This window comes from Haemaphysalis longicornis, unplaced genomic scaffold, assembly GCF_048455015.1.
Source record: "Haemaphysalis longicornis isolate Haplotype H1 unplaced genomic scaffold, Haemaphysalis longicornis Haplotype H1 scaffold_3, whole genome shotgun sequence".
Taxonomy (NCBI): Eukaryota; Metazoa; Arthropoda; class Arachnida; order Ixodida; family Ixodidae; genus Haemaphysalis; species Haemaphysalis longicornis.
In genome coordinates, this window is record NW_027526335.1 from 139877523 (window position 1) to 140165880 (window position 288358).

The 288358-nt window shown below is 44.8% G+C and overlaps 1 protein-coding gene across 1 annotated transcript; it reads left to right on the plus strand.

Annotated features, from left to right (window-relative positions):
• Window positions 1-78420: 78420 nt before the first annotated feature.
• LOC144175111 (putative G-protein coupled receptor No18) lies at window positions 78421-210674 on the plus strand. Its single transcript, XM_077704192.1, has 4 exons — window positions 78421-81519; window positions 158165-158242; window positions 206146-207040; window positions 209840-210674. Exons 3-4 carry the CDS (start codon window positions 206198-206200, stop codon window positions 210338-210340), a joined length of 1344 nt encoding a protein of 447 aa, XP_077560318.1. The 5' UTR covers window positions 78421-81519; window positions 158165-158242; window positions 206146-206197; the 3' UTR covers window positions 210341-210674.
• Window positions 210675-288358: the final 77684 nt, after the last annotated feature.

The following is a 288358-nucleotide window of genomic DNA, read 5'->3' on the forward strand; positions in this document are numbered from 1 at the left end:
TTCTAAAGGTCAGTCATGGCGTGTGCTGCGATAGCGTCCCCTGTTGAAAATAAGCCCAACTGCTCGCTGTAAACTTCCTATAGAGCGCATGCTGCCCTAGTCTATATAGCAATATAAATTGCCAAGTAAAATACTGTTTTAGCGCGCATGTTTTAAACACCGCGATTCAATCCGTATGACGATGAGTTTCTTTCACTTTACTGTCATTGAACTGGGTTAAATAGGACCCCTGAAGTCACTTTGTAGACCTGCATTTTCTCGAGTTGCTTTTTAACACGGTTTACATTTTGTGTTATACACGGTATAAAAATAAATCTGTACTCAGGAACATGCTTCCACAATGCAAAAGTTTCTTTTTCATGATTCAGACCTTTTAAAACTTCGCTCTTTGCAGTTTTTTCTTGAACGATGGTGAAATTAGCGTTTTCTGGAGAAAGAAATATCGGTCAAAATACAAGTATGGCAGCAGGCCTGTCAGAAAAAAAAAACATGAACTCGTTAACTTTATTATCGTTGTTGATGATGATCTCCCTTCCCAGTGAAGTGATTACCAATGAGTACTCTGGGAAAGGAGAAACGAAGATAGACATACTTGGTATAACAAAATTAGGTTAATGAACGTTTTTTTCAGTAGTAATCTGCGCGTGCGAGAACCCTCGGTGAGGTCGCCGCCGGCAAAACAAACACTTGGGCATTCTTTTCTGGCTACTTGGAGAAGACGTGCAACTCTTTGGCGCTGCACCCTTCTATATATACCTTTTTTTATATTTCGCGGTGTGCTCACAGAGCACACACAGACGCAATACCACACAGCACAATGACAAACAGACTTCGCCCTTTGCATTTCTTTCCTTAAGTTTAATGGATTGCTTGGTCTGCGTTGCTGGAATTTTTAAACTGCCAGGGTAACAGAAACTTCTCAATCGGATAACATAATGGCGCTGGCACCACATTAAACCTTGCTTCTTTTTCCCGCAAGGGAAATCAATTGAAGTTATAGAGTAAACAGCATCAGCACGCAGGCCACAGCAGACAAAAAAGTCAATGCCAGCGAAGAGGCCTACGCAGGAAGGTTATGGAGTCGGCGTTATCTATACTAGCTGTTATTTTTCCTTAATAAATGGCTTTGCCAGAGTAATGAAAATGCTTCGTGCAACACAAAAGTTATTGCAAAGTCACGCAAATGTTTTTATCACCTCACGGCAATCAAACAAATATTAATTGTTGTAGAAGTGTATCTGACTAAGCAATAAAATAAAAACAATATTACTTTCTAAAGACAACCTCCAAAAAGAAACGAGGCAAAATTTTCGCCTGTGGTGGAAACAGATGACTTACGTACTCCGTATAAAGTCAGGAGAGCCCCAGCAGCTTCCGGAGAATATTTTCATAGGACCTCAAAGAAGCACAAAACGGCAATTTCTAATGGGATTTGCCAGGCAACAAATGCGCAATATACGCTGCCGGGGACGTACTCATGGCAACCTATTAGCGTCATTTATGTTCCAGAAAGTTCACCCTGAAACAATTATCCCAACTCCCTGTTAACTCACTGCATGCTAAGTGCCCTTTCTAGGGCCGCATTACCAGGCCTGCGCCCACTAAACCGGGTTGCTTTACCAGTACCACATCGAATATTTAAGGGCCTGCAGTAATGACACGAATGAACCCCACAATGCCGCAAAAGTTACCGGAAGCATGGCCCAGTATAAAGGCATCAATTTTATGATGGTTAATTACCAAAAAAGTGCACCAATCATACATTTTTGTCCTGAATCTCTGAAATAATTCTGTGCACTTGGATCAATCTAGGAAAAGCGACGCAACAAAAGCCCTTTTTAAATACTTGGGCACACCTAAGCTCTCTCGTGTGTTCGAGATTGCAGCGCGCGTTAAAGATTCGAAAATGGTCAAAATTAATCCGGAGGCCTCCACTACGGCGCGCCTGATCAGCTGCGTAGCGTCGGCGCGTTAAACGTCATAACCCATCAATCAATCAATTAGCTTTCTCGTAAAGAGGAGATCGCGATTGCCGAGCAGGAGCAGACCAAGATGCCCCATGCCAATTCGAGGAAGACAACTCTGAAGAACACTCGCTGCCCCCTCGCCCAGGCAGACGTAACAGGGAGGCATACTTTAGTGAAAGGCCGTGCGTCGCCAGGCAGTGATCGCCAGTGAACTTTGTTACGGGTCGTCATGATGAGGGCATATGCACCCATAGGATTGCTTACTTCAGGTCGCACACCCTCTTTGTGTTATTGGTGACAAGTAGCAAAATTTTGTTTTATTTTTTATTTATTCTGTCGCCTGCGTTCAGAAGATATAGTCTGAACAATAAAGCGAAAAAATCACTATGAAGTTTTTATGTTCAGTTAGCGAGGTGTAAGCCAAACCTGCTGTTCCTTGTCGGCTTATCAGGAGTATTCAGAGGCTGTATTTGGTGTCTGGGCTTCATTAGTTTGCATCAGTTTTAGAATTTCGTCACCGTCAATCAAATCCCCCTACAGAGGAGCCTTTGGCAGAGACAAAACCAGCCGACTCCACTTCGATTCATCAAAATAGCAACAGCAAGCGCAGCGCCTCCGCAGCCTATGCACTGCAGTTCGGTGCACGGTTTAATATTCCCGTCTCAACACGTGCTTTTGAAGCTCAGCTTATCTGACCCTCTCGACAAGCTCTTGGTCATCCTGAATGCTTTCAGGCATTGGTGACGAATCTACCCGGGAAATTCGCTGGCAAGCGCTATCTATTGCCTAAGTAATAGCAGTGTTTTATCACGATCACACTATAAAAGAGGCAAAAATATAAATAATCCTCCAGTAAAAGCCAAAAATAAAAACACTGCGGGAACAAAAAGTATGCGCGTAACGTTTGGCCGAAGAACCCACTGAAATGTTTTGCCCGAAAGCCTGTTAGTAGCTTAAAACGTAAAGTGAAAAAGAAAATTTGAAAGCACCTTAATCAAAGCGCCCGATAACATCCGCTGATATGGTAGGTATCCGACGCTAATTAATGAACCTCTTTGTTCTGGCTTTGGAGAGTAATTTTTGACTGCACGGGATTAAAAGGGGATCAAGGTGCGATGAACAGGTGAACGTGCTGAACAAGCAAGCTTTAATTTGAGGCGGCCCTAATCTATGGCGGACACCTGGCCTCATGGTGCTGGCGATAAAATACCCGATGAATGATTCACCCTCGCTTTTTATTGTTTACCTTAGGTAATAGTTGTGTAACCAATAAATTCATATGAAAAACGCCCTTACGACATCTAATATGAAGGGCTGTAGTGAACACCGGCCAGCAGGTTTAAGAGGCGCTGAAATCGCGTAAGGAAAATTCCTTCTAGCCTGATCTACGTATTGCGCTAGAAAGTTTTTGTCGTATACGCAAATCGTTTGCGTAAGTTTGATGATACAAAGGCCACCCAATTTAAGACTCAAGGACGAACAAAAAAACTTTACGAAAAGGTTAGAGTAATTTTTGCTAACCCTTCACTGCAAATCAGGGCGGCGTTTATATCACCAAAAATACGCGAAGATTGAACGTTGTTCTGCCGGTGTAAGAAAAAATTCTTAGGAAAACCCGAGTACTTTTTGTTGCATTGCAAAATGGTCCACAATTTTACGTAAATTAACGGATAAGCGGGCACTCGTTGGGGAGTTTAAAAAACGTGAGATACTAGGAAGCATGGTCGCTTAGATGGTCGGTAAATGATGATGCCATTCGTGCAGGTTTTCTGGTTTCTAGAACGTGATTTTTTTTGTTTGCATTTCTCACACCGACGACATAGATTCAATTGCGGGCGCCTGGGTACATTTTTTGATGGAGGAAAAAAGAAAACATTCCGTGAGTCCATAAATCAGCGCACTTTAAGGGCCCCAAGCTCCTAAAAACGATCTCGCACAACTCCTCTACAGCTCACTCTGTAGCCTTTCGGTGCGTGACAGCCGAAAATGTAATTTCCGTTTTAAATTTTTGCTTTAACTCTCTTCTAAAAATGATGAGAACTTCGAAAATATCAGCTCGAACAAAATTGTTGTCGTTTGACCACAATATTTCCCATTAACAATTCTCATCCCATTATATCATGAACAATTTTTTTTCACTCACGTGTAACCGTATGATTTTTTGGGATGTTGTTTTACAATGATTCGAACACTTCTAATGCAAAGACACTTTTCGCGACCACTCACTCCTCTTATGCGACATCTTCTTTTTATAAAAAAAAATACCCTAATCAGCGTTTACATCGGGAACATCGCTTACGCAAAAGACACCAAGGCAGAGCTGCCATACACGCGTTGCCGCTGCTATTGCACTCTTCTCCGTCGCTTTTTCCGGTATTCCCCAGGCCTTCGTGTATGCCGCGACAGGCAGCTCCGCCAATAACGTGTACACGGTGTGCGTTTCCTTCCGCGGTCACCAGTAATTCTACGTGTTATTGTCTCTGGATAGAAAAACGCTTTCCTCAGCTTTCCTTACCTTTTTTTGGTGAGGCGCTCCCTCTTGGATTTCATGTAGCGCATGAGCCTCCTACCAAGTCATACCATGACTCGCTGCATTGTATCTTCCATAATAGCAGCTGCCTGTACATCCAGATGCCCTGAATAAAAATAGCGCTCACGAAAGGACGAACAAATAAGCTATACAGATATAGAGCTGTTTGGCCGTTATATCTGTGAAGCTTGGCTTATTTTCCATCTAGTGCCGTTTTGTTTTGGTGACATGAACCATTGGAGTTCAAAGATATCCTTTGGTGCGGATGCCCTCGTACATCCGTGCTGGCTTTGATTTCCAAGCTCTGAATCCCCCGACATAATGCTACTTAGAAAAACAGTGGCAAAAACGATACGATAGGAAGTAAAGACAGTTTTTGGTGCTGTTTTTTCTAAGTAGCATCGTGCACCAACTAGCCCGTCTCAGTTCACTTGTTCACCCTTATATAACCTCCCAATCTTCATACACGAGACATACGATTGCGCTTAAAAAACGGTCGGCTGTAACAACGCATACGGCTCTTTGCGACAGTCTAGAGGGGTCTTCACAAGTGACTGATTCCTACAAAAGAATAGCTACAGGAGAGGAAACCAACGGTGCCCAAACTGGTCTGTTGTTGCTGTATGTGGCACTCACTAGTTTTCGACATAAAAGTTTTGTCCCACTTCACAGCCATCGCACGTGACTATTTACGTATCTTTTTCTCGTAAGTGGGGGATCTAAGCTATATTTCAAAACTTACCTTCCTTACACAGAACTTAGTGGTTGATTCCTGTTTACGTAACGCAAAGGGCTTGTGTCATACAGAAATTCAGAGAACTGATTTAAACCGTTAACTTACTTTCAGGGGTCAGTCAAAGTTCATTCAAATTTTCATTTTCTTGCAATCACCTGACATTTACAATGCATTCTCTAGTAAACGAGAGAGACATTTTCAAGGCTAATTTCAATAGGTACACGGGTGATCAAGTGCCTGAGATTGCAATCACTTTTCCGCAAATCCTCTTTGTATTTCATACATATAGATAATAACTGCATTTTCCTTGTTGCTGGAATTATATTCACCAGGTTGTCGCTATTGTGATAGTTTCTTTGTTATTGTTGTCAACCCCATGCTATTGCTATGCCTGTGCTATATCTCTATTTGTCAGGTCTATGCGAAAACTGCGCTTAGACTACTGCTACAAAATATTGGAATATTTTTACGCGGGAAATAATTTTAATATCGGGCTATTTTCAGTGTAGGTACCGAAAGCACCTTCAAGTGCAGTTTTGAACACTATTTACCGGCAGGACACAAATTGTCTAATAAAAATTTACCGGCTTATCATCATCCGAATGTAAATTTGGCAAGCAATAGGACGAGCCATGCAAAAGGACGAGCCATGATTTGCCAAGAGAATTTTTCGCGCGTGCAGATATCTTTTTTCTCTCAATCTCTTTTCCCCTTATTGTCTCTTCGGGGTGATTTAGGAACGTTGCATATTAAGTAAAGCGGTGGCAGAAATAAAACAATTAGAATGCTTGAAAGCTTTCAACCCGTAGAGATACAGCAGCGAGAACTTTTAAACTGCGAGGCCGGAGCTCCCTGAAACTTTAGACAAAGCGCCTTAGGGAAACAAATCTTTAACTAACTCAAGCACGGAAAGCATTTTAGAGGCTGCATATTGCTCTTAAACCTCGCGTACGCAACGGAAACGACGCCTTCAAGCAAACTGAGTCGGAGAACAAATGGAAAGGTCTTTGTGAAAACCGCAATACTTTGGGAATTTGCACAGGCCAAGGCCCGTAGGCAGAATCCTGAAGAAAACTCTTGAGCAATGTTTGGTCACTACCCGTGCGGCGTCATGAGGGAAAGAAATCCATTTACCTGTGTATCTACACAACAAATAAAATCTGTGTAAATAAAACAAAATTCCTGTGAGAAAAAGAGGGCTTATTTTTATGACAGATGGCCCCGGGGAATGCATTTGTGGTGTACGCTGCAAATCTGCTTGAAAGGTTCCAGCCCGATGCTGCTTTATTCAACACACCATGAGCAAAACCAAATCGAATGCAATAAAGTGCAAATACAGCCCTTATGGCAATTTTTCAGAAATTTAAACTAACCCTCAGACTTCCTGCTATTGACAACCGCTAAATGTGTGAGCGTTTTCTCTGACCGAAACAATAGGGGGAAGATAGGGAGCTCAATACCAAAACACATTGCGGTAAAACTATATAGTTAACGACTCTATACAAGCTGTGGCATTAGAAATGTAGAAATTGTTAGAGACTTCAGTAAAACAACAATAAAACTGCATAACACAGGCCAACGCATTTAAATACGTAAGGCGGTTTCTTTTAATAAAAGGGACAGAAAGAAGTCCCAAAACTTTATAATATTTTAAAATCACATGGTATAATGGTGCAGGTGACGTGCACATGACCGGATATACTAGTAATGAAACAACACCGAATTGTCGAACAACGTCCACTCTCTCGTGGTACAGCAAGTTGCGACATTTCGCTCGATGAAAACCACAATACCTACAACGACACATGCACCAATTTCAGGAATGAAATAGAGTAAAGGAACCAAGTGGTTTTTCGTTCACCCTTTTACATTTGTCTGAGTTAACCAGCATAGTGGCACTTTAGTTAATAACAAAAAGAGAAGTTCATAATAGTTTGTAATGCAGTAGCCCGGGAAAAGAATGCGATAGAAAAATTTCCTTTGTTTGTCTTCCCTAAATTTAACTCGCTCATATCACAGCTAAGAGAATGTGAATAATGGAATAAGAGTTGAAAAGAACACATTTGAGGGTATGCAGAATAATCCCCGCTTGTGCAGATGTCCGTCGGGAAAAATGGGCTGTCAGGGCTATCGATCACCAGCCGTTAGGGTGTGCTACATTAAAGGAGCCATGAAGGCAAAACACAAGTTTGGCTCATTCGATAGGTTGCCTCGTTAGAATCATAATGACGCCGATTTAACGTTCTACTCGCCCAAATAAGCTATATAATTAGGGAAAAAGGGAATGGCCATGTGAACCACTGGCTCATTTCCCGCAACAGAACCTATGATGTCATATGGTCCCAGCTGTGCGATTTGCTGAAGCCGGTACAAGCAAACGCAATTTAGGCAGAGCTTATAAGCTTGCCGAACGATCTAGTTACGCCTAAATGCAATGCATATCTATTTTACAGCAGTAAGAATGGTGGCGTAAGCAACAAAAGTTACGAAAATGCACGTAAACATAGAAGTACCGATTCGCAGTGCTGGTGGTACCAGGGACACTATGCTTGTTTTAGCTGCACAGCAGTCCGACGCTTTGGAGTTGTCTTATACGACGCTGGCCGATTGGCGTAAGCGACGTTGCATTACGTGAACGCCTATGTCAAGCATACCGAACGTTTCAGGATGCGATTACTTTCTAGCGTAACAAAAACAAGTAAAGGTGTAAATACGGTCAAAAATAAAGCAACGGCGGAGTGCTCAGTGTGCTAGCGCCACCTGGGAGGTTTGACGGCGAGCAAGGCTGGAGAGCCCAATGGCGCAGTGGAACTTTTTTGTATACGAGCCGTTATGACTTCATTGTATACGTCATCAAAACCCACAATTGGGTGGGAGAATCAAAATTTTAACCTAAATTGAATAAATTCTCAGTGAATACGGCACCATTTGGTGCCGCGCAAGCTCTGGGGACGCTATAAAGCACGAAATCTTTCTAATAAAACAGACTGGTATTTTGTCTTCATGGCTCCATTAAGGGTATCCACGGAGAAAACACAGCGATCGACTTCTCATAAAGACAGTGAGGAGAGCTCCACGTTTTGCAAGGCTTTGGCAGTTGGCACACCTAAACCTTTGAAAACTACAGGGGTTTGCTTTCATCTTTCTGTTTTATTTATTGAGGCATAACCGCTCATAAGTACCGACAGGTCGGCAACCGCATTCTTAAAAAACTCACTACACAACTAGAGCAATTAAGTGTGTGTGCTAAAAGGAAGGAAGTCGTTTCCCCGTTTCGCAAGACCTGAGCAATGAAGTAATTTGAGGAATGCTAGGTGTGTTTAATTAAGAATTGAATAAACAACCAGTAATGTAAAGTGTGACAGTAAAAGCTCTTAAGTAAGATTTTCGTCTCCCACACCCAGAACAGCGAATATAGCCATGATTCGAACGCTGCGTTTAAAAGAGAGCTCTGGTATACCGACGCACAGCAGGAGGAAACCTTCTCAGAGGGTTCGACAACTTACAGATGTATCTCTATGAGCGAAAACAAAAACCGTCTGCGGAGTGCATGAGTGCTCTAAGATACACAAACTAATATTTCTTCAACTTCGAACTCGTTAATTCCAAATCAGCAATACCAGAGTGAAAAGAAAAGTTATGTATTGCAGGTCTAAAGCAAGCTCACATGGTACACGGTGAGCTTGCACCATACACGGTAAGGTTACACTATACACCGTACACCATACACAGTAACGTTATGGTCCCAGCAAAACGGAGATACTCCTCATTACTTGTAAAGTTTAAGAGGTTTTCGCATCTCTAAAGAGCAATATTCATCTTCCCGTTATGAAACGCAGCTATGTTGTGCACACAAGAAACAAACGTTCTTGCCCCATTCGGTTTAATCTTCTGGTACTCTGAAGTAGTTCGATTGTCCGTGAAATTTGTTCTCTTTGGAAGTCGGCTCGAGCACCACAAAATACTTTTTCGCATGCCAGAGGCAGAAAGATCCTAGACAAACTCGGTATAGGATACCACGACCAAGAAATAACCAACACTCCGATAGCGGGTGAAATAAGACGACACTGCAGCGTTAATCCTATCCCAAAAACTTGAACCAAGAATTCAACCAGAGAAGAAGAAAGGCGAGAGCCAAAGCACTCATTGACCTGCATGCCGGCGACGAGGGCGTCTGATACGTGGGCGTAGCTGAATACGCCGGCCGCAACGGCTTCGCCGTAGCGGTGGCCGACTCCAATGGGAAAATTCGAGTGGCGGACAGCACCCTAAGCACTCAACCAGGAGAGGCCGAGGAGATAGCCATCTCCCTGGTCATCGCGGATCCGCACTGCCAGACCGTCCTAAGCGAGTTGAGGCAAGCCGTAAGGAACTTTCTCAAGCGGAGGATCGCGCCGGCGGCGATCCGCATAAAGAAGAAGCAAGAAAAGACAAGAACCTACTTATCAAGTGGTTTCCGGCGCACGCAGGAGCGGCGTCGGGGAGAAACGAGAACCACAACGAGACCGCACACTCCGCGGCGTGGGCAATAATTGGTAGCGACCGCAGCGGCTGTCGACCGTTCTCTTTCCCATAGCACCCCATATCATGTTTCATCGCCAAAACGAACCGCACCAGGACACAGATGAGGCAGACGCGGGCCGCATTACAGTCTAGAGCATTTCGAAGCCAGCAGCCTTTAAATAATTGTACGTCAGAGTACCTGGAGGCCTTATATTGGTAGTTTCTGTTTCCTCCTGCAATGCCTTTTCTAAATTCAAGCACAGCCGCATCTAGGACAGCTTGCGCAACGAGACTGACATTATCGCCCCGTTTTGAAACAAAAATAAAAAAAGAGCGATGATATCGTATAACACGTTCTAATATTATAAAGGTGCAAGTCATGTTCCCTGTTTGCGGTGTACATACCGACCTAACAATAAAAAAACGCTATAAAAAGGAACGCGCCGCCAAGACCCGTCCGTGCCTCGCCTTAGTCATTTCTGCGGCAACGCCAACATGCTTATTCTCGAGTTTGTGTGGGCGCTGTCACGTTGACAAAACTCCCACACCAACATCCTTACTGCAGTCCTCGTGAAAACAAGAAAAGTCACTCGGAACCGGGCACCGCGAAAGGACGACGCCTAGGTAAAGTCAAGAAGAGGACCCCCGTGACGGTGGCATTTGCGAAGACTTTGCCCACGTCAATAACTGCATCTGTCGAAAGCGGCCTCTTGTGCTCTCAGCAGACACCCACTCAATCTTTTACATACAGCTGCCAAAAATACTCTGTTCTGCATGCCGAGGCAGAAATGAACCTTGTCAGTCGATTCTCAATGTTTTTGTATCCACCGCACATCCAAACGGAAAATCAGCGCTGTGTTTTATTTGACGGCGGGCACCTTTTGGTGATCTACCCTTGTGAGCCGGCGATTTAGTCAACACGCGAAACCGAAATCGCCATCTCAGGCACCTCAAAAAGAGCTGGTTGTTTGGTGCATTGGTAAAGGTACAATGGTGACCATCCATTCCTCATTTCTTGTGTCTTTTGTACTATCGCTACTAATCGGGTTTTTAAACGAAATTGCATTTATTTGACGCAACGCAAGTATTTTCGGGGCTGTCTTTGAAGGCAAACATGTCATAAAAACTGCAACACTAAACGTTTTCTGATCTTATTCGTTACAAGACCTAAGCAGCCGGTATCGTACACAATTTCTACACTATTTCTGTCATCAATCTACGTACTAAATTTTTTTTTCGACTGTAATAATTTGCCTTATCTGGTTTGTTTTAATGAAAAAAAAATCTTCTTGTCTAATCCCCCTCAGTGGGTATGCGCCACTTTGTCGGCCAGAAATACCACCGTTTTTTACCTCAACAGGAATAGTGACAAAGTATTAGTTGACATATTAGATTTTTGTCGTGACTCAGTGACCACCAACCGAGGATGACATTTTACAGATAATTTTAGTACTCACGAAAGTGTGGTGCACAGTGGAGTAGTATAGCCGGGTCTATGAACCTGTATTGGTGAAATGGAGTAGCCGGGAGCAGATCCGCTTCCAACCTCTCCAATCAGTAAAACCAGTTAAACCACCACCACTACCACCCCCGTCGCACGTTTGTCAAGGCATGCATACTCAGTTAGGAAGATTGGCAAATATTGACCGGAAAAAAATTTCAGCGTTCACCGTAATAGTGCCACCACTTGCACGGAACAAAAAAAAACGCGCCATTGCGTACGCCCCACCAAGGTTACGTCCATTTATTACCACTTCAAAACAAGAAAGAAGCTCACGCCTATAGCAATAATGATGCAGTGAAGATCATTGCGGCGGAGAAAAAGCACATGGCCAGCAATCATGGACTTAAACCTTCCAGATGTTCCCTAACGCTGCCTACAGCTTCGCTACCTGCAAGTTCAACCAGCTACCTTTAGGTCTAACCAGTTAGTGTGAGCTTCCTTCATTTGTTCCGCAACGTTAAGCCTCACCGCATACCTTCACAACCGTCAGTATTCATGCACTTCACTGTGTGACTTCATCCACTGTGATAATCACGAAGGAGGCGCCGTGCCGTCTATCTTACGTTTATTATGCTCCAGCAAAAGAAAGCTAACCTGAATTCGACGTGATTCTGCAAAACGAACTTCATTACATATGACATCGATTTGCTTTATCCCTCGGTATTAGTCCTAATACTCAGAAAAGCTGCTTGCAGCGAGCCTCGCGTGACGTACTTGAGCAAGCGGTGTCAACAAACGAAATGACCGCAACCCTTCTAGGGCATGAACCTAGATTTAGCATCGGAGAAACTTGATGAAGGTTTTATCTTAAAATATGCGTAAAGCAGCTGGACGAAAGAAAACACACAAACCACTTCGAAAGGGGGAACTTTAACCAACATACCCACTGCCCCATGTTATTTATTTTGAAGTACATCGGGCTAACTACTCTCTAACAAATGCAGTTGCATCGTGTCTCGTAGTGTTATGGGCTGTAGCCTCCTGCTATTTTCCTTATTTTTTTTAATGCGCCAAACAGACCTGCTGAGCTTTGCTGCGATCGCATGCACTGCCTACATCAGTGCGCGTTGCTCCTGTTGAGCTGTAGCTCGGAGCTGTCGTTTACCTTCTGCACAATGAAAAGTATTGCCTGTATTGAGAAGCCAGCGGTGTACTTTCGTCAGATCGCAAAAAAAATGTTCAGAGTATCCGCAATGGTTGCACTTGGGGCACTTTACGGGTCAACCAGTTCTAGAAAGAAAGTGTTTCTTGTTACAGTAGCCCTTAGTACCTATATCGACCCACAGCCTGGTTGTCGGTACCGCTGCGGGACACTCTATTGCTTTATTTACCGTTTGTTATCTCAGACAATCACACATTCACCACGAACCGTGGTCTCAGATAATCAAACACTAATCAGCACCGGCAGTCTCGGACAAAAACCGATTCATTAGTAACTGTAGAAAGGGGCAACCCTAGACACCCCAACCGGTTAACTAACGCAGGAAATGGACAAAGCGACGAGCAAACTTAGGAAAACAAAAGATTAAGATACAAAAGCGCAAATCCGACTCGCCTTAAAGGGGTCGTTTTTAAGCAGTATCTTGGAAGGTCTCTTTCTAGGTTTTTATAGGCTGACCTTTTCAGCAACAGCCATTGTTGTTTTGAGGGTCTTGCCCAATCTGACAACGTACTCAATATAGTTAATGAGGTTTCATCTGCTAGTTGAGCTTGTCTGCATAGCACAAAGCTTTTGCCTGACTCCTATGCCAAATAGTTCCTTAAAGCTGGTTGTGAAATTGCTGAACGCGTCTATTCGAGCTTTCTGGTTTCCAAGCGTCACGTGTGCATGATCTGTGAGAAAAATGTTAGTTATCCTATTATGTCATCCCAGCAGCCATTTTTGTCACTAATTTGGTTGTTACTTTCGTAGCATAATTGTAATCATGGCTTACGTACACGGTGAACAAAACGCGGTTTACTCTGATTTTTAAACATTAATTCCTAGTTCACGGTTATCCGCTACGGTTATCCGCTACAACACAAAAAGTGCTCTCGATGTTTGTAAGCGAATCGAAGCAAAATACGGGCGCTTCAACATTCCAGTGAAAGTCCCGACGTGCGCAAAATGAAAGCGTCAACTTTAGGGTAAGCGCGCCAGCCAAGAAGTACACAAGCCAGCAAATAAGGCAGTAAGCGGCTTTTTGCGCGGTTCGTACTCTCTCGTGCTGTTTGGAGGCGCATGTACAGCAACAGTAAACAATGAATTAAAGCATCAAGCTGGAAAAACAGGCACGTAGGCAAGACCCTTTCCCAAGCGTGTCGTAATCGCCCCAAAGCAAAGAAATATTTCTAGGCATACGAGGCAACCACTCACAGGAGCACGAAAAGTGCACTGGTTCTTTTCTCAGATTACCACACCGCAATTAAGAGTAAGTCAGAAAAATCAAGTATCCTGAATTATCTGTTACTGTGAATGTAAAAGCACTCTCTCCAAATGTGCCACTGTCCAGACGCCAATAATTTTTGATCTGTTGGCCGTTGGCGCTACGTTCGCCGCCGTAATTTCAAACTCCCCACCGGACAAAACCGTACCAGAGAAGAGCCAGAACACCATTAAGACGTTGAATGAAAAATTTCGAGGACGAGAAATGGAATCGCCTAACTCACCACACGAGTAGCTGGTCGACATCCGTAATTTTCTTCTCTCTTGATTATTATCTTTTCCCTCCCATTGCCTTATATTAGGTTTTGTCTTTGTCGTCGGCATTTAAGATATAAGGTAGAAAGAAATCTTGTACGAGTGGTGTAAAACAGTTTATTGTCTTGTATTGCATTATTTTTAGGATGAGAAACAGAATTTAGGAGACACGGCTGTTTCTATCTGCGCGCCTATCCCATTTGAGAACTATGTGAATGCACTCCAAGTTGTCACTCTGTGCATTTTATATCTTAATTATTTTTTTTTATTTCTAGGAGTTTAACGCCCTGAAGATACACGGTGACCTGATGTAGTGGAGTTTATTTACACTGTCCCGCGGATCTTGAGGCGTCGAAATGTAAACAGAGGACGCATTTTTAAGTTGTAAACCTGTAAAAATAAAAGTGATAAAGAAAATTGCAGTTGTCATTTATTCCTGTTTGCAAGACAACCTTACATTACCACGGCAACATGTATTCTGGACAAACCCAGCACCAAAAATGTTCAATTTAACGAGACACCCTGCCCCCTTATAAAAAGTAAAAATACCGTTCGCCCGACGAACAGTGCCAACAGGAAAAAAAACAGTCCTGAGTCTAGGGAAACCTTCACTAGTTTCCAGTAAATCTTTTGTGACTGTGCCCGTAATGGCTTAATGACAGAGGGAATACGTCGACAAGAACAATTTCGACACGAATAAACTATAGGCGCCTTCTATTGCGGTAACTATTCTCTATAGCGACGCAATAACTTCTTTTATTTTAACAACATTGCTCTAAACCTTGCAAACTCGTTACCTTAAGACTTTCAACGTTTTGTAAAACTTCTTATCAAACTTCTCTTTACGTCTATTTCTCTTCATGTTTTTGGTCACCTTCTAACATAGCAAGGGCAGTGGGAGACACAAAGGCAGTAGGTTTTTCTACAGTATGCATTGAAAGTTAAACCGTGGCGGCGCTAGAATGGTCCCCCCCCCCCCCCCATCCTCCAATGAAATGAAATATCGATATTCATTTTGAGTCATTGGGTTACTGAAAGCGGGAATGGCTCTAAAGAACGGACGAGTTCCCTCTGAACTTTCCTAGATATCTTGCCGTGTACAAAAAAAGCACCTGCATGGAGCACTGTTTCTTTAAAATATAGTGTGTCTTGAAGCGCGTCTTAGATTGGATTGTCTGAAACTTAAACTGGCGGAAAATTGCTGCACACCCACGCGCTAAAGGTGCTTTCGCAGCCCGCTCTTCATCGATAGGCCGCGGCATTTGTCACTCCGAGGCTTTCCGCTGCTCTTCCCCGACCCGGGCATACACCGAGTGCTTCGACGGAGGAGCAGAACGCGTCGGCAGTGTCCTGGTCGATAAGCGTGTTAACACAAAAAGTGAGAGATGTTTAAGAAGAAATGAATAGCTCGTGCTGTGAACTTTAGGAACCCGACTGCCAAATGCAGCGTGAAAATTCTACACTGATGCATCGTATATAAAATTACGCAGCTCGCACTTTTCGAGTGTCATGTTTCAAGCTGTGGCACTGTTGCAGCGCCCATTTCCAACATAGATGTTGTTAATAAAGGTCTTGAAATGTAGAGCATAGTTCTAATGCAGGTTTTACGTCTAGATTTACAATTGTGGATCGCAAACAGCAAGGAAAAATCTTGAAATTTGCTGAAAGCAAGAATCTTAAACGACTGAATGTTTGCTGTTTTGCTTTATTAGGCTACTTTCAATACGAGAGCAAGTGAGATATTTCTCGACATATTGCAATTGAAATGTTTCTTTTTGAGGATACAGTGCTGTTTGTTTATTTGAGCGACATTGCCGGACAGAAAGTTTTCATCGTCATTACCGTTTATTTGTCTTTTATTTTATTTTTTGTTTCTTGTTTCCAACCTGTGGTGGTGGTTTTGATGAGGCTCATTCGGTATCAGGAAATAAGGTTGTCTTCAAAAGTGCGTACACCGTGGGGGCAAGTGATTGTGGTGGAATGTCAAAACGCTTAAAGTATATTAGGTAGCGCTTCCACTGGGTATTTATTTGACTGTCAACAGTAGTTGATGCTCGTTCTTTGTGTTTTCAGGCAAGAGGAACTTTGACATGCAACACACACAGTGGGCTTTTTGGGTAGCTCGGCTCTTTGGCAGCAGTGGTACGGCCGACGAATGCAGTAATTGCAAGGTACGGTGTCCCGAATGAATTAGTCTTGTTGAATACAATGTCCTCACTACGTGCACGCGGTGGCACGGTGTGCGTGGTCCATGAAAGTGATAGGTTAACTGTGTTTACTCAGGTTTTCTAGTTATCGTTCCATCTAGTAGGGACGACTGTGGTTGCCTATAAATAAAACCTGTCAGGGGGTAAGATTTTCCCCGCAGCATGCAATTCCCACGTGTTCCAACCTGACATAGTAATTAACCCTGATAGAGCGACGATAGCTCTGGTAAAAATATAAAACTCGAACAAAATATTCTACTTCTTTTAATAAAACCTCAGCATTTTTTTTAAATGAGGTATGTAGGGGATGGGCTGCTTTTATCTAACGTTGTTTGCTTTTCCGAATTTTTGAGTTTGGACTTTGGCAGTTACCAGAATTTCACGTCAGCGAGAAACACATGAACAATACGTGAGTAGACAATTTCCATATAATATTCCTTCATAATTACACCATGAACAACTGTCGCAACAATAAGGAACATATAGCTATCTCTAATACCTCGACTTGTTTCGGTTGTACACTTGTTTGGCGCTATCGCAGTTTGCACGCCGAAACAACATCGTCTCTTCAACGAACCCAACGCGCAGTCCTCAATGCACAAGAAGACGAAGGGATCACCCTACTTTTCATTATGCGATGCTGGTACAGCTCTTAAAAAGTGTTAATAATGAAGTTTGCGGAACATTTTCTGGCTATGCGGTACATTTGACTTTTACAGGATTCTAATCGTATCATTGACCGGCCCTATGATTGAATGTTATTGCTCGAGCCCAGGGGCACTGCTCAACATAAAAGGTGACGCTGTAGCTCCCAATCACTTTAAGTTGAAGTGACTAAACGCAGACCACGTCATACCAAAATTTTTCTGGTTGTGCGAATAAATTCACATCCAAAAATTAGCGAGTGTGCTACTTGTAGAATGCTGATTATTTTATAAAAAGTAAGCACAGTAAGCTACATTCGGAGAGGCACTGGGTTTATTCTTATTCACCTCTCTTTATTCACTAAGTTGTAGGAAAGTAACCAAAGAACAACGGATCGAAGAGCATCGTTTTATGCATTAGCCGACCTAAGCGGAAAGCATGTAGTCTTAACGTTGGAAAAGCTGAGCAGGGCAAGCAGAGAGAATTGATTAGCTCACCTTCACAGCCCCAAGTTAGAAGCAAAAAATTGCGCGAACCTGCGCACAAAAGTGTGCTTAAACACACTAAGCGGATATTAAAGAGTGAGAGGGATAATCTTGAATTAATTGACTGAGCGGATGAACTGCTTGTTAGAGGAGTACCGTTCGTTCAGTGGATATGCACCTAACTTTGAAGCTTTGTGAAGCACTGAAGGAAGGTGAGGTAACTTCCAGGAAAAGCTGGCTGTTTTACAAAGAGGATCATTTTTCGAGAAAAGCGGCTGTGGTCGTCCAGCATACTCGAATCCTGTATTACAGAATCTGCTGACGTTCCTCGCATGACGGAGTATTCACTGGAAAAAATCAGAGAGCGACGAGCCAGGGCTGATCGTTTACCGTGGGCGGAAGTAGCAAAATAAGCAATACTGAAGCATTAAATGGGAAGGAGGGCCATTATCTTACGGGTATACAAGTATAGTAATATTTTCTCTTGTGTGTTTTCTAGTTTTAGACGTAAGCTTCTTGTGGCACTTGCCGGAGGTTCCCCTATGTGTACAGGAAAGTACGCCGCATCGCGAAATACCATCCAAGAAGGTTCTACCGAGGAATGCGCTGTCCATGTCCTATTTATCTACAAGCTTGAATATTGTGGTAAAGCACCATGGCTGATATGCATGGTAAATTCCAACTCTTTAAAACGCAAAAAAAAGATGCGCTCATTTGAGGTTAGCCACAACTGTCTAGCATAGTTTAGCCGCATTACGGGAATTGAAAATAATTTTTAAGCTTTCCCAAACGCGTTTATTTTCCCCGAACCCTCCATTGCAAGCGGATTTTATCTCCATGTTCCAAATTGATCTCAGGAAGGGTAATTTCCTACGCGCCTTTGATATGCAACGGACGCTGAATACGCGTTGCGTAGGCCGCTTTCAAGCGTGTGGAGGATTTTGGTACTGAAAAGACCGGCTGAAACTGCTCGAGCAACTTCCTTTTAGCTTACCCTATCCTAATAGCCTTCCCTGGGGTCACATTACGACGAGAGCGAAAAGAAGGCCGGGGGGCATTTACTAGCAGCGCGGCGAATAATTAGAGAGCTGCGGTGATTACGAGAAAAACCAGACAATGCAGTTAAAGTCACTAGAAACATTCATCAGCCTAAAAGGCAGAAATTGCATATCGATTGAGCCCCGAGAACGTGTAATCATTCATAAACTATGTACTGCCTACCCAAAAGTGCCCTTTGCCAATTAAAGAACCCTGAACCACACACACAAAAAGGTGTCTTTTAAAATTGGAGCCCGCTTAATTTTAACCTTTAGGACAAGAACGAGGGAGAAAGGCGGGAGCGGGCGTAGATTTTCCATCAACACTCGACGAAGGCAACTCAGAAACAGGCTCTTTCCCGCCCTCGCCAAAGCCGGCACAACAAGGAGGCGTATTTTAGTAAAAGGCGGTGCGGCGCCAAGAAGTGAGGCCCCATGAGCTTTGTTCCGTGCCGCTCTAATCTGCGTAACCCAATCTTGCAGGATGGCCAACCTCTGCTGACACACCCGCGTGTGTTTTTTTGGGGGGCATGTTGCTACAACATTGAAATTTAATTATTGTGCTTCGTGGCTGGAGGAAGGTACATTTTGACTTCTGAAATGAAAAAAAAGGAATCTTGTCCATCATGCGTGTTCAACTTTCCGGATATTAACCAGCCAACTGCGGTTTGCGTTGACCTCGTCTCTGTGGTCACGTGTGCTGATTTTACCAGCGGCATTGGGTGTCTAGACTCTCTTTGGCTGGCCACTGGTACTAGAATTCCGTCCCAAATTGAGCCCAAATGATGGATGCGCTTGGCAGGGAGAAGCCAAACGGCCCCGCTTAAATTTCTTCCCTAGCAACTTCAACTACGGTGCAAGCGCAACCAATGCGTTACACGACTGGACACCGCTTGATGTTCCCATCTCTACACTTGCTCTTGGGGTTCAGCTTATTGTCCCCTCTTCATTCTTTCTTTGTCGGGCTCGGTTCATTCGCTCGGTGCTGATAAATCGACGCAGGATTTGTTTCCGACTAGCTACATCTATTGCTTCCGCAAGAATAGTGTTTGATCCTGATCACATTATGAAATATGCGAAAAAAAACAGGCCTCTAAAAATAGGGGATTATATAGAAACCTCAGTATGTGCCAAACGGTTGGCATAGCAACCCGCTTAGGTACGCCCGATAGGCGATATGAAGCCCAATATTTATAGTAAAGAGTACAATAGCAAGCACCTTAATCAAAGCAGTCATTAGCATGACGCTGATATGGAAAGTCTGCGTCGCTAATAGGTTATTCTCTGTATACTAACCTTGGTGAGTAATTTATGAGTGCACAGGATTAACACAGGATCAAAGTGCGATGAACAGGTGACCCTGCTGAACCAGCACGCTATAATTTGAGGCAAAACTAATCTTTTAAATCCACCTTGCCGAATGGCGTTAGACGATAACCGACGTGATAAATCATTCGATCTCCCCTTTTTATCGCTGACGTACTCGTTATAGTTGTGTGACCAATACATTTATATTACTAAAAAGCCTTGCCACCCATAATATGAAAGACTGGAGTACACAAGTTGTAATAGATATAAGTGTATCGTATAAGTAAGCGCGAAAGGAACAAGGATGAACGAAGTGGACGGGACACAGCGCTATTATCAACTGGTTTATTTTCATTGTGATGTCCGATTTTGTACGTAAAGATACACAGCGAACGAACGAAAGAATGAAAGGGGGAAGGAGCACAAGCAAATACAAAAAGGTGGAAGATAACTGTTCAAACGGCCACATTACGAAAGCACTTTTGCAAGGCAAAATCTAATGATTTGATACGAATTGTAGTTCTTTCAGCGTTGTAGTTATAGAATTGATTGATTCATTTATTTTGGGGTTTACGCGCCGACGCAACGCAGGCGATGAGGCGCGCCGTAGTGGAGGGCTCCGGATTAATTTTGATCTTTAACGTGCGCAGAAATCTCGTACACACGAGCGTTTTTGCTTTTCGCTTCCATCAGAAAAGCAGCCGCCACGGCCGGGAATCGAACCCGCGACCCTGTGCTCAGTGTAGTTATAGAAGCTGTGCTAACGCATTTGTCTTCCAAAAAAACTATATGATTGGCCTCCATGATTTCTCTTGTTAGGTGATCCTCGTGTCGGGCTACCATGCTGGTCTTGTAAAAATGTTGCCTACACCCACAATTTGTGCAGTGCATGCCCATCTGTCCGTAAATCGTCTTATCTACATTGTTCCTGTGCTCTCTAAGCCGATCATTTAAGCAACGACGTGACTGTCCGATGTACTGCCTGCCACAGGATAGAGGAATGGAATATACTGTGCCTTCTGAATAATTCACGAACCGGTCGTGATGCTGCGTTTCGCACTTGTTTTTTTTTCTTTTCCATTGACCCTGCTCATTTGTTTCGACAATTTTTTTGGAGCAGAGAAAACAACTGTAACGCTACGTGTTTTCCTATTTCCTTGAGATTGTGTGAAATGCCGTTTAAATACGGCACGACAGGGCGCTTCAACGTTCCCCTTTCTTTTTCCCCGGGTTCCACGTCTGGCTTTTTCTTAGGCTGTTTAAGCATTTTATCGGCGACCGGCACCAGAAGAAATGAAGGGTAGCCGGAAGACTTTTGACCTATTGTCGGTTTTTTGAAACTATTGTCCAGGACATGGGAGCAGGATATCTTCAGCGCATTGGTAAAACAATCACTAGCGTTCCCACGTTTAGTCTGCTTCGAGTGCACCAACTGAAAAGGCAGATACAGTTTCTGGCTACGCGGATCATACTTCCAACAGACGTGGCGGGGACAGAACGAGGGCCTGAGGTCGAGGAATTTTATGGAACACTCACTTGGAGTTTCATGTGTCAAAAGCAGATGGGCGAGACACTAACAAAAATGTGACAGAACGCTGATTACAGTGGACGTAAACGCACAACAACCACAGTCTAGGAGCACGAACAAGCCGTCACCATATCGGCACACCTTAATGACAGCCGACCGTTCTAAACGAGGAACTAGGAGCCTGTCCATGGGAACCTACGTACAAGTCGCTCAGGAGGGGAGCTAAGCACGATGCTATGCAAATACCTTCTCTCAAATGCCTTTTCAGTAAACCCCTTTTCCCTACTTCCGAAATTTCCGAAGTTTTTTTGTGAAGGCAATAAAAACTACTTGCTAGCATCACGTTACTGAAAATGGCGACTTTAGTGGCTACTTTTGGCAATTTCCCGGCGAATGTTCCTTCGCAGCACTTGGCAACCCTGTCCACGACTCACTGCTCCGTACCTTCCCTGGTGCGCGCTCATTTCCACCTCGACATAGCGTTCTCCTCCAGTGCTCACTTTCCTATCGAAGCTAAGCGGCCTCCCATTTATTCTGGAATTTGTTAAAGCAGTGGATTATACCACAGCTTGTAAAAATGACTGGTATCTGCCTGCTTCGTACCTAATGTCATCGAAAGACGATAGCCTTCCCCGAGTCCACCCATGATGTCCTTCCCCTAGCATTTCCGTCCGGCCATGACAAACGCAGTGGAGGTTCGGTTAGGAAGATCTTATTTTTCACAGCGTTCGCACTGCTCCCTGCCATGTGTTGGTACCTACAAGACACTGCCAAGTTTGGCTCGCGTATGGTATGAATACAATTTTATTTCCATGTACAGTCATACAGAAAGTAAATCCGAACCGCGGAGCACACCGCCGAAGATACTGGTGGTCGCACTGGTCATGCCACCTGGCCGACACGTGCGTGGTGATTCTAAATATCTTCTTGTTCGAAAGGATGGCATACGTCATATTGCTACATGTAGCTTACATATACACAACTAAGCAACTGCTCCCTCCTTATAAAATTGTAACCATAAAACACATTTTCTGTACGTTTCCTCTATTTGTGTTTTCCATGAAATGGAAAGATGCAGTTCTGAAATACATGTGTAATTGAGAAGTTCAACTGACTCATTGAAGCCCCCAACCTAGTGTAAGGATCCACTTGCCAGTCGTTTCGCTTCTGTTTTTTTCTTGAATTCTCATAACTCGTGCAACACATTCTATTATTAAATTAGCGTAAATGTGGAACGACTATTTCAATAACTTTAAGATAAATAGAACGGATGAGATTTTATAAAAGATTCTTCAGGTATTGTCTGTTGTTCACACACGTAGATCAGAACTGCACTTCATTTGTTGTCTCAATTCTTGCAACTTCATTGGTTGAAGTGGAGAATGTTTTGTTCTTGTAGTCGCCCCTGCGCTGTTCTCTCTCCTGGGACGATTCCGTTTATGGCAGATGCTTATTAAAACTAAACATGCCGTTATTTCTACGCAAAATTTTTTAAGAATAATGGGGCAGTGTGCACTGCGGTTTTCAACTCTGAGGGTTCTACAAGGGATCTTGTAAACGTTAAAGCAGCCTTCTTTACCGAGCATCCCCACAACCAGGACCGTGTAATGCCCTGAATTTCCACAAAAATGAAGATTTGTCGGAAGTAAGAATTGTACCCGTTATAATAGCGTAAACTGAGATGACTCGTCGGACAAAATTTTGAAAATCTAAAAAAAAGGAAGAAAGAAAATAACAAATATAGGCAAGACCACAAAAATGCGTTTTATACATCTTCCCTAAAATAAAGAGTAAGCAAAGAAATCCGCAAGACAAACGTTCAAGATATGAATAAAAAATAGCGCAACTGGCCAACGCTGTAGCGCTCTTTATTTCCAGAAAAATGCGAACTTGTGAGAAGTGCCGCCTGTAATCTATATAATAGCGTAAACGGAGATAATTGGTCCGACCGAATTTTGAAAAGCCCGAAGAAAAAGAAAAATGGGTAAAATAAAGTTTTGAGGAAAATGTCCTGAAAAATGATAAATATGCATCTTATACAACTTACCGAAACACCGAACCTAAAAAAATTGCGCAGAGACGTCCAAAATGCAAATACAAAATACTGAGAATAGCGAACAGTGTAACGCCCTGCATTTGGCAAAAATAGAGATTTGGCAGAAGAAACATCATTATTCGTTATAATACCGTAAATAGAGATAATTGGTCGAACTGGAAATTGAAAAACCTAAAAACAGGACTTATAGAAAAATCTAATTTTATCGATGATGAACTGACAAAACCAACAATACGCATCCTATCTATCTTTCCCGAAAACGGAATAATAAACGAAAAACTCAGGAAGAAACGCTCAAAACAGGAATACAGTAAGGCTAAAACGGCGGACCGTGTAACACCCTGCATTTTACAAAAATGCACAGAAGGCGTAAATAAGAATTGTGATCGTTATAATAGCGTAAATAGCGATACTTAGTCGTACAGACTTTTGAAAACCTGAAAATAACAGTTAAACGAATAATATTCTCTCAAAAATGTTCGGGCAAAATTAAAAATATGCATCTGATACATCTACCCCAAAAACCACGGAATAAACGAAAAACCCAGAAAAAAAGCAATTTCAGAGTAGGACGAAAAACGGCGGGAATGGTGGACCGCAAATATTGTGCACTTCCCAAAAATGCAGATTTGGTGTAAGTAACAACTGTAATCGCTATATTAACGTAAATGAAGATGATTGGTAGGACAGAATTTCAAAAATCAGAAAATAAAAAAAATTCAAAAACACTTCACAGAAATGATCTGACAAAATGATAAATGTGCATCCTATGCATCTAAAAACTAACCAGAAAATCTTCGGTTTTTTGGGGAGTTGTATATGTCTGCGCAATAACGTTGGATGTAGCAGTAAAAAATAGCGTAAACGGGCCAACTCTGCTGTACGCCTTGCATCTGAAAAAAAAAACATAATTAGGGAAGAAAATGCACGTCTTCGCTATAGTGGTATAAGTATACATCATTTGTAAAAAGAAGAAACTTTAAAACGAAGAAAATATTTTAACACCTTTTTCTGCTCATAGGTATACGTAACTGTTAAGAACTCACATTCTAGATAAGCGGCATAAGAGGGCTACGCATTAGTACACAATTGTCAGAATTTTTACAGATTTCTTGCCTGCAGGACCCCAACATTGCATTGAAGGATACACTTTCAGGGGCGAAGCCCCTAATTGGCTCGGGCTGTCGGCGTCTCCTGCCGCCATCGTCGTTTCAAGCAGTCACAGTACTAAAACACCAGGACACTCGTTTTCTAATGTACCATCCTAGAGCGTTTCATCTACGCGGGTAAAAACGCGTACTAAAAAAACACACCGAGACACGCATCGCGCTAGTACGCTTCATGCTTCAAAGACACGAGAGTCTTACAGCGCGGCTGCAAATTTCAACACGCCAACGGCTTCATCTCACTGGACTAAAACGCCAAGGCCCCAAGAATACACTTATACACTGCATGCTTCGCTACTCCTTAGATTCCACTTTGGTGGACAAGGCCTGCTTTTTCTTTTATTATCAAACAATTATTTGATGCCATAAAAAATTTCAGCCAAGAAGTATCAATGTATATTGCGAAACATTGATCTTAAAATTACGCAAAGATTCCGTAGAAAAGAAAGATGACGTGGAAAAAGGAAGAAAAAGTAGCTTGGAACGGTGGCCACCTGCCTCTCTTCTTTTCGTCCATCTATTTCCTTACAGCTTCATTCTAAAGCTGCTCGTTTCCTCATCGTCAGAGCTGCAATACCATTCTTGTTTGGAGACAGATTTTTCACCTAGCACTTACATCACGCGTGCAGATATCATTTTTCTCTCACCCTTGCCCATCTTGTCTCCTAAGGGCGCGTTTGAAGCCGTAAGAAATAGGGGCTGTGACGGTGAAAATTACCGATTTCGAAAGATCATAAACTTTCTACTCGTAGCGATGCAAAAACAGAAACTTTAAACTGCGAGGGCAGAGTTCCCTGAAACTTTCGTCAAAATGCCTTGTGAACACAAAACCGCACAAAGTCAAACACAAAAAACGATTTGCAGGTGGCACTTCGCCATAACATCACTGTACCACAAAACAAACCAATTGCTAAGAACATGTCCCCACCAAAACATAATCTTCGAACACCTGTAACGGACTGAGAAAAACACAAAACATTGGAAATATGTACAGGCAAATGCTCATAGGCAGTATTCCTAAAAAATACTGTTGAACATTCTTGCGTCACTACGCCTGGGGCGTCAGTTGGGAAAATAATTTTGTGAAGCGTGCAGGTACAGAAGGAATGGAATCTGTGTAAATAAAGCGAAAGCCCTGTGACAAAGGAAGGCTTGTTGCTATGACAGATGCCCTCAGAAACGCATTTGGGCTGTACGCTGCAAGCCTGCTTCCAAGGTTTCAGCACACTCCTTCCTCTTTCAACACATGCTCACCAAAATCAAATTTGTTGCGAAAAAGTGCGAATATATCCTTGTGGCGCTTTCGAGGATTTTTTAACAAACCCTCAGGCTTCCTGCTATCGACAACTTCTCAACGAATACAAAATGCAAGTTTCTTTTATTCGAAAGGTTTCGTGTGTTATATTGTCCCAAGTGCTTGTCCGGATGCAAACGATGTTTTATTCACTGAGTAAGTAATCAATTTATGCTAAAATGTATATTTTTCCCGCCAAATCATGTGCTTTCATGGCCTACAATGACTTCACAGGAATTGACCACTTTGTAGCCGATTGGAATGCCTTGTTTACCGTTAGAGAACCTAAATGGCGCCACCATGCCATGGCAAGCCGGTTTCTGCCTCTGGTTCGTTTTAACCTGGCTTGTTTTTGTTGAGGGAGAAAATTATCGCTTCGTGAAACAGAGTGCTCGCTGGAAAATTATGTTCACGTAAGACACCATTGCTTGCGTCAGTCAGCCAGTGTCATCTAAAACTACCCCAATGCGCCACAGTCCGGTGCAGCTAAAATAAGCATAGTTGGCGCAGTACCAACAGCAGTACGCATCGGTACTTCTATTTTTACATGTGCTTTCGTTAATTCCACTCTCGGTCCCACCATTCATACTACTTTTAAAAGAATTCGTCCGAAATTTAAGTGCATATAGCTCGTTCGGCAAGCTTATAAGCTCTGCTTAATTGGCGTTTGCTTTTGCCGCCCACCGCCAATCGCAGAGCTGGCTGGTATGACATCATAGGTTCTGTTGCGGGAAATGAGCGAGTGCGTCGCATGGCCTGTACCTTTTTTCCTAATTATACAGCTTATTTGAGCGAAGTTTAAGTTAAAAGTAGTTTAGTATGACTCTAACGAGGCAAACTTTTGAATGAACCAAATTTGTGTTTTGTCTTCATGGCTCCCTTAAGCAGCCTGTTTTTATCAAAGGAGCTTCTGAAGGAATTGTTATGCGAAGAGCAGACGATACTGCTGACATGAGCTACCGATGACGCTGTCGCAGACGATTAGCTCACAGCACGCGGCACCAGCGGATCACATCACACGGCACCAACGGTCTGCACGTAGTAGTAAAAATATATTAAGCTGTGCGTGTAGAATATTTTGCAATTAATGGCTCAAGAAAAACCACGTTTTCGCACCACCACGTGAAAGAAATTCCGCAAAGCTGTGCCTAAGGTAGCACAAAACACTCCTGAACACTCTTCTGGCACCTTGATCAATTTAGTAGGGGAAGGACTTAAATTAGTTGGCGCTTGGTATAAATTTGCTGGCACCACGAATAAAAACATGGCATCTGGAATAAATTAGATGGCGCTTGGATCAAATTGGCTGGCGCCTGGATTACACTGTATAGCGATTGGAATAAATATGGCGGGAAAACATGCAGACGGACAAAATATACTTTTTCCACCTGGCAAGGATGTCATCAGCTGGGAAACAATAATGGCGAAATAGTGTCAAGTATCGACCTACAAAATCGGCAAGAGGGTCTACTGAAGGGTTGGGGCGGTTCACTCTAGGTTAAGCCCAACATTTTGCCGTGTACACAGGTTTGGCGGCAAGTTCAATAACTTCCGGTGAAGCTCGATGTGCACTGAAGAAAAATGTGCTTTGGTATTGATGTGGGTAGAGAAAAGGTTTATGATGCTCATCAGGGGGTCAGCATGCGCAATTCGAGTACGATGCCGAGCCCTTTGTTACATTTTTTGGAAGCGCCTAACAATCTAGTTGCCATTTCCCTGTTTAATTATTTGCAACATGACTACTGTGTTTTATGTTTTATGTCTACTGCTTTGTACGTGCATTGGTATTGCACATCGCAGTGGAAAATATTTTTAGAACATATTTGTTGCCTTGTCGCCCATGTCAAATAACCTGGATATTTCAAATGTGCTACAAAAACACACTGAGGCCCTGGTATGATAGAGTCTCATTCGTTTCAGACTGAAAAAAGTGGCCCAAATTTTGGTCCCACTCAGCTGTATTGCGGGTCTACCGACAAAGAAAAGTAATGTCCACGGTCTCCGATGAGGGGCTCCTCAAGCAGAAAGGCTCGTAATCGCACAAAACTGGGATGGATGGTTGCATTAGCTGGGACAGAAAGTAGACAGATTTAAATAATTGCCAGGCACAAATATTAGTCAATTTAGTGTCCAGGTCAGAATCTGAATTGGATACATTTCATAAAAACTGGTGTATGTGGGCACCGCATCAAACGCAAGAATATTACTACGCATAACGAAGCAGTGAAGTTTACTTACAATGACGGCCAAGAAGAACCCGTGGAAGCAACAGCCGCTCAGCGTTAATTTGTCCACCTTCTTGGCAAGCAACGGCTTTCTCAAGGGTAAAGAACGAGTTAACGGAAGAAAAAACATCGAATGTAAGCGAGCGTGTTCGTCTGAAGTTGCTCATGTCCGTATTGCTTGGGCAAGGGCTTGTCCCCGTTTATGCATAACCACAATGGTGTTTTGCGGCGGCGCAAGCCTGACATCATACGTATATTCTCCAAGATAAAGAGGAAAAAACGGTCATAGAAAATGACGCACCTCGCTGTATCACGCATGCAAGTCGTGTTGCACTATGCGATATATGTATCGACCGATGTATCGACCGATGAATAAAAAACATTTTCGCAGCGCCAAGCCATGTGTGCTCCCTTTCCTGCAGCAACGCCTCCGCAGGTTACAGAAGGTAACACAATATGGCGCCCATCGTATGACACCTCAAAGGTAGTTTTCTCGACTTTGCGTGGGGGCCGTCATATTATATATTGCCGCCAAAAAGCCTACTTATTGCAACCCTCGCGAAGACAAGAAAGTTCACTCGAAACCGGCTTTCGAGATAGGACGACGCCTAGAAATAGTCAAGAATAAAACCTCCGGGACGATGACACTTGCGGAAACTCCCTAACTCAATAACTGCTAAAGCAAAAAAGCGTTCCGTCTTGGAAGCTCAGCATACACCCACTCCGAATCTTTCCCGCGCAGCTCACAAAATCCCTCTATTGTGCATAAGTAAGCAAGAAGGAATCCTTTATTGCAGCAGCCGCGTGCCGAATACATAAGTCAGCTTTGTAGTCTACTTGGTGGCGCGCACATTTTTACTAATCTAACCACATGCACTGGCTACTGACGAAGCACCCGAAATCGCTAACACAGACACCCCCAATAGCTGACACACATTTTAAAAGTGGTTGTTTGTCGCGCTGGAGAACGAATAAAAACTATTACCGTGCCTTTAGCATGCACAACAAAGGTTCAGAGCCCTTTATGCCTTTTCAAAGCAAAAGCTTTCCCAGTGGCACCGATGGCATCCTGTAAAGAACTTATGCATTTCCCCATAGACCGATTGGTCGACCGAAAAGCTCTGATGAGATCACCGGAGACACGGCGCTTGCACGAAACAGGGCCTCCATTGCGTCAAAACGATTAACTGAAAACCGAGAATAGGGAACGGTTCTAAATAAGACAATACGCACATCGATGATAAAAAAGTAGTGCAAAAGTACACCGTTATCTCATAAAGCAAGTACCGGGATTCACTTATACCGTTTGCTAATTCGTTTACTCACTCCGAAAAACTCTTCGCAAGGGTTTGTTCTTCGTTTTCAATTTCGATTTTTCAATGTTGACGATTTATGAGGCGCGCTTTCAGCGATGCACTTTTGGGGAAGGTTTTTACGCACCTTTCACGCAGTTTTGATGTCAGAAACTTTCGGGCTTTTCTCAGCTTCCTTTAGGAAGGGATGATAATGTTTTCTTTTTTTTTGTCGTTCGTAGATTCGCTAATGCAAAGGAGTTCTAAAAAAATTGCATGTTTGGGAAACAACACCACTTTTCTTCGCTGTGTGTGCAAAGGGGTATACGCAACCAGACCTTTAACACCTACCGAGTCTCGGATATTCTACGTTAGAAGAACCAGGGAGGTCATATTGTAACTGAACGTAGACTCCTAAAGCAGAATTAGGATGCGCTATTAAAACGTGTAATTGCGCTGGAGTTCTAACAGCTTTTGGGATAGAAGCGAGAGCAAGCATATCTTTTCGAAAACAAGGGCTCTCCGTTCTGCGTAGCCCGAGTATTGTCTACTAGGCAGAATACGCCGTGCTTGCTACGTACAACTCTTCTCCGCTGCGTTAAGCCACGACACTACGAACGTCGCCGCAGCCACTACCCCTGCACATCACTCTGTTTCTTAATCCCCTTTGCGAACCCCTAAGCTCCTTGCCATCCAGCTCACGGGAAAGCTGCTGTAGCAAAACAAGAGCCACACGACGCGCAACTTTCTGCACGAAAGTTACTCGACTGCGCCTGTAGTCTACTGATTTCATGTTTGGCAAGGAAACTAAACCGGGGAAAATCTGACGGCAGTAAGCGTCTGCTGGCGTATTTGAAGGGGCGCATCAAACTGATTGAAAGCAGCCTTTACAGGGAAAAACGGAAGAATGAGTCGGAAAGCGATTTGATGAATGTTCATACATATAAATATGCGCAAAGAAGCTGCACGAATGAAAACATACAAACAGCGTTTTAGATATGACTCTTAACCAAATTTTCCAGTGCACCCTCCTATTTTGTTACTTTGTAGCGCATCAGACATTCCTGTTAGTAGAAGGGCGTAACAAATTCAGCTGCGCTACGTCCAGTCCTTTCTTAGTACAATTTGGTCTGACGGGTTTCCTCAATTTTCTATTGCGGCAACTAAGTTTGATGTCCGATGGTGCCAGCACATGCACTGTATGCTGCAATACGTTTTGCATTCATCGCGTTGTAGCAGGCAACTTTTGTTTACCTTCTACAAACAGGAAAGTACTGACTTCACTGGTATACGAGCGCTTTCTTGCAGCATATCGCGGAAACGTGTCCAGAAAATCCACAATGGTTCCACTACTTCCACATAGCGGAAGAAGCAGCTCAAAAATAAACGTAGTACAAAGCAGCGGTAAAAGTAGCTTAGTAGTAAAAGTAGCATTTACATTCGCTTTCTCAGCTCCCAGACTGTTTGTCGTCGCGGCGTTTCTTCAAGTGAGTGTTCACTTTTCCTTTGCGGTGTTCAAGGTACCAACAACGTTATTGTCATCATCATCATCACCAGCCTATCTACACACACTGCAGGGCAAATGCCTTTTCCATAGATCTCCAATTACTCCGCTCCTATGCTAACTTTGACCAAGTTATCCCCGCAAGCTTCTGAATCTCAACATGACCATCTAACTTTCTGCCGGCCCCTGCCGTGCGTGCGTTCTCTAGGGATCCCCTCTGTTACCCTCGATGACTTAATGACCAATGGCTATCTCGCCTTCCCTTTAAATTACCCTGCCCTCACTCATTTCGTCTTCATCCTTTCTACTACTATGCCCTCAACACGCGTTTCTTCCCTGACCCATCCCACTCTCTTCTCGTTCCTTAACGTTTAACCTATCACCTTAGGTTCCTTTTCTCGCCGAGTTCCTCAATTTAAGTTTTGTCCTTTTAGTGAGCCTCTATTTCTAGCCCGTGGGTGAGTACCGGTAAGACGCAGCTTTCATACACTTTCTTCCTCAGGGGCAATGGTAGGTTGCGATTCATTCAACGCTAGTGTGCCCGCTTCTAATCAGGCGTTGTTGGATATCTTCGTGTTTCTATGGGTGTATGATTTTGTGGTGTCTTCAAAACCGGCTTATATTGGACTGGTCCAAGGATTCAAGCAAAGTAACTGGTTTCGAACCATGTTGACATCCTCACCTCAACTGACATAACGCAGGGTCGAAACACGTCACGTAGGAACTTTTTCTTCCCGTGCGTTTATAGGACCATAGGGAAAAAGCGCAAAAGACGAGGACGAGAGGCGAGGAAACAATACGACGGGCTTAACTCGCCACTGTTTTTATATTAGGCAATACACGCAAAAATATACTAGCAGAGCACATCTGTTCCAGGGGCATAACCTCGCTTGCTCTGGTAAAGTATATATATATATATATATATATATATATATATATATATATATATATATATATATATATATATATATATATATATATATATATATATATATATATATATATATATATATTGTGGTACCGGGGTTCTTGCACCCGGCCGCGGTTCCCCAGAAGGACACTGAGCCCCCTCAATCACACCTTTACTTGGAGTCCCGCTACGCCAAGGTACACCGCTCAGCCGATCCGGCTGCACACACGTCGCCCAGCCGAGTCCGCCATGTCCTATCCTCGCTCCTCTCGCACCACCCCCTCATCCTCAGCCGGCACATGTCCATCCCGTGGGATTGTCCCCCGCCACTATTGCCGGATTACCACACTCTCCCCCCCTCCGAAGAAAAGGCCGACGCTGGCTGCCCTCGGCTGCAGTCGTCGGCACTCTCGAGGGACTCCCACGGCTCAGCCCGGATGGCAGTAGACCGGTGCCACAGGTGGCCTCCTAAGACCCGGGGGTCCTTGCAGAAGGTCCAAACGTGGCAAGGTCCTGTCCGCGGGCCTTGCTCCGCGGGTCGCGTCGGCACTCTCGAGGGACTCCCACGGCTCAACCCGGATGGCAGTAGACCGGTGCCACAGGTGGCCTCCTAAGACCCGGGGGTCCTTGCAGAAGGTCCAAACGTGGCAAGGTCCTGTCCGCGGGCCTTGCTCCGCGGGGTTGGTGTCCGGCGCAGTCGTCATCAGCTGTCCGCCTCGAGCTCATGCTTCATCTTGGCGAACTCCTCCTTGGTCATGGAGCCATCGCCCTCGCCGAGCTTCTGGAGCTTCTCCCGCGAGGCGTCGAAGTCCGGCCGCGGAGGGGCCGGGGAAATGATCATCCCGGCGTAGTCCTCGCTCTCCTCCAGGGCGTCATGGAGCCAGATGAACTCCTCGTGCTGCCGAAGCACAGAGAACTCCGGCATCTGGAAGTCCGACAGCGTCGTCTTGGTGTGGACAGTGAACTTGACCTTGTCCCTCTCGCTGAGGGCATCCGAGATGTCCACCACCAGAGACTGGTCCGCCAGGTCGATCGTGTCTGACCACATCTTCAGCGAGCTGTCGGTCACATTTGCCGCGGAACACCAAAACAAGGAAGAAGACCACAATGCCCTTCCTAGGAACCACGGCCGGCCCCACGTTCAGGGCGCCAAATGTGGTACCGGGGTTCTTGCACCCGGCCGCGGTTCCCCAGAAGGACACTGAGCCCCCTCGATCACACCTTTACTTGGAGTCCCGCTACGCCAAGGTACACCGCTCAGCCGATCCGGCTGCACACACGTCGCCCAGCCGAGTCCGCCATGTCCTATCCTCGCTCCTCTCGCGCCACCCCCTCATCCTCAGCCGGCACATGTCCATCCCGTGGGATTGTCCCCCGCCACTATTGCCGGATTACCGCAATATATATATATATATATATATATATATATATATATATATATATATATATATATATATATATATATATATATATATATATATATATATATATATATATATATATATATATATATATATATATATATATATATATATATATATATATATATATATATAAATGCCCACCTGGCGGGCATTTTTTCTCCACTTTCTTATTTTCCAAATTCTTTATCTTGATGTACTACATCCTCCCCTTTGCTTTCCGAGGTTTTCTTGACTGCCAATTCTTATTTCTGTCTTATTTTCAACGAGCCCCTCATTTCCTATTCTGATTCGCTATATATATATATATATATATATATATATATATATACAGCGAATCAGAAAATGGGAAGTGAGGGGCCTCCGTGAAATAAGACAGAAAATAAGGGTTGGCAGTCAAGAAAACCTCGGAAAGCAAAGGGGAGGTTGTGGTGGGTCATAGAAAGAGATGAAGAATTTTTTGAGTCGAAAAGAAAGTGGTGAAAAAATTCCCGCCGGGTGGGATCCGAACCCACGACCTCCAGAATACCAATCTGGTGCGATAACCACAACGCTACCGGCGGGGCTGTTTCCCCAGAACTTTCTCGGGTATTTATGTTAAGGTATTTTTGTTTCCTGCACTTGGGGGTGGTAGCCAGCGCCACTCGGACTACTCGGGGTGAAGGGGACCTTCTTTACATATGTAAAGAAGGTCCTTCTCTACATATATATATATATATATATATATATATATATATATATATATATATATATATATATATATATATCATTATAAGCAGCCTATCTACGCCCACTGCAGGGCAAAGGCCTCTCCCATTATTCTCCAATTACATGGGTCCTGTGCCAAATGTGACCAATTTATCCCCGCAAACTTCTTAATCTCATCTGCCCATCTAGTTTTCTGCCGCCCCCTGCAACGCTTCCCTTCTCTAGGGATCCACTCTGTTACCCTTAATGACCAGCAATTATCTTGCCTTCGCATTACATGCTCTGCCCACGTCCATTTCTTCTTCTTAATCTCTACTAATATGTCCTTAACACGTGTTTGTTCCCTGACCCACTCCGCTCTCTTCTTGTCCCTAATGTTAGACCTATCATTTTACGCTCCATTGCCCGCTGAGGCGTTCTCAATTTAAGTTGAACCCTCTTAGTGAACCTCCAAGTTTCTGCCCCGTAGATGAGTACCGTTAAGATGCAGCTGTCATACACTTTCTTCTTCAGCGACAATGGTAAGCTGCTATTCATTATCTGAGAATGCGTGCAATATGCACCCCACCCCATTCTGATCCTTCTAATTATCTCTTCCTCATGGTTGGGATCTGGGGTCATAACATGGCCTAAGTAGATATATTCGCTTACCACTTCCACTGCCTCGCCACCTATCTCAAACCGCTGTGCTGTCCCGAGGTTATTGATCATTACTTTAGTTTTCTGCATATTAATTTTCTGGCCTGTATGTATACACATGTATGTATATATATTTCAGGTATGTATATATCTATATATATATATATCTATATATATATATATATATATATACATATCTGTGTGTGTGTGTATTGTCTAATAAAAAACAGTTGCGAATTAGCACCTCCGTAGGTCTCCTGTGCACTATGCACAATGAGCAACTAGTCTAACTGTCGATTCGACTGCGGGTATTCTAAACTGGGAAGCAATATTTATTGTGTATGAACGTACGTACGCATTAATAGAAAATACTTTACCTAACAAAATACTTCATTCATAGGCGTAGTAGAGCCCACGTGTGCATGGAACCCCAAGGCCGACCCGCCATGGCCATGTTTCAAGAAGAAAAGCAGTTCAAGGTGCCGTGGCAAACGTTGCAAAACGATCAAGCGCACGGGGCAGCCCAGAGAACGACAATGGGATTGACAAGCAAGGGTCAAATTCTAAACCAGGCAATGAAGTGGCGGAGAAAATAATCTGCGTGGCGTGTCCTATGTAGGATGTCATTCCTGAAGATCTCCCTTAGCGACTCACCAGCCGTCCTCTTCGCTACCAACAATTTCATATTAACGTTATCTACCGCTGCATCCGCAAACACCACGACGTCGATGTCACATTGCGTTCCTGTCTCTGCGTCGACGCTTCGTTACTCACTCCGGCGGACACCCACATTATGACTTCCCTGTTCAAAGACATGGCCACGGGGTGGCACAGTGACCCAAGTATTACCTCTGTGTTCGCGTTTCTCTCCAACCCTAAAACAGCTCCCACGTCCAGGCCACTTATCCGAACGACCTCTCACTTTTCAATCCTATGTGACTACCACTACCGTCGCCGTTGCTCCAAGAAGCTGAAAAAGAGCAGGAGAACCTTGCCGCTGTTACCTTAGTAGTAGTACTTTGTTTTGCGCTATTTGCGTCTCTATCTACGATGGCGCACAATGCGATGACGCTGGTGTAGTCAAGACGGCACCGGTCTCAAAATGTGCCACTACTGCCGAGTAATGTACAGCTTGGTAAGCACGTTTATCCGGTTGTTCCCAAACGTCCAGCGCCGGCAATTTCTGCCTAAGGCTGCAATTGTCCGGCTGAAGCTCTGACCTCTCCCTCAAGTAGCTTTCATCGCATGGGCATTGACGCATATGGAACTTTTCATAGGTATTTATTTTTATGTTTTATCATCTGAAGAAGTCAGAGAATGAGTAGTTGTAATTAGGCATAAACTTGTGATATAACTAAGAAAAGGAATAAAATTACCGGAAAATGGTGGACAACAAAGCAGTCGGGAACAAAAGCGCGAAGCAAACGCTCATCGAAGCAGCCGCTTCCCAGCAGTGAATTGACACCATCTCCTTGTATGACCTGTATAGACTAATCTTTTAGCCTATCAAATTTAGGTTTTGAGAGTCTTGGAAAATTTATCAACGTCATCGAGGTAGCTAGTGGAGGTAGCTTGTCGAGGTAGCTTGTGGAGCCTCGTAAGCGCGTGGCTGCAGAAACGTTCCTCTCATTGTCGGATGAAGACGTCCACAAAGCTGGTTTTTAAATTGGTCCAAGTTTATATCGGGGCTTTGTGGTTCCTACACCAATGGCATGCGAGATCGGTAAGGCAAAAATCGACGTTGTTTATCATCATCACGTCTTCCCACGTGTCTGGAGAACGCATATCTAGTAAAGGCAAGCCAGTTGTCGACGATGCTAGCAGGGGCGCTAAATATTCTTGGTTTGCATTAAAGAATCACCTCGTAGCATTCCGTGCCCAATGGACCAGGTTTCGGTCCCATGTGCCCGTCACCAGGCATAGCGGGTAATTGAGCTCCATCTGGCGGTACTGTCCGCTGACGCTTCTCCATGCTGCAGGTCGAAACGAAATACCTCAGCAGCTCCACAAAATGCAGTGGGGTTTATAGCCACGGTAAAGGAGGGTGCATAAGTGAAAGGGTGCCCAGCAACGCAAGTTGCAACTTGCAACCAGCACCGTCGAAGCCCGAGACGGGCGTTTTTGATGGGGTGGAACCGAAAGGGTATGAAGATAACTTTCCAGCTGGTGGATACAAATAGATAAAAACACTTTACGTTGTATTGTCACGTTTGTCTGTTTACTTGAGTTTACCCGCCGCGGTGGCTAAGGCGTTGCGCTGCTGAGCACGAGGTCGCGGGTTCGATTCCCGGCCGCGGCGGCCGCTTTTCTGGTGGAGGCGAAAGGCAAAAACGCCCGTGTGTACGAGATTTCGGCGCAGGTTAAAGATCCCCAGCTGGTCAAAATTAATCCGGAGCCCTCCACTACGGCGAGCCTCATCGCCTGCGTTGCTTCGGCGCGTTAAACCCTACAATCAATCAGTTTACTTGAGTTTAACAAATATCTGATTGAATAGCACGTATAGGTGTTTTTTTCTGTAACACCGCGAGTATGTAATTTCTTATATAATGTAGATCAATCCTTGTGCGGCATCTTCACATCCGTGTTCTTGAAATATGCCGATGACGTACCATCGTTACCGCCTTCCTCTATAGTGCGAGAAAAATGGGTACACCAATTTGTTCGCCCAAAAGTGAATGCTTGGTAGCTTGAAAATTTTACTTTCTTTCCAAGGGCATGACCGCGACAAGTGTTTCGAAAATGTGAAGTATGTGTACAGTTTAACACCTTCACCTCTATTTGGAAAGAGGTCAAAAGTCACAGAGGTTAGCTCAGTAACAAAGCATCTCCCAGACGTTGGTACTTACATAGCCAGCTCTTCTGAATGATTTAGAAGCTAATCACGTATCGTCTAAAATAAAACTTGCCTGAAATAAATTTCAAATATTAGCCCAGCCAAAAATTGAAACAATGATGCAGGTGCACACAAACAAAAAGATCTGACCGTTTTCAGCAGTTCACAATGTTAGGTGTGTTTGAAAACAGCAACAAATTAAAAAAAAAACCACAACCATTTGATGTAAACTTAATATTTTGCCTGTGCACAACCTAGCAGAAATTGGGAAGTAGCTTTCAAAGAAAAGTGCTTTGTCTCTCAAGACATTGTCATGCGCCGTGAAGTGAAGCGTGTAAAAACCAGTATATATGTTACCGTTTCTTCGGGTTGGTAATCGCCTAACTGCAAATAAATACATATCAAAAATTCTTAGACTATATGTTATCATGAGGTGTTTTGGTAAATATTTGCGATCAATTTGCGAGTTATTTTGGAAGTGGCCCCGTATTCCTAGTCTGGTGCGTAATAAACAAAGCAGTGTTTAGTCTGATTTATTCGAAACAAATATTTCTTAAGTAATGTGTGCCCACTGACTGACGTTGTTTCTTCTTCATAAAAATAAGAACAGGTAAAAGGTATATTGTTATTTCCCCGCGATTCAAAATAAAATCATGGCAGTTCAACTTTCCGGTGGAAGTCGCAAAGTGGGTAAAACACCAGCACGAACCTTGTGGTAAAAATGGCGGCCAGGTAGTTAACAAGCCAGAAAATTAGGCAGGAAGAGTCTGTTTGAACGGCTGGTGGCTTCGCGTGCGCTTTTGTGGCACATCTACAGGCAACACGAAAGAGAAAGCAAGCCACCAAAGCAGCGATAATGGCAAGCATTTAGGCACGTGCTTTTCCCAACCCTGTCATCATCACATCTAAGCAAAGAAACACTGTTTGGAGACCCACGAAGCAACCGCTCCTACGCGTGCTAGCAGTTTCTTCTTTTTCATACTTCATTACAGCACCAGAATCCCGAATATTTCGAAGCAATCAAGGATCCGTAATTACCCGCTAGAATAAATGGCGATGCGCTCTTTCAACACAAGCCCCAGTCTAGACGCTAATTAATTTTAATGTATTGGCCGGTAGCGCTCCGTTCGCCCGCCTTGATTAGAGCCCGTTCCGGCCATTTCTCGCTCATAGACAAAAGGTAACGCGACGAACTTCGGCACGTGGTGTTTACACATTTCGCGTTACGCGCACCACTGAGGCCCTTTGTATGTCATGACCGGTGATTCTTTAAATATATATATATGTGCATATTGTAAGGCGCGCACCAGTAGTCCTGGGGAACGTCTTTATTAGGCGAGCCTTGTCCTACGTGACAGCGAGCGAGCCCCAGAGAACAACCAAGACGGGCGTTGATGATGATAGACAACTGATGACGATGATGAAGCATGATTGCATGTGGAAGACAGGCCTCCGGAGTACGAGTCCACTGGCGCATACCCCTCTGCTAGTACTTCGCACATATGGTTTGTGTACAACTACCGGGGGATTGTCCGGACGCACATTCCTCTGGTGTCGGGGCACTAACCAGCGCTTACAATATCCCCCCCCCCATTGTGGAGCGGCCGACTCGGGCGCTAAGAGTGTGTAGACCGAGAGAGAAATGGCTTGAGCCGGGAAACGTGCATGATCTCGGGTCCACGACAACGACGGTCGGTGACACTAGCGTTGGGGGTCACTCGGTAATTCACAAGGGAAGTCTGCTCTTCAATGGTGTAAGGTCCGATGTAGCGGGGCAAGAACTTCTCACAAAGTCCTGGTGCACGAACGGGAGTAGAAAGCAGAACTTCATCACCAGCTTTGAAGGAGACAACGCGATGCGTGGCGTCATAATTGGCCTTGCGCTCTTCTTGTGTAGCTGTTGTCCTCAGACGAGCTAGATGACGGGTATGATCCAGTCGAGAAATGAGCTCATCGGGAATGTTGGTTCTGGGAAGTACTAGTGTGGACAAGAAAGACGTATCAAGAACAGAAGCTGGTTGGCGGACATAAACAAGGAAAAATGGCGAAAATCCTGTAGTACTTTGAACGGCGGTGTTATATGCGTACGTGACGAACGGAAGAATAATGTCCCAGTTTTTGTGGTCCGGTTGAATGTAAGAAGAAATCATGTCGGAAAGTGTGCGGTGGAACCGTTCGGTCAGGCCGTTCGTTTGAGGATGGTAGCTGGACGTAGTGCGGTGAACAGTCTCGGCTGCGCGGAGAACCTCTCCAAGCACGGCAGAAAAAATACACGACCTCGGTCGCTAAGAAGAACTCGGGGAGGTCCATGGCGTAAGAAAATATTCTGCAAAAAGAATTCAGCCACCTCGGTAGCGCAGCCCGTAGGAACAGAAGCCGTTTCCGCGTAGCGAGTGAGGTGGTCTACGGCGGTAACAATCCACCGATGTCCTGCCGAGGTAACGGGGAGAGGGCCATAGAGATCAATCCCTACAACTTCAATTGGAGATGAGGGACAAGGCAGTGGTTGGAGTGTCCCTGCGGGGCCGGAAGTGGGTCGCTTGCGATACTGACACGCGGCACACGACGCAACATATTTCGCCACGCTAGCGGATAGGCCGGGCCAGAAGTATCGGCTTCTTATGCGGTCGAACGTCTTGTGGAAGGCTAGATGACCTGCGACAGCATCGTCGTGAAATGCCTCCAAAATTTTGGGTTGAAGAAGACGGGGAATGACAGGCACCCATCTGTCGCCTGTTGGATGGTAGTTGTAGCGGTGAAGAGTGCCGTTAATAATTCGAAATTTGTTGAGCTGTCGTCGTGAGCGGCTGTTGCTGGGTTGACTTGCACCGCTCAATTGGTCAATGAGCTTCCGGCAGTAGCTGTCGTTTTTTTGGAAAGCACTGAAATCACTGGGTTGTTCCACGCGAGAGTCCACTAGCGCAATATTTAAGGATTGCATTGTTTCAGAAGACACCTGAATACCATCTTGGGTCGAGGATAACGGGCAACGGGAGAGGGCGTCTGCATCTGCGTGCTTCTTGCCGGACTTGTACACAACGTGGTAGTTGTATTCTTGCAAACGAAGCACCCAGCGTCCAAGCCTCCCAGTTAAGTTCTTGAGGGAAGCCAACCAACAAAGAGCGTGATGGTCAGTGACCACAGTGAAATCCCGCCCGTACAAGTATGGCCGGAATTTCTCGACGGCCCAAACTACTGCAAGACACTCCTGTTCTGTTATCGTGTAGATCATTTCCGCAGGTGTCAAAGTGCGACTTGCGTAGGCAATTACTTGCTCTACGTTGGAAGGTCTTCGCTGTAATAACACAGCCCCAATTCCGTGTCCGCTGGCGTCGGTGTGAAGGATGGTCGGTGCTTCCTCGTCGAAGTGTCCGAGAACAGGGTCGGAAATAAGTGTGTGCTTCAATTTTTGAAAGGCTCTTTCACAGTCCTCGGACCACACAAATGTGGTACCAGATGCCAGGAGTTTGTGTAGGGGCGTAGCAATGGAAGCGAAGTTGCGGATGAAACGACGAAAGTAGGATGCCAATCCTAAGAAGCTGCGAAGTTCTTTTTGGCGGTCTGGGCGCGAGAAATTCAGCACAGCATTGACTTTATCGGGGTCGGGCCGGATTCCTTCCTTGCTAACTAGATGTCCCAATACTTTAATAGATGTACTTGCGAAGCGGCATTTCTTTGTATTGAGGGTGAGTCCGGCATCGGCAAGGCAAGTTAAAACCTCGTTGAGGCGCTGAAGGTGTTCTTCAAAAGTGGTAGAAAATATAACTATGTCATCAAGATAACATAAGCACGTCTTCCATTTCAAACCACGCAGAACCGTGTCGATCATTCTTTCGAATGTCGCCGGGGCATTGCAAAACCCGAACGGCATCACGTTAAACTCGTAAAGACCGCCAGGCGTGCCAAATGCTGTTTTTTCTTTGTCTTGTTCGTGCATAGGTATTTGCCAATACCCCGATCTCAGGTCTAGACTTGAAAAGTATTCTGCACCTTGCAAAGTGTCTAGAGCATCATCGATGCGAGGCATCGGGTATACATCCTTGCGGGTGATGTTATTTAGCGCCCGGTAATCGACACAAAACCGCACGGAACCATCCTTCTTCTGGACTAAAACAACAGGTGACGACCATGAACTCGTTGAAAGACGGACTATCTTGTTTTTGAGCATATCGTCAACTTGTTCCTGAATGATTTTTCGCTCCTTTGGTGAGACGCGGTATGGGCGGCGGCGAATGATGCAAGAACCATCTGTTTATATTCGGTGGGTGGCTGCGGATGTTTGCCGCAAAACGGAGGAGGAGGTGGAGTCAAATAGGGTTTCGTGCTTGGCCAGAAGATCCAATAGTGTTTTCTTTTGCTCCGGTGTGAGATCAGGACTGATAGTATCATCAATGGCGAGCGACGGTGATTTATGACCGGCCGAGCATTCTGCAGATGAAATAGACTCAAAGGAAATGACGCTCACTGCTTCGTCGCGCGGAACAGAAGCAATGGTCGCACCTTGAGGTAATAAAATAGTCTCGGTCGAGGTATTCTGTGCGACCAGAAGAGCAGTTCCACGAGAAAACCGTATTAGGCAGGGGGGTACAAGAAGACCTCGAAGAGAGAACTTTCCGGTAGGAGTAATAAACACATCGCCATCGAGAATTTCGGCACAGTGAACGGAGAGCATAGCGTCTTGTCCAGGAGGCAGAGAAAAATCGCAGGAGGCGGCAAATTATCGTAGTTCTGGGGAATCAGAAACACTGGCCAGGTCAGTGTCGGTCATACGAAGCAAGGGTTCTTTGCACGAGATCACAGCAGACGCCGATTTGAGAAAGTCCCAACCCAATATCACCTGATGAACACATGAAGGTAGTACTGCGAGCTGAATGTGATGTCGAATGCCGGCAATGGTAACACGGGCTGTACAGAGTCCGGAAGGTTGGATCATGGCGTTGTTAGCACCACGTAGAGAGGGACCAGGGTAGGGGGTTCGTACTTTACGCAATTTGGAACACACGTCTTCACGAATTATAGAAATACTAGCACCAGTGTCGACAAGAGCTTCCACATCACTTCCTTCAACAACAACAGATAATGTGTTTGATGGCCGATCAGGGGGACTTCTAGATATCCATCTCGCAACGCAGTTTCGCCCCCAGAAACTGCAGTTTCTAGTTTTCCGTGTGGTAGTTGGCGCCCTGGGAGGCCGGACGAAGTGGCGAGACAGAGCGGCGGTGGGAGGCGAACGGCGAACTTCTTCTCGGGAGCCGGGGGCTGCGTTGCTGATCCGGGGGGTCGTTAGGCGAGGGAAAACGTCTGGCGTCGTGGAACCGTTGGGAGTAATATTGGTAGGATGGCTGACGGCTGCCTTGTGGGATGGTGGAGTAGGCGAGTATTTCGTCTTGTTGGCGCCGTCTACAGAAGCGGGAGACATGCCCCCGGATGCCGCAATAGAAGCAGATGGGTCGCGGAAGATGCCAAGCCGGGTAGCCGTACGCAAACTGCGGAGGAAAAGCAGGTGGCACTTGGTAAGGATGGACATGGCCTGGATGCGAAGGGACAGGTGGTCGACTGACAGGAGCAGAGACAGTTGCCAGAGGGGAACATGCAGTTTGAGGTGCCGTCAGAACTGGAGCACTGGGAGCAAAAGGCAGTGGAGCCACCAAGGCGGGGTCAGAGACTGGGTGAACGTCCGTTCTAGGTTCTGAGGGAGGCACAAGGGAAGCCAGTTCCTGCTTGATTAGTTCACGCAGACCGGGTATGGAGGCTTCGCGGCGTAGTTCGGACAAACCGTGTGATGTCTGCACTGCCAGTTCCTCGCGGATGATCGAACGTATCAAATAGCGCAAATCGGCTTCGTCCGTCGAGCCGCGGCTATCCCACTGGATTGGCTGCCGACGTAGTGACTGACAGTCGTCGAGGCGCTGGCACGTCGTGACAATCTGGGTAATGGTGGTGGGGTTTTGTGCGGCCAGCGCGTTAAATGCCAAGGGGGAAATTACTTTTAGGACATGGCGCACTCGGCTTTCCTCCGTCATGTCTGTATCCGCACGGCGGCATAAGGCGATGACGTCCTCAATGTACGACGTGTAGGACTCAACAGGTCGTTGCACACGCTCGTCCAATTTCTTCTTGGCGGCTTCGGTACGCATAGATGACGCGCCGAAGACTCGGCGCAGCTCCGATGTGAAGCGCTGCCAGTCAGGCAAGTCGCGCTCATTGTTGTGGTACCATGTCTCTGCTATGAGGTCAAGGTAAAAGCCGACGTGCCTCCGCTTGAGGGAATCGTTCCATCGATTGAAGGAGCTTACTCGCTCGTAATTATCCAGCCAGTCCTCCACGTCCTCATGGGGAAGCCCAGTAAAAGACCGGGGTTCGCGCTGCCGGCAGGTTATTGTCCAGGCTGGCGCCGATGAACTCGTCGGGGGAGCACCCATGGCGGCTTTCACATCGTTGGCGCCACCTTGCGTCATAGTGATTTCTTGCGCCTTGCGGCGACCTGAGCGGAGCTCCAGGGGTAGGCTGGGGGTCAAGGTACACGGGATCGAAGGAGCTTACCTCCACCACTTGTAAGACGCGCGCCAGTTGTCCTGGGGAACGTCTTTATTAGGCAAGCCTTGTCCTACGTGACAGGGAGCGAGCCCCAGAGAACAACCAAGACGGGCGTTGATGATGATAGACAACTGATGACGATGATGAAGCATGATTGCATGTGGAAGACAGGCCTCCGGAGTACGAGTCCACTGGTGCATACCCTTCTGCTAGTACTTCGCACAACCGGTTTGTGTACAACTACGGGGGGATTGTCCGGACGCACATCCCCCGGTAGTTATATATATATATATATATATATATATATATATATATATATATATATATATATATATATATATATATATATATATATATATATATATATATATATATTTATATATAGATATATATATATATATATATATATGTATGTATATGTATATGTAACTACGTCTACATGTATATATAAACATATATATATATACTAGCGGAAGTACCCGGTGGTGCGCGGGTACTTCAATATATTAAGAACAGCAATGGGTATAACACAAGTTCGTTAATTTGTTAGTCGTCATAATAGGCGACTTCATTGGGAAATGGTACACGCTCGGGAGCGCCTGCCTGCTGTCAGTACATGGGCTCCAACTGCAGGTCCGTCGTGGTACAGTGAAACGACTGGCAGTCGTGTTTTACTCCAACTCTCGATAAACGAATTTCACCAAAATGATGCACTCGAGCGAGGGAGTCTTAGAGCGAAAAACGCTTTATTGAGCCGGCGAAGTGGAAGGGGTTCCGAATTTAAAAAGCCATGTGATGAACGGGCAGCCATCACTATGAAGGAAGTATTGTCTGGACATCCAGATCACTATTAGTCACCAGATTCTGTTACAGCTCAAGGGTTGGAAAAGTGAATGGAAGAAGGAGGAGCTTGGTTTGCTTGCACTCTTAATATGATATGCGGAAGAGTGCCAGGTTGCAAACACAGCTTGAATTCGGCAGGAGATTGCGCTGGGAACACACGATGGAGACCGGCTGCTTGAGGGGTATTCTTCCTCGTGGGAAGTGCAACCTCAGAAGATATGAACGATGCTCATCGGTAAAGTTTTATCATAGGTAACATGGGCTTCCTACGGAAGGCGGGGGTTTACAGGAAGTCCCAACAGATGCCGAAGGCTAACCGTTGCGCTTCCTACTGGTACATCTTCTCTTTTATATTTATGATATATGACACCGGCTCCTGCTGGAGACTCGTATTCGCCGAAGGTGCCAACAGATGGCGACCGCTAAGTGAACGCGGGAAAACTCAAATGAATTTTACGTCCAAAGGGATGCAGATTAAGAAATCTCGCTGGCCTTCTTATGCGCATGTTAGGACAAAATCAAGGAATTCCTTTTTCAGCAATTAAATGGGCAGCCTCTTCGAGAAAAAACGAATGGGAGATATCACCTGGCTGTGTGGTTATTGAAGAATGTGTGAAAACACAGTGTTTTCCCGAAATCCTGCTTGCCTCCATTGGGAGCGTGTCATTGAAACAATTGTAGAACAGTGTTTAGATACCTGAGTATGTTGCCTATCTAAAACAAAAACAGTTCGATATCTGAAATGGCGGGCGGTAAAAAAATTAGTATCTGAAAAATTATTTTACCGCTTTTCACTTTCTCCATGATGCAATTTTTAAATTTTTCAAGAATATTGACCTCCAACACCGTAATCAGAATGTGCCCGTGAAATCTGTAGCCGTTTGAAAGAGCAGTTTGGCTAGACGTGTACACAACCTGTTGGGCCTTTTTGGCTCGCAAGCCGTGTCAATTGTCAAAAACAATTTGGCCCTTCTAGCGGCGTCGCAACACGAAATCCTTAAAAATGGTTTTGTGCATTTGTATGAGTAACATACGCTAGCAACAATCTGTTGGATAACTGAATAAGTGAAAGAAATATTTGAGGATATTTACGAACACCATTTTATTTCCGGAATGCGGAATCACCTCGCTAATGTAGGTTGGGGTGAAATTCAAAAATCATTTTTAAGATATTTTTAAGGGCTACATACATCAGCAAAAAAGCGGTTCGATATGTGAATGGGTGACCGAGAAAACTGAGAATTCGCGAAGCGAACATCTCGCCATTTTCCGCGGTTAAGAGTGCACTTTACGAAAAACACGCCTTAGTAGGCATATAATCAATGACGCAAATAAACTTGCGAAATTTCAAGTCTATAGATCTAATAGTTTTGGCTGGGTGTTTATGAGTCACTCAGTCAGTCAGTCAGTCAATCGGGCACTTCTTTTTATAGCTACAGATGACACCGGCTCTTACGGGAGACGCGTAGTTGCCGTAGTTGCCGAAAAAACTCAACTGAATTTTACGTCCAAAGGGATGCAAATTAAAAAAATCTCGCTGGCCTTCTTATGCGCATGTTAGGACAAAATCCTGAGATTGGTTTTTGGGCAATTAAATTGGCAGCATTTTTAAGAAAAACCTAATAGGAGATATCAACTTGCTGTGTAGTTATTTAGGAATGTGTGAAAATACAGTGTTTACCCGAAATCCTGCCGGCCTCTTTTGGGAGGGTCTCATGGAAACATATTGTAGAACAGTGTTTAGACACCTGAGTAAGTTGCCTATCTCAACAAAAACAAGTTCGATATCTCAAATGACGGGCAGTAAAAAAACTAATATCTGAAAAACTATTTTACCGCTTTTCACTATCGCCATCGTGGAAGTTTTAAAATTTTCAGGAATATTGACCTCCAACACCGTAATCAGAATGTACCCTTGAAATCTGAAGGCATTCGTGAAATATTCCGTATGCCCGACAAAACAGGCCACGTAAGACAACGTTGCCTACCCAAAATCGGCCATTGTCGAGTGAGACAACCTCAGAGTGCAGGACTGCCGTGCATCTATAACAAGTAAGTGCGTGCACTACGAACAGCATTACGCAGTGGTACTTCTTTTTTCACGCGTAGTTTCGTAACTTCCATTGCTTACCCCCAATTCTAACTGCTACAAAATGATTGTGCATTGCATGTAAGCGAAAATAGCTGTTTCTGCAAGCTTGCAAGTGCTGTCCAACTTACGTGGGCTCTTGCCGCCGTGCGCAAATAGACCAGCTATGCATATTACGTAACAAGTTATAGTGCGCGTAATGAGCTACGTAGCGGCATGACCACGCACTTTTTCAAAATATAGGGCTTATTTGGGCGACGTTTACGCTAAATCTGGTTTCAGTATGATTTTAAACAGGCATTAGTTCGAATGAACCAAACTTGTGTTTTGCCTGCATGGCCACTTTAAGGCTGAGAGTTGCTTTTGGCAGTCCATGGTAGCCGAAAAAATACCAGAACCTTGATTTGGTGTGGAACACCCGCATGAAAAGTTTCATCACCTGGAAGCATCGCATACTTTTCACGCCATTGCCTGAGCTCCAAAAAACCGCTCCACAAAAGCTCACCCATGGCCGGCACCATTTGGAAAGTTAAGTATTCTTCCAGGGAGGCCCAGAGAAATCGCGGGTTGTTGTTACAAGGGCTGGGGCACGAGAGGTCTGCCTTTCATAGCTGACTGGTCTGTCTAGACGATGTCGTTGTCCTATTCGGTGAGGAAGGAAGAAAATGCATCGTTTCCCAACTCGTGGGCACGTCATTTACTCGCTTTCCCGGTAACAAGCGAGAATCAAGCGAACAACCGCATCAATGGCGATGTCACGTTGAAGTGTCCTGAAGGATGTTTTGATAATTAGGAAGCTCGAGCTTCGGTGCGGTGAATCTACAAGCCCCGGGAGCAAATCGGCTTTTTTAAAGCAAAGTTTTACCAACCTACTCGACCTAAGTTTTGCCGTCGGCATTCATTTGACGTTCATTCGAAAGCAGCTGCGCCGTAGCCTTTGAAACGTATCACATGACTCACCCGGTTGACCTCCGCGCCACCGCCTGCGCTGGCTTCCACTGCGTCCGCCGCCTTGGCGCATGCGCTCTCCACAGCTGCATCTCCGCCTGACCAGGTAACTCGCCACGCACCTGGCTAAGAGAAGCACCGCACTCGCCTAGTCAGTGTGAGCATGGCCAAGGATGAGAGCGAGACCGGGCTGCCTTCTCTGAGCGTTGCGCGTAAATTGGAGGCTTTGAGCCGTCATGAACAAGCGGCGTCTGATTACACCGTGGGTATCGCCGGGAGAGCGTCTTCACTGGTGCGTGTGCACACAACACTAATCACAGTCATGTCTAGCCACCCACCTAAGCACATTCTTCATACTTGACACAACGGTGATTGCATAACTAAGTATAATAATTATAGCTAAATCAATAAGTATCCAAGTGAAACAAAGACTTATCTAGGTAACCAAGCTTTTACTTTGCATATCGAGGGCTAGCTAGGCTAAGCCACAGCCATTTTCTGCAGGCGCGCACTTCGTGTGTTTTTAATTAGGGGAAGGGTGTTTTGTAATTGCACGCAGTTCAATTTATCCACATTTTGGGTCTTCGGACACACAGAAGGCTCGCGAGAGGCGTTCTGCAGCAGGGCTAGTGACAACTGCCAGCGCCTTTGTCACGGCGCCACGTGGCGTCCACGCCGGTTCGCATGGAAGTGGTGTCACTGTTGGTCGCCTCTTTGACAGGTGGCCCGTTGGTAAGCGTAGTGCGTAACATTGCCCCCTCGAGGAGGCGCCCTTCAAAAGGAGGCGCCCTTCAAGTGAAATAAGCACATTTACTTAATCAGAAAGAACACGCTTGGTGGAGGCGTATACTTCGGATTGGGGTAATGTGCCACTATGCCACAGTAGCGCCCCACCCTGAATAGTGTTTTCACGGCTATCTTGGCACCACACCCACGGGCCAAGACGGTATCTTTAGGAGTAAGTAGCTGTGCTTTACGCTTAAACTCTTATGTTTGAGCGTAAGCAGGATTACCGGTGACCACACACACGGCAGCGCGGAGTGAATATTTTAAATGTTCTGTCTACTTTTCATCAAGTCATAACAGAGGGGCCTTAGACCGCTTTACCGACAAGAACGCTTTGTTTACGCTAACACCAAAGCGTGGCTTCGGGATACGCCTAGTACTCCCAGTTTCGACAAAATATTCTGCATATACTCATTGCGCTAAGCAGGGCACACATTCTTGCAGCAGATGTCTTAAATATTCTTGAATTCTAGACGTGAATATTCTAGACGTGAAATAACTGGTATTTGTTGGACGACAAAGGCGGTAGGCTGCCATGCTAAGTAAAACTGTCTTCCTCTAGCTGCATTTATGTCAAAAGCATTAATATATAGCTATGCTATAACCATCATATAGACATTCATTATATCGACTAGTTAGCGTGCGATCCCCCGCTATTCTCTCCCGAAAAAAAAAATTAGAAACAAATTTTTAGGCCTACCGCCTTGCCTAATTATAACTTACACTTCTCGCCCTCAAATACGTAGTACAATAAAACTGCCTATGGAAATTTCTTCGGCATGCACGACAAGTATTTTGTCTTGCGTTTCTGTCACAAACCCAGCCGCAGTTTCTTAGCCCTGCATTGCCCAAACAAATGATATCAACGAAATACTTTAGCCTGCTCCCCGGAAGTGCACCCATCCGGCAGCAGGCGAAGGAGAATAGCGTATAAAAAAACAAAGCTGCATGACCAAAAAGGAACGGTACTAATATCACGGCCGCAATTCCAAGCAGATGTTGTAGCGAGAGCAATGGAGCCACCCTATGTAACAAATGATCGCCCGTTGTCGGCGCTAAGCAAGACAAAGCTGCTGCTCCCCCGAAGACGAAGCAGCTCTATCGATTTTACAGCACTTAATCACCAGTCCAGCAAACGCGTTCCAGCGATCAGGAACACTGGACGTTCTTGGGCCACGAAAAGAGCCAGTTTCCTTTTTACACATGCTGGTATAACCTTTGGTGCTCTTGGTTTTTGTGTTCCCGTTTCTTATTTGTATAAGTTACCAACGACAGAACGTCGTACCGTTTTGTCAATCTATTTTTGCCAGATGCTATGCTTTCTAATGACCTTCTAATTGCCTCCAGCTCTGAGTAAACAATTAAATCTCCGTTTCCCGGGGGGACTACTAAAAACGTCGTTGTGGCTTCTCAGAAAAGTAACAAAATTTCACCGAAGCCTACAGTATGTTTTATGTTTTTACCTAGTATTTTTAGCACTACTCTATTCGTATATTCCAGTTTGGTTTTACGGAACCCTTCCGACTACTGCGCCCCTCGACAAGTGCCTACAGCGTTCTTAAGGCACAATATCGCGTAGAACACACATCTTTACAAATTTGAGCAGCCCCAGTTATGGCTCCGAATACCTTAGTTATACCCACTAAATACAGCCAGCTTCTTATTGTTAAACAGGCAATCTAATAGTGGGCGCGATATTTGATTAGGGCTTAGCTTGCCTTGCCGGATTTGAAAATGTGCCGGCAGCTAAAAAACCACTTGCGTTAAAAAAAAAGATGTTCCTTCCGATTTCTACAAACTAGAAGAAGAGGTATTAACTGCCTCTTTTATTTTAAACACCTTAGAAAAACTTCCATAGCTCCGCCGAGCATCTTCTGCCTGTCACTATTATATAAATAGATATAAAAATATGTATGTTCATTTTTTGTTTACGCATAAAACTCGTGAGCCTTCATGTTTTGATAAGTATACTACGGGTTTTCTGTGCATCCTTTCGACTGCAGTTCTTGAAGAGACTGCCGTGAAAACTATCAGTGAAATTTGAAGAATGCTTTTTTATTGCGTGCCTGTCCGTTGAACAGCATCTCCTCTTGTCTCTGGAATGAGTAGACCCAAGCTAAACCACATAAGCGTCTATTAACGACCTACCCACACATACACCTGCCCGTGCGTAGACGTACGATCTGCATCTGAAAGCACTTCGCCGGCACCGAGATGCGACTCCATAGCAATGACGCTCACCGCATACGGCGTAGGCTTAACGTTACCGTACCAGGCGAAAGTGCCTTTTTCTTTCATTTCCGACCATGAAACTACGCCCGTACTAACAGCGATATCACCACCACTTTTTTTAAATGCTGGTGAAAGTCTTAAGTTTCCCATTCTGAAGAAAAAAGACCTCATTGTTGTCACGAAAACGGCCTTTTCTGTAAAGAGCAGAAAAAACACACATGCGTCAACCGCTGGAATTTAAAACCGGATCTCCGCAGTAGCCGTCTAATGCTCGGCGTGTTCGCTATATTAGCGCGTTTAACTGCAGAGCTGTTTAACCCGAGCTTTATCCGTTCGTATGCACCAAAGAACACTCGCGAAGCTTGCAATAAGTCGCACAGGTGTTGAACCATAGCGATGCTGTATGATTTCTCTCTACGTGAGCACTGAAGGACATATAACCACGCATTTTTACAGATTTGAAATTGTTTATTTACATGTTCCGTCGTCGTCTTGCGCTGTGCTAGTAGTAGTCATCGTTATAGGCACCGATACTGTCGTGTTCCTCGTGCCAAGCATTTCATGCGCGTAAGAGCTTGACGAGGGCTGGGGTGCAGTGGTGCGGAGTACGTGCACGACGCATGCGCGGTATTGCTGGAGCCGCGTCGAGGGTGCGAGGAGCAGGTGTTGCGTCAGTTTTGGCGTTGTTGTTTGCTAGGCAACGCGAGGTGCTCCTGAGGGTTTTCGCGAGCTTTTTTTTAAGCCACTGCGGGTGCCCCGGACGCTGGGCGGTCGCCATGAGGCCCGCGATCACTATCGCTCGACATTGTCTTGGTATTTCTAACACGTTACGCGTTACACGTTATGCGCCATGCATTCCCGCCAGCTACAATAGGCTCCGCTATTTAAATCTCGGTGAGCGATGACGTCACCTCGCATTGACTAGCAAACCCTGGCGAAAGTGCGTATAGCTTCGCGCTCGCCTCGCTATCCTGGCGTGGCTCCGCCGGGCGTCACCGGCGCCCTTCAAGCCGTCACTGCGCAGCACATGGTATACAGGCTCGCGTGCAGTGTCGTCATCCAGGTTTGCGTTTGGAACGAAGGGAGAGGGATGGATTGAGTTAAATAATTGATTGATTGATTGATTGTGGGAGCTTATCCCGCGGACGCTACACAGGCGATGAGGCACGCTGTAGTGGAGGGCTCCGGATTAATTTTGAGCACCTGTGGATTCTTAACGTGCGCCGAAATCTCTAACATACGGGAGTTTTCGCTTTTCCCTTCCTTCGGAAAAGCCGCCGCCATGGCTGGGAGTCGAACCCGCGTCTTTGGGCTCAGAAGCAAGTACGCCATAGCCACTGTACCACCACGGTGGCTCGATGGGAGAGCGGCCACCAGGTCTGCTGTTTCTCCAGCCTTGCACCACATGTGGAAGCTGCGCCATTTTTTAGATGCAAAGCATCTCTTAGTCGACCCTCCGTCGTCCGGCGTCCGCACCTCTCCTACTCTTCACAACAGCTGTGATAACGCCGCTCTCTCTCCCCTCCTTCTCTCCACACCAACTGTGCGCTAGCCCGCTGCTCCCCCTCTCCCCTCTGCACACCAGCTGTCCAATCACGCGCATGCGCGCTGCTCCTTCTCTCCACTCCCTCTGCTCTGCAAATAAACCCGTCCGCGCTCCGCTCACTTGCTTCTTCGGTACTGCGCCGTACGATGACTGCAAATGGACGTCAACGATTCAGTCAGCGAACTGGCTCGCACACCTTCACCTAGCGCCAGCCAGCTCACTGTCAGAACCACGAGCACCTCCCGAAGACAAGGCTGCACAGAGGGGAGCTCGCGACGCCGAACGTAAACGGCAGCGTCGAGCAGCGGATTCCTCGCTTCGAGAACGAGAAGCCGCTTTGAAACGCCAGCGGCGAGTAGCTGATCCAGATGGCGTGACGTGAACGTGACAACGCTTCGATACGCCAGCGTCACACAGCGGATTCCTCGTTTCGAGAACGAGAAGCCGCAAAACGTTCCCGACTACTCGATACATAAAGAAGACATTTATTACGCTACTACACGTGTTTTTACTCTAACAACCAACTAACATTCATTTTTTTCATCACATATTTTTTCACAACCCATCAATGAGGCGAGACCTGATTTCACAACCATCGTACCACTCATCACGCATTGATCACCAGCATAAAGTTGCCATTCCGTTTTGCCGCACGAAATTCTTTTCAGCAGTCTTCTTACCGAAAAACTGTGCCGACTGCAACCACCTTTCCTCTTCTGTTGTAACGATAACAGACCCTTTGTTGTTCAAGACTGCAATTTCTCAGCTATTTTTGTAACTCTATGCGCTTTCTATTATCTATCTTTGTCTTTTATATGCTTGAATTCTTGCTAAAAATGCATTATTTTTTTCAATTGATTTATGTTGCCTTCGTCATTTGCGCTTCCGACACTTGTTTCTTTTCCTTGTTTTTTTCCTTGTCTTTATTCCTTTGTGTGTTATGAAATGTTGCACGAACCCCCTCTGTAATGCCCTACGGGCCCTAAGGGTATTCCAATAAATAAATAAATAAAATAAATAACACGCTACTACTCCACGGCTTTGCATTCCCTCAGGGTTCCCACGTGGAAAGATGGTGTAATTTTTTCTTCCTATTACATGGCAATCATACAGACTTAGTGCGCTTACAAAGCACACTCTATCAACAGTCTTAAACTTGTTTCCAAAGGTGTAACAGACATTTTTGTCGTTACATTCTTCTTGGTGTATACCCCTTTATTGGATTGTACAGTAATCAACAGCCCTTAGGGGCTGACTTAACCGCTTTAGGAAGCTCTGAATTCGATGAATCTGAAACGTAAACTTTGCAGATCAGTGTGTGCGGCGTGTCACCAAAACTGAATGGCACGTGAGAAGAACGCGTTTACACGAGCCACGCAGAAGCCTGATGGCACTGAAAGTGTGGCGCGCAACAATTTCATTGCGAAGTAGTTCGCACAATAAAATTAAGAAACAAAAACGAAAGAAAAGCGCAAACAGAATGTACCATAAAAAGCCTATCTATGTAATTCGGGCCAAACGACGCCGCAATGAAAAAAGCAGCAAGTACAACGCAGCAGTAACCAACTCACTGATAAGTGTCGGCCGGTTTTCTCCTGCAAAGCACGTAAGGAGACGTAAGCGCCGTGACAAATGTTTCGAAGCACTTAGTTTTTGACAGGTTCCTCAGAGAACTCACGATGTTGCAGCGACCGAACCAGGTCACAGAGCGGAAACCTCCATTAGTAACAGCACGTAAAAATGTATAGAGTCGAGGTGGTCTTTCCAGATGCTCAGAATAGCTTACAGCGGCCTCTTGATTACTTCCGCCAACACTCGGGCTGGAATACGCGGGCGCTACTCTTGGGAACTGGCGGGGTTATGCGCGATGATTCCCTGCCCAAATCGGGGCGGCCCCAGCTGCCATAAATAGAACCCAGTCTGCACGAAGCTTTCCACTGCTTAATAGAGAATCGTAACCCTTCTACTGACGGCGGCGTAGTCTTTGTGTAATAAAACGAGTACGTCAGCGTATTACCACGTAAGCCTGTATGTATATTAGAGGCCGATCCACACGTCTTATCTGGGGAACCTAAATAGCTGCAATAACGTGGTTCACGGGCACCCATTCTTCACCTTTGTGTGTGGATACACACAAATGTGAAGCATGGGTATAGATAATCGCAAAGATATTCGATTGACCTGGCCAGAATGGACAGAAGACAATGCGCAGGGGTTGGGATTGTGCCCCCTCCTCGCCTACATTGGAGCACAAGCAGAAAATGACTTTACTAATGATAAATATTTCTAATTGACTATATGCTTGCGGCACCACAAGTGTTTTACTGCAGGCTGCAGTTTACAGACGTTTGGTAAATAGTTTTTACACGAATCCAGGTTTTTAAATCTATTTTGTAATTGTAACGTAATTTATATGCTTAGTAATTGCTAAAATGGGCGTAAAACACATGCGCACCCTATAATACTACTAAACTACATTAATTACAGTATACGTACAATACGTACAGTATGGCAATCACACTTCAGACCTAGCTCCGGTGTTATCAGGCGTCCCGCAGGGGTCTGTACTAGCTCCAGTCTTGTTCCTATTATATATAAATGACTTAACTAACTACGCAGACGTTAAACTCAGACTCTTTGCAGACGACTGCATGCTCTACAATGAAATACGTCATCACGATGATCAGGAGAAGTAAATAATTCATTAAACAAAATAGCTCAGTGGTGCGCTCATTGGCAGATGACTGTAAACATTGACAAAACCGTATTTATTTCCATTACAAACAAGGTGTCTACATTTGACTTTCAATACCATTTTAATAATGTGCCGCTTCGAAGAGTTAATCAATACAAATACCTTGGTATCACAAGTGCGTCTGATCTCAGTTGGACAGAGCACGTGTGTCAAGTGTCCAAAAAAGCGATGAGCAAAATATTTTTTATTAAACGGGCCCTGTCATTCACCACATATGAAACGAAGCTTCTAGCTTACGTCACATTTTTCCGCCCGGTCTTAGAATATGCCAGTATTGTGTGGTTTCTCACACTGCAAATAATATCGCTATACTGGAAAGGGTTTAGCGGAAAGCAGTGCGCTTTATCTTCAGCAGATACGGGCGCAATGACTCACCTACTGCTCTATTACACCATGCTGGTCTAGCCACCCTTGATAGTCGTGCAAAGGTTTTCCGGCTTAAATTTCTTTATCTACTTTTACACAGATCATTCCGCATAAACCCAGATCTTTACTTGAACTTTCGAGACACCAGACCGACGAGGCGAAGGCATGCATGGGAACTCGAAGAATACTCATTTAGTAACAATACTTTTTCTTATTCGTTCTTTCCACGCGCAATTCGAGAATGGAACACACTGGATGCAGTCATTACACAGCAGCCAACATTAGAGAAATTTATGAAACTAATTGAAGGTCCTGACCTATTCTAACCTAGTTAACAAGTACAGTGATTACCCGTATTTTTCTTCACGCAGCCCTTCCTGCTTCCAATTGTCATACCAAAGCACTTGTTTGCATATATTTATTGTTTCTACGGTTCCTCGATAATAATACCCGCTCTGTGTTTTCTTCTTTCCTATGCCTCTTTTCTTCTCGACCTCTGTTTCTTGTTGGTTAATTCATACTTGGTTATGGAACAAAAAACTATGCATAATTGTACTATGCCGTACTGTTGTGTTTATTGATTATGTGTTCTTTATTATTCTGATATTTTTTCTTTCAAATGTCAAAAGTTGTGACAGTGATGCCCACCCCTGTAATAATCCCCATGGGAGATTGACAGTATTCTGTAAATAAATAAATAAATAAATAAAATTAATGGCGCCGTATACCACACTCTACAGGACACAATATATGTTCTCCTAATAAAGGGACGCTGCAAAACTTTTTTTTTACTTTTTTGGAAATCCTAAATGCTTGCAGAAAGTAGTCGCCCAACACACTCAGTACTAAGATTAGGGTTTTCAAAGTACTTCAGCCAAAAATTTTCTGCTCTGTGCCAACCAGATAACTTGGAAAGTCGCTCAGAAGATTCTTCTCTCGTTTCAGGTATTGGCGTTCTTCGACGGCTCCAATTACGTCATTATTGTCATGTAGCGGCGGTTGGCCGGTTTTCCTTCAGTTGCAGCAACCGACGTTTTTTGATGGCAACTTTAAAAATAAATCCACAAGAACATAGCAGAAGTCGAAGGCGTATCCGTTGCGACGAGGAAATCACGCAGCGCCGCTCCGTGCTGACGAAAACTGCAGCTTTCGCAGCGGTTCCAGACGCGAAGGAAAAAGAGAGAGCCTTTATCGAAAGTGCTGCAGGACCCTTTTAAGATAACTTGAATACTAGAGTATTTGATGATACGATGGGCAGGTATCGCGGGAGCAGGAAGGGGAACAAAAACGACGATTTGATTTAGATATTGGTAGAATAATATCGGGGTTATTCGGTCAGCCATTTGGAATAGCGCATTGGGCATTATAGCGCCGCCCGAGCTTCCTCACAAGTTCTCAAAAAATGATTACACCCAATGCACCTCCCGTCATTTGTTCTTTAAAACTTACCCTCACACACTTCGCCTAAGTGGAAAATTTCCCCTCAGAAACTGTAGAATCACAGAAAAGGAAGAAAGGCAGAATTAGGTGTATAAAAACTATTTTACCACCTGTCTCCTAATGCATTACTTCCGCGAATGATTAATTTCTTCCGCATTGCGTTTCTTCCGGCTGTTCGCGGTGACATTGCTGAGACGGATGCAAATTTTTAAAGCATCACGGTGTCCGCATCGGTGGCAATGTTTCGTGGCGTATATGATGCTTCTAACGGGGCATTATAGGTCGAACAGTTCGGCAAATATTGCATCCCAAGGAGCATACAAATCTTCCCAAATTTTTCACCATGTCTCTGTGCTGGCTCGCTGATTAGAGGGTTAGCTACTGACGAGTAAGTGAAACGGACATTCTCCAATCGCGACGGTTTCTCTCATGGCGTCATAAAATAAAAATGATTTACGTGGCGATATTTTGTGACAGGTAAATGATATAAAGGGGGCCTAAACAAGTTGTAGCCCTCCTTTTAGGCGAGCCTGATATTTTAATGTAGCTTCACAGTGTGAAACCTGAAATTAAGACTTAACTCTCACACCAAATATTTTCGCCGGGACTCTCCTAAGCTGTGTGTGGGGCAACAGTTTTTCTCAATGACGCCTGGCTGCCGCAGGCAGTGATGAGGGAAAGTATGAGGCCTGGGGATACTGGACATTCTCCACGCAGTGGAGGATTTGTTAGCCGCGCCCAATTAGTCGGAGTGCCCACCGACATGCGGGTGCGGAGCGCAACCACCCTGGGCTTGATTGCCAAGTACAATTGGGTCTGATATAATCCTTAAATGCAGCGGTCACGTGCCCCACGGGGTTGACCACGTTATTTGCCCAACCCAGGCCATGGTGTTGATGAACCGCGGAGCAACGGGTATACGCCGTTTGAAGAGGACATTTACAGCCTTTATTAAACTTTTTTAGGACAAAAGAAACATTTCTGGCCACAAGGATATCACAGCCAAGCTTAACGTTTAACTGGGACCAAATTATTTCGTGAGAGTAAGGAAGGAATGTGTCTTCGCTTCCTTGTTGGCATAAAATATTTCTTCCCCATTCGAAGGGTAACCTTTCACTCAGATGTTTTTGGTGCATGTGCGGTTTTGGGATGATCAAGAAAATTTCAACAAAGACTGTACATAGCCCGATGAATACATTGGGCTCGTTCACCATGAAAAAATGAACTATCTTTTTTATGAGAGGTTCAGAGCGACACGGTGAAACATGGTACGCTCCCCAGGGTACTTGGCAGGGCTCCACGACTGTTGCTGCAAACCTTCCATCTGATTGCGTATACTTTCATCAAACTGTATACGAGTGCAGAAGCACTAGAACAGTAAACGGCGGAAATATGTGCGCTTGCTATAAAAATGACTCAGCAGAGCTCGTGCGATACCGGACGAATGGGTTTTACCACTTCCTGACTTGAGAATTTTGGCGAGCCAGGTCATCTACCCCGATTGCAGTCTCTGATTTTGATGAAATGATCCTTTGGTGCTATAACTGTTTTACGACTATTTACCCTACCAGCTGCGTTTTATTAAAAAATTCTTTCGTCCGCAATATTTCAATACTTAGGTATAACAAAAATATTTTTTTACAATAATTATTACGCTCGCTAGAAATGAACTTCACATACACACTGCCCACTATCTCTCTTAGACTACGTGTTCTGACCTGATGGTGTCAGCCAGCAGTGTTGCTTTCTTCTTAGGTGCTTAGAGGGTTTCACAGGGGCGTTGCGGATGTTGAATGTTGCAGCTGAAAAATGCCTTGTGGCTCCTCTTTTTTTTACCTAGTTCAACCCACCGTTAAGGCCCTATTGCGATTGCCCACCAGAATTGTCTTATAGTCTGCCATTGAAGATTGGAAAATAGCGGAGACCTGTAAATGCGCAATTGAATCATGCATGGGCGACTCATCGCAATAGTGATACGACAAAATCAGTCTTATTTGGGTGAGAGTTTGAAAAATGTCGAGGAAAAGGTCTCACCTTACACACCACCATACTTTCCGAGAAACAGGTGCGACAAGTAGCATCTGGACAACCACGAAAAATTGTTCGCTGTCTGTGCGAGTTCCCTGCCCGTCACGTTTGCGAATCAAACTTTTGGCCAAGGCTATGAGCATGCTGTGTTTGCTCCTCGTTGCTTTTATTGAGTGAGGGCAAGGCTTCTGCGGGAGCGCTCTGAATGCTATTGCGAAAGCTCCCACCATGCATGCAAAATACCTGAATTTCCTTCGCTTTTATAACATCGTGGATGCGCCACTCCTTTACAAGTGCTGTTCTGCTGTTCTGTGCGTAACTCCCACGGATCAGCACGCTCGCAAAATATTGCTGACCTATGCGCCGCGCGGTTTCCGCCCCACAATATTTACTACGTGGGTCGCACGTTATGAAAAAATTTTATTCTTCGTGAGTTGTGGTCTAGCACGTTATTATTCTTTATATAACATAATTGAGACTAGAAGTGGATCACGCTTTTATAAATATTCATGTGGAGAAGACACAATTCCACCATCGGTTTAAAAAAAAGTAGCTCCTCTTGGAGAACCTGTTGAATGCTTAAAATATTCGGCTGAAGCGTTCAGTTTTCTTGTATTTTTAATGCGGCGCGACCTGTTTATGTTCTGTTTATATGTCACCCACTAAAACCCCAGGTTTAAAGCCACGGTGAAATAAACCGAGGTTAGGGCTACGTTATATTATGAAAGGGTGCCCACGGGTAGGAGTTCCTAGTCTGGCCTCGCATTGAGGTAGCGTTAGTGACTTATGCGCCTGATTCGATCCGCTTCGCAAATGAACGTTGGGCTTTCTTTCTGGGCCTCCTTTCTGCCTGGTTGTAATGACGTGACCAAATTGCAATGTGGTCAGTTACCATTATTTTATAGCGAACGCCACTTGCACTGATGCACTTTAGTACATCCTGCGTCATAAGACAGGTAAATCTGCGGTATATAGCATTTCAGGCGGAAACAGCGGCATCTGTGTATCGCACACACTGTCGATTAAAGACAAACCACAAGACGTAGACAGCAAGAAGCCTACAGTGAACACTGGTCTGTAGGGCTCATTGCTAGTATCAGCGCACACGCATTACGAAGAACCGCTGAGGATAAAAAAACGAACACATTGCTGCGTATTCCTGGCCATCATTCGTGCTCCGTTCAAGCTGACGCTATCAATAAAACACAAAACCAACTAGTTTAATCGCACTATATGATTTTGTTTGAACTAAGTTACCTGACCTGATAAAATGGCCCTTTATATAATCTTTTTTTGACAAACCATTGGGACAGAAAGCACCTGTTTTACCTGCTGTAGGAAACTTTCTACGTTAAAGAATAGTTTATACACAAAAACAAACATCTCAGGAAGGTCAATGTTGCTCGTCTTACCGGTCTTCCAGCACATTGCGGAGTTTTTGTTTGTGTGGATTTGTTTTTAACCTGCCCTGTGTTGTTGCAGTTTGTAACGCGAAACGTTGATGAGGCACATCAACGAAGTTGTACGATATGTTGGCGTTAACAGCATTTCAATTGTAGCTTTCAGCTTGTTCACTCACTTTGCCGCCTTGTCTTGTGGCCAAGAAAAAAGGAGGAGGGGAAGTACTCTGTAACACAGTTGTTCGGCAGTGTAACATTTCCTGCAGACCGTCCCGTCCTTACCCATTTCGGGCCCATTCCTGCCCCTACTTTTTGATGAAACCCGCAACCGTGCCTTCCTTTCGTCGTCGATCTTCGGTAACATATACACTCTTGCATCTACATACTGTCTAGCCATGCTGAGCTGGAATCTGCAGGTGCGTGACCGGCAATTTCTTCCCCTGTGCGCGGCTGGTATCGTCAAACATGTATGCTATAAACCACACGGAAGACGGGACAACACTATTCATAGCTGCGGCCATGCTACAGTGAAAGAGAACAGGGACCAGTGAAACGAGTGCCGCCGGCGGTGCCTATAGAGAGCTGTCAGAATTTGGAGGGCCAATAGCGGCGATGCTGTCACCCGCTCTTTCAGTGCGGCATGACGGTGCGGCGTAGATGGCCACATCGGTTCAGCGGAATTTTGAATAGTATATCGAGGCTCTGTTGGTGCATTGGCGGGATTCGAATACGTTCCTAGATAACTTTTAAACCAGACTGATGATCACGGAAAGAGAACTCGGTTTGTTACGAGTTCCACCGCTTACATGTTACCGAACTCCCGTCACGCCTGCCGGCACCTTGAGTTTTGAACATGTTATCCTTGTGCGCGCGCGTCTTTTCTTTTTCAAAGTGTATAGAGTTACGTCTGACGCAGCGGTGACAAATGTTTTAGCTACGTCAGACGTAACCTGACAAATAAATTCATGTTGCGTACGACGTATTTCACAGTAAAAAAAATTAGTCACGCCCGGCAGAACCCCAAATAGGAATTGAAGGGACGTCCGACGTAGGGTCAAGTAAAAAATTACGGCGAAGGAGTACATGCCAGTCAGAGTCAAGAAACCTTGCTGAATTGGTCCATATTACGATACGTGACATCAAATAAAGGCAAATCACACCAGATTCGGAGCAAAATAGGTAAATTATGGTTGCAACCGCACCATTTTGTCCGCTTCCGCGTTGGAATTGAGTACAGGGCATCTATTTTAAGGTCACTAATCAATTGATAACTGTATTTGTTAAGACTATTAGCGCATGTCGACTTCATTCTCGCAAGAGCTATGGACCCTACAAACTGCCAGTGCGCCGGCGTAAAGAAGTTCTAGTTGTCCACAAATACAAAATGTTTAAGGACTTTGACAGCTCCCATAGCCTGGAAGAACGCCAACGTAATACTAAATGACAAGAAGGGATACCAGGTACCTTATGAACTACATACCCATAAGCCTACTCCCAATCGTTTACAAGATGTTCACCAATGTAATAGATAACCGAATAAGTATCAGTCCAGCTTCTCATCAACTCAGAGAATACGCTGGCTTTAGGAAAGGATACTCAACACTGTATCACAACCACAGCGTAAATGAAGTGATATGAAAATCTGTAGACAATAATAAACGTCCCATAAGGCATTTATAGGGTACGAAAATGCGTCTAATTCAGTGAGCAGCGAAGCATTGCTGGAAACACTGGAAGTCCAAGGGATAGGGGAACCCTGCCTAGGACTTATAGAAGGCACGTATTAAGAGTGCACGGGGAGGATAATTCTTTACAAACCAAGCGACAAATTTCCGATCCGTAAAGTAGTACGGAGTACAGAAGTAACTCACGGGACGAATTGCAAAGCAAGCTTACCGCACTGGAAAAACAGAGTAGAACCGTGGGGCTGATAATTAATATGCGGTAAACAAAAGTAATGATCAATAACCTCGAGAGAGCACAACGGTTTGAGATAGGTGGCGACTCGCGAGGCAGTGGAAGTGGTAAGCGAATATATCTACTTAGGCCCAGTTACGACTCCGGATTCCGACCATGTGGCAGATATAGTTCGAAGGATGAGAATGGGGTGGAGTGCATTCGGCAGGCATTCTCAGATGATAAATGGTTTGTCCCTACAATTGTCCCTGAAGAAGAAAGTGTATGACAGCTGCATTTTACCGGTACAAAGCTACGGGGCAGAAGGGCAGAAACTGAACTCACCAAGAGGGTTCAGTCTAAATAGAGGACGACTCAGCGTGCGAGGGAACGGAAGATGATAGGTGTAACATTACGTGACAAGAAAAGAGCGGCGTGGGTCAGAGAAGAAACACGTCTTAAGGACATATTAGTTGAAATTAAGAACAAGAAATGGATGTGGGCAGGGCGTGTAATGCGAAGTCAAGATAACCGCTGGTCATTAAGGGTAACAGAGTGGATCCCTAGAGAAGGCAAGCGTGGCAGGCGGCGGCAGAAAGTTAGATGGGCAGTTGAGATCAAGAAGTTTGCAGGGATAAATTGGTCGCAGTTCGCACAGGACCGGGATAATTGGAGGATAATTGCAGAGGCCTTTGCCCTGCAGTGGGCGTAGATAGACTGCTGGTGATGATTACGAAAGGAGTACGGCGAAGATACCGTCTCGCCAAAACTGTTCATACCTTGTCTAGAGGACGTATTCAGGAAGCTTGGCGGGGACAACACTGAATTAGGGATAAACTGAGAATACCTGAGCCACTTGAGATTTGCAGACGATGTATTCTTGCTAATCAGGGCTGCAGAACATCTGCAAAATATGCTTGAAGAAATAAACGCAGAAAGCAAAGCCATCGTACTAAAAGCAAATGTGAATAAATCCGAAGTAATGGCAAAACGGCATGCCGAAAGCGCCATGTTCAGCATATGTAACTGAACTCTAGAAACAATAGAAGATTATCAATACCTCTTTCAGGTTATTGGTGGTGATCCCAAACACGAGAAATAAATCCAAGGCAAAATTAGTATTGGCAGGAGTGCAACACTCCCAGATTATTAAACGTAAGCTACCAATGCGCCCTGTCTGTGAAGACATATGCAGCCCAAACTTGGCCCCTTACTAAAATACTTGAAGGCAAACTTAGTTCACCTCAACTGACCATGGGACGAACAATGCCACTAGTAATACTCAGGGGCAGGAAACGAGCTACCTAGATCAGAAAACAATCTACATTAGGAGATACCACAGTTCAAGTGAAGAAAAAGAAATGTACTTGGCCTGGCCATGTTCTTAGCGAAATAACTACCGCTGTGCTACCACGGTTGCAAAGCGGCCACGGAGAGACGGGTCTGGAAGAAGACGAAGCCAATTACTCGGTGGAGGGAAGAAATAAGGAACCTTGGAGGCAAAGAATGGCCTCTAGGGGCGCGGGACAGAAGCGGTTGGAGGTGGATGGGAGAGACCTTCATGCAGAAGTGGACCTCGTTAGGTTTAATGAAAATAATTGTAAAATCGCGTCTTTGTTGCTACAGTTGCGTGGTGCTTAAAGAAGTGGATGTGCATTCAATTAAAAATTACAATAGTATGAGTAAACATAAAAACAAACTCCTTTTTTTCTACTGGGTTCGAACTCTCATTGCCGGAACATAACGCGTGCAAGAAACTTGCTCGAGACTGCTCCAACAACGCGGTAACGCAACAAGAGGTTAGGTTTCAACTATTAATTACAGGTGCTGTGCCGGCTCAGAGTAAAGCAGTAACACGTATTGTTTTTGAATTGACACCACATATCGGAAATGGAGGTCGCGGACATTTCATAGGGCGTAACTGTGCTTTGGCTTCGTCAGCTGTACCGGTTTTGGTGGTGACCATGCTTCGAACGTCACCTCAATTTCGATTTCGGGTCCCGCCGGAGGTGACTCTAATTTCGTCAGATGCAACTTCAATTTAAAATCAGCGCTTTACTAATATCCTCGAGTGATTTCGCCGACGCGGAGGACTTGACTTGTATTTCAAAGGAGCTCGCCGTACCCTTGGTAACGCATGACGTGACTCGCCAGGCCGAGCTCGTCCGTCAGCAGCGTACGCCAGAAGCCGGCGCCGCCGCCAGTGCAGGCTTGGCGCATGCGCTTTCCGCACATGGTTCGCCGCCTGGCCATGTGCCTCGCTGCGTGCATGCGATCTTTACCATGGATGAGAGCGGGACCCGGCGGTCTTCTCTTCTCTGAGCAATGCGCGGAAGCTGAAGGCTATGACCAGTCGGCGGCAAGCGGCGTCTGACCAGCCCTCGTATATCACCCGGCGAGCTGATTCACTGGAACAATATCAAGAGCGCGAATCTAGTGTCGGAGACTGAGGAAGAGGGAGCTATTCAGCTTGGAAAATTCCGGAATCGAGGCCAGAGCCGTTGACAAAGTAGGCTTTAAATGAATAGTGTAAGGGCCTTGGTTTTTCGGTGAGGTAAGGCGTTTATTGTACGACTAAGCTGTCTCGGAACACCGGACCAGCCACTAACGATGATGATGATCAGTCTCGTAGAAGACGAAGCGTTCCTCGATGTGTTTGGTGATGGGGATAATGGAGCAGTGAAATAAATAATTTTCTACGCTTCGGAGCTTCGCACTCACACTTATTCCCCCCCGCCCGTCAAGGCGGCCTCCCGGCCGCAATCACACGGAAGGACGACGATGGAACGGCTTGAGCCGAGACACGTGCACAATCTCGGTGCCACGGCATCGGCGGTCGGCAGGTGGAGTTACGGGGGTAATGCGGAAGTTGACCGGTGAGGTTTTCTCTAGAACTGTGTACGGTCCAAGGAAACGGTGAAGGAATTTTTCGCAAAGTCCAGGAACCCGGAAAGGGGTCCATAACAAAACTTCATCATCCGGTCGGAAATCAACAGTCCGGTGAGATGCGTTGTGGCGCTCTGTCCTGTCCTGCTGACACTTAGTAGTGCGGTCACGGGCAAGCTGGTGGCAATACTTCACACGAGAGATGAACTGTTCAGTGCTTGGAGCAGAACATGATACAGGGGCGGTAAAGAAACAGGTGTCTAGTGGCGAGGACGGTTGGCGGCCGTATACGAGAAAGAATGGGGAATAACCGGTGGTGCGTTGGGTAGCCGTATTGTAAGCGAACGTTACGAAAGGGAGTATGTGGTCCCAATTGCTGTGATCAGGTGCAATGTACATTGAAAGCATGTCAGAAAGCGTGCGATGAAATCTTTCAGTAAGTCCATTAGTTTGAGGGTGATATCCGGTGGTCAATTTGTGAACAGTTCGTGAAGCATGCAGGACTTCTGCAACGATGTTCGAGAGAAACGTTCTCCCCCGGTCACTTAGCAGGACACGAGGGGCGCCATGCCGCAAGACGATGCGGTGCAAAAAGAAGCTAGCGACCTCTTCGGCACATCCAGTACGCAAGGGAGCCGTTTCAGAATAGCGTGTCAGATGGTCCACAGCTGTGACGATCCAGCGGTAACCGGTAGAAGTTCTAGGTAGTGGCCCGTACAAATCAATCCCAACAACCTCAAAAGGTTCAGCGGGGCACGAGATAGGTTGTAGCTGTCCAGCCGGAGGTGTTGTAGGGCGCTTGTTACGCTGGCAGGAGGTACAGGACGCGACATACTTGGATACGCTTGTGGACATGCCAGGCCAAAAGAAACGGGCTCGGATGCGGTCATACGTTTTCTGATATCCGAGGTGACCAGCGGTCACATCGTCAAGAAAGGCCTCCAAAATTTTCTGCTGCAGTGCCCGGGGTACAACGGGAACCCACTTTTCTCCAGTAGGATGGTAATTTTGACGATGCAACACGCCATCAACAACCCGAAATTTTGTTTGCTGGCGGCGCAAGCGACTGTTTGGAGGCTGTGTTCTACCACTCAGTCTGTCGACTATGCTTTGACAATAGTGGTCTTCTGGTTGGGGCTTTTTAAGCTCAAAGCGTTCACCGACCGCAATGGAGCTGACAGGCGCAAGCGGCAACGCTTTTGCCGGCGGCTTTACGCAAGCAGTATGTGAAGGCGATAGCGGGCAGCGCGATAGCGCGTCTGCATTGAGGTGTTTCTTGCCCGACTTGTATGTGACAGAGAAGTCGTATTCTTGTAAACGAATAATCCACCGTCCAAGGCGTCCAGTAAGGTTCTTTAAAGTCGATAACCAGCAGAGTGCGTGATGATCGGTTACAATGGTGAAATGGCGGTCGTATAAATATGGCCGAAATTTCTGGACAGCCCAAACGACGGCAAGGCATTCCTGTTCCGTGATGCTGTAGTTTTTTTCGGCGGGCGTGAGAGAGCGACTGGCATAAGCAACAGGCCGCTCTCTTGATTGGTCATCCCGTTGGAGGAGAACGGCGCCAATGCTGGTCCCACTGGCGTCGGTATGGAGAAGTGCGGGTCTTGTCTCATCGAAGTGGCACAACACTGGGCGACAAGTAAGCGCACCTTTAAGAGCGTGAAAAGTTTTTTCACAGTCGTCGGACCAGGTGAAGGGAACGTCGGATTGCAGAAGCCTGTTGAGAGGTGAAGCAAGGGTGGCAAAAGCGGGAATAAAACGGCGAAAGTAAGAAGCAAGGCCGAGGAAATTGTGGAGGGCTTTTTTTTGTAGCGGTCGAGGAAAATTGAGCACAGCTGTTATTTTGTCAGGGTCTGGTTGGATGCCTTCTTTGCTGACAACATGACCGAGGACTTTGATTGTTTTGCTGGCAAAACGGCATTTCTTTGTGTTGAGCTGAAGTCCAGCATTTGCTAAACAGGTAAGTACTTCGTTAAAGCGCTCAAGAAGTTGAGGAAAAGTCGATGAGAAGATCCCAACATCATCCAAATAACATAAACATGTCCTCCATTTGAGTCCACGCAGGACTGTATCCATGAGACGCTCAAAAGTAGCTGGGGCATTACATAATCCAAAAGGCATAACATTGAATTCATAAAGTCCGTCCGGGGTGGAAAACGCGGTTTTTTCTTTGTCAGATTCATGCATCGGGATTTGCCAATAGCCGGATCGGAGATCAATGCTCGAGAAAAATTCTGCACCTTGTAAACAGTCCAAAGCGTCATCTAATCGGGGCATGGGGTATACATCTTTTCGGGTAGTTTTGTTTAGTGCACGATAATCAACGGAGAAACGCACTGATCCGTCTTTTTTACGAACCAAAACGACGGGCGACGACCACGGGCTAACAGAAGGGCGAATGATGTTGCGTTCAAGCATGTCCGAAACGTGGTCCTTGATGATCTTTCGTTCAGACGAAGATACACGATACGAACGGCGGCGGATGATACGAGAGCCATCCGTGTCAATGCGGTGTGCTGTTGCGGAAGTCTGCCCCAGCTTCGACAAGGAGACGTCAAAACAAGCTGCGTGTTTTTCAAGCAAAGCAAGGAGGGACTCTGCCTCTTTAGGGCTGAGGTCAGAGCTAATGGTTGCGACAAGAGCGGCCGATGACGATGCAGGATCCGAAAGGCGCTGGCCTGCTGACGACGAGCGAATGGGCATAACAGACATGACCTGGCTGTCAGCAGCAGCAGTAGCAATAGCAGCACCTTTGGTCAACAAGATCGGCTCTGTACTGACGTTCGTTGCAGCAAGTACCGCTGACCCATTCGAAAACCGAACGAGGCAGGTGGGAATGACGACTCCTTTAGGAAGGAAGGACCCTGCAGGAACGGCTAAAATGTCACCATCTTGAATCCTATCTGAGCACATTGTCATTAGTGTCTCTTGCCCAGGGAGCAAAACTTGATCAGCTTGTGCCACCAACCGAGGCGGCTCCTCATCATCAACGCTGGAGAAGTGGGTAGCCGTGAGTTCGACAGCCGGTAAATTGCAGGAAACGACAGCGGACGCCGAAGATTGAAAGTCCCACCCCAGAATCAATTGGTGTGCACACGGAGTAAGCACTGCACAGGGAACGTGATGACGGCTTCTATCTATGAATACTCGAACTGTACACTTCGCTGAGGGTTGCAGTACGACTCCGTTAGCATTGCACAGTGAAGGACCAGTGTAAGGAGTTTTAACCTCACGGAGACGCGAACACAAATCTGCATGAATAACCCAACCGCTTACACCAGTATCCACAAGAGCATTAACAAAAATTCCTTCCACTAGCACAGATAAAAAGTTTGATGGTCGTTGAGGAGGACTTGAGCATTTTCCGAGCGACGCAGTTTTACCTCCGAAAACTGCAGGCGCTAGTTTTCCGAGCGGTTGTCGGGAACGGGGGAAGCCGGGTGAAGAGGAGACACGGACCGTCGATACGGTGAGGGTGATCGGCGGCGGGAGGGACGATTAGTCTGAGGCGGTTCAAACGAGGGAGAGGGTGGCGATGAGCGTCGCGGGGTTGAATCATAGACACGACGTTGTGAACCGTAAGGATAACCGAAATCTCGTTCAAACGGTGCGTACGCTCTTCGCTCGTCTTGCATACGGCGTCGGCAGAAGCGGGATATGTGGCCCCGGATCCCGCAGTAATAGCAGACGGGTCGGTCGTTCGGGAAAGCATGGCGAGGGGTTCGCACGTTGGTGTAGTACCCCCATGGAACGGTCGCTGCGGAGATCGCTGTTACATGTGCGGGTGCGAAAGGGGCATCTTGAGGCAGGGGCGGTCGCGATACCATCGCCGAGTAGGACGGGGTGGGAGTTGTAGTAATGGGGGGTGGCGTCGGCATCACACCCGTCATGGAGGCCAGCTCCTCCTTCACGAGGTCGCGCAACTGGAGCGCTTCCGAGCGAAAGGAATCGCGTGGAGGAGATGGCGGGTCATTGAACTGGAGCTCTTCGCGGATTATTTGACGTATGAGGGCGCGTAGGTCCACGTCCCCCTGTGGTTGCATAGCAAGACCATTTGCTTGCAGACGGACGACTTGCAGTTCGTCAAGGCGCTGACAGGTTGTCCGGATATCGCTGATGGTCGAAGGATTTTGAATTACAAGGGCGTTGAAGGCAAAAGGTGCTATGCCCTTCAGGACATGGCGAACCTTGTCGGCCTCCGGCATGCTTGTATCTACACGGCGACATAGAGCGAGAACGTCCTCTATGTTAGACGCATACGTCTCCTCAGGGCCTTGAAGGCGACTGGCCAGCTTCCTTTTCGCCATGTCTGACCGACCGGTTGGCCTACCGAATATCTGGCGCAGCTCCTGACAAAAGGTGGCCCAGTCGGCGAGCCGGTGGTTGTTGTTAAGAAACCATGTTTGTGCCAACTTGTCCAAGGAAAACCCAACGTTCTGTAGCTTCGCCACGTCATCCCGACGGTTAAACGCACTAACTCGAGTAAACTGATCCAGCCAGTCTTCAACGTCTTCATGGTAGAGCCCGGCGAAATTAAGAGGATCGCGCTGGCAGCTGGTGATAGCAAATGCCAGAGGCGCAGCAGGGGAGGTGCCAGCGGGACTGCTTCCGGCCTCACGCTGCATCGCTGCTACAGGCAATCGCCTACCTGAACGGAGCTCCAGGGGTCTGCTTGGAAGGCGTTGAGGACGGGATCAAGCGCAACCTGCACCACTTGTAAGGGCCTTGGTTACTCGGTGAGGTAAGGCGTTTATTGTACGACTAAGCCGTCTGGGAACACCGGACCAGCCACTAACAATGATGATGATTAGTCTCGTAGAAGACGAAGCGTTCCTCGATGTGTTTGGTGATGGGGATAATGGAGCAGTGAAATAAATGATTTTCTACGCTTCGGAGCTTCGCTCTCACAATAGTATTATCGTTACAGCTTAATCAAGGGTTAAACAAATGAAACGAACAGTTACACAGCCTAGTCAAGCTTTCTTTTTGCATATCTAGTGTCAAGCCATAGCAATTTTCATTTTCATGCTACGGCGGACATGATTCAAATCACTTGGTTAAGATTACATTGGACGGAAGATTAATATTTGACTTCTGGGTTACGTCGGACGTAATTCATAACAGTGGGCTAAAGTTCCATCGGACCTAGCTTCACTCTTAATATTAGGTTCCGTCGGATTTCTGTTTAGCGTTTATTGCCCTGTGCTTCCTACAATTTCCTGTTTTTGTGAAAAATCAGCTTTCAAGTAAACACCGTCAAGAAGCAGTGTCTTTTTTAACGCGTACCCGTACGCGGCTGCCTTAAATTATCTGAAACTGAAATCCGTTTCTTTAATACATCCCAGAGCTGACACTGCTGGTGAGTGAGTTCGAAACACCGTTAAGCAGTAATACGCTCCAGATCACAAGCAGGAAGAAAGCCTTGGAACATTGTCAGAACTCCACAGTTAGACTGCGTGGAATAGTCAATTGACACACCAATGCAAGATCGCGCGGTAAATCCCAAGGGCACCGGTGTACGCCCTCTCTGCGGCTGCGCAGCGCCCTGCGTGGCACACACAAGTACTTCGTTGCGACCGCGCATCCGCCGCAGCCGGACAAGCAGTCGGCTGCAGCACCGCCGCTACTTGCTGCACGGCATGCGTCAGCCGGAGCGGCGCCGTCCTTTCAATGCCCTGTTTTAGTTCACTGTAGCCGTTCAACTCATCCTTCACACGACTGCCTTTTTTCCCGTACAGGTTACCTAGTACGCAGGATTGGCTATACCCTTTTACAGCGAAGCTGTGTGTCTCTCGTTGGCCGTTTTTTTCCCCTAGGGATCCCCGTTCTGAAAGGAGGTTGAAGTACAAAGGACGTAGGAGCAAAGGAAGTGAACATGGCGCTATTGGTCACGTGGCCCACTGGGGTGCAATGAAGCAAAAATAAAACAATTCCGCTAAGAGAATGAACGGGACACGGCCGCTGATGCGCTGCTAAAACTAAAGTAAAACAGACTTTCTTTGCCTTACCACGTGAACACCTCCAAGTAGAACGCTTCATAACCACAGCATGAAAACGTGGACAGCGAGCTGGCAATTACAATCGCACTGTCGGCGAATAACGAAGGACATAGAAGGGGGTCTTGATGGCATAGAAGGAGCAGCTCGGCACCCCGCAAGTAGTTTGGTCTTGACGCGCGCTATCTGCAGGGCTGGACAAATTTAAGGCATGTAGGGAGTCTTGCTCTAGGTGTAGGTGCAGGAACTTTTGTATTCTGTTTAAATTTCTTATTATGCACATAGTGTATAGTAATGAATACGGTAGTAAGGAAGCAGAATAGCTCATTAATTTTTGTGGCTGTTGTTCACGCTGGAATATCATGCGCTTTGTATTGCTGTGTAATGCTGTTTCCAAACGCCCAGCTTGAGATACATCGCAAAAATAATTAGAAGAAAAAATGTAGTGTTGGCGTTATAAAGTTAATCTGGAACAAAAGGTGACGCATAAATTGCGTATCCAATACAACCAGAACAATTGCTGCGTGGCAGTAATCAGTGCGTTTATACACTGGGAAGTGTCTGTACAGCTATCCTCACTAGCTTGCTAAACAAGCCCTTTCAGGTCACACGATGGGTTTGATGAAAATTGACTCAAAGTATTGCCCAACGTTTCACATACATTTAAATGCTGTGTTACTTTTGAGCATATGGCTATGTATTTTATGAACAAAAATATCTAGTTATGCCTTGTTATCCTCTCCTACAGGGAGCAGGAGTGCACGACAAGCTTTTCCAACCGTGTGAACCCATACACCCCTGAGAACTCTTTCTCAAACCGCAATCATAGCCTTTAACTAACCATAACCTACCCGTCGATGAATCTCAACCCAACTAATTTTCGGCAGGTGGCGTTGCGCGGACAAGTGAATCCATATGTTTCCCTATGAGCTTGTTCGCGTGTCGCCATCTGTGTTCTCCTTCGCGATCCACGCGTGGCGGCATGACGGCTGGTGCTTGGCATTTCCAATTACGCTTTTTGTGTTAATGAGGCCCTTTTTAGGCATGATATTAGGCATGATATTTAGGCAAGCTACGTCCCAGTTTATGAGGGACGCTGCTTACTAGTTGTTACCTATTTATTTGGAATTTTTTTGTCAGTTTATTCTTTTTTTGCGTTTTTCTGCAAGACAACGCAGAATAATCAGGGTTGGCCTCGGGCTCACGGGGCCGCCAGCTGAGGCCCAGAAGGTGTTTCCGACCGCCACCTGCAGGTGACGATGGATGGCGTTGAGGAGGAAGTTTTGGCACATGAAGCCAACAGCAAGACCAGAGTCGACACGAGGCTGCCAATACAAGCTTCGCATAAAAATATGCAGTTTTGCTTTGCTGGGCCATACAAATAGGTGGTGTAGTACATTTGCCGCTCTACCGGCAACAGCCGATCATGCTTTTTTTATGTAAAACAACTTACCTGCTGAACATTATACTCGTGACCTTGTAGTTACCAAAATGAGCAGTTCTTCGTAGTAGTTATGAGGTGAATAATTTACAAAATTGATTTTAAAGCCAGGAAATTATTTTATTCAGTGTCAGAATGGCAGAGCATAAAGAATGAATGCCTGCTGAGGACACGAATGTAAATCGAAATATCTAGTAGATGATTATTTAGGAAGACGCAGTTTCAACGGTCATTCCCGCCCATGCTAAGGCTTGGGTTCTAGTGCCGGCTGTTTATACGGAATGTTGTTAATTTTTTCGTTTAAACTCTGATACCTGCTATCTAGCGTCACGGTAGATGCTCAGTTGTTTTTAGGAAGCTATCATTTTCCCCCACCTGCCGCAAGTTAAGCAAGTTGGAATAGAGTTTAGATCAAAGTGATGCAATATGTGCGAAAGAGCACAAAGGCAGGAGTGTCATACGCGCCCCTTAGAAATACCATTTTTCAAACACCCTTCTCTGTGTACTTAACATTTGCCCATTAGGCAAATGTCTTAGCACATCCTTATATGGGATTGGTACTGCACTCATTAAGATGACAATTTATAGTCTTCCCGGGCCTTTCTTCTGGAGGCGCACCATTTGTTGGCCACTCAACTCCAAAGAGCCAAGGCTCTTGCCGCCTGTCACGCTCTTACACAAAAGGTAAACGTTTACACTGCACTATTTCTACGGAAAATTTATCATTTTTTCCATCTCGAAAAACGAGGTAGTTTGTTTTTCACTTTTCCACACGCACTAGCCGGTGATCACACACGAGCCGGCATAAAGCTTTTCGTAGTTGCGCAGACATGCCCGCCGCGATAAATACGTTGTTTAGTGAGGTTGCCTAAATGTGTCTTGTATATAGACAACGCACCTAATTTCGTGCTTTCCGCTGTTGGAAGTGTATATCTCAAGTTTTCCGGCCCCGTTGAAAACAAACTTTTTCTGCTGATCCCTTAGATATAACGTTGTATTACTTTGAGACAATAGGCACGTAGTTTTAAAAAGCGCGAACTACGAAAGTTTCATTGCAAGGCCATCAAGTCATAGCATACAACTCTGAAATAGCAGTCGCAATGCATTGTTGTATAAAGCCACTGTCTGTCTGGTACCAGTTGGGAAAGAATCACAAGAAATTTATGTGGTCTGCAGCATGCTTTCGGGCAAAATCCTCTGGTGTTCTATTGCATTGCAGAAACACAAGCTTTACAAAACAGGGGCTTCTGTCCTTTGTAATGTGTGTTTCGCAATTTTATTTGCACACGATGTCGGCTGGTGACACCGGTACGGGGTTCACGCGCTATAAACCTTGTGAAAGACACATTTTCACTGTGGCCATTTCTGCTGCCTCTTGGCTTTATATATCACATACTGTTTTGTTTCACCGTCTTCTTATTGTCGAGGTTGTTTTGCTTTGTTCATGCCGCACCACTTGTTTTTGTGTCGTCCCGTTAACCAGTTCATAGCGTTCGCAGTTTCTTGGAAGCTACATACAGGGAAAATGCATGTTTTGTTTTCTTTTCAGAAGACTACATTGCTCAAAAAAGGAATGACACTTTTCGAGAAAACTTCGAGCAATTGGTCTCGTGCTTACGGAAGAGAAATAAAGTGGTGTATTCACAAGCCAATACCTTGACCGGACCTATCGCGTCACACATATTTTTTACGAGATTTGAGGCCATCGAGCAAATCAATCACCCAATAAACGAGAATTAGAGATTTGTATTATTGTGCCGCTTTCTGTTGATAGTGCTCCTTTTATGTTACAATAAGATATGAATGTAAAACTATGGCTCTGTTTCCTTCTTATGCCGCTGTTCACTTTGTGTACCACATAATTTACGACTTTCTCTATTTTATCTTTTATCTTTTCGGATGAAAATACGTTTTTTTTCGGGTAGAAATAGAGTAGAGTGAGTTGAAAGCTAGTTGAACGGTATTTGTTTTTAATTAAAATAGGTCTGCTTCTTGTCTTGACTCTCTTTCTTCCATGCTAGCCTTTCGCGGTAACGTTGCGATTTAGAAGTTCTCTCGACCGCCAATCCCTCTTGGGAACACAAATACATTTTCTACAAAGGGATTCAGCAACTTCAAAGACAAGAGTTTGCACAATTTTGGGAATAAATCTATAATCATAGGAAGATAAGTTATTGCGTTTGTTTCGGCAAAGGTGAAATGGGAAAGCGCACCGCCGTGTATGTTCTCTCGATACATCATATTACGTACCCTGACGAGACTGGCTACCGTGGAGGACGAAAGTCTGAACAGACTAATGGTTCTATGCCGCCAGGTGTATATCATATCGTCTAAGAAAAATCCCAGAAAAAATTACAAAGCTATCCCTCCCGAATAAAGTCCCCTCGATTTTAATTCCGTCTTTTTTGCAGCAGCGATGCATTTTTGTGTTCTTTTAATCAACCCGAGCCTATATTTTGAGGATACAATATGCGTTTTTTTTTTATTTTATTAGAAAATATTCTGCGCGTTTTGCGTCCAACCAAATATATCGATTTGTACGTACGTACCATGACATATGGGCCCCTTCAAAGAGCCTCTCCTCCTTAACACGTCAAGCAGAATGATTGGCAGGGTCACGATCCAATTCTTTGTAGTATACCGTGGCTAGAAGAGGCTGTTCAGCGTTATCCGCACGTTAGCACTAAATAATCGATACATAGGATGTCTGGCTCACTTCTGGAGACAGTGGTGGATAAATAGACACTAATGTGACACTACACTGTCTGCCTGAAGGCGCAGAATCATGGTTCTGCTGGTGATATATGGAGATGTTATACAGGGGAGAAAAAGGATACCAGTCGTTATTCCTGCCAACAAGTTAGACGACGCTTTTAATGCATTCCACGGCTGACTCCGACGCACTTGTGCGTTTTTTTTTTTTGCCTGAGCGTCAAACAGAACAGCTGTCAGGACAATCACTGTTAGTACCTGTTATAGAAAAGATGTAGCCAGGCAATCCTTTCCTCCGACTATTTTTAATTATTCTACACGCAAACGCATTTACTGCAAAGCCGATTACGGTAATGTGTGTTTTTCTTTATTAGTATGCTAACACATCCAGCATTTCTGTAATAGCGTGTCCCGTGTTTGTTGTTCAGGTGGTTTTACTTTATACTCAAGGTAGAAGACCTAGTTGTAAGTGTGTCATCGAAGAGCTTTATATTCTGCCACTGCACGCTTTCGCCATCGTAAGCGAAGCGCTTGAGGTAATGTCATAAGGATAGGTCACCTTGTGGCAACAAGTAGCCATGAAGACGAGGCATACGCTTGCATTGTATGCGTACAGGAGCCCCATTATTGTTCTCTTTTAGAATTCTTTACTGAAGCGTAACTTTTTGTGTTCATCAAATCCTCCTCTCTCCTTATCATTATTTCCTATCCCTTTATCTATGCACAATGGACAGATGAGCGCTTCAAAGAGGGTGAGAATATTTCTATATGTTTCTTTCTTCCTGCGCGACCACGTATTCGGTTGTATAGGAATTTTAAGGTAGGCACGGGTACTCTGCTTTATCTGCAAGTTTCGTCTTCCATTTGTATTTGTTATGGCGACACCCTCGTACGGGTCTTCTTTTGAATTGATGACTGTACGCAAGCCTGTACGTGGGAACGTTTTGTTGTGGAATATAAATTTGTATCAACACGTACACACATGAACTGGTCCGCGTGAGGGGTATTAGAGGTTCACTTGCCATGAGTGACAAGCCATTTACAAGCACTTTACAAGGGGCAAGCATTTTACAACGCCCTTGGCGCAGCTTCATTTTTGCCGCGAGGCCTCTGCGATAGCGGTCCGGATTTCTTTATTCCAGTCCCTTATTGTAGAAAGCGTCGGCACCCACATCTGCAGCCGCCTTCCGTGGCTGTTGTAATGCTGCCATTACAACGGCCACTCACTTTTGTGGGATAAGGTCTGTGATGCGCCATGGCGGAGAGCACAGGTTTCTGAGAAGCACTTCAATTTCTGCTATTCTATTCTCCTTCAATTTATCGCTCCTGCCTCAATGGCATGATACAGAGTAACCTGCTGTTGTGAACCCTACCTGCCACGTCAACAACGTATTCGTCTCATTGAACTACTCTTCGGGCTATGCTAATTTTGTGAAGGCGTAATGGTTTGGAGCCTGATGATTATGAACGAAGTATTCTTCTTAAGAACAGGCGGTGGAAATTGTGACATACATCGGATCGTTTGCTTTTAGGCGTGCATTTTGAAGCAGCTAACGAAGCCGGACGTGGAGATGTAGGGTGAAGGTCGTAAAGACGGTAAGAGCAAAATTTTCCGCACAGATGTTATGAATAGTGTACCCACGCAAGTGGACAGCTAAACTATTTGCATACTTTTACGTAATACGCGTGAAATGTGGCAGCTTGGTTATGTGTACCCAACTTTGGAAATTTCGCTATATCCAACAAATTGTGTCATGGAGGGTCCGTCGGAGAAAACAACAAATGAAAAACTAAGAACATCTCAAAATCAAATAGGAAATTGAAAAATTTTGCTCAATCTGGCACTCTTCAGTTATTAAGTAACAGGCACAGAAAACGCAAAAAAATGTAAAAGGAAAAATGAAATATTTCTAACCAAACAAAAAGGCGGAAGCGTATAAAAACCCCGACATTGCAAAATGAAGAAATAGGATATGTAAATAAATCTTACAATAAACAAACCAAACTCCAATTTTTTATCAACACCAACGCCTTTGCTGAACATGAAATAAAAACAGGAATAAAGGCTGCCTGTGTAGGCGGGTTTTTAATGCCACGTAATAACGCCGATGTCGTCGAAATGAACAAGCTTCGTAAGAAATGTTACATATTAGCAGACACTTAATAAAAATTCTGAAGTTATTCGATCTCTTTTGTCTGTCACTTGTACAGTCGACGTGACCGAATATTGACTTGAAAAACGCGACGCCAAATAAGTGGTTACAAAAAACCACAAACTTTCTACCATGTGTAGAGGGAAGTCCAGTGCAGCTGGCGCTTCTGCGAAATTCGCTATGATGTGGTAGAGCTATGCTCAGTATATGCTATGGGACGTATAAGGAACGTAGCGCAATTTCTAGCCCATTGACACGTAAAAAAACAGCATTGATAGCTATAGAGAAATACGTCTTTAGTGTGCCGCACAGGGGAATAGTGGACAGAAACCACTGACGTGGCGGCAATATGCATGACTCTGGGAAGAGGCGGCAGCGGTGGAGAGGAATATAAAGTGGGACTGTAACCGTACTCCCTGCATCGATGGCCGTGCTCCTCTGTAACCCATACTGCCGGAAAGCCGACTTGCATGCAGAGAGAGAGAGAGAGAGACTCAACATATTTATTGTTTCTTAGTAAAGAGTCCTTAGGGTGGCCTCCTCATTCCAGGAGTCTATTGGCACGGGCCGCGTCTTCTGCCCTCTCCACCAACTTGAGCTGGACGTCGAGGGAACTTGCATGAATCAAGCTTACACACACCTTGTTAGGGTCGGCTTCCCCTCGAAACAAATCAATGCTACTAAGGATTTTTTTCAGGGAAAATATGGGCCGTTTTTACTACAATATGAGCGCCCAAGTTCCTTTGTGTATTTTTGATAACTTCTTTTCATACGATCACACGGTTGGTCCACGTAGGGCCTGTTGCCGGAGACGATCTGATGTATCCTGGCGTCTTCGTTGTAAAACTCCGCACTAAATACGTGGTCATAAAACGCAGCCCCAGAGAAGTTGGTGGCGTTGACCAATGCCTGTTTCGCGCGTAAACCAGCGAAGCTCTCATTAAGCGGCGATCAGACGAGGGCCCCTCTTCATGGCGCGATCACTCCTGCAATCCGTGTGCGCACCGCTTCGCGGCGCTCCTCTCCCGCAACAGCGTGAAAGCGAGGCGACAACCGGGCAAGCGGTGGCTGCATGGGGAAGGGAAAGAGAAAGCGGCGAACAAGCGGAGGGCGAAGTTCCGTCATCCCTACTGGAAGTGCGTGCCCGTGTGAGAGCGCGTCCGCGGAGGGGCGCCCCGTTCGCGCGCGGGGCAGCACAGGCAAGCAGGACGCCTCCCCGCACAGGACGCCCGGGTCGTCGCACAGTCGAGCCCGGGATTCGGGACTGCGCGCGCGCGCCGAAAGCCGCCGCGCACCTCGGGACTTCTTCATCCACGTAGCGCCTGCGTGCCCAAGAGAGCCCGCCTCCCTCACAACCCTCGCTCTCTTCAAACTTCACATTATATTCGCGCGCTTTCCAGGATACTCGCCAGAGAGTTCTCGACACACGGAGTGAAGTTTTCGTGAACTAGCAAGCCCGGAAGAAATCGACGGAGCGCTGCTGAAGCAAAAGCTACCTGTTGCTTCTGTGCTGTTCTTCGGCCCCTGTGTGTAAATTGTGCTGGCGCCGAAGTCTTTTCGATTGAGCAGGAGTTGTGGTCTCCGGGAAGACGATTCACAAGGAGCAGCTGGTGCTTGTTCTGGGGCGAAGAGGCTCCACTTGGAAGTAACGCTGCTCTCGTTAAGCGCTACTCAACTTCGTACGTACCGACTTGGGGTCCGAAAACCTATTTTTGGTGATATTGCAATAATTTTATTTTCAAACATACCTTTCTTAAGTTCCGTTACGCATTAACTGAGGGAGCTAAACGCATTGAGCAATCGTCTAGCGCATTTTCTTAGCAAAAATCTTTCGCGTGGTGAACGGTACGGCCTTTGCTATAATTTGATCCTCCCGCTGAAATCCTCCTGTAATCCTCATGCACTTTTGTCCTGCAAGCACGAGCTAACTATATTGCTTTGCCTGAAGTCACGTTACTTGAGTTAATCCAAGGCGCTGAGGGGTAAATTTTTTCTACAGTGAATAACGCTTCCTTTAATTCCACTGATTTTCGTGGCCCCGTGGTACTTTTAGCGTGAACGAATATTTGATGGCTTTTTTATTTAGAATTGAGCTCACCAGTATGAAAATTTCAGAGTATTGAGCCTGTAACTTTCTGCAACAAGTAAAATAAAACAAGCCTCTGTCCGGCTCAGTAGGTATTTTCTAGATCTGCAGATTGAACAGCCACTTTGAATACAAGACTTCTTGAACCTCCTTAAAAGTTTTCTTAAAACGTTTTGACATCGTGCAGACGACGCTCAATATTTTCCATGGTCGCTCGCTTAGACCCATTTCGTAAGAAAATATTTAGGTCCGCCTGAGCAAGCAAGTAATCTAAGTGGGCACAGGAGGTTTCTTAGATTGTTAGCAGCCCACTCGTTTCCTTATTTTCAATCATTCGCCTCAGCAATCAGCCGGCAAATTGGAAATGCTTCGAAACCGCGCGCTCGAATGGATCTCCATTTGTGATTCCTCGGGAACGACGCGCACCAACAGTTCCGGGAAGCGCTTCCAGATGTATGGCTGAACAGGCTGTTGAGATATTGTGCTTTCCTTCAGGTTTCGGATGTTCGTAGGAGGCTCAGGCACTGCGGCATTATTTTAAAGCAGCGCATGCAGGAGCGCCCGACATCCATTTCTCGCACTTGGGCATCAGTGCTTCCTTCGCCATTCAAGCAAAGGGCGCTTACCTACCACGGCAATCAGTTTTAGCAATTTGCTGTGTGTACGCGGAGGAACCGAGGTTTTTTGATGAGCGTCAAATTTCTTCAAAGCACAGAAATACATACGCTCGCAGCTTGAGCGCTTTGTATATACAGAGTATGTATTTTTAATGCGAACAATTTTTCTCGCGAACAAAGGAAAGTCCTTATGCATTCTGCAGAGGCAGAATATATTACCGTTCGAGGCACAGCACGAGTGTGAGTACGGCAGAAGATTTATAGAGGCTAGTCTGACCCTCATGTGAAGGAGAAACTCCTCAAGCGCTTTTGTACCTGCTCAAGATTTAGACATATCCGTGTCGTCGTGTATAGTTGGTTCAATAACTCCCTATTGTTGTTTGAATCGTGAGTGTAGTCTAAACAACGCGTAACACCTGAATCACCCAAGTTACACGACTTTCAAAGAAAGCCACTCGTGCTAAAAAAAATTCCCCTCAATTTTCCCCTGGTAAAGACATAGGTGTTTCGTGTCCAATACAAGCCGTCGTGAAATATCTAAGTAGCCTACCACGAGAGAAAAGGTCAGCCTCTCCACGGAGGTCACGATATCTACCTCTCATAGTCGAAGGCACCAGCGGTTGAACGTGAAATCTATCATCCACAACTTCACAAGCTCCTATAAGAGGACCGCGAAATAGTCTGAGCCCTTTACGATTCACGTCGAACGTTGGCGGTTGCGAAAGACGAAAAAGGAAAGACGAATATCTTTTCCGGGAAATCGGAATAGAAGGAAAACCCCGAAAGAAATAAGCTACTGGTAAAACACGCCGGACGCGTCACGCCAGCTGTCGAAGATTTCCTAAATCTTATTAGGAAGAGCGCCGTTTCTTTTCTTTCGTCGTTCCAACTGCCCGTCGGCGTTCATTCGCGCGCGAGTTGTCGGGCGCGAGCTTCGGTATGAGTTCGTGGGTGCGCCTTCGAACCTGCTCGTAATTGCGCCAACGGCACGGCAGTGCCGTATTTTATTGTTGCTTTGGCGCGGCTCGGACACAGCGAGGGACCTGATGTTGTTGTTTGCTGCGCCGCTAGTTCGCTGGATCTTGCATTTTTCTGACAGCCGAAAACGGAACGTAACCGGAAAATAGTGCGCTCGGCTCCGCGGCGAAAGGAAACGGCTTCGCAAAAACTGCATTACACCGAGCGGCCGCTGCAATATACGTCTCGCCGCTCCCAGTGCTCGCGAAACTCGTAAAAGAAGATTGATAAGATTGTGGCCGCAAAGCACCGGGACACAAAAAAGGGAAAGAAACAAAGACTTATCCCTGTGCGCGCATTGTGTGGGGAATTCCTTCGTTGGCGCCGGCGTTGGCCATCGTGCGACCTGCTGTGGGCAGCAGAAAACATTGATTCCTCCTCCTTTTCGGCATCAGCTCGGTGTGTGTTTCGACACGTAGCCAGCGCCGGCCACAACACCGTCTCAGCTTTCCGTCTTGCCGCCAGCGCGGGGAGCCTTGCGGCCAGAGAAGCGGAAACGTTGCTGACGGACAACCCTTCCGAAGGAAATCAGCTTCTTCGGCATCGACCCTTCAACGAGAGGCAAGTCGTAATGGGTTCTTTCTATTCCTATTTCTCCTTGACCGTTGTTGTCTCCGAAAAAAAAAACTAAAAGATCACAGCAGTATACTAGATACGAAATGCAATCAGCGTCAATAACACGGAAAACCACGTTAGAAAATACCCTTACAAATTAGAAGTTTATTCATAGAGTCCAGAATTTAGTACAATACCGCATTCTGCAAAAGCACAGTATTTGCAAAGTTGAAAAGTATAATAAAGTGAAAAGTATTTATACACATACCCAACATTCTCGTTGGAAATTTTAACAACTCACCAACCTATTAAAGCCAATGTAGGAGCGTCATATCTCGCACGGAGAAAGGAGTCGGCGGTCATATCAGAACTCTAAAGATATTTTGCCGACATATGAACAATTGCAGTGTTTTAATTGTCAAAAGTAACTGACCATACATTTCAATGGCTGTTGAATATTGTGGAGCAAAGTGCGAAACATGAAATTAGCATAAAACGAAAACTCATTGCACTGCAATTATTGTATTGGGTGTAATTATTTCTGAAACATTTGCGATGTGCCCGAAAGGCGCACCTCAATCAGGAATTCTGAAACAGGGACTTCAAAAATTTGGAAAGATGGGCCTCGAGTGTACATTACGAGCATGGGGATTATTGATGTTTAAATAAATGGTTTTCCTAAGTATGCGACAATTATTTGTCCGCAGAATCAGTACAGTTCAATCCGCAAATTGTGCTTGCGCTGAGCCTGTTGATGAGTGTCTGTATTCCCCCACGATAAAGGTAAATACTGTTTTCCCGATGGTGTTTGTGCAGAGCATAAACAGCGACAACTTAAAACGTGAATTCTCATAAACCAAGTCATCTGCATTATAAGAAAGTTATTTTTTAACTGAATGTTTCTTGAGTAGAAAAATTCATTCAATTACTTTTGTCTAGCACAGGTGGCGGGTATAATGCTTTTTCCGCAGTAGTGGTAGCTGTACATCCCAAGACTGACTGTGACCGACTTTTAATGGCGCTCTATAATGGCGCCGTCAATAGCTGCACTTTAATGTATTTTTTTATAATGTTACGACTGTTTCGCGTTCTATACGACGCTCTCAATTCAGTTCATAAAGCATCTCGCGACACGCTGCTTCACAAAGTATTGAATTCATTACATTTCCTCGGATTGAAACATTTACCGTTCCCCTACGAGTTAGAGTGACAACTTTAGGGATTAACAATATTACCACTCTACAGGGCCCGTGCCGCTACTTTGCAAAATACAGACGAAGTGAAAGTCTGTTTGCGTACACAATGTTACTCACGTAGGCCCTTGTATCTTCACACTCCGTAAACCGGTTATAACGGGCCGCATACAGAAACATCGTGGTATTGATATTTTTGGAACAAAGGAGCGCCTGCGCCTCTTTGAAAAGCAAGATTTGCCTGAAAACCAAATCCTGAAGGGCAAGATTGGCTCCTGAAGGGCAGGCTTTGCTATGCAAATCTTGCTCTTTAGTGCGTGGCACGGCAACGTAGGTTCAGAGCTGGAGAGAGCTACTCTAAAGTAACGTGAAACAGAATTAGGCGCACTTCTCAGTTGCCCGTTACTTCTACACATTTAAAAGAAAATTTTAAAAACGTTAGTTTCTTTCAGACATTTAACTGTGAGTTGAATATGTAGTTTACTTTCGGTGGTAGTAGGAAGCAGTGGTAATGTAAGCTTCCAAACGTTTCTTGTTTATGCATTTTCGTAAATGGGGCTGGACTAACGGCTGGGCTTGCTTAAATATTTGAGGACAACAATTAATACGAGAAACGGTATTTTGTTAGCCTTCCCATAAAAAAAATGGGGAGGTCAATTTACACCCGCCGCGGTGGCTCAGTGGCTAAGGCGTTGCGCTGCTGAGCACGAGGTCGCGGGTTCGATTCCCGGCCGCGGCGGCCGCTTTTCTGATGGAGGCGAAAAGCAAAAACGCCCGTGTGTACGAGATTTCGGCGCACGATAAAGATCCCCAGGTGGTCAAAATTATTCCGGAGCCCTCCACTACGGCGCGCCTCATCGCCTGCGTTGCGTCGGCGCGTTAAACCCCACAATCAATCAATCAGGTCAATTTACATTTACTAGATATGAATAAAGTCTGTGGAGGCAAACACGGGAGTAACAACAACAAAGTTGGGAAAATTGTAAAATCATAACAAAATTCTTTAAAAAAACATTTACTTTATCCGCTACTATTGCGCCTTTTTTTGATCAGTTAGTGCTAGGAAAATATCTAGAGAAATTATGATTACCACACAAGCTACGCACATTTCACAGCTAAACTGTTCAAGCTACGAGATGCGCAGGAAAGCGTTGTGCGGATGCTTTTTAGGATACACCGAGTTGATATCAAAAGCGAAAGCGCTCGACAAAAATTGGCGATAGGTAAAAGTTTTTGCTTGTCGATACATTTAAATTCGGGGGAAATCATGCAGAACACTTGCTTTTGCCCCCTTTGGAAATATTTTAGATTAAGCCCATAAACTATTCCGCGTATTGTCCGAAATTGCGAAAGGCGGCAGAGTGTAGATTTGCTGGAAATTCAGGCTGAAGTAGGAGCTAAGATTGAGTGCAAGCAACAATTTAAGTGAATTAAGACATGTTCAGTAATATAATAATAAAACTGCTTCGAGGCTTTATACGCATCTGCGCCCGCGTTCAGAAAAACTCGATAATGCGACCGAATTGATATTCGTGGCGAAAAGAGGGAGAGTCGAGTTTTATGACGCAGTTCTTAAAACGGTTGGCCCATTGACTTTTAATTTAAGCAAAGGTAAGAGCTATAGAACGCTCCACCGCACACCCAAATGTCTATTTGGAGGCGTTAGAGGAAGCACGTTTAGGGTTGTCAGCTCTCATGAAGGAAATTAAGTACGCATGTAATTCAAATTTGCTGGGAATGCAGGACGCACTATCCGTGACGTGAGGTTCTTACGTGTGTCGGTAGGAATAATAATTCATATATATGCGCAACGGCATGTGGGTCCAGTCGTAACTGTGGTCGCGGGCAGTCCGCACAAAGCCGAACGAAATTGCGGACAAACGTGTATATTTTGCTCAAACAGTAGCGCAGCCGGAGGCGGTGGTGTGCCTTGAGCTCCCCGAAGTGGGCACACTGGTCATCTTCGTAAAAAGAATTGCAGATTGTAGAGCTCAAGTGGCGAGGGATGACAAGCAGCCACTTCCGGCATTCGGAGGGTCTGTCACGGCGGTAGAGCAGCTAATCACTAATTCAGAAGTAGCGGGCTTGACTGCGGAGGGCTCGGGGTGCTGATATCGCCACCGGGTTTAAAAGGAGCGCCAAAATTGAAGAAATCTACAAGTATTTGCGCTGCTCAGCTGGCATGCCGGCAAATAGAAGGTGCTCGCTAACACCGTCTGCAGCGGCGCGAGAGCGAGAGGTGACGGTGACATGTCAGCGGCATAGCGCTTCAGCTTCGGCCTGCTAGCGGCAAGAGCGGTATATATATCACACGGAAATCGTATTCTTGGAACCGAAGCTCCCAACTCCCAAGTCGCCCAGAAGGATATTCAATGAGGACAGCCAACAAAGAGCATGATGGTCAGTCACAACATGGACTTGGCGGGTGTATAGCTAGGGAAAAATTTGTCGACGGCCTATACGATGGCTAGGCACTCTTTCTCCGGGGCGGAGTAGTTGTATTCCGGCTTAGTAACGGTAAGGCTTGTGTAAGCGACGACATACTCGTCAAACCCTGATTTTCGGTGGGCAAGCACAACGCCGAAGCCGACACCACTGACCACTGGCGACAGCATGAATTTCCTTCGGCGCATGCGTGTCTATGTGCGGAAAGTGGGTGGACAGGTCAACAGGCGGCGCAACGTGGAAAAAGCCTTATCGCATTTAGGTGACCAAGCAAAAATGTCTTTTCGCTAAGAACCTTGGTTAACGGAGATACGACGGCGTTAGAGTTAGGAGCAAATCGACGAAGATATAAGCATAGGCCAATGAGTCTCCGTAGTTCTTTTATGCTGGTCCGTTTGTAAAACACAGAAAAAGGTTAAAGTTTGGTTGGATCAGGGAGAACGGCATCTTTTGAGACGATTTGACCCGAAATAGTGAGCTTCCCGGCAGCAAAATGGCACGTCTTAAGACTGAGGTGAAGGCCGACATCGGTCAGGCAATTCAATAATTTCTCGCGGCGCTTGAGGTGTGTGCCCAAGCTGGGGGAAAACATGATGTCGTCAAAGCAGCGCAAACTCATTTTTCATTTGAGTACTTGCAGAACAGCGTCCATTATTCGCTAAAAGTTAGCGGGAGTACTGCAGATGCCAAACGGCATTGCTCTTAAAATTGTACAACCCGTCAGGAGTTACTAAGGCGGTTTTCGGATGATCTGCGTCTTCCATAGGGGCTTGCCATTACCCAGATGCAAATCCAAAGAAGAGAAAAACTCAGCACGTTTCAAGAATTCGAGAGCGTCATCATTGCGGGGCAGAGGGTATGTGTCTTTGCAAATGATCGTGCTCAAGCGTCTGTAGTCTGACAGAATCGACGGAGCCATCTTTTTTTAACGCTGACAACAGCTGACGCTCATCAGCTATTTGAAGGGCGTATAACACCTCGATGAAGCATGTCGTCGAATTGTTCTTCTATAACGTGATGTTCAGCGGTCGACACGCAGTATGGTCTTTGCGGTAATTGCAAGTGCGACGCCCTTTCGATGAGGTGACTGATGGTGGAAGAACGGCCCAAAGATGTTTTCTCCCAGTCGAAGGAGTTGCGGACCCGGGTAAGTAACTGAAGAGGCGTTCACGCTGCCGAGCTGAAACTTCAGAGTCGACAGAGGAAAGTAAATCTTGTGAACCATGTGCGATGCGGAAAATGTGAGGGCTCTCACTGGTAGTGATAATTGATCGCCGGGGACTTCGGCTAGGAGGTTTGCGTTGAGAGGATCGACACAACCAATGCACCCCCCGCAAAGCACAGTGAACGGCAATGTGGATGGGTTAGGGATGTATTATCCATAGCAGAAAAGCCATTTTCAAGGGAAAGGATGGAGAACGGCGGAGGAATGTCCTTGCGTCAGGAAAACACTTTTCATAGATTGAAGATTGCGGTCAACTTAGGGAGAGCAGCACAGGACACTGGTACCAACACTGCCGAGTTTGGAGGAATGACGGTATCTTCCGTAACAGCGAGCTTGTGCGTGGTACTGAAAAATCGTTGAACTGGCCATCACACAATGACAGCAGCGCAACCTCAGCGCGGGCGAAATCTATAATGGCTTGTGGATGTGACAGGAAGTCCCAGCTTAGGATGATATCATGAGGGAATGAAGGCAGCACCAGGAATTCAATGAAGTAAAGAGCGTCGTCCTCTACAACGACCCGGGCTGTGCATGCAGCGAATGGTTAAACTTTTTCAGCGCTCGCTGTGCGAGAATGAAAACCGGGACAGGTGTCGTCACGTTTTCAATTCTGCGAAATAGCTTTCCTTGAGTGACTGAAACTGCGGCAGCACTGTCAACAAGTGCAAGCGTGGGGACTTCTTCAATAAAAACTTCAATAAAATTCGCATTAAAATGTGACGGTTTGCGCGTTTCGTGGTCGTCGCCGTTCTTGCCTCGGGAACGGCGACGACTAGATTTCTTGGAGAGTGGTGGAGCGACGTCGCAAGGGGGACACCGAACGACGACGCGGGAATGATGACAGGCAGTTTTTAATTGTCGGTGCCTCCGATAAAAGAGAGCAACGCGACGGCTCCACTGGGGTTTGCTCGTTCGACTGATTCGGCGTGTAGGCGGGTAAGGCAGGAGCTCGGTAGGCTTCCGAGAGGTGGTAAACTTGGCGGCGACACAAATGCGCAACGTGACAAGGAATACGACAGTCGAAACAGATGGGCCGGTTGTCAAAGGTGCGCCATAGGTTAGCAGGCTGTACCACCGGGTGAGCGAGAACAAAGGCGGGTGCCCGCGCGAAGCGCTGGAAAACTGCGTTGCTGGGTTGGGGACGCCGCCGCGCTGCAACTTCGGTGTAATCGAGAGGTGTGACCGCAGGTGCGACGGCCATAGCCGCTGGAGCCGACTGACAAGCAAGTGAAGCGGGAAGAGCTTCAGCGACTTCTTCTTGAATTGCTTGTCGCAGTGAGGACGGAAGGCCAGTGGGAGGCATCCGCGTGTTTACATACGGCAGGATGGATACCGGCCGGGCGACCTTTTCGCGAATGAAATCTTAGGTGCGCTGTAGAGGCAAAGAGATCTCAGGAGCAACGGTAGGGCCACCGATAGCGCAAGGGTAACGTGCTTGGTGCGGCCGGGTAGCGAGACGTTGCTTCCGCATCTCTTCATAACTCAGGCACCGATTCACTACTTTCGAAACGGTTCCCGCATTTTTTTTCAACCAGCACGTAGAAGGCATCATCGTCAATACCTTTGAGGAATGTGCTTGATTTGTTTGCGTCTCCAGCACCAAGGGGGTCACATGCTTGCAAAGGCCGAGAATGCCTTCCATATAACTGGTGAAAGTTTCCCACGCCTCCAGCGCCCGCATTCAATGGCGCCGTCCACCACAAAGCTTCCTTACACCTGGGTGACGGAACACTTTCACGAACCTTGTCTTAAAGCGTGCCCAGGTCTAAAACTTAGCCTCATGGTTTTTAAACTAGAGCTTTGCAACTTTGGTAAGGTAGAAGATAATGTCGTTTAATTTTGACACGTCCCATCGTTTATAGCTGCTCACACCCTCTTAGTAATACAACCAATCTTCCACGTCGTGATCATCGATTCTGCTTAAAGTAGAGCGGTGGCGTTGCCGGAGGGGTCAAGAGCACATGAAGGGCTGCTGGGGTGGGGACCCCATGTTGTCGTCGTTGTCTAGGAACATGGAGGTGTCCAGCTTCCTGCTTTATAGTTCCAGCCTTTCGCGATGTGAGATGGAACGTGTCCTCCATTTGAATTATGATGAGGTTTATTGTCAGGACGGCAGCAAGGCGTGAAATAGCAGCGAGGCTTAGCTGAGTCCGAAGGGATTCTGCCGTTCGCGATCAGCTCTTGTGCCAACCCACTGGTGATGATGGTATGAGGATGATGCAGATCGCATAAGGTGATATGTTCCGCTGCCTCTTCTTTCCACGTCACTGTTATGTAGCTGCGCTGGTAGCGTTGCGTGCATGGTGAGTAGTGTTCAAAGTTTCAATATATATATATATATATATATATATATATATACAGAAAGAAAAGTCTACAACGCCAAAGAAGGCACAGGGGAGTGGTTAGACTATTTATTACCGTTAGTGACGTTACATTATTATTAATTTTTATTAATTACGTGAGAAAGAAAGAAAGAAAAACGCGCCCAGAGTGGGGACCGAACCCACGCCTTTCGATTAGATCTCGAATGCCTTACCAATTGGCATTTCTTTCTGTATTTCATAACGAGCCCCTCATTTCCAAACCCTATATATATATATATATATATATATATATATATATATATATATATATATATCTATATATATATATATATTAAGAATCAGGAAACGCGATTCCCGTTTAGGCTTCTGGTTTTTGCCTTCACACTCGATCACGAATGCGAGCCTGAACCAAGCGTTGCGAAGTGTCAGTCTGCATGTCCAATCCTTTTCTTCATGCGCGACAGATGGGCAGCGAAGTTGTCTCTTTTCCTCTGGTCGAGGTTTGCAGTGCCGGAAAGAGTGGCCACTCGCTAAGTATTAGCGCCTATGCGCTCCGTGATGACAAATGGCCCGTCAAACGTAGGTAGCAACTTCTGGCCTGTTGCCTGCGTCGCTAGTTGCCTAGTTGCACCCATACCTCGTCACCGACCCCGGACGGCGGTGCCCGTCGATGTCGGCGATCGTAGTACCTCTTCTGGCTCTTTAGCGCATCTATGGCGTTCCTTCGCGCTTCTTTTCTGATATTGTGGCACACCACCTGCCAATCGATAGGTTGGCCGACTTTGACGGGAGTGTCCAAACTTTGGAACCTGTCCGTAAATGACTTCGTACGGCGTGGTTCTCGTGGAAGATTGGAAGGACGTGTTGACCGAGTAAGCAGCGGACAGCAGGTGTCAGTCTCAGTCGGCTTCCCCTTCTTGTTGGTCTCCACGTACGGTGTCAGCCGTGCTTGAAGACCGTTAGCCTGGGAGTCGTAGGAGGGCGCAAAATGCTGTTCGACTTCCGCTCGGCCAAAAAAAAAGAGCTTAGCTGGCAGCTGCGGAAAGTCGTTGAACGGTCTGATATTAGCTTTTTCGGCATTCCATGTCTCCATTGGAACTTCGTCTTCAGGAAGTCGATCCCGTGACTTGTAGCTAGAGAGGGCAGAGCGGCTACCTTGATGTATTTCGAGAGGTAGTTTACGGCGACAATGATATAGCCGTGGTGGGGAAACGCCCCACGTGATCTGTGCCAATGGTGTAAATACTGCATCTGGAGGCGTGATAGGGCTTAGTAAGCCTGGACGACTTCCCGGGATTCTCTTGTACAGCTGGCAACCTTCGTAACTAGCTAAAGAAGAGCGAATTAGTCTGTGCATCCTCGGCCACCAAAAGCGCTCTTATACTTTCCAGAGAGTTGCGCGCTGCGCAATGTGTCCGCCCTCGGGAAAGTCATGAACGCCGCTCAAAATCTCAGCCCTCAACACCGCAGGGATTACAATGACGTGGTGTTCCCCGTGGCGATTTTTGGACCTCACGCGGCGATATAGTATTCTGTTGCGAAGAACGAAGTTGGGATTTCCTGATGAGGTGCTCAAAGCGCCAATCATCGCGGCTATAGGCCGGGATGGTCACGCTGTGCTTGCTAACGTATTTCTGAGCGAATAGGATCCGACTGTCCCCAAGGTGGCCCTGCGTGCATTCACCGGTGGGGTGACGTCAGAGTGCGTCGGCAAGCTGGTTCAGCGGCCCGGGCTGATGGCGTACGTGATACGTGTAGTCTCTCGAAGTAATGATCCATCTGGCGAACTTGTCCTTCAGATGGCGCTTGGTGAACATCCACGTCATTGCGGCGTTGTCCGTCACAACCGCGAACTTGCGGCCGAACAAGTAATGCCCGAACTTGTCGCAGACGCTCCAGACAAAGGCGCGGCACTCCATCTCATTCGAGTGGCAATGCCGCTGGGTGTCGGACAGCTTACGTCAAGCGTACGCCACGATGTGCTCTTTGCCGGTTCGATCCCGCTGCATAAGCACAGCTCCGAGGCTGACCTGGCTGGCATCGGTGTGCACTTCTTTCTCCCAGTCTTCATTCTTCGCAACGGAACACTATATCGCCGCGTGTGGTCCAAAAATCGCAACGAGGATCACAACGTCATTGTAATCCCTGTGGCATTGCGGGCTGAGATTTTGCGCGATGTTCATGACTCTGCTGACTTTAGCTGTAGATACATGTTTTCATGTCTTCCGTGCAAAAAAAAAAATAGTTTTCAAATAGGTGGCGTGGTTACTTTCAAAAACGTACAAAGAGAAGAAAAGAGACAGCTGCAAGAACGGCTGTATACTTGCATCGTGTTTTTTTTTTCTCGAACAAGTGGACGTGTCTATGTTTTACGCGCAGCAGTGAACCTTGCTATTCAAGGGAACTTGGCAAAATTGTTAATTTCACAGCAAGGAGTAAACCGGCAGCTGTCCACAGTCATTCTTCAAAAGGCGCTCCTCTTCCTATAAATTTTCTTGCGTGGTGCTCGATCACAATTGGGTGACCTTGTTTACATAGATATCAACTAGCAGGACTTTTGATGTCAAAAGCGTGATTTGATTAGGTTACAGACCGTTTGCAAAGCGATTACAAGTTTGGGAATTGAAGACCCGAACTCTATCGGGGCACACCAAAAAATATCGTCTACAAACCACCATTGACCGCGGGGCCTTCATTTACAATACAAGATTCTCCTACCCATACTGGCGTGCACTGACTCATTGCACTTACAATGCTCTTACAGGTTAATATGGTATCGCCTGTGGTATAGGGTCTTCGTAAAAACATTTGCAGAATTACGCAATGAACGGCTTTCGCTATGTAACGAAATATACCAAAATCAACTCACTACAGAAACCGACCCGTATCGGCAATTCTAGCTCTTTCATCCCATTACAGAGAATATGCAGACAAGTATATTACGCGGAGCCCCCCGTAATTAAAAATTTCAGACGAATGATGCAGATTTCCAGAACTTTGTGAAACCGTTTGACGAGCGCTGCGCAGCTCATGCGCCAGGGATAGACGTTGAACCGCTAGTTGCAGAGGATATTTTGATAGCGATACAAGTTAATAAAATTTTGCTCAAAGCTCGCCGCCCATGTACCTATTCCTCGTGGCTTTAGGTACATAATTCTTTCTCAAGCGAAGGATTCAACTAGACCTAATGACACGTTCTTTCCCAATAACCAATGCGCTGCGACCCACCGTGGACATCCCTAGCGGACTTGTCTTGGTCGTCCTTCTCCGGCATCTTCTTCTTTTGGTCTCGTGCACTCTAAGGGAGGCAACAAATCCTTGCCGGTTCTAATTGATCGCCCCTCCTGTGTCCCTCTCCGATGCTGTAGGTTCCTGATTGCAGCCTGCTATGCAGTACGGCTGGCGTGAGCCTACCCTTCCCTTCCCTCGGTACGCAGTTGCCGCGCTAACTGTCAGCTCAATCAGTCGGAGCGGCGGTGTCAGTCCCATTAGGGGCAATGCCTGTCACCGCCAGTGACGCTAATTAACGTGTTTTCCGCGGCTCCCTTCTGCTTGACCTGGAGTGACAGTGCGCCCTTCCATATGCTTCACTAAGCAGGTTTCAGATTTGAGCTTGAAGAAGTTCACCGACCCGCTAAGCTGTTTCCATCGTTAGAAATTTCTGCAAAACGTTCCCTCAAACGTCATTCTGGATATACGCTAAGCTCACGCTTTCACAACTAAAACCCTCTATAGAACCTGTCTAAAATTTAAAACAAATTTCACGAATTATTCTCTTCAGAATGTCAAGCCTAAAATATATACACGCGAGGCTGAGTCGCCTAATTTGGAGAATAATTTTTATGCAGACTGCAACTGTAGTACCGAAATTAGAGCTTGAAAGAGTGCACCATTGTACGCAAATCTCAAACGTGAGCTTAAGAACGTCAAATAAGGATGATCCACCATGTCTAGTGCGTCCGTAAGGTACACTTGCTCTCGATGCATAGCAAAAGGAATTGAACCTCGCCTAAAGTCGGGATAACAGAGTCGTGATAACAGAGACTCGTTTGAGTGACGAAATCACAGATGACGTTGTTTCCCCCCCCCTTTCTTATCGTATGTATCGTCGTGATAGAAACCGTAGGGGGGGGGGGCGGTGTTGCCTTCCTCGTAAAACTTTCTCTTGATGCGACACTTTTGCATCAGATCGACAATCACGAAAGCCTTACCTTAAAGGTATCCTACTGCGGGCGTTCCTTCGTTATTTTTGCTGTTTATCGTGCTCCTGATTCCCCTCCCCGATTTCTGCATGACTTACACGAGCACATGGTATCATTTAGGCATGATAGCATATTCCTGGTGGGTGATTTTCATTTGCCTGGCGGTAACTGGGACTTTCCTTTCCCTACTCTCGTACAATCCCCGTATGCTTCATACCTTCTAGTTATTATGATGTGTCATAATTTGCGTCGAGTAGTAAACTATCCAACGCGCGTCGACATGACCTGTGCTTCTATACTTGACCTTATTTTTGTCAGTAATTCAATTGAAAAATTTGCTGTCTCCGTTGAAAATGGTCTTTCTGATCACTGTCATTTTCATGCCCTGTTGAAACTGTGTATACCGCTGATCGAACTGAATGTATCCGCATCAAAGATTTTTCTTGTGCACAGGATGAAACTGTATTAGGTTTTCTAGAACTACACCTGAGCAGCTTTCACGGTTCGGATGTCCTTCAAATGTGGGAGACATTCAAACACGTGTGCTTGCATTGTATTGATAATTTTGTTCCGGAACCGGTAAAAAAGACGTGTAAGAAACCCTTAGGGTTTCTCGTGATAATATACATTTGAAAAGGAAATTAAAACGCATGAGGCGAGGAGCGCGTTGCCTCGTGACATTATTCAAACCACCCAAGTAGCCCTCAATCAAGCCATGGCAACTGCTAAACGTAACTATTTTGAACAGAATTTTCCCAACTTTATTAAATCTGCCAAACAAAAATTTTGAAATTTCTTGTCCAACAAAAGAAAACCCATCGAAAAATTGCGTCTTGGCGACGCGCTCCTCGTTGACAAGGCGTACATCACTGATCTATTTTCACAGTGTCGTTGCCTTAGTTACTGAGCCAATGCCTGAACTTGTTCCTCTTTGCAGAGCTAATACTGATATCGTGTCCATGTCGGGTGTAATGTCAATGCTGCTTAACTTAAAAACGAAGAAATCAACTGGCCCTGATGGGATCCCGAAGGCGTTTCTTTCTCAATACGCTGAAATGTTATCACATTTTCTTGTAGCACTTTTCAATGTTTCATTAACTTCTGGTGTATTTCCGCTAACTGGAAAGTTGGACGCATTGCACCTGTGTAAAAAGGGCGACTCCAAGATTCCTGGTAATTAGCGTCACATTTTCATTACGTCATCTAGTTGCAAAATTTTGGAGCATATTATAGCTAACTACATTACTAAATTTCTTAACGACAACGTTTTATTATCTCCTTTCCAGCATGGCTTTTGAAAAGGTTTTTCTACTGTCACCTAACTAACCTCTATTGTTCGCAGTTTTGCAACCGTTCTTGACAAGTCCGGCCAGGTTGACGTAATGTTCTTAGATTTCCGCAAAGCTTTTGACCTTGTTTCCCACGCACATCTTATGCTCAAACTGCAGTCAATCGGACTTCCTGCGTTCCTAACAAACTGGATTTCTTCCTATCTATCCAACCGCATGCAATATGTCAGTGTTGAAAATAGTTGTTTCAAATCTTTACCTGTGACACCCGGTGTGCCGCAAGGCAGCGTACTAGGTCCCTTATTCTTTTTAATATATATCAATGATATTGTTGATGTAATCACTCACCCACTTCAAATCAGATTGCTTGCGGACGATTGTATTCTGTTTAACGAAATAACTTGCCCCGAGGACCAAACCAAACTTAATTCAAAACTTCTTAACGTGCATACATGGTGCACAAAGTGGAATACGCAGTTCAATGCAGAAAAATTCGTTGTTATGAAAATTACCAAAAAGAAACATAGTTTGTCATTTTTGTACGAGCTTCCAGGACAACCGCTTTTCGAGGTCATTGCTTATAAGTACCTTGGTGTTACGATGACAAACAAATTAAGCTGGAACGAACATGTTTCTAACATCTGTACTTCTTCAATTCGCAAACTTTGCCTTCTTAGACAAACTTAAATTGGCTCCGCCAAGTATTAAACTACTCGCATACACATCGATGGTAAGACCAAAACTCGAATACCAAACTTATTCTGAGACCCACACAAAACTTATTGTGGGACCAAAACTTATTCTGGGACCCGCACAAGCAAAAAAACATTCAGGCTCTTGAAATGATACAGCGCAAGGCTGTTCCATTTATCTACTCGAAGTATCGCATGACTGACTCTCCCACTAATCTGATCAAAGAACATTGCATCCAAACATTGCAAGCACGTCGTAAAATAGAGAGACTAAAATTTCTTCACCATCTCAAGACCATCCAACTTTGAATTAACCCTGACCAGTATATTCAACCATTGACAGTTCGACGTACATGGCATCGACACAGCGCTTCACTAACCCCCTTCATTGCCAGGAAAAACGTGTTCAAATTTTCTTTCTTTCCGCGCACCATATCTGAGTGGAATGATCTGCCCATATCTGTTATCAGCTGCATAGATGAAATCAATCATTTGGAAAGTTGAAGTGATATCTCTTTGTGTGTGTTCTTTTTATTTTTCCTCAGTTGCTATATTTTACCCTATGTTGTCAGTGTGTTACACTGCAGTGATCCTGCCACTCCTCCTTGGACCCTTTGTGGGGTCTGCAGTATGTCATAACTAAATAAATAAATAAATAAATAAGGAAACGATTGCGGCGGGCCCATACAGTCAGTATACAAACAACAGTCATTCCACATGTCCTGTGAAGAATCAAAAAGATTGTAATCTTGCTTACCACAATAGGGACAGGCATAATTTCGGTAATTATTAGAAGCCAATCACAAAAAACGTATCCGGGGCTACTTTTCACGACCGACTGTTGTTGGTAGAAATTTTTATGAAGTCCCTATCCTGTGTTAACGTCCGCGGCGTACAGGTGAAAATACGTTGCGTCTCTGTATATTCTCACAACGTACGCCTTGAACTATGAACAGTTTTATTTTTTGTTGTGCCCAAGAATTCCCTCCCGGGTTAGCGCGGCCTTTTTAAAGCGCTTGCACGTAATGTAACAAGACAAAATTAAGGCAGAAACCCCTGTCCGAGGCTCTGCGTTAGTGGGATTGTGTGGCCATCATCCGACACTTTTACTTCCTTCACACCTGGCGGTCCGACCTCAGCGCAATGGCCTTGCCAACAGCGCATTTTGTATCTTTTTAACGCTTTCAGCTGTTACTACCTCTTCGGTTAATTGCTTATGGAGGAAGAGAAATTCCCTCGAAACTGAAGATATTTGGATAGGTCCTTATTATATATTTTTACGTCTGGAGAGAACGGAAAAATTGGAAACCGAGAAAGTTTTTTTTTCAATACGCGGAACTAAAAAAAGTCAAAACGTTTCTTGTTGCTTATAAATATTGTGATAGATAAAGATGACCGCTCGCTAATTATGCGATGATAGAATTTGCGGACCAGGATTTGACGTTAAGCATTTATTAGGCACTTTAACAACCAGGTACTGCAAAGGCAAAAAGTGCATTTTCGCCAAATAACTTTAGTTTTTTTTTCTTGGCATTACACATCTCTAGTTTACTAGCAAATTTGCTCCAAGGAAGCATATATTCTTGTAATTACGTTTAACCCACACCGTTGGGGCAGACCTCAAAACAAAACATCGCTCAGGACGGGATGCATAAAGACCCTTCCATTGTCCCCGCATGTTTAGAATATAGGATTGCACCTTGAGGCATAAAAATATATTTGAAGTTGCAATGTTATAAATACCAATTATGCATTTTAACTCAGTGGCACGATTTTATTGATCTCCCTTTTATTTTTCTCTTTCTATTTTATATATGTCACTTCAGAGTAGGCACCAAAGTTGCGTTGGCTTGCTATTTACGATCGCTTTTTCTATCACCACAAGCAACAAGGCTTAAGGACATGTCATTTTGCTGGGCACACACAAATAAAGTTGTGGATGAGAATGAGGAGGATTTGGACAAGTATAATTTTGACAAAATATAGGCCTGGAAAAATCGTACAATATATAAACACAAATCCACGAAGAAACCTACGGGCATATTCATCTATAGAGGCAGTGTAACACAGCTAAATTTAAACAAACGCTGCTAAAGAAACCAACTATTCCTGAAAAAAAACCCTGGCCTCTTGTAGCAAAAATGACCTTGTATTGGTAAAAATGGTAGAATAATTTGTTTAACAGATCAATTGCAGCTGCAAAATGGGGGGGAGAGGGGGTCAAAGAGAGTGTCTTGTTAAATATATGGACTAAAACTTTAAACAGGACACCCGTATTAAACTGCGTTTGTAACGCATAATCAACAACAAGTCTACGAAATTGAATGTGGTTACTCCTATATTCGGAGTGTGCCGGAATGAACAGCGTGCATTAGCTTTTGTTAGTAGGGCGCCTTGAACAAACATTTTGTCGGCTGAAGCTAATGAAGGCAAGGACAACGAATATAATAAGAAGTCATACAACTAGTCAATCTCTCAATCAATCAATTCCACCAATCAATCAACCTAAAAACCGACCTATTAACAAACCGGCAGAGCAATCAAAGAAAAAATTATTTGATCAATCGGGACATTCAGCCAATTCAATTGATCCCTCAATAAAACTGACCCGTTTTTAGCCCGTTTTATTTTTACCGTTCTCTACTAACAAAATTAAGTTACGATGTAAATGTGTAATATAAGAGTTGTCAAAATTTTACGCTAACCGAACTTCGACTTTTTGTCTAGCGATGCAGGTATCTTAAAACATTTTTGGACAAATAATTTCTAGCTGTTTTTATCCCTCCCTGTAATGTCCAACCAAAGTAGCCGTGCTTGATTTCCCGTTGAAATAGAACTTATGAACGTAGAACGAGACTGCAGTAGGTTGCTGTAGCGTTCAACTAACTCCGTGGTGATTTTCGTAGCATAAATTCAACATATAAACTAAATAGTTTTTTAACAAATGGATATTTAATATACTGCCAGCTTCCCAAGTACGCGCATTTATCATGTATCTTTATGTACTCTTCGTTTGCCCGAACTTGATTTTTTGCTTTTGTTTTGCCCCGCATTTTCTTAGTGTCCCTCGTTTCTTCGCCAGCCAGACTCTGCCACTTAGGCGCTGCATAGCTTAGGCACGCCGGCTTTTTCTCCTGCTTGTCGTGGCTATTGTCCTGTTTCAATAAGAGAATAAACGACCCCATCATCTTCATTGGCACACTTTGTCACCTTGATTGGTCGTTATGAAGCCGTGTGGTGAAACAGACCTGCTACAATTTTTTTTGGCTTGTATGACCGAGCATGGCGCATTGGTCATACCGGTTCCTCCGAGGGCCAACGACTAACTTGGCCTTTGCTGTATTTCACCGAGGCTCGCACTCAGTTAGCCAGACCAATGGGCGCTCGGCCACCACAACTGCTGCATTCACGCTGCCATTATCCCCTGCCTATGAATCGGGCCCACGTGGCCCCTCAGATGAGCGAGGCTGTTCGATGGCTGACCTATCGGATACAGAGTGCCACCGTTCGATAAATTTAAGTCGTGACAAACATAGAAGTCCTAACTTTCTCACTGTGCTTCATCGACGCAAAACGCTTTGCATACTGGTTTCTTGTCATTCAACCCCCATTCCATCGTGGCTTTAAACTTGTATTTTGCAAAGCTGTCTTTATTACAGTGTCCCGCTATGAGCACAGTACTGAGTTCGTGACCTTCCACGCGTCCTGTTTTAGGGCGCACCTCTTTGTCGCCCGTCTCTGTGCTGATCGTGTCGCTGTCGCCGTACCGGCGAACGATGGAAAGACCGACGAGTGAAAGAAAGCAAAAGATGAGAAAGTCGCGAAACTGAAGGGAAGGGCGGTTCGTCGTGGCAGCGTGAGCCAGCGATATCTGAAAATATGCGGTGGGGTAGGAGAGGGGGCAGTATGCTGTGCCCGCGCGACGTGCTCGACGGCGCGGCCCTTGGCGAAAACGTGAGAGGGGCGTGCGCGTGTCCATGAAGAGGGAAGATGTTTTTTGAGAGATGAGTGTAGTCATCGGTCAGTTGTACCTATTGACTGAAGTAGCAGTTTAGCTGCCGTTTCAAGAACTCATCGCCCTCAAAAAACAAAGAAAAATATTCGCGGTGAATTAAACGAACACTTCACTAATCGGTGAGTCATAAATATTTAAAGCTGCAAACATGCTTATGGAATATAGGTAAAGTAAAAAAAAACCAAAAGCCTAGTCAACAACACCGATGTTTTTATAAAAATTGTACCCTTTTGCGGTTGGCAAAATACTGACAAAAGAGCCTTGATTTCCACTCCACTTTGACTAATAAAGATAATATCCGCCTTTCCCGGAGACATAAATGGCGCATATCTGGTTAAGACTTGCCTCAGTCTAGAGAAATGAAACTAGATACACCCAAAACATGAAAAGGGACACAGGTAAACCTGAAAATAGATAAGAACGCTTGTGAATTGCGCGACAAGATAATGCTCGTTCTCAGTCACAAAAGCGCGAAGTGCACAAGTATGTTTACCTTTTATCTTTGTCTAGTTTCGCGCTGCCTTCAATACATTTACTCTGGATAACCCAGCCTTACATTTTACTGTCATCTCAATGCATTGGCAGTTACCTTGTAGGGTTTGCCCAGCCCAATACATCCGGTTATAACATTACTGGGCCAAAAAGGCAGATTATGAACCCAGAATGCTAGCCTATCCTCGGCTGCTCACACTGTGGTAATGTAAAGTACTGGCATGTTTATCTTACGTTTAGAGCCGGATCTTGGACAGGTAACATCGTAGTCGGACCGTTACGGTGTGGATTGGATCTGGAGCACTTCGCACGGTTTTACTGTGGTATGGACCCCTACATAAATCGATAATGTGTGCAGTTTGCGCGGTAAATAAGGTTTATTCTCACGTAGCGTTGTTAATTGCTTTCCCATTTACGGTTGTCGCACTGACGTTGTCTTCAATTGCTTCCAATAACAGGGCGCCCTTTATAAACACTGTCGAATAAAAGCAGCGATAGAAAAGACGGCAGCTAACGCAGAAGAGGGACAACACATACGTTTTTTTTATCTCCTCCATGTTTTTGTCTCTTTTTCCCTGTTTTGTTTTCAACCTTCAATGTGAACCAACCGGCTCGGCAAGCAGTACCATTGCAATGACACGACACATTAACATACAAACCGTCACGTTATCGCCACAAGTGATTCTCATTTGTGATACAGACAACGTTTATATTTTCAAGACGCTTAATAAGCAATAAGTTGGACGGCCTGCAGACTACGCTAATTACGCCACGTTAAGTTAATTTACGCCAAGTTACGCCACGCAAGGGAAAAGAAAATAATTGTTTGTACACTGGAGTATGGCTAAAGACCGCTACACCAAATTCCCTTATTGAGAAAACTGGATTGAAGTGAAGTGAAAGAGACTTTATTTACCGCCGGCAACAGACGTAATGTCTCCCCTTCACCCTGACGTAGCCACTCATCGATCTCTGTGTCATTTTAAAGAACACCTTCGCTACTCACTGCATGGTTGGACACCCTTGTCCCCAAAAAGAGGGCATCGGCCCGCAGCTTTCTCTCCGGTGCTGCTGCTCACGAACGGTTAGGACCGGCTGGACAGCTGAGAGTTGAATGTCATTGTCGTAACTGCGTATAGCGTCTTGTAACCATGGCTGAAGGTCGGTCCTGGTTGCAGCTTCGCCTGGTCGCACTTCGTAAACCCATTATAAATGGGCGGCTGTTGCCCTGGAGTTGTTGCACAACACACACTTGTCGTCCGTGTAGAGTTCTGTTTGAATACGCTTCATAATGACCGGGGTCATTAATGAATTTGTCTGTAGCTGTCTGATCGTGGACGCTTGTTCTCTAGTCAACTCGGGGTGAGGTGGTGCCTGCACCCTCCTGTTGCTCCTGTAATATTTAGTGATACCTTCAAAGGTATCGCACCTCTCCTTTGTCACCGTCCACCACTCTACAGACGAATCAATTACAGCAGCGCTGCCTGCTGATCCTCGCGCCACTGAATTTGCCGTCTCCTTGTAGTTGGCAGCAGATTCTTCCACATAGTTCCCTGCGTGGGCGGGAACCACTCGACTGCTATCTTACACTCGTCGATGCTCACTGATTCCAGCAACCGCACTGCTCTCCAGCACATCCGGCCTTTCACGAAGTTACGCACTGCACTTTTGGAGTCACTTAGCACGGTCATTGTTTCTGGGTCCGCGATGGCCCGGGCGGCGGCCAACTCTTCTGCACACTGCGTTTCTCGTGTAACAATGCTCACAGCGTTCACCATGTCTACCGCGCTTGCATCGATGACTACCGCTGCAAAGCATCGGTGGTCGCTGTGTTCTGTCGCGTCTACGAATCTGGTGCCGCGCACGCTAAGTTGCTCCTCTAACACGGCCTTTGCCCTGGCTATTCTTCTATCCTTGTTGTGAGTCTGGTTAATGTTCTTGGTTAGAGGATAGACTCTGGTAGAATTCCGGATGACGGCCGGGATGTCTCATTCTTCTTGCTTGCCGGGGCTCCGAGTGGTGAACGCCGTTTCCATTGCGAGTCGGCCAAGGATGCGTCTTCCAGTCTTCAGTCCCTTGAGCTGCTCGATCTGAGCTACTTGCTGGGCTTCCATGATTTCCTCCAAGGTGTTATGTACTCCGGGTTCGAGGAGCTTTTCGGTGTTTCGATATCAAGAACACCGATGGCTGCCTTGTATGCCCTTTTATGGCAGCGTTCAGTCGGTTACGCTCTTGAAGTAGCCAGTTGTGGAAGTCCGCGGCGTAAGCAACGTGGCTTGTTGCAAATGATTGGATCAACCTGAGTAGGCTGTCCTCTCTCATGCCGGATTTTCTGATTGCCGCTCGCTTGATGAGCTGCGTGGCAGCCGTGACCTTGCCAACCAGTCGGATAACCCTGTCGTTGTTTCTGTCATTTCTTTCAATCAGGAAGCCCAGTAATGTGATGTTAGCGACCACCGGGATCGCTTTCCCGCTGCTGGTCCGTAATTTCATGTTACTGTCTTGCCGGAGACTTGAGGTTGGCGGGACGATTAGTAGCTCCGATTTTCTCGGGGAGCAAACCAGACCCATGCCTTGTAGCTGTTATTCTATGTCGACAACCGCTAGCTGCAGGGAGGATTCAATGTGGCCATCGCATCCACCCGGCACCCATAGCGTGATGTCGTCCGCATAGATTGTGTGGAGGACCTCGGGTATTGATTCTAGTCGTCTTGCCACTCCAATCATGACTAGAGTGAAGAGCAGTGGTGATATCACCGATCGTTGGGGGGTACCCACACTTCCTAGTTTCCGTTCGTCCATTGTATGGTCTCCTTCATGAATATTTCTGTGCGCCCCGGGAGGAAGCCGCGCACGTAGTTTTACGTACACTTCCGCCATCCGCAGGGCGCTGATCTGGGAAAGGATGTCAGAGTGTTTCACCTTATCAAAGGCGCTATGTAAGTCCCATCCCACTATGGGTAGTTTTCCTTGTTCTGTTGTCAATGACTTCCGACTTGATCTGCAACATGACGTCCTGTGTGCTTAATTTGCTTCGAAATCTGATCATCGAATGGGGGTACAGGTCGTTCTCTTCCAAGTATGCTTGCCATCGAATCACGAGGACGTGCTCAAGCACCTTCTCTGCGAACGATGTCAGCGAAATTGGTCATAGGTTCTCGGTACCTGGGGGCTTGCCTGGTTTGGGTATCAGTATCGTCTTTGCTGTTTTCCAATTTTTGTTTAGTTTGCCCTCCTTCCAACACCTGTTGAAAACAGCCGTGAGGCTGGCTAACGTCGGTTTGTTCAGGTGTTTGAGCGCCTTATTTGTCACCCGGTCTGGTCCTGCTGCCGAGCGCGAATTCAGTTCCTGGACCGCTGCACAAACCTCCCATAGTTCGATGTCTCTATCCAACTTGTCGTTGGCGGGTACCTGGTAGTCCGCATGTCTTTTCACTGGGATGGCCGGTATGTACTTGTCACCGATCCCCTTGACCGTCTCCTCCTGACCAAGCTCTCTTATTGACTTGTTCAAGACCCTACTAAGGTTGTCGCGCTTGTGGAATTTAGTTTTGGTCTCATCCAATACGTGGCGTAGTAACGACCACATCTTCGCTATGTGAAGTTGACCGTTCGCCGCTCTTCATACTTCCGGCCACTGTTGGCGGCAGAGTGCGGTGCAGCGTTTCTGGATGGCCCGGCTGAGGTCGGCGACCTTCTGCCTTAGCTTGCTGTTGTGTCCTTGTTCCTTCCACCTCTTCAGGATGGAATGCTTCGCTTCCAATATGTGTGCTAAGCGGTTGTCGATCTTCTCTACTTCGGGTTCGCTCTCTATCTCCTTGGTAGCTGCCATGGCGCTATCCATGATCTTGTTCGTCCAAGTCTCAATATCCTGAATGTCCTCTTCATCCACCGGTAACAGAGTGCGGTACAGATCCCAATCCGTTAGCTTGTGGAAGCGTGTCTTGATTGTCTTCTCGTTCACGGAGACCCGTACTTAGAGATTGTAATGGTCGCTTCTCAGGTTGACACCCGCTTTGATCCACTTCGGGAGCTTGCTGTTGCTGTTCACCCTTACGAAGGTACGATTAGGTGTAGTATCTCGATGTCATTTGGAGCCGGTACGTGTTGGGTGCGCGGGGTCCGTGATCAGGCTGAGGTTTTCTTCATCGGTGGCTTCCTGGAGATCTCTACCCTTGATCAGACTCGCACCGTATCCACATTTCTTGTGATTGCTGTTAAAATCTCCGCATACTACGAGGTTGGCATTGAACCCTGCCGTCTTGCTGATCTTGCGCATAAACGTCTTCAAGCGCTCTTTGAGGTAGCTTAGACTACTACTGTAGATGTTTGCGATGTATATGCTCTGTTTTTTTTCTTGCCTCATACTACTTCCGTGATAATGTGCTCAGCCATCTACTTCTAAAAACAACCGACATAATTGCGCAGAGGATTGTTTGGTTCATAAATGTTGCTGTTTTTTTGACGACCATATAGTGTAACAAAGCCCTTTTGCGGGCACTCGTCGAAGTGCCTTTTTTAAGTGCAATGCACTTTATAAGCGACCCAAAACCTTCCACCGCCGGCGGCGCCGTCCGTCCGCAGTCCTCCTATCCCCTAGCAACGGCGTGGAGCGGAGAGGAGCGTCGGTAGCAACGGCGCAGTGACGTCACTCACCACGTGACGACACGCCCCTCACCGCTCCTCGCGGCGCGACGGCGTGGGCCGCGCGCGTCTCTCTCCCTTCCCCGCGCCGTGATGTCACATACTCCACCTCCTCTCCCCGGCAGCTGCCGTGCGCCGCTGTGTGTCACTCTCCCTCCCCGCGCCGTGACGTCACGCACCCGCACCTCCTCTCCCCTCGCTCGGCTGCAGCTGCCGTGCGCCGCTGTCCCTCTCCCCTTGCGCTCGCCTCCTCTCTCAGCCACCTGGCTCGGCGCGGCGTACCCCCCTATATATGCAGCGATAAACCGCCAGACCTCCGTGGGTCGGCTCGCGCGCGCTCTCTCGCTACAGTCTCCTGCTCGCTCTGCTCCAGTTTAGACCGTTCGCTGGCTGGGCGCCTCTCAAGGCGATGTCAGAATTACTACGCCGTGTACTCTCGGCGCAAGAAATGCATTCGCACTTCCTCACGATTCCCTTCGGGGAGAGGGGGCAATTTTTTTTCGTAGAAGAATCCCAATCACGTGCGACTTCTTAGTCTTTTTTGGAATAATTCGGAGATATTGCTATGTTTTGTGCTCAACTTTGCCACAAATAGCACAAATCATACGAATGCCAATACCCACATTGCAACGCTCAGTGCGGGGCGCCGACTCTGCATCAGCACAGTCATATTTTCACCTGCGGATTGTTGTATGCTGCTTTTATAGAAAAGACTGGCCGCATAGAACTTAAGATACGCGTAAAAAAACAACGTCCAAAAATATTTTTCTCTACTGTTGCTGCTTTGTTTTTCTTCGGGTACCGTAAATGAAACAGTTCCTGCGACCTATAAACCATTTAATGCTCCTATTACCCGACACAACCTCAGTACAAAAAACCAGGGTTTTCCGCCTCCTTTTCCGTTTGGCCCTGACTCTTTATACGCGTATGCCCTTAAAAGCCCTCTAAAAGGAGAAAAGTTGCACCGCGAGGGCAACGGCAAAAGGAAGGTTCTCAGTAAAAAAACTTAGTGGGATGTTGAGCAGAGTTTTTTTAATTGTTCAAAGTTTTTGACAATAATAGCGGTATACATGGCTGGCACAAGTACATTCAACAAAAAAAACGATGCACTTTAATTTGAAAGGAAAAAACGCAGTGAAGCTGGTAATGACGTTTGCCTGAGCGTACGTCTTGCGCGTACCCTTAGGCGCCTTCGCTGTGTGGAGTGAAGCTCATAGCTTTGAATCAATAAGCGTCATCAGCTCCTAGATCGCATATTGCAGAAAAGAGAAGAAAGCAGTTGCTTAATTAATCCGCTCCTTTTATACGCTTGTTGTAAGACGTCTAAGAGATGACTAAATCCTTCAAGGAATATCGATCGGGTCTTTTTGATTCAGTAGTTTTAAGAGCATCGGGCAAGCGCTCCAACTAATCAATTTACCTTTTCTACAGATCTTTTAATGCAAAAAGAGTAGATGATTCCGTACGTCGATACTCCTTCTTCTTCGGTGTGACCAAAAAACGGCCCAAAAATGGTCGGCTACGCAAAGGGCTACGCAAAGTAATTGAGTAGAAAAAACAACGTGGGGGACTTTGTCATTTCATTCAAGAGGTGATAGCTGCTCCAGCTGACCCAAGGCCGACCTAATGGGTGCTTTCCAACCTTTGAATTAAAATCTTTTCTTAGAGAAATGTACTGGGGCGTGCAGGAGCAATTTTAACAAGCTAACTGCAGACTAAGCAGAGCACGTTTACCCCAATGACGTATTCGTAGGGCTCGCAATTGCGATTGGCCATGTGCCTTGTTCATTGTAATACGGAAATGCTTCACCAAAATGATGCGATGATTTTCTGATTGATTAAAATCAACTGTCGGTACTTGCTAGTTGAGTATTTTGTGTAAAACCCATTATTCCAACTGAGTTAACGCTTCATTCGAACTTAGTTAGCACTATTCGTTAGAAATCACCACTTCAGTCGCAGCACTTGAGCTTGCTTCACGACAGTCATGCAGTGCAACGTCTTTAAAAAACTAACGAGTCCCACCTTGTGTTAATTGCCTTATCATTTTAGGTCAATTGTGTATGTGACCATTGCGGGCATGCAAGCGGGTTTGCGAGCGCTGCGGCGGTATGTTGGTTTCATCACGCATGGGAATTGGTGAATCGGCTGTGAGTTTCGGTTTAAAGCTTTAAATTGTCTGACCAGCTTCTGTAAATGGGTATGAACGAAATATGATTCCGCATGTTGGCTTTGCATCGAAGTATCAATCGGTGGATAGTGTTGTGTTGTTTTCACGGTAGCTGTCAGCGTTGTTAGAAATTCTCTTTTAGAGGGTATGTGACTGTTCCGAGTAGTTATTTTGGCGCTGCAGAAAAATACAAAATAGGGATATACGCCATAAGAACCTGATTGCGGGTGGTATCATCAGTGGCGAATCTAGCTGCGTTTGTGTGGTCTTGGGACTGTATTCAGCGTAGTAATAACTAGCCTTAACGATAAGCCTAAAGACGTGCCGAGCAGCGTTTTACTTATTTTATATCATGTTTGGAGTACCATTTGGCTACTTTTGGTGAAAAGAGTAACAATAAACTTAAGGGTGGGCTGGCCTTGACCCCATAGGATGTCTGAACATCCCATATTCACGTCCGCAGCGAACTGATAAATTGCAGACAACAGGGGAGTCGAGCAGGCACGCACACAATTTAACGTCAATGTAGACGTCATGCCGGCGCATCGTGCTCGCATCAAACGCCTAGCAGCGTTTGGGGCCAATGGAATAGGAAGGCTGGCCACTCTAATGTGTCAAAATAAGAGGTCAACATACCTTACTGGAGGGCCGAAGAAGTTAGACGGAGTCAAAGGGTCCTGGAAGGAGGACTGTTCCTCAGGGCTGACTGCTTTTAAGACACGTTTATTCCTTCTGCCTTTCCTCCTCAACAAACAGTACCCCTACAATATGTTGACATCGTAGCCGATGGCATTTTCCGTAGCAGTTTTCCAGCAGCTACACCAACGCTGCATTTTAGAAGTACATGGTGATATATGAGAGGAGCCTTAAAACACGACGCCATTACAATAAAACGGCTTAAAACATAGCGAACAAATGTAAGACAACACTCAAAACGTTTTGTTCCAGAGTCAATGTTGTAGAAGGGTATGGAGAATGTGTACGCTAAATGGGGAGCAGAAATGGTAAAAGAGAGACGGGCACTTTGCTTGGCCGTAACATGAACACACAAAAAGATTCAAATTTACAGTCATACACATCCAGTCACCTGCTTACAATAAACCTATTTTCTTGTACTTGCATGCACTTAGGAAAAGTACCCAGTATACTTCCTAAATTTTTTTCAGCTATTCAGGCCTTACAGTATGGCCACCGCTAGCAGAATGTGAAATAATTCCTACGGAAGCTTTTACAATACATTGCACGAGGAATAACTACAACCAGCTTTCACCCTGCTGCTGGAATGCCTATTCGAGTACTTGGATTAAATTACTGCCCGGGCGACCGGTCAAGCCTCGTTTATCCCAGACTGCCGCGTTGGCCCTGCTGTAGAAACCGCTGACGGCAGGATCTGACACACGCGCGGTTCTACGCACAATGAGCGCGGAGGGTGCGCCAACGTCTGCGAGAATAATTGCGGCGGCCCCGAAAAGCAGGCAGGAGCTTACGGCCCAAAGAAAGCCGTCGTCTAGGGAAAAGGGGCACGCGGGGTTGTCGTTGAAAAGAGAAAGAAAAGGTAGGTTGTAATGTATGTGGAGTAGTAGTGTATAAAAGGAAGGAGCTTTGCGCATCCCGTAGCGCGTTGTGCGCGTCGGGCAGGCAATCTCCTGGCGAGAAAATTGCGTTAGAACACCGGAGCGCACACGCCGCTATAGGCACAACACAAACACACACAGAAGCGTACTCTTCTTCTCGCTCCTTCGAGCTTTTCTGGACCGGCTCTGAACAAAGTCGCAGCAAGTCTTCGTCGCATCCATGTTGCTTGTTCGCGAGGACGCGGAAGAGCCGTAGAGTATACAGGACGCGCGCTGAGCGGGAGGCGACCGCCGAAAAAGTGGCCGCACTGCAGAAGACTTAGCCGCTAAGGGCCCATATTAGATTAGCCTGTCGAGGCTGTTGGAGGAACCTGTCGCTATCCGAGGTATTTTACTTCCTAGGTCTCCGTTCGCCTCGTTGACTTCTAGAAGCGTCGTAAATTGCACAGAGACGCGGCTGCGGGGAATATAATTCGTGCGAGGACGGTCCGCGTTTTGTCGGCGCGCTTGACAAGTTTCAGAAGCCGAGTGAAGTGCGGGGGCGCACGTGCCTGGTAATTGATTCGCCTGCAGCGTTCTTACGACGTTGACACGAATTGGAGAACGGAAGGGAGACTGAGCATAAAATGTAAAAGCGGAAAGGCCCAAGGCGACGGGCTGAACACTGCACTCATGGTGGTGCGGTGCAGCCTCACCCCTCCTCTTTTTTTTGGACAAGAGATAAAATATTCGGGCTCCCTCAGATGGTTTCTACAAACCATGCGCCGCTAGATGACACGGCGGAAACAGCGCGCGCTGCTTCAATAGAGATATCTTAGGCCGGGTTCAGTGTTGCCGCAACTGGCGTAGTAACTTCAAATAATGGCGTCATTTCAGGTATTAGCCAACCGAACTTCACGTCACGCCCTTTTTTTTACGTTCATAGATCACTATATGGCTTTTGCGTCCGTAGTCTGAACATAGCCTTATAAGGGCATTGCGACGAGGTAGACTTCATCGTTCCTCACTTCGTATGGCAATTTTTTGTGTGGAAGAGAAACCCGAAAGAAAAGAGCAGTGCGCTGTGGTTGCTATTACTTTTGTTTTGTACTCCGCTCTTTTCCTCAAGTTGGTATGAAGAGCCCTGTTCACTTTCGGAAAATGAACACCGGGGGTTTTCATCAGCCATTCTACAAAAAGTTGTAATTATAATTATAATTATGGTTATAATTATCTCAGTCCCGGCTGCTGTGCTAGAAAGGAAAAATTATCCCCGCTTCTCTGACTTAACGTCATGAACGCTGATGGTAACAGCGGCACTGCCTGGCCTTCCCTAATCGCAAAGCTAAGCTTCATAGGACTTCTCAAAGCCAGCAGAGCGATTAGCATTCACGCCAATTCAAGTTTGCCGTGTTTTACTGCTGGCGTCATCAACTGAAACTTTTTCTTGTTGCTATTGAACTTAGAACACTGCCATGAGAGGCCACCTCGAGCGCTTTATGTAATTTGAGTTAATAACATTTTTTGAAGTGTATTTTTTTGTTGTGGGAAAACTCAGCAGCCAATTGTTTTAATCAAATCAAAATGAAAGTATTACTTACGTATCGACGGTTTGCATCAAAGAGGCCTCTTTCCTTTTGGATGCAAAGCATCTCTTGCTCTCGGCTCTGTCGTCTGTCGTCCGTCCATTGTCCGTCCGCACCTCTCCCCCTCTCCCCACCAGCTGTGAGGTAGCGCGCGCGCTTCTCCTCCTCTTTGTCTCTCCACGCCAGCTGTGCGATAGCGCGCGGGCTGCTCCCCCCTCCCCCTATCCACTCCAGCAGTGCGATAGCGCACGCGCTACTCATCACCGCAGCTGCGCGAGAAGCGCGCATACGCGTCTCCTCTCTCATCTCCTCCTATCCACTCCATCTGCTCTATATAATAAACCTGGTCCGCGAGCCGCTCCCTCAGTTGGTGCTTCGGTTGAGTCATACGGCGCCGTCCGGAGTTCCGTCATTTTCCGTTATTTGGATACCCAATCTCTCGAACGTTTCGGAACCTCGGAGATGCTTCGCATCAACTCAGGGTTCCCAAGCGAGAAGGTGGTGTCATTTTCTTCCTCAACAAATATTGTCACCAGATTCAGTCGTTTATAAGTAATTTGCCTATATACACGTCTTGCTCAAGAGTTCTCCTAACTTGAGGCACGTGCGTTAGGCGTTTGCTTCCCTTTCGCTATGGTATTTCCCCTCCACATCGCTAAGCCCGCGTTAACAGGCCTTGTCGCTTACAAGCCTTGACCAAACACGAACAGCTTCTCTCAAAAGAGCAACCTGGAACACCTACTTTAAGTAGTGCATCACGAGTCAGCCGTTCGTTTCCGCACTATATATTGGTTATAATTTTTGCAGAACACTCACAATGCGGTTATCGTAAAAAGCGATGCGGACTACGGACGCAAACGCGGGTGACATCGTGAGTTACTGAAATGCTCTGCATTTAAAACATCCCCCTCGCGAGGGGCACGATCAAATGCAGAGCATTTCCGCGGGGGGCGCGCCTGCAAGTCGTATGGATTACGTATTGGTTGTTGTTGTTGTTGTAATTGTTGTCTTCCAGCGTAGACATTGTCAATGAAGTCGACGGTGAAACGTGAAACGTGCCGCGGCTATGACGCAACGTGGAGCGGCTATGACGAAACACAATCCAACACAATCCACTTTAATCCAAGCCAAGCCAAGTCAATCGAATCCAATCCAATGCCCCTCGCGAGAGAGTGTTATAGCGCCGAAATCGCGCCACCACACGAACGCGTGATGTTGACGTCACGATCACGCCACAGATGTTAGCGACCGGAGAGCGCACGAACGACATATGTGGTTTAAGCGCGAACCGACCGCGGCGAGAGAGTGCGATGCGAGCGCCCCCACCTGTTCTTGCGCGCGAACCGGCTGTTGCTCAGCGCGAACCCAACGCGGCGAGAGAGGGTGTTGCGCACGTCCCCACCTGTTGTGCGCCCGAACCGCGAACGCGGTGAGAAAGGGTGTTGCGAGCGCAGAGAAGGCGAGGAGGACGCGGGGGAGAGGGCGCACCTGTGGCCGACGGTTGAATGAGTCAAGGATATAAGGCGCGTTCGTAACATTCTATTCTGTGTCGGCTTTGTGGCGCAGTGGTTAGAGCGACGTGTACCTTGCGTTCCGCCCGCAGAGTCGTGGGATCGAAACCTGGCGCCGGTAAGTATTATTTATTTATATAGTGTAGGGGGAGCGATGCGGACTACGGACGCCAACGCGGGTGACATCGTGAGTTACTGAAATGCTCTGCATCTAAAAAACTCCCACCTCCCCTCGCGGGAACCCCTGCGTAGATGCGACGCATAGGCAGAGCGGCGAAGGGACCGCGTTTTATAGCGCGCATAACGCTGAGGGGACTCCGTAAGCCGGTCCCAGTTCATGACGACGTTGGCGTACTTGTAAAGCGGCGTGGACTCTAGGTGTTTGAGCCAAGCGTGGATGTTGCTTCGCCGAAGAACGGCACACCGGTTATATGCGCAGCGCGCCCGAAGGAGAGGAAACCGCGGAAGAGAGAGTACTGCACATGCGCCGGCCCCAGCGCGTCTGCCGCGGCTATGACGCAACGTGCCGCGGCTATGACGCAACACAATCCAACACAATCCAACTTTAATTCAATACAATCCAAATCCAATCCAAGCCAATCCAATCCAAGCCAATCCAATCGAATCCAATCCAATGCCCCTCACGAGAGAGGGTTCGCCATCGGAGAGGAGAGGGGGTGAGCGGCGGAGAGCGCACCTGGCGCGGCGAGGAGAAAGGGGGAGGGGTGGACAACGCCGAAGACGACGACGACGACGCAGTAGGGACAAGGCGAGTGAATCAGATGCTCTGCATCTAAAACTCTAAAAAAGTTAGAGAGGCTAGGCGACTGCCTATAAGCCACCTGGCGTATGCGACAAGCCGTGAAACAGTCACTAGGCCGCTAGGCGAGCTAGAGTTCCAAAACGCGGTTGTTATGACCTGAGAAGAGTGCGGGATTACAGAGGTGTCCTGTATAAGAGCCAGCGTGAAGTATACTTTGTGACGACGAGATACCTCGGCGGCAATTGTGAGAATTTCTCAACCGCAAGTGTTTTTATTCCCCAGTACATGACCGCAACCAGCACCCTAAGGGCAATGGCCTCGTCATTTACCCTTGTGCATCTCAATTTCTTATTATTAAAAATTCACCTTTCTATGTCAGGGGAAGTAATTCCCAAAGACACCGAAATTATGATTCCCGTTAGCCCAACCTTAGGGCGTCTTTTCCGCGCTCCTCTTGCCGGCAAGTTTCAATACTAAATTTTGGCATTTGCGCTCAAACGACTACTACCGACGGGGAATTTGAGTACGTGTGATTGCCGTCTGAATGCACTGGTGCTTCATATGCCAATTATCTGGCGTACGTCCGTTTTGTCTTTGTTACAAATTAGGTAAACACAAATCCTCCTGTTTCATCTCTCATACTCTGTCGTAACTATTTTTCTTTGTGTTGAATAAAACGTTTGAGACTGTAAATTTTACGTATAGTTCAACTTTATATTCATGCCGCGAACGGTTTTTTTTTTCGGATGTCGTGAACGTCTTTCACAGAAAACGACTTCCTGTATTACTAGGCGTTTATCGGTCACTTTCGCCTTAGATGATAAAAAGCGCTGCCGGGATTGCTCGGAGGAATAAATAATGTTGACTTAACGCCGAGCTGTAGGCTGTAACCTTGTTTATTTGGTATTTCAATAGAGTAAAATAATGTTAAATCGGCCAGAGAGAGGGACTTCTAGTTAGGAATTATGGGCACTTTTGTGTCGTCTACACGATGTAAATTATTTAGCGTTGACTTCTGCCCCACTTTTGGAATCTAATGTTTGGAGGCCACAGTACATTTTCAAAATTAGGAGCTTTAAAAACTCTTGAGCATGTCATATGAAAAAAGCGCTATCCGAAATACAATGTTTGCGATATTCCCGAGGATAAGACTTAGACAGGGAGAAGGTTATGTGCTGTGGCTCTATTGCTCCTCGTGGAAGTGTTCAAAATGTTCGCACGGCGGTCCGCGCAACTCTACTAATGGCGTCTTTTTTTTTTTTTCGTCCGACGTAGCTGCACAAGTAGTCACCACTGCCAAGCTGTACACGAAAAAAAAACTTTCGTATTAAAATTTGTTGCGCCTTTTTTGTTACCTTTTTCGAGATCTGGCGTGCGCAGAAAAGATGGCTCAACAGTAACAAAGCGAAGAAAAATATCATTTCGCAGACAGGCAAAGCAAGATATTCCATTGGGGTTTCCAGTAGCGTCTTATTCCGGAAAAGAATGAGCTCCGTGGATCATGAATTCCCCAGAGCTAAATCGGGTGCATACAAAATGCAGGCGAAACTTCGCGCATGCACAAAAGCAAAAAGATGGCCGGAATAAATGGGCAGGGCTGACCTCCCGACGTAGAAATATTTATGACATCTTGGACTCTCCTTTATTTTGCTTATACGCTTCCGTTCAACTTCGTCTTTATGTCTGGTATTTTCAATTTTTGGACATGTTTTTGTCGTGATACGCGGATTAGTAACGGTCCTATTTCAGTCCTAGAACTTGTCGCCAGACAGCCGTCTCCTGGTCGGTGCTATCTACGGGTTGCATGAACGGCACGCGTGAGAATAAGAAGTGGTTTTGAGCTTATGCCGTCGGGTTGAAAGCAGAATGAAATGTTGCGAAATGGTTTTCTGCGTAATGTGTAGGCCCGCATCGTAATTTTTCTCCAAAACTTTCTCGCAGCAATAAAATTAAATAAACAGAAATCTGCGACGATGATAGCAATAAATCTAAAAATCTTGCCAAGTAAGTGCTGGTGCAGGGAAAGCGTCGTCTGCGGGTTTAATTTAAAACGTCGCGTGATAAACCCTTGTTAGACACATTGCGCACAAGATTCGTTTTTAACAAGGCGGACGGTTTGTGCAGTACACGCACGTGTGGCACGAAATGTTTTCTTTTCTTGACGGATGTGAATAAGGATTAAGGATGTGAATAAGGACCATGGCATAAGCATCAAGCAGTGGATACATATACCGAAAACGGTGAGTATTTTTATTGGAAAAATAGTGTTTGCTAAATACCCCACAACACCTGTCGTGTAAGCTTCGCACCCGCGAAAAAAATGCCTAATCAGGGAAATTACCACAGCTCATTGTTGCACAATTTACAAAAAAAAATAAACACGTAATACGGATAAAAAGGAATGAAATATTGGAAAGTACTAATACTTCATTGCGCATCATCTTCACACTACGAACACAAAAAATCGAAAGAACCCAAAAATACATTCGGAAACCCAATAAAAAGCGGCAAACATGGATTGACTCTCTAACTACCGGCATCTGCACAAGTGCGCACGCGGCGAGGATAACGTTATATTACTTCAAGTGGAGATGATTGGCCGAAGAAAATTTTAGGAGTGACCAAATACAAAAAATAAAAAGAGCCCACAGTAATAACCTCAATGAGCATCACACATATCCATCTAAGCAGCATCTTCAACAGAAAAGGACAAACAAAAAGAGAAGGAATTCCCCAACATCCAATTTGAAGCACAAAACAATTATGAAAAAGCTACAGACGCATAACTCCGTGTATGTTGCACATTTGCAAGGTTACACGTTTAAGCCTTATAATAGCGCAAATCCGCATTGCTTTTTGGAGGGACAAAATCTTGAGCAAATGTATGTAGCGTAAGGACTGCTTTGTCAATGCAACACAACTATCAGCATTTGTGTACATTTCTGCGTAAATTTCTCGATGTGTAAAGGTCGAATACGTACTCTAAGCCACGATGTTCTAGCGTGTTAGGTGAGCAGGAAAGAAATTCCAATGCGGATCAATCAAATATGTTGTACAGTCCAAATGGCGAGTGTTGCCGGAGTTTTATTTTATTTTGAACAAATTGAGCTTTTCACTGTCTTCGGAATGGAATTTCTTACGTTTCAGTTCTTAAAAGAATGTTAAAAACTCAGGCTTCGAAAGTATTACCAGACAGTCTGAGGCAGCGCTGCGTTTCTTGTATCATTCATGTTTCTTCCTCAAAACGGCATTCACCTTGCATTGATAGGACCGCGCCAAAATAATTACAAATGCCAATTAGTTCAGGCTACTCAGAGAGTAAGTGAAAATCCCAAGTTCCACCGGCAGGCTGGCGTACCTTGAGAGGCTTGGATGAAAAAGCGAAACTGATATTTCCGAAATCATAAGAATACGAATGGAAGCAATGGAAGCAAGGCGTTCTGTTACGCATCTTGCTTGTTTTGTCTGCAGCATACACAATGGTTCTGCCAGTGTCAAACCTTAAGAGCACGTCATTGGCGTGAATTGTCTCTGCTGCAGATAGGCGAACAAAATGTTATTATATGATTTTAAAGAATCGGGAAGAGATTGTGTATGATGACAGATGACGCATGACTCACGACACATGACACACAAACACGCACACAGCCGCGTGTTAAATGGTTCACTAAAATACTTGGCTACCTCTGCCTTTTGTTAGGGCTCTCGGTAGGTTAAAAAACAACAGCCCTGCGGAACAAACATTTACGACTTTTTTTTCTGTGAAAGATTTAGTTGTTCTTTTGTTGGCATATTTTCTGGTAATTTTTAAAAACTCATGAAATTATATGATGATTACAAACATTATTGAATTTCATATGCTAGCCAATATTCAAGCTATCTGTAATGAAATTGTTGGTCCTGTTTTGAGCTCTACAGCGGTGAAGGAAAAGTTAACAGGGCTTGTAAAATTGGTCTCCGATTTTTACAAGATTGTGTTATTTGGCGTGCATTTTCTAATTATGACGTCCACCCTCAACTGGCATAGCGAGCCGGAGAGTGAAATGACACCCCCACAAACACCACAACAAAGCGATGTTATGAAAAGAGTTTCAACTGTCGGGTGGCCGCTGCAACTTAGGCCTAACGTTCTTTTTTTATGTTTTAAGCTGTCAACAGAACCGGTAACTTAACATGACGTGAAACGGACAGCAACGCAAGTCGTTCAGCTTGCGTTAGGTATATAAAAGGTTCAATCTCAACATGAGCCTAATAAAGCAATTGGCCTAGATTTCGGTCGCAGTAAGGAAGAGAAGAAAAAAGAAGCTGAAGAAATACTTGCAACTGCGAGGTATGCGTATGTTGTTACACGTAACGTAGCACTCGCAGACCCAATGTCGTTAGCAGATACCCTGAGCTTGACGTAGACGAATTTCGACTTTTCTAGGGGCGTCGTTACGCTGCACTTTAGGGCTTGTAAACGCAAGCCTAAATAAAGCCCAAGCTAGACTGATTGGTTCAGGATTTTATTCGCAGGTGCCGAGGGAAGGCAGGCCATCAAAAAAAGATGATGGTGTCTGTCATTCCCATATTCAGCAAAATCAACGTAGACAGCCTCCGTAAGGTTTTTTTTTTTTTTTCATTTCCGGCATTGCTCACGGCTGGCTTGCGCACGCTCTTTGGAAAATTGTCATCGCTTGCGGTAAAATTTGAAGAAAAAAACAGGTCTTCTTCCTGGTACATCGGTTTCGATAAGTAGGCTTGCTGTTTTTTAAGCTAAACATTTCCATATTTAAAGTCCCGTACGATAATTTAAAGCTTGTGTCGACGTCTATATTGTGCACATTGCCTTGATTCAACATGACGGCGGTATGTAATTTTTTGTATCACACTATTTGGTAATGTAGCATCCCTGTATTTCTGAATCGTTTGACCGAGAAAGCACGACCAGCGTTTTGGGACATCGCACTTTCCTGATCGAATAGCGAAAATTTGATACGTGCGCTGCAGAGTTTTCTCAGACAGTTTTAAATGAAAACTAAAACCTTATTTTGTATTCAACATCACGTTTAACGGCTATCAGGTTCGAAAAAGCTAGAGTGATGAAGAGAACCACTGCTATCTCTATCGTTTGACCGCTAATAATACAAAAAACCCCGGTTATTTATCCAATGTTATATTTATTAGCTGGTATTCAGGATATGAGGTTTTCTGTAAACGCAAAACGGCATTTTAAGTGGTTCCACCTGGTTTCCGAGACAGGCGACCAACGTTAGAAAAACCGAGCATAAACTTCAACCACACCAGTAATTTCGAAGGTAACTTTCCGTTACTTCGAAGTACAATCTTTAACCTTTCACACTGCCAAGGCCACCGAGGGTATTGGATCTGCTGAATAAAGTCTGATACGATAACCACACTTACGATGCGACATTCCAGATACCGCTTCGCAAAAATAAAGATAACAACGGTGTCTCCTTTCGTGGCCATGCGACAATTGAAATGAACGAGGTCGTTTTCCGTTAATGGCCAATTACCACTCTCCGCGTGACTCCTTATCTTGCTCCCGGAGGTTGGGGGGCTCTTTTCAGGGCGCTCTCATTACGCGCATGCATTATGCATGTGGCGCCGATTAGCAGCTACCACGCCGCTAGTAACGGCTTCCTAATGGAATTAACTGCAAGCCGGGGCCAGCCTTCGCGGGAAGGGAAAAAATTGCGGCGAGCCACTTACGCTGAGCAACTTTCTCCAAAGCCTTAACAGCCGCTAAACCAAAAACAAACATATTAGCAAAAAAAGGCATGCTTTAAATGTGGCCGGGTTATCGCGTTGTTTTTAAGCAATATTAAGGACCCTTATTTCTATGGCTAAACAGTCTCTGGAGAGGGGGGGTCTGTTGATGTGAAAGTCCTAAATGTGGAAACAATTCGCCAGTCAGCGTTCCTCGTGTCAGGCCTTTCGGTGCATTTCCGTTTTGCTCAATAACTCTCCCTGCTGCTTCTGGCCTGTTTGCTACAGTAATACACGCTCCGTCAACGCAGCCGTATTCACAACTAATTTGCAGCTGCATGAAAGGAGGGTAAATTCTGTAGCGTAGGTTTTACGTTCGGTTAAGTTTCTTTTCAAGGATCACGTAACTACGGTGCGTATCTGGCGAAGATTCAATTAACTCACTGTGTAAGTTAGAACGTTAGACGGTGTGCATTAGAACAGGTCGTGTGTGTTAGAATTTAGAACAACACCTAAAGGACACTTTATATTCTCATCAAGAGTGAAAGCTATCAAGAAAATTAATTATATATTTGGGCCAGTTTACACTAAGCAATGTCTATTATTATCGGTGAAAGCGAAAGCCTGGAATAGAAAATCCGCTGCGTTTAAGATGCCAGGTCTGATGAGCTGGCCTCTTCATATTTGCCTTTTAACACAACAGTAGCTCTTTTATTCGTCCGCGTTTATTTTTGGAGAGAGGGATTTGTTTATTCAAGCGCTTTCTTTTATCTCCGATCACAGTTTTAAATGCCCATTTTGTTTTCACTTGCTTTTTTCTCATTTGCGCTTCATCTGAATGGCCGATTTTGGTGTTGGGAACATGCTAGATGTATCGATTAGTGGTAAATGATTACAAAAATATCAATAAGTGCCTAGTGCGGAAGTGGAATAAAGACGTAAGAGGGGAGGGCATATCCTAAGCGACAAAAACAATCAAACACATACATACAAATAGCTTTTTGAAAAAAACATTTCATTCACTCAGTCGACGCACCTCCAATACAGATGTCTGAGATAACCCTTTGATGGCTATTGAAAGCCTGCTAAATGATGCGCTTCTAAAGCAATGCTTTCCGGAACAAGCCGACCTAGTGGAGTGTTTGGTAAGCAGCACCCCATGTCTTTAAACTCATTTGTGCTTTTTTTCACGGGTCAGGAAAGAGATGCTGTCAGAAAAAAGAGTAAAATAACAGTAATAATTGTATTGATCTTCATCTTGACGTACGTTTGCTTGTGCTTGTTAAAAATTCTGTTGCTAATATAACTGTATCGTGGCACGCTCAGAGATCCGTACATTGCGTAATTTTAACCACTCACTTTGTATTATGTATTCTTTATTAGCCGGAGCGTAATATACAAAAATAGCCCACCAAGGAATGAAATAAGTAATAAACAAGAACTGAAAGTATAAACGCCGGAAGTGGTTACTCACGCAATAGGGCATTACAAACTGCCCATCCACAAGACATCATGCCTACTTTCGGCTAAAAATTCGTTCACTGGAAACGAATTTCTTCGAGTTCTCAATGAAGATCGATTTTAATAACTAGCGGTGGCGTTTTACTCCTGTTGAGAAAAAGTGAAAGCACTTTACACCCGAAATGAACTGGTGGTCCTACTGCTCTACACGCCTTACGAATAAATGTTCCTTGGCTGGAATTTTGTCTTTGACTAGGCCAGCTTTCCTTCACTTTGCAATGATAAAAGTTTGGTTAGGGTAAAAAACATATTTAGGATGTGTAGTTTTTATACCCGGGAAAAATTTATTTTACTTCGTTAGTTTCACATTCGCTATGGTGCGTAGAAAACTGTTCAACGAGAGGGAACTTTTACAGGCAAAAAAAAAGTGTACAGGCAAACAAACAGGCATTGCACGCAAACAAACACTTGAGTTCTCATGTGAAACGTCACACCTTAAGAAATCTAGGAGCCCGCCGTGGGGCATCGTAGCTAAAGCGTCGGCTGCTGAACCCTTAGACTCGTGTTCATTCCGGCAGCGCCGGTCGCTTTTCTGGTGGAGGCGAAAATAAAACGGCCGTTTGTCGCCATTTTAGCTCAATATGAAGATCCCCAGTTGGTTAATATTAATTAAGAGCAATCCTCTACGGCGCGACTCATAGCCTAAGTGAAGCTCGGACGCGAAAGGCGCCCGCCGAACATAAAAATCTTATACATCTCATGACATCCGCTGTTGGTTAGCCCATCTAATATGTGTTTATGGAGCATTCAAAACCAATAACGTTTATTGATTATTATACTAAAGGAGCCGTGTTGGTATTCCGCGCGGACTAACTGTAGTTTTGGGGAAAATCTGCTGTGTTCTTTTACATTGACATTCGTCAATTTTACGACCTATTCCCGTTTTCCGGAGCTTTGCCAATCAGTACAGAAATCACTTTCATTTACCTAAACTTGTCACTAATTAGTACATGAACACCGCTGTTCCTTATCCTCTGTTTCTCTTCCGCACTCAGTAAGTATTTAATGTACGTCCTTCTCTCAGCCCAGGTATTTTGCAATATTCCAAACATTTCTCGGTGTGTTCAGTCCCTTTTTTGTATTTCTGTCGCGCATTCGTCGGTCTTTCTTTTTATTTTTGTTTGCGCACCACACTACTCATAAATGTTTTCCATGGCCGCCGCCAGAGCTCTCTTTCCCGCATTGTGGCATCCAATGCAGCTGAGCTTCTTGGGCGCGCTGAGTATGAAAATGAATATCTATTGGATAAAATTGTAGTATAAATGGTATACAATGGGTGGCAATAAACAATGGTGTCCTTTGGGTTGACGCGTCAACGACGTAAAAGAGAAAACCAAGAGGAGGGCAAGGCGGCGTTCAAGCGGAAACTGTATGATCGCCTTGAAGGTGTTTAATGGACAACCTTCTTCCTTCACTGGCACCCTGAAAACGTAAGCACCGTAAAAATGCTTATGCATTTGTGGACCACTATCCGAATGGCGAACATTCTTGTTCTCCGAAGAGTGGTCGCAGTTTGCAAATCCCTACGAAACAGTAAAGGTTTCTATTAACAGCAAACCTCCTGCTCTTGGAAAGGGAACGTTTCTTGTACTTTGGGCTGGCTCATAGTTTGCAGCACACTAATGACTCCCGTTGTATTTTTTTTCATTAGCTTTGAAATTAGCAATTTAGGCAGCATAGGGCTCTTTATCGTGCAAAAAAATCTTGACAAAAGGCTGTTTTTTTTATTTTTTACGTCAAATAGGAAAGTGTTCTTTGTGGTCGGGACTCAACTACCTTTCCGGGGCTGAGCAGCCAAATGGCTCAAGCACTCAGTCACCGCGCCGGGGGGTTATCTTAGCAAACAGAACTCAATTGGTGTGGCTATCTTACAACGCTGTCGACTCGAACCGGCGAGGAATCGATTCTTGGGCGTTAGTATTTGCTACACTTGGTCTAATTTAAATTAGTATTGACTGAGCCTAAACTCATCATGGGTACTATCTTATTGCAAGCAACTTTTAGCTTTTAACAGCACAGCAAAGCACGCCGAACATGCAATTTTGCCTTAAATTGACGAGCCTTGTGAAACTTGGATCTGCTAGCGGGATCCGATGGTTTAGTCAGCCGCGGATGTGTCTTGGCCTTGATTTTATCGCCCCGGGCGTAAAAATGAAGCTTATTCTTCAAAAACTCGTTTGACCTTGTTACACGTACAACAAACATCAACTGTGGTATCAAATCTTCACCCTCACAATTTCTGCAGGCCGCACTCCGTAGTCTCCGTGCATGTTTTCGGCTGCAACTTACGCATCTGAATCTTTCAGCCTACTTTCTTTTACAAGCAGAGCTTTCTTTGCCTCACTGACAGCGAGCGTACGCAAACAAGAACTGCAGGAATGCCAACTTTACACAATTGGAGGGCACTTAATGATGATGGGTTTCCGCAAAGGCACATCAAGAGCCTGAAAAGAAGAAGCGCTTCCGTGGTCGGACTAATACACAGGTCCTCCGCGGAATGAAGCGGACGTCTATCCGACTGCGTCATTCCGACTCGGTCGAACCAGTTTGGATTTAGGAGTTTCACCTTTGCTCAGGTTGCATGGAACTTCTTAAATAAATAAATAAATAAACAAATAAATAAATAAATAAATAAATAAATAAATAAATCAGCAAACTCGCACCTTTAAATGTACCGAATTCAAACAAATCAATCGCAAGCGCCCAAATATTTTAGCGCGGAGAAAGCTTCGCCTTTCGATCATCTTTCTCGTCAGTTAAAACGGGCTTTGATTTTGTCCTTAGCAGCGCGGTAGAAACTCTCGACGCCCTCTGACGTTAAAATTTCACGGTGGCTCGTGGAATCATCGCCCTGTAATTGATACAATAGGATACCCATTCAGCTTAAGTAAATGTGGGGCCTCTATTTTTCCCAGCTAACTGGGCTAGTTCTCTCTCGGTCATCATCCTTTCTCGGTATTTGACCGGCGCCCTTCAAGACCTGCTGCTCCTTTTCTAGCCTGCATAGCGGTGTGCTACTGCAAGGGTAAAATAATTTATCATCCTCCTGTGACTTGCGCAGACGGTGACCGTAGTCGGTGCGCATGTGCTCCCAACAAACAAAAAATAGCCTCGCAGTTCTGACGCAGATAAATGACATAAATATGAACAGCCCCGCAGAATCCACTGGTGCCATCATTCGAGAAACCGGAGAAGCCAAATGAAAGTCATCGTAAACATGGCTATCTAAATATTTGGTGAGGAATGACTTCTCTGCATTTGGCAGAGCCGATTAAATAGGGATGCAGCGTGCGCCACCCCCTTCCCACCTTCCAGAAAAAGTTCAGGTGAATTATTGACGTCATTACAAGTATTCCGAAAGACAACGCCGCTTCATGGCGCATAATCGGAGTGATCGTGTTCTAGGAAGAGATTTGAGGGTGAAGTGGCCGGTGAGGACGTCGAGTTTAGGGAGTGGTGTAATACTACACACCCAGGTTGGGTTGCATACATTTACCGCAGTGATTTTCTGGAGGCTTCTTAACCGTGGGCCGGGAAGCGAGAGAAGCACACATTCTAGTAAAGACAGAAAGTATGGACGTATGAAGCGGAAGGAAGATTAAACAAAAAAAAACTTTGGAAAGGGGGCTAGCCGGGAACGTGCTCTCACCGGAAGGCAATTACGCGTGAAACGGCTGACGTCATCAAGACACCGGCGTGATGCATGACTCGAGTGACAAATGACCTTTATCGCGCCGCCATGCAGCCACCGCCGATGACGAATACGGCTAGCGGTGCGCGCCTCCCTCGGTGCTCGGCTTCTTAATAAACAGCCGCGCCAGCGAAGCTCCGATACGACGTATGTCACGGTTTGTCGTTTCGTTGGGCGCCTATCTTGGCGAGCTGCCTATTTAAGCTGCGGCACCTGCAATCTACGTCCACCTACGTCGCACGTCATTCTGCAGGTCGTTGTACATTGTTTTCAATTCTCCACGTATAATACCTGGTTTATTGCGAAAATAGAGATAGAAAAACTAACTAAAACATAGAAGGTGTAAACGTGCCCACGTTTGGTCGTTTAATATGTAATGCATGCTCATTTCCCAAGGATGCCTTGGACGGAGACTTTGTTCAAGTGTATGCGACGACACACAAAACGGGCCAAGGTGTGTATCTATTGCTGCCCTACCAGCATCGGTGGTTAGTAGCTAAGGCGTTGCACTGCTGATCCCTAGGATACGGGTTCGATTCCCGGGCGGGGGGTGGCGGATGTTCTGATGGAGGTGAAAAGCGAAAATGCCCGTGCGTTCGAGATTTCGACGCACGTTAAAGATGCCCAGGTGGACAAAATTAATCCGGAGCCTTCCACTACGGCGCTTCTTGTTGCCTTTGCAGTATCGGTGCGTTAAACCTCGCAATCAATTAATCAATAATCTTTTCAAACGCCTTCAAACAACTTGTAAATTACAAGGTGGCATATTAGCATCGACTCCTGCATAATTTTTGTGACGAGAAACCATTGTCTCGAACCGCTTTTCTACTTTTAAAAGATTCGTGATGTTAACCTATAACTACAGGCGAACGTATGAATCGAGTATATAAGTGTGGAATACAAAGGACCCACACTGTAACTTTTAAACCTTTTTGCTTGCCCGTTGTACGTGCTCTAGTAGTTAAAAAGTTTCGGCAAAAGGAGATTTCGCATGAGTTCGAGCCCGAGTGCGGGAGCTTGAATGCTGCTGGCTCGCAGTTGCCTACATTTAAATCGCTAATGATTGAATCCCACTCATCATTTCACCAGTTTTCGCAAAACGGGTATTCCGCAAGTATTCTTGCTATTCCATTATCAGTCAGGAAGCACCAAATATTTCAAATTTTTGCTCCACAAACAGCGAAATCTGCGTTTTGTGCTGCTGCACTTCGCAGAAAGGTGACCTCTGTGGTGTTAATAGGATGCTTTTCCAGAACATTAAATATGCATAACACTCGCGTAGAGTAATTTGCTCATTGGCGAGCATTTCAGGTAACCCAACTGCTTCCAATGTCCTAACCAACATCGCATTGCAACTATCAGCTAGCACGCTTTCGTAGAACTGCTTTTTATTAAAAACTTCTCTTAGACGAATGTTTCGGCAAACGCCTAACTTCTTCAAGCCAGACTATATCTTCATCGATATCCCGTGCCTCTGTGGCGAGCGGCTCTTGATTGGCTATCCCGAATTTTTATAAGGGGTATTAAGATTTACCTTGACAAAACTCCTGGAGTATTGCTAACTTAAACTAGACTTTCCATCCGCTTGTAGCTGATATACTGAATACATTGCTGAGCTGTTGCACCAGCCATGACTCCAGCGACTGCAAACAGTGGATTATCTCTTGTTAGTATGGTCAATAGAAAATTGCTATTATCTCTGTTCCTCTCACCTCGCTTATTTGGAAAAAGCCGCATTTTGGCGTTGGTTAACGCCCGACCCTCATATAGCAGCTAGTGATAACCCTTCCATCCGCTCGGAGATTACAATGAAATACAATCGTACGCAGTCCCCGGAGAGGCAAGAGGATACTTCAGGTATAACAATGCACTAATGAGCACATGCACAGGTTTAGGAGTCCGCTTGCTTCCTGTACGGCTGTCATTTTTGTAGGTCTTATTGGTACGTTTGCCTTGTGAAAGCGAGAATCCAGAAGGACAGTAGTGCATAGTAATGTTCCAACAGCAGAAACCCAGCACCAGCTTCCGGATATAGCCCAAGAGAACAAGTCTGAGAACACGGTAGCGCACTCATTAGGTGCTCTTTTTGTCTGTTTTCGCTGTTTCATCTGTTTCGTGCCACAACCCAGACAACGCTATGTGGATCGATCGTGCGAGACGCACTCGCCGGTAAGCGACAGCGAGAAGGAAGACAAGAGCAGAGATTCCCTCTTTGTAGTCAGCTTGAACGAAGCAAAGGAAGTGCGTCATGCGAAAGTGGCAACACAATCGCTTTTTTTTTTTTTGGTCCTGATTCGGCAGCGGGCATTACCACTCTTCAGAGTCGTATCTCCTTCACGTTTCGCTGCGCTATGCCTTCAATAGCAAATATACAGAAAAACATTGCTCTGACATTCCTGGTGCAGTCCTTTGTCCAGGAAAGCTTCATCAGCTGCTACACATCGCCTACGTTACCCCACTCTTCTTCATGCGGGTTTCTTTGGTGGCTGCCATGATTAAACATTTCCAACCCACCCAATTCAATAAGCGTAAGGCTTCATCGGCAAATACTATATAAGAACGACATGAGCACCATCAACATAGAAGGACAGTGTGCTCGCACTCTTTTGCATGATGGTTGCTGCATAATACTGACCCCGGTTTCCATATTATCGGCCGTAGTTTACGCACAAACGAGCGCTTAAAAATTTCGTAATTGTTGCGCCTCCTCTCTTTCGACTATAAAAAAAACTTGCAGACGGCTTCATTCCTCGAAGAACAGAACAAGCGCCCTGCATTGCCAATCAAAATGTTTCTGCCGCCTTAGCTGTTAGGCAATTTAAAATGACAAAAACGTCTGAAAGCACGTTGGCCAATATCGGTATATCGCACTTCCAAGTACGTCCATATTGAATCGTAATGCCCCATGTTTCTCAGGAGCAACAGATTAAACAATATGTTTTCTTCATGGCACTTTATGGTTTTTTTTCGACATTTAAATTCATCTCTTGACAAAAAAGGGCTCCCGGACCTTCAAAATGTAAGAAAAAAGAAATTTCCGCAGGTACTTCCGTATGCTAAATAATGTTCTCTGAGCGTGTCAACTCCTATCGCGCCAGGGGGTGCAATGGCCAAGTGAGAAGTAAGCGAAATTGATCAATTTCCTCGTTATTACAAGTTATAGCAGTACAAACGTGGCGGTATTGTCGTCACGTAAACCATAAATCATGCTGATCAGGCTAACATTCCTGTGCAACTGATAAATGGGCAGCCAGTGTACAGTGGGTCATTCTGTCAGTCCTAAAGAACCAAATTATTTTCTGACTTCATATTTGCGATGACCGTAGTCCTTATAGACAATAAAGAGGTTTTCACAAACTTAAGCACAAAATTAAAGATTTGTGCACCAAAGGTTTGCGCAATTTTGCCGCAGTTGTTCATAGAGCAGAAAAGGCGAAAATTGTAAGAACAGCTCTGTGCGCGCCAGGCACTTTCGCACAGAAAAATGGCGCCGTCACAAAGTGCCGTCACAAGAATCGAAGAGCGGACATTTTTTAAATGAGTTCACTTTTGATAAGAAACGCCTAATTAAGGGCATGGAAGTGAAACATAAAGGTACTACATTGAAAAAACAATTCTGTCCGTACACTAAAGGCAGAAGGTTAAGGTACATCGAAACGTCATAATAACTACAGTTTGAGTTCCCGAACGTGCCTCTAAGCGTGGAATCGGGACTGCTTGATCAGTGTACAAGAATTCTTTTCAGTTCACGTCCCTGCCTAGGCATGAGAAACCCAGCTTGGATAGGAATGTTACCGCGAAGTAATACCACGTCGAGTGCACTTCCAAGTTGCTTACTTCTCAGTGACTTGGTAGCTGGGAAGAAAATTGATGTCTTCAGTCAGCTGGGCTCGCAGCCACCCCGCAGGGCTCGCTTTTAGTGCATAGTATTTGGAATGCGAATCCCGGACAACGCATGCAGAGCATTAAACTTGTTTCAGAGAAATTAATCTGAGCTCTCAACTTCTAACACAGGGCACCTTGCGTAACGGAATCGAGTTAAGGACAATTCCCAGTGGCTGCCGTTACAACGACCCAATTATCGTAGGTAAAGTACGATGTTTCGATAAACGGCGCTGCTTTCGTAGAGGCGTTCGTCGACGCAGCGAAGGTGGATGTGCTTCTCGAATTTCGTGATAGCTGCAGTGAAAGCTCGCTTACGGTTTCAGTATAGGTCCACGAAAACGCTTGCGCACTCACTGAAAAATCGACCAGAGCTGCCGCCAGCCACTGGCAACTTGCTCCAGCTACCTATAGCACCGCTGCAGCTTCTATACACGCCCGTTGGAAGTTCACTGACGCATACCTGAAATTGGACATTTCGCTAAGAATAATTGTGGCGCCTAACAGGGAGCACCTCCAGGCTTTCATTGCTTCGAAGTGCACAGAAATCGCTCTTACGTAATGGTGGCGAACATCTGAAATTGAAACTTGCCCTTCGCTGCATGTCTGCTGACGCTGTACTTAACCCCACTGAAGTACGAAGACCGCTGTTGTTGAGTTCTTATATTGAAGATAACCCACATTTAGTGAAATCGCTCAAGGCGATAATGGAATTTCAGATTTTAAATCAGCAAGACATTTCAGATATTTCTCAGTTAGTTCAGTTTACACTAAGAATTACTCAAAGATAAACTTGACGATGATGCTGTCGTTATGGGCCAGAGTATTATTAACTGCGGGTTTATAAAAGTTCGAGGATTATCGGCAGCAGATAAAACAGAAAACTCGAAATGGCTGCACACATATACTGTTACATCTCTCCCAAAACAGCAGTACAACGACTGCTAGAGTAATGCTTGTAGCTGCAAAGATGGGTGTGTTCGCCTGCGCTTGTATGTGCATGCGGGTGCATGCGTGCGTGTGCGCGTGTGTGTGTGTGTGTGTGCGTTTGTGTGTGTTGGTTTGAGCGTTGCGCCTCTTATGCTAATGGGGCTAACTGCGGTGTTATTTACGTCTTTGAAAGCACTTGTCGTAACTGATCAAAAAGCGAAATAACCAGACTTTGGTATTGCGACTAGTAGCCGAAACCAAAACGCTTCGCACTAAAATTAGGCTGTTTTTTTCTAGCTCCAAAATTTATGTAGCACGGAGGGCGCTTATTGGTATTAACCAATACTAGCTGTGCTACTGCTTAATGGTACTACTGAGCCTTTGTTTCTTCCTAGCAATGGGCGGTTTGGGGCGCGGGCTACGAATGTAGCCCGCGCCCCAAACCGCCTCACAATAAAACTCACAAAGCGCGCTGAAATATTATAAGTAAAGAGTCGGATACATAGCAAGAACAATAACAAACATGGTTTACTTACGTAGCGGCAACGGGACTTGCCTTCATCAGAGTACAGTTACATGATTTTGCTGTCACAAACATTTGGAACACAAAGCTATATAAGAAATGTGTTAAAAATGTTTGTGACAGCAAAATCATGTAACTGTACTCTGATGAAGGCAAGTCCCGTTGCCGCTACGTAAGTAAACCTAGTTTGTGATTGTTCTTGCTGTGTATCCAGCTCTTTACTTGTAATATATATATATATATATATATATATATATATATATATATAGCAGAACAGAGAGATACGGGACGAGGGACTCGGTAAAGATACATATCAAGGTTGCAGTCGTCATTGCCAGTGCTATTCGGCTTTTTTTTTCGAAATATATAATAGGGCCGAATGACGTGTGCTTGTCACGTTTCTTTGATTCATTGATAAATAAGCGAAAATATAAGTCGAGAAAAAATCCGCCGTTTTCCGGGAGCGGGACTCGAACCCACATCTCCGCATAACCGGTGGGGTGCGTTCACCATTACGCTATCCCCACAGCGGCTTCTCTCTCGACTTTAAAGCGGGGGTTTATATTTACAAGAGCTCTGAGGCCGGTCAACTAGCGCCGCCCCTCGACTACCGCGGGAGACGTAGAACGTCTTCTTTCCCAGCGGCCGCCACGTAGAACGTGGTCGGAGGTCGGGGTTAGCAATTGGCATATCCGAACTGCTGGAGCCAGTGCCTCGTAATGTATGTAGCAGAACAGAGAGATACGGGACGAGGGACTCGGTAAAGATACATATCAAGGTTGCAGTCGTCATTGCCAGTGCTATTCGGCTTTTTTTTCGAAATATATAATAGGGCCGAATGACGTGTGCTTGTCACGTTTCTTTGATTCATTGATAAATAAGCGAAAATATAAGTCGAGAAAAAATCCGCCGTTTTCCGGGAGCGGGACTCGAACCCACATCTCCTTGATATGTATCTTTACCGAGTCCCTCGTCCCGTATCTCTCTGTTCTGCTACATGCATTACGAGGCACTGGCTCCAGCAGTTCGGATATGCCAATTGCTAACCCCGACCTCCGACCACGTTCTACGTGGCGGCCGCTGGGAAAGAAGACGTTCTACGTCTCCCGCGGTGGTCGAGGGGCGGCGCTAGTTGACCGGCCTCAGAGCTCTTGTAAATATAAACCCCCGCTTTAAAGTCGAGAGAGAAGCCGCTGTGGGGATAGCGTAATGGTGAACGCACCGCACCGGTTATGCGGAGATGTGGGTTCGAGTCCCGCTCCCGGAAAACGACGGATTTTTTCTCGACTTATATTTTCGCTTATTTATCAATGAATCAAAGAAACGTGACAAGCACACGTCATTCGGCCCTATTATATATTTCGAAAAAAAAAGCCGAATAGCACTGGCAATGACGACTGCAACCTTGATATGTATCTTTACCGAGTCCCTCGTCCCGTATCTCTCTGTTCTGCTACATGCATTACGAGGCACTGGCTCCAGCAGTTCGGATATGCCAATTGCTAACCCCGACCTCCGACCACGTTCTACGTGGCGGCCGCTGGGAAAGAAGACGTTCTACGTCTCCCGCGGTAGTCGAGGGGCGGCGCTAGTTGACCGGCCTCAGAGCTCTTGCCCCCCCCCCCCCCCCCCCCGGCTTTAACGTCGAGAGAGAAGCCGCTGTGGGTATAGCGTAATGGTGAACGCACCGCACCGGTTATGCGGAGATGTGGGTTCGAGTCCCGCTCCCGGAAAACGGCGGATTTTTTCTCGACTTATATTTTCGCTTATTTATCAATGAATCAAAGAAACGTGACAAGCACACGTCATTCGGCCCTATTATATATTTCGAAAAAAAGCCGAATAGCACTGGCAATGACGACTGCAACCTTGATATATATATATATATATATATATATATATATATATATATATATATATATATACACATATATATACAACTGAATTTTCGCTTCCGGTTTCACTTCATGACACTTTCATACATGAAACTGAAGCCTGCCTGGCCGTAACCGTTTTCTTCATTCGAAGAGGCAGATGTTGATTATATTGAGAAGACATGACACAACAGTATCTTTTCACTTCGTGCTAAGAAAACCGACGGAATCGTTTAAATTAAAAAAAAATTCCACTATAAAGGCGCCTTTGTGCGGCTTAGCAGCCGACATCCTTCCCACAATAATATAATTCCGCAATCTGAAGAAGTGAACGTTTCCGCGAGGACTCCAAGGCTTCGATTAGAAGCAAGAGAAAGCACCTACGGACCAAATGTTCCTGTCTAAAGGTCTTTTCAACGCCAGCAGTATACGTGTTTTTCTTTTCCTTTAATTCGGCTTTCCGGCCATCCAATGAATCGTTGTGAATGAGTCGGTGTAAGGTTGTTCGTGATGCACGGTCATGCAGCGAATCCAAGTGCTGTACTTCACGGGGCGAGATTCACCAGTGTGCGAAAAGCAATGGCGGAGTGGGAGGGGCACGACAAGACCGAAAGCCATTTCTGTACGCTCCTTCGCCTGTGTGTGTCTATTTTGGCGGCAAGACTCATTGAGTTATACCGCAGCTGCAGTCATTAGTCTCCTTTAAGGTATATGGCGCTGAGGCCCAAATGAAGACCGCCTTTCACTGCTCCACATGTTCCCGCTTTATTCCCGGAAGGCATTGGGGCTCCCGCTGAAAGCAGGCTTTCTTTTACCGTTTGCCGGATGTGTCCTCCAATCTTTGTAATTTTGTCTTTCTATCCTTTCTGAGCGTATTTTCGGTACCGTATGCCAATAGAAAATAAGGTACGACCCAATATAGATCATTCTTTCGGCCGTACCTCTCTTGGCTGGATGCCCTCATGGGGGCCATCACGTCGCTTTCACGGGGCCTGAATTTCCGCACTATCTTTTCTCCATCTACACGACTTGGATTTGCACTTCGGTCCATATCATGAAAGTGCAGTGCGAAAGACGCAAGCGGGCACACCCCCTATAGTTGAATGCATTACACTAGCCGAGATAACGAAAACGTAAGCGGGATATAAGAGGAGGGATAGTGTCTGTCTGTGCGTGTTTCAGCTCGCGCTCCCGAAATAGCGGCAGATGATTATCTCCCGAACGTCTCAGCCCGCTGGGACCCCGCTGAGTAATTATCTTCCTGAATGCGGTCAATGTTTGCCCCAGAAACAGTACTAGCATTGTTATTGCCATTGGAAGCCTTTCTTGGCTTTGAACGCCTGCCTGTTTGCAATATCTGGCGGTGGATTATGCAAACCGCGGGTGTTGTCATACATCTAACATTTCGCCTTGCAGGTAATAAATATCGCTATGAATTTGTTGATAACATTGTATTAACCTTTTACACGAAACATCAAAGCCCCTTTCTTAAGGAAATTAAAGATAGTTTAAACCTGATGCTTCTTCCCACAAAACCTGAGTCACAGTACACTATTCGGACTGCTTGACTTTTTTCGGCTAGGTGGAATCGGATAGGCGTCGGCTGTATAGCGCGTAAAAGAAACGTTCGGAATCGACCACGGGAAGTGTTTTTGTCTCTAAACGCCTGATGCACCGTAGCTTATCATCATCATCGTTTTATGAAAGCCATTGTGCAACGTTGGATTTCTGCGTTTCCACTTTCGACGCCATCAGTGAGCAAAAGGAAGTTTTGGGTAAATTGGGAGTTTTACACGCCAAAAGCTGCACCTAGACGATGAGGCGCGCAGTAGTGAAAGGCTTTGGATTTTTTTTTGACCCCCTGTAAAACCGTAAACGATAGCTTTAGAAAGCGCGACGTAGTTTTAGTGATAACGTAAATGATTTGGACGCACGGAATGTATTTCGGAATATTTACCATTGAGAAAAAAACACTTTTATTGAAGCAGTTCCGTACCGCACACATCGCCAAACCTGAGGGTAATATCTCTTTATTGAAAACTTCCTGTGCTGCCACGAATAACGTGCTAGTGTGGAATTTAGCATTTCGGTGATTTTTATCTGCGTATCATTTCAATCAGCGTTGTAAAACACCGACAGCCAAATGCTGGCGAGGTGTTAATTTCTATCCTAATTTTTTTCTTGTGGTTGAGCCAGCGATGCAAGTCGTCCAAGATTGTTATCTTCATCCAGCTTTCCTATGATTTCACAACCAAGGCTGGAGGGTCGGCATTCTGCTGTCTACTTAGCAGTACTTTTGATTTCTTCTTAGTTGTATTGAGGCTCTGGAATGAGCTTTCCGAGTAAAGATTCTGAAGCATTTCTTGGGAATGCTAAGTGCCTCACATGTTCGTAGTTCATGCTCATTCGTGACTTAAAACTAGCCACCCAAATCTCCGTCTAGACAGTGTATAAATACTTTTGTAGATATACACCCCGGGGGGTATTATGGTACTCTACTAACGAAGATTACCCTACCCGTACGTCCTTTATCTAGGCCCTCTACGAGCCCTACGGGCTGTCGTCTGTTCTCTGGTCTCTTATTTACTTCATTACTGGGGCTGCTTATTCAGTCTAATTATTTTTTATGATACATATAGCCCTGTAAAGAGGTTAGTATACTCGAGGGATGTTCCAGACACCTTTTTTTAGTTAGGAAACGCTTTGCGTTGTTGAGTAGACATATCTGAATATATTGTATTCCCTCAATTGCTGTACACCTGAAGTTCGGATGAAGCAGCGTCTATTGTATTGCCGAGAACCTTCTACGTGGTAGAGGGTAGGCTGATGGATTTGATTTGCATTTTTTGTAGGTCTGCATCGCACCTTTTTATTGAATTCCAAATTTATATCATTTTTGCTATTAGGTGGCATTGTAATCTTCGACTCATGCTGAAAACGAGTTTTCTGGCTTTCCTAGTGCAAAATCTGTAAATGTAAATATTCGTGGTGCATCGCCTCGGGCAGCTTTCTTTCGCAATATTGGTGGCGAAGGTTTTACCTCACTTTTAGTAACAGTGAGGCCTCGCAAATCACGGCAGTGGTTCCAGTGCCCCTTTCTGCCCTACGTGTGCTGGCGTTAACTTCCACGTGGAACGTTTCCGCTACTTTCAGTTTGCCACTTCTGTTGTCGTGAGCAGCTTCATTTCGAAGAAGCTAGAGTCGGTGTCTGTTAAAAGCAAACTTCCCCGTTGCCTTAGACCGTCTCTGATTTTGAATGTTTTCCAGTCTTTGGGAGGCTGTAGGCACAAATATTACTAACTTTTCTTTGAGTTTTTTTGGTAAGGCCGCCAGTTCAATGATGTTCATTCTCATGAGTTTGATTTCATGCTTCTCCCAAAAAGCTCTCTTCTTATTTTAGATATATCGGGCGTTCGTATTAAACGTTCCCTTGGTCCTACATCCCTGCTGATTTTTGCCTGCCGCAATTAGGTTGTCGTGTAGTTTGTCTACGCTTTTTTTGAATAAGTTCTAACTCCGTATTCTCAACTCCGGTGGAATGTCTTGTGTTGGCTTGAAGTTCAGTTTTCTCAGACATGTCATAGCTGTCGGAATGCAACTATTCATCGTGTGGTGATGTCTGCACTTGGCCTTTGCCTTGCACGTAATAGTCTGCAGAACACCTAGCTTGACTCTTATAATACAACCAATTAGTTTTGCAGCGAAGTTGACTAAACCTATGGGAAATGTCCTTCCGTGCCAAGAAGGGACACCGGCAGGATCTTATGCGCATGTGCAAAAAAAAAGAACGTGTTAGAGAGTGTTCGGAGAGGAAAGAAATATCTCTTTCAGCTCAGAGTAAGACGTGTTGCTGGCGCCCGTACACTCTCGCAGCGTCATCGTGGCGTGAACGAGCTTCAAGTGTGAGAGAGCGGGGGCAAGAGGAAGGTTGTGTCCTTTCGTAGAGTTTCGTTTCACGTAGCCCATACTTTGGGGAGAGCGCATGCGCCATGTGTGTGGGAGAGAAGGGAGCGCGAACGTCGCAAACAAAGAAACGCTCCGCGAGTGGAACCGGGAGTCCCCCCGCCGCCCCTGTGGTAAGCGTGAACGTCGGGCCGAGCCATCATCCGTTCACTGAGGTGGCTTTCGAAGCCTCATAGGACCACGTAAATAAAAGCTACGATAAAGTTACGGAAAGCGCCCCCGTACATTGATTGTTCGGCATAAAGGAGCGCGTCTCAGTGACAAAATTAGAACGCAGTTCAGAAACAGTTTATTGCGCACTCAAGACAAAACTTAAGCTGAGCTGAATGGCGGGCTCTCTTAAACTCTGCTGGTGAATCATCAATCTCCACATAGTACAATATTCCATCATTTTTAACAGCGAAGGTGTGTGAGCTTTTAGTTCCTCGTGGAGCATTACGAGAAAACTGTCATCATTGAGTAAGCAGAAGGAGTGAAAATTCAGGGCCAAGAAGTGTGGGGCGAAGTTGCGAGGAGGCAAGGTGCCCAGGAGAACAGCGTTGGTGGGGCGCACCTTAAGAGAAATGCGGTTAGCCCTTTGGCACCCAAACTTTTAATTTTTTTGCTTAAAATCACGAAAACAACTTTGTGATCTGAAAGGACTCCACACATCATAAATACGAATGCACAAAATATTAGGTTCATTATGGCGCACAAAAACATGTGTAACTGCCAAGCAACCCCGTGACCTTCTTGCCCCATATATCAATTAAACTACAATGCTACCTTGGTCACCATGGTTTATGGTACTAGTGGACACCATAAAAGTAACGATTGCTATCATATCTGATAACAGCAAAATTACACAATTTCTTTTACCTGTCACGAGCCAATCAAGTGAATCAATTCGAGCCGACAAGCATAAACAAGTATGGTTTTCGATCAGGTAGGATTAGGTGCTGCCCTCTCTTTCTCACTTTTTGAAGACACGAGTGCCTTCGTCTGTGAACGTTTGGCGTTAAATGCCCAAAACCCCACAAATCCCGGAAGAAACAAAGGTTATTTTGGTTGTTACCTAACACTGGGCATCAAATGGTTACTGAGGTCCTGGAAATCGAACCAGGGACTGTTACGCTGGGAAATAGGCAACCTAACCACTCGGCCACTCCGAAAGACAGAGGGGTGAGGTGTCAGTTGGGGTGGGTAGTAATAATATGTCCACCAAATTGCAACAAAAAAGAGGTTGTGTTGTCACAATGCCTACAACAAAGAAAAAAAAGTCAGATAGGAAGTTTTACAAGTATTAGAGCCAAATTGGGCACTTTTTAGGCTATAAAAAGAATAAATACACCTAACAACGAATTCGGCCGCCCATAACGTGCAAAAACCATTCCATCTAGCCTTGTCAGGCCGCCTCATTGCGAGACGGAATACAAATGCACACATGGGTTTGATATAAAAGAATGAAAAAAAGTACTAACCTAACCACCTGTATTAAGTACAACGGAAGACAATTAAAAGACCGCTGCCGCATGAAACAGAACGAGACGAACCAGGGGAAGGAGCGTCTCCCGTGGGCGGAATCTAACCTGGGTCCCTGGTGTTATGAAACCGGCTTCTATGCGACTGCGTTTGTGCATGATCTGTCGCGTGCTGTTCTCTTCGCCAGTTCCCGTGCGTTTGCGCCTGAAGTGGGGAGCAAGCACAGAAGCCGGATCTGCGCTACAGACGCCGAGTTCGCGAAGCCGGTTGCCCCCGGTTCTAGCGCGGGCTAACGCGGCCCACTTTGGGATACATTTGAAAGCCTGCGGACAAAACGATCCTGGTTTGCCATTCATGAAGAACTTTCAGCGGGAAGTTCGGATAGCCATGCGAGGTGCAACAGCTGGGTATTAGACGATGGGAGAGGGGCTGCCAGCTCTGCTGTTTTTCCACCTTGCCGCACTAGTTTATGTTGCGCCATTTTTTATCTCTATCTAACATATACCTTCAATGGCCGCTATTAGACAGCTAGGTAAGCTATTCGGTACCCGTGAGGACCATTTTACGCACGTTTTTTCGGTTTTCAGCTCTCTGTCGATGAAAGATGAGTCTTACACAAGTTTCAGATGATTATGTTTCTTGTGACAAACTTGTTCTATATTGATGAGATATATCAAGTTGGGAGACCTCCGGTATTGTGTTACAGCACGATGGCCCATTTTGCAGCACATCGACAGGACCTCTCGCTAAGCGCTTTTATGCAGCTTTTATGCAACCCTACCTCTCGTAATTGCCGGTCTAACTACGGGCTGTACAAAGCTAGATGGTAGGTAATTTATTGCTAGTTTTTCCAGAACATTCGCCTAGGTGTCCTAAATTTTTTTTGCTGATACAGCGAATGCTATTTGCTATTTTATGGAGGCAGCAGGGGGTTAATATGAGAGGTACCTAATCTTCTTCGCCTAAGTCGACGCTCGGACTCTGTGCATCGATTCCGCCGAATGAGAGCACTTAATCTCCGTTCGCTCTTTCCCCAACGAGAGGGCTGAACGTAATTGGAGACGAGGAAAGCACGCAGTAGGCGGGATCCCGTTCTCACGGCCTGGCGACTTAAAAGGCCAGTTGGAGAGTTCCTCGTTTTTAAACCTCTTGGTTCGATGCGATTAGTACATGTAATCAAGACGTTCTTGTGGAGATTGGGTAGTTAGTGCTGGGCGGGTTGGTTAATTACGTTAACGCGTTAACTACTGCTAGACCCAGATGCTAATTGCTACGTGGAAACGGATTCAATGGTCGTTACGGTGGACTCAGCACGAGAGGTTTTATCGGGATGGTTTTGCACGATTACATTGTATTTCATTGTTTAATCAATGCGCCGCGCTCCTTCTCAAAACACTTAAAGCGCGAAATAATTTGCGAGTATGTAAATTTATACTCAACGATAAACTAGTTTTGTTTAATTTGATAAATTTTTTGTAACTCTTGTGTTTTGTTCGACCATTGCTATGCCTAATTTTCTTTGAAATACAGTTTTCAACCTGCTATCATCTACTCTCCTTATTGGATGTCTGCCTGGTGGTGAATACAGCTTTACGTAGTGTGCAGACTTAGCCCAGAATGTATTTTAGACTTTACATAAACCTGCCCATAAGAATACGGCGCCACAAAGACAATTCTTTATTGTCGCTCTGCCTAATCTGACTCTAAAAGCCAATTAGAACACCCTATCGGGAAGGTGGCAATGCTTTGGTACAACTGAGAAATAGGGCCTCTGGACCCGGCGGCCACAAATAGCCGGCACTCTCTTGCATTGCCATTGCCATAGGAGAACATGTATAAAACAACTAGCAGTTGGCCATCATGAACTTCGTTGGTGATCCCGACAGCATAGCCGAGGTCGACATTGCATGTCGCACGCACAACAAGGAAGTCGGTCCTTTCGGCAATCGTGTTACCTTGCATAAACATTTTAGAAGCGCTTGCCCGGTAAAGAAAAATATTTATGTGAACGTTAATCTGAGGGTAAACCTGCCACCTTAGTGGCGAGGCAGCCTGTTTCAAAAGTTTACTCACTAAGGTAGGTGTGTTTTCTTTATTAGCATGCGCTAAGAATGATTTCCCAGACATATTTGGTTTGACATTTGAACACACGTACGTTGGTTTTTTCTCTAATAAAATCGGCGAAAATTGTAATCTACCAAGAAAGAAAATTGTAATCTACCAATATAGGCCTCCTTGCTTTTAAACTTGCCCCGCTAAGGAACAACTACTTGTGAGATCAACAATGCTATGCTCAGAGGCCTATCATCCCGCTGTTCTTCCCTTCGAGAAGAACTACGGGATGCACTTAGAAGGATGCACTTCGAAGAAAGCAAGAGCTCAAGGAGCGGCTCTTAAACAATGCGTGCTTGTATCGCAGAAAAAAAAATTAACGTTCTATGCAAGAAAATTGGATGCCAAGTTACGTAGTGGCTTCGTGGTTATTTATTCGATTGTAAGGTTAATGTTTGGAAGTTAAATGCCCCAGCCCCAATATCAGCTACGCCCTCTGCTAAATCCTTGTTTACTCGAACTTTTATTTTTTTCTACATGTGGAATGAAAATAATGGAAGTTTTTTTTTAGAAGTCCCGGACGTTATTCTTGTTTGAAACGGACAAAGCACAAAGTAAAATATTTGTCAAAATAGACGCATCTAAAAAATGAAATCTGCTATTATTCCTCAAATATGATTTACAAGGGTTCAGATTCTTAGCACATGCGCAGAAAACAGACACGTGGTATATGTCCGTACACTCTTTCATGCTCTATGATATTTTCAAAATTATTGCGAAGCGAGATAAGACACATTTGCAACTGACGTTCTGCAGTTTTTGAAACACAACGCGCACTCTCCCTTTCTAAAGTGTTTTGTTTCAAGTTTTAGGCGAGAAGCAATGCAGTGATAAAAATAAGCAGGCAAAATGCCCGTACAATATATTTCTGATCAGATATACTGCAAAAAGAAAAAACGGAATGGGACCTCACAGCAAAGATTGTCTGTTACAGTTCTGCTTATAAAAAGCCATTGCCAGAAGTTTAAAACGGGCTGAATCAACAAATTTCTTAACGGAGGGAACTCTCCGTTTCAATTCGAATAAAGTGCCATCCGGAGAACACTCAAAATTACTGGCGTACCGACTTGTGCCACTGAGCCGTATGTGTGGGACAAACTACATTTTCCGCATTGTTCCCACTCCTTATGTGTCCGTCCCGTATGTAATACCCCTAGGGAGGTTTTTAAGTAAATAAAGAGATGTGATGATGTCCTAAGATCCAACGATAGGTGTCATGATCCCAGGATTTAATATCCGGGATTTACCGCAAAGGGGTTGCACCTTCGCATTCTCTGTACCAGCCACTCGAGGGGACTTTTCCTGCGTTTTTTCACGGCGTCTTGAAATGCCTCGGGATGATGTCGTCACATAGAACTGGCAGACTTTCTTTTCTTTATTATGTTTGTTGTGCGCTAACGCGTACGTTTGTCTTATATTCCGCTCTCACGCATCCGCCGTTGCTCGGCAAACAGAGACGGGTGACGGCTTCCGAATTGGTGGGCGTGTTGTCATGGCAAGGGGGGATGAGCAAAGAACAGGGAGAGAAGGGGAGCGTACGACGGGGAAGGAAGTTGGCAATGGGAGGAAGAGCGCCGTACTTGAGCATAGGAAGAAAGGGGGTTGTGATGGCCAGCAAAAAAGCAGCGACAAATGCTGGTGTGCACAAGGCAAAGCTCATTAAGTTGGAGGCTGTTTCTTGATAAGTGGTGGAGACTTTGATGTACGACTTCATTTTTCTTGTGACTAACTTACTTTTTGTGCCTTGTAAAAGTGCGCACTCCATGTTTCTTTCTGGTTGCATCCTTGCCTGTACGTTTGGCCGTCATGTAGTTCTCGAACTAAGTCTTTTTTTATTTGTTTTGCTGATTTTGGGAAATTCCCTAGACGGTTCCCGAAAACGGCTACAATATTATTTTGCTGAAACCATTCGGGGTAAAAATTTTAATGGAGGTCGCCAACTATGTTTCTGTGAAAGGAGTACTGACACAATCGTTTTGGTTGTTTTTTTTCGCTGACGAGTGCTTACGAGCCCAGCAATTATAGTAATATACATTAGGTGGTCGATCGCAGCGAAAATAATTATTTACCGCCTCGTTTATTTGAGTCAGTTTTGTTTTCCGCTAAACGAACGCCGAGGCGGCCGCCATGATAGGAGGGCGCTCGTGACGTCTTCGTTCTTGTCGCACTACTGCCGGTGCGGACAATTTCGCGCGCCCAGGCAGGCTGTGGTCTACACCAACTCCACGCACCTGGCAGCATGACGTCAGTCCCAAAGCCGTGATGTCTATCCACGGTGGAACAACCCGCGTCAACTACAGCCAGCGTGTTGGCCGTGTCACGGGAGCCGTCACGTCGGCAGTTTAGGGCCACTAGGAGTAGATGGCGCATGCTGATGCAGATTGCGAAAGGGTATCTCTTGTAAGCTTTCTCATGCGCGCAAAGAAAACAAAATGAATATAAAAATGTTACACTGAACAATTACGTTTAAACGTGCGGGGAGATATCTCTATACACAAAGAAAGCCTTTTACGTAGTTATCACAGATTTGAAATTTATGTCAGTACTCCTTTACGAAAAATATCACACATATAGGTCAATCTATCTAAAGTGGGTTCGGTTTGTTCGTTTATTAATATTTCCAGACTCGCTGCCGTTCCAGAAGAAATTTTCAGTGCGGTGGGAATGCAATACCTATTTGCAGACAACTGGCGGCCGCTTTGCTTCGTAAGCCGCCGTGTACCGCACCGCCTTCTTTGCACCAGCAGAAAAATTTGCGAAGTAAGCCGCCACATTTCTGCGTAAAAGAAATAGAAAAATATATCGCATTGTATTTAAAATAAGTAAATTTTAGCATGAGAAGGCAGGGTCAAGCTGGCTCCTCATCGCATGTAGAAACCCGAAAGAATGAATTTTGAGCCTGAAGCCGCTATCATTACGGCCGCAATATAGACTTCTGTTTGTTTTCTTTGTTCTTGGTGATGACTACAAAGCCTGTAAGGCGTTCAGAACTTGGAAATACGCTACGACCAGCGACGGTAGCTTAACGCACAGCAGCAATACGTGGTTTAATCTTGTCGAAATTACACGCTTTGAAGTGCCGTCATTTAGCTGGTTTCCGTGTAAAGTGACTGCGAAAGGCATGATGAACAGTTGTTTATTTCTGTGAGGGACCCGGAGCAGCGGCGGAGAAGGAGCGACCAGTCTTGTTTTCTTTTCAATCTCGGCTCCAACAAACGTTTTTAAGGCGAAAGCCGGAAATGTTTAGGCTTCAAGCCGGAACGTTGGGAGGGAAGCGTGAGGCTGTGTTGGCGCGCAGAAACGGAAAACTGCTGCGCGGGAGAACTGCCGAAGTAAGGGCATTGTAGCGAATTCGGGAGAATGGTGATGGCTAGCCAGCGCAATTATGCTCTCGGGAACGAGCTCATGAACGGTATCACTCCGCTTGAGCGACGGACCAGGACGTCAACTGGCGCGCACGTTTAGAAAGGACATTGATATTATTGCGTGATATCGTCTGCGTTTTCACACGTATTTACTTGTTGTCGCTGCAGTAATATATAAGCATAATAGGTCCAAACAATTACTGTAACAGTTGGTGCCATGTTCAAAATATTCGCAGTAACGCACTACTTGCACCGCGCGGATTAACGTCCGGCTCCGATGACGACGCACAACGGGAACTTCTGTTGCCGTTCTAATGTACCCGGGTATAGTATCAGAGCGTTCCGTTCAGAGGGTTGATTGATTGATTGTGGAGTTTAACGCGCCGACGCAACGCAGGCGATGAGGCGCGCCGTAGTGGAGGGCTCCGGATTAATTTTGACCACCTGGGGATCGTTATCGTGCGCCGAAATCTCGTACACACGGGCGTTTTTGCTTTTCGCCTCCATCAGAAAAGCGGCCGCCGCGGCCGGGAATCGAACCCGCTACCTTGTGCTCAACAGCGCAACGTCTTAGCCACTGAGCCACCGCGACGGGTCTCCGTTCAGAGGGCTCGTCTACTCTTCATTGGGGCGGCTACAAATTCCAACAATAAGTTCAATATCAGATCATCAGGAGGCTCCTGGCGATGTCAAGCGTGCAGAACGACCTTCGGAGGGGCTATCCAGACGGAAGGTGAAGTGTTTACGGGCGTGGTCTCAAAGTTTAACGGAAACTTCAACAGCAGGCCAACATGACGTTTATAATCTATACTTTTAGCCTTGACATTCCTGGACATTTCTGAGCACCCCCGGAAATTTTCCCAGCGGAGCTGTCAAACGTCATTTCCCTGTTCTTCGCATCCGTGAGACTGGATAAGCCGACACTTCTCTCAGTTCACGCACCAGTGTGCTCTGCACGTGACGTGTTAACCACAAGTGTTCTGATGCAGACCCTTTCCCTTCCTCAATCGATTGGTCTCTTCCGCTTCGCATTTCGATATAACGTGGTGCATATTGCCCCTGAAAATAGGTCGTCCCAGCAATGCATTCGTGTTTAGAAGTGAAGCAACCTTTATAGAGATCAGCGTAAGCTTCAACTTCGTAAGCTCGCTTTTCCACATTGTATATTGTGCCGTAAAGCCCATTTATCAATGAAAAATACAGGTGGAATTGGGCGCGAGAACGCAGAAGGGGATCACCGACGACGATCGGGCGGCGAACGCAAAGTGCCAGCGCAATGCCGGTCGAGACCCCGAATACAGCGCAGCCGAAATGCAAGACATCGTCATGGCTACAGCCCCATGGGGCTCTTCCCCGGTGCGACGGCGCGGTTTGAGTGGCAGTTTGTGGCCAACCAATTCGGCGTCGCTTGCGCAGTGTATGACGGTTTGTGGTTTCCTGGAGACCACAGTCCGGTTATCACCGTAATAAAGCAGCTCCGATGGTCGTGGTGACGGTGATATCACTCTGATGGGTCCTACCCACTCCGGAGGATCGGCCGGCAAATGGGCGCTTTACCGAAATACACTAATGGGCTATTGGGGAAAAGAAAGTATATACATTTAGATAGAGGTCATTCACCTCCCCAGAGTGTAACGGCACTCATTTTTTTCACATTCTAAAAAAGGGGGTGGTCTGCATTACTGTGTCCATGGAACAGAAATGTTAGTGTCGTAAAAAAAAACTTTCCCATTCCTTCCTAAAGAATATTAACAAAAGCGCGAAAGGTTTCTGACATCAAACCTGCGGCAAACGTGCGCCAAAACGTTCGCTTAAGATGCCTCAAGCCTTCGCTGAAAGCGCGTCCAATCTGTCGTCAAACCTTCAAACACCCAAATCACAATCAAACGAAGACACGCGACGTTTTTTTGCGCTCTAGGTAACCGAATCAACGAACGATGTAAACGTATACCGATCCGTGGTTTATGAGACAAAAGTATACTATTGTACTTCTTCGTCATGATCGGTGTGTTTGTCGTCTTGAATAGAATCGTTCCTTTTTCGCGATTTTGATGTAACCATTTGGACACAATGCAAGCCTAATTTCGCGCACGCACAATGTGTCCGGAGATTGCATCACAACTTTTCGGTCGACCAACCGGTCTTTGGGAAAATGCATCAGCTTTTTTGACAGGATGCCAACGATCCCTCTATTAAAGCTATGGCTTCAAAAATTACCAGGGCCTAAGCTTTTTAGGTTCGGTGTACGTTAGGAACGCAAAATGTCCCTCGGCGTCCGTGCTCAGGGCATTTCCAATCGCAATGCACTACACAGGCACGGGCAGGATTCGAGCCGGTGTATGGTAGACCGAACAGCTTTAGTGTCACTACCCATTGGGCTACGACCGTGAGTTAGTACCCGAGAGCCAAACGGCTTAATCCTTCACTGTAACAGTGCGGAGTACCTTAGGACCTCCCAATGTCCGTCCGCTTCCATCCTTGCACACACCACCATCAAGCCAAAATTACGCGAAATTTGATTTCAACCGTGAGTTGCAGTTCCAGTTAGGGAATAATCAAAGTGCAACTCACGCCCCAATTCGAATTGCGGTCCGGACGCAAATAGGATGTCACTCCGGGCGCAACTTGGATGCCATTTAGAGTTCCCGTAGCCCGCACCCCCGCTATCATCCGCGGAGTGGAGATGCTGCCAATTCTTTATTTGGTAATGAAGACGCACGCATCACTTATTGAGATATGAAAGCGTATATCTCGCGGATATGTTGAAGTGGGTGCCAATGCGAATTGGCTGATTGGCCATGATAACTAGGACTCATTCTGGCCAATACCGCTGAGTCGGTATTGTAAAAGATATGGGGTTTAGGGGTAGTTGTTCGGAATATGCTCTGGAATGGACGGTACCAACAATGAGCCCACACGATGAGTGTAGCGCATCCCTGAATCAACTTGCCTATGTTTTTTTCGGACTGCCAATATGTATTCGCATGCTGATGGCGTGTGTTACAATTGGCGGGAAATATATTTTAGGAATTGAAACATCAAAAGCAAATATAATTGTTAGAATCTCATTTCTTGACATAAGCATCACCGATCGGGGTCATGCTGCAGTCACGGTAATCTGCAGCCACCAGAAACGAACTTTAAACAGTTCATTCGATGATGTCTTTTTTTGGCCCTGTGCACCGACTCTTTCGAGGTAATTACCACGCTCGAGACAGCTGGTCGTCAAAACGAGTCCTGAAATTTCTAAATGTCGGAAGGTTATTCAGCAAAGGTCGTATCATTCCTTTATTTTGTTTGTTTGTACGACAGATGGTGAAATTCGCCCTCGTGCGGAGCGCTGCACGGTAGCGCCTCATTTAAGCGATTTTGGCCCTGCGTGGGCATGTGTGCTTAACGCTAGAGCTTAGCGGGCCCGTATTTAGATGCGTGCATAAATTTTCCGCTTGTGCGAGCGTGTTATGTGCTTTCGGGAAGAGGAGAAGGGCGGCAATTCTGGAAGGTCATCGTGCAAAATGCTCCAAGCTCCATCCGTTCCCTTTATTCCTCAAACGGTGCAGAAAGCTATCGCGCCAGCTTTGCGCATTCCTATCCCCTCCCTCCTTGATTAAAATTCCCGCCAGTCGTGACGGATCATAACTAGCCACAACGAGGATGCTGTGCCTCGTAAAGTTAGCAGAAGTGTGTGTCAATCCGTTTGGAGCACTCCTGAGGGCGAAGCGTCCTCTCCACTTGTGTAAGTGCCGAGTTTGCTGAGTTTGCTGTCAATTAAATTTTACTTCGGAGTTACACACATTGGTCGAGTTGTCTGGATTGGTGGACTGGATGGCTAAGACCTATCTTAACTTTCTCGAGACAATAACAACGCAGGTATAAAAGTAGATGTTTTTTTTTCTGTATAATGTATAAACTTGCTTTTTGGTGAGGAATATAAGTTCATGGTTGATTACTAGACAGCAATTTTGTAGAACTGAAATTCTGAGTTTGGTCCGCTGATAAGTGGTTAATATTTAAGCTCTGTCAGGAGCCTCCCTTAAACTTCATTAGTTTGCTCATTCAACTGACTTGGACTGTGCAAGAATGTTAGTAAAGCAGTAAGAACCGCTTGAATTGGAAGGAAATGCGAGGGAAATCCGAAGGAAACACACGTCCTATTGCCCACTGATGGAATAGGGCGAAACAAATGACTGTGATAAGGAAGGAGCAACGTGATAGCAGTTAGGTCACAACTCAGCATGTTTGATACTTCGAGAAGAGGTTGTTTGAATATGTGACGGCTTTCTTCCCTTCCGTTTATACATCTATATTGGTCGTTGGCGACTACAAAATGGATCTCATTTTTCATTTTGTGGGCTGTAGGTCAGACGTTTCTCCCGGCCAACCGTGCACGCAATTTCAGTACATTATTGAAAGACCGCGCGATACTAGCACTAAACAAGTACCAAATACGAGCGCTGACGCACACACAGTTGTCAGATTGGTTACTTCTTTATCCCCAGGGCTGCTTTTTTTTTAAGTAGCACTATAGCTTTCCCGTTACATATTGCGGGAAAGGTAGGTCACGATTTCAAGCCTCCGGCACCGGTCGTAACCAGAAACGGCGATTGCTTTCATGAATCCAATCGCACGAGAGTGTCCGCTAGCAGCCTGGACACACGACTGAGTATCTTCAACAGACTACTGCTAGCAGGCATATAATGGCTGTGTGGGGGATTCAAAATAATGGCTGTGTGGGGGATTAATGACTCTGTGGGGTATTCAAAATGTCCTAAATAAGCGGCGAATAATTCTTTAGTAAACCTTTGAGAACAACACAACGTTATTCAGCAGGTATTCTGGCTATAGGAGGGAGCCCTCCGAGTGAATTAAAAGATTTTATCGGGAAGTCATCCAAGGTAACGGAACTTTAGGCAGGGTAGGTCTCTCGAAAGACGGCGCGATATTAGTCTGCATGCTGTAATCATGGCAAAAGGTTGCTGTTATTGTGCTGAAATTGTTATAACGCAATGAAAGATTTTATTAGTCCTTTGATACCCTCTTTTTACCCCACGCTAGGTATTAGGTTGCTGTGTGGGTATCAAAAATGAACTTTTTTGCACATATTTGGAATTGTGCCCTCACCGTCGTTGCACAATGGTCGAAAAAATTGCGCTACTCAGCTCGGGGTCGCAGGCTCGATTTCTCATTGAAGGAGCTGTATAAAAGATTACGGGAAAAGCAAAATGTGTTACAATTTTGCCTCATGTTTAATATCGTATGTGGTGTAAATTACTACGCAGCCATCCACTAATGCACGCCTCACAGCCATGATATAGCTCTTGGTGAGTGAAATTCAAACGTAAAGTGGAGGTACTTATTACTTACACGTACTTTTATGCACGCAGAAACATGGTCAAAGTTCGGTGTCGGAAAATTTAGAAGCACAAAGCAAATGCCATTATCCAAGAAATACCTACCCGCTGACTAGAAGTAGCTTAGCGCTCTCTCTTTTGGTAAACGAATTAAAAACAAAACCACGCAAATGTTGAAGCAGCAAAAGCAGGCACCGTGAGGATCGTTAAAAGTTCACTGTACGTTCACATCCACTCGACGTTCCAAGTGATTAATGATGCCCCGGCATGCACTCTAAACGACGGTCCCAGAGGCGGTAGACACGCTTCGAACAAAAATCGACTGCCGCGTGAACCGTGTCCAATTTGCGGCTCGGTGGTTGTTCGAAGGTTGGGAAGGAAAAAAAGTACCGCTGACTAAATGGTTTTCCAACGGAGGGGCGTGAGTCGCGAATCATTTGCTGCGCATGTTATCAGGAGAATAGATGTTGCCGCTTTCCCCACTTTTTCTTTCCAAGCGTTGTTTTTCTTTCTGCAGTGGCCAGGTGCAATTGACACACTTGTACGCTTTGCCAGGACAAGTCTGCAACCGGCGCGCTATACGGTGGTAGCTGGCGCAACGAATGTCTGGATTTGATTGTAGTGTTCCGTTGGTTTAAATCGAATTAGGATATTCTGATGCGCTGTTTCTCTTACAACTCCTATACTAGTCAGCTTAATTTCACTCAGGACACACACAAATATAAAGATGAAGCACAACGCTGACATTTCTTTGTGTGTGTCCTGAGTGAAATTTAGGCTGACCCGTATACAAGTCATGATGATCCAAATAGCTCAAATTCTGCCTATTCTGCACAAACTTCCCCCTATGCACTCTATATCGGATCTTACTTGGCAACAGTAAGCCCACGTGCCCCTGAGGGAGAATTTTGTGGGGCGCGTATCCCGTTTTGAAATTCGTGATTATAAAGAATTCCCTAAATAAAATCCTGTTTACTCCGAGAGCTGTCTGCGACGTCGGTAGACCTTACCCGGCTGCATCCTTTCTGAAGAAAAAATGTGCATGAATTACATAGCTTTTGGTTGCAAAAAACATTGAATGGGATATCGTTGAACTTTTTTGTTAATTTTTTTGTGCTTCCATTATTTAGCTGGCACCTAAACAAAGTTTGAAACGCTGTTTTGCGAAACGCTTTGGTGTACACACTGGTCGGTGTGTTTAATGCTCATAACTGCTCACATTACTCACATCATGACTTACTAAAGAACAGGAGACCCAGACACAGTTACTTTTTACAATTGATTGATTTTTTTAGGGTGTAATGCGGCGATGCTACACAGGCGATGAGGCGTGACGTAGTGGAGGGTGCCGGATTAATTTTGACCACCACGGAATGTTTAAAGTGCGCCGGAATCTCGAACGCACGGGAGGTTTTGCTTTTACTCTCCATAGGAAAAATGGCCGCAACGGCCGGGAGTCAAACCCGCCTCCTCGGTCTCAGCAGCACAAGGCCATAGCCACTTAGTCACCGCGCAGGGTTACTTTCTACAAAATGGGAGCAGAATGCGACACCTTGGAAACACGAAATGATACGGACCTGATGGCGGGTACGGGTTCTGCAGGAAACTCCATTTGCCGAAAATGTTGCGTTCACGCAAAGCAGCACGTAGAAAAATGACAGTTTCGGGTTGATTGTAATACTTGAAAAAGATGCGGTCCTTAGCAGAAAACCTGCTCACTAGAAAAAATACAATGCTTGGTTCGTAACACCGGCGCAGGCGTAACAGTGGCCTGAGATTATTCGGCCGTTATTTTGAATCAGCGCAGTAAATATATTCAAACTTCACAGCAGAAAAGTGAGAGTTCTGCTGTCCGCGAAAAAGCTATATTCGCTTCAGATTTCCTTCTTCAGCACGTTACCTCTTAATTCTTTGAGTTTACAGATCATGTTGAATACAAGTGCCCTAGGCATTTAAAGTGTTCTGGTGGCTGCGAAATGAAATATAATTGGCTAGACGCTTTTTTGCAGCTAAAGTGGCGCTGCGCATTCTATTCTGGTAGGCATGGCGGGTAAAAAGATGTTGTGACGAGTGGGCACTCAGTGTCTTCTGTTAGATCTGGGCAGACAAACATCCCAGTTAAAGCAAGAAGTCTGCGCAGTATAAAATGTGCAATAAAGTTTTGGCTTGGGGCTATTGGTAGTACGCCGCTAGACGTTTGGTTCATGTGGGTAGCAGAAAAAAGTGTGGGATGCACATGCGAACTAGAAGGATAGTTTCACCTCAAAGACAAGGTTTACCTCGCGCTTGAGTAGACCGAAGTGCTGCTAAGTTTGGAGAGTGTAAGTTTCTGCTCCGTCCTCTCTTTTTCCTTTCCTGTGGTTGAACTATCGAATTAAAAATTGGCTGCGGACGTGCCAGATTTTTATCCTCAGAAACATTACGGTTAGGGACGCTTCTCTATGCTTTTGGTATCTCAGCAAACGTGTACTTGCACGAAAAAAATCAAATCGCTAAAAGGAAACGAACAGTGTCTTTCACAAAAAGAAAAAAAACCGAGTACCTGCGGGTACGGACTCGGAGTGGGAGTCTATTATTTACGATGAAGACGTCGGTCTTGGCTCCAATCCGCTAAAGTGATGTTAACGGGAGCTTGAGAAGGTAGTTCAGCGCACACACACATAAGCGCAAAAAGACCTTCTGGTTTTTTTCAGCGTAGCTTTCATTACCTGCTTGTGTGTTTTTCACCCGAATATGAGGCACTAATTTAAAGTACATTTGCTGTCGTTGTATTTTTGCAAATTGAGGGTGCGGCCTCCAGTTTATGTTGTTTGCTCCTTTCGGCGCCATCTCCCGCCAACACTGCTAAAAAATGGATGAGCAGCCGCCCAGGAAGTTCCCTGGTAAGGCGTTATTCTGCTGAGAACGATTACTTCGGCTCAGTGATGTCGCGGCAGCTTCTTTTCTGGTGTTGGTGAAAAACTAAGTGGCTGGTGTGACCTAAGTTTAGCTCAGGGCAAACACCCATTTTGTGTCTAAACAAGACCGTAGCCTGTCACTACTTTGCGCCTCCAACGCCAAGTGACTTGGGTCGTTAAAAGTACTTTTTAAACTCATAACACATTTTTGTGGCCGCAGATGCTAAGAGTCGGTTTTTGGTCTTGTGCAAACATAATTCGGAAACCCACGCAAGAAATTAAAAATGTTTGTTCAAAGTTGATGCTTAAATAAAAAAAAATGGCATAGCGCAGTGCGTGAAAGAATTAAGCATTCAGCATAGAAGGTAAGTCTTAGGATAAAACGAATAACAAAATCGCTCTAAGATCAGACAAAAGTAGTAGTCTTTACTTGCTACGGGAGCACAACCCCAACACTATTAGACAATACATAAGCAACAGACTAGCGTGCAACATTGCCAGTTGGCACAGGGTGGCAATAAAGAGACATCGCAAAGAGAAGGTGTAAGAGCAAGAAGAGGCCTTCTTTTTCCCCCTCTGCCCGCCATTAGATTTTGTGTTTAGGATATTCATTCATGGCCGCAATGTAAGTAACCAGGAACAAACTAGTTTTTCATGATGAATTCAAACATACGAAATGGGCTACTTTTGTAAGCTATGAATGTTGCAGAACGTGGTATTTGTATTTTTATTATGACGGAACTGTATCACAGAAACATAGTGTTGTGAAATAACGTCATCGCAAGGAAAAATAATTATTATCGGCGCTAATTTGTTTTCAGAAAACAGCAACTATTTGACGTTTGGCAAATCCATTAAATTGATTAGGTGATAATGGCGATTGCGATGAGGATGTTGAGGATGTCGATGGTGATAATGGTCAGCATTTTATTATAATTGTCATAGGGGTGATGATGAATAGGAATTGTTTAGAGCGCCGGAAGGAGTAAAAGTTCTACCAGGCGGTCATGCGAATCACCTATACAGTTTGCTGCTTCAACATGCTCTGAATACATAAGAGGTTTCTTGGCTCGATTTTGGTACAATGGTCTTCTGTTATTTCCTTATATATTGTCTCTTATCCATCACATTTTTCACCTTTGTAGGCCACAAAGCCTTGCTGTATTTAATAACGGGAGTCCGAACAGATTGCTGCTTAGTCGTCACCAATTAATGATTATGTATACCTTTCGTAACAAGAGAGGAAAAACTCACCAGACAGAAAGCATAAGATAAATGTAAAAGTATCTCCTTGTTTTCATCGGTCATACTCCGGTAAGTAGCAACGTTAAAAGCGCCTTTTTTAGTCCAGCTGCTATACACGCGATGCCTTGCAGAGGCCATCTAACCTTCTTGCATCAATACCATTGAGTTGTTGCGCACGTGCACACTTTTCCCGGATCCCGGCGTTGCTTATACTTTTGATGATATTTAGGACAAAAAGGGGCACCTAAACTGCATACTTTTCTGTGTCCGCACAGCTTCATTGACCGCTAAGCGATTTCTTTTACGCTACCTCAAGAGTAATGTTAGAAGATATCGTCCTACATCGAAGGACGCGCTTCTTTTGTATGTTCTTCTTATACGAAGAAACACCAGAGTGTAACGTCCCAATGCGCACTTTTTATGTTAGCATTTATGTGACTGTCTGCGGCTACGCAGACGAAACAGTGCGTGTGCTGTGTTTGTACAATGGGGGTGTATATCGGAAAGTAGTTCGTCGATATTATTCAGTGGTGCCATTCACACCGCTGTAATATGATACCTTAGACGACCCCTATGTTTAACACTGGGTGCCGGTTTAGAACTGGATTTTAGAGGAACTATCATGGAGGAACAGTGCTCTTAAGTTTTATAAAACGAATATCTCCGTTTAATTTTTCTCCTTGCAACAAACATTCATTCATAACTTTTCTACAAACTAATCCTTGGTATGCAATATGAATACTGCCAAAAAGTATTGTTTTACCAATTTTCACTCTTATAAAACCATGCCCAACTCTTAAGAAACCACCCGATCATCAGCCTTCGTATGGCGTGTCATTGAACTTCGCATTAAGGCTGAAATTTATCATTTAAAACTACACAGAATCGGTTGGCCTAGTTTAGGGTAGAAAAATGTGGTTGGAAAGCGCACATAGGTTATAAAAGAACTCAACAATTGTCACGTGCTTGTCTAGCTTTGGCCAAAAATGTTTTTAAAGTTGCACCCAAACCAATAATTGTATACCAGCGTAATCACAAAAAATAATTCTTACTACCATCACCAACGAATGAAAGTAAATATACGTACCGCTGTCTAACCCTGTGTGACACGCTAAAGCGTCGCTGCTCATCTACATTAACAAAGTAGTATTTTTTTCCATAGCTTTTATTTCTCAGGATATTATTTCAGCTCCTGTAGGCGGACGTGCTACCCGCCGCTTCAACGAGGGCTGTTTCGGTGTATCCAGCGTCCAATTTAATTTTAGAGAAGAATCTGCCCTAGATTAAAACCGATCCAATAATGGTACATTCCTGTGTTCACAAAGCAATTACCACCTGTATTACGAAATAAGGGAAAAAATGCATGCCATCTTGCATAAGGCTTAATGATTTGTCACAGCTTAGTGGTTCCTCAACCTTTACAGTGCAGAACAGCTGTGAAATGTTTGGCGTTGCAGGGATGTAGGACTCAATCTCTAGCACAAGGCTTGTCATTGATGTAATCTTCATATATCTACTATCAGCTAAGCCATCCTTACCTCTACTCTGTTTCTTTTTCCCGCTCCGATTTGGGAATTCTTGAGGAAGCCATTTGTGCGTGATGTCAAAAACTCGTCTTTTGCGCATGTTTTTTTTTCTTCACTTAGCTTGGATCAAGTACTGGATTAAGCTGATTACAATGCTAAGCCTCCGTTTTTTATTTATAAGTGCAGTATTGATGAAATATTGAAGTTGACACCTTCGTTGACGGAATACCAGGAGCTCCACTTAACATAAAAATATGCTCTGGGGTGTGTTTTCAAGATGGGGAACTATACAACTTTATTCTGGGGTATTTCGTTTTTATTCATTACGACGAAGGTACCTAGGAGTGCCGCAGGGATGCCTTTTGCGGAGCCGACTACTCTGGAGGGGGCTCTTTCAACGCGTCTACGCCTAACTATGCTTTCTTCGAGAATTGTGTATATTTTACGTACCACCACATGAAACACTGCCTGTACAAATGGCTCACAAGTTGCATCGTCCCACACCGATATTGAAAACTTTGATTCTTCAGGACCAACATTTGGCAGTATACGCGGGTACCCATGCGGAAGGACAAACATTTTCGTCCATTGGAGCAGGTCGCTCTAGTACAAACCATGTGTACGTTCATCAGCTAGTGTGTCATTTTGTCTGCTTTTATTACCAAGCGGATGCCTTTTTTTGGCTACTCTATGCAGGTACCTCTCCAAAAATAGCTATCATCATGGTTTGCTTCTTTAATAGACCTAGCTACACACCAATCAAGCGAAATTTTTAAGGGTATTTATTGTGAATTTGCAACAGTTATCGATGAATTTTTCGATAAAAGTGCGCAAATGTCACCAGAAAAACAGTTTATCATTACACCATTCCCATTCTTTTTCTAAGCCCCTATATTGAATGTTGCTCATCAGTGGCCGTAGCCAACATGTGCTACGTCTAGGTAAGCGTATACGGATGGCTCAACGGAATAAAGTTATATTTTCAACTACATTCAATAACACTGCTGTAAATGTGTGTCTGCACGAACGTGATATCGTTGTGCAATACGCTAATTTTCGGCTATGCGGAGACCCTGAAAATAAAGATTATGGTATTCTGGGTTGATTGCTTGGTGGCGTTTTTATGGTACGTACCTGGGTTGGGACAAACTTGCGTGCACCCTTTTGTTAGGATATTTCTGTGCATGGCCTAGTTAAGAAAACTAAGCACTTCTGTCTTCCCTTCTGCAAGAATGCCGGTAATAATAATGATATCCGAACCACACGAAACAAAAGTGCCCAATAAGGCTAAATCACCATTTGTTGCATCCTATTGCACTAAGTTCAACGTTCTGTAACACCTCACTTTCGTAACGTCCCTTACTTAATGGCCAGCGAAGGGGCCCGCGGGGTATTTAAAATAAATAAAAAATAAAAAAAATAATAAATAAAAAATAAATAAATAAACAAACAAATAAATAAATAAAAAAAGCTGAACTTTTAATTCTGCTATGAAAGGTTACAATTGTACCATTTTTACATCTTTTGAAAGGTTATGTTTTTATTAATTAAGCCATAGTGTTATAGAATATTCATACGACTCGCAGCGGACTGCAGTTTAGGGACGGGCGGATATCTTGAGAAAACAAGGTTTAGCGCACATATTCTTATAAAATTAAAACATTCACACTAGAAAAGGGCAGGCGCATGAATAAGATATAATAAATCAACCGGAGAAGTGCACTGCCATATGCCAACAACAAAACACAAAGTGGATTGAATCAGAAAACTAGATAGAAGGTTTTAGGGCTCCCGAATTCCTGTCTTGGCGAAGTAATGATATTCGACCAAACTGGAAGGCACAGGTTGCAAGTCATAAAAAAATAATTTTTGGCGGCGTAGCCCAAGCACGGCTCGCACGTTGGGGATTTTTATGATCATCACCGTCAACGTCATTCTCGGAGTTATTGTCGAGTTGAAATATTATATTCGTACTTTTTATTCCGACGACCACAAGGGCGAAGATGGAGTGATGTACAGTACCTTCCCGCATGCGGCGGTGCCTGCTGAACATAAACAAATCGCAGTCAAACGAATATTCTGCGTTCCAGAAAACAGAATGACGACCTGCAAGCATGAATGACACCTAAACATTTTATTTAGCGTATGAACTCCAGCAACGTCGTTTTAATGAACGAAATAAATACATTTCGGCTGAGTCCAAAGGACAAAGGGAAGGTTCAGACCTGCCCTTGCATCATAGACACGAAATCTTGGGACAGCCGAATAGGGAGTAGAACAGCATTTGCCAAAGTCCAAAACATCTGTTTTGAGACGCAGAAACTACTGCTTACGCAGAGTGGGTGTTCTATCCCAAGTGTGCTGAGACTATGGCTAGTGTTACGAAATGAAGCAAACATGAGCCAGTGCGTTACCAGTAAGACTAGATATGAAAACACGTCTTCAGCCTTGCTAAACACTCTGCTTACCCACGACCAAAAGCACAGGTCCTTTAGAAAGTAAGTAATTTCAACAAAAGATTGTAATATCGGGGACCCTCTAAACAATATTGTATTGCGCAGTTGATACTGCATGGCTGCAGGACATCCTTACAATTGTTTGTTCTTTACTAAACGGCACAAGCAGCACGAATGTTTTAAAAAAAAGACGATCAACTGAAGTTCATCCACCTTCACTTAATTCAGTTTTCATGGCGGCTCTATAAAGCGCGGAACTTTGAACGCTGGATATTCTAAACATGACCAGAACAATGTTATCCAAATACAAAACATATCCTGGCGCAATGTCGGGGCTATCCCGACATCATTGCGACACTACACCGTCGGACGTGGAAGACGACTTGGTGTCCAGCTCTCACGCGCCTCGCTGCCCGAAGCTTCGATCACTGCCACGGTTATACGCCCTTATTGGAAGGGCACGGAAATACGTGGCCCGGGGCAACGGTACCGGCAATAAAGGCGGATGCCAGCGGTGTCCACGAAAGCTAAGGTTATGTGACAGCGCCCCAGGCATGTCGTCGCGCAGGTGCCCTGTCCAGTCAGCAATACCGAGCGCTCAATATGTGCGGTGCTCTCCGAAGGCACTAAAGAGCGTCTATGGTCTGTTTTTGTGGCAAACCAACTAGGACCCATAGGAAAGCCCTGTCTGGTGGCGCTTTTATTTCTTCGCACTCTCACTTTTCATTCTGGGTATTTGTGCGCAGTATGAACATTTTGTCCCGTATATATGACTTGATACTGATAAAGAGAAAGGTCAGGTGGTTTTATGCTCGGGTTCTTTTTAAATGGCAGCTCCGGTAATTTTTGCCATTTCATATGATTCATACTAACTGTTTATGTAGATATTTCATAATACATATTAATTCAGCATTATCACTGTGGAAACGCCACGAAGAAAATGGACAAGCATATGAGGATGACGCCAGATATTACCACAAAAATCCAGATGAAACTGCGATATAAGTTTTTCGATCGGCATTAAAGTCAAGTTCGACGTCGCCCACGTTGATGTGACGCTACGGCTTTAATGGAGCGATGATTATAGACAGATGTTTTGGCTACTGCTATCCCGGTGTCGGATTGTCGCGTATCGGCACGTATCAATGTATTGCATATGGCAATTTGGTCGTGCGATAATTTGCTTGGGGGCCTTAGGAAAACCATCAAGCCAGATCTGTACCATTAAAATGTGAGTGCAGTCAGTTATAATGCAGGTATTATGGTTGCGAATAACTTCGCCTTCTCGCATTCGTACTGTCATGCTTCGAAACCTAGATTCATGCGCGTATTCAGGCCCGCAAGCTGCGCGAAGAGGATACGTAAGCTGTACAAATAGCTTTGCGTGAAACCATAAATTTATTTTGTTCTTGCCGCGAGTGTTGCCAAATCAAGTCCAGATTTAGGTAATTTCAATACATGCACAAGCTGAGACAGGGCTAAAATTATTCAGAAAAACAGCGCTTTGCATTCATTTAGGCAACCAGATGATCTTTAAGGTACTATAAAATCCGAAAACAAGCACTTTTTTTAAAGCATATAAGTTAAAATGGTCTGCGTAGCGCGAATTTCAGCCCTGTAAACCTGATTTAAATTGGAAAAGGTTTTTTCACCAAGCCATTGAGGCGAGTGCGTAAGTTTTTATTAGTTACAACAGTTTGTACCAGTGAACATGCCTCACGTGTAATATGTATTATGATATATAACTTGATTCTTTATGTCACATAAATTAAAGTGTAGCTCCCCGCCAGCTTTATTTTTAAGCTATACTTGCTCTGCAGAAAGGAGAAATGAATTCGAAGTATTTTCAAATATTGTGGTGTTAACTAGAAGGCATCCTTATCAGGTTAGCCAAGGTAATATTCTAAAAGTGGAATTCCTTTGTCAAGTTCAAATTTGGTAGACGATTGTCATATAAGTGACTGTTGTTCACTAAACTATGATGGAGCAATGAAAAAGTAATTGAGCCTATACACATAATACAAGCAAAACCTATTTGGTGAAAACACTGCGGGAACATTTAATATTGTAGCGCCTGTAAATCGCCTAGTACAGCCGGTAAAAGGCTTGTCTATAACACAGCGTTCGTACTCTCAGCCCTATCCTGCCCCGCCGGAGCGGGATTTGAATAAAACTACTGCTGAATTCTGAAGTCTTAGCCCTTCGCTTTTGCCTCCGACATGTTTGGAACGAGTATGTTTCGGCAGTTTTCGGATGTAGCTGGTTGAAGTTGAAATCGCTCTTATAGACAAGCGTTTTACCGGCTGTACGTCTCTCGTTAGCTATGCTGGTGATTAGGGGACGTTGGTTAGACGTGCGGAACATAAAATTAGGGGGCGTTCGTTAGACGTCCGGAACATGAAAGTAGCACAGTCTAACAAAGACCTAAATGAAGAAAACCAAGTAGCATGTCCTCGAGCGAGGCGATGCGCACACACTCTGAGCGTGTGTGTGGTCCGTTTTTATGGTATTTCTTTGCGTTGAACTGGTTTCATTTAAAGTGGACACGGTTTTTTGTGAAGCAAACGACGTGTTGAGCAGGCTCACGCCATTTTATGTTTCGCGAATAAGAAAACTTGCCGCTCGGTGTGCACCAATATTTAGACACACTGGGTAGCTATAAACAAAAAAATGTTTAGGTGGCCCATCATGCTAAAAACCGCCGTTGTTGTTTTTGAGGTTGATTTCCAGTACAGAAGGCGGTGCCACCGTAAAATAAAAATAAAAGTTTGCAGCGGAACTGAGCCTGGGTGTCTACAGTAGGAGGCCAGTGTGATGCCTCTGGGGTACCTACGCGTGTTGCCATCGGTAGAAAATGGTTGGACCAATTTCTCTCCGAGTGAAAGTGCACGTGTCGGCACGTGACTATACTACACGTGCCTCGGCCGCGCAGGACTCGGATTTCGGGGAGTATGCGGCTTGGTTCAGCAGTCTACCTGTTTCGCGCCAAAAGACAAGGAAACAAAAGCGCGCAAAGGAGGTGGAAATAGGACCTAGTAGTGACGAATCTGTCTATAGGTGGCGTCCGAATTTCGCCATGAAATATATAGGCAAATATAGGTTCCTTGAGCAATTTTGTAATACACCTTAGCCCTTCAAGTAAAGCGGAAGTTTGTTCTAATGCGTTCTCTCGTTGTAATCTCAATACGCAGTGCCTAGACGCATCCGGTACACATGTGGGTAACAGGTTACGTAATATCAATATCAAAAACAAATAGACAAGTGCTGCTGCGGAAAGGCTTGCTCATGAAGTCTATTTTATTTTGAGTTTTTGACGCATTACTCGTGAGCACAATGCGAGCATGACAGTGGGACGCATTTTAGGTTTTTCCCCGCCTTCAGTGAGACTCACAACTCATTACAAAATACCTATCTGGGAAAGTTGCTACCTGACCTCACAATACGTAAGAAGAGCGAAAATTTGACCTGGAGTAACAGGGAATAGATCAATGACGAGCGCTTTCTCCGAACCGTCTGTCATCCAGTAAATTGCTATGCTATGCTGAAATTTTGCTATGTTGCTATGCTGAATTGCTATGCTGAATTGCTATGCTGAAGTTTTTCCCCGCACACGCCTGCTGCCGAAATTTCAATCAATAAAAGCCGCGTCGTTGCAGCCCCTTCCTAGCAATGACACTCTGCTGAATGACTTCGCCAATTTAGAGCTCGAGCATCACCAACATATTACTTTATTCGCTTTGCCAAATAGTGCTGTTGTGAGATCTGGGCGGCCAGTACCTGCCGGGAAAATTTATATTGGCTATGCGAAGCCAAGAACCACTCATTAAGCTTTTTATTGACACCAAACGGGTTATGCACCAGCCCGATGATCCCATTCGCAGAAAAACCGGTAGGCGGTGGCCAGACTTTCCCATTGTGTAGAGACGGCCATTACAACTTATAATGCTTGTGTGTAGCCTTTGCTGTTTACCGTGGTTCAGGAACTATTGCTTTCAGAGTCAATACCTAAATAATTTCTTCTCTCATCCATCTCTGTGCCAGGTTTGTGACCGATCGACGCAGTTGAGGCAAGAGAGGACGAGCAAACGGCCTGCGTCATCCAAGGTACAGATGCCGTAGGTACGTGCCACTTTATAATTTTTACGCTTAGACTATGCAAAAAATATTCCAATAAAACGTTCAGGAATTACCGTTACTGTTTGTACTTGTAATGGCTACTATCTACTTGCTTTACGCCAATAAAAGTACTCCAAATTCAAGTATTTTACAACTTTCGCTTGGTAACGCCAGAGCGAATGATTGCTTGTTGATTTATATGCGCTCTATTACTTTTTCATACATGCCGACCAGATTCATAAGGTCGACTAGGCCAACATCAAGCTTTAGTACTCATATATTCACCCATTTGTGTTTCTTAAGTGCCAAAAAAGTGCGGATGGGAATGGCTGTCCGCCTAATGTTGCGCCTTGCATTATGCATATCCTCTTGTTAGGACTGGCCAGAAGGGGCTCTCTAGCTTCCTGCAAGTAGTAGGCGATGCAGGTGACCGCATAAATACATACTGATTCAACAGTTATTCGGGTCGTGGAAGTTTTTTTGAACGAATGGTAGGCTACGAGGCTTAGTTAGACAGTTTCTCATATTCAATGGCTTATTTATTTATTTATTTATTTATTTATTTATTTATTTATTTATTTATTTATTTATTTATTTATTGGCCTTGAGTAGGCTGCTGCTGCTGATGACGATGACGATTCTTCATACCTTAAAGGTCCAGCAGGGCATTGGGTAATGGGGCTCGTAGTGTAAATTATAACAAAATAACGAACAGTTATGGAATAAGTAGTCATATGATATGTGCACATCAACAAGTATACTAAAATGAGCAATGCAAAAAAAAAACGATCACCATCAGAACAACTATAAAAAAAAGTCACGCATCTCCACGTAGTGAATCATGATGAGTGGGTGAAGCACTGGGGATCGTTCTTACTGTAAATTACGCGTGGCATTGCCCACTCGCGCATGCAAATGAGTGACAGCGCGTGCGTACAGTATATACAAATCCAATCCAATCCAATCCGACACAATTATAGTTATTCCAATCCAATCCAATCCAATCCAACCCAAATTCAAATCTGATCCGATCCAATCCAATGCTCCTCGCGCATGCGCAACACTGTGTACACGGACAAAGCGATGTCCTAAGGTGCTTCGCCCCTGAAAGAATTTATACAGGACATAGGATCATTAACTAAAACACAATGCAAAAACTCGAAAAAAGAAAGTCGAAAAAAGGTAGGTAGGGGTATCATGGCAGAATTAAATGGGCTCGTAGTGCCATGGATGCGGGGGAAGCTACTTTGTATAATCGGTGGTATGTGGAAACAGGGCTTATAGTGGCTAATGGGGAAGGTCTGTTACTATGAATGTATTTGAAAAAAAATGCATAGAAGAGCGATTGGTTAGCGCAGGTTCAATGGTTCTTGTAAAAGATCGTGTTTTTTGTTATGCTTGAGCTGAAATCATATGACACGGATATAAACCGTGCAGCCCAAATTTTTACTGCTTCTATTCACCTCGTGAACCGCTGGCGCTTGTCAAACATCTCCTCGTTGTTTAGCGCGAAGAAAACTGCAGGTACATTTCAGGCAAACGATGTGTATATAACTGGCAGCCCCCGTGTTAATTTTGTTGGGAACACTCGTTGGGTTGATTTTTATGGCAGTAAGCAAAAAAAGCGGCCGCGAAAGAAAACAAATGGCGTGTTCGAAATGACGCAGAAAGGCTCCAACCGCGCAAGAAAAACATGGCGCGTTCGAAATGACGCAAAAAGGCTCGAGCCGCGGCAACAAAAGTACGCGTTCGAAATGACGCAAAACAGCTAAGCATACCATAGTAAAGCAAGCACAAAAAACAGAACACCCGCTGGCGCAGTTTCTGGCAAGCGGGCGCACGAGCTTAGCGAAGGCGGCAAATGTGAATTGCATATTCGTCAAGAGAGGGGCGAGACAGGGCGGCGAAGAGCGGATAACGGCGCCATCACCCATTATAAAGAATCACTTCTCTGCATTTCCGGCCGCTTTCACATTTAGGGGATCGGCTTTATTTTCTATTTTAATGAGCTTCACTTCTACCTCAATATCTCTAGTTTCACCATAGTGAAACGCTTGCTTCGAGTATGGTTGAACACACACCCATAAAGTTTCCCCCTTCTTTCACACCGTGTTATTCAGTCGTAATTCTTATTGTGTTTGTAACGCAGGGTTGGCATTCCAGTAATAATATTATGAATGCTGTATTTTTTTCTTTGTCGTGAAGCTTACAAAATCGCCGTGTTTTCTAATATGTCCTGTACGCTCCCGCACTTGTGTTCATACCTCCGGGCACGTGATTTATGCGTTGAAAATTTATATTTTGATTTTTTTAGAGGCATTTGTATATTTACTATGTTATTCACAAACTGGGATTCACTGGGCTGCCCAGCCAGGCACACAAGTGAGCCTGCTACGCTTATGCGGGCTGGAATGTAGATTTGTACACGTACAGTGAATGACCTATTATTATTATTGGTTTCCTTTCAAAATACCGCGAAATTAGTGATTACATTTTTGCAAGTCTTTGTGTATCACATTCATTACAAGACACAAGAAAGAGCAATTATTGCGAGAAAGCGTGCAGATTCTCTGAGTGATCAATGCCACCATATTATCCACGTATAAAACGCACCCCCCGCTCCCCCACAGAGCTGCGCAAATCATCATGCACTTGCAGAAACGTAGCGCATTGCGTGCATGACCTTTACCATCAGTGTGCTTTCCTGAATACGCACCATGTTTCTTCGAAATTATCTCTTGACCACGTGTTTCATAGAATTGACTTCGTGACTAAAATTCATTCTAGGGTATTCTGGTCAACGTTATACGAAAACATCGTACATTTTTACTGACATGTTTCCACAGAATTCTCAAAACACGGAGCTATAATGAGTTTTCACGACTGAGTGAGCATCTGCAATCGTTGTTAGACGTTTTACAGAATGACGTTCACATGAGATTGTTACACGGAGAAAAACTGCCGAGGTGTTACCGTGGTGTGGCCGGTGCTGTCCATAGTCGACTGCAGGCTGCACGCGGCTTTGGTAACCTTACTGGGCCAAGCAAGAAAAAAGCGAAACAATGTCCGATCAGGACCTGGAAGAATTCTTATTTAACTGCGAAGTTCTGAGAACGCTGTATATCTTTCCTTCGTAGCCGTACGTCTGTATGTCAGATGGACGGAAAATTCCACTTCGCAGGGAGAAATATCGTCCCAGTAGAACGGAAATTACATCTTTGCCACTGTCAGTGAAACTCCCTTTCGCGTATTGTAGGGTGTTGCATCACAGGCTGCAACCGCGAATTCGTCAGTGGAACAAAAGCTTACGACGGAGGGAGAATATACCACCTGTTCTTTCAGTTCCAAGTTGTACTTTTCTCTTTTTATCTGTAGTTTTGCTTCCTAGTTCAGCACGGTTCTAAACCATCGCCGATTTTTCAAAGCCTTCTGAATTGCTACGCACACCACTTTAGAGTCTGCTGGACGCCGAACGGCATAAAAAACAGAAGGAGAGACTGAAGGAAAGTTACTGCAACGAAAGAAGCGAGTCAGAGTTCAAAACGCACCAGTTCACCGAAGGGGAACGGCATCAATCTTTATACGTGGTTATTTCTGAAGACAGTTTTGCTCACATTTGTTTTTTTCTTGCACTTACCTTGAGATTCTAGTATCACCGCAGTTAAAACCTAATGGAACCTCTATTTCGTCGTTGGTTTTGTGAGTCGTACATCTATTAGCTACATTTTCTGCAGATACAAAAATTGTGAGTGGTAAAGGTACTAAACAATTGCCCCAGAGAACACAGCGCGGAATTAGTGGTTCTAAGTATAAAGAAAAAAACACTTTGAAGTTGCCCTTTGATTGTTGTACACACAAACTTTTCTTCATTCCGCCGAATGAAAACACAAGCCTAAATTCCAGGACTCGAACAGGCAACGAGGTTGTATGTATTGGCACAGCTCCTCAGTACCGGCCCAATCGGGGTGTTTCAGCTCACTCTATAAGCCGTTGTCGTCATCGTCAGTCTAAATACTACAACAATGCCTATTACGATCTTGTATAGAACGCATCCCAATGTGTTTTTGTAGCATGATTGCTTACCACACTGAAAATAACATCGGATCGATTTCGATTCTTTATCTACGGTCTTATTTATTAGGGACCCTCCAGCTTTTCTTTGGAATAATAGACTTGGCAAATATAGTTAAGGAAACCCGTATACCTTGGCAAGATTCGTAAAAAATCACACAAGTATGGGAGGATGACAATACTTTAACAATGACAGCTAGTTAACTATAATTGTCAAAATGTAAAAGCTTTGTCTTGAACACACCATAAAATCGACATGTCTCACTGTATTACGAATTGCGCATGTTCATACGTTCAAGATGCATTCAACTGATCCAAAAACCCATAAGCTAGCATCGTGCTCCTACGTGTGAAAAATATCCTTATGTTGGACAATTAGACAGTTGAAGTGTGTTTTAATAGTAGTAAATTGAAATCCTTTTTTTGCAGAACGTACCATGATCCTTTGTTTTCGAACAAATAAGGCGCTACATTTTTTGCCCCTTACAAATTGAGTCAGGTCTTTTCGTGTTTTTTTTTGTGTGTTTTATGTCTGCTGCATATTTACTTGAATAAAAACGTGCAGAAATTCACAGATATTGATAAATGCAGTAATAAATTCAGCAGTGAACGTAACACCTTAAAGAATTACCTTCCAAACAACCTCTTCGCGCATTTTGAGGAAGGCACTCAACCGTTTTCGTGTCAGCCGATTTAAAGAGACAATAAATTGAACCCGTATAAGCTGTCGCAAAAACGTGCGTGAAAATGGTACATCAATGTCAATGCCATTTAGCGCTTCTCCGACGTCCTATTCGGCCTACATCGCGATATTATTTGATGACACACCTGTTCAATATTTCAGTCAGTGTGTTTCTTTCTCTTTCTGTCTCTATTACAGGCTACAAACAAAAAAAATTATTGAATAGGCTAGGCCAGAGATAAGAAAATGCTACACGCCATAGGATTAGGCGAGATTCCATGACAAACAAACAAACGAAAGGCAATGGGTGACAAGTAGGCGGGAGAATAGCCAGAGTGCGTTTTAGTGTCCGATACGCTGGTGTTGGTTGTGCTACAGACAGTGACATCTCTGACACCCTAATTTGCACCTACGGAAGCTGCATAGGCTGCTACTTCATCACAAAGTGGATGTTGTCTATAGAATACACCGGAAGTCTCTACTCAGCGCCATCTGACGTCTTTTGTGCTCGTGTCATTGTCGACACCTCAATTTTGTATGGCCATTGAGCGTTACCTGTTATTATTAAGGGGTTCCGGTCTCGCCAACCTCTCAACAATGGGCTATCAAGGAGAAAGCTTGAAATTTTATGGAAGCGCCCGCGTTGTCAGCGCGCGTGTGCTTTCTGAATGCGCTGTGCGCAGCGGAAGCACATTTGAGGTTACTACCATCAGCGAAAACACTTTTCCCGAGAGCGGATGTAGGCAGAAGATCAAGGCATATGGTGTACTGCCCTAATCAACAAAATCTCTACTTTCTCTGAAAATTTTATTATCTGTGACTTCTTAGAGGAAAGTTGTTTATGATGTCCCATGCGTAATTTATGTCACACGCAACGTATTGCGCTTTCATCTTTAATTTTATCCCATACAAACCGTCTCGCGAAAAAACTCTTGTGGTGATAACGTTGGTCGTAGTGTTGGAGCCACTAGCAGACATTGTGCCTACTCAGACGGCGGATTGCCAATGACGGGATATTATTCGCAAAGACAAAGACCAAAGACCAAAAGCAACAATGGGGTAAAAGTAAACTAAAAAGAAAATGAGAGGAAATAAGTGCAGGGAATAGAATATAAAACCTATAAAGCAACTTTCAAAACAAACTATAGGAGGGAAATACATATATTTATTCTTATATGTTACTCGAAACATGACAGGTAATGGGGGTGTTCTTCAGTAACAGAGTAAACGACCTACTCAGTCAACACAAAATGAAGGGCCACCAAACATGTAAGTAGCCCCACGGAAGCAAATACTAGTTATTACAAAAAGAATACAAAACTTGTTCGTGCGTAGTAGAAGGGCTCAGACGTCACAAACAATGTACAAATAAATTGTGTTCCTGGGATTCCAAACCCAGCTAGGTATCTCTAGAGTATTGTTTTGAATCAATGTTTCTTACACGTAGAGTCAATGAATCCGCGAGGGCAACTCACTGGTACGTGAAGCCCTTCCCGAAACTGTTTCCCATTCTTTTCCCCTTGTGCCGTACCTTGCTTAATGTGCAAAAAGGTGGCTTCGCTGCACGAAGGGCTCATTCGTCTCGCGGCGCAAGTTCTAGGGTTCTCTTTTTGCACAACACACCAGCAGTGCAAAAAAGCTAAACGCAAAATATTGCATTTGGGTTGGTGATTTCTAGCTGCGGGAGCAAATTCAGTGGCAATATGACACGCATCATCATTCAGTCAGACACGTAAGTAATGCATTGAATAGGTACGCCGCGACTTTAGCTAAAAGAACATATTGTTTGATATGCTACAAGGAATCAACGGCATTTTTTTGGTTTCACCATCCCTTTTGCAAGCCCTAGATTCCCGGCGTACTCAAGGTTGACAATCGCTATTATAGACAGTTACTATTCGTTAGCTGATGTTCTGTACTATCATAGAAAATGCCATGTTTCTTGAAGCGGCGAAGCGGATGCCATACAATCTCAGGGGATCCAGGACCTTAGGTTTTTCCTAAAGTAAATTCAAAGCTTTCTCTGCACAGCAGGCGTAAGTGATTGCTTTGAACATGCTTAGTGAAGTTGATGTATCTATAAATGTGCAAGAAAAACTATAATGTTTTGTTTGCGCCGCTGAACCTCCACCAGAGCTTCAAGCCGCGCTAATGAGTAGGTAGGTTAGCGATTGATTGATTGATTGATTGATTGATTGAATGAATGATTGATTGAGTGATTGATTGATTGATTGATTGATTGATTGATTGATTGATTGATTGATTGATTGATTGATTGGTTGATTGAGTGAGTGAGTGAGTGAGTGAGAGAGAGAGTGAGTGAGTGAGTGAGTGAGTGAGTGAGTGAGTGAGTGAGTGAGTGAGTGAGAGAGAGAGTGAGTGAGTGAGTGAGTGTGTCAGTGATTGAGTGAGTGAGTGCGTTAATGTGTCAGTGATTGAGTGAGTGAGTGAGTGAGTGAGTGAGTGAGTGAGTGAGTGAGTGAGTGAGTGAGTGAGTGAGTGAGTGGTAAGTGAGTGTGTGAGCGACTGAGTGAGTGAGTGAGTGAGTGAGTGAGTGAGTGAGTGAGTGAGTGAGTGAGTGAGTGAGTGAGTGAGTGAGTGAGTGAGTGAGTGAGTGAGTGAGTGAGTGAAGGAGTGAGTGAGTGAATGGAAGAATAAGCTCCTTAAAATCTTCATGCTGGGCGTGTTAGGAGCTTTAAGGTTTGTTTGTTTTGTGTCAATATCGGTAATGCGTGTAAGCAGGCAACGTGCCTGTACAAGAAAGAACCACAAGCCATTCTCTGAAAAGCTGGATGACGAACTATGCTGAGCTGACAAAAAATTTCGAACGAACGTAAGAGATCCACTCATGGAGCTCGTACGTTTGCTAGGTATTCTTTGTCATTCCATGGCTGGAGTTTCAGTTATGGAACGAACCCTGCTTTTACCGTAGCACGCTGGTCGTACTGTTGTGAAAATTTTCGGTGACGACAGCACCGACGGTGCGGCGCCGTTTCCGCGTGCTCGGTGGGCCGAGTAAAAATGTATGCCTCACGCGATGCCATAATGGGCAGCACCCTATATAAACAGGTAAACAAGCACTTAAACACACGAACAAACAAAAATATGCGAATGCCTCTTACTAATTAATGTCTCGCACTGCATATATACATGCAGCCTCGGAATTGTGCTTCATTGTGAATGGCTACCCTTACTTCGGGGGAGCTGGAAGAAGCTAACCAAGCGCGAGATTAAAGCGCATACAAAGACAGGGCGCACTGTGTTTTCTGGTTGATTCAGAACCAAAATGACCAAACCATAGGCATAGAAACGTTAGCCCCGAAATAGCGTACGGTGATAATGCGACATGTGGCAAAACAGCAGCCGCCCAGCTGCGGTTACACTAATTCGAGAATGGGGTGACAATGCGTTCAGTTGTTGTCCTTTTGGGATAAGAAATACGACGCAAACACGCGATTCACATTCGGTTCGCCAGGATTATGCCCAATACGCCGAAGCGCTTGGATTAGAATCATCGCAGACCACTGTTTTTTCAGCGTCCAGTCACGGAAGTGATTTCTCCACTGTATGCTTGGCCGGCTGGAGCGAACACGCACGCAAAGGACGTCTGACCTGAGTGCATTGCGTGACCGGCGCTCCATCGACCCCGCCTATACTCTTCTAGTGGCCGCATGGCTCTACGTTCACGCTGTGGCCACGTGACGGCAGGTTTGAGGCTATTTTTGTAGTACGTCCCGCCGCACGAAACCTATGCGCCACAAGCAGCTGTGCAGAAATATGTCAGATGGTTATACCACGCTCGAGATATTGACACAAACAACGTTCCGGGATTATATTTTGAAACATATCTCAAACATGGAATCCCAGGGCAGTAACAGTACTTGCATGCTTTACGAGAAGCGATACATCAAGTGCGGAATTATTACAGGTTCGGAGAACGCCCGTAGGCCTAAATCTTTCAATCAAATTGCTGTTTGCTACTGGTTTGATTGCCTTTCCTAACCGAGGTGACATGTAATTGGAGATCAGATGCTTTCATTTGAATAGTCGGGAGGTGTACATTCATTATTACTACAAAGGGATTATTACATTATCACCTTTCTCGTCGCTCTGAACGAAAGAGTCACGCGTAAAAATGTTCTACAGGATGTGACGAAATCAATGTGCGGAAAGGCGCAAAATGAATGTGGAGAAAGTAACTTGTCAATCTCAATAGCCACCAAGGAGTGGGTAGAAGAACTTTATCTATGGGCATCAGGCGATGCACATTTAGTGTAGCTTCCACAAACAACGCAATGACGGGTATGCTCAGATGTACTGTTACCAGTGAGATTCTCGTCTTTGCTTAAAGTCTAGATAAACAAAATTGAGACACTGGGATTGAAAGAGAGAGAGAGAGGGTTGGGATATTTAAAGACAGAATCACCAAGCGCGGACCCAAGAAAACGTTTGCCCCGGCTACAAAGTACAGAACTAGTGTTTTGTTTCTTGGCAGCACCATAACTGGTAAGTCAGCCTCTGATTACGCTCTACAGTAACCTATCATGGCATCCTCGGCGAGGTCTCGCGAATAGTCAGTGTGCTGGAGATGATGTTGTCCGCGTCCGTGTTGTATGGCTGATGCGTCTTCCCTAATACGGAATAAGTGTTCCACTAATAACCCAATCTTCGCTGCTGCCCAACACGTGTCGCTCTGGATTCAAGCTGCCGTAGCCACCATCATGAATGCCTTCTTGGGCGTACACGCTACGCTTAAACTAACGACTTCAAAGGCCGATCGGCCTAGGCGCTTAGTCACAGTAGCGGGGTAAGAAAGCCAAGACACGAACGGAAAATTGGTTTTGACACTGCACGGCGGAATGAAAATCAATGAAAGCGTACACGTTTTCTGCCACTCGAATCAAGCTCGGCGACGGTGCAACAGCCAGCAGAGAAGTACTGGACCATATTCTAGAAAAAATAATTATCAGTGCAATAGTGTAAGTCATTCTACATGACAAATAAATAAATAAATAAATAAATGAATAAATAAATAAATAATAATAAATAAATAACTAACTAAACATATAAATAAATAAATAAATAATACATAAATAAATAAATAATGACATAAGACCCCTAGAAATTGGTACGTATGCTTGGGGTTCTGCAAGAGTTCCACAAAGCCTAGCAAAGTGTTACTCACCCGAAGAGTAGTCCGTCCCAGCGGCTGTGTTGAATAACGCTTTATAAGACGACACATACCCTGCTTTCATGCGATATGCCGTACTTGAAGCAGTCAACTGCCGGTAGTCAACTGCCGGTAGTCAACTGCCGGAAGTTTTTTTTTCTTTTTAATCATCATTGTCTCTGGTGAGCGAGAAACTTCATGACAATTGTTGTCATTGTGGAACTGTGCTCGCACCAGACTTTTTTTTTTAAACTTGTGAAAGCCGATTTTTCAAAAAGGCAATTCATTGAAGTTCCGTTCAAAACCGAGACCTCGGGAGTTTCACAGCAGAGGAGCAAACGGTGCTTGCGGAGACGCTTATTTTAGGGATAAAGGTGGGGGTTATTCACGAAATAAACAGATTTTCTTTTTCGAATGCTCCCTAGAAGTTAAGACCACACCCCATTGCAGGCTGCAGGTTGCAGGCCGTTGCAGGCTGCAGGTTGCAGGCCGTTGTGATTGCTAGGCTAACTCGAAATTCACATGCCCTTAAAGGTGGAAAATTTAAATCGCGCTTTGATAGCTTGTATGTTATTGAAAAGAAAAATTTAAACAACTGGCTTCAGAAAATGTTATGGCGAGCGTACGTAACATATTGTCGATTTTGACACTTAGTATACAGAGAAGATACCGATGACCATAATGATCTTTTGACTTTAGTGCAATTCTATTGCAGGATAAAAGGTGAAGTCCTAATTTGCGCTTGGAAACATAACGTTTTGTTTAGTTGAGAGTTTCGTGATCTCAATAGAAGGCACCCCTCGAAGATATTCCGAACAGTTCAAATTGCTTGCGAGCTGGACGAAAAAAAACGGTTATTTTTGTGCGCTGACCTGAAAAAAATACACAATCGAGTACTTGTTTTCAGATGTCTAAATATGTTCTTAAAGAAGAGCTCTGTGAGTATCAAGTAAGTCAAGTAACGTCCTTATCAATCGTATTTGTGCCACCGCAACGTCGGAGAAGCAGAGCAGAATGGTCCGTCTTTTAGAATGTCTTGTGAAGCAGGAATGGATGCGCGCAAAATGAATGAACCTACGGTTTTGAGAGACGAAGCAACAATTCCTACACTCCCGCAAGAATCTTTTGCGCTTGTAGAGTGTTACTGACCCAGGAATAACAAAAAACCACCCTTGAAAGCATTTTAGATAATCCGATTTTATATTTCAGCGTAATTTCTATCCAGCTGCACCCCAATCAGGATTAAGGATTAAGTGCATAAAAGCAAAACAGTGCACGTGAAACAATTCTGCGGCCTGATTGGACTCATCAATTTGCGATATATTTGCAAAATAATTGGCATAGTTTTTAGTTGTTTTTTAGATTTAACGACGTATCTTTCGGAAGTAGCGAACTAACAAACTCCTTCCGCATTGGATACTGCCTAGGATGTTTTAACGCCCCCACTTTTAGAAAACAGCTCATAAACGAGGAAAGGTTAGCCTTGCCGATCCGATTGATATTAATTTTGCAACAATGACTCAAAAAATGAAACATGCGACACAATGTTTGAACAATCATACATTGTCGAGCGCTGTTCTCTATTACGTCTAACATTTGAGACAGTAAAATGTAGTATGAAGCCTATGACGAAACGTGTTTCTAGACGTTGCTCTGTAGAACAAGTGAATTCACCCACTCCACCATTTTTCTATAATTGACTGAGTCGGCAAGATCACAGGGAGTGAAGGTTAGTTGTTTCTAATGGAAGCTTGAGATAAAGTAGCGCTTCAATCCTACGCTGCCTTTTACCGAGTTTGGCAGTGCATACCACAAACAGCATACCAACGCGCACACCGGACAACGAATTCCGCGGCCGCGCATCATGGTTGTGAGCCGCATTCGCAAGTATGCGCTACTCTCGCAGTCCCATTAGTGAGAGGCTGTTAGCTGACATGTTTTCATTTGTAACCGAAGATACTTGCATCCGCAGTTCGCAGGGATCAGAAGAGGGAATTCGAGATAGGCGGCGCACGTTTCTTAGGCGGAATACACGAAAAGCGTTGCATTGGGGGCCTTCGGTTACTTCTTTCATTCCGCACCCATGCACCAAACATTTCTGCGGTGTACCCTTAGGGCTGAAAATACCTTTCCTCTCAAATCCCAACCAGCAATTTCACAAATGAAAGTTGTGGTAAAAATAAACCGACGTATAGTAAATCACACATTATTTGTTTTTCGTGTGTAGTAGTCCATAGTCTGTGCCTTTCAGCGCTTCGAAATCATTGCGAAACGCAACGCACAGTCTGTTCCGAAATCTCTTTGGAACTCAATACCATCACATCAGGCCCCTCCCAATTTGTGGAGTTGGTTTTTGGGGCCATTATCGTTTATGGCGCCAGAGGAACCTGGGTTTGCAAGCGTACCCAGCCTTTGCATAAAAGTTTCTAACATCGAAGCAAGCCGTGTTATCAGGATCTTATCGTTAGTGGTAGTTAATTTGTTCGAAAGTAGACAGTGAAGTTAACAGAATGCACTAAATCGCAGAGTAGGGTTCAGTTCTGCGCTACTAATGGAACATAGCTAACAGAACTCAGTTTCTGTATATGTTTGACGCTCAACTGACGCATTTTCACCCCTGTATTCTCGAGGTCCTGTAATCGCTTCCGTTAGGAATAAATTAAAATTGTTAGCCAGAGTTTTCCTACTCAGAAATTTAATTCGTTCATGGGCGAATTCCCGCCCCCTTCTGTGCTAGAAACTGATGTTATACTTAATCTATATTAAATAATTTCACAGGTTGGGGCCGCCATGTTGTGTTTGGATAATCTTAGGAAGTCAGCAGACTTTTCCTCCCGAATTCGGGATAGTTCGTTTCAACACTAAATCGTGCTGAAGGAATCCAGTTCCCAAGTTCAGGGGGCCATTACACAAATAACGTCGCAGTAGTGCGTGATGGCAAGTTGGGTTTGCTTTGAGCACTTCACCACATACTTCAGTTCCTTCGAGGAATAGAGTTTGTCTTTATTTTAGTTTTTCTCCTATTACTACGAGCAATATTTTTGCCCAAATGGCGGCATTAACCGTTTTATTCCGCCATCATATACATGAGTGCTGCTCTTTTTTCATGCGTTCGATTCGCGTACAAACAGCTCATGCTTAGAACATCGGAACATTTACATAAGACTTTTGGTATAGAAGTTTAGATAAATCAAGATGTGCTAATACATCGCGTGGTCAGTGGGTTTGCAATGAAATATTGAGATTTGGGAAGCACTGTAGCATTCCAGCTGGTGGTGTTTGCTGCGCACATCCAAGCTTTTCGCTGTTGTCTCGGCGCATATTTGATTTTTTACTTTAATGGAATGCTGTGCCCCGTCATTTACAATGCCAATTTTTAACAAACGCTGATTGGTAATTTCGTTGTGTTGTTGGAAAGCCAACCTGCTACTGTTTGTGGTATATTGTCAACGAAACAAGGAGACAAGAATACGTCTTTGGAACACCCTTTCGGTATTGTAAAAAAGCCGCACTCTGATAAAATATTTGCAATATTAATAAATCATTCCTTAAAAATTACTGCATTGCTGCCCCCTGCATCAAGCGATTGGCACGTGAGAGCGACCAAGTCAAAGTACAAATCCTGAAAATCAGAGAAACCTTAAGATAAGGCTGTGAATAGAGGACGACCTTTCACTGCCAAAAGCGGGTAATCACCATCTTTAAGTTTGGCCATAAGCTGAGTCAAAGGCACGAGATGCTGACCATGTTGACAAAATATACGATGACTGGGGAGAGTCGCTAGCATTTTCCCCCAACGAATTGAACCATTTGCAGTTATTTATTTGCTATATAAAAAAGTTACTCGTTCTTCCTATTCTCTACAAAAGGTATCTCTACAGCTCCAGAAATCGATACGTAGGAATTAGCGAAGCAGCCGATAGTATAAGGGCGGGAAATGATTTCAAACACACATCAGTAACACCTGGAAAATCGTGTAGTGAGCACCGTCATTAAAACCGATCACTAAATCATAAATATTTTATTAGTGGGTAGTAACACCCTAATGAAAGAGATTTACAAATGTGACACATTCTACTATTTCAAAAGAAATGTTTTGCACGCCTCGAGGGTTGCCTGTAGGGGCGCCGCGGAAACCCCCCTAACATCCCGCTTCGAAAGCAGCCACGGGACGTTCCGGGCAGCTCCCCACTGTCGCCGTGGCTTTCGGGGCGCGTTTACTAGCAAGATTTACCATTTGTATGCCTTCGAAATAGATACTGTGTAGATACTGTAGAGGCGCTGTATTTACAAGATGGTAAACTTTCATGACGCGATCTTAGTGTGGTACACTCGGAGTGTATAAGCGCCATGTTTGTGCCACAGACCAGCGTCGCGAAGCCGGCATATGCATTGCACTGCCCTAAATTGCACTGCCCTAAAATTTACAAACAGCTTCTCCGTAAGGAGCGTTTTCTCAGATGGTCATATCGTGTCTGTGCGCTTACATAATCTAGCGGTGCCCTCATACCTGACAGCACGCCTGTTACGCTTGCCAATATCATAGCTCGAATATTGATCACTAGCCAGGACAAGCAATTTGACATATATTTCACCAACATTTTGCGGAAGAAGTGCGGTGGATAATTAAGAATTATACCCGTGTATTAGCACACAAAAAATTTCGTACTGCGTCGTCTTCTGCTGATGTGAGCGGTCGCTTTCATCATCTGCTACTTATATCCTCTACAAGCAGCTTGGCAATGGTATTATGTAGTGGGCCACGCCCACGACTAAACGCTTCTTTGTAACATCCCCACATAACACAGAGAGCCTGCAGAGACTATAAAAAACGGAAATCTGAAGGCCTTATCAGACACCACACTCTTCCAGTGACACCTTTTATCGTTTGCGAACCTACCCTTTATACTTAAAAAAATGCGCCCGGCGAGTGATCAGCTGTTTGTTTAAGTCGAACGAGCAGCTTGAGTGTGGGATTATACTAAAACGTTCATTTTTTGATTTCGTTCCGTATTCGGACACAACGATAGTAAAGCGTCCCCCGCCACCCAAATGTCCGGCGAAATAGGAGTGCATTTCGCAATATAACTCGAGTCTGGTGAGTCCGTTGGTTCATTCACTTTCCTTGTTTCTCTCTATAAGGCCTGATTGCTCAAATATTAACGACGCGGAGCCTTGCACTATGCCTAACATTTCCACGTTGCTCATATTCCGTTAAAAGGCGCAAGTGGTTGTCAGTTTTTGGGCTAATTACATCACTGGGACACATTTTTCCAGGACGTATATATTGGAAACACAGCCGCATTCGTTGTACGCGCAGTAAGAGCGAACCTCACAAGGTGACAATACAATTCCCTTGAGCCTTACCTATCCGGTGCGACGGTGGTGATATATTGCTGCCGTTGGTGACGCCCGTAATACCTCCCCAAAAGCCATCAGAACCGGGTCCCCGCAGTGCTTTTGGGTTCGTTCGAGCACTCTACCAAGGCGGCGATCTTTTTTGAAGTGCCCTAAACGTACTATCTGCTTACTGACGTGTCTATAACAAGTTTCGGGTACTAGTTTTGGGTACTGTTTTGGGTACTGGTTGTAAGGGTACTCAGCAAAGAATGCTACACATAAGAAAGCTAATAGGACCACGACATTGCATGAGCCACTATCAGCCACCCATTGCTCATCCCGTAGACGCCGCGGAGAAGCGGCGGCAGGCGGCGTAGCCATCGCGAAGCTCGAGGCGTGTCGTATTTTATTGTTTACGGCCGCCATAAAATAAGCCCATCTTGAACAGGAGGGAACACTAATCACATTCTAGGGATACTAACAGGTTGAGCTATTTAAGCGTCCCATCAATGATTCACTGAATTATGAATACATTTACGACTGAGGGTGGAAACCAACGACCAAATATTTCGCTTTCTGATTCTATCGTCAGGAAATCAAAAAGGGGTTTGTTGTTTCCGAGTTCATTTTAAAGCCTCTATTGTTAATGCGAGACTAACCTTTTCTCATTCTCGCCTGCCGTGAGCTTTGAAAATATAAAGAAGCAAAAATCATTATGAAAAACCGCCAATTTCATTAAACTGAATGCGATGGATATTGAAATGTCTAACCGTTCTTGATGGACTGTAGCTGCGCAAATGGGAAAACCTCTTTACCGGAGTTAATTCGCAATGTTTACAGCGGCGATAGCTAATCGTTCCGGCCAAGTATTTCGACAGCACTCTTCGAGAGGCATTTTGGCTAGTACGCATACAAAACAGCAGAGAAAAGTAAGGGCACATACCGGACCAATGCCGACCAGGCGGCGTTGACGGGACCTTCAACTTTTCTCGAATGACTTTAACGTTTTTGTGCATCAAAGTATTCTGCTTTTTTCACATGCCCTGTTGAAATTTTGGCGAGTCTTTGTTAAGTTTACAAGTGCCTAAAGCTCATTCCAGCAAGAAGAAAGTGCCTACGAGCAACGTTTCTAGTACACCCATTCATTTGAGCACCGGCATATGTAAAAAAAGAACAGCGTTGGGTAGCGTAACAGGTGACGAAAACTGTTAGTAAATCTGTTTAAGTACTGGACTAAGGACGACAACTGACCCTTGCTAAATTAAACGAGCAATGACACGCTGTCTTGCTATCAGAAAGGACAAATGTGCATTTGTGACTGTCAAAGCGAAAAAAAAAATCGGAAACGTATATTGCCAGTTCTCGACACGTGCCTCGAAAGAAGGGATTGCAAACAAACTCTGATGTAATCCAAAATGATCTGTTACTCTGTTTTTTACATTGAACAAAATAGCTGTTTCAAAACTAGACGAAGATTTTCAGTCAAAAAATGACAGGCTGCTACTTTGCAGTTGTGTACACAAGGCCTACAAAAACTATAGTATACATTTTGCATTCAGAATTTTCAGTTGGAATTATGTATATTGTTTGAAGAATCCTGCCTGAAGCGGAACACACAGAGAGTTTGTAAAAAAGAAAACTCTCACTAGTCGAAAAGGCTGTTCAAATACTTTTTTTTTACATTTGAGAAGTGCCCTAGACATAGCACCAAATGCGGCTAGAATGCGGCCAGGCGACGAGACTTGGCTTTTGTTTTTGTATATTACCCCTAGGATGTTTCACATAATAACAACTTTTTACCAGCCCGTCAAAAGGCTTACATCAAGAAGTAAATCGATAATAATAGCTAGTTTTTGCTCGTAGTAAACAGACTCAATGCGGAAGTGTCTCTGGTACTCCATCTAGCAATGGTCTTGTCAACAATATATTCAGTTGGAATCTTAGCCCATCCAAACATTTATTTTATTAAAAGTTCGCTGAGCATTCTTGACAAAAGGTTCCGTTAAAACCAAAACCGGATCTACAAAACTAAATTAAAATGCAAACGTTGATTCTTTCTCAATGAAAAGTATGAAGAATCTTCTGAAATTCTGATTTTAATGCAGACAACTTTATTTCCTGTCCGGAATTTAGCAGCAACAAAAACGCGTCCTCCTGTAGCTGGCAGTTGCGAAGTGAAATTTTAGAAATCAGATTTTTTTTAGGGGGGGGGGGGGACTTGTGCATCTGTGTTAAAAATCTCTACATTCCACGTGGAAGTTCTTCAACTCGTGAAAAATAAAGCACGCCAATGCAACAAATTGTTTAGTCAAACTGCCATACATTTGCTCCTGCTTGAAACAAACTGCCGACTATGTCTTCGGGATTTCCGAGATTTCCCCAGGGAGTAAAACTCGGAGAACCGTCGGGCCGTACCCGGATCTTTCAATACACGCAGCGCTTCACGCTGTGGAAAAACAACGCCACGTCGGCATCGTTTATGCTGCTGCATCTGAACATTGTTTCGCCAGATTTTTTATTTTAATCAAATGTCATTCGTTGGATGAAAGCATACGCACCGCACATGTCCTTAGAAAATGTCTGTATTTGTTGCGCAACTTAGGTGCGCTAATTGTCGAGCAACAACTGAGAAACCAACATTCTTTTTTTTTAAATTTCGAGAACATCGCACAACAATGACACAGAACAGGTGCTAATAACTTTCCAGAGGAAAGACGTTTAACTGAACAGGTTATTCTTAGAAACATGGATAACGCAGCATTTCATACCATGGCGGCTCATGCGAATGTGTTAAAGCGCATTTGTTTTTACACAATTTGGTTTGAACAAGGTTTTTATATGCTCGCTATCTGGCTTCTGTAAAACAAACCGCAGTTTGTTGAATTTTCTAAATAAACACCACGAATCCTGCAAAATTCTCCCGAATGTACACCTAATAGAAGTACCAGTAAAGTTAATAAGTAATACGAAAGATAGAGCCTAGAGGTTTCGACGTAAAGGCGTCTCAAAATAAATTACCAATTCCACTTCTTGATCAAGCACTTTCTTCAGAGAAGGCCACTCTCTTAAAAGCTCAGTAAGAACTGCGCATGTGTGCAGTTTAATGACTTTGCAGCCAGAAGGTGCAACATACATCGGAGGCAGATCGCACATTCCCGCGCAGTTCTATTAAAAGCTGATCTTAGCAAAATTATTTTCCCAAAAGTGCACTGCTCCACAGCTCATAAAATTTTATTTTTAGCACCTAATCCGCAACAAATCTAGCGTGTACGTTTTAAAAATGGCGAATTCAATATACCAAAGAAAAAAGGAGCAGATGGCATGACGCGAGGAGGGGTTGTTAAAATCTGGCCTTAAATAACTTTGGTCCACCGCAACCCCATTCGCTAACCTAGGTCGTTTACAATTACTGTGTAATCAAATTGCAACTCCATGCTGGGTTTAACTCCAGACTAGATTTTTTTCCTCAACCACAGGTTTTGGCTCTTTATACAAATGGGTGCTGATTACTACGTCGTAATAATCCAGAAGCCCCGCCTTCTACGTGTCGTGTTTATAAACTTGTGGCCTGCGCGTCTTTTTTTTATTTGTCCGAACCATTATTGCCGACACCGAGGAAAACTTCTTGAGGAAAGCGTGCTTCATAACAGAATCTGTCAGAAAACTACGCATTTGAACTTGCCCTAGAATATAATGCGCAATGGGCAAAACATTTTGAAAGCATCTCTAAACAGTACAGAACGCATAACAATAAAATGTTCCACTAATGCTACAACTGAACCATGAGAAACGCTCGGAATGTTTGGTTTTATAAGCTAGTATAAAATCCTGAAACGCCCGGCGTCCCAGCGTCACCTTTTCCTTCCTGACACAACACAGTGACCTGGGCAAAGATGTTTGTCTTTATAAATTTTCTAATAAAGCCCACCCTTGCTTCACTCTTTCCGGCTTTAGTTCAATAATTATAGTTGTTTAATATTAACCTACACTAGGCGTTTACTGAGGTAAATGTCGCAGACCACAGAAAGAGACCGGACCTTTTGGGAAATAAATGTTTAGAATGGGTTACAAATCGGCTAAACCTGCACCTTATCGCGCCATTTCAATTGTATTCTCCGTGAAAGTTGGTGTACGACTGCAGCTTATACCGTTTTCAAATTAGGATGGTAAAGCAAGGATGTTGTAGCATTAGGAACAAGCCAGAGCCATTCCTCGGGCGGTTTTTGTAACAAAAATATTCACGCGTTTTGAACGCCCCGGCCATTCACGTATGCCGTATGGATATACAAGAATATAGATTGTACTTTGCTGCCAAGACAACTAAAACCATGCACGAAAGATTTGTTCTGTTCCCACCGGCTCCTTACATTTGAAAGCACTCGTCGGTTTTCTATTTCGATCTCCACGGGCTATACTGCCCGTATTGGTAGCTTTTTTTTTTCCTTGCAGTACTAAGGGCATTAGGTAGCCACATTGAAGAAAATGTGAGCGATAACTAAAAAGAGACTCAACAGAGTAGTCCCTCCGGGAAGAAATGGCGGGTGTCTTATTTGCACTGTCGACAATTGCAGATTTTCAATTACTTGAACCACGACCGATTAAAAAGAAAAGATTTATATTGGTCCTTCAGTGGGGCCCGCAAAGAAATTATGTCGTGCGCAGAGGTCATGTGGCCAGACTGTTCGAGCTGGCTGAAAGGAGAAACAAGAGTGCTCTTATTTTCATTTATGTGGAACAACCCTCGCCCCCCCCCCCTCCGTGTCATCATATCAACCCATCAAATCTATGCCAGAAATGTGAACCCTCTGAAATGTAATTCTTTTTCTCGTGTTGTTTTATGTTCAAATCGATAGGTTGTTGGACATCTTTACCGCATGGACGTTAGATAATTAATACACTGCCCCCAAGTTTCTTTCTTGGTCACAGTAATCATGGGTACCAAAATGTAGGCGTAAATTACACGGAAATGAGAACGTCATAATTGACGGTTTCTTCTGGAACAACAACGCAAGCGAATCTGCGCTGTTCTCGGAGCCGAGATACTATAGCTGCTATAACTATAATCGCATTCTTGTCCGCCTCATTCACCGAATTCGCATATTTGGTCACGCTGATTGGCCCTCCTGCAGCGTTCTGGTGAAGCACACCTGCGGCGATATCTTGGGGTGTATGCGTACTCTAACAATTTCAGGGTAACCATACGAACTTCTAAATTTTGGTGAACATTGCGGCCGCGCCCGTCCCACCCTCCATCTTATCATTCCTCCAGTACCATTCGCCAGGGGCGTACCCAGGTAGGACGTTTCGGTGTCAGAACACCCCCGAAATTTTCCGAGTGGTGCTTCGCCCCTCTCCTTTCCTTTCAGCTTTTTTTGCCCATACTATATTTTCACTCTGCACCGAAAACAAAGCACCGGAGATTACAACAGTTTGATATTTGTTGATAAAAATGGTTCTTAGGAGCGCTGTGTGCACTCTTAATTTTTGCGTAATAGTACAGCGTACGCTCATTCTTATGCTCTCCTAAAGTACAAAAGTAAGGAAGGCATTGTTGGGGCTCGAGCGGTACTTCGTTTTATTTGTTATTTTTACAGGCGAAGTTAACACCCGGAAAAAAATTAGCTACTGCTTAGCTCGGCTATACGTAACGTGAGCTCCTGCTTAGCTGGTTATTCTTAGGTTTCCTGCCTGTCTAGGATTACCTGATTAACATGATTACTGCTGCTAAAACGATTTCGAATCCAGTCCAGTACAAACCAATGCAATTCAATCCAATCCCGCCCAGTGCAGTCTAGTACAGTCCAATCGAACCCAACCGAGTCCAGTCCAGTCACTGCTCCTCGCGTATGCGCTGCACGGCTCTCCAGAACCCACACGAAGCGGCTATCAAGAGGCTCCGGCGCAGCGTAGAAATCGCTACTGCGCAACGCTAGCGCACAGCTGGGCACGTGGCGGCGCCAGTGCGTCTGCTGTGGCTATTACGTCACTCCTCTGCAATGCGCAGACCGGCGAATGTGCAGACACAATTATCTACACTCCCGTACTCCAATTAGATTGAATTTCCAATGCGATCAAATACAATCCAATTTCATCCAATCCAATCCAAATCCAATATAAATCTAATCCAATTTAATCCATTATAATCCAATCCAATGCTCGTCCAATCCAATGCTCGATCCAATCCAATGCTCCAATCCAATCCAATGCTCGTCGCGCTTGCGCAGCACGGCCCTTCAAGGTCCACGCGAAACTGCTCAATCTTGGCCAGTGTGGCTTACGATACAAAAATATTTCTGGCTGGGCCACTGTGCTCCACCACTTGTACAGCACACATCGAAGCTCGCTTCTCTCGCTTACCATCGCCATGAGCCTCCTCTTCCTCTCTGGTGAACATGGGTGTGGAAGCTCGTCCCATTCGGTAGTCATCGCAATTTCTGGGTCAACGGTGCGTGGTCCATCGCCAGAGACCTTCTTCCACCTTCATCCTGCACTGCGATTCCTTGCTCGCGATCCCGGCGGTGGCTTGCTGGCTCGATAAAAACTTGGAATGTTTTTCGCCCACCCATTTTCTGAACTTTACAACACGCGCGCTTGAAACACAAAGATTTAGGTGTAGTCTTAAAAATGCACCTCAGGAGGTGTTTGAGGTCACTGCGCCCTGCAGAGAACCCCGAACTTTGATTAATCGATGTGTATAGAGGCGAAGGTATAAACAAGATTTATCGCTCGACCCCTCAAACTCGCTTAGTAGAACACGAACTATCATGGTAATAAGGGGCTTTCCACGCTTCACCTCTTCGTGTTTTACGCCTGAAGGGTCACAATATTTTCTGAACTACAGGGATTCGCTGGCCGTCATCACCAACCCACAGTATACGACCGGAAATTTGTTTGGTTATTTTACTCGCTGGAGTCTTCTATACGTGTTTTGTATTCTTTGGGAGTTTTTGCAGACTTTTGAACTCACTTGTTAAGTGGGTGAATCCTAGACTGTCGTTTTCGCTAATGGTTTGAAGAATTTAAGAGCTCCCGTGCTGCATACACGTTGTATAAATGAGCCTTCATTTTAATTTAGGCAGTTTTCGTGAGCTGTCGACTTATAAGTGGGGAAGGTGGTGGTGTGCCGTATACATTAAGGTAGCAAAATGCGGACAACCTCACACAGGGAGTTGCTTCGGTTAGCAAGAAAAACTCTGTGGGAGATACAATTATGCATGCGCATTTGGAGATACCAAAAAGGAAATAATTTTGAACTTTTTTTCACCGGTAGGGGGAGTCTGAAGGCAGGTTCTGCTGGCCACATTAGCGGAGGGCGCCGCATATTTGCATTTTTTTTAAATAGATTACCTAAAGTATATGGGGTAGATTTATTATGTGTGAACAAACGAGACATCGGGCTTCTTAGCGGAGCTGCAAAAATGAGTAATAATTTCCCCAAACTGCTTGCATAACTCATTTCCCTGCCTTGCTCTCCTCCGCAACCACACCTCTTTTATATCGGTCAACTTGATTGACAATTGCAACCTTTTAACTGTTTTGCCTGCACGCGTAGGAGTTTACTACAAAGAGGGCTAAAGTGACACTCATGCTGTGTCAACAGTAAAATTTTATCAGGTAGTAATGGTGCTTTTATGTGGCGTGGGCTTTGAACATTTCTTTATTTATTTATTTACTTATTTATTTATTTATTTATTTATTTGTTTATAAATTTTTATTTATAGCACATAAAGGCTGTACGAAGTACCACAACTCAATTAAAAAAGGTTCTCAAGAGCAAAAAAAAATTATGGGGTGATTACAATTTGCTACTAATGTAAACGCGAAAGCCCGCCCTGTTGGACGTTCTCTTGCTATGCTGTTCTACTTCCTCCTGCTAAAATTTCCGGCTCATGACCTTTGAACCAATTCTCTCCGAACCTTGTTCCGCCCATTCACCATCGCCACCTACTTTATATTTACCCCTACCTTCACTCTCCCAAGGCGGCTGGCTTGGTTTGGACGTGCAGCAGCGGGCTGCCCTCGTCCGGCGCGCACTTGGCGCCCTTTCCAGAGCCCTCCTCCGACCTTCCTTGGACGGCGTTAGTTTGTTTGTTTGTTTGTGGCTTTTTTCGGGGGTAGGGAGGAGGAGGGTTCCCGGCTTGATCCTCGCGCATCACGCTTTCATATTTTCTACCATACAACTTTGATAGACTATGATCTTTAAATAAGTCTGCAGCGTGATCTTTGTTATGTTCTTTGCCATATCAGTATTGCTGAGGACGTATGTGCTAACTTCCTGCAGGATTTCCATCTTCGTTTTCAGGTCTTTGGTGGGCGATATGTCGTCGGCTCGCCATGATGCTCGAAAACGTAACGACGGGACGCCCGCACTATCAACTAGGCGGAACGCGTACCACTCCACTGCACTCCACTCTCCGCGAAGCGGTTTTTTTTTTCTGAAAAAGGTTTTTTTTGAAAAAGGCAGGGGGCTGCGGCTCAACAAGCGACCGCTTGGTGGGTTGGTTCGAGTTGATTGTTTAGGGAAGCAGAAAGGAAAGATCTTCTGGAGCCCCCGCCACCGCCGCATTAGACCCTTTTCTCAGGGGAGATGGAGGGGCGAGTATAGTATGGCCGTGCCCCGGCAACGTAAGTCGACACGCCATGTCAGGAATCTTTGGAGGCAGGCAATAACCTCAGATTTTCTGATGATGTTGCCTTGCTAAGTAACTCGGGGGGGGGGGGGGTGTTGCAAAGCATGCTTACCGCAAAGAGCAGAACCGTGGGCCTGATAATTATTATGCATAAAACCAAAGTAATGATCAATAACCTCGGGGCAGCACAGCAGATTGGGATAGGGGTGAGGCAGTGGAAGGGGTAAGCGAATATCTCTATTTAGGCTACGTTGTGACCCAGGATCCCAACCATGAGGCAGAGATAATTAGAAGGATCAGAATGGGGTGGAGTGCATACGGCAGACATTCTCAGATAATGAATAGCAGCTTACCATTGTCGCTGAAGAAGAAAGTGTATGACAGCTGCATCTTACCGGTACTCACCTACGGGGCAGAAACTTGGAGGCTCACTAAGATGGTTCACCTTATATTGAGGACGACTCAACGAGCAATAGAACGGAAGATGATAGGTGTAAAACGAAGGGACAAGAACAGAGCGGAGTGTGTCTGGGAACAAATGCGTCTTAAGCACATAATAATAGAAATTATGAAGAAGAAATGTGCGTGCGCAGGACATGCAATGCTAAGGCAAGATAACCGTAGCTCATTAAGGGTAACAGAGTGGATCCCTAGAGAAGGCAAGCGTTGCAGGGGGCGGCAGAAAGTTAGATGGGCAGACGAGATCAAGAAGTTTGCGGGGATAAATTGGTCACAGTTGGCACAGGACCGAGGTAATTGGAGATTAATGAGAGAGGCCTCTTCCCTGCAGTGGGCGTAGATAGGCTGGTGAGGATGATGGCGATGTTTGAATTAACCGTTGCTGATGCTTGCCCGTCCCAATTACCGAGTTTTTACGGCCAGTAAAATGAGCATAACTTTTCCGGGTATGGCAGCGTCAGTTGGGATGAACCGGAACATCGAATTAAGCCTGTTCGAAATAGTGGGCTGTACTAAATTCCCTCCATGCAATTTTTCCTCCAAAATTTGGCAGAAAAGTAATGCATGTTTTTATACGCAACACCATTCCTAACCATAATCTATTCATATTAACAGCGCTACCGACACAGACAGAAAGAAGAGGGCACAAACACAGCTTTCTGTCTGCGTCGGTAGCGCTGTTAATATGAACAAGTACCAACTCGCCCAGTCTTCCGTTTTAACCTAACCATAAATATGGAAACACACTTGATACTTAACACAATGTTAAGAAAAAAACTATTCGTTAAGCATATTTGACACGAAACATCAATATACAAGTGGCATTCCTAGAAAGTGAAATTACGCTATGCAAAGAATATTCGACGCGGAAATACCTCGGGGTGCTTTTACAAGTTCAGCAGTAATAGAAGGTTACAGGAGATGGCGCGAGATCTGGAACGCGTGAACATTGAACTTAGTTTAGCAAACCTCTGCTCAGCTAGCGTGGGAGGGTGGAAAAGAAGGAGAAATGCCAGTGAGAGAGAGGAAGGCGCGAAGAGAGGCACTTACGTGGCCCAAGTGGCAGAAGACTATCGGTTTTCTAGCATATTTGCACTGAAGTGAGTACATAGGGGGCTAATATTATTCCCTTTCACTCGTTCAATGAAACAGATTTAACACTTCCGCGAAACGCGTGGAAGGTAATAGAGATGATAACAAAAAATACCAGTGAGAAAATAGGTGTAGCGATTTGCCCTGAAAAATATGGAATAACGAAAAGGCTTGAAAGAGTCAGGAAAAAAGGACTACGACGTACATCGAGAGGGAAACACAACACACTAAACAATATAAAGGGCTATGTTTAGGATATCAGCACACATACCACACCATATATTACTAGGCATAGAAAGCCTAATACCTTACAGAATACAAGACCAATGTGAGCACAAGAATAATTTTAAAAGATCGGAGCCTTTACACCTTGTGAAGAGCTAAGTCCAACGAAACAGGTGCTTATGGGCGACGCTATGGCGGGGTTTAGATATCGTGTAAGTTTTCTATGTTGAAATAAAAAAGACAGTGTGGCCATCTTCGCGGCACAGACGGAGGACTCACACGTTCAGTTTGTAGAGACAGTGTCACCTTTAGTGCGACGCACAGGTGACCACTATAGAGCTGGCGCAATTGTGCGATATCAGGTGGGATAGAGAGACGCGCGCGTGGGGAGGCGTAGACAGATGTCGGTAAGATGGCGACGGCGGTCAAGATAAGTGTAAGAGAGGGTTGTCCCCATGGTCGATCTGTAGATGGCAGCAATATCGCGCTACAAGGACAGGACTAACAGAAGAGGACACACCACACCGCGCACCACACCACACAGCGTACTACACTCCGCTGTGTGGTGTGTCTTGTTCTGTTCGTCCTGTCCTTTTAGCGCAGTTTTATTTCCACCATGGCAGACCAACTAGCCCGCCAGTGTGCTTCCATCTGTTGACTGCCCTGCTTAATGAAGCACGCAATGTGGGGAAGCGTGCTTACGAAGAAACTGCTTGACCAAAAAGTAGTGTAAAAAAAACACGAGTTTCCTTTGTCCTCCTAAAATCGCTTCAGTTCATGACGACTTCATCAAGCTGTCCAAATTTGACGCGCAAAGAAATTGCTTTATCAGTCCCTGTACTGCTGTGACTTATCTACCTTGAATAACTTCGTGTTCACAAGTCTCTCCACGGGCGGCAGGTTTCAAGTAATACAGATATCACGGCCGTTGTGGAATGTTATGAATTCATAACCAAACATTCTTTTTTGTCCTAGAATAACACTTTCGAGGAAAAGGCTATCAAGTGCACCGAGCTATTTGGGGAGTACCATAGAAGCCACATAGTTTGCTTTTAAAAGTGCTGATTTTCAGACAAATTTTTGACCACCTAACACAGAGCTTTTTTTCAGAATGGCAACGTTATCTCGCTTGGGAGCCTTTCAGCTCGCGCCCTCGAAATGGTGTTTATATTGCCAGACCACATGACGGCTCTCTGCAGCGTGCCTAATGGTTTTGGAAACCGAGAGAAAAAAAAAATCCGTTGGAAAGCAAGAATATCTAAGTGAGGCGCTTATTACGGGAGTTCCGTTACGTACGGAGAACAGTCAAGTCCAGGCTCATTTAGGACAACTGTTTGTAGAAGCTTTCTGCCTAATGAGTCCGCTGCGAATGTTTGGCTGGCTGGAGCCGTTGGGCGCAGTGTTAAATGGAGAACAAAAAAGAAGCAGGATGGGCTAATTACTGGCACTGAAGGTTTGATTAAAAAAAAGGAACAACCAACAGCACTTCGTTAGAACAGTTGCCATCACTCATTCATCGTGCTCCACGTCCTGAATTTTGATCGCCCCTCTTTAGGACTTACTCAATTCAGTTAGCGGCTTCCCGCGTGCTAACAGTGGTGCTCTTTAGATGCGGCAGCTTCATATTCCGTTTTACTTCGACGGCTTCACGCGATGCGGACGTAATCGCCCTGCTTTCTTTTGGAGCATGAAGGCGGGCAGGAAGTAAATTTGTTTTTATGAATGTATGCGGTGCTCCGCCAGGGAACCAGCGCACTCGAGCTTTTCGCTGAACTTTCTGAACTAGGTTGTACTGACTACCGTAGAGAAAAAAATAGCTGCCCGCTTACACTGGTAGGACATGTAAACTTAGGGCTGCAAGCGAGCGACGAGGCGTAATTAAGGAGTGTAAAGAAGTAGTAAAGAAAGAGGCCTAAAGGCCGATTGTAGTAGAATGAACGTGTAATGCGAAACCGACAATTGGTTGGCCATCAGGATAAGAGGGTACCTAGATATAGAATAAAGCAGAAGTAGATCAAGAACATTACTATATTGATAGATGAAATCAGGAACAGAGGCTAAAAAGCATAAAATAGGGCGTCACACGACAGGAAGAAGTGATGGAATACCACAGTCACCTCCGTCCCGAGGTGAAACAAAACACTTTGCAGATATTGATTATCCGATCAATACCCCAGGGGTGCTGTATGAAATCATGATACTTGCCGAACGAATAAGAAAAGCTGTGAAGGGGGCCGGTCCCAGCCCTTTTGTGTTTCTTGTATTGACGGCATCATACCAGACGTGCAGGGGCAGCATCGACAATGCGGTGCTGCGGCAGCGAGAAATTGGCCATCGCTTGAAATTGCTCACCTGTTGAAAATACAGTAACTGGCAGATCGTTTTTTTCCTTCACCGTTGTTCCTGGTTGCTTTGTATATCAATGTATGCTCAGTTCCTCTCAAAACTCATGGTCTGACTGCATTTGTGTGCACTTGCCTTTAGCCCCACCACCACAACCCAAGTTTAGTACTCTCTCATGTTTGAATTATGTGACTCTGAATCTGTTAGAAGGGATATGTTTTGCTAGATGTACGCGGTATGCGTACATTGACATGTCTTCTGTTGACAACTTTCTTTACCCCTACTGCCTCCGCACGCTGAAACTAGTATTTAAATTCGTGAGCTGATTGTTTTTTTTTCTCCTATTCTCGCACATGCTTCAACAACGTGATTTTGAAAATGTTTTTTTCTCTCTCGTTTGCCCTTCCACTTCCCTTACTTTTTTGCTGCCCTCCACCCATGACACGCTTGTATGAACATGGTTCACCCCCCCTTGTACTGCCGTCTCCCATGCTACATTTGGTACATATAACACTGAACTCAGCTTACCCTTTACCCTATAGCAAAAAGTTCTCTTCCTAAAACGTCACCAACCTTAATGTTTAATGTTTACTCTTTCATTTGCTTGCGCTGTTCATGAGGTATTTTGTCTCCACGCGGGCGTGCGCATGAATGCACGCATACAAACATAGACACACGCATACACACACGCACACACACATACACTCACACACACACACAAACACACACACCCACACACATACACACACGCACGTACGCACACACGCACGCCCACACACACGCGCGCACGCAGACACACATGCACACGCACGCGCGCACTCGGACGCACGCACGAATTCGCACGCACACACACATGCACACACACACACACATACACACTCACGCACGCACACGCACGGACACGCATGCATGAACACATGCACACACGCATGCGCACGTGCACGCACTACGGCACACACGCGCGCACACACGCACGCACGTACACACGCCCACACGAACGCGGGCACACACGCAGGCACACACACCCGCGCACACGCGCACACGCACACGCACTCACGCACACAGACCCATATATATAAAGGGAAATAGCATGCCGCGCTTTGCGAAACCAGTAACAGAGTCTAGTTACCGATGGTGGGCCCGGGTTGTAAAACGCTTAGCTTTATTTTTTCGCAGATGACGGGTGTTTAGGCAGTGGTAGGTGTATGCATATCAATAACTATATAGTCATAATACGGTAAAACTGTGGCGATTTGAACATTTTTCACATCTGAATTTCAGTAAGACTGCCTTTGTGTCATAACAGACAAAATAAATTCAGGTCTAAAATAAGTGAGCCTTGTTCAGTCGCTCACAATCGAACCCAGACCCCGCACTTCTACATATATAGATGCGTTAGGCCCAGCCGTTCATCTTCCTACTCCGGGGGTCCCTTAGAAAAGCCTACGGCGCAATTGGAGGCTAAAATTATCGCTTCAACTGTTTCCCTTACGGCCTCCCATGTGTTCACAGATAAATTAGCGCCACCAGAGCGGCAATCCTCTATAGGAGCTGCTCTGGGTGTTTTCTATTTCTTTTTGATATCAACCGACGCAGTTAGGAAAAGGTGGCGGCACCCGTTTGTGAGTTTGCGAGTGAAGGTTTCTCGAATGCGTGCCCGGCAATAGAGCCTAGATTGTGCGCGAAACGCCGCCTCCAGACCCTTCCTCAGCTGCCACCCCAAAACAATGCACTCCTTTCAGTTCTCCCGCTCAGCGCGTGCGTGCGTGCGAAAACGCGTGAGCAGAGGTGCCCGAGGTGAGAAGAGGCGTTCATGCGTTCTTTTCTCTTGAAGTAAGCCGCACCCGAGGGACTGCGAAGTGTTCAGTTCGGCTGCCAGCTCTTTCGCCCATCTGGAAAAGCGCGTTTTCGGGATTCGCCATCTTTTTAAAGCATTTTCTTTTCCCACTGTTGACGATGAAGCATGGTACACCAGTGCGTCAGTGCGAATGCACAATTTGAATATTAATATATCTCGTTGGCTGTGCTTTCGGGGGTTATATGTTCTTCTAATACGGGTGTCGAATCGTTTGCGATTTTTCTGCTCTTTCGGTTTATTTTCTTATTCAAGTGTTCTTTTATATTATACAGCCGATTTCGTGGGTTGTTCCCCTTCCAGTGCGCTTCTTTTGCGAAGAAAGAGTGTGAAGTGTTAAAAACGGACAAAATCCGGGATATGATTATTGAAACTGGCATTCTCAGCTCACACCCTCTGCGCTAGGTTAAGCAGCACGCTACAATCTATTTCATTGGCGGCGCTAGACACAAAACAGCCGCTGATCCGCTCTACACAGTAAAACCATAAACAGAGCTTTTAATGGGTGGGCCGCGCTCGTTTGTGTTAAAGAAAAGTTAACACGAACCAGCGCACGGTTCGTGTTATCTTTTTTCAGCGTAGAGGTGAAGCCTTTGGATGAGTGTTCTGCCGATGCTGCTTGCAATCTTGTTCAGTTCAGCCACTTCACTTTGCAGTTTTTTTTCTGCATGATGATGAGGACTAAATCTTTTTTGCATTTTTTCAAGGCGTTAGAAAACTTCGCAAAAGTTGACGCCGGCTTCGAGCGAGCTCGTTATGTACTAACGTCTTTTCAGAGTTTCGGTAGTGTAAATCTACCCTATTTACGGAATTCTGAGGCTCTGACGTCAACTGATAAGATTGGTAAATAGAAATTACAAAGTAACCGATTTCCCGCATTGGCCGTTTTTTTTATTTTTCATAATGATACAAGTAAGTAGAATAAAATTTACGGCACGTTTACAGAGCCGCAATTAGGTTCTTGTTTTCTTCTAGTGCAAAATAGCTCTTCACGTATTTCAAATCGGTTACTGCCATCTAAACAAATGTGAAGAAAAACCCAGCAAGTAACCGTCTTTTAAATACGCCGGCCATAAAAAAAAACAGCTGATAAACCCAGCGTTTTAAAATTTTTGCTGGTACGATGTGGTTAAGCATCGCGGTATGCCGTGCGCGCCACACGCTTCTAGCTTGCTGAAAACAGTTAAAAGTTCGTGTTTTTCTAGCCTTGGATTGCTGTAGAGAGCTGTATGTTTTCGATTGTGAGGCGCGTTTTGCCGTTTTCACCATCAAGCCATTTCAATCTTTCCCAATTCACACGCAGCACGTCACATGATTCGATTATTGGATTTCAATTCTTTCGAAGAAAGCGGCAAGCCTTATGGGGATTGTTGGCCTGCAATTGCGAACCTAAAGAAAGCAAGCCGACACACTTCTGCCCTAACGGTGACGATCGTCGAGTTAGCGGTAATCCCTAGAGAAATTAAGGTTGATAAGAGAGAGGACAATTTAGTAGACCCTAGCTTTCCAACTGACTTTAGAGCAAAACGTGGCAGGACGGGCTAAAGTTCGAGTTTCGTTTTTAGTTTTCTGTATGGCACCTCGAAGCGCTTGTGTTTTGAATGCAAGTCCGCATTATTTCTTTCTTCGCTTATGGGGCAATAGTCTCCTTCCCGAATCCTAGCTCAGGCAAAGCGTTAAAAATTCAACGAATTTAAAAACAAATTTATATTTAAATTTTAATTGGACAAATTGCCCGTTTAAATTGGACATATAGTGTCTGAAATGAAGCCCGTTTATTAAGCATAGAATTCGGACGTTATATTCTTATTCGTGGCATTTCTCTTCTGGAGGCACAACGGAAGTTGTTTTAAGACTGCATTTACTCAACCCATGCTTAGAAGTCAGTTTTTTTAACACTCTTGCCTATGGTAGTTGGTTGAGGTGGAGCCGTATGTATGAAGGTGTTTGCCGTAACGTCCACCCGTATTTCTGCTCACTGCGGTGGACACTGAACAAAGCGGTACGTTTTTCCTGCTTGAAATTTTTCTCTTCCACACGATAGTGACCCTTATTTCACGAGAAGCCCCATATTCCACACTGTACTCCTTAGATTGACCTGTGTCCCTAGGTTTAAGATGTTGCACTTCCGTCAGAGTAGGGCGTGCAGTGCATCTGTCACAGCTCAGCTTGTTGTTTTTCTCATTCGCGGATGTCCTTCTGTTCTTATAGCCGTAACAATTTTATTGTCTTACTTTTTTGGTTGAAGCTAACACCAATAATTGGTTAGATATTGCAACTTCCACTACCAAAATTTTGTTTAGCAAAAGATTGTGCAACGAGAATCCGCTCTGGGGTTGCAGACAACGTTAACCGTGCCCTTCAGCTGCATGCGTGAAGGCGCACTAGATCCCCCTGCCCATCGTGAAGTCAACTATACTTTAGAAACTTCCCCTTGAGGAGTCACAGGATAGTTGGGCTTTCCGTTCCTAAGCCGAAATTGTGCCTCAAGATCGCTTCTGGCAATTTTTTGCCTTTTATCATTTTACTTTGGAGTAAAATAGTAGATATTTCGCTCGCGACAGCTCAGCGAAGCGTTTTTAGTTCCTAGTATTGAAAAGTTTCGCTTGTCGCGCCTACCAGACCGTTGCTCGCTTGAAATATATGACCTCCCGAGACTGTCAGAGATGCATGCACCTCGCATGCAGCCTCTGACGCGGTTGGCTCCTTCCTGCTGTCACAGAGAACAGTGGGTCCCCCCAGTGTCACGAATGATAAGAGCAACTGCTCGTTCCTCTTCATCGTTGCTCCGTGAAAAGCCAAGCGGCGTGCGCTTCCGGGTGGAGGATAGAATTCTCGCGTCCTTATCAGGGACTCCTAGCCATCCATGACGACGACTGCTTTTCATAGGTGGTTTGAAAAGGCGATTGGTTTGAAGAACACCTCCCTTTGATTTCGTTACTCGAATCAGAAAATTTTTCTAAAGCTCGTCATCTCCTCTGAATAGTTTTGTTGTGGTTTTGGCGCCTTTTTGATCGCAAATATTTATCTCTACTGCATGTAAAAAAAAAAAAGCACAGGAATGAAAGACCGATGCTGCTTTCGGGTTTTATGACGTGGGAGCAGAGCTTATAACAAAAATACGGGAAATAAGTAGGGTGAGCCAAAGATGGAAATAGTCAGCACATATTCTCGAATCGAAAATTCAAGGGTGCTGCGTAGGGGTCACACAGAATGCTGACTCGAAATATGCGCATACATATTAGAAATTCCGGCCTTGGCGATGCAGCGATGCTCGGCTGGCCTGTTGTAGGACTGATTTACGTCTTGCGAGTAGTGTCGCACGGGAAGGATGCGCGCATTACCGTAAGAGTAGATTATGCTGAGAACGCAAAGACCAACTGAAAATCTTACCGCATGCCACTGCGCCAACAAAGCAGATATAGTATACTTCTGTAGAAAATCTGCAAGTATCCGACTGCCCGCAATCAACATAGTGCAGAGGCTTGCTTGCGTAAGTTTGGCATGAACAGCACTAAAATACTCTGATCAAAGTACGAGCAAAATCGGGGACGTAAACAACGGAAGACCCCTTGTGGGCTTAATATAACGAATTATAGTCGTGGTAAGATAGCTTCAAATAGAAAAACACCAAAATCTAGTAGGACGAAAAAATGCCGTTTCTCGAATACTGCATGTATGTTTACGTGAAATTCCTAATGTGCAAGCTTCGGTTTTAACTATGGGTGAACCAATTATGCGCACCAATGGTTTTTCGGTGAACTAACGCAGTTGATGGATATTGGTGGCGGCAATATGAAGCATGTGTACATATTGCACACGTGAATCATGCGGATACAAGTTAATCAACAAAAGAATGTTAAGCTAAGTGTATGGATTTTGAAACTCTGTAGATTACTATCGTAACTAGTTTTGTGATGATACAGAAGGTAATTCGAAAACGGTCCGCTCCAACTCAACAGAGAGCAGTTCCTAACGCTTCTAGAGAAAACCTTTAACGTAAACGTCTACAATATCAAATTGGGCAAGTTGTTTTACGTTCATAATGTTTCGTAAGCTACACCATTTGACTCACCTAATTTTACTATTTCTCCAGTTACGATTCCTAGCCGTTGTCTGATCTAAACTTCATATCTTTTGCCATACGTCGTTATTGCTTGTGTTACAATCAGCTGTCTAGCTTGAGTTGCAACGGTCTTTAGCTGAACTTCGGCCGCACTGGCAGCTGAGTGTAAAGATAGCCCGTTTCCATTCCTTGCAACAAGAAAAAACTGAGCGCATTTTAGGGGTATATTTCAACAGCGAAGCTGCTCAACGATTTGTTGATTCCGGCGTTTTACAAAACTCAATGTAACCATATAAAGAACAGAAATCCCCGGCAGAACTCCTACCTGCGTCTGGTAGATTAGTTTCGTTAGAGTCAGTCGTCTGATGCACTTAGCTACGACCGTAAGTTAGCATCCGAGAGCCAAACAGCTTACTCACTCGGCTGTGAGTGTGGGAAGCGGAATCGCTCCACCTGCTCGACACAGAACACGGAATAGGGTGCACATTGTACCTGCAGGCGCCTAGTTTAAGTGTGCGCGTTCCGTTCATTTGTCCTGGTTCTTCGATTTGCTTGTTCTTCGGCGTTATAACAACAAAGATGGAGTAAATGTCCTTGCGGCAGATGAGAAGAAGAAAATCGGCAGCAATCGTAGACTTAAGCCACCATGATGGCCGTGAAGGTTGTGTACGCCTGCGCTATCTTGAAGTCTTACGCGTTAGTGTGAGCTTACTTCGTTTTTTTTTGTGATAACTTCGTGTATAATTGTTTGTAAGGTGGGTTCGTAAAAAGGACCACGACTCAACAATTAAGTAACCAACTATAATTCTTGACTCATGGCCGGCGCACCTGAGTGAGAGCGGAAGGTTCGTGCTGATTTCCAGAGGAAGGAATTCGTGCTTTCTGCTCGTACGTGCCAACGAACCGATTTTTTCCCTCCAAGTATTCGTAAATCATATAATAACAATAAAGTTACAGCTTTAGTGAAATATGAGCCAGCTTCCTTCATTAGTTCCTGAGGCAAACTGTCTTTATAATCAAGAGGTGTTTTTACCACAATAAAATATAAATCACCAAATATAACGCGTTTTAAAACTCATCTACACTAAGTATATAGAGAGGCACCCAAATCGCATGCGCAAGTTCTCAACTCCGTTTTGTGTGACCGTCTAGCATTTTTTGTATAACGAAGGCATATTAAAACAATTCACTCAACTCACCGGGTGGCAGTTGGTCGCTTGTCTTACCACGCTTAGCAAAAAACTAGCTTGCGTATTCTTGCGCGCGGCGGGTTGAAATTTTCTGTTGACAGCTGCTACCGACCGCATTGTTCATTACTTGCGCCGCAGAAGCTTGAACGGTTGGTTAATTGCGTAAAGGTGTAATTTTAAATTATGCACAGTATACTGAAGGCCCTTTCTTAGGCTCAAGCAGGAGTGGGGTACAGGATATATTGTTGGGTGATACATGTCAACAAGGAAAACAAAAAGCAAAAAAAAAGAATATTGCTTAAAGTAGTACAGAAATGGAGCTAGAAACAATCCGAAAGGCAGGTCTGGTACATAGGGCAGGCAAAGCATGAACCAAAGAAATACAAGGCGTTTATAAAGGAATACGACAAGTCGTCGAAATGGGCATGGGAACAAATAGGAGCGAAAATTTCACATGTTGAGGAAAATAAAAATGGACCAGAGGACTTGTGCTGACCGAAACTTGTGACTGGGAGAGGCATTCCAATTTATTATGGTTGCGAGGAAGAAGGAATATTCATACTGCTCGGTCGGTGCAAAAATGTGTGTTTGTATGTAATAATCCATGCGCATCTTTGTACGACTGGAGCCAGGGGAAACATATACCGGTTCAATCCACGCCGCAATGAAGAGCATTAGGAGGTTACAGCACCAGAGATCGAGACAGCTTCAAACGTCATGACGGACTCTGACAGCATAACAGGTCTAAAACACTGTCCAACATGCACTCTCATTTATCCCAGTACTAGTGTAAAAAATCGCCGCGTACAGTTTGGATTTGTTGCAATTATCGTCAAAAGGCGATGGGCTTCTGCCGCGCCTGCAACGTAACAGCGTCTCCTCTGTCCCTTTCCACATCTGACACTCCTCCCTTATCTCGCTATTCCCATGATAAACCGAATGAATGCTTGCTCTAGGTCCATTTAACCGCGATTGCAGTGCTTGAACGCCATCTGTTGGTACATGTTGTGACTGTTGGGCTTGAACTGTCATCGAGCTCGAGTCTTGAGCGTGAGCAGTTCTGATATTTGTAGTTAAAATATTGTTCTCGGGGAGTTTCTTTACTCGCTATCGCAGAAAACCAAAACAGACAGACAGACAGACAGACAGACAGACAGACAGACAGACAGACAGACAGACAGACAGACAGACAGACAGACAGACAGACAGACAGACAGACAGAGACATATTTTTTCCGCCTAGGGAAAGTAGGGAAAGAAAAAACACCGTCTTTAATAGCAGATAGCAGGGTTGTTTAACGTCTGAAATACTTCACACGCAGCAAAGAAATACAATCAGCCAATTAACACATAAAACGTACCCACGTGAGATAACTGCGGTGATTCACGCTCTGAGGGCCACCGTCAGCATGCTTAGAAGATACTTCGTGCGGGCAGCTGCGAGCGTCTTTGGACCTGTCAGTGCTCGCAGGCGTGGCATCGCCGCTGTACAAAGACCAATCTCTTGGCGCCAAGCGACGAATTGCTGATGGCTAAGTTCGCTATATAACAGCTCACATACAGCAGCTGCACATACAACAGCGGAGCTGTTGTATCTCCAGCATTGTTGTTCGTCTGCTGAAGTTCATGCGTCACGCAAGGTTAGGAATAGGTTGCCAGACCTGCCTCTGTCCTAGTAGAAACAGGTTCTCGGACGCACTGATAGAGGGCGCAGTGGAATGGCAGAAGTTGGTCCTCTCCCCCTCCCGCTAAGTGAGAGAGAGAGTTGATGGAGCCTCCCAGCGCTGTCGTTTAACTTCCGGTTCGTTTGCGGTAACCGTAGAATTGAACTTGTTAACGTCGGAGGCTGAACAAAATAACCATAGCTTCGATGTTTCAGCAGATATTACACTGGGTCGAACTGGGTTTAGTTATTTATTAAATCCCAGTTATTTTATCTGACTCGACAATGGGAACGTACCGGGCAAGTATGACAAAAAGATCAATATCCTACCGAAGGAAACATATGTAAACCAAAAATAAAGAGAAACATTTGAGAAGCAGCGCCGAGATAAAAAACCAATTACAGTGAGTGCGCTCGGTGAGAGATGTCAGGACGCATTTCTGTCGACTAGTAATTACATCGCGCCGTACATTTATTGAAATTAACTCCAAGAGAAACACATTATGCACTATAGAAAGATGAGGGCTCTATGCTAGAAAAAGGAAAGGAAGTCTAAGACAAATTAGTATTCTCTAATTAGATCCCTTACCGCAACAAAATGTGATCATTAAAGTGAACTGACGTAAAAGAAGCTGTGAACACAAGGGGCCGACGTGAAAGTAGCTGCCAACATGGGTGACAGCTCAGCGTCCTTTTGTTCAAAAAAGGAGCTCGTAACTTTACGTTTTTTTTATTACCCAACTACAGTACCATGTACTTTTATATGTCTGTGGAGGCTACAGGACAAAAGAGTACAAAAAAGCAACTGCCGGGGAAACTATTGATCAATACTTAGCTAAAAATGTACCTAAGGTCCTTGTAGAACGAGATACGGCACTGTTTTGCAATATGCAGTGGGGTCATATTGAAAAGGTATGCGTCCTACCAAAGTGAAAAAGAACAATGTAACAGATGTTCGTCACGCCGGTCAAAATCCGAGTGCTCTCCTGCAAAACTTGCTTTTTACGTTGCTTGGTATAACGACTCATCGCTTAAGAAATTAGCCGATGCAATTGCATTTGTTCAATGAGAAGGCTTCAAATATTGTAGTTAAATGTAGTCCCATTAAATATAACATCAAGTCCGGGATCAATTGGTATGTTTAAAAACTTGTTTGGGGCTCGCCAAGGATTCAAAGAATTTCTGGCGACCTATTATCAGCTCTCTTACAGAAATGAAAATAAAAATGCGGCCCAGATAGTGTTGGTTCTGTTTAAAGGGAAGCTTTCTGTGCGCGACTAATGGCATCGTTCGTCCGAGTAAACGCACTGGAGGATAGCAAGTTTAAGCAATAGTTTCACAACGTGATTATGACTATGAGCAACGTCATATCAAGCACCTCAAGAGAAAAAAAAACAAAACAACGCTTTCCGTAGTCGAAATTCGGGTACGTGGCGTTATGAAGCCTACGTCTATGCGATTGCGTCATTCCGACATGCTCCAGGCAGCTTAGGTTTCTGACTTTGAGGTTGCATTAGAGAAAGTTTTGTGTTTTCACCATTTCTCTCTTGAGGAAGGGGCTTTATTTTTTTCGTGCAATAAGAAGCTCACCATTGTATCATTTACTATCTCAGTCGTCGGGCACTAGAATTGGAGCCGCCAGGACAGGTATTATAATTAACTTACTAGGACAAGGTTCTCTGAGATTTAGAGCCCGTAAACGCTGTTGCCTCAACGTAGCTATCGATTCCAATTTATGCAAATAGGCCCCATTCTCTTCAGTTTCTACATCGTCGCGTTTAAAGGTACCTTCTGCTTTCCTTTTAAATTAATCTTTGTATCCAACATTTGTGCCTTGTGTTATTACTTATGCTTCAGCAAGTGCAAAGGAATAGTTGCGAGCGGTGGTGCGCGATGTGAGATCGCTTCAGATTATGCCGTCGAGTCACTTACATTTTAGACCTAACCCTGGTTTGAATATCGTGCGCGTCCTTTTGGGTTACCGTCAATATAACTGCTGCTTATCCTCTTGCAAAAATCATGCAGCGTTCGTGTGGAGGCACTTCATTGAATGGAGCAGGGTCGTCCTCTGGGGTGACATGAGGTGATCTTGTGCAAAATATATATTTTATAATATAAATCTCGCGTCCAAATTCTTGACGCGATTCTCCGACCTAATTTTAAACCCACTTTTTATTTTACTTTATGTGGCAGAAATACACTTATTTATGCTGTTTCCCTCGAGCCATCTTTCAGGTAAATTTAGGGATGTATGCAGCGACGACCCACTTGTGCGGAAGTCCAATCTATTAGATTATGAGTTAATACAAGCCGCATAAACTGCTAGGGAAGAAGAAAAGCCAATAGAACTATGAGCGCAAAAAATAGAAAAGTTGAAGTCGGACATTGCGTTAAGCATATTTTCAACAAAGGTGACGTCGTTGTCCCAACTGTTCGGCGAGTGCGATTGGCGCATGACTTTTTATTATGTTCTCTTTTAGAATTTAAGGCTTCATAGCAGGTTTGATATTGGTTACAGGGATTATTTTGATTATGCAAGCACCAACCGGAGTTGAACATTTTACTTCCGAGCACTTGTAGACGTTAGCATTCAAATGAAAATCCGGTTGGAAAAGCGCCTACACTTGAAAACCCTAGCACCGACAGGGCGTCGCGCTGTGCCCTCATCTCTTGTGAATCGAAGGACTTTGGAGGATGCCATAGTGACTTCCAAGCCACTAATTTTTAGCATCGTTGGCAGCTCCGATGGCGTGATTTCACTATATGCCTCCAGTTTTCTGTTGACTGAGTAAAATGAGTTTACGCGGTGAATATTTGACATTTGGGAGCCTTAGTACCTTGGAAATTATCTAAGCGTATATAGAAGTGCTTCATGCACAAATTTTTGTGAAATGGTGCAAAAAGCAATTTTGTATGATAGTGCACTCGACGAGTATGAACTTCGAAGGGGAAGACGTTGGAGCCGCCACTCAGCCATCAGATAAATGTAGGAAATACCCTGGTCGTTCATGTTGAAATAAGGGGGCGCCCTTCTCTAAACGAACTGATACTTTTTTTTCTTCGTGACTCTACTTAACTCTAATGAGGGTGATGAGATGTTGTCCACGCCTCATAATATATTTATGATACGGTAGATGCAAAGCAACGTTTCGCTCGTAGGTAACATATGGAGTAAGAAAAAAAAACTGCACAAGTGTGCCTGCAGTTATGACGCCGGGGCAGCACGGAAGGATGGAATCGACTGTAGCTGTACCCAGGCCACTATCCCTGCTCTTTGCTCAACCTATGTTGATTACGGCGTAGAGTATTTGCGCGTGCTCAGACTCCTACGGCAACCGCTGTAGTTCCACAAGCATTTAACCGCATGAGCAACTTATACCGCAGCAGTAACATAAAAGCTGGGCCGCACAGGTAAAGTAGAGTTTATGCTATACACAAAATTTTTTTTCTACTAAATAGTCATCAGGGTGTAACCTGCGCAGAAGGTGTAATAAGACATGCTAGAGGTAAATTGTTCGCTGCACTCGCTCTACGACATTCAAGGAACACTAGAAGAATTCCTCTTGACCTGGATCTTGGCCGTTTCCTAATGGAGGTTCTCATCTTGGTACAGCTATCCCTTAGTAATTTTAAGGCGCAGCACTTAGGCGCCCGCTACTGTGGTTTGGTGGCGGTGGCGGCATCGTAGCCGAGCGAACAATGGGAACACAGAAGACTAAAAGAAAACGGAGAAGGACAGTGGTGCAAAATTGTGAGGGGCAGAGTTGTCTGCCAATGCGGCGCGAGTAGCTTCTCCGGAGGTGTGAGGGGGAGGGCAGTATGCCGAGCCGGCGCCAGTAACGTGTGGGAAAACCGCCCTCCGCGTCTAGTGGCGCCCAACAAATGAAACGCAAAACAGGGCATCAATGAAAGCAGGCGCCTTATTGTTTAACGTTCAAAGAAAGCACAGAAGCCCAGCAAACTCGTGCTGCACGTTCACTCGTGCTTTGGGTTCCTCGCCGTAATTGTCGTTGCGTTTCTCGTCCGACACAAGTGAAATCTACGCGGTAGGTTCAAACAAGATATACAACATGCTCGGCGGTGCCGACGTGCTGAGAGAAAACAGCAGAGTAGAGCGCACCGCCGCGCGTTGGTTAATAAGGCAATTACTCCCTGAGACACAGCGGCTATGCGCTTTGGCCCAAAATACTGCAGTTCGGGCTGCGTATAAATTTCGCATTAGGAAGTAATAATAATCAGCCATTTTCCGGCCGGCGTATACAAAAAGGTACAGCATGACACTGATAGTTCCTAAACATGAATAACGGAATGGCACTTATTTCTCCCGTATTCACTAGTATTACGCCATTCCTAATACGCTGCTTTGGTACAGCAATATCGCTTATTTATGCCTTTGTCACCGCATTTGTTTTTATTCCGTTATACAGTATTCGAAATTTCCGTGCATAATAACGAGCTTGACCATCCCGACGATTGCCGCAGCTCTGTCAAGGGAAACTGCAATACAGCAGAAAAAATACTGGATGTCAGAAAAGAAAAACGCCGGCAACATTTTTCCTAAACTTCTTGAATTTCTTGGGTATGAAATCCCGAAATCGCATTCAGTAATGCCATAACCAGAAAAAAACCCAGGCAGCACTTTTAAGTGCGAATGCACTTCTTAAGCGAGCCTGAATCGTCCGCCGCCGTAGTCCGCATAGCAACAGCTGCGGGTGCGCGCGCTCCTCGTCTTCCTTAGCAACGGGGGGAGATGGGCGCGCGCTGCCTGGCCGCTGACATGGCACATACCCACGTGGGGGATTGGCCAGGAATCGGGCGTGAGAAGGGCTAATGCACCCGCTTAAAGGAGTACTGACACGAAATTTCAAAGCTGAGGTCCGCTCTAGCAATCAAGTACAACGACAACACAAATAGGTGTCTGTGAATAAATGCATCTTTCTTTCTTTGTAGTTGTGTGTGTGTGTGTGAGCTCTCTTTCGCGAACATTACCGAACCGCGCAAATTCAACTCGTGCATTCGCACTTTCACATTCTTCCCCTCGTTGAAATGCGGGGAATTTTTTTTCCAAGATCCGTCAAAAGCATAGTCAAATAACAAAAAGTACAAACGTTTCAGCCGCCTACAGGTGTATCAAAGTTCTAGCGACATTTTCTAGGAACGACCGTGCTATCATGGTATAAATAGCGGTGTCCTGTATACCACTCAACCCGGGGAAGTGCGTTTACTTTGTGGAGTTTTTATCGCTGGTAGGTTGCCTAGTATTTCGGATTTGTCGAGAAGCATGTCGTTGCGAATGAGTTTTAAAATATGGAGGCAAAAACAAATATTTGTGTGACTTATATGACCATTTATAAGTGTAACGTCAAACATTTGTTTATGTACCTTTACCATACTTATGCCATGGTGGTGATTGCAGGTACTCAGTCGTAAAAAAAGAGCAAAACTTGAATTCGGTAAACATACTAATTGCAATAACTTTTTGTTTCATCGCGGTCATAAGCGCTAAACTTATTTAGGCCTACGAGTACTAGAAATCGTAACTGTGTTTGGCCATGTCTTGCTTTTTGTTTAATTTATTTTGATTTAAATATTCTCGTATTATTTGTCTAATCTAAAATATGTCTTATTTAAATTTCGTTCATTTAATTCAAAGGCATAAATTCACTTTTGGGAAGCACCTTTATCTGTGCCTATTCTTCTGCGTGGTTGGTGAGCCGGTAAGCAGAATTACGGCCTCTTGAGAGAGTTATGAAGGGTCATTTTTTAACCTGAACTGATGGAGACTAGTGCCCTATCATGCAAGAAAGTGCAAAATGCAACTGAGGATATAAATTAGTAAATAACTGAAGATGAGCTGCACTGCTTGCGCCAGTGAACTCAATTCAGGTGGAAAATGCCCCTTTTGCAGGAAGTAACAGCCCCCTTTAAACATGTATTCCCCTCTTTTACCCGTAGTAAGAAACGGGTTGATAAAGTAATTGTGCTATAGGAGAGACACATGAAGACATCTGGAAGTTCCGAAAAACTACATTCGAAAGTATACCTCCTAACTCACATAAAGAAAAAAACTAAAATGCCAAAATTGTATTTTCTTTGAAATTCGATATAAAATCCACCAGCATCAGTTCGGTCGCATACAAGCCTGCTCAATCTTAAACACTCGAAGGATCGTTTCAAAATTGTGCACAAGATTCTGCGACGACCTCGAAACACGCGAAGGGGATACGCCACATGGGTGAGCTTTTTTTGTGTCCACACGTTTCACAGGAAAACGCGAAAACACCGTCCAAAAATAAACAATATCAGGGGATCCTTGCAGAAAAATCGCGTATTGGAAAACTGCAAAAAATAAACTTCGGAACAGAAAGCTAGACGGCACAGGAAGCATGCTGGGTTCTTTTTATTATTATTATTCGGAAGTGAGAGACGGACGAATAGAAGCAAAATTGTGCGCCGGGAGGAAATATTGTTCCCTCAAAGAATTCCTTGGTTTCCAGGCCACTGAAGCGTTGGACAAAAAAAATTTTTTTTTTGTCGACGTGGCGCACGCATGAGCGAGCAAAATCCACACTAGTGGGCAGGTTTGCGACAGAACTGGTGGAGGACTCATCATGTTTTATGCAAGTCAACCAGCCGCTGAAAGGGACTAACTGCAGCCAAATTTTGCTAGCTTCTGCAATCAGGGCTACAATCGCTTGGAACAGGGAAGTTCAGGTTCCTTGTGCGGGGCTTGTCCGGAATAGCTCTCCGATAAATTTTTTTTCTCTAGAAATAGCTTCAGTGCTATAACCAGCGATTGCATACAGCTCCGTAATATTCGCGATGTGGGTGGCAGTCTGCGTTATTGTTACCCCACAGAATAAACTTAGCAGTATTGTTCTTTTTTTGGTGTTTTTTCTAGCTAAGAGAGAAGCTATGGAATAATGTATGCATTTTCGGCACAATGTGCGCTTTACGAACGGTGGAGTTTCCCCCAAAAGCCTACTGGCTCGAAGGCAACTTGAGGACTCATCGGTATGCTCTTTGCAGTGACGTACAGAGACACGCTTTAATGGCGAATACCATTCGTATACTCTAAACACGGCAATCTGCGCCTTTATTTCTGCATTTGCCGCCAGAAAGGAGGTTTAGTGCGTACTAGTACACCGGAGAGGAGAAAAATTCTAACCATGCTTTTGCACTGTGTGCACGTACCATAATCACGAGTTGGCCAGAACAACGGTAAGCGCTAATGCAGCAGCGCGCTCTGCCGTTATAACGGGTACCAGAAAATACCGGCAGCGTAACTGTAGACGTACGACGATATAAGGCATAAGTAACGCGGAAGTGCCCTGCTCTTAAAATACCGCGTGAGTGCGCAGACATCTAGAAAAAGTTTCGCGTTGAGATGTGGCTTTGTTTCCAAAACTTCCTCAATGTACAACGCGAGGTTCTTTGTATCTTTGGTTAAGGACGGGGTAGTGCATAGAAACTGCACTCGTTGTTCGAACTTTCCTTACCGTAGTGATTCTTCTAAAAACGTGTCCATAACATAAAAATAACCATAATATCTCGCTTCTTTTTTTATTTGTGTATCGTTGCGCAATATTTCGGCCGAATTTCTCAAAAAGAATATTACATTTGCTGTCATTAAATGGGGCATCACAACAAAATAGGCATATAAAAAAAGCATGGCCACGTATTTACTAACTCCGCCGCGAATGTCGTCCAAAGATGACAGTCGTTTGTCGCCACCGCCACGTAACTGCCTGTGTTCTTTTCCCCGCTTCGCCCACCTCTCACGCTATTTTCCCTCCAGGAGGTTCGCTAAAATGGATTCAATTTTCGTGCGCTACAGTGCGCTGAAGCTGATGGACCATTTCACTACGGTAGTACTTGCAACGCCGTAACGAAGTCGAAAGTAGTCGCAAGCTCTCTTTCTATTTTTGCGTTAAAATATTTTTATACTCGGCCATTTTTTAATTACTGTCACAAAAATCAACCAGTCACGTATTTTGAATTAAAAGAGTGCCGTAAATACAATTTATATATCGATGTTTTGCCTCATATATACGTAATGTTTTGTTTTTGCGTAACAATGTGGTGAAATAGGAAATATATTTCCAAATTTGGGGGTTTAGAAAGATTTGGCCGATATGAGCCTCTCGTTCCAGTTTTCTTTCAACTTTCTGCCGAAGGCTGAATTGAGGGATATATATATGGCGGACGGACGGACGGACAGATGGACGGACGGACGGACGGACGGACGGACGGACGGACAGACAGACAGACAGACAGACAGACAGACAGACAGACAGACATATTTTCGTATTTAGGAACACAAGAAACATCATCGTCTTTAAAACTTTAATGACACACGTGGTGTCCGGCATGCGTGCTTGACTTGCATTCAGGATGTCCTGTGTTAGGTTCTTATCATCTTCTGAATGGGCCATTTTTTAACGCAATACGTTTTTTAATGAGTTTCTACCGTCCACCGTTTCACGGTCTTATGTGTCAGTACTGCAGATGCCGGTAGGGTGCTTTTGGTCTCAATGGGCCGAAAAGCTGGAATTAAAAAACTTTCGCAATTAAGCGTATGAATGTTCGTTAAAATAGCAAGGGAATTCTATCCCTAACGAACCTAAATATCGCATTACGGGCAGTAGTTCCATACAGCTAAAAAGGCGTTGTTAAGCATGCAACACTTCTATTCCAGTTTGGAATGAGGAAGATATCGCCAATATTAGCATGTTCTTCGTACGATCCCTGCTGGGTTACGCCTGTTGTCGTTGGTCGTTAAAAATTGTTGTATACTTAGAAAAGTCGTAAGGGTTCCTAAATAGGTTGCGGCAGTGGTACCATATTTCCAATGCGGCCGCCTCAACAATGTCACTATTGTTTGGACTTACAACATTCTGAAGAGCTTGGTTACAACGGACGGGTGTATGCTTGCGCATTTTCTAACCTCAGTTTTGTTTTGCTTACGCATCACTTTGTGTATGAGGGTGTCCCAAATGGCGTATTTTCAACATGGAATTCAGCGTCCGCAGCAATGATAACGTGCAATAACGAAGCGAGAAAGTGTTAACCTTTGCACGCGCACACGTAAGGGAAAAGTTCCTAACGACGCAAGCGTTTTGGAGACACTGCCCTCAGTTCAAAATGTTTCCCAGCTCAGATGAATGAAGCTGTGGCGTCGTAGATAGAAGGCTAAACGCCTCTCCGACTTATCAGGAGCAGAGCCGGAAGAGGAAGAGTGGCAACTCCCAACTAGAGCTGCCGGTGCCCTCGCATCGGAAGGAAACGCCATTTGCGAGGAAGATGCTCCCTAGTCCCAGTAAACGAAGAACCACTATCGCAGAGCCTAATGGTTCTGCCGAAACTGAATAGCCACAGCGACCCGCTCGCGATGATGTTTTCGGTCATTTGTCACTTTTAACCACGGCTTAATTCATGCTGTCAAGCAACGGAAGTTTGGTGTATCTTTCTCGGCTACCGTAGTCGCGAGGGCTGATTTTGAAGGCTGCAGTTTCTACTTCCCCCAAAAAACGGGTTAAAAAAATAGCCAAAGCCGAGAATAACCTCCATTATTGCTAGTCTGAAAGGGGTGTTGCATTTGCTGAAATTTATTCGATGCTCCGGGTAACTTAGGGTGAACAATGTTGCGTGTCTTAAAGCCTTATAAACCCCTGAGGCAGCATTGTGAGATACTTGGCTGAATTTTTTTGAAGTCATCTCCCTACGTACGCTTCCTACCGAAGAAGAATTTGCCTATGGCGCCACTGCTACCACCCGAGCTACGCGCTCTTGGGAGTCGTCACATGATAGCGCCGCTGCGCACACGCATCCTCACTGCACCCCATTGTCAAGCAAACTACCGCACGTTGCTGTAATGCTATCGCACGTGCTATGTGGTGGTGCGACGTGTGCAATGGCTATTGGTTTGGTCCTAGTGTCCCTGGTGTCACGCGCCCATTCTCGCGTGTTACAGACGGATTGTCAAGTTTGGGTGGATAGGTAGAAATGCGTATGCGTTGACTATAACAAAAATCTCCTTGGGAATTTTATCGTGTCACGCGTTTATCACATCTGCCGTTATGGACAAAACGGGCACATGCAAATTGATTAATTATTCATAAGGTTTAACCTTCCGACGCTACAGAGGCCACAGAGACATCAAATATTTAAACATCTCACTTTTAAAGCAAGAACTACTGTGTTGTAAGATAGCTGTTATTCTCCCTCGCTGCTTGGGCGCAACCAAAATCAGTTCATTCTAGTAGTTCCCGGGTAATTCCAATTTTGTTCTAATTTAACCTTGAATGTTCATAAGTATTTGCGCGTGCTATTGAGCAATAAAAAAAATGAAATTTTACTTTACGACTTTTGTTGTTCCGTGTTTATTCTTTTGATAATGCTTGGTTTAAGCATAGGCCATCCTTTTCACTCGTATTCAGAAGAAGCAAGACACGTGCCACTTTCTCTAGTTTAATTTCAAGTACATGCTTTTGTATGGTTATGTGTCACTGATTTATTCAAATGTTTGGAACGTTACCCAGCTCTTACACCGCAGCTCACGTCGGCTTGATATAACCTCCACGCTTTGCCGTAGCACACAGACTCTTCACGGCGCATGCTGCCGAAACAGCTAATCAGTCTCTCTTATGGAGCTACTATGCTCATTATGGAAGGGCACGATGGTCGCGTCTGTTTTCAGGTTGTCCGCTGAAGGATTTCTCAACGAGTAATATAAATATGAACTCTATGTTAGCGTATGTTATATCATTTATTGAATGGTTTATTAAAAGAGTATTGTTTGAGAGCTTCACGCAGATAATTAAAAGACTTTTTTACGTTCGTGGACCACCGCAAAACGTGTCTTTCATTTGGCCAGCCTGTGAAAACCATGGTGGCTTAATGTCTTGCATTCGAACCAGCGGAAAGTCTGTCTGACATTTACCCTGCGCGTGAAAACAGCGGTGACTTATATTTTCGTGTATGAGTGCAGTCATTCACATAGCCGCCAATATCAAACTGTTAATTTTGTACGTCCACCTTCAAAGCAAGCCTATTGACTACGTCTTCTTCCCATAAGAGCTATGGAAAGATTATAAAGTAATGTTTTTTTTGTGCTTTCAGGCTATCTACGACGGTGAGGCGGGTCCAGCTGCCGCACGAGCTTCCTGTAATCATGGGCACGACAACGCTGGGTCTGCTACCCCAGCCAGCCACCACCTCTCCTGCGTCGCCTCTCATGTACAGTGGCGTCATGCTTGAATCCCACGAAAACATTTCTTGGAACCTGGCCTCGTTCCTCGACATCGCCAACGAGACGAACGAAACCTTGCACACCGACGGCCCTGTGGTCGGCCAGGACATCGCCGGCCAGTCTGCGTACTCCCTCGCCGTGCCGTTGCCTGAAGCCATCGCCACTGTGCTCATCCTATCCGCCATTGTCGCCGGCACTGTCTTCGGCAATGTTCTTGTGGTACTCGCAATCTTCACCTACAGGCCGCTACGCAGCGTGCAGAACATGTTCATCGTCTCTCTGGCTGTGGCGGACATCGCGGTAGCGCTGTTGGTGATGCCGCTGAACGTGGCATATTCGATCCTGGGCCGATGGGTGTTCGGCCTGCACGTGTGTGAGCTGTGGCTTACTTGTGACGTGCTCTGCTGCACAGCCTCCATCCTCAATCTGTGTGCCATTGCCCTGGACCGGTACTGGGCAATCCACGATCCTATCAACTACGCGCAGAAGCGCACGCTGCGAAGAGTTCTTTTCTCCATACTGCTTGTGTGGGCCATCTCAGGGCTCATCTCGGTGCCACCACTGATCGGGTGGAACGACTGGCCCGAGCAGTTCTCCGAGACCACCCCGTGCCAGCTGACTGAGGAACGTGGCTACGTGCTCTACTCCGCCACGGGCTCTTTCTTCGCACCCCTGTTCATTATGACCATCGTGTACATCAAGATCTACTTAGCCACCAGGCGGCGGCTGCGCAAGCGGGCAAAGGCTGTAGCAGCGACATTACAGGTTAGGCCGCCTATGCTTCTTTACATTTAGTATTGGTTGAAGGTCGGCCTAATGTCTGCTTTCGCGGCATTTAGAGTTAGAAAAGTGCATGAAAATCCACATGAATAAATTTTGTTTTCACTTCTTGACGTCCCAACCTTTTCGAAATTTAACTACTTGAAAAAAAATCAGCAAATTAGTTGGCGCCGTTTTAGTCAATATTTTCAACGGATTTGTAAACTGCTCACTGGTCTAATTTTCCGAAGCCATGCCCTAGTTGATTTATAAGGTATAAGGCGCACGAGCACAGCGCCGTGTTCTTGCTATGGAGTGTGTGGTTTTCAGACTTTTGCTGGCTCGATAGATTTCCTCTGCATCTTCTGAAAATGATGAAACAACTAACGTATCAATATTTGTACGGCGACTGTAAATCTTGATAAGTTCTTGTCCTGTTATTGAGGTTGGCATGTGCAGCACATAGAATATTTAAAGCCGTATGGTGTTTATTGGGCACTTTGTATTACACTTTTTTACCATACCATAGATTTGAATGCTAAAATGCTTTGGAAATGTAGAAAAACAGGAAGTCAACATAAAGTGAGACGATGTCGTTAGGCCTACTATTAAAGCAGTGTACTATAGGAAAGCGTTGTAGGCATCAGAGCAGTGTACTGTAAAGCCCATCGGTAGGCTATGCCTGGCGCAGCGACGGTCTGTGAAGGTAACATTTGTTGTGGGCGGGCCACAAAACTCCACACAAAGAACAGGTTCGTAATTACGATGTAGCAAAACAAGCGTTAAAGGGATACTTAAGTGATTTGTAAACATTCCGGGATTACGAGCGGAAGTTGAAGGCTGGCCATGTAGGCGTTTGTAGACTGGCCACTATTCGACAACGCTCGCTGCGTTTACGTAATTTATCCAGTAAAAATATAAATTAAAATGCTGTACCACTCTCTGCATCCTCCTTGCCGATTTCCAGTGACGTTTCGTACAACGTCAAAACGAGATGGAATAGCTACTGCGTTGCTGCACGGCTAACCAACCTTCCTACAGAATCACTCGACCAAGCGTTTAGTCGGCCGGCTGCCGGCAGGTCGTCGCAATTCGCTCATTTGAAAATAATCCACCAAACGTTTGTACCTGCTCGAATGTCACATTAGTTTGTTAATTCGTAGATTGTGTGAAGGTCTTAGTCCAAGTCGCTTCTCTGACTGGTACGCTAGCGGAAATATCTAGGGCCAATTGAAAGGGGGGGGGGGATCCAGCAAAAGTAATATGGGCACATAGGATATAACACCAACAAAAACTTTTAAAACACAGGTGCGGGAAGCACTTTTTGCTCTGGGTGAACTAGCACAGCGGTCAGCAGCACGGCCACGCCTTTCCGAATGCTTTTCCAAATTTCCATTTACGAATGCTGTAAGGAAAGCAGTCGCTCCAGACGAGATGTTCGGGGGAATTTGGGCGCGCGCTCACTGCATGAGCGCTATTAAAAAATAGTCATCTTACCTCCTTAAATGTAAAACTAAAAAACGTGAACTCGCTACACGTTATTTACTCTATATTTCCACCACTGGCAGAGTTGGGTTATGGTCGGAAGCACTAGTTATAGTATTTTGCAATTTGCAACGACGAATTCCCGATAGCGCTGGTTTTTTAAGTTGGTGTACTTGTTTTTGGGAAATGCCTTCTCTATTCATTTCGACATTTTTCCTCTGTAACATTAATGGCTCTTCGAGGGACTGTGCAGAAAGCGTGGAGACTGACAGTGACGCACTCGCGAGTTCTCGTTGGCGTGGTGTCGCCTTCAGCACCGACTGATTGCGGGCACAGTCTCGAATCAGCCGACCCTTCGTCTGGTGCAAACACACCTTTTACGATACAGAAATGAGCCAGGCAAGCATCAAAGTAGAAGTAAAAGCATATCGCATCTGAGTGTCTCCGGCAACGCGGAGGGCGTTTATACACTGCGGTCACCTGAGGTAATGATTGATACGAATTAAATCTGTGCTGGTAGGCTTTTCTGATGGATTTTACAGCCCACAATATGGAATAAAGGCGGAATTCCAATTACTGCGAATTAGAGAATGCCCAGCCAACCATAACCTGTCATGCCAAGCACGTTATTTCACAGAACGGAAACCGATACTGGTTTTAATCCCAATCTTGGCCATCGTTCAATCAAAAATCACCTCGTATGGACGTCCTGCTTTACTTGTTGCGGCCGCCGTAGACGGCTCATGGGAGTTTTTCTTCTTTCGCCCTGTATAAAAGAAATACCGCCTTATCGACCGGCTAAACGATGAAAGTGTGTTTATTTGAGCCAGCCTACGCTGTGCAAGTAAAAACAGGGGCTTCACATATTCAATTCTGTGACCAGTTATTGTGTGTACCACAGATCAGTTTTTCATGGAAAAAGATTACCAAAACCAGAATGTAATACCCAGAGGTGCACAGCATCTGGACCTCCTTGTTAGAATCAAGTCACCCATTGCCCTTATTCATCCCTCTCATGTGATTACTAGGTAAGTTTCAGATTTGTGGGCTCTCACCAGTATTGCCGGCAAAGTTGATACGATGCATTTTTGGGGCATTTTTAATGTATCAAAATGTTTAGGCCTCTATGTGCTATGCTTAAACTTACACACGAAGAAGTATCCGCCCGTACATTCTTTTATTTCTGTGAAGGGATCTGTCTAACGCAAGTTTTGCCCTGTGAAACGTGTTGAATTTGAATACGCGCTATTTTTTTACTTTAGGGAGCCCTGCACTAAATGTTGCCTGTTTCTAATGTTCTTTCAAACTGCCTTGCTCTAGGTCAAAGCATCTGCTCTGACCGCTGTGCCACCGCCTGCGCACGAGAACTCATCTGCTGACTCGCCGCAGACCGAGCAAAGCCCAATCGACCCGGATATGGACAGCGTGACTGCGATAAGGACGGATGAGCTACTAGACGCGCGGAACAAGGCCCAGCTCAACGGTGGAAACGGTGCCGCAGCCAGTCTTGCTGCCTGCCGACCTGTGCCCAATGTGAGGCAGTACATGGAAGAGCGCCAGCGGATTTCGCTTTCGAAGGAGCGGCGAGCCGCTCGTGTGCTGGGGATCGTGATGGGAGTGTTTGTGCTGTGCTGGCTACCGTTCTTCCTGATGTACGTCATCTTGCCCTTCTGCCCGCACTGTAGTATCGCGGCAAAGACAGTGAACTTCATAACCTGGCTGGGCTACGTCAACTCCGCGCTCAATCCTGTCATATACACCGTGTTCAACAATGACTTTCGCAAGGCGTTTCTGAAAATCCTGTGCCGCCACCGACGTTGAGGGTGATGGCTCCATGAAGTACAAGTGTGCGTGACGCGAATTTCTAGTCGTGATGTGCGTGGTGGTCGTTGAACCAGGTGTGTGTCTTGTTCAAGGTGACAGTGCCATTGAAAATGGACAGAGACGTAAAGCAAGGATAACGATGGAGGAGATAACATTATGGTGACTGGCAATTATGCTGCTTCTATACGGTTCACGTGACGAAAGTACGACGCAAACCACAATGATTTTGGCCGTTAGTCCTCTTTGAGGGCTACACGTCACGGGGTCTTCCAGTGTCAGTGTGCTGTCGCTCGCAGTGTTGTTGCGGACAAACATGTGACGAGTGGACAGCGTTGCTTGTTGGAGGCTATTAATTCTGTACGTACGGCATTTGTTTCATGACTCTGACACCTGTTCTGTGACAGGCGATGAGAAACGTTCAGCGCATGCTGATACAAAAATGGACGGCACATTTATTATGCGCACAATTTTGAAGATACAAATAGTAACGTAGCGGCAGCCATAAGCGCGATTTGGGGAAAACTATCCAGTTGATTGCAAGCAGAAAAATGTTTCTTTCACGTGTGAACTATTTTGAATCAAGCGTTGAGTTTTGCGGATATTGGAAAAATAGTTTCCTGCAATTTTATTCACCCTCAGCAAAAGATAGAACGACTATCTTACAACACCAGTTAATGCTCATTGGAATGCTAAAGCATGAATGCCCAGTTCAGCGCATGGTACGATTCGATATCCCCGCACATTCGCAAATAGCTGTGGAATCACTGCTTTTGAAACTTTGATTCGCTATCCGCCCGAAGGCTTTATAATGGCTTAAATATTCTGCCTACGTGCTGCGGCGCAACCCACTGCAGCCATCGCGTATTGGTAGAGTTGACGACTATGGTCGATTTATCTGCTCTCGTACTCACTTTGTGGCCCGCCTTCTTCTGATCTCCTCAAGCTTTGTCTACTGACATGGCAAATCACCTCTCGCTAGGGTGCTTTAGGGACATGATACAGGACAAATAGTTGTATGAAATGCTCCCCAAGGAGTCTTTTTGTTTTCGGGCGCCAAGCGATGGCCTTCTCGCTAAACGAAGCATCTAGGTTTTTAGCGACAAAACAATTTTGAACAGATTAGAATAAATTATTCAGACATTTCTTGAACAATAAACGAAGTCTGGTTATTAAAGCGACAAAAACTTTGGTGTGTTTTTGGCTGCCGGCAAATCTTTTTTGAAAGAGAAAGTTTTCCCCAAATGGCAACTTGTAGATATACAAATTGTTCTAATCATAATTGGGCGCACAGGCGCGTTTTACAATTTCCAGAGCACCAGACGACACATGTCTTCAAACACTTCTGGTGCTTTATGTGTTTTAGTGTTAACTTATTTGCCTTAACTGTATGACTGTTCAGGGGTTTGAATGCTTATTAAATAACGTGAAGCTGGTTATTAATCTGCTGTGGGTGCATGGTTGTAGTCGTGTCAGTGTATGTAAACGCTATCGTGTCATATATCTGTTTTAGAGATGTCTATGTGACGTCTTTCAGCGTTAAGAACATGGAGATATAATAAATGTGTACAAAGTGGTGTGAAAGAATCCCGTTTTTGTTTGCTACTTTTTTACTTGTGAGAAGGGTATTTTTTTGCTCATGCCAGTAATTGTGAGCGAAGGGTAACAGCAAGTAAATGCATGGCTCAGTAACATCATCATAGAAGTGGTGTCATCTAATTTTTAAAGCTACCAAAGCAAATGACCGTTCAGAAATATTCGTGAATGTAAACAAACAAAATCCGCAAACGAAGTGCAGATGATCAAATCTGTTTTTTGTAATGTTCTTTGATTTTAAAAATGCTGGCGTATATATAGAAAACATCGCAGTTCTAATTAGGAAACATTTCTTTCACATTTGACAGCCTCCCTATGCGCCCTAATAGGCACGATTGTGTTTATTCGCGAATAAATGACCGGTGTTGAAGTATAGAGTAAATAGACCATTTTTTTCAGGGCTTAAGCTATGCATTATGGTGAGATAAAAATTAACACAAAACCGTTTCGTTTATTTTACACAAAAGCAATGTAAACGTGTTAAAAGAAACTTTTTAACGCATGATTGATTCCCCGTAACAATTACGCATCCTAGATAAGAAATATTCAACAACTTACAGCTTAGGGCGGTGTGCTGTGGTGGAGGGAAAGGTGTCTCCTATGCGTTGAATGTGTAGTTACCAGTTTCGGACTTCTGTCAAATAAAGTTAACATAATTGTTTGGGCATATTTGACTGCTCCACACCAGTTGGGCCTCCGCGGAGTATCGCTAATAATAAAAATGCAGTATAAATTTCTTTTTTGCATTCCTTTCCTGTGTGGATGCAGTGGTATTATGAAGGCTGCCTCATTTTTCTATGCAGCTTAGATAAACTGTCATTACTTACAACGCTATAATAAAATAACCCATTATTCTGTAATTACCGACCTATTCTTTCACGCAGTAGTTAGTGTTTTCAGCATGAATAAACATACAATAGTCAGAAAATGCTCAAACGATTTCACAGTTGGCTAGCTGTTGAAGTAATTATAATATCGACCAAACAGTAGTTTATTGGCTGTAAATGACTCTACCATAAATACGGAAAGATGGCAGAAAATTTTGCTTCAGCAGAAATCAAAATGCTCTGATTGAGCTGTGCGAGGTTAGGTATTGAAGCATAAAAACAATCTAAATACGTGGACGTGGTCTTTCAGTTGAAAATGTGTAATGTCTTGAATATAAAAAAAGAACCATAATACGTTTCTCGGCTTACTTAGCAATACTACCGGCTTTGCAGCACAGAGATGATACTCTGTTCCAAGAGGAACAAAATTGGAAATGTTCATTAATTTTTTTCTTAAAAGACACCCACACTCTCCCCGAATGCACTACGGGCTGTACAGTAATAGCTGCTAATTATGCCAACTATTTGCCAAATCGTTCTTTTATATTTATGCGTTATTTTCCTAACCTAGACATGACTGGGAGAATACAATACCGAGATTTAGCTTGCTGTATTGCCAATCTGGGGCCTATATTCATTGCGCAGGCTTGCTTTTCTGTTACGAAAACTAAGCAGAAAAGATGATACAAACAATATAGGTACGCTGTAATTTGAAAAAAAGTACCGCTCTTATCAGTATTTTTAGGCATGGTTTAGCCCCCTCCGAAAGAAATATTTTTGCGTGAGGATGTGCTTTGGCGCATGGGAATGCCGTGTGACCCGATGTGTTTTGCGGTGTAGTGTTCGACACACGGCGTTTCAGAAATAGCCGTAACATATATCCAGTTAAAACGTGTACAATTTACGCCTACAATTTTTTCAGTGACATTTCCAGGGAGAAACAATTGTGAGAAATAATCTTGGTAACAAGGTGTTTTTCACCCCAAACAAGAAATATGTTCAAAGAGCTGCTTCCATTGAGAGCGACTTGATATCTTGTTGGTCAAAGTTTTCTTTGTTCAGATTTAAAAAAAAATGGTGTTCAAAAATTTATGCCAAGTCTTGCTTTGCACTAAAAAGCACAACGTCGAACCATAGTGATTGGGTAAATGATAAATACCTAGTTCTAGAGCTTTCAGTGCATGTGATTTGAACCTTTTATATAAATCTCTCGTTGTTTTGGCAATTGGTGTGTTTAGGCAAAGTAAATTTTTGAACTGAATATTTACCGTTGTGTTTTTGAAATCTTTCAGTTTTAATAAAATGTTCTGTATTTGGTGGTTTTGCCTCTACGTGTCCAACTAACTTGAAAGCAGAGAGTAAAAAAAATATTTGTTTTCTTTTTTACAGTCCAGGGCTTAAAAGTGCTTTACTTTCTGTGGCAAATTTTACGCAGTCAAGACACAAAAATATGTAAAATTTCAATATCGTTTCTGTATGCGGGTGTGCAATTTTTTTTAACTGATTATGCCCATTAGACCCTAGCAACAGTGTTCAGAAGGAAATGGTTCTGGTTATAGAATTTGAAGGCTCAGGAAGCAATATACCTCCTCCAGTGCATATGTTTTTTGGACCCAATATCTGCTGTTACGATGTCTCGGAATTTACTCTTTGCAACACTTGTGTGCTGTACTGGGCAAAAAAAAAATGTTGAAACTGCCCAATAAAACACGTATATACCCTTCAATCTTGATGTAGAACCCGTTACTTCGGGAAAAGTAAATTTTATGCGCTACATTTTATCGACTGGTTTTCTATTCAAGACACCTAAGCACATCTAAAGAATGCTCAACGCGAAAGAAAAAAAAATTCAGCCTATGTCAGTGCATACATACGAATGCGGGACCCTGTCGTCCCTCTTTCTTGCGAAATTGATGCCGGTCCCGACGTGCACGTCTTGCGCGGACTTCAGAATCCGAAAACGTGGAGCTTTTTGCACGTCCCTCGTGCACGGCATTCAACCCGTCGAACAAGTTCGCGACCCGGTTCGGTACGTGATTTACTCGACCCGGCATTGAACTGGGACGAAATTCGCGTTCACTTTCGCGCAGTTGAATCGCAGTGGTTTTGAGTTTGAACCCTTGCCATTTTACTCCCCGCGAAGAAAGCTTCGTCTTCAACTATCATCGTCACTAGTTGGAGGGGTGCGTGATTTTTCTAGTTTCGCACGTTCATGCACCCCTCTCCACATCCAGACTGCTTCGACTGTGTCGGAATGGCGTAATAGGAACACGTCGGCTACATGTCGCCGAGACTTCAGCTTCGATTCGCGTCACGGGAAGCGTTTTTCTATTTGTTTCAATACTCCAAGATAATTTTCTCGCCGTCAGAGGAACTTGGCTTTCCTAGAGAGCGGTTTTGAAGCGACACGCAATCAGCGACACATAGAAAGCTTCCCTTTAAAGAAGTCAGAAATTAAGAGAATTGTCTACTAATGCATGCCATTCTTATGCCGCTTGCTTGTTCAGCCTGTCAGTTCTTTACAGCCGATTTTGATGGTTTTTCCCAATCCTGTTCGACCAATTATGTCTGTTTACGCTAATATAGCGATTATCAGTGCAAAAGCAAAAAAAAATCAGTAATGTTTTTGGAAATACAAGGCGTTTGCCAGTTTTCAAAACTTTTTTGCGATTTTTCGAACCGTTTTTTTTTTTCAAGATTCGGTTCGACCATTCACGCTATCTCCATTTACGCTATTATAACAATTATACGTGAAATTTCCGTCTAACGTCCTGCATTTTCAGGGAAATGCCGGACGGTACACGGTGCTGGCTGTGTACTCGGCAAAGAATGCTACACTCTTAGGCAAAAAGGACTAAAAGAGGGACTGAAATACAGCTGTTAGTCTTCGCGGGCAACAGTTCATCTTCAATGGGAGCATCTGTAGCGGAGTGTGTGCCGTGTGCCCAAATGCGGACTAACTGTTCGTCCCCGCGGATCTATAAGGAGTAACGGGAAGACGAAACACAGGCATTTAGTCTCTTTGCTGCGTCGTTAATTCCCTGAATGGTGTCGTCGTTGCCATTTCGCGTATATGTCCGTGGACAGTTTCAGATTTCCAAAACACAAGTCATTTCACTCAGTGGGTCCTTTACATGGAGCCACTGGAAAAAATCTCGATGTTAATTATAAGAAAGTGCCTAGGGTTAATAGAGCGGCGGGTAATGGTAAGTAGCGGCGATGCGTTATCGACAGACACTTCTCGACGAGGTTATGTTGATACGCTGTGTTGCATCCGATGCAGGCGAGGTAATAACGGCTAATGAAAGATTTCAAGCCCGTCAACAATAACACAAATATTAGTGACAATAGCCAAAGTTGATCCCCAAGTGTAATGAATATGTATGTTTCACAGACGAGAAAAAACGCATTAGTAGCTGATGACAACTACAAAATAAAATTTTTCGCTACAGGTAAGCGTCTTGAAGTTATCTTTTACACTCGGTACATAATTGCCTTGTGCACCAAAGCTATGACAATGCTGCAACTGCTGTAAAACCCAGTTGAATCTCCCAGTCCCGATCGTCTAGCGACGCCAACTTGAAGAATTCAGGCTAAGCAACACCAAATTTGATTTCGCCGATGCAGAAAATTATGGTCTCTTTTCTTATTGTCACACTCACACAGTCGACCGCTTTCACACACGATACCTAGAGCACTTAACGCATATATCGAGCACGAAGAATACACTTTGTTTGCGCTAATTTGTGCGGAAACAAATCAGTCGTCCGATCACCCAGCCATCTATCTCAATAGGCGACGAGTTGATTGCTCTTTACGAGAAAAAACGGATTGTGAGGCTGTACTTAGAATCGAAATGAGCAATGGTCCCTCAGGTTAGCAAAGCGCCAAGCGCAAAGCGCAAATAGCGGTCACGGTCGCTTGCACGGATAGGAATTCCGGGACCAGTTGCAATGAAACCATCACCTGGCACAGCACTACACGCTCTACACTTGAAAAGTATCTGCCTGTCAATCCGTCCGGCGGCGTGGTGTAGTGGTAGCGCGTCGGTTCCTTGCGCACAATTGCGGGCGTCGGTATTTCGATCCCTGCTGGTGGACGACAATTTTTTTTTCTGGACTCTCGGCAGTTCGTCCTTGGGGAGAATCGGAACGGACGAACCGAGTGGCAGACTAACCGTTCGTCCCCTCACATTTATTCCCCAAAGAGACTAATGATTGTGGCAAAGGCCGTTAGTCCCCCAAAGGACGAACTTTTAGTCCTTTTTGCCTAAGAGTGTACTCATTGGAATACAAGTCTTCTCAAAATGCGCATCGGCGGTACAAGTCAGCACTGTTTGGGTTACCTTCGTATTCCATGTCTGGAAGGGGGAGAAATACACGTGCAGTGTTTATTTGTCCCCCTTCTCCCTGTATCTCACAGTTACAATTACTGCTACAGTTCTCAAGTACTGCCCGGTATACAGACATAAGAACATCATTTACAACGTCACGGCAGGGTTCCTAAGTTGCAAAGGCACAATCATACTACGAACGGTTTCGGCGACGAGACAAAACCGCACACCCTGATTTGAATAGGAATCGCGTACTCTGGCTGAGTATATGGTGGAAACCTTTCCTTTAGACACAGTCCTCTTTGCTCTGCAAAGAACGTTGTCTTATACTGACGTTGCTTCAATCGGCGGTCGTTTGAACGTCGGAAAGAATGACATTGATGCTGCGATTCGCCTCCGTAGACAACCGGCATGCTTCCTTTATGTATGGCGGCACTACCGCCTTTGTTCACTTTAGGCCACTGCTGGAGCGTTGGTCTGCGGAGCGGCCTTTTCTTCGTAAAAAGGAACGTGGTATTTTCACGAGGAGCGGCAACGTTTCCGGCGTGTTCATAACAATAAAAAAAGCTACTCTGCTGAGCTAAGAGAGGGATACGTAATGTTGTTGTCGGAAGAAAATAAATTACATTTCACCATTTCACCCCTCTCACTCCATCTTCCCTACGTCATGGCAACCCCGGCCCCATTACCCAGCTCGCGAGTCGAAGGACAAACGTCACATCGAAGGGCGGATTGCGACTTCTTTTGGTTATGTGGAAGGAAGTAACATGACCTATCTGACACAGCTTCCGATCTGAAATGTCATACCTGGTGGTGTCTGAAGTTTGTTATTGGGTTTGGCAGGCCTCTTAATCTCGATGCTGTTTCGCCACATCCCTTGTCGGAGCCAATGTGACTGCGTATCTAATAGCATCATCTCTGTTTCATCCCCCGGCAACTCCTTTGTGCCCATGACACTCTCACCATTTATTTCCCCATTTGCTGTTTTTTGTGCTCTGTTATACAGCTGCGCACCCGTCCTTCTATCTGCATAGGTCCTGTGTTTTTGTTCAATATCCGGCGGGCTTTGTTTACACAACCTTCTCTTTGAAACATGATCAAGTAGCGCGGTAAAGACGGGCAAAAGTAGAGACCACACAGGACTAGCGCGCACCCATTTCTTTATAATCTGTTCGCGCGGTTTTATCGAACCAAGAAATGATGATAGAAATTTTAGCTCATGCACTAGGCCGCTGCATTTGCGGCTATAATAAAATACCACCGCGAGGCGACCTTGAGATTGGTTAACTAAAATAACGTTATTGCCTAACGGAGCTTTTCCTCTTTTTCCAAGTTTGGGAGGTAATGCACAGCAGCAAAACTAAGGCTATGAGGCGTGCCATACTGAAGGGTAAATTAGATTGATTTTTATCAACTGAAGATGATGAACCGGCGCCGAAATCTCTACACGCGGGAATTTCGTTTTCGCCTCCATATGTACAGCGGGTGACATGCCCATGTTGAAGCCGCGTCCTTCTGCTCAGCAGCATGAATGGAGCTTTTTTATACGGATTAGAATTCACTAAGTCGAATGTGATAGTTAATGAGCAGTCAAAGTGGTGGTTAAACTGCAGTCCAGCTGGTTCCAGTTATTTTTATGAAAAAACAATTTGAATAAGGGACGAAAAAAAAAATTTACTCTCCTTCTCCATAGTTCTCACAGCGCTTTATCGGGCAAAAAGCAAGGCAGGTCGTAACATCATTTTACAAAGATAATAGCCCCAAAACAAAATGAATAGTACAAGAATATTCTCTACAACGCCAATATCTGATTAGAATGTACGTGAAAGAAATGCTAAATGAACGCAAAGGGATGAGAAAAATATTCCAAAAAAAAAGAAAAAAAAATACTACCTCTCTCTCAAAAAGATGCAAATGATGGAACGCGAAGCTTTACAAAATTAAGTGCAACACCAAACGAACCAATGGAGCGGAACGCTTTCATTATTGATTATTTGTAACGCGCCAACGCCATTCCTATATTACAAGTGAAATACGATGTTGTGATGTGGGTCCGCTCGCTACTGACACGAGCATTCCGTGGCTTTCCATAGCACTAAACTACCGTCGTCGTTATACAGGGGGGCGCATTTTCTGCCTAATTTTTTACGTCTACACACTGCTCTCCAAAACCAAAGTGCATCAATCGTGCCGGAATGGCACAATCGGATGGACGTCGAATTTGTAACGCGGGGTACGGAGGTGTGATTGAAACTACGGGAATCACTTTCATTTTTTTTCACTTCCCCACGATCATCCATATCTTTAGAAAAAAATGGCCGCGGATCTGCTCCTTCCGTTGCAAAGGACGCCGAAAGACGATAGTCCACTGGCGCCACTGCGAAGTAAAGGCATCCCTTCTATTTCCCACTCACCTCTCATGCTGTTCCTCTCGCGTCTCGTTCCTGCCTAGATAACACGCCAGAGGATTGTTCAAGTTAATTTAAATTTACCGCGTTCCACTGGTACAAGTCAGGTGTCTCGATGCTAGCGCTGCCGTACGGCGGAGACACGCGTTACTTGAGGCACCCTACTACAAGGTTTATAGAACAACCTTGCCGTACTCCACGAGCGCTCCAAGCGGAGCTTGGATTCCATCTAGTGGAACCTGTCATTGATCACGAGGATGCTGCTTTGGGCCTGTTGGTATGACATGACGGAATCTTGAAGCGCTAGGACACAGGGACAAGCGAGTGGGACAACACAAGGCGCTACTTCCAACAGTTTTATTAGCAGACGAAAACACATATATATACACATGACCACTGGCCCACGTCATGATACAATCTTACACGTCACACTCCATTCAGAAAATCACGCTCTTTCTTGGATAAGGCGACAGACGCAGTACTAACACAATCGCGGCCCGCTTTCGCTATCATGTCAGCTTCTATTATTTCTCGCGTAAGCTGACTCTTATGCTTGGCGACAACTGCGCACTTGTCGAACAGGGGCTTGCAACCATGCTGCTTACAGTGTGACGCAAGCCATCCCCCCGTGTTGTTTTTTACATCATTGCCGTGTTCACGGAGACGATCATTTAGGCACCGCCCTGTTTGGCCGATATACCTTTTCCGACAGTCCAACGGAAGGCTGTAAACAACGCCTTCTGCGCAAGCCACAAAGCGATTTAAGTGCTTTTTGTTGCACCTCGGTCTCGTGGGAAGGCTGGGGTCAGTCAGTCTGCATAGCTTGCCCAATTTGTTGGGAGCCGAAAAAACGACCCTTACTTTTGACCGCTCGGCTATCTTTTTCAAATTGTGAGAAAGTTTGTGCACATAGGGCATAACCGCCGTTTTTTGCTTTTCGATGGGCGTTGCCTCAAACTCACCGTTGCCTCTTTTTTTCTTTTCCTTCAGCAATGATTCCGCTACTGAAACTAACACATGTTTGGGGTACCCTGCCTGAGACAGGCGCGCATCTTGTTTGCCAAGGCTCTGACTCATTAAATGAGGACAAGATTTATTTAAGGCATTTCCGAAGCATAATTTTACGATTCCCCTTTTCACAAGCTTGGAATGCGCAGAGTTGTAGGGGAGGAGCGGCTTATTTGCTCGTGGTGCGTAGCACCAGCAGACATGCTTGTCTTTAAATGAAATACATAAATCTAAAAACCGGATTGACCCATTGTCGGGAAGTTCATGAGTTAGTTCTAGCGGTGCGAGGCACTGCCTAACTTTTGTTAATACATTGAAAGCCTCCGACTCAAACATGTCACGCTTGCAATTAAGAACAATTAAATAATCATCAACAAACCTAAAGATCCTAACAACCGACGTCCCTTCAAGAGAAGAGGAGACGACCTTGTCCAGTCTTGCAAGATAAAGATTACTAAGAATGGGGGCAATACAGGATCCAATGCAAATGCCCGACTTCTGAAGGTGCGCTTGATCGTTCCACCTGATAAAGGTAGACCTAAGATAAAAAGCTAAACGTTCTAAAAAATTACTGCAAGCTACTCCGGTAGTGTTTTGGAAGACAATAACACCATAGTCATCAATTGCACTTTCTACACACGTTAACAGGTCTGCATGAGGTATTGAATAATACATATCCTTTATGTCGATGGAGAAGGCATTCATTCCCTTGTTCAAGTGCGACGTGAAAAAGTCAATAACCTGATCTGAATTTTTAACCATGTAAGGGTCATCTACCGGCAACATGCTCAGTTTATCTTGCAAAAACAAGGCAATGGGTTTAATCCACGTTCCATTTTCAGAAACAATTACCCTTAACGGAAGGTCAACCTTGTGGGTCTTGGCGCTAAAAAATACCTCAAGGTAGTCACGCTTACTATTGTCTATCGCTTGGGCTAGATGGCTGAGGTTGAGGGCATTGCAAAGCTTTTTCCCTTCACGTTTTACAGCGGATATGCTTACTTCCCTGTGGGGTTTAAAAACTGCTGACACAACTTCGCAGGCTTTAGAGTTAAACATTCCGGAAGATACAACTGCGAATCCGCCTTCTTTATCAGCTGGGAGCAGGCGCAGATCGTGCTCTTTCAAGTGACCAATGGTGCGTTTTACAGGTAACGTAGAGCTGATCGGCTTACATTTGTTTAGGATGTCAACGCCTTCTGAGATGCAACGAGTGGCTTCATCATCTTCTGTGGTTTTGCGAGCAATCTGTCGCACAAGTGTCAGGAGCTCCGGAGCGGTGCGCTTGGGTGCCTCGGCGAACTTAGGACCCAGAGAAAGAACCTGCTGAACATAATCAGGCAGTTCCGGAGGGACTGCAACATAATCAGACATAATCAGGCACGTTCCGGAGGGACTGCAACTGCCTGATTATGTTCAGCAGGTTCTTTCTCTGGGTCCTAAGTTCGCCGAGGCACCCAAGCGCACCGCTCCGGAGCTCCTGACACTTGTGCGACAGATTGCTCGCAAAACCACAGAAGATGATGAAGCCACTCGTTGCATCTCAGAAGGCGTTGACATCCTAAACAAATGTAAGCCGATCAGCTCTACGTTACCTGTAAAACGCACCATTGGTCACTTGAAAGAGCACGATCTGCGCCTGCTCCCAGCTGATAAAGAAGGCGGATTCGCAGTTGTATCTTCCGGAATGTTTAACTCTAAAGCCTGCGAAGCTGTGTCAGCAGTTTTTAAACCCCACAGGGAAGTAAGCATATCCGCTGTAAAACGTGAAGGGAAAAAGCTTTGCAATGCCCTCAACCTCAGCCATCTAGCCCAAGCGATAGACAATAGTAAGCGTGACTACCTTGAGGTATTTTTTAGCGCCAAGACCCACAAGGTTGACCTTCCGTTAAGGGTAATTGTTTCTGAAAATGGAACGTGGATTAAACCCATTGCCTTGTTTTTGCAAGATAAACTGAGCATGTTGCCGGTAGATGACCCTTACATGGTTAAAAATTCAGATCAGGTTATTGACTTTTTCACGTCGCACTTGAACAAGGGAATGAATGCCTTCTCCATCGACATAAAGGATATGTATTATTCAATACCGCATGCAGACCTGTTAACGTGTGTAAAAAGTGCAATTGATGACTATGGTGTTATTGCCTTCCAAAACACTACCGGAGTAGCTTGCAGTAATTTTTTAGAACGTTTAGCTTTTTATCTTAGGTCTACCTTTATCAGGTGGAACGATCAAGCGCACCTTCAGAAGTCGGGCATTTGCATTGGATCCTGTATTGCCCCCATTCTTAGTAATCTTTATCTTGCAAGACTGGACAAGGTCGTCTCCTCTTCTCTTGAAGGGACGTCGGTTGTTAGGATCTTTAGGTTTGTTGATGATTATTTAATTGTTCTTAATTGCAAGCGTGACATGTTTGAGTCGGAGGCTTTCAATGTATTAACAAAAGTTAGGCAGTGCCTCGCACCGCTAGAACTAACTCATGAACTTCCCGACAATGGGTCAATCCGGTTTTTAGATTTATGTATTTCATTTAAAGACAAGCATGTCTGCTGGTGCTACGCACCACGAGCAAATAAGCCGCTCCTCCCCTACAACTCTGCGCATTCCAAGCTTGTGAAAAGGGGAATCGTAAAATTATGCTTCGGAAATGCCTTAAATAAATCTTGTCCTCATTTAATGAGTCAGAGCCTTGGCAAACAAGATGCGCGCCTGTCTCAGGCAGGGTACCCCAAACATGTGTTAGTTTCAGTAGCGGAATCATTGCTGAAGGAAAAGAAAAAAAGAGGCAACGGTGAGTTTGAGGCAACGCCCATCGAAAAGCAAAAAACGGCGGTTATGCCCTATGTGCACAAACTTTCTCACAATTTGAAAAAGATAGCCGAGCGGTCAAAAGTAAGGGTCGTTTTTTCGGCTCCCAACAAATTGGGCAAGCTATGCAGACTGACTGACCCCAGCCTTCCCACGAGACCGAGGTGCAACAAAAAGCACTTAAATCGCTTTGTGGCTTGCGCAGAAGGCGTTGTTTACAGCCTTCCGTTGGACTGTCGGAAAAGGTATATCGGCCAAACAGGGCGGTGCCTAAATGATCGTCTCCGTGAACACGGCAATAATGTAAAAAACAACACGGGGGGATGGCTTGCGTCACACTGTAAGCAGCATGGTTGCAAGCCCCTGTTCGACAAGTGCGCAGTTGTCGCCAAGCATAAGAGTCAGCTTACGCGAGAAATAATAGAAGCTGACATGATAGCGAAAGCGGGCCGCGATTGTGTTAGTACTGCGTCTGTCGCCTTATCCAAGAAAGAGCGTGATTTTCTGAATGGAGTGTGACGTGTAAGATTGTATCATGACGTGGGCCAGTGGTCATGTGTATATATATGTGTTTTCGTCTGCTAATAAAACTGTTGGAAGTAGCGCCTTGTGTTGTCCCACTCGCTTGTCCCTGTGTCCTAGCGCTTCAAGATTCCGTCTGTCATTGATATTGCCGTTTGATTTCTCAAATGCCGCCAGGAGGTAGCCCTGCCGACAACAAGCGACAGTTTTCTAGCGTTGATGAAGTATTTCACTTGCTATCGCAAATAGCAAGCATCCATGAGTTTTTAATAAAGGAACACTTCAAATATCACTTATTTAGTAATTTGCTGCCCTATATTTGCGTAGTGTCTTGTTATTGTTCAAAAATGTTGAAAAGTATGAACACTGAAAGCGGACCTAGACGTTTATATTTGGCTGTAAGTATATAAGACTATTGCGCAGTTTTCTTCGCTCCAAGCGGAGCGTGGATTCCATGTAGTGGAACCTTTTTTTAATATTGCCGTTAGATTTTTTAAATGCCGCCAAGAGGTAGCCCTGCCAGGAACAGGCGACGGTTTTTTTGCATTGATGAAGTATTTCTTTTGCAATCGCAAAAACCAAGCATTCATAAATTTTTTAATACAGAAACACGGCAAATATCACTTCTGTATAGATTTGCTGCCCTATATTTGCGTAATGTCTTGTTCTCGTGCAACAATGTTGACAAGCGTGAACCCTGAGACCGGACTTAGACGTTTAGATTTGGCCGTGAGTATATAAGACTATTGCGCAGTTTTCTTCGCGCAGTGGCCGGCTGGCTGAATCGAGTCGCAGACAGGCAAACAGACAGACAGACATACAGACATACCGAAATTTCTGCGTTTAAGTAGGCCAAGAAAGACTGTCATGTTTACAAACTGGCTTTCCTGCAGGGCGTTTTGGGCGGGCTACAGACGACATCATGAGCGGGTGAAAGCTTCGCCTTAATAATCAGGCAGTGGTAGTGTCGCTACGTGGAAACGAATCGGAAGTACTGGCTTCTCTCAAAATTAAAAAAAAAATGAGGCAAGCGAAAACAGGGAAAGTCCACTTATACATATGAAGGCAAGCATATATATTCGTTTCATCAAAATGGCAATCTTACTGAGACGTCCATCGAGAGAACGTTTTCGTGAACACTTTGTTTTAATATTTGCTACCGGAAGCTTTTGAGGCTAGTTGGAGAATGGTATGACCAGAATTTAAGTGAAAGCATTTCAAACGTTAAGTTATCTCAGCCGTTCGTGCACGGTAAAAGCTTTTGAAACTGGAACTTCATTTTGTAACCTGTTCCGGACAGGTATAAAAGAAGTGCCCTGTCAAATATTTCCTTTCAAATGATGCTTTTTAAATTTTTATTTTAGTACGTTCAAATATGACAAAGTTTTGAGATTTTGTTTTGTCGTAAGGAAATAATATTTTTGGAAGAGCTCCTGCGTGCTCTCATTAGCCGGCGGTACATTTTCAATCAGACAGACCGCTCTCTTTTCAAGTGCAGGCAATTCGGTTTGAATGACAATGCCCGTTCCATGGACTAACAAATTTTGCGGCAAGCGTCACAAAACCAGTAAGACGCATTGCTGCGGTTTAAGTTGAACGCAAAAAACTTTCCTTTTCATTCCTAACATTTATTCAACAAGAAATATAGGGAGGTATGGAGCCTATAGCAAATCTTTGTAGAAAGTAACTGATTGATTGATTGTGGGGTTTAACGTGCCGACGCAACGCAGGCGATGAGGCGCGCCGTAGTGGAGGGCTCCGGATTAATTTTGACCACCTGGGGATCTTTATCGTGCGCCGAAATCTCGTACAGACGGGCGTTTTTGCTTTTCGACTCCATCAGAAAAGCGGCCGCCGCGGCCGGGAATCGAGCCCGCGACCTCGTGCTCAGCAGCGCAACGCCTTAGCCACTGAGCCAACGCGGCGGGTTTGTAGAAAGTAACTCGAAAATTGTTCTTGTTTACGCAGTTAGAGGATATTGTTCGAATTTTAGGGAAAGCTATCATTTAAAAGTTATATTTTTAATCTAACAACGATTGATTGAATGTAGGGTTTAACACGCCGACGCAACGCAGGTGATGAGGCGTGCCGTAGTGGAGGGCTCCGGATTAATTTTGGCCAGCTGGGGATCTTTAACGTGCGCCGAAATATCGTACACACGGGCGTTTTTGCTTTTTGCCTCCATCAGACAAGCGGCCGCCGCGGCCGGGAATCCAACCCGTGACCTCGTGCTCAGCAGCGCAACGCATTAGCCACTGAGCCACCTCGGCGGATAAATCTCACAATGACAACGTTGCTTTTAGCGGCGTGAAGTTCCAGCAATACCGCAAGTCTGTGTCATAGCGCCAGATATTTTTTAAAGCGAAGATTTCGCAGTGGCGCCGATGGGATGCGGTCAAAAAACTAATGCATTTCCTATATATAGAGCCTTTGGTCGAGCGAAAACCTTTAATAAGATCTCTGGAGACATGCCGCGTGCGCAAAACAGGGTTTCCATTGTGTCAAACGGTTACTTCAAAATCACGACACAGGAACGGTTTTAGATAAGACAAATCCACTCGTGCATCATGAAGAAGGAATAGAATACTATACCTTCATCTCATATACCACGTGGCAGAATGTGTTTTTTAAAGACGATAGTCTTTCTTGGGCTACTTAAACCCAGAAATTTTGGTCTGTCTGTATGTCTGTCTGTCTGTCTGTCTGTCTGTCCGTCTGTCTGTCTGTGACTCGATTCAGCCACCCGGGCAAAGCAAAACAATGCCTGCGCAATAGTCTTATATAGTCACAGCTAAATGTGCCCGTCTAAGTCCGGTGTAATGTTCATACTTGTCAACATTGTTGAAGAAGAACAAGACATTACGCAAATATGAGACAACAAATCAATACAGAAGTGATATTTGCAGTGTTCCTTTATAAAAAAATCAAACATGCTTGACTTTTGTGAAATTAAATACTTCATCAACTGCAGAAAAAGAATTCACTCCGCCGTCACCTGTTGTCGCCCGCGCCACTATAGGTTCTGGCGCCATTTTAAGAAATCAACCGGCAACAGTTACGCAAGGTTCCACTAGATAGGTTCCACGTTCTGCTTGCAACGCACGTGGAGTAGGGAAACGCGGTTCTATAAACGTTGAAGTAGGGCGCCTCGATTAACGCGCGTCTTCGCCGTACGGCAACGTTCGCATCGAGACACCCGGTTTGGAGCAGTGGAACGCGGGAAATTTAAAATAATTTAAGCAAACCTTTGGCGTCTTTACATTGGGAGGAGCGCGACGCAAGAGGAACAACATGAGAGGTGAGCGGGAAAACGAAGGGAGGCATTTACTTCGCAAAAAGCGGACAGACTATCGTCTTTTGACGGCATTTGCAAAGAAAGGAACACATACGCGGCCAATTTTTTCGTTCGTAGATTCTTTTTCCATTTGGGGTCGTTCAAGGTTTGACGATCGATTGGATGCACGTATTGCGAAGGCTCGACGCAATTTCAGCAAATGTTCTGACACAAATTTGACGAACTTTTTAAGTGAGCGAGCTTTCGCACTTCTCTTACTTTCTTTTGGAAAGGATGTTGAAGATTTTGGTGGTGAACCTCTAATTATTTACCTGAAAAAATGCGTTCGTATTGTCAGCTAATACTTCATATATTTTGTAGCAGTTGCGGCGACTACAATATTTGCGGACAGAAGACAAAGGATATAGAGACGGGAGGAGAAATAAGGAAGGCCATTACTTTATGACAGCAAGTTTTTTGTAATGCACCGCACCGTATCTCGTTGTCACCGACAAGATAGCCTGGCGCTCGTGTCAAATTAGCGCTGCGGCGCTAATCTCACCGCTTCTCAAGAGCACTGGATTTTTTTCTTGCTTTTTAACGCTTAAGTGATAATGAATGTGTCAGAATGCAAACAGGCATGCTCGGACGCATATTATGCAGAGACCTACTAATTATCGAGTTACTTCACGGAGCGACAAAGCCGTCAGGGGCGCTAGGTTGGTGGGCCAGCAAAAATTGAAAATTTGCTGCGCACAGTTGATGTATGCATTTAATGATAGCTTAGAAAAGTAGAAAAACATTTATTTCGAATAATTCCCAAAATAAATTTTCGGCTTAGTACAATCGCCAATAGGTACTGTGTGTATACTTCTTGTGAATTTTCTTCTCTTGATTTGACCAATAAACTGTAAATAATTGTTGCTCTCACAAAACTGCTGTTACGTATTTTCAAGAGCATTCTATAAGATGCAATTTTGTTCACAGCAATGCTGAATGTGTGGAGTAGCTCGAGTAAAAAAGACGTTTTGTGGAAACACTCAAAATCGGCCATTTTCCCGCGCTCACAAAAGAGATAATGTCTATCGTACATCTCCCTAAACATTCTGGAAATAAAATTTCTTCATAGCGCATCCTCGACAAATAAAATTTCCCCATAACTGCAATCTACAGTATGAGATTGCACTTGTTTATGAATGAATGGTTTACATCGGAACTTTTTAAAGAATTGAATATATATGATATCTGTCATGCGATTCTGACACCAAAATGTGAGCCCACAGTACACCCTGAAACCAAGCCACACACGTCCTCTGCAGAGTCAATCTAGGCCCGCTCAAATGTTCAAAAGCTAATAGCAGTCTTATCATAGGGGCTCTGTTGGAAGACCTTAACATTCACCGTGCTGCAGTTGCATCAGTTCTAGCAGCCACTACAAAATTCTCTGGTGGGTGCACTGAAATAGAGCCTAGTTCCGCGCCGTCCTGGCGATTCGCCTCGCAAAACGTCGGCATCGCGTTTGGATTCGAAACTGGTTTCTGAATTGTGCGACTGATTGTGTCACGCCGGGATTTTTTATGTTTCTCTCTCGGCTCCGTCATCCATCATCCGTCGTCCGTCCATCCACCGGCCCAGGAAGACGCCGGCCATACAGTCGCTCCAGCATCTTATGGTTGGGCGGGGCTATGTCCCTCCCTTGTTGTGGCACCATCCACACCCCAACTGCGCATGCTCGGCTCATCTCGGGCCGGCCCAGGAAGACACCGGTAACACTGTCGCCCCAGGAGCCATTAAAGGATAAGACACCACCGAGCGTTCAGACACCGAGCATGCGGTAAGTGAAGAGTGTGGTAGTTACCACGGAAACCAAACTGTAAATATCGGGGTAGTTACGTACCTCAACCTAACGGAAACAATGAACTGAAAACTAATGTGCACTTGAATCGACCCCATGGCTGCTTTGCATACTACTCAGGGCTCCCCTACGGGAAGATGGTGTCATTTTTTTCGTTGTATGGGCCGCAATGACTTGTGCTCAAGTGCGTTTCATCAGAAGTCCAGAAGTCTTTGCTTCTTACACGTACTTACACATACGTACACCCACTTACAACGTACTTGCATAGTATTTACATTTATTCTTGCTTGTGTGAAGTTGAGAGCCAGGCACGCTGAAGGGGCGCTTCGTGCAGGTTCTTGCAGTGTTCGGTGATGGGTTACAATGAAATTACGATCGCACACTTTGCGGCCGGTGACTTGGGTGCGCTGTTTTGGCGGCAGCATCAAAAACGACCGTCAGAATACGCGCGGGGATTCTTGATCACGCTGTTACGTTCTTTGGCGCCGTACAATCCAGTAATTTGACTGCCCTTTGAGCATCGATGTGTGGCCGTTACCCTGAGCAAAAGTATATAAAAAAGACCGGCAATAACAGACCTCTCTGCTAAGGGAGTCCCCAACATGCCGATGCCATGCAAACGCGCTGAGTGATGAACCAAACGAAATGGTTTACAACATTCGCAACAAACCTCTGGGATTTTGATTGTACACAACACATTATTACCAGTGAAATATCCCGCCCCGTAGCAGCAAGCCATGAAATCCAGTTGTTTCGACTTGCTTCCGTAGCACGTTACCCATTTTCTTATTTTCTCGCTCAATGCAACCTGGTTTGCTCCGTCATTTTTATGAATTTGTCTCGTATTTCATTCACTCGACCAGTTGAAGCTTTGAAATCTAAATTAAGACAACAGTTAGACAACAGTGTAGCACGCTTTCAGCAGAGAACGTGATGAATAGTTTCATTTTATTATTACGAGTTTCGCAGCATGTCCAGCGAGCTTTTTGGCGATAGTCCTGTAGTAACAACCCTTCAAGCGCGATTATATTTTCTCCAAGCCTTTTCAAGGTGTTTGGAACTAGCAGGAACCACTAAACGAGGGTGGCTGCATTTCGAGCCGTATTTGCCAACTAAATGTGACGGGTATAACAAGGTGGGTAACACTTTGTAGCATCTGCAACCGTACATAAATTATACAGGCACGGTGGCGATTCTTGCAACGATATGTACTGGAACAACATGCCGATTACTCGAGCGAGTGCCCCCAGGGAGGCTCGTTTTAGCTGGTCTGAGTTAGTATTTAGGATAACGATTGCCTGGGGCGGATAAGTTTCCCGTGGGCAGGTTCCAGCGCTTCCATGGTGGAGGTACTTCAGTATTCCTGTAACGATGTACGCTAAGGAAAGCAACCATGAGCATTGGCGGCGTAGCGATCACTTGATGCTGCATTGCGCCTGCATTACAGCGACACGATCGGTGACTTAGTGCCTGCGCTTGGGGAACCGCTGTTAACATGCACGCCGTGGCGCCTGAATCAGCAATCCCATATAATACGGTCCCGATATCCAGGCGTACACGCCTTATCTTTCAGGAATTGCGTTCTTTTCTTGTTTTCTTTATGTAAATATTACCGGACGTTTCTTTTTTCTAAATGCATTCAAGTGTCTGTTGATTGTCCCCACCAATCCTGTTTGTTATTTTTAACTGTCTTTTTTTCACTTGAATGATCGGTTCCATTTCGGCTGGTACATCTTCAGATAACTGGAACGTTGTTGGCCTTCCGCTAAAGTTATTTAAATTTCGTGACGACTGCTGGTCTTCCACTTGCTGCAATATTCTCGGCAGAGTTTCGCAGCCCTAGCAAATGCCTTGAACATCTGCGACGTCACTACATAATCACAATTCTTGGGATTGGTGTATTACGAAGGAAATCACCACATACCGAAAAAAGCTCCACCACCGACATTCTGTTACAGACGCAAACATTCTGCAGAAATTAAGAGAATTGTTAAGAGAAAGAGAAGAGAGAGAATGCGTAGCATGCTCAAGCCAGTTGTCTACAATATGGGTTTTTACAGTTAGACAAGAGTATAGCAAGTTTTCAGCACAGAACGTGATGAAGAGTGATGAAATTTTCTCCGACCAATTGTCTTTAATGGCCTTTTTTCTACGCAAACAAATATATGTGCTACTTCACTGAAATCTGCATTTTTGGGGGAAATACAGGGCGTTACATGTATCTCCAATCACGCTGTTTTTTATTTTGATATTTTTTGATTATCCAAAATTCTGTCAAACCAATTACCTCTATTTGAGCAATTATAATGACTAAACGTGTTACTTCCGCCAAAACTGCGTTTTTCTGGGAATGCAGGGTCGTACACGGTACACTCTCTTCACTTATGTTGTATTTCTCGTATTTGTTGGTTTTCATAATTTTGCCCGACCAATTGTCTCCAAATACGCTATTGTAAGGAATAGAAAGGCTGCTTCAGCAAAATCTGCATATTTCTGGAAATTCAGGACCTTACGCGGTTCGCCATTCTCGCTATTTGTTTTCTCCTTTTCCTATTTCCTGGTTTTTCAAAACTCTGTCCGAGGAATGATCTCAAATTGCGCTATTCTACAATTAAAGGTGTCACTTTTGCCTAATGCGCTTTTCTGTGCAAATGCATGGTGTTGCACGGCCCTGGCTGTAGGGGCATTCGGCAAAGAATGCTAAGCATTGAAAAACCATGCAAAATAAAGTTCAATTATAGAAGGTCGGGTTACTCCGGAGGTCAAAGTGGTCGAACAAAATATTTTTTTGCCACTACGGACGATAAACTGAATGTTAAAACACCACCTTTGCCCAATGCGCGGTTGTGCTGTTGTTTTTGGCGTCTCGTTTCTGCCTCTTCGGATAACAAGGAATTGTCGGCTAAAGAATCCATGCTTGCTCAGAACCCATGCTAGCATTTTTGGTGAAACAGCCTATCGTGACCAGTTCGTCGAAGCTTCGTAGGTACCACTTCATTGGAAACACTTTAAATTGGTGGCGTGATGAGCCACGGCATTGAAAAATAGATTACAACATGAAATATTTATTTTTTGCTTGCAGCACACAAATGTACAATGACCTGTGCAAGTGTTCAATGGCAAGGCAAATAAGACACCCTCCCTAGCCAGGCAGTAGCAGATTTTTATTTATTAAGGGTTTGCTAGTTTTGTGCCGATGAAGTACTGATAGTCGATTACCGGAGTGTACAGGCATTTAAAGAAAAGTACTTGATACTCATGCGGCTGTTCACCTCAAACTCTTGTCTAAGGCTCTCGTCGAAGCGGCACTCGCCCCTGGTATCATATCTAAATGATTACATCCCAGGAAAGCGCCACCCGAACAGTGCGTTTGCTGCACGGTTCAGCGAACTGTAATACTTACCTACACATTCACCAGATGGTGCTCCATTCCACGCTCGGAAATCACCAGCGCCGGTAGGGTTAGCGGGCGCCTATACCAAGCATTGTACCTTCCAGTGGACGCCCGTTCATCTCTTAAATTCTGCCCACACGCCCTCTGAAAGTTCAAGAATTCATTTTTTCTTTCAGGCTTATCAGGAATAGCTAGAGTTCCTTCCGAGCCTAAAATCACAACATGAGTACCGCAAATACCTACGGAGAATCCCTATCGTATGACAGAAAGCTTTGGTGTGACAACAGAAGTCCTGTTGTTACGACTAAACCATCTGATGTTGCGACACACATTACTGTCGTAACAACAAAGTCAATCTTCTAATGGAAAAACATTCCTGTAGTCACAACAGAACGGCCATTTGCGCTATTCTTAACAATTAGCAGTAACATTAAAAAAATGTGAAACTACTGATCACACATCAGGATCACGAAAAGAACGGAATTCGCCACGACTCAAGATCAAGATAAGGACAGGAATACAATACACGACCAGACACCAGAGTCATGACACCACAAGAATACGACAAGACGGCAATACGACGCGCAAAAATACGATAAACTACAGCAATTTTTACTGTCGCCTTTTTTCGGCTGGGTTAGTATTGATGAACATTACAAACAGCATGTACAAAATGTGATAAAAACAAAGGCGCACAAAGTAAACTTTTGGCGTTAGAAATTGTACCAGCAAAACGTATTGTATGTGAGATGCTTGTTAAGATGTACAGAGTATATAATAGTTGGTAGAGAAAGGATCGCCCGGATTTTTTGTTGTTCTTTTGCTGACCCGTTCGCCCCAATGGTGTGTGAGCAAAATTCTGGTGGTCTTTCGCGACGTCCGAGTACTTCGCTGGCGTTGTTTTAGTTTGGTAAGCAAAACGCAGTTTTCTTTGTTCGTTGAAAGTTCGCCATCGAAAAGTGTTTTCCAAGTATGTGAATATTAGCCACATCACAAAAACCGCAGGAAACCGCACACACCCATACAATTTTACTGGATAAAGCAAAACCACGCATCTTCAATTTACGTTCATCTGAGCTGAATTCCAGTTATACGCCAAAAAAATACATTTGCTCACATTTTGTCAAATGCCCTTAAAGCAAGAAATTCGCAAAGTAATGCTGTGCACTGCTCAGGGTTGTGGAAAATTCAGCCGGTCTGTCATGATCCAGCGTAGCTTCAAGAAATGCTGTGCCGCTCGTATAAAAGTAATGCAATCGGTTTAGGGCTGCGTCTTTCGGCGCAAACTTTTTTCCAGAGTTTGGACAGCAAATAGCACAATCCGTCTTCATTCGCTGGGCTTCTTCAAGGTTTGTTGATTGCACGAAGCCTCTATTTACAAGGCGTGTGCTCGCCCTCGGTTCAGGCTTTTTCTGGAGTTGCAGATGTTTGCTTTTCAAAGCCTTGATGCTATCAATCTTACTTTTGTTTATTTTGTTTCATTTCTGGGAAGATTACTATAATATAGCATACTTTGGGCCTTTTACCTCTCAGTGTTGCAGTTTCCAGAACTTTCATGCCAGCGCTAACAAAACGGAGGTTCCAAGACTGGGATCCCATGTCTTTCGCTCGATTTGCTATGATCCTGCTCCTCATTCGGCGCAGCGAGGATCGATATCAGTTACGCAACACAGCCACTATCAGAATTGCGACCTTTTACCTTGATGCGATGTCGGCGACCCCATTTTTTAGTCTTTTTCTCATAAGAAAAACACTCAAAACTTTTCTTACCTATAGGTAAGAAAAGTTGCTATTGTGCTTATGTGTAAAAGAGATTCATCGTTCTTGGTGTTATCTATCCTTACGGATAAGGACGCGTAAAGATCATGTATCCTAGATACAAGTATTCTTGTTCAAGTCTGATATTGCGTTAAAGTTCACGGAAATAAGAGACGAAGGCCATAATCGAACGCAATAATGAAAACAGGCAGTCATTTAGTTTCATGGTTTCTCTGGATCGGTGGCAAAATAGGAAGTGAGTGACCAGGTTAGGAAGCTCAGTATAATTGTATCCCAAGAACTTTGATGAGCATATTTAAATAAATTAGATACTTTAAGATTGGTTAAATATAACGTAACGAAAGTGACATACTTTGGTACCCACACTCCAAGTTCTTTCAGGCGATAGAAGAATAGGATTGTTGCAATTTGTTGTCGACAAAATATACGTTATTCCAACAATTTAGGGTAAAGGGATCGAGCTATCCAAAAGATTTACCCCGCTGTCTCTGTTTGCTAAGCGGTTGCTTTCTACTCGAAGTGAAGAAACAAATTAGGTATACAAAAACAAGAATAGAATAAGATTCTCCTACCACTGGAAACCAGGCCAGTGGGGTTGAACTCATTGCGGAAAATATTGCACACGATGCATGAGGACAGAACAAAAATAATGCACGAAGACCAGCGCAAGCTATCGAAGGCATTTTATCCCTAACTCTCTTCATTTATACCTCTAAGAAGCAGCTTATGACCACCATGCATAAGCAGAAGTGCAACCTTTTTATTGAATTTAAGAAAAACACTACTCATCGATCACGTTTAACTACATCAGATTGTTGACAATGACACTTTGGGTTTTAAAAAAAGGTGGCGCATGGATGACTCTCGCATGCTGCCTTTATTCTGGTAACGTGGCATGCCTCCATACTCTTTCTCTTTTGATTAGGGTGAGTGAGCACTGTAGCCGTTTCGTAAACCAGAGGTTGCATTTGCCTCATGTACACTGCACACAGTAGGTTGCCTAATGCGTATACGGGAGCCCTTTTATCCCAGACAAGTGGTCTTCAGCCGTATATTTACCCTCCCACTACTCAGACCGACATAGTACTGCCCGCAATTGAAAGAAATCTTGTACACGGCGTTCTTCTTGCCTTCCCGAAAATCGTTCGTGGGTCGCAAAAAGCCGTTATTAGTTCTCCTTCTTTATAGCTTCGTCATCCGTTTGTTCACCATCGGGCTAACATGTTCCGGTTTATTCCGTGCTGAAAGAAGTCGCTGACGATTACGATACTCCTTAATGCAGAATTTGACTGCAGCTAACTTCGCTGTTTGCACTGTGCAAGACATGTTGAGGCAAAGAATTTCGACAGATGTATATTAGGGGCAGAGCCCCTTATGGTCTCGTCGGCGTCTCATATCGTCGTCATTCTTCGTCGTCATATTCTCGTGGGGACAAGGTACTAAAACCCCGGGGCATTCGTTTGCCAACACCTTGCGCAAGATCGTTTCATCTCCCTGGGCAAAAATGCGTATTAAGAGAACACACCGGGACACTTGTTTTTCGTTCGCGCTTGCTTGTTGGGTTCACTTTTCCTCCGTAGTCGTCGCGAGAATAAAATTTCCAGTTCTTCGTTTTGAATTTCACTTCTCCTCCGCCTTCGTATTTAGACACACAATAATTGAACTTACCTATACACTGCATGCTTCGCCCCTCCCAGGTTTTACGTTAGTGTAGATGGCCCGGCTTTTTAAATATACAGACCACTCTTATTCTTCACATATTCCTTTAGGAAACACCCCTTTCCTAGTTTCTGATTGTCGTGAAGAAGGCGTTGCGGTCGTAGAAATATTCTATGAAGTGTTTCACGAGGTGGTGACAGCCTTAAGAACCTTTGCGCGGGGGAGGAACCGAATGTTCTCGCACGTGAGTGGCAGGAAATTTCTGTTTGGCTTGATATTTACATTAAACTCTCCCAGAACTAACACCGGTGTAGATCGCTGGACGGATAATGCGATTCGCACGAAGTGTCCTACGTCTAGGGTAAGTGGGGTAGTCGCGACTTATACAGCCACTATAAGCAAGCCTGTGTCCAACTTCGCGGCACACAACTAACCAACTTCATCAGACGTACCAAAGATTTCGACGAGTATTGCTGACACACAGATAGGCAAGTAGACAGCCACTCCCGCCGCTCTGTTGCGGTCTTTACAGGGCGCAGAGCTGCTGTTTCAGCGTCACGCACTTATGGATACGGACGTCCATGGCTCTGACCCTCTGCTCGCGTGCCTCGCTTAGGTGCAGCGGGAGACACAGCATTTCCTTCATCTCAGGGGGGATCGCGTCTTCGTCAAACCCGCGGCTGCACGCGCTATATGTCGTGTGGCACCCTCGGTATACAGCCTTCCCGCTCACACATCCCCCATTCTTTCCTCCTCCGCTTTCGTGGTCCTTCTATCTCGTCGATCTTTGGTTTCCTCTTCGTTCGCTCGCTGACTACGAGGGGAACGGCGCCGTGAAACCCCAGTAGTGGGCTCTTAAGAGCTTGCGGTTTAGAAGAACATAGAATTCACTACTAGCAGTAGAATTTCTTTTTTATTTGTGCCATTACGTGCCCGTAGGAGGTAACTGGAAATTTCTTATACTCGGAGCTTCTTTTGCTCTTTTTGCTTTCAAATTTTACTTTTGAAATAATATCTAGCTTGAAGTCAGAAGCCTCAAAGTTCTGTACCCGGCCAATTCTGTGGCGGCCTTCCTGGTCACAAATTCTGCACCAGCCTTGTGCTTGCAGGTCTTGGGGAAAGCTAATTTAAAACGTCCGATTTCGGTTGTTTTTTACTACTTTCAATCGGGGAACCGTATTCTAAGAGTGATTTTCGCGCGCAGGGTGATGGAAGGTTTCACTTTTGAGAGCACCGCGTGTGCTTGGTTTACTTGCCGCGGGTGTTGGCGATAACGTTGAGAAGGGTGTAAACTTCACCAACAGTTGCAACTCATTGATGTAGACCAGCAGCAGCGGCAGCTATTTGCGTGCCAAAGCTGCAGACGGGCATTGCCATGGCGCCTAACCGCTACGGTGGATGCAACGCCTTTGATGTTAACACTAGGTGTTGGAGAGTTATAGCTGAGAGTTTTTACCGTCCGCTCCGATTGCGGCGGCCCGCTCAGCGTGACGGGGGCATCGGCAGGAGGGGCATGTTTAGCTAAAGCGATAGCCGTATCTCCTTAAACGGGGATTTATTCCCAGTCACAGGTCGGGAACTGTGCGTGAATATACCAAAACCTCATCTAGTAGAAATATAAAAACATATTTTAGGCAATAAAATGAAGCAAAATGCTGTGTCCTTATTAACATTTTTTAAAAATAGTTTAGCCGCTTACACGATTTTCTGGTCCTGGATACCGTTGAAATAAGCCGTTCAGCTTTCGAATAGCCAATACAAGGCTGTCTTTCTCGGAGCCGAATAAAAGTAGACTCTCGCTGCCGTCAAACGTTTTCGCGTGCGTTCTAAACATCGTTGAGGTGTGTGACAACTTTGCCCTTTTAGAAGCGCTTTCACCGTTCCGTTGGTCAAGTTTAGACTGAAGAAACGGAGTGGCCTGTTTCGCACTCGCCTCGAAGATGGTGGCCATTTCAAAATTACGCGTGATAGCGTAAGCCGCCGTGACGGTCCCCTCATCAAGCTGGGCGAGCGAAGCGAGCCCCTTCCGGTAGTGCCGCTTGCTATCGGAGGGGAGCGGACCGCGCAAAACAGTCTACGGTTACGTTTGCAAATAAAGGAGGGAAATGTTTGCCCAGATTTAAAAGAAATCTCCAAGGTGGAGTAAGCTTCTGCGAAGGCAAGTTATACATACACCTGAAATTTCACCGTATGACTTCAACTGCGAAGTTTCTGAGAAAGCTGTAAAGCCTTTTTTGTGTAATTGTTCTTCGCAGAGCAGCGAAATACTTGTCGCAAAGTCTGTGCATTCTTTAGAACAAGCATCTGAGGAACGGCCTGTCTCCATTTGTGATGTTTCACTGGTTCATGTGGGCACTTCTAGCTACATTTTTCCTGGCACGATTTGTACCAGGTTGTACAAAATTGTACAAATAACTTTCCCATTACGTTGTTTCGGGTTACGTCGTTCATGAAGGAGGGCTAAGTCACACTTTTTGCAACCCCAACCGAAAACGATGGAAAACAGCAGCACAAATTATTTGAAATTGAGACACTATACGATGGTGGCAAAAAAACGCCGTATGCCGACAGGGCGGTAGTGCAGAGCGGCCTTTCTTGGCTCGCCGTTGAAAAAGAACTTCTTCGGCTATTCTCCCCGCGTGGCTCAGGATTCATTGACGTACCTAACCTACCTCTTAAAGCATTGGTTACTATTAATGTAGGCCTTCACATATCTGCTTTCCCAGCGCCATTCACTATCTGTTTGGGTAGCACCGTACGATCGCAGGTTTCTGTAGGAGCTGCATGAACTCGCGCAACTGTTGCACTCCAAGGAAACAGGACATTACCAGAATGGTACTTTATAACTCGCCATACTCTACTTCTTTAGGTTTTCTTCTTTAGCTCGCTCAAAGTGCTTACGTAGTCCCCGGAATATGCTTCTGACTGACTTTTGTCAGCCAACCTGAGAGCGCATTTTCTACTTGTACTTTGAGTGAGCTGGATAAAACTAAATGCCCTTGCGTTTGGAATGTGTGTTTCTCTCTCATTTCAGGGGCCTAGAGATTTATTTTACTGAACGTCATATACCCAATTATTTTGGAGATCAATAACACTATATTTAACTGTGATAGTCGATTCCGAATTCTTGTGCTGTCGCCAGGTAATGAAGGATTGTCGGAGTACTAAGCCAACTAATGATTTTTCCTGGTTAAGTGGAAATCCTTAATGTGCCTGATCAAAATCAAAGACGGAGTAACCCACAAACTTGCGCTGAGAATAGTGTGACACGAATAGACACTCAGCATAGCAACCATTAGCGAATTATGTACCCGAGGAAACTGGACGTGTCAAGCGTTCAAGAATGTGGTTCTACCAAGAATTATAACACCTGTGCTAGTAAACAGGAATGGGTAAGTGCTCAGGGTAGTTCATAGACGCTGCCTAATACCAGGCCAGTTATCATAACCCTCTTGCTACATATGTGTGCCATATCATGGCCCTGACGCCCAGGTTTTTATCAAGCGGGAAAATTATTGCTTTCCACCATAATAAAGCACCGCTTCACCTGTGTTGAATAAAAACCGAATCAGGATAACGTGCGTAAGCACACTTGTTTGACGCATGCACGTAGCATAGCAAACGCACATAATTTCCATACATCAGGAGACAGAGGGCGTCAAGCGTTTGAGGGAGGGTGTTGTTCGACAGACACATTTGAGGCGTGTTAGTAAAGAACACGGGGTGTAGTCTGTGGAAGGAACAGAAAAATATTGGAGCACACGCAACGCTCTGTAAATTTGAAAGTCCTCTCTGGGCCGGACTGAAGGTCTCTGACATTCCTAGTATGCTAATGGACTTTCATTAGCATGATAATTAAGTACCTCATCAACGCCTCACACAGCCAAATCAAAGGAACAATCACCGTACTGCTCGCATTATCAAAATTGTGAGATGAATGGAGGCACGGCATAGAAAATATTATATTTTCTATACTTCTGGTGACTAAGCTCGTGAAGTGTGGGAGAGGGCATAACTGTACACAGGAGTCTTTTAATAGTGTTACCATGTAAATCTGGATTAACAATGCCTGAAGTTGTTTAGGGGCGCAAACAGGAATTCATAATTTGCAACGGTTCCGGTATAATTATGGGCCATCATTTGATCGGAATTTCGACGTTAAAAATATGACAGAACATTCACATAATCAATAAAGCCAGCATTATGTCTGTGCCTTGCCGATTTAAAAATAAAGTAAGAACAAATATCAACTTGCCCTAAACATATTTTCACAGAAAAGATTCACGAACGTCCTATTTAAAAAGTACGCCAATGGTTTGAGGAGTTCTGGAGAGGCGGAACAAGGGTGCGAGTAATGGCCGCGATTTTCGTAAATGTTTGTCCTTTGCTGTTGTAAAAATTCGTCAGAACTTTATGTGACTTTGGCACGCCGCAGAGAATTAGGCAGCTCCTTGCCCAAGGATCATTTTCACATTATTATTCAACAACTCTTTTTTTTTACCATATCGGATTGAAAAGCAAAATACAGCCCTCGCTTGCTGCTGACTGCTACGTCTCTGGAAGAGAGCAGCGCAAGCCCTTGTTCTCCGCCTCATGAAACGGGGCGAGGAGATCGGTTTGCTACTCGATCAGCATCAATGACCCCGTTGCATGCAACATTTCTCCGGCGCTTACGCGCGTTCGCACCCAGTTCACACACTTATTCCTCCGCTCTGACGCATCGCTGCAGAATCCACGTCAGGGTGGCGAATACTTCCGTTCGGAGGGACCTGGCGTGTCGAAGCCAGTGTGGACGTCTGGCCGACGCGAACTTGCGCTCGCTACCAGTGTATCATTAGGGGCTGTTTCACTGCTACTGAACACGGCGCGGCCGAAGCCTGTTTTTCGCTCAATGGGACAGTTGTGTTTTCGACATCACTATTTCGGCATTAGACACTCGACATTACTATTCGACATTACTATGCGCCGAGGTGTTTGGCCCGAAGTCAGCCGATGTTGCGACAACGTCTGGCGCCGCCGTTTTGCCAATCTTAGGAGGTGCAGGCCAATCGTCTGCTCTGATATGCACCATTTACAACCGCTTTGGGACCCGCCGTAAATAAGTTATTGAGTCAATACAGCGTCGTGCCTGCTTTTATGCTATTGCATCCATCTAAGTGAATCTATCGCGCAAGGGAGACCCGCTGCTTTAATAAGCCATATGAAAAAACCACTCGCGCGCCTCATCACGAAGTCGTTGTCTGAGCTGGAGCCGTGTCTATATATGGCTTTCCCGCGTATCGCACACATTTACTTGGTGGGGTATCACCCGGGTGGCTATCATTCCCTGCGTACGCCGGTGCTTCAAGCTTCCCAGCTATCTTCGAGCTATAATAAAACGTTAATGCAATGAGGCGAAATTTCCGTCTTCAGCGTGTATCAGACCACACGTGTTGTACACTCCTCTGCCAAAATCGTTTTCAGGTCATATAAGCGAATTGCTTTTGAACAATGCAATTAAAAAGGCTGTAAGATAATGTAGCCAGTAATACTTGGAGTCCCTAGAACTCCCCCTCCCCCCTCCCTTAGTAAATGACGTCTTTAGGTCGAGGCCCGCAATACAGGAATCATTCATAGGCGGTAATCACTGATGCAGCGGAGCTACTTCAAAATCCTATGTCGACATTAGGGTCCTGAATAAGTCAATGAGCTCTCCACGTGGCCTGCCTAAATGCCCAAGTGCTAGCGGCCTAGCTTGAGCTACTGGGGTAAATCGCCTCGAAAGAACGCGCTGAGAATGGCGTCGCCGTAAGAGAGCTGCAGCTGAAATCAGTTCACAGTGTTGTCATTTTAATGAACTCAACCCATCCTTGCAAATTCAAGATTAATAATTTGAGATAAACAAGGCATACCAGTGCTTTTATTCTTCCTCTAGTATTTCCGTAAGGGCAGCCCTATTATGTGCTTCATATCACGCGCTTTACTTCATTTCTGTGGCTCATCTCACGCGTACGAGGGAAGACGAAGCCGACGACAAGTTTTTACTAGTACCCTATTCCCACACTAGCCGGCTAATAATGGTTCAATTCAATTTCGCATGTGAAACTAGGCTGTTTTTGAGAAGTTCAGGTTCCAGTGGTGGACACCTCACCAAACGTGTGAAAACAAAGCAATGAAAAGTGGGGAGGCTAAATGAAGGTTTCCTATCACAAGGAATACAGTAAAATCAACGGAATGGCTTTATCAGCTGAAGCTTGCCTTATCCACTATGCGTTCAACTTTGATAGTGCCGTGGTGGGATGCCTCTCTATTAATCATTTAATGGGCTGTCCTCCGATACAGCGGTCAGTTTTCTTTAAAGGACATCAAAAAAGATGCGCACCTCGTAGCTCTACAGAGGAAAGAATATATGCAAACCGTATATTTTCAAGCAAAGCATTTTTACGCCAGCCATACTCTTCCGGCAGCGCATAAACTCTCGGGACTGTTTGTGACCTCTCACGAGCAAAGGTTCGCACACCTTGCAAGGGTAGATCGGCCGGTACCGGAAAAGTACTATCTCAGCCAATTTCTTAATTACAGCCACTTACTTGGAGCAGGCGCTATACCTGCGCGTCTTTGGCTTCGGATGGCAAACGTCGAGCATGACTTCACGGAAATAGGCTTCACTTTCAAAAATATTTTAGCTGCCTCAGCTTCGCTGTTAAAAACAAAACCAAAAACGTACACGGGACATGAATGGGTGCTATGGTTTCATGCTTTTTTTTATGATTACGAGGGCCCCTAAGCGCTCCTGACGATGTAGTTAGTGCGAAATCTTTGCAGAAGCGGCACTAGCGCTGATATTGATCGCGTTTTTTGCACTGGGTAGGGAACCTTGGATCGCTGGTGGCAGCTGCACTTCCCTGTGAGGCAAGGGCATTGTCGTATGACTCGGCGGGGCGCAAACTGAAACCAAGTGGGTTCTCGTCCTCATCGTCGTTGCCATCATCACCACCATTGTCGTCGTCGATTGTAGGGCCATCATCATCGCCATAGATTTTCATCTCCGGCTTTCTCTTCCGCAGTCCATTAGTATGATTGGAAGTCTTCAAAAATCACCCTTTGTAGGACCATGTGCGCTACTGACGTTAGCTAACCTTCTCAGTGAGCCCAAGAAACAGACTTATTTTACGTTAGGCTGCGGGTGCTGGTTCAGCAGGGTTGGAACCTGAAGTGAGGCGTCAAGCCTAACGCCATGATGGCGCACAACCGTGTTTACATTGCCCTTCGCCTGATGCTGTCCCTGTGACCAATAACCGAACGTTTTGGTGTGTGACACGCAGTGGAGCTGAAGGCACACAAAAAGGACAGAACACCGTTAGCTGAAACTTACTTTATGCTCGAATAATTGCCCCATGTGTGAATAAATGCCCCTTATCGATTAACTGCCCCATATGTTTTTGTTACATGGAGGTTTTAATTTATGGTTCGCGTGAATGAAGCAGAAACGAAACCAAGATTCTAGAAATCAGTGTTGATTACCTCACGTTTAAACGATTTATTTTACAGGGAAAAAGTGCATGATTTGCCCGCTTATTTCCCACGAATATACACGGCACTCCTGAAAACCAAGTTGACCTAATCCCGTATTCCCAAGCGTAACTTAAATATAATTTTGCGTTTTCACACTTTTCTGTGCACTCTAAGAACTCAAGGAGTGCTGGGCACTCTGTCTAGGAGTAAAAACTTTTGTCCCATATTTCACTCCCTTAGGAAGCATTGGGCGACTCTTCCGAGGAGTAGCGCGTGGCGGCCAAACGAGAGGCGAAACACTCTCCGTGGGATTTACTTGCTGCTTTCGAAGCGGAGTACTTGAACCCTGTGTGGGAATTGCAATGCCATCTCCAAGGCAGCGTTACGTCACTCCCTTTAGGCGTGAATAAGCTCTATTGGCGGCGTTCCCGGATACTGCAGACGGGTACTACTACTCTCTCTTCGAAAGCATCTCGTTACGCCTCAAGAGCGTTCTGCTATTCCCCGCGAGGCAACGTGTTTTCGCTCCGCCTGCTACTAGACCCCCCCCCCCCCTTCCCCACGATGGTACTATAGGCAGTTACAAGCAAACAAAACAGGACAAGCTATTTTGAAACATGGAAAACAAGAAAAAACAAGCCCAGACTTTATTTTTCAAAATACCACAACAATCGGTTCATTCTGCAATTCCACATAAAATGCAATTTTTTTGGAATTAAAATATCACGGCATAAAAACGGTTACTACTCCACATGCACACAGGAGACGTAGCACCTATTTAGGATACATCCAAGAAAAATTCACAAATAAAAATGCAGCAAAGCAATTGAAAACACTGAAATACAAACATTGAATTATGACAATAAAAATGACACTAACATCCACAAATAAAAAGGTACTGGCATTAGCACGAAAAGCGTCAGTAGAAATACGGCAGTGGGATAATAGTTAACAGTATTAACAAAACAAAATGGCCTTAGTACATCAGTGAGTGCTTCACATGGACTGGAAAAGCCAGCTCTTATTTAGCACGCATAAAAATATTTACAAATAAATTTTGCGAAAGAAAAATCTGGGACTAAAACAATTGAGCGTGGATTACTATTAACGCATTACAAGGTGCAATCAACACAAAGATACAAAGCCATTGACACGGCAACTTTGCAACAGATATATGTCGGTGGGACAATAGGAAACCGCAGGAAACATTCCTATTGCGTTTTTTAGGCGGGTGGTTCTCAAATGAGGATGCGCTAGTAAGATTTAAAAAGGCATAACTTGGTATTAAAAACAAACACGTTCGAGCTGACTGCTTCATAATGTTGGCGGCGGCCTTCAGAACAGTACCGACCAGGGCACCGTGCTTGAGCCAAAGTAACGTCTACAGAAGCAAGAAGGTGCGCTTCGCCTTTGAAGCGTATTACACAATGAACGGCCAAAACACAGACAGCAGCAATGGGAACCCCTCCACGATGTCCAAGGGTGTGAGAAGTGTCTTGAATGCGAAGGCCACTGCTGCTGACGCCTCTGGGATCTCTCCCTCTCTCTCTCAAAAAAAGAAATCTTCGGGCAAGTAGCGTCTTCCCGTGGTTCCTACATAGACAGAAAGAGGGAGACAGCAAAGATAAGTTCTACAATGAAAAAAATATTAACGAGTTTGACAACGTTAAATGAAGTTTATTGGGTGATAGATTTGTTTTTGCGCCGAGAGCACACACTGAACCCGTATTGGAATGCATTACTGCTTGGCGCAGTGACCAGTCTAGATGCGAATGTGTGGTGACCTTGGCTGCCACCACGCTCATTGTACCAGTTGGCCAATCTCATGCCAGACAGCGCGCCCTACAGCTGTCTGCCTACGCACTGCGCCCCAAACCCATTAGTGCTTACGTGTCCGTAGCTTCAATTGTTTACCCCGCTATCGTTCCCGGTATAAAAACATTGCACAAAATTTAAGGAAACATAACTGTTTTTGTAAGGTTATAATCCCTTAATAATTTGCATTGGATTTTGTCCTCAGCCGCCTGCAACGTAGGGCCAATATACGCTCACAAGACTAGCGTGGAAAAGTTGCTAATGGGTCATATAGCTACTGTTTTCTTCATTCTCGAGTACGCTTCGTCGCATGTACGCTGCAGATCGCAACATTTGATGAGAACCACTAGGTTTGTTATTGAACGATCAGAACGCTCGAACATTAAACCACATGCAGCGACGGCGACATCCGACGCGAAAAAAGTAATGTAATGGGTACAACAAACAGTGTGGGCGACAGCGACAAACGAAAAAAAGTAATGCATTGCTGCCAATGCCCTTCGTCGTCGTTGCTGCCGCTCGCTTGTGGGCTGCTTCTGTCCGGGAATAAGCCCGCGAAGGCGACGGCCCGTCGCCTGCCGCAGTCGCCGCCGTCAGCGGCCTGTGTAAAAAATTTTCGCTTGTCTGTGTCGCACACAACACCTGTTTGCCGTACACACTGTGTGAGGTTCCTCGCGGCGCTCATCGCCTTAGACGCATGTAATTACCCATTAACAGTGCGGGGCGTACGCCTCGAAAAGTCCCATTTCCGTCCATCCTGCCCTCAATCAAAACGTAAAAAACCTGTCTGAACAGCATTTCAGTCTGCTGCTGTACGCGCGGCGGTCACTAAAATTATCGTAAAAATTATTGTAATTTTAGTGACTACCACGCGCTAGACGCGCTCCTATCACTCAGCCTATTGTACGCAATTCTTTGGAGCCGCGCAGGTAGCCACAGCTACTGCACGGCCGCCACTCTAACCCTAGCCGCCGAGCTAAGAGTACAGCGTAGCGCTGCGACTACTCACGCGACCATGCTTCCTAACTGCGAAAACATTCCGCAAGGATACCAACACTTCACGAATCAAAGGGATTGAAACGGTGCAAGAATCGACGCTGTTTGCACACGGGTACAAAAGCCGCCCTTCAAATCAAAGCAACGGTCAAAATCAGTCACGAAAACGTTAGGACTAACCGCTTCCGCGGACCGAAGTAACGAGAGCAACTCTGCTTTGTTAAATACACAAGACAAGAATACGAGGTTAACTAATGGCTTACCTCTACTTCCCGCCAGCGTTTCTTCGTCCGGTAGATAAATTCAAGGTCGCCATAGCTGCGAAAGATCCCAAGCTCAAGGCGCGAAGCCTGCTACGGCGGCCGCAAATACAGTCCGGCCATAGCGCGCGCATCGCTACACAGTGCGCATAGTTACGAAATCGGCCTCAGCGCTGTCGCCGCTGTGATGTTCGTCCGAAAGAAAAACTAGTTCCACGCACACACGCACGAATGAACGAATATACGACTTGCTCGCGTGTGCATGATGTCGCGCTGACGCACAAGCGGCCAGCAGTTAGCCAAAACGCGTCGTACTGTGTCGAAGCAAGTATGACGATAAGGGCAGGTCCAACTTCCCATGTTGCACGAAGCGTCTGCTTGAAAGCCCACTTCGTTCGTAGCACATTGACTTCATGGTCTGGCGCGGTCTGTAAGTCGCCCGTCCGGCCTTGGCGGGTTCACCGCATGTGTAGGTTTTTGCAGAACACGCGCACTTCGTGGCTCGCTGAAGGTGCCTTTCTCACGCTTGCTCGGGCGGTTCGCGTTACCTGATCCGCCGGATGTATGACGCATTACGTATCGTGATCCACGCCTGCCCCGCCGCAGGGGGGGGGGTCATCATTTCTCTTTGCGCTTGAGTTCCAGCAACCGATCGGTGTGTACGCTTTTATCGTCCCTCGTCAGCCGACGAGATAGTTTTCACCGTAGAGGGTGTATTCGATCTCAGATTTACAATCCGTTTTTTTTTAGCTCGATTAGGCGCGGGACAAGCGTACGTCTATCAAACTCTTCCAAAGCGAGCGTCTGCAGCGGTCCGTAGATTAGTTGCTTCGGTTTGCCGCCTGCCGCCACTGAACGCTGCGAGCAATCGTTACACGAATTCACATTCTTGCGCGGCAGAAGTAATCGGGCGCTTTTTACACAACTGCTTTATATAATACATTCGTATGCAAATAAAACATCGCTGATGAGTTGGTGTGCGCAGATGGCAGGAGTGCATCTCCATGCTTACTCACGCACTGGACAAGAATGAAATTGCAATTTTACTCTTCGTACTGGAGAGAGGAGACGATGTACAGCTTTACTCTTCACTGGTGCGGGAGCGGAACTGGGGCTGCACTCCGCTGCGCACGAGAAGAGTACGCGATCAGTTTTGCTCTCCTCCTCATGGGGAGCGAGCATTGCATTCAACTCCCCGCAGCTTTCGAGGGGAGTCCGCCAACGCTTGCAAGAGTACAATGACTGTTGCACTCTTCAACAACTCCCCCGATTTCTTAGAGTGCATGCGTTAACCCGTTTCAAAGACCAAACATATGCTGAAAGGGCGCCTTCTCGTAAACTTAATGCCCTTTTCCGCACACAGTTTTAGGGAGAGTGCAATTGCGATACTGCTCCGGGCGGTGCGGTTCTTCTTTGTCGCAGGAAGAGACGACATTAAAAATTCGAGCTTGTCGTGGAAACACAACAGTTCTCGTTTAGGGGCAGCAAAATGAAAGTATCTTATCACTGACGAATTGAACCCACTGATAGCAGTGCACACGTGCGACACCTCGCCGACAGGTACGTCTAAGGCCTAACCGACGTTGCACCCACTCAGGAAACGCACGATAGGTTGCGGTGTGGGCGAATTCCGCTAAAGTAGTGCATTTCTTCAGCCAATTTTTAAGAAAAAGTGCAGAAAAAAATTATCTCATCACCGTAGCGAATTTGTTACATCGAGGTTATCTCTCACAACCCCTTCGTTACATAGAAGTCGCAAACACACAGGTTTCAATGGGAACGGCAATGGGCAATTGAAAACCTCCGTTAAATCCAGGAATTCGTTACATAGAGGTTTCTTACATTCAGGCTGACCTGTACTCGCAGCCTAATGCATGAGTTTGGCGTAGCCTGGAAGGTCGTAAGGTTCAATCTTACCGCTTTCTAGCGTTAGGCCAACCGACGGTGAAAGCACGTATGCCAGGAGCTGCTTTGGCCAGCGGTTTAGCCAACGCTCGGCGGTCGCCACAAGGCACGCGCTCACGCTCGCTCCTCAGTATCAGGATTATTCCTGCACCACCAAACTTACGGCTTGTACAACAGCTCTGCTGTTAAAAAAACTAAAGCCACGGTTAATAAAATGACCTCGGCTTCGTATGTAATGATTCCACGAATTCATTGGCACCAGCGTTGGCTATTGAAGAATAAGTGGTACGCTATTTAAAAGATGGTCACAGGTAGTGACATTCAAACATTTTGTCTTCAAATGGCTATAAAACTCCGCCACTTCAATGCAAGTAAAAAAACTTGGTCCCAAATTCTTCTGTGCAACCACCGTGCGACTGCACCTTGTTAATGGCGACAACATGTGCTGTAGCATAATAATGGGGGATTAATTATTTGATCTCTGGGACTGCGTCAGCTTCGCGTCTCCCTCCTGAACGAACTTCACGGTTGGTCCGATATGCGCTCATTAGTCCAGCCGTATTATTTCACCACGAGCCACTTCTGCATGCCGCTCACCACCATCATCCACGCACTGTGCTGACTGTGCTGTGCATTCTTCCTGTCCCTGTCGTCACGTTCCGCCTTTATTGGCTATGCTGGGTCTCTCTCCCCCCTTCTGTTGCTCAGCGGTCTGGGCATTTTGTGGACGTCATACCCATTCCACCGTCTTTGGCCGGCTACTCGGCTTAGCGATTCCTCGATTGCACGCCGCCACCCATGAATGTGTAGTAGCAGCGGCTTGAGGCCTCTTAAGATGCCTGCGGAAGATCCGGGTGAACGCAGCCAGCTTCCTCCTCTACTTTAAGTTAAAAGTACCCCGCAATGCTTTTTTTCTTTTTAAAAGTCTTAATGTTCCCACAAACTCAAGAAACACATCCAGTATTTGTAATAGAGGTCGCTAACCACCGCAGCCAAATATTGCTGCTCTACGCCCATTAGCGAACTTTTCTACTTGCTCAAGCAATTTTTCTCTCTTTCCCGGTCATGCGCGTTCTTCCAGCGCTCGAATGACGTCTTACAGGAATGTAGCGGCTATTGGGCGCCCTCCTTTCAGCTGCAGCAATAAACACAGTGTGCGGCCACTTAACCCTACACCAGCAGGGTTTGTAGTTGGGCAAGTTGGCACATAACTTTCACAAAACAGTGCGAAGCACGGGGCAGAGGTAAGAGAAGACTACACCAGCACTTCTGTTGTCTTCTTTTCCCTTTGTCCCGTGCTTCGCTCTGTTTTGTTAAACCCTACACCACTTTCCCAAAAATTATCTCTTTGTCCATCAGGTAACTTGGAAATCTGCACAAAAGAGTTTTTTCTGTTTCGCGGTCTTGGCGTTTTTTGACTGCTATAAATTGGTCATTTCAGTGGAGTAGCGGATACTGGCCGACTTCCCTCCAGATGCAGCAACGAATGTATTCAATAGCAAATTTAAAAAGAACGCCACAAGAGCGGAGCAAAAACTGAAGCCGGATCTGCCCTGATAAGAAAATCACGCAGTGCCGCTCCGTGCTGGCGATAACTATAGCTGTCACAGTGCTTCCAGACGCGAATAAAAAGTTAAAGCGTTTATTGAAAGTGTTTCAGGGTCCCTTAAAAATCGCCATGAAAGGAAAACAGAAGCAGAAGGCTTATCTTCTGCGACGAGCACATAATGGAGTGTCACTCAGTGGTCGCGACAGCCATAGCTTCCACAGTGTTTCAAGTTGCGAAGGAAAGGGTGAAAGTGTTGATCCGAAGCGTGGGAGAGTACGTTTAAAGGATCCCTGCAACATTTTCTTCAGTTTTCTTCTAAGTCTTTATTTCTTGAAGACCGTAGTCAACCAACACATTCAGTACTTATAATAGGGGGTCAGTGAGTGCATCAGCCAAAAAATTGGCTCCAATACTCGATTTAGAGGTTGTGAGAAAGGAAAGCCTTCAGCGACACCCACAGCAATTGTGCAAGCGACTTCACTTGAATGCACACGTGGATCTACAAAGAGTGACAACAAAGAATTCTGCCAACCGTTATCTGGAATGCGCGGGGCCGGCAGACGCGGCCGCTGAAGCCCGGCCGTGCGTTGGCCGAAATATAACATAGAGGAGCGCTATTCCAAGGGTGAGACTGCGGAACCTAGCCCTCCTGCTGGGCTAGCTCGAGGCTACACAACCGAGCGACACACGCGCAGACATAGAAACAATTCGGCATGTGAGCTCCGGGATTCCCATATATAGACATTTATACTAGTTGGTTTAGTAAGTTTCAGAATATCGAGAAAGCTTAGGGAACATTTATAAGTGCTATTTGTCAGAACCAGTTGCTCTTTGTTTGTAATAACTTTTCAAGTACAACCGAATTCGTATTCACCAGTTCAGAAAACGGAGCCCCATTCGCACAAGCAGTGCGAAAAATGCAGCGTTTCTGTAGCAGCCTGTTGTCTATATCTGGTCTCTATATCTTGTTTTCCCACCCTGCAAACCAGTCCTTAAAGTATCTGCGCGATACGACCACTTGATTGCGTCGGATTGGTAGGTGCTGTCGAAAAAGTTAATGAAGCCGTGCGAAGGAAGCGGGCAATAGACGCGAAGCTGGGCCAAAAGAGAAACAAAACAACCGTCGCTAAAGAAGACGACAAATGTGTTCTGCCGATGCGCCTGCCGAGGTAAACTGGCAGCTGCGTGCGGGGAACTCTGGGCAACCAATGGCTCCCACGCCATCTACCAGTGCTCCGTGAGTGAAAACCACCCTCCCTTCTCCAGCCGTGTTGGGAGTTTTCGTCGCGCACGCCACGAAGGAACCGTTGGCTGGTAGAGGTAGAAAGCTTTGCTTCAAAATTACGGCTCTATGTCCATGAGATAACTTTAATACTTTCCGTGAAGATTTTTATCTCCTTCCCGGTCTTGGTGTTCTTCTAGCAGTCGAGTTATGTCATTACACCGGTAGCGGGTATTGGGCGGCCTTCCTTCAGTTCCAGTAACGGACGCATTCGATAGCCACTTTAAAAAGAAAGCCATAAAAGGAAACTCGAAACGGAAGGCCTATTTGCTGCGACTATCAAATCACCCTGTGCCGCTCCGTATTGGCAATATCTATAGCTTTCGCAGTGCTTTCAGACGCGAAGGAAAGAGTGACAGCGCTTAGCCGAATATTGGAAGAGTCTCGTTAAGTTCTCAAAAAACAACTCGCACTGGAGCGTATTGAAGGCAGCGTCACCAAAGCCAAAGCTGCCTTAGCATGACGTTCCACCTCGAGAGGGGACTCATTTTCATTCAATCTCTGTTCCTGGATCGACGGCGAAACATTTCCTCGACATCGACAAAATTTTGCGCCCGCATTACTAGGTGGTCAAAATAGCTTCATAGCCCAAGATTATGAAGACGACATTGTACCACAATGCGTGAATACCAAAACCACAAATGTAAAAGTATTATAAACTTTCAGGTTTTATCAACAACTCTCAGGTTCATATTCGAAAAACCACCATTATGTATGTGTATGTCAATTAAACTATCGTTCGCAAATGCTCCCACGGTAAAAGGGAAAAAAATACATCAACCTAGGGTGTGATTGGGGATGCCTGACACGAGAGTAATAGTAGCGAGCAAACGTTATTTTCTGGCTGCACATCGTTAAACGCACCCGTTGCAAGCAGCTGTATCATAATGGGTCGTCCACGCTTGGAAAATATACCGTTGTAAACGGTTTTTGAGCGGCTTTCGTCAATGTCGAAAATTGGGACAACAGATGACTTTCACAGGACAGTTGTTGCGGCTATTGCGGCTGCAACAAAGCAATAAAAACGGTAACGGGTGCTCCTAATGGGACACATCCTTCCTTGCCGGCCTGAAAAGATGAAGACGAGAGGAGAATGCAGCGCAGTAATCATCGCTGCACCGATTTTCTCGAGGCGCCAACAAAACACACGTTTTAAAACTACCATGTCAAGGGAGAAGGAAAGCCTGTGCTCTATAAGTCCAAACCCTGCGGGGTTCCATTAGCAGTCATTTTTACTCGAACGGGTGCAGCAAAAACAGCGTGCTGCTGGGGGATGGCGTTAAAATTACCTCGGCCCAGTTCCTTCTTTTTATTTCTATCATGAGGAAAAACCCTTTTCTCACCCCTCTAAGCACTTTCAGGGAACGTACTATAGACGTTGGATGCAACTGAATGGTTCTGGCATGGTTTTTTTGTGCTGGGTTTCGCAACCACAATATTCAAACTTGTTAAACCATCCGAATTAAACCGCTTTGAGGCCTTGCATTTTATTTTGGAGAGATCGTTCAATGGGTAGGTATGTTTTAAAGTTTCAAAGGTTACATCTTTATTTCATAATGTCGATGAACTAATACACCCTAAAAGTATACAAACACGTCGATGAACTTTTATACACATAAACGTATGCTTAAGCAGTTTCTACGCAAGGCTGGTGCCACCTCTGCCTCTTGCAAAATGACGGCAGTTTTGAGCTCCAATTGCGCATAGTCGCTTCGCTTGAATTTGTTATGTCTGTGGCATCGTTCTTGCCTCGCGCATAGTTCTCGATCACACAGACATATCCAGTTGCCAGAGTAGGCGCTCCCCCTAAGAGAATATGCGTAGGCGAAGTGAAGCGAACAACTGCATTAAGTTTCCATTGTAAAGCGGCGGGAGAGCAATTCCAGGCAGGAAGGCGCGATAGCACTAAAGAAATTTCCATACGGGAGACCTGCGTAGTTTTGACTCGACATATGCACACACTTATACAATTTGGGTAGTTTGCAAAGAAGACACCGCGGAAGAGCAACACCAAAGCCAATATGCAACCGCATAGTCACCAAACTTTCACCACCCCGGGACCCGGGAAAATGGCTGTGTCCGTTCCCCCACCCCATTCACAACACAGCATCGAAGCAGCTACTTTCCTGCATATACAAGCTGATTCATACCCTCATAACATCCTGCTGCACTCTATGTACACCCCAAAATGTCTCGCCACCAGTTAATATAATGTCGTGTACCTGCAGCTCACACCACATTGTGCATGTTGTAAAGAAATCGAGTCCCTGACTCAAATCCGCACCCTATCTATGCAGTGGGAAAGAGGGGGGGGGGGCGGCTTTCCACCCTGAACCCTGGGACTAGCGCAGACTGAAGTAGCACGCCCGGCTGCCAGCCACAACCAAGGAATGTTGGAAAACGGGTACTTGCAATTGAACGAAGGCCCTAACAGCTCCCCCAGTTTAAAAGAAAGGCATAAACTGTTGTCTCTCTTTTCCCCTCTATTAGAGCGAAAGTACCTATTGCGCTACCTCAGCCGATTTCGTGTAAACGTGTTGAATCCCACCTGATGGATCCTCCTCTTCTAAGCTCGGGTGTTGTACTATTTATAATTCGTTCGTACATACATCGACACGCAGAAAGGGGATGGCAAGTGGGTGTGCGAATGCCCTACGTTGACTCAAACGGGACGCTTGGAATTCTAACCTCGTCAAGAGGTACTCGGTGATCTTCGTACAATTAGTGTGGCATTGCTTGCCACAAGGTAAGGCGCCTTGCAACGGTTACGTAGCTTGCGGGTTGCTTACGCAATGCTTCAACAAATGACCCCAATCTTAAGGTCCTATGTTGAGGCCTAATTTTAGGTAGCACTTAAAGGAGCCATGAAAAGAAAATACATGTTTGTGTTTTTCGAAATATTTCGTGTTTCATAGTGCCCCCAGCGCTTGTCCGAATGCGAACGAAGATTTGTTCGCTGAGAAATTATTCAATTTATGTTAAAATTTTATTTTTCCCGCTAATTCGTGTGTTTTTGTTGTCCGCAATGACATCACAGGAACCGACTGCTCTGCGGCCTAGGGTCCATTGATTCACGTGTCCTTCGTACAGAGTGGAGACACATATACTCTGGCGCCGCCATTTTGGGTCGCTCGCTCAACGCCGAAGCACGTCACTTTATCAGAACGGCGCTAAACTTATCGTCGCAACGTGGGTAACTGGCGAAGTTTGAATCATCTTATCTATTTCGCGTTGCTGGGTCTTGTGGGAAATGAAATGAACATCGCGTTGAGCACGTTTATCCAATTGCAGCCGCACGGGACCGTTCAAATGGTGTCTCCACCCTGCACGGCAGCGCTGGTATCCAGGTGCTCGGGCGTTTGTTTACGTTACTGAACCTAGATGGCGCCACCATACCGTGGCAAGCCGTTTTCTGCCTTTGGTTTTTTTTTAGCGTATTTATACCTGGCTTGTTTTTGTTCTGGGAGAAAATCGTTTTGTGAAACATAGTGCTCGCTCGACAAATATGGTCAGGTAAGACACCGTTCCGCCAATCATTCGCCCAGTGTCATCTGAGACAACCCCAAAGCCCCGCATTTCTGTGCAGCTAAAGAAGCATAGTGCGTGCAGTACCAACAGCTGTACGCATCGGTTCTTTTATGTTTACATGTGCCTTCGGAACTTACACTGTTTGTCCCACCATTCTTACCGCTTTTACACCATTCTTTGGGAAGGTTATAAGCTCTGCTTAATTAATTTGCGTTTGCTTTTGCAGCCCTCCGCCGATCGCAGATCTGTCTGGTATGACATCATACGTTCTGTTGCGGGAAATGAGATAGTGGGTCGCATGGCGATTCATTTTTTTCCGAAATATATAGCTTATTTGAGCAAAATTTACGTTAAGAGTGGTGTCATTATGATTCTAACCAGGCAATCTTTTGAGTGAACCAAACTTGTGTTTTCTTTTGCATTCTCTCTCTTTTAAGTCTACCATAGCAAACGAGTACCCATTGAAAAAGGCGCTCTTTCTACGGCAAGCTGCGGTTAACGGTCCAAATCTCGAAACCCCAGTGTGAACAGTTAGGTTATGTTCCGGCGCAAAGGGACAGTTGTGGCTGTTACTATACGCAATTGATACGCAGCCACACACGAGTGCTTACTCAATGGGAAAAAGGCATTATCAGCTCGTAATTATATCACAGCCGTAGGCGTTGCCGGAGATGCTGCCACCAGCCGGTCAAGGTGAATCATGTTTTGATAAAGGAAGCACAATGGAGGTCAACTACAATAATCCTGTGGCCGCACTCTGAACCCTGTGTTCGATTTTCAGGAATTCGCACATATCCGCCGCAATGGCGCAATACACAATGCTTTACAATAAGAAATGGGTGCTTATTTCGCCCGTTATCACGCGCTGGACAAGCCGAAACGCCAGTAATTCTTTTATCTTTTACTGAATTCCTCCGAACAGCTGTACTAAAAATTAATACGGTACCCAAAATAAACTGCATTTCTTAAGATATAAATAGTATAATATATCTTACCCAATAAGACACAGTTAACCAACCTTGCCTAAACAAATTTAAGAAGTCAAAATTACATGAAAACGCCGCCCAGTGATGAACATCAACTGCTCATGAAAATGTTTTCCGTCTCCGTTTTCTCCTCTGAAGCACCCTGAAGTTCCCGTGCAACGTTATCTGAAAAACGTATTTGCCCCGTTCAATGTTTTAAGTCCAAGCTGTAGGTTGGAGACAGGATCAACTTCTCTTCAAGAAAAGCGTTTGGGCGGTTTTTTACCAATTAATATAACATTGATGATAATGCACTTTATAAAAGCATGAAATCGTAACACCAATCGTAACTTATTTCTGAAGGAAGGCTAATGGAGGAGAAAAACATTAGCAGTGTCCTGTTTACGATATATGCCTAAAAAGAAATAATGTATTGCACCAAGTATGCCATTTGAGTGCACACTGTTATAGTTACATGAATTTTGTGTCTTGCCGGAAACACTAAATCATCCCCTCCGCTTAATTTTAGAAGTATAAACTGCAAAAACTGAAAGTTTTTTCGCTTAAAAACGTCTCTCTCGCTGGCGAGTCAACATGTTTTTTTATGACAGACTTAGCCTGAATAAATGTTTATTCAAGCCAAATCCAACGAAAAAAGTTTCTTTTTCAGTCATCGGTTTCAGTCATTCCACTTGTAAGCGCGCTTTTTCAAGTGCCAGTGTTCTAGTTTTATTTAGGAGTGCGGAAATGTTGCATTTTATTTTTTTCCAACGTTAAGGAAGTCCCAAGAGACAACCCCAACGTACAAAAAATACATTACTTACATTAAGTCATATCTCAAAGCGGCATTGAGTGGCAGCGGAGAGGAACAACAGTTATAATGCTTGGTTACATTTCAGCACAGCGAGACTTGAAATATAGGGAACCGTGGCTTTAGCTGAATGGCGATCACATCGCTGGGAAGGAAAATAAAACGAATGTATTTAAGCCATCTATTGGTACAAATACAGGCCTCTCCCGCATCCGCAATGCCCTGAACTGCGTAGGTGGAGGACGTCTTTACAGTAATTGTTTTTATTTGAGCTTGTAAATAAAGGGCTGGCAAATATTGTCGCAGAAACAAGTCAAGGACAACATACTAACATGGTTTCGCCGAGTCTTAAAACAGAACTTACCACACTCTTCTCCATTTTCAGAAGAAGTATGTAGTTAGAAGCAGCTCGGCCTCACAACATGTCTCTAACACACACCTGAACTGCAGCTTCTGTTTAAGCTGATTGAAGAATGGGTGAAAGTGTGCGACGAGAGATAAAGTCTTGTTCGTTCAAGCGTATGCAATGAGGTATCTATCATGGATACACGCGACTACTTTATATATTCGATTTATGCTTTTTGAAATGAAGCTGTCTATGGCTAGTTTCTCAAAATTTTACCGCGAACATACATTGTGGCGTCGAAAAAAATTTACATCTTGCAGCAAAGCCAACTTACTGGTAAGGGTTCTATTGCTCTAATCTAACACAGATACCTTTAAAAAATATGCCCAAACCGGCCTCTGTGACGACTCAATAACTACTCTGCGTTTTTTTTTACATGTCGTAGTTATTATGTCACAGTAAAATTGCAACTGTCTGCTGAAAATGCATTGTTACTTCCGGAGAGAGCATGCCTACAGAAAGCGGCTGCAACACCTGTTTAGTATGTGAAAATTGACACTTAAGACGACTAAGATTACAAGAAGATTAATTTGCTTGTCATAACTAGCTAGCTCACGATGAAGCTGTACGCGCTTTCAAATTACCGTTGGCTGTCAATAAATGGCAGCCTACTAAATAGTTACATGGCCACCTACTATAGCGTGTATAGTTGAAAAAAACACGGCTGTACCTTTTCCTCATTAAAAATGTTCCCAGAAGAAATTAAGTTGCAATTAACCACTACGACGATTGTAACATCACGCTGAGTTTTGTCGAATGGTCATCTGTTATTTTCTTCTTGACCGTTTATAATAGGAAACCCCAAAGTTGGCGTCAATGATGCCTATAAAGTAATAAAAGCATCTCTGTTCCCTCTAAAGCAGACCAGCTTGTGTTTATAATAGACAGTTGATTTTGAGAACTCATTATTTTTGCCTTTATATTGAGAACAGTATTTTCTCTGTCACCTACAAATTTGTCGGCTTCCTAAGTAAACTTCTAGGCAATATTTATCGGACGCAACTGAGTTGTGGAGTGTTCTGCAAATATTGAGGTGCAAGTATATGAGTAAACTTGCAATATACAAAAAAATATTCGTATTAATTGTAACCATGCAAACCACTTAACATCTTCAAAACAAGTCGACGAACTGTCCTTTATGCAACCTTTATTTTAATTTTTTTCTTTTCATATCTATGAGGTACAGGGTGGTATGGGGGTGGGTGATACAATACCCAATCCCTCAACTCCAATTTTACCCCAACGTAAGACCAGTGGGCGGTCCAGCTGGCCAGCAACGACTTTCCAATTCAGCGTAGCCTGGTGGAGAGGGCCCGGACAGCCAGCGCGGACCAGGGCTTGCGGACTACAGGAGGCCCAGGTGGGTGCCCAACCGTCAGCGCATGGTGTTAAAGTTTTTCGCTCACTCACACTCCTATTTCCCAAAACGGCATGCCAACACGTGCTTCTAGGTTGAAATGAGAACGAATTCAATTCAAACAGAGGATTCAAACAGAGGATTCTTACGGCTGTATGAAAGGATCAAACGGCGTATAGTTCAGTACACAAGGCAGCCGGCACTAGAGGCTAGAAAAAGCATTTGCGCTTGTATAAGAAGGTCCGAACACGATTTTCGTCGGATCAGATAGGGATTCGTTTAAAGAAACACGGAGATCCAGGAAGGCAGCCGAATGATTCAGACCACTTTTATTCAAATTCTTTTTTACATTTCCCGTTCTCAACGGTGTGCAAACAATCTACAATTTCGCTTTATTTTTTTATTTGCAGCTTTCAGCTACTCCCTGTTCCTTTTATAGCATCTTGAAGCTTGATAAATCCGGAAGAACTTCAGATTTAGGCCCTTTGACCCCTCCTTTCGAGTGGCATGTATTTATGGTCTAATTACAGAAAAAACGAAAGTATAGCATTCAACTTATACTTAAAACTCACAAACACAAGAAATACGCCATGACAAATCAGTTTGAGGTCAGGACAAAACATTTTCTTTGTACTGTGCAACCACAAAAGGGCATAGCTAATACAACAAAGAGCTCTCCTTGAATGAAGCAACTAGAACCGTAACACCTGTGGAATTTTATGCAACATTAGAATACTTTTTTGAATTCTAATACATAAGTGCCGAACACTATAAGTTCCAAGGCCCTAAGATGCAACTTGTCATTTTCGGTTAAGTTTGATCCCGGCTGTACACCACTAAAAAGACAGAATGGGTTTAAAAAAAAACCTAGTTTGTCCCTTTAGAAGAAAGGGTGGAGGCGCAGGTTGTTGCTCAAACAGTGCTGTTGAATACGTCAAGCACTCCGCACTTCTGAAATGTAAAACACAAGTAAGACGGTGTCTCTTCGTTCTCCCTGTCTTGTAGTTCTGGGTTTCGAACTGTTTATCTCTTTTGAATAGTACCAACGCCCAACTTTCGGGGTTAACAAAGCACAGTAGCGTACGTCGCAGCTTGGGAATGCGTATGCGTGCGGGAAACCACACGGAGCTGGAGAGAGTGCGGTGACTGGCAGGTGGCAGCCTCATGAAGGAAAGGCGAATGTTCCACGTCCCCGCCCCCCTCTCGTCAATAACCCCTCAAGTAAAACTGGCTTAATATCTCAGCCTGATGTCTCAGGCAAACTGCCTCCAGCACCCAGTGGGCTGCTCGGAGAGTGTAGAGCTAAAAAAGAAAAGAGTGAACCCCCCGACACCGGTGCCGTAGACCCAATGGATTCCCTGTGCGTTTAATGCGTGTTGAGATTACTCGAAAGCGTTTCACCCAAGGGACGATAGTGCTCTTTTCGTACTCCTAAACAGAGGCCGGCTTAATTATCGCTGCCCGATTTTTTACCTGCCTTTTTCAGACTACTAACAAAACATCCTCTTTAAAACATGGGGCGTTTGATGGGACCATGCAGACAAAATATGTTTGTTTTAGTCGCAAAATTTGCCTGTTTTATACTGCTCCCAGCGCTTTTCCGCCAGCAAGTGATGATTCATTCGCTGAGAAATTATTCAATGTAAACTAACATTTAGATTCTCCCGCCAAAATTTATGTTTTCTGACGTCTCCCACGACGTCACATGTACGGGTCTTCAATCACTCTTTAAGTGTGGATTTTAGTCTGCAGCGGATTGCGCCGCCTTCTCTACCGTCAGTCCACCTAGACGGCGCCACCATAGTGTTCCGCACCACTATTCACCTTTGCTTTTTTTTCTGACCGTATTTGCACCTGGCTTGTTTTTGTTACGGTCATTGCTAATACATTTGTGAAATAAGGGGCGAGCTAGACCAAAAGGTCACGTGAGGCGATGTCGCTTGCTCCAATCCGCCTATGTCGTGTGCGACAAGCTCAAAGCGCTAGACTACTGAGCAGCAATAACAAGCGTACTGCGCGCAGAACCAACCACAGTACACACTGGTACTTCGATGTTTATGTAAGCTTTCGTAAATTACTTTCGCAACCTTTCGTATAGTTTTGTATCCCCACCAATATAAATAAATATAGACCAATATAAATATCAACCAATGTAGTTTTGTAACCCCACCATTCTAAATAAAAATAAAAAAATGGCTGCTACAAAATGATCACGTATTACAGTTAGGGAAAAATAGGCCGTTCTTCAAGCTTATCAGTCCTGTCTAACTTGCTTCGTTTTGCCGGCCTCAGCCCATCTCGCAGCTGTGCATGTTACTTCATAGGTTCTAGTGCCTGAAATTAGCTAGTGAGTCGTATGACCGTTCCCTTTTTTTTAATTTTATAGCTACTTTGAGGGAAGTATAGGTAAAAAGTGGTATTAGGATGATTCCAACAAGGCGATCTTTCAAACGAACCATTTTTTTGTTTTCCCCACGCGGCCCCTTTAATGATCTGACAGCATTGCGGTGCGGTTACACAGTGCAGCTCTCCAGGAATGTGGACTACAAGATTCTTTCTCCACGCTTTCAATTTTGCAAGAATTTTGCATGGGCTGGCTGCTTTATAATTAACAGCGCTGGGGCATGCAAATAATTTCGTTGAACCAAGTATTTATAACATTAAAAACTTAGCGCGTAAGCGTAACAAACGGGAGTAACTTCTTTTGGATCTCATATTTGGAACGAAACGTAAGCTCTATGAATACCATAAAAATTATGTCCATTGATTGTACGGTTTAACGTTCCGACGCAACGCATGTGATGAGGCGCGTGGTAGTGGAGGGCTCCGGTATAATCATTGACCAACTTGGGATCTTTAACGTGAGCCGAAATCTCGTACACACGGGCGTTTTCCCTTATCGCCTCCATCAGAAAAGCGGCCGCCCCGGCCGGGAATCAAACCCGTGACCTCGTACTTAGCAGCGCAATGCCATAGCCCCTGAGCCACCACGGCGGGTCTCAAAATTATGTCGCTTCTGAGTCATTAGCTGTATCTTTATAACAGTTGCGTAATAGAAATACTGAGTACAAGCATCCCGCATACGAAATGCGGGAGAATGGCACACAAAGACTGAAACACTTCCCGACCTGCCAAGCCGGCAGCGAGTTGAATGAGTGACGGGACTGCGAGCTTGCAACGGGAGTGCGGGGCTTGCTTACTTGCACAGAGAAGACGGAAAAAAGAGGAGTTATCGCTTACAAGTATCTGTAATTCATCCAGGCTAGCTGAAGCATGGGACCATATCGCCAGAAAAGGTTCAGGCCTGCCATCTCGGATATATTTGGTCGCGATATTTTGGGCTGTGCTCAATTGTACTACGAACCTCTTCACCACTTGTAGAATTCTGACTCCGCAATGGTATCTTCGTTGCCGCTACCAGCGCCGGGGCTATATGTCAGACAGCGCAATTTGCCACAAACGCTACCGTCGCACACCGGGCGGGGCGGGAAGATTGTGGGGCGTGTTATCGGCAGTTGTGTCCGTTTTCTCGATATGTGCTCTAAGACAACTACGGGTAACAAAACATGTCGAGTGGTTAAGGGTGTTAACTTTGTACTGAACGATGACACCGAACTTTATGAAATTGAAGCTATTGGCATGCTAGTCAGTGTATATCGCCATAAGGCCGCCATTAGTGTACACATAAGTGGTTACATTAAAAGAGCTCATATTTCAAGTTGAGAAACGTTACGAGAACGAAAAATTAAACATAACTTTGGTAATTGTGACACTGGAAACTTCTAAAATAAAAAAATGCAATGTTATACGGCCTTATAAATGGGCTGTTACCATACCACAGAGGTTTACGTATCTTCCTGGTCATTTCGTGCAGTATATACGTTATTTTGCACTTTTTTGTGCGTGCGTTGATTTTTTCCTAATAAAATGTCGGAATTAATCTGTCAATAGAGCACGCTGTAGATGTGAAAATAGAAACAGAGGGAAGATGTCACCTGGAGAAAGCTGCCTTCACAACGCTGGAGACGTTGCAAGTGCGGTAAAAACTGGGAGCATGGCTCACTACTTGCTTCGGCGTCAGTGGGTAATGCGGCTTTCGGCAGCGCTTTCGCGTGATGTTGCATCGAGATTGCAAAGAGTGCGCGCAGGAAACGGGGAGAGAACGAACATGACGGCGATGAAATTCTGACACTGGTGGGCACGAAACCAAGCGACAGGTAACCAATGCTTCTGCAAAAGCGAGCGGACGTAACACGGTAAGAAGGCTAAGCACAGTAACCGGGGTGTACGACGGCGGCGCCACAAGCGTCGCGTTGCGGACGTACGAAGCCAGAGAAAGGCGTGAGCACGGGCTGAGCAGCAACTTAGCGTTGGAGAGAGACGTGAGGCTCACGCACGGCTCTTCATATTTCTTTTAGGGAGCAGCACTTGAGCGACCGCGACTGTGGTTTGGCGGCTTTGCCGACCTCGTAATTGAGCGAACGAAGAAAACACCGAAGTCAGAACGAAAACAGAAGAGGAAAGTGTGGCGCAAGTGCGAGGGAAGGGGGGCAGGTGAGTTGGCATGCCGACGCACACGTACGCGCGAACGCACGCACGAACGCACGAACGCACGCGCGCAATGTAACTCAGACGTGTGAGTACGCATGCATGACTTTCGGAATGTACGTTCCATGCCATAGAAACGATGACGGTAGAGTCGCGTGTTCTGCTCTCACCTGGGCAGCGGGCTTTTTTGCACATCGTTCTTTTAAAAAAACTTCGATGCTGAAATCAACATAAAATAAAAATATAATTACTGACTGTTTGCCACTTCAAAGCAAAATTTAACAGAATCAAAATATAATTACTGACGGTTTGCCAGTACCATATTAATAATATCCAAAGTATTTACCGTCAAATTGGTGGGAGTGCCACAAACTTTTTTGCTTTGGGGAGATGTGGTTGGGCACAATTACGCGTAAAACTAAGGAATTGCTTTAAATATTCTTACATGGGTTCATGACAAACAAGAAAACGACATAAAAACAGGCGCAGAAGTCCAGTTTCTTTTTTTTTCAGCAATTCAATCGAAAGGTCGGAAAAGAAAGAAAAGAAATCAACTTCATATGTGGATTCTTCAAAGTACGCTACCAATTTCCCCTTCTGTTCAGTTTTAAGAAAAAGAAAGGGTGGCAAGGGCAGGCGCTTTTCTGGCGGTGTCGGCCACGTCTGTCGGCTGTTTCAAATTTTCTATTGCCCAACTCCGTTTGCTTATACGGTGTCAACAAGATCGACTTCATACGTTGTTATATTTCTTTTTTTTTCTAATAGTTTGCTTCACCTCAAACCTCAAACTGCACACTTTGCGGTGAAAACCGCTGAAACTCTTTCCAAGTTTAGAACTGTCAAAAAGAGAATAAAACGATTAGGGGAGTAAATTACAACCCTTAGTTTACGCCAACTACCAAAAGGCCTCGATATCCGGGACAATGACTGCCGTAAACGTATCGCAGGCTTTTTTTCCCCGAGGGAGTGGCCTCTCGAAAGTTTGGCTTATCTGCGTTAGAAAATTAAGTATGGTGTTTAACGCAGCGCACTCCGACTTGGAATGAAGTTCTGAACAGTGCGCATGGCTTGCTGAGCAAGTCATGGATCCTTTTTTGCATGCTGCAATAGAGTGAGGGGAACGGGGCTGTTTTAAGATAACGTACCTTTTCTGAAATTTCAAAGGTAATCATACAAACCAGCACCAGTCTTCGATACCCCCTTTTATAACCACAAATTGAAAAAAGAAATATATTACTGTCATCGAAATCTTTTCGGTTCATTTACTCACGTGCTGCTGTTTAAAAGCTTATCTTGGTGCATCTCATACAGGCCATATGAACACAACGAGCTGCTGGATAACAAACGTTTTGTGTACTTGCTAATGGCGAGAATCTCAGGCCGCAGTTTTAAAGAGGACTGAGAAAATCAACTCTGAAATCGAAGATCAGCGTTAGTTTGCGCGCATAGAATTTACAGGTGTAATTTTGTTGGCGTTGGGAGGTTTAATCGCGAGATTTATTCATGACGTCAGGTGCTATCAACCAATGCTTTACACTCGTGATCGCACACAAAAGTCTTCACCTGAATCACATGGCACAGCCAAAAGTGACTAGAGGGATTTCCTTACCTCTCAGATGGTCTTGTTATAACGGTGACTGCCTTTACGTGATAGGTACTTTTGCCGATGCATTTGTTTTTGTATTTGCCACAGTTGTCTTTCTTGTAATTTCGTTTTACATGCGCGAAAGTTTGTGCGGGTGATGTTTTTCTCACACTTTTTGCCGCTGTTCCTCCGTGTTATAATGGGACTAATATGATCGCATTCACGTAATTCCAGCTCTTACACATGCTATGGAGCACACGTTGTTTCTTTTTCAACAAAAATCATTAACTGATAACTCGCCGTAATTTATTATTTTTTTACGCCGTCACATTTAGGTGAGTCTTCGTGCGCCATCAACTCTAAACGTCTAAATGAAGTGTCATCTTTGGTGACGCACACTCACGTAAGTTGTAAGGTAACCAAAGCAAAATTGCTCCCGGTGTTTCGTAATTTCATTGTCATTTCGTTAATCAATATGTGAAAAAATTTGGGAATAAAATTGTTCTGTATTTTGTTTAGTACCCTATAACCGCTTATTTTCCGTCACCGCTTTATTACTTTCCGTGAGAAGGACATGCTATGGCTGACTGCTTGTTAGGTTACCTCCGTATTTTATTTTTGTGACAAAAAACGTCTCTTTATAAAAACTCCCAATTACATAATTACAATGAATAGGGAGGACCAAGGTGAATGTAAATGACCTTTACTCTCCCAATTTTATACGCTCAGGCGGTTTCTACACCACAAAACACGCGGATGTCAAAAAAAGTTTTGCAGACTTACAATGTTATATGATGTGAGAGAAATGCTGATAAGAAAAAAATAAACAATAAAAACCTTCTTGCAGAACGGTTTGGTATTAGAATTTAGGTAAAATGATATCTGTGGTTTGAAAAGCCTGATCCGAGTGTCGTGGGTTTTCTGCGTATAATGCTTCGCTGGAACGAGGGGCAACAGGGGATATTTTATTTCGAAAAACGGCGAGGCGTTGCTAGAAATAGTGATTAGGCGCAGGGTTCTGTAAGTTGTTTACTTATCTTCTGGCTTCTGCTTGGCAAAAACGGTTACCTGGTCCGTCTTTTTCTTCAAATCTGCTGAAAGGATACAAAACGAAACCAGGGTTTTTAAAATGTCACTGCAGCGCGCATTCCCAACATGAGGGCAAATAATTGTTCTAAAACGTCTCTGCGGCTCCCGATATCGAAAACGTCGAAATGCGGTGGGTCGATCTAAAGCTCAGCTTCTTCGGTTTCTAGTAAAACTCTCCAACTGTACGAATATTACGGGCATAACAGTTGGGACAACAGTAGTAATTCGAATGGCGTCAAAGAGGTCACTACGGGGCGCCGTTTCTGGCACTGCCGGAGGCAAGTGTTTAGGCCATGCCAACAAAGGCCTGGAATCGACAAACTCTTATTATAGTACTTTAAATGTTCCCATAGTTCATTTTCCTGGAAATTAGGTTTTTGATAGGAAAATAGAGGGCTTTGAGCTATCTTGTGGAGACAAAATAAAGAGGCTATTCTGCATCCTGTATTATTGCCTAAAACACCACCCTACTTTATATGCTAGGCATACTTATTGGCAGCACCCACGTAGCCTTGTTCGCAAAAAGTAATATCTGCATACGTAGGACACATAGGGAAGTAGATTTTCCAACTTGGCAGCAGAAGCACGCGAGCATAGTTCACCTTATGTACGCTTCACTTCAGACGATTTTTTTGCATCATTTATGGAAAGTAAAGTAGTCGAGAGAGAGAGCGGCACAATTATATTGCACATTGTATGGTTGACGTAGGCTTGTCGGTGCAAGTAGGTAAGAAAATAAACTGCTACCGCTGCCTATAAGATGAACTTTCAGCAGGCTGAAATACATAAAGCACCTCGTGAGTTTTTGCAACCTTACATTTTAGTTGGGGTGGGTTTTTTTGTGATGTTCTTCGCTCTGCGACTTCCGCCGATATTTCATCATTGCACTGTTGCTGATGCAGCCTCGATAGCCACCGTTTCTGGAAAGAAGGCAGCAGAAGTCGTGTCCTCTAAGAAAATGCATCTCGCAGAATTTTCCCGTCTCGCAGCTCGAACCGACGTATCGCTGAACTTTCCTCATCAATCATGCGACACCGACAGTCACCGGTCGCAACGTATCTTTCGCCAAACACAGACGCGTGTATGCGGGAAGTGCTCCGAACTTGACAAAAGTGTATAACGAAAACTGAATGTCCGTGAAAGAATGGCACACTGCACTCTGGGTATCAGTGTAAAGACGCCAAGCAAAAGTAGGTGTATATTTCGGTGGGGAGCAAGGAAGGGTACGACACACCTTATGGATTTACTGGCGTCAAGTTGTGCTAAAAAACAACCCAGTAGAGTCGATCACTGAAGTTTTTCTGTTCTGCCCGTTACATGCAGTTCCATTTTCTCTACAGATGCTACCCCAATGAACGCCGGCTAGCACGCTACTTTAGATGATCGCTGAAACTTTGCTTGTTGTCTATTTATAGAAGGTATTGTGCAAGTAATAATAGAAACGAAAATAGAAGCTTTCACAGCCTTTTGTTAATTCTCCCTCTATTCCTGTAACACTCCTTTTAACGCCCAAGTTATTTGAGGTAAAGCTTAAAGTTGGGTTAGTTCGTGCTGACTTAAAATCATATTATCAGCAAAAAATACAGCGGCCAAGAAATGAAAAGACAGGATAATCACTAGAAATCAACTGAACAACTGTACTTAGGACCCGTAACACCTTATAACACTAACCAGTGAGGCTAACAATGAAAGACACAAAAGAACTTACAAACGATATAAAAACAATGTTCGTGAACTTCTTGTGCAATTCCACACAGCCAAGCTACCTTTCGCTCATGCGCCTTTGCATGAAGCTTAGCTCTTTGTCTGTAGGAGCGATGAATATCCTTATTTCAAGCAACTCGAACTTACAAGCCGCTACAGTGGATTTATGCAGAGCAATTATTGTGCAACCACTCCGAACAAATACTTCATTTCCGGGTTTACGTACAGCTCCGATACTATAACACAACCAGAATCACTTTTATCCGAAACCTTCCCAGATATTTTTATTTATTTATTTATTTATTTATTTATTTATTTATTTATCTATTTATTCGTACGGTTAGGCCTCGAAGGCCCGTACAGGGTGAAAAAAAATTAAAAAAACGCTGTGATGGGCAGCTGACAAATGAAAAAGGTAAGAATTCAGAAACAGACTCTTCGAAAACACACGCATTGAAGAAAAATGCACTCATCGCTTTCTTGAAACACATCATTCTTCATGCGCGAAACACTGCTCAGTAATACTCACAATAATTTTAAATATCGTCCCGCCGGTTAGGCGGAGGCAGTGCTGCCAACATGTGAGACAATGAAAGAATACTTCAAGGTACTCATCAATAGTCACACGTTTTGAAGTGTACATTGACAGGATCCGTAAGCACATACCTTACATAATTTTCAAGGTTCACAGACAGGTTTAAAAGCATCTCGACGCACTCACTTACACAAAAAGGGATACAACACTGAAATTCCACCGGTTCAGGGGAGGAGACGGCTGTAAGGTGAAAAACTTTAAAACTGTTAGGATTACACTCAAAGTGCTTTAACAAAGATTTTTCGAATTGGTTTAGGGTTTCCGAATTTACGATTCCTTTTGGCAAGAGGTTCCATTCTTCCATTGTTTTAGGAACAAAGGAGTATTTGAAAGCGTTTATACGTGAAATTATAGGCATAAAAAACCTTGATGACTGCTTCTTACTATTGCCGAGGAGCATGGCTTTAAGCAGAGCTTAGGTAAAATAAATCCTTATAATGCTATAAATAAGAAAACTATAGTCCTGCCACTCTACGTCGCTGAGAAATAGGACGGAGCTTACGTAACGTTGCTGTAACAGATTCTTAGGATATAAAGTTTCACATTGTAAACCTTGCTGCCCTTCTTTGAATCCTTTCTAGCTGATCAATTGGGTAGTTTTGAGGCGGTTCCCGTACTACGCTGCCGTACTGTAACACAGTCTGTACAAGTGTTGTCTATGCCGTTGCCTTAGCTTCATCGGGGTTAGTTTAAGTTTCATTATCGAGAACGATAATTTTCTTTCTGCGGAAAGGCATGGCTTACTTATGCCTAATTTTCATTTTAAATCTTCAGCTATTACGATGCTTAGATATTTGAACTGGATAGCTCGCTTTCATCATTTTCCACGGATGTGATGATCAAACAAAAGGGTATTCTTAGTTTTGTTATTCTTGCGAAAACTCTTTTGTCTAATTTCCAATTTAAAACTTCAGCTAATAGAACGCCTAGATATTTAAAGTGGGTAAGTTGCTTAATCGTTTTTCCTTGATCTGATTATAAAAGAAAGGGTAATCCTAGTTTTCTTTGTTATGCTTGCGAAAACTGCTTCAGCGCGATTAATTTTGGTTTTTATTTTGCACACCAATCGTGAATTCCATCCAACGCTCGGTTCAATGTGACATGGTCCTTCTGGCTTGATATTTTAGGCTAAATTATGCAGTCATGCACGGACAGGCAAACCATGAGTGAGCTGTAAATGTCTTCTGCAATGTCAATATTATAACATAGAAATAGAACGGGACCGCGCACCGAGCCCTGGGAACCCCGGACGTTACTTTTAGAATTGCGGATTTCGCCCCTTTTATCTCAACATACGGCGATCTGCTCGTAAGATAGGATTGATCCATTTTATTTCCCTTCTCAAATATAACGTTTAACTAGAAGCTCACCATGGTGTACATGATCAAAAGCTTTCCTTTATTCTAGACAAACTGCGTCCACTTGGCCTGATCCGCTTAAAACTTTGGCAAAATTATGAATATTCTTAACAAGCATGGTTGTAGTTGATATTACGTGGAAAGCCACGGTGATTAGGAATAAATTGATTTGGTCTTTCCAGGTAAGAGAAGAGTTGCTTCGATACGACATGTTCAACTATCTTGAAGATGGTGGAAGTATTAAACATGGGTTTGATTTTTCGATATTGAACGTGCTGCTACTTTTGTGTACCGACACTATAACCTAATTACCACTGATGTAATAACAAGACTAATACGTAATATCGATATCACCATTTACAGATTGCGACAAGATTAAGATCAAGCTGTTAAAAACCACTGAACACCACCCAAGGCAAATCCTGCATTTTACATTTACACAGTCATTGCAACCAGGCTGCATACGCGACGATCGAAAAAATGCACAGATTGTGCCTATCTTCATCGCTGGTAACCGCTAGCCGGCAGCCAATTGTTACAGTGCCGAAGGCGTCCCCGAACTAGGCTCCGTTGTGTCTCTTTGTCTGACGCTCTTGCTTATAGGTATTTTACTGCTTTCGTATTGAGGACTATGGTAGCTGCGGACCCATTGTAGATATCCTCTAGTATTCTTACGTATTGCTCATCTACATTCTGATTCCGCAACGCCTGCTCTACTGGTAAGGTTTCGACAAAATCAAATGGTTTTTCGTGAACTGTACAGACTATAATTAGGGGTTGAGTATACTCCGTGCATTTTTCTATCACCTGATTGATTGTGTGAATATGGTCTAATGTTGAGTAGCCTTACGAATTCCTTCCTGTTTATTATTTTGACTGAATTCTAAGGTGGCGAAAATTCTGTTAGCGATTACATTGGCACGTTTCTTGTAGGCTTCAGTCTTATTTTAGCTAACTTTCGTGTTGAGCCTCACGAGGCGTCAAGGAACGTCAGTAAGACTGTGTGTCGACGTCTGGGGGCACGTAGACGACGTTAAAACTAAAACGGTGACCTTACTCTTCACATCACCCGGACGCATTATCGCCCCCTCACGCTTTGTTGCATAACGAGTTTGGCTGCATACACTTCACCTTTAACCCCACACTTTGCCCTTCAGCCACATGACGCGTCACAGCTTAGAGGATGCCAGGCCGCCGCAGGCCCGCATTTGCAACCAATCGGGACTTCATGCCAGAGCCCAACGCTATTCGCGATCTCATGACGCGTCGTAGCCTATAGGAACAAGTGGCCGGCACTTGCGAGCATTTCAGCCAATGAAAGTTTTGATGGGAGATTTTAGATTTAGTTTTGTATCCTCAAACAACGCGTCCTGTCTATCTGATCCAAGTAACACGTAAAAGATGCCTTGGCCAAGGAGCAGTATCTAGCACTTCTGTTCTCGAGATGCTAGGAAAGTGAACACCATTGAGCAAAAACGAGGAACGGAAGGGGTTCCACTGCACGATAACAAAAGGATGATACCGTGGAGAGAATCTGTAGGGAGAACGCCACGCCTCCGTTTCGTTTCATGTCGTTGCGTTTCATTTTCTTGGCAGTTTTGCTTACAGCCCCACATTTATTCGGGGCAGTAAACGAAACCGCAGAATGGTGTGCGAAAATGAAAATGACTAAAAAGTGACATTGTTTGCGCACCTGAAAAGAATCTGCGATAGAGTGTCGCATAATTGGTTACAAAATAACTGATTTACATTGCCAACAAAGAATCCCAAAATCCCAAAGTTCACTGCAGTTGAGCAACTATATTTTATTCACTATAATACATTACGTTTGCCAAACCCTGTTACAACGTGCAGCTCCCCTCTACACTCAGAGCAATTGGCGCAGGTGGGCTTCACACCAACGCCCCAGAACGACCATTCAGTATGCTTAAATGTGCGAATTTGGCGAATGACGAAACCCAGCATGCTATTAACGTAAAAACTAAGATCTGCGCTGGGGCTACTGTGCAATGCATGCGTGTGCGCCGTTGTCCAAGCGCAGATCTTTGTTTTTACTTTAACCGCATGCTGGGCCTCGCCATCCGCCAAATTCGCGCATTGATTTCTTCATGCCACAGGGCTTGAAGCGACAAAAGCAAACAGCAGTAAGCAACAAACAAAAAACTCCCCCCACCTCCCCGAAGGGGATCGTGCGGAAATGCGAATGCATTGGGTGCACCGATGAGTGCGCTGCGGCAAGCAGTCACGGAGAGAGGCGCGCGCTCCACTGCATTTATATGTATTTTTCCGAGCGCAGCGAGCGGAGGGAGGGTACACGGAGAGGAGAGAGAGACCCGCGCAACACGCCCGCCCCGCGCGCGAGCTCTCTCCGCCGAGCTCCGCGATGCGAGCGCCCGCACACGCCCGAGCGCGCTCCTCCTCTCCACTCACTCTCCGCTACTCCGCCCAAGCTCCGCGATGCGAGCGCCCTCACACGCCGAGTGCGCTCCTCCTCTCCCCTTATCCTCCGCTACTCCCGCCCGAGCTACTACGTTCTTCGGTTGCTAGGCGCGCCACAGCTGTTGCTAGGCGCACGCCGGCCAACGCACGACAACCCCCGACTAAGAAATGCATTCGCATTTAAAATAGAAGCCGCCTTTATTTACCGAAGAACCTCGATGCCCTCATTCTACTCACTGAACGCTATCGACTACGACATCCTCTTTGCTGTGAGAGTGAAATAGACGATTGCTGTTACACCACAGCATTCTCTACGTTAAATTGAACTGAAAACAAACGGAGACCGATTTTCAAGGGAAATCGAAAGCTTTAAAGGAGCACTGACACCAATTTTCGGCGTTAATATTATTGCACAGTTCGCTTCCTTCACTCAACATAATACCCTGGCTGAAATATGAGCGGCCTGCGACGCGAAGAACGTAGTTCAATTGGATCTCATTTATCGCGCCGACGGAGCAGCGCGCGGAGCGGCACTCAGCAAATGGACATCAGCGTGACGTCAATCCAAGGGCGGAAAAGAAGTGACGCGACGGCGCTCGTCAAAAACTCGTGACGTCCCTTCACGCGCGCGACCCCACGAGCGGCGAGCGGGCGCAACACCCTCTCAAGCGGGCGCCGGTGACGTCCGCACAAAGCGGTGACGTCTGTCCGGGAGTCTGTCATATGCGCCGTTCGGGATGAAAGCGCGGGAATTTGAAACAAACGATTTTCAGGCCGTTCAATGTAATTAACTATCGCGCGCTGAAGTATTTGAAGGGCTGTTTCGGGTTCGCCAGACCATTAAGCATCAATAAAAACAATAAAAGTGGAACATGAAATTTTCGTGTCAGTGCTCCTTTAAAAGCCAAAGGGGCATTTAGGGCATGATTATCGGCGTGGTTAAATTGCACGAAGAATAGCGGGAGAAAGTTTACCTGAGAAGCCTCTTTAGGCTGAGGCTCACGTTCATTAGTTTTGTTTCAAAATTTCGCTTGCCTAGAATATTGTTACGCACACCATCAGGGCCGTATATTCGATTTCGCCATGGTACGGCGTACCACCCTCAAACAAATGGACTGACGGAACGTACCAACCGCACGTTAGCGAGTATGTTATCTATGTATATCAGCTCGGACTACAAAAACTGGGACGATCTGCTCCCATTCATCACATACGCGTACAATACTGGGAAGCACAAAACAACCGGCTACAGCTCCTCCTTCCTCCTTTATGCCCGGCAACGCGGTAGCTGTCTCGACACGATTTTCCCTTTCTTCAACCATGACGATCCTTCCTTAGCTAGGACACTCTGCCTTGCTGAAGAAGCACGTCGGCTTGCCCGGCTGCGAATCCTGGCCTCCAAGAAGCGCTATAAGCAGCGTTACGACAGTCGTCGGAGTGATGTAACATACACACCGGGTGATTTAGTGTGGCTTTGGACACCGCTGCGTAAGCGCGGCTTGTGTGAGAAGTTCCTGCCTTATTACGTGGTCCGTTTGTTGTGATACGTCTCAGCGATGTCACATACGTCGTCTCACGATTGACTTCGACTGGCCGACAGAGCAAAAGAACGCAAGTAGTCCATGTTGCCCGCCTCAAACGTTGTGAATAACGCTCCACAAGCTGACTCGCCATGGGGGCTTCGTCTGCGACGGCGGAAATGTTACGCACACCATCAGTGCCGTATATTCGCCGATGTGGTTATGACATTTCAACGGTCAACCATCTAAGCAAGCTAATTGGAAGAAGAGGAGAACGAGGTTGCACTCCGGCTTGGCACCATCATTCACGGACCGCTCTACCAACTACGCTCGTCCTACACCGTCCAACCTCACTGTAAATAAATCCATCTCGTAACAATATGTTCTAATTGCTCGTGCGCTTTTGACTACTGTACTTTTTCAATAGCTATGTTTTTAGGCCTACGCCGTATACGTTTTTATTTTACTTTTCGGTAGAAATGTCAGACGAATTTGGTATTGTAGCCCAGAAAGCGCGGTTGTCATTCTTGATTTTTGGACTTCTTTTAATGAGTTTTTTTGCTACAACAATTGTCAACACGCGCGATTTCAACCCCTTAACCAGATGTTCAGCCTTTAGTCACGTGCACGATTGCTACAACAATTGTCAACACACGCGATTGCAACCCCCCCAGCAGATGTCCAGCCTTTAGTCGCGTGCACGACTGTCACTTTGGAGGGTGTCCAGAAAAATAATATGTCGTTACTCTGCCAATAAACAGTAACAAGACCATGGCACGCTAATGGGTTCGACGAACAAAGAAATTATTAGCTCTGTTTATCGCCAGTGCCAAGATGACGCTCGGCGATTGACGCCGATTGACGCTCGGCTTTTGACTGTAGCATTTGAAAAACTGTGCGCGAGCGTTGAATTCTAGAGTAAATAAAAAATAGGAAATATACAATAGGCACATTAGAAGAATACAGCATTACAAATGTAGAACAACGTAGGAAGAGACACATTAGAAAAATAGAAATGTTGGAAGTTAAAGAATACGACAGATACAATTCTATGAATCTTAAGACAAGTGCACTGTCAAAATGTTCATCTCTCGGGCCGCTTATGCACCGCTGTTTATGACCGTAGAGGAGCCAGTCTGGAAAGATTTACCATAGGGAGAACTGACGTTCCGGCTACTAGAAGTGGACGTAGCCGTAAGCCCTCACTTCCGGTAGGGGAAGGTACAAGTCCTCACAGACGTGACAATAGACATCGCCGCGGTGTTGCGTATGACATAAGCATCATGGGATCACGACGTTCAAAAAGACTGAGCGGTCTATGTAGGATGCGCAGTTTATTCAATTCGAAGTAGTATTTATAGCGCAGACATGAACAAACAACAAAGCACCGGCTGTGGTCAACTTTTTATTCCGCCGTTTTTATTCCCTACAACCTCCCGAGCTACAACCAGCGTGGAAGTTCCAGCGCCTTAGGGAAACCCCTTACATTATCCAGACTCTGCGAAGCCGTGACTGTCGTATTTACTTTGCCACGACACGTGGAATAAGAAGGGGTGACAGACCGGCGATGAAAGGAATTGGCGGGAGTGTTTTGTGTTTTGTTTACGGGTCACTGACTTAGAATGAAGAATAAATACGGCTGTCCTGTGGGAAAGGAAAAAAAAACATAAAGTACTAACACGATTTGCTACATGACTGTTTGTGGCAGGTGCCCGTCTACCTCTTTGAGCGTATCGTCTTCTATTTGCTCCATAATGTTGTTCCTTGCACTAGGAGAGCCACATCGACAAACAAGTTTTCATCAGCGACCGTTTGCCCTGGCACTTCTTTTCTGTACAGAGTCTTCAGATACAGACGGCGCGCCTGAGGGCTTGACAGGGTTGAAAGAGCCGCGGGGTGTAGGAAAGATATTTGAGGTTAATACACTTAATTATGTCGAGTGCTGAATCTGATAGGCAGTATATAGTTTTATATTTTCTTTACTACGTATGTGATCAATGAATTTTGTCTCTTTGGGGTGCGAGCTGTGTCCTGCCAATAAATCCGTTTCATTTCTCTGGTTTTTCTAACGGAGGGTTTTACAGCCGCAGGTGACGCTTCTTTTTTCTTGGAGGTACATTTACTCGCCTGGTGTGTCGTAGGGACAAGCATCTGTAACTGTGCATTGCCGCAATTAAAAAGATAGAACGAAAATTGGATGATTTGCTTGTTAAGCTGAATTAGAATCCCGCGGCCATGAATCCTCGCCGATTATGCGTTATAATTGAGGGTAAGAGTTTAAAACTTTAGACTGCTCTTGGGTCCGCTAGGCGGAAAAGGTATTCATTATCGCTTGTAAATATTTCGCTCAAACCGGAAATAGCACTTCTCAAAATAAATATCGTTGCTGACGGCACACATCCAACGCAGACAAACACGTCGATAGGAGTGATCTATTAGGCAAAAATGATAATCCAGGCAGCATTCGATTCGATGGTGGTTTATTTAACACAAAGAAACAACATACAATGGTTATATACAGGAGGAGGTCCCGAAGTCAATGACTGCAGGGGGACCTCCTATAAAACAAGCATCAACAAGTAAAAGATTTAACAAATAGTGTTTACAGTATTATGTTCAAACCTACAAAATAGATATTACAAAACTGAGATTGCACAATCAAAGTAAAAAAAGCAAACAAAACGTGTGATAAACGCAAACAAAATGAACTCAAACTGACTGAAGATGAGCACGTAAGCCATTTTTGAAAGAAATATATTTGAAGCACTTTTTGTCAAGTGAGGCAAACAGTTCCATTCGTAAGCAGCAGAAAAATGAACAGCTTGTTCACCATAATTAGTTTGAGCTTTAGGAAGTAAAACATTGTTATGAAGGGCAAAACGAGTGCAGCTCTGAAGTGGAAGCTGGTTAGCAGTGATAAGTTCGATACGAAGCCTACCGCTGAATAATTTAAATACTATGATACAAAGTGAATACTTAACCAAATTAGAAACCGATAAAATGTTATGTGCATGAAGCAGCGGTAAAGACCTGCAACGGAAATGACGATGAGTAATAATCCGTATGGCTTGATTCCGGATACGTTGCAAGGGGGACAGGTGCGTCGGGTGTGTATTGCCCCAAGACGATATACAATAACTAATGTGACTATGAATGAAAGCATAGTACAATAAAATTAGAGCCTTCAACCCAAAATAAGGACTAACCTTAATTTATATTCGTATTCTAAATGCTACCTTTTTAGTTAACAAAGAGATGTGTTCTTGGAATTTGACATGTTTATCAAGCTCAACACCTAAAAAAGTGGCGTAGTCCGAGCAAAGAAGTTGAGTACCATTTAGGCAGATGGAAGAGTTTTCAGGAATTATTTCTTGTTGAGATTTAAAAATAATAAATCGAGATTTTGACGAGTTAATGGTTAACATGTTTCCCGGCACCATGCAGCTAAATTATTACTATCAGCAGTAAGCTTCACAATTAGCGATTCTGAATTCATATCAGTTGTAAAGATAGTGGTATCGTCTGCATAAAGTACACCAGTTGAAACTTTAGGGCATTGCGGGAGATCATTGATAAATATAAAATAAAAGAGGACCAAGAAGAGATCCCTGTGGTACGCCTACATTTGTTAATTTGAATTCACATTAAGTACCAGAGATGCATACGGTTTGTCTCCTATCAATTAAATAACTTTTTATTAGGGTTAAAGCAGGGCCGCTAATTCCAATTGCATTTAATTTTTTAAGCAATATGGTATGGTTCAGAGAGTCGAAAGCTTTAGACAGGTCAATAAACAACGCACCAACCACATATCCCGCATCAATGGCTTCTTTAAATTTATCAGTTAGAAATATTAAAGCAAGTTGAGTGGAATACCCAGCCCTAAACCCGAATTGATTCGCCGATAGTATGCTAACTTTTGATGTATAATTTGTGAGCCTCAGAACAAGTAGCTTTTCAATAATTTTGCTAAAGAAAGATAATACGGCTATGGGGGTGTAGTTTCATAAGTGAAGTCTCTCCCGTTTCTTAAACACCAGTGTTAGCTTGGCATTTTTCAAAACGGATGGGAATACACCAGTCTTAAAGATAATATTTACAATGTCGGCGACTGCTCCAGAGACGAGATGCGCAATCAACTTGATATATTGCGGCTTAAAGTTGTCTAATCCCGGACCCGTGTCCTTAAAATTGTGAATAACCCTATACACTTCTTCAGGCGAAGTGGGTAAAAGAAAAAACTGTGAGGCAAACCTGAAAAATTTGTGTTGAGCGATTCAGGCGGAACTGGTCGGTTGTGTGTGAAAGAATCTAGAAAAGCGTTTGCGATGTTTGATGGGTTGTCAAATGTACTGTTGTCTGAATTTATATTTGTTACGGAAGGATTCACCGATGTTTTATTTAGGAAGCAGTTTATAACTTTCTATTGCTTTCGCACGTCATTTCCGCACTGGTGATTTCGCTCTCATAGTAAATTTTTTTAGCGTCTTTGAGCAGCTTCCACAATACTTTAGAGTACGTTTTGTAGCGAGCTAGTAGACGCGAGTTAAATGGTTGTTTTTCAGTTTTCTTATAAAGATTGTCTTTTTTTCTAAGACATTTCAAGACACTACCTCTTAACCATGGATTGTGTGGAACCGCAAATCTTTTTTTTTGCACTTGACAGTGGTACTTGACATTTTAAGAGCATTATACAACGTAGAGGCGACTATTTATTATTTATTTATTTATTTATTTATTATACCCTCAAGGCCATGGGCATTGAAGAGGGGAGTGGGTACAACAAGATGTACAAATCATAAAAGCAGTGCACGTGTTCAAATACAAAAACATAGATTATCCTGATTATACAATGCTAGCTAATGCTTGATGAAACAGATGATTATCGCGTATGGAAACAATATCGGCGGGAAGGTGGTTCCAGTCTCGGGATGTTTTGGGAATGAAAGACTCAGCAAAATATTTTGTGTTAGATGAAACAACTCCAACTTTATGATTATGGTCAATTCGACGTGAAAGCATAGCTCGTGTGCTTTTTCTGCATCGTCCTGGAGAAGAAATGCTGGTCAGTGAGTTTTTCCGATTTCATCAAGAAATAAGGGCGCGTTTAGACTCTGCTTAGTGAACAGCATACCGTCGCTCCTAAAGGACATGTTTATTTGAACGAATATGGGGTAATGGTCTGTTATTTCTACCTCAATCACTCCTGAAGAGGGTACAGGAACAAGATTAGATGAGGCGTGGACGATCAACGTGCTAGGTCCAGTGGTAGAACATCGAGTTGGAAGTGTAATAAGGCATTCAAAACCGTATCTGTTTAGAACGTGAGTGTATTCGACGTAAGGAGGAGTTGTAGAGTCAAGTAGGTTGACGTTTATGTCGCCCATTATAACGACGTTTTTCTTTTCTGACGATAACGTGTGGAGGACACTGTTTAACGCTGTACAGAAATCAGTAAGACATAATGAGGGCGAACGATAAATGCAACCGAACACTAATTGCTTAGTATCTTTCGGAAGGAATGCATCAGGAAATTCAATTCAAACAGATTCGCACTTATGTAAGTCCAGTCACAATTCAGAGCGACGGCGATAAGATAATTAAGATGCGATGCAAATTGCTGCCCCACCATGGCCACTATGTTCACGATGACAGTATTCAGAGGTGTACCCTTCAAACACGAATAGATTTCCATCACTCGGAGTCAACCACGTTTCACTCAAGCAGATAATAGAAAACCGGTGGCGAATGGTTGATAACAGGCATGTTATTTAATCAAAGTGTCTTCCTAAACTACGCGTGTTTAGGTGAATGATGGAAGTAGAAGCAGCAAATAGGCGATTTACAAGTTCAAAAGGGTTGAAGTAGTTGGCCATGAAGGTGAGGGCACTCAATCAGCACAACTGCAAGATTCAAGAGAAGATAGCCAGGTCCGATTCAGAGGAGATACGGAACGATCGGCTGTCTTCAGTTTGGCTGGCTTTAATTTGGCAGTTTTCTGTCCAAACGAACAGCCACCCCTTTTCTTTTTTCAGTTTCAGGGCTTGCGCGAAGAGCCGTTCAGTCTCGTGGGTGAGGTGATCGTTCACTAAAACGGGTTGCTTATCTTCACCCGAATAACCCAAGCTGCCAGTGTTCAGCCGAGCCTTCCGCGCCGTCTTCACAAAGAAATTTTTGTGCGTACGATAGTAGAAGCTCGCAATTATGTTCTGCTGACTAGACTTGGTTGGTACCCTGTGCGCAATTTCTAGGTCGGAAGCCGAGGCAGAACATTTCGTTTATTCTCCGATCGACGAAATGATCGCGACGCAATCTTCCCCCTGAGTGACAGGTACCCCTTTCCCTTCGACATTATTGATACTTGAATACCTCTCAAGGGCAGACACCCTGGTTTTCAAGGCGGCGTTTTCAAGTTTAAAGGCCTTATTGGATACAAGCAGCTCCACTTGCCTAGTGTGTACGCCCTCGACCAAATCATTTAGAAGACCCATGCTATCCTCCATTTCAGAGATTTCAAGTTGGAGGCACTGGGGTCGACACCAGCGTCGAGAAGTTTAACTTTGACACTTTCAAATAGTTTTGCAACTAGCGCGTCCAATCTTTCTTTAAAGTGCGCCTAAAGTACCTCAATTTGTTTAACTAATTCACCATTGGTCGGCATAGTAAATCGTACACAGCAAAAACAAGGGAACGCTTCGGCAGAGCACAACAAATCTAAAGAGCACTGCAGCAAGAGTGGTTGCGGCACAGGTTCGGCCTTTTTAAAACCGGAGAAGAAACTGATACAAAGTACCAACCTGTGCAAATACGAGAAGACGCTTAGCGATCTTTCCGTGACCGCAACCACTGCTGCAATGAAGCTGGGTGCCTCCTGATGACGCCTTTTAAGGCACTCGTGGGCAGTCGAGGCAGGCTCTAAGGGGCAGCACGGGGCGCAGAAGGTCGTTGCGAAGAATTCGTTGACGATCACTTCTTCACACCGGGTAGATTCAACGGCTGGCCAAGCAGTACTGCGCAGGTGCGATCTGGGGCTCGAGAAACCTGTGCAAATACGAGAAGACGCTTAGCGATTTTTCCGTGACCGCAACCAGTGCTGCAATGAATATCTGCATATCTGCAATGAATATCTGCAATGAATATTACATCTAAGAGTTACTTTGCACCAGTTCAATACCGTAAATGGGTGAATGGCATAAGCATATAATTATATGTTTTTTGTTTGAAAACCGCCACTTAAGGGGCTGAAATATAAAATGTCACCCTCGGAAAATGTTCGCAACCGTACAGCAGCACAGCAGCAGCTGTCTCTACTGTGGTTTCACTTTGGGGCAATCGTCTCTGCATTTGTTACGTATTGACACTTCTTTTTTGAAAATACCCTAGGTTCTTTTGTATGTGTATTTCACCAGTATGACATGTTTTATCAAGAAATTTGTTGTATACAACAAGGTTTTAGTGTTGATGAATGCGGACTTCGAGAGTCAAGAAAGCTCCTTTTAAAATTGGGGAGGGTGCATTATGGCAGAGACAAAAATATTCTGAAATTCTTTATTTTCGGAGCAGGAACAATAGGAAGTCTGCAGGCACTCACCGGACAGAGCCGTTTCAAGCCAAGAACAGTTTGTAAAACACTTGTTAAAACTATCACGGGTAATTGTCTAAACACTGTCTTCCATACAAGGAATATCTTACCCATTGGGAAAAGTAGCAGAGCTAGGTAACACCTTGTTGGCTTCCCACACTAACGATATTTTCTTGAAGCGAGTAGAAGGTCTGTTTCCAGATAATTTGCTCAAGCTTCTCTTGAATAAAGGCCAGTCAATAAAAACGCAAAGCTTGAAAGTTTTCAATTACGGCCGCAAAAACTAAATCGTTATAGTAACCAAAGTTTTTTTTTTATTTTTAGCACGTCTAATTATATACCCTACAGGAGATACTGTGAGCGTACAGAGTGATAATATGCATCACCTATCTGTGCTTGCAAGAAAAAAAAACTCTAGAAACACAGAAAGAAGAACAAAAAAGCTCCTACGGCTGCATTTTGCGCTCCTCCTACGCTAAGCCCGCCCCGCTGGTATAAAAACACAACGAAGCCAGCAAGCCAAACAACAAAAGTTTATGACTTGCTGGTTGCCTTTATTTTTTAGCGAGGGGCAATAACATAACAACCACCTTCAATGAGAAGCGCTCGTAGCCAGTTCTTAAAGTTACGTTGTCCTTTCCAAATAATGAAACATTTCGTGCTTTTATTTTATGATAATATGAGTATCGTAACAAATAGCATAATTTTCTAGAATATTGTAGTGTTTTTGCTGGTTTCGAGTAACTACGCTTTTGCGTCTAATTCAATCCATGTTTTTTTGTGCTCCTGTATTCTTATGACAGCCGTTGCAATCTCGTAGCCACTGTAAAAAATAAATGGGATAATATACAATTCGTGACCATTGCAAATAAGGTTTGGACACCATTCTTATGCACCTGCGCTGCTCCATTGTTGATTTAACAAGCAGCTTTTTAGCTGCAAAAGTGGGACTTCACTGTGAAGCCTTGTCGTGCCGAAACTCATTATTTCGTGAACGCGAAATGCAATAAGACATTTGAATGGAATTCGCGTTTGGGCACGTGAACAAGGTACAGTAATTTGATTTAAAAAGAAAGAAAAAGAGAATAAACTCAAATACTTCTCAACAGTTTTCTTGGAAAATTCGACGTGTGCTGCTATTGCAGAGGAAAAAAAAACATGATGAACTTCTGAAGTAGCTCCAAGCAGTGCGGCTTGCGGGCATTTTGGTAGGGGTGCACTGGAACCATTCATTTCCCGAAGCTGCGTGTTTCTGCCCGTTAGTTTTACATTCTCTTGTGAGGCAGCGAACTCAAGTGTCTTCGTTCTTTTCTACTTAAATATTTTTTCATTGCGCTTTTGCAAGATTTTTTTTATTATGCCTTAGGCACATAAGAATGCTGTAAAACGTTTGAGGTGTTACAAGCAGGTACTTAGCAAGATCTTCACGATCGACATGTTTGATAATTACAGCTGGCCCGATGGATGTACAACAAACTGTCCACTTATTTGCGTTTCTTCTATAAACAAAAAAAAAATTAAAAACAAATGTCCTCGACAAAGTCTTGTCTTCTGTCTGTTGCGTAATGGTTCAATCAAATCTACCTGCCTAGCCTGAAAAACGTACACTTCTGAATTTCCCGTTGGGTGGAAATATTTCTTTTGACGGAATTGAAATGTTATATGAATGATTTTACGAATGCGTTCACATCGAGAATATCTTGCTTGGTTCTGCAGAAGTCACAAAACACAAAGTGGGGAGACGCCTCAAAATTTCAGACTGCGATACGTTCCGTTAGATCGGAACAGCTGAACTACACTCAAGCGACAACGCCAGCACCCCATATAATGATACTGAACATATCGAGGAATGGGTACCACAGCTGAGTAGTAGCGCAGAGCAAGGAATCAAATGCATACCGGAAGAGGCAAGCATAAATCAGCCCGATGCTAAGGTGCTACACCGGTGGGAGGTCAAGCGAAGCTTGCGAATGCGACTTCAAAGACGTTCAACCGTAATTTACGCAGCCGTCAGGTAGCCGTAAACCTGAGGATTTGTGGCTATGCAAACCAACGTAGGAGGAAAATTGTTACAGTACATGCTACTGCATGTAACCCCAGATTCACCTAGCAAACACTTGGAACATTCTTTGCTTCCTTTCTGACTCGCCGAAATAGCAAAACCGATCAAGAGCACAACGAGAACATGTTATTTTACCTATTAGTAAGGACAGACCATGTCCTAATCAAATCAATTTGCGGTAGATACATAAAAATAAACCACTAGGCGCAGCTTAAATTATACACGGGCAAGGACAATGAACCCATAAACCCTCCGCACCAGACATGTGCCTTGCTCAGACAATGACAAAACGAACAAGATACTCCGCCACCGGGACGACGCTTCGGTTGAGTCCTTGGCCCGGTACAAGAACGGGAGCTGGGAACTCGGTCCAATATCCAGGGGTAACGGAAAGCACCCAAGGTGGTGATGATTCCGATACCCGGTAAAAAGTTGCAGATAGAGAACCTAATACCAATGTCGCTTACATCATGCGTAGGTAAACCAATTTAACAAATTATACTGAAAGTACTTATTAGATACGTAAAAGAGGTAGGACTCTTTCCGCAAACGATGATAGGTTTTCGCCTAAAGTTGTGGACGAAAGACGTCATGCTCAGCCTTAAGCTCAATATTGCTGGGACGACCGCGTTTTGACAAGGCGCCTCACTAGGCATTGGGAGCAGGATCTCGTGACACGGTTGCGCGAACCCACATGAAATGCCTGCTCGTGTGGCGAGGCCAGGTTGGGCCACACGCTCGTGGGGAGGTGTTCGAAGCGGTCGGTGTTCTTTTTTTGAAATAAAGTCGCCTCAATAAACTAAACGTAAATGTATCCTGCAGCGCACTTCCGCTACAATATCAGCGACGGAGAGAACGTTTCCCCACTAGACACTAGGAGAATTCTTGGGCTCGACCTAACCAAAGCACTCGACAACATAACTCACACGGCGAACCCAGAGAACACGAACAAAATAGGAATAAGCAGATGAACGTACAAATACGTAAAATTAGAGAGGTTTAGCTGACCGTTTTTGATGCCCCGTTATGCTCCCGACGTCCCACTCGGAAAACCGGAGTGTCAGTAGCCGAAAGGCTTATAGTTAAGCGATAACCGTATCTCCCTCGACGGGGAACCATTCACGTGCTGGCAGTTTCGCGTGCGCGTCTAAACAAAAATGTCGTCCAAGGGGAAACATAGGAATTTGTATTTGGTCGTTCAAGCAAAACAAAATCCCGTGTTTCTTGGCCTCATATAACATTTTTTCGTATAATGGAGTCGCTGACATGGTGTAATTTTTCTAAATAACAATAAAGAAGCCGATCAACCTTGGAATAGCCAAGCCAAGGCTGTCTTTCTCGGCGCTGCATAGAAATAGCCCCCGCGTTCGGTAGACGTGTTTTCGCTTCCGTTCTAAAGATCTTTGAGGTACGTGGCACCATTGCCGATTTAGAAGCGCTTTCGCTGCTTCGTCGCTCGTGTTTCATCTGAAGAAACGGAGATCGCCGTAGCGCGCTCGCATCGTGGGGGCAGCCATGTTAAAATTCCGCACGGTAGCGTAAGCAGCCGCGACGGTCCGGTAAGAGGCCCTGGTTAGCGGAGCGGCGACCCGCTCTGGTATCGCCGGTAGCGCGCTAGCACGCCACGCAGGCGAAATGGCGCTCCCGCTTGCTGTCGGTGTGGAGCGGCCCGTCAGAAACGGTCAGCTAAAACTTTTGATTTTCTCATGGATCAAATTATAACGTTTGCCGGAGGGGGGGGGGGGTACACTCGGCCACGTTTGACCTCGGGTGCAGAGGGACGCCTCAGGGATCGGTCTTCTCGCTTTTGCTCTTCAATGTGCCCATGATGGGTCTTCCCGAAATCCTAAACAAGTTGGAGGGGCTACCTCACAGCCTGTACGCTGACGATATGTCGCGCTCTACGTGGAAGGGGTTGGCGACGGGCGCATACAGGACACTCTACAACGGGAGATCGAGCTAGTCCAGGATTGCGAAACACCGAGAGGCGCGAGTTGCTCCCCGCAAGAATCGGAGTTTATAATATACCGTCCAACCAGCAGAGTGCAGAAAAACAACTCGAGCACTTCAAACATCAATAATTTCGCTGGTGCTATGGAGAGCATCCCGACAGTTCGAAGTATCAAGGTCCTGGGTCTCAGAATTCAGGCCCATGGCCACAACATCAAAACTGCACAGGCACGCAAACAAAGGCGCCCATCAAACAATTCGGCCTATCTCGCACATCTCAAACAGGCACACGCAATGAAAAAACATACCCTAATAAGATTGGTACAAGCTTTCATTTTAGGTAGTATCACCTATGTTACCACTTAGCTGAACCTAAAGCGGGAAGAGAGGAACAAAATAACCGCTGGGATAAGGAGAGCGCACAAACAAGCCATCGGTATACCTATAACATGCCACCAAACTTCAAAGCCCAACCTCAGTGAGCTCGTAGAAGCCCAACGAACCGAATAATAGGAACCTTTTTCTAGAGTCAGACAATGAGGCAGATTCTAGATTACGTTAATAGAAACCTACGTTAAGAAACCTAGAAACCTACGTCTAGATTACGTTAATAGAAAAGATCCAATACCAGGCGAGTCAAGCGCCCACATACACCTCCCACAAATCCCCCCCAAAAATGCAGTCGATACCTAACAAGGAGCGACGACAGCCCAGAGCTACGGCTCTGTACAGAAGATTCGCGATATTCGAGGGCGTGATGTACGGGGCCACCGCCGAATATACCACCCACGACGCTATGGCCCTAGCGATAGTGAATCGATAGGGCGATTGTATCACCTTCGGCTCGGTCTCGACAACCGAAGGAGAGGTGGGCGAGGGGGTGGCCATTGCCCTGCTAGAGGTCGTGCCCCCCAAGCAAATGTTATAGTAAGAGACTCCAAGTCGGCCGTTCTAAACAACACGAGAGGATGCATCTCACCCTCGGCGTTCCGAATTCTATATTTCGACGTGAAGATGGAGCGGGGCGGCAAGGTACAGCTGATATAGGCAGCGCCCCACTCTGGCCTGGCCAGGAGTGAGTGTGCGCACGACGTGGCTCGTGGTTTGGTTGACCGATCTGATGTCGAAACTCTTACACAAACGCTAACTCGATACTACGGTCAGGCAGAGACGTGGCAGTATACTACAGAGATATTATTCACTAATATAGTCTAGAAAGGTCGAGATACCTAGCCCCAGACGGCACAAGAGGACAAATGGCAGTCGGTGGCGAGGCACGGGCTGCAGAACGATTGTTTCCCGAATCCAGTGGCTTACAGCAAACGTTACCCAGGACTCCATTCAGACAAAGCAACGCGTGCGGTGACCGGTCTGACCTAAATCAGATGATAGGCTCTTGCCCTGTCTGGAGACATCACCCACCAAACAGTAAGGCAGGCAAGCCTTCACTCAACAATAGTTAAAAGGAGCAGTGGGGACCTCGCTACTACGGTCCGAACCGGGTACCTGTAAAGACCCTGCTCGTCCAGATGGACACGACCAACTTTAGGGACCAAGGGCTCTTGGCCGACGGTAAAAATATAAATCTTGGAAATAAAACTTGTTCAATCAATCAATCAATCAATCAATCAATCAATCAATCAATCAATCAATCAATCAATCAATCAATCAATCAATCAATCAATCAATCAATCAATCAATCAATCAATCAATCAATCAATTAGGGCTCCTGGCCGACGGCTAGAGATAAATCTGTGAAAATAAAAGTTGTTCAAACAATCAATCAATCAATCAATCAATCAATCAATAAATCAATCAATCAATCAATCAATCAATCAATCAATCAATCAATCAATCAATCAATCAATCAATCAATCAATTGCTTTTACTAGCAGTATACACAGACAAACAGCGAACTACACTGGTTCAATGTTCCAGTTGCAGTGGAGTAGACCGCAATTGCAAATTTGGTGGCGAAGCGACACAGGCATAATGGAAGTACACGTTAAAGATACGGCAAGTACAGAAGAGTCACTGGACTAAACTTCCGCTCTGCCACTGTTTGCATGCACAAATATTTAGCAATTTTTAGTAACTCCTTGCCGTAGCCATGGATGACTTGACAAGAAAAACAGCAATCATAATGAAAGCCCCATGGTCTAAAAAGGTTATCTTAGTAGAGTGTGTTGTGGGGCTAGTTGGGACCAAGTCTTGTAGGTAGAAAACCTTCGTGTAGAAAACAGAACTACAACGAAGGATGGTGCACTAAAACCGAAAAAAAGCTGGCGGCAGTGTACGCACGTGAAAGAAATGGTATACATTCATGCTCGATTTCAGGCTTAAGTTAGTTGTGAGTATGGGCCCACCCTGTATCCTTCGTCCTAGTGCTGCCTTTTGCCCCTGGTTTTCCGGAGTAAAATGTGAAGTTTGTCGTTAAGTTAGTCGTTAACCGTTAACTTCACCCCATAAAAGAACACCAACTAGATGTACGAAATACCCGAGTTGGAATTAACGAGCTTTTACTGCATAAAGTTGCGTTACCAGTGTTTCGAGGCTCTTAACGACTCTTTACGGTCGAGCGTAAAGCGGTCCGCTTTATACACATTCATTTAACCTTACATCTTTACCAGGAAACCAGGAATCTTACTACGTTTGCTAAATGTGACTCACTCTTACGAGAAGCTCGTGTTCGCACCTTATAACTGATTGTAACAGCCGGAATCCACTCTCTTCAAATGAGCCACCAGTGAATTCTATAAGGAGGGCAAATCGCTTAGGCAGTATTAATCTTTCGCGTGCTTGAGCCTCAGATGTTGTTTCCATCTCTTGATGCTGTCTCAGTCTAGCAGAAACTTCGCACACTGCCGCAGTTGGTGCGGTCGTACGTGGTGCAGAAAATCCCTCGTTATTGCAGACATCATTCATCTCCATCAGTCGACGTGTTCCTGTCGTTTGTTTCGCTGGCGTCGAAGTTGGTACTTGTTTGTGACCGATCGGCCGAATCGTTTCGCCTCGTTTCCCAGAAGAATAAGGTCTTTTCTTTGTTTTCCGGCAGAGAATAACAATTTCCCCCCTCACACCGTATCACCCCTGCTTGCCTATACAGGATGTTTGTGTCTGACTAGTTCAGTGTTCTCATTTATCAAAGTTTATGTCCATTTGTATTTGCACGTCTCGCGAGAACGCCAAAGGATATAGCGCCAACGAAAGCAAATAGTAGCACTCTGTACATGGTAGTATACTTGTGGTCAAATGGCCATACAAAGATTTATAAAGCCATTCCATCCGAAGGCCACACGAATCATTGCAAAACTATTCCCAACGTGACTGTGGACATTGGGTTGTCCGATAGTTGAGAAAGATACAAGTGCTTTCATTCAAAGTTTATTGCACATCAGCCGAACAAATTTTTTTTCTAATGCCGGCCAGGTGAAAACGCCACTTATAATACTGCTTTATTTACAGGTATTCAAAACAACGCCGTTAAAAAGTGAATGTGATATAAAAGTTTCTAAAACCTAGCAAATTCCGGCATAAATTGTAAAAGGCGCCACGCGCACTAACCAACACTGATGAACAAAGATATTTGGCTTCATAGATTCTTTCTGCGTGATAACTCAACTTCAGCACTGTGCACTTTCTTCTCGAGGACGAATATAATTCAGTATTGCTTACTGCACCACTTGTACTATTGTGAATTATTTTAAAGTGCAGCTTTTTGTGGCAGCGTGAACGGCAAATCGGTTGCTCCTGC

Bases quoted from the DNA above. Each gene is read 5' to 3' on its own strand.
- LOC144175111 (XM_077704192.1), top strand. From the start codon at position 206,198: ATGGGCACGACAACGCTGGGTCTGCTACCCCAGCCAGCCACCACCTCT. The intron at 207,041-209,839 runs GTTAGGCCGCCT...GCCTTGCTCTAG, and splicing joins CTGTAGCAGCGACATTACAG to GTCAAAGCATCTGCTCTGAC.